This window comes from Alligator mississippiensis, chromosome 10, assembly GCF_030867095.1.
Source record: "Alligator mississippiensis isolate rAllMis1 chromosome 10, rAllMis1, whole genome shotgun sequence".
Lineage (NCBI taxonomy): Eukaryota > Metazoa > Chordata > Crocodylia > Alligatoridae > Alligator > Alligator mississippiensis.
In genome coordinates this window covers 35,544,809-35,831,661 of record NC_081833.1, presented here as the reverse complement: position 1 = coordinate 35,831,661, position 286,853 = coordinate 35,544,809, and the positions used below count along the sequence as shown (strand labels likewise).

General features: G+C 49.1%; 3 protein-coding genes and 1 long non-coding RNA gene across 7 annotated transcripts; 1 reads left to right on the top strand and 3 right to left on the bottom strand.

The window, feature by feature from the left end:
- Positions 1-21,259: 21,259 nt before the first annotated feature.
- On the bottom strand, positions 21,260-22,014 carry LOC132243449 (uncharacterized). Its single transcript, XR_009455026.1, has 2 exons — positions 21,886-22,014; positions 21,260-21,552 (listed from the first exon to the last, which is right to left on the bottom strand). It is a non-coding gene; the product is annotated as an uncharacterized LOC132243449 (long non-coding RNA).
- A 6,426-nt stretch (positions 22,015-28,440) lies between these two features.
- On the bottom strand, positions 28,441-77,194 carry LOC102574376 (C-signal). 2 transcript variants are annotated; one of them, XM_059713646.1, is made up of 7 exons: positions 77,172-77,194; positions 76,438-76,540; positions 31,537-31,588; positions 30,698-30,885; positions 30,040-30,198; positions 29,170-29,289; positions 28,441-28,658 (listed from the first exon to the last, which is right to left on the bottom strand). In XM_059713646.1, the coding sequence occupies exons 1-7, from the start codon at positions 77,177-77,179 to the stop codon at positions 28,545-28,547; spliced, it is 744 nt and encodes a 247-aa protein (XP_059569629.1). In that variant the 5' UTR covers positions 77,180-77,194; the 3' UTR covers positions 28,441-28,544. The 2 variants fall into 2 exon arrangements, with proteins under 2 accessions (XP_059569629.1, XP_006269352.1); XM_006269290.4 differs by lacking the exons at positions 76,438-76,540; positions 77,172-77,194 and adding an exon at positions 33,109-33,296.
- Positions 77,195-117,875: 40,681 nt separating this feature from the next.
- On the top strand, positions 117,876-152,437 carry ACD (ACD shelterin complex subunit and telomerase recruitment factor). 3 transcript variants are annotated; one of them, XM_014599283.3, is made up of 14 exons: positions 117,876-118,013; positions 120,837-120,963; positions 125,797-125,921; positions 128,379-128,469; positions 130,135-130,214; positions 132,278-132,322; positions 133,225-133,256; positions 137,008-137,177; positions 137,640-137,727; positions 140,239-140,316; positions 143,072-143,173; positions 145,579-146,375; positions 150,311-150,387; positions 151,445-152,437. In XM_014599283.3, exons 1-14 carry the CDS (start codon positions 117,964-117,966, stop codon positions 151,506-151,508), a joined length of 1,926 nt encoding a protein of 641 aa, XP_014454769.1. In that variant the 5' UTR covers positions 117,876-117,963; the 3' UTR covers positions 151,509-152,437. The 3 variants fall into 3 exon arrangements, with proteins under 3 accessions (XP_014454769.1, XP_019344543.1, XP_006278299.2); XM_006278237.4 differs by having other exon boundaries at positions 117,877-118,013; positions 150,308-150,387; XM_019488998.2 differs by lacking the exon at positions 140,239-140,316 and having other exon boundaries at positions 150,308-150,387.
- Positions 152,438-153,142: 705 nt separating this feature from the next.
- On the bottom strand, positions 153,143-282,354 carry CARMIL2 (capping protein regulator and myosin 1 linker 2). The gene is made up of 40 exons (XM_059713291.1): positions 282,239-282,354; positions 277,442-277,533; positions 265,307-265,357; positions 262,511-262,570; positions 256,788-256,909; positions 256,328-256,425; positions 254,985-255,055; positions 251,502-251,575; positions 243,648-243,774; positions 243,485-243,573; positions 241,930-242,024; positions 240,414-240,500; positions 239,333-239,442; positions 238,134-238,211; positions 236,472-236,548; positions 233,659-233,763; positions 231,500-231,569; positions 230,183-230,264; positions 229,041-229,137; positions 228,338-228,395; positions 225,182-225,354; positions 223,108-223,176; positions 221,917-222,010; positions 221,730-221,825; positions 221,030-221,158; positions 214,531-214,644; positions 210,994-211,169; positions 206,107-206,194; positions 204,583-204,714; positions 203,824-203,890; positions 196,150-196,418; positions 186,117-186,220; positions 181,642-182,047; positions 179,178-179,297; positions 173,951-173,987; positions 168,924-168,995; positions 168,076-168,426; positions 162,347-162,454; positions 155,165-155,281; positions 153,143-154,255 (listed from the first exon to the last, which is right to left on the bottom strand). Exons 1-40 carry the CDS (start codon positions 282,276-282,278, stop codon positions 154,071-154,073), a joined length of 4,590 nt encoding a protein of 1,529 aa, XP_059569274.1. The 5' UTR covers positions 282,279-282,354; the 3' UTR covers positions 153,143-154,070.
- Between the last annotated feature and the right edge of the window lie 4,499 nt (positions 282,355-286,853).

Genomic DNA, 286,853 nt, shown 5'->3' with positions numbered 1-286,853 from the left:
TGTGTTGGCTGTTCCTCAGAATGTTGCCTTCCGTTAGCCTGTCATTAATGGTTTCTTTGATGATTTTTTCCAAAATCTTTCCAGGGATTGAGGTCAAACTGATTGGCCTGTAGTTTCCTGGATCTTCCTTCCTTCCTTTCTTGAAGGTTATTAGTATTCCAGCCACTGGCCTCTCTCTGGGCAACTGCCTCCTAATCACATTCTTTTAGGGTTGGCCCCTGTGCAGCCCTTCAGGTCAGCCTCAGCTGGCCCTACTCTACATGCCCCAGTGCAGCCCTTCAGACTTCTCTTAGCAAGCCCTATTCTATATCCCTACATGCCTAGTCCTTTGGGTCCACCTCAGCAATCCTACTCTGTGCAGGCCTCTCTCACTAACCGCCCCCTCTTCGGGTCACACTACTGAATTCTGGGCTCCACACCCAATTCTCTTTCAGGGCTATCAGCACTATTATCACAAGGGGGAGGTACCACTATGCTTGGCCATTGGGCTGATGTTTCCCAGCCAGTGCACCAGTGTAACAGGGGGCCTTCCTAGGGCTGATTAGATGTTGGCCTACCTGCCTGTTTCTGGGATAACTGCCCTCATCAGGCACCTGCCATGTCTCTGGCCTAGCCCGTAAAATGGCAGGCACCAACAGTGCCCTGCCACAATCTAGTACGTGTATGTGTTACATTAGATTAATTTAATGAACAATAAGTCCTTCCCAAATGTAGATGGTGACACTTTTATTAGTAGATGTTTAGGATTGTAAATTCAAAAAAAAAGCTGACAAAGCCGATAGGGAAATACATAGTGCCTGAGCAAGGGACTAACAATAGAAAGATGGGGGTGAGGAGGGGAACGCAACTAAGTTACAGGCGATACAATGTTAGCCAACTAAGCCCAGGGGTGGGGGGGGGGGAAGGGGGAAGGGGAGGGAGGGTGTTCGTGACGCTGAGAGAAAAAGAAGATAGATACACACAAACCCGTTACAATGGTCCGCAATGGTGGAAGAAGTGGTCCGAATTAAATTAGTCTAATGTGCGGTAAAGCATCTCATATAGACATGTCCTGTTACTAGTTTCGCTTACGGTATAAATCAGAGTAATTTTGTGAACTGTGCAGCTGCAGGAATTGGTGGTCTGAGCCATGTGTCATTAACTTCCTCAGGTAACACTGAAAATGGAAGTTAATAGGCTTATGCTCAGTGCAATACTATTTCCCTTACCTGTTTCACTCATCTGAGTGAAGTCTCAATGGGTCACCCTTCCAGAGATGTCTAAATGTGTAGCTAAGGAAATAAAGGAAGTTTTTATAATCCCACTGCAGGAATGGTTGAGGGTACAGATCTTACAGCTTCCTGGACCTTGGTCTGGTCCTAGGCTACAAGTTTAAGGAATACTTCAATCATATTTCCCTCCCTCTGGAACACTTCAGGATTCCCCGTTGTTTCCTCCTTTCCCAAGAAGCCTTGATGGAACCCTCAGAAGAAAGAACATTTAATTTTGCTGAATTGTGTGAGCCCCTCTTTTCTTGTTATGATGAATTTGTGAATTTCAAGAGTGACTTCACTCCTTGCTAGGAAACATGAAGCTTTGTAAACCTTTAAACCGATGTTATAAAACACATCCTTTGAATTCTGAGTTATGCCAAGAGTGCAGGGCACAGCCACATATTAGAAAATCCAATCCCCACTGTAGTACTTAACTTCTCTCCTTGCATGTAAGACTTAAAGGCGAGGGAGAAGGACACAATAGAACCTTCACCATTCTGTATACATAACTTCTGTACCACCTTCTATAAGAAATAAATTCCAGCTCTGCCTGGCTGATTTCAGTGTTAGCTGGCCATTTTCTTCTAGACTGTGGGAGCTTGTCCACAATATCAGCTTTTCCTGCTAAAGATGCTCCTGGTTTTTTTTCACTGTCATTATGTACCAGGATGAATGATTTTAACACGTATGCGTTTAAGTCTCATTATGAGTTAATCTGCAATTACTGGTAAAAGATGCTAGGGGGCACCACATAACAATTGTACCCTCTTGGCCTCCTTGTACTAAATTACACTAAGGGGCAGGCAGTTTAGGAGTGTTGTGATTGTTTGTTTGTGTTTTCTTTCCCTGAGCTGGGAGCCCCTCCACCAGTGTGGCTGTGGGTGACAGGGCTGGGACCAGGCCAGCCGGGAGAGCAGTGGAGTGCTGTGCGGGGGTGGGTCAGGCTGGGAGCCATGCACTGTGCCTTTGCAGGCAGGCAGCAGGACAGCTCCCTTGACACCGAGCACAATAAAAGACTACGGTACTGTCTCCTCATCTCTCCGGACACAACCATGTTGACCCAGGATTGACCCAGGTGTGCCCAGCTCTGGAGTGGTCTGCTACTGTGCTCAGTGTCAGGGGGAGCTGTCTTGGCAATGGGGGAACTGCCTGGGGTCACCCTGGGGTCACCCTGAAACCCACTTCATAGCACAAAATTACCTGCCTATTTTGGGTGTCCTATATTGTTATACATGGCCATACACCCCAGAGCTGGGCATGTGGCAGTATCCATGCTCCCCATAGAGCACCTAACTCCACTTCCCACAGTAGCCTGGGGGTTGTAGCACAAGCACATGGGGGACTGGTGGCAGGTGCAGGCGGCACATCCCGTACTCTTCCTCTGCTAGTCCATGGCTGTGAGCTTCTCCCTGCAGTGCCCTGAGGCTGCAAGCTTTCTACAGCAGTGCCCTGAAGAATCTTGTCTCCTGCTGGGACCTTAGTGGTTCCCTGAGTGGGCACCCCACAAAGTCCCCCTGGTGCCCCAGAGCTGTGAGCTTCCCCCAACAGTGCCCTGAACTAGAGTGGGAGGTTGAGAGTCTTTTCTCCTGCTGGGACCTTGGTGGTCCTGGCCCTCAGTCCCCCTACTCCCCCAGCCCTGCTGGTACCCCACACTACCGACCTGCAGCCCCTACCCCCCCAGCCCTGCCAGTGCCCCAAACTCCTGGTCTGCAGCCCCTCCCCACCCAACCCTTCCCAGTGCCCTGCACTCCCGACCTGCAGCTCTTTCCCCTGCCAGTGCCCCTCACTCCCAAGTGGCAATCCCACCCCCCGCCTGCCAGTGCCCTTCACTCCTGAGCTGCAGACCCTGCCTCCCACCCCCAGCTCTGCTAGTGTCCCTCATTCCTGACCCGCAGCCTTTTTTCCCACCACCAGCCCTGCCTGCACCCTCATCTCTGGACCTGCTTCCAGCCCGAGGCCCCCGCACAGCACTGTGCTGCATTCCCTGCTGTGGTTTTAAACTTGGCACCATTTTTGTCTCCCTACTGGAAGACAAAAACTGCACCAAGTTTAAAACTCCAGAGGACTGCCTATGTCCTTAGATCAGCATGGCTACAACCAAAAACACAGTCCAACAAACAATAATTTTAATCAACCTGATTCTTGAAGTGCCTGACCCCTAACAATTTTAATCCTTTCCGCTGGGCTTGTAATGGCCCAATCGCAACACAGATTGCAGAGATTTCTCAGTGCATCTAAGTGCCACCTGGTGGACAAATCGTGGCAGAACAGGAAAAACCCCAGATCTGCTGTCCATGTTGAAAAAATAATATGATAAAAATAATCCTCCTGGCACAAATTCCCATGCTAAAAATAAAACATGTTGGAGGTAGTTTTACCACAATAAAAAATGACTAACACAATACAATGAGGTGAAAACATGGATCTTCAGATGCAATTAAGATAGTGAAATGGCGATTTTTGTCATGCAGGTACAGGAAAAGCACTATGTGGACAAGTGCCCTGTATGGAAGATGTGGGCTTTGAGGAAAGTAGTTGAAGAGGCAAAGAATAGCAACCTTACTACTTGGTCTGAGGAGAGAGTTCTAAGTGCAAGGAAGGTGTGAGGATGGTTGTGGAAGACTTAGGCAAATGGGTGGCCTTGATGGCCTCATCCATAGGCCAGAAGGGGTGACACTTAAGGAGTGCAGAATTGCAGCCCCCCCCCCATGCACTCTCACTTAAGGAGAGCAGATACAAAAGAGGCTGCAGTTACTAAGACAGGAGAGTGGTCAGGGTTGTTAACCCAAAAACATTGGAGGTTGTCAGTAAAAATAAAAGATTTTACTGACAATGAAACTTTTTTACTTACATATGTTTTAATTGAATTATTTTATAGACTTTACAGACAGGCATTTTTGGCCTGTCATTATGGACAGTCCATAAATATATAGCTAGCTGGCATTCTTGTCCATGGAGGAGAGATTTGGCCCAATGTAACAATTTCTGGCTGAGATATATTTGTTTCTTTCTTCAGAAAGCAAACATCTTGCTACTTGTGTCCAGCTTGTCCCACTCCCCTTTCTGGCTCCTGGTGTGAGTTCTCTCTCTCCCACTTCTTGACCTCCAGTCCCCTCGGCACCCTTGCCTTGTCTCCACTGACTTCCAGTCCCAGTTTTCCTTCTTGGCAGTCACATCCCATATATATATTATGCCTGAATTCCTTGACCCTTTATGTTTACCCAGCCACTTTCAATTCTCTTCTTATACTCCAATTTCTTGTCAGATTCATCTCCTTGGCCACTGGTTCACCATCCCATTTTTCCTTCTCCCAGTAGCCTTGTCTGTATGGATATTCCATAACTTGTTCTCTTTTCCTGTTATGATGAAACCACATTACCAATTGGATTCTCTGGTGATAAAGGAAATAAGTGGCAGTGGGTTCTAGGAGTGGATCCAGAGCAGGTGTAGCAGCACAGTCACCCCACTTTGGCTGTGCCACAAATAACCTCTTAGCACAGGGTTTAGCCAGAGCCTGTCCTCTTCTTTTCCCCAGCTTGTCCACTTCTTTCCTCTTCTTTTCCCTCTTCTGTCCTCTTCTGCCAGATTCAGCAGGGAAGGGATGGATAAACAGCAGCAATGTTTCTCCACCCTGGGCTGCAGAGCAACACAAAAAAAATGGCTTTGGGCAGACCTCACACCAAACAGCCAAGAAGCTCAGAGCTCACTGCTTATGCAGACCTTTGGCAGGAGCCTGCATTGACCAAGCAGTGAATTCACTGTGCATGTGTAGAACAGCCAGAGTGTGGGGGTGTACCCCCTTGCCCCACTCCTGGATGTACTACTGGAGGGATCTACTCTGTACCCTTGACAGAGGTACTTGGGAAGTATATGCAGTAGCCAGTGGATGCTGCTGGTCAAGAGATTCTAGTCTCAAGGGCACAGATGGGGGCATAGAATGAAATATGACTCTACCTAGCACATGCTGGGTGCATTTACACGTGTGCTTTACTGCAGAGTAGACTAATTAGCTCCTCAGTAAAGTGTCACAGTCTACATGCGTGCTGATTTTAGGGTGCAATAAACTAATTAGCTCTGCTGTAGGGTAGTACTGTCAGAGACAGTACTTTCTTATGGTGGACTATTTTACTGCACTGAAATGCACATGTAGATGCTGACCACAGGTGTACATTGTGCCTGATCAGCCTAGCTAGCTGGGTGCCTGTTCCGCCCCAGTTCAAATAGTTGCTGTCCCAGGCACACATGTAGACACTGCACCTGGGAGCAGTTGACTTCAGCTTGAACTGCTCCAGAGTTTATTGTGTTGCTTTAATTGCACATGTAGATGCACCTAGTAAGGCCCTATTCCTGCAGTGACCAATGATGACAGGGCTTAGACACAAGAGCCTTTTTTAATTCAATGTATAGCATTTAGGAAATAGAGTAAACTAAACTGAAAAAGACCACTCTTCTACCAGAACTGTGTTGTGGGGTGAGGCAGATGGTTTGCACTGGTAGCTCTGTATTAGTGTATCCAGAAAATGTTGCCTTAGTATTTTAGAACTTAAGTAATTTTGTAATATCATGAAGAACACTAAGGGGCTCACACTGCCTAAATATAGTGTTATAGGCAAATGATGAAAAATTAATGGAACTTTACCCAAGTCCCCTATCTAAAATAGTTTAGTCTTCCTCTTAGTTTGCTTCATTGTTGCTGCGTCTACAGAAGACGCTGACTGTGCAGTCGTTATTGCTCAGTCACTTAGTACTTGTATAAACAAGTACTAAATGACTGCACAGTAACCTGAGTTACTGCACAGTAGCACTGATGAATGTCTTTTTTGTGACATTACTGCACAATAGCCTAATACTACTGCTCAGTAGCATCATGTCATGGTTGTTGCCATGCGGCGCTGCTGCATATTGGTATCAGGCTACTGCTCAGTCAGCTTCTTGTGTTGATGTGGGCTGCTTATTTTTACTTTTCCATATTAGTTACCTTTAATTTGAGGTGCAGTGCAATTGTTTCTCTGAAATTCTCTATTTTATTTACTCTTATTAAGCCTACAGTCCATGTTACTCAATTGTCAAACTGTTTACTCCTGGTTTGAGGTTTGGTTTGCCCAAATTCTCTTTGATCAAGATCTTTGCAGATACAGATACATCTTACTGGGGGGATACCCAGTTCCACTGCTCTTCTGGCAAGGCTGCAAACTTTCTTGACTGTTTACCTGGCTTTAAAGTATTACCAAGGTTTGTTGACCCTGTTAAAACCCTCTCCCTGTCCCCCACTTTCCCCTCAAAAGTTGGGAAGCCAAGCTGAGAGAGAGAGGGCACATCTACATGAAACATTTAGTGTGCAGTTGACTAATTAACACCCCAGTACATGTCTCAGCATCTGCACATGTGCCTCTGTTCGGGCACACACAACTAATAAACTCTGCAGCAGTTATAAATACAAAAACCCTGCTGCGGAGTTTTCTTGTGCAGAGCAGCACAAGTGTAGGTGCTTCCCTGGCTGGCTGGGACATAAGGGTGCTTCAGTGTGGGGGCAGCCTGTTGGTTAGCCCAACACTGAAGCACCTTCATGAACCAGCTAGTCCCTCTGTAGCACATGAGCTGGGGGAGCAGTCCCAAGCTGGCAGGCTGACCACTGGGGCTCCCTGCCAGCTGGGACTGCTCCAACCTGGCTCATTTGGCTGCGGTCCAGGCACATGTGTAAACCCAGGAGCTTCCTGGGAGCAATAAAGTGTGAAGCAATAAGCTCCTTGGTTTGCTGCTGTGCACTAATGGCACATGTAGATGCACCCAGAGTGTTCAGAGGACCAGGTGAAATTAACCATTTATTAGAAAACATGACTATAGATGTAAGTAGTTGAAGCAATAAATCATTATGGTACAGAATCCAATAAGCAAAGTGTGATGGTGGTGCTTAGGATGCCTCTTCGTACCCTCTTAGGATATCCCAAAGAACTATAGGTACCCTGACTTTCCTGCCTGCCACGTCTTGGATGTTATTATTATATGTTCTAATTTATGATGTCAGTAGTCAGAAGGGTTGTTATATATAGTTCGGGTTTTTTTGGTTTGGTTTTGTTTTTTTTTAATGCCTCTATTGGGGTCCCGGTACTATGGAGAAATACCTCGCTCACTTTCTCGAATATTCACATGCACTCACCGATAGATAGATAGATAGATAGATAGATAGATAGATAGATAGATATTCAGTCTGATTCAGATTAACACGTCTTTATTTTTACCTTTTATCACTCTATACAATTTTTCTTTACTTTTGGGCAGAAGCTGTCCTTTTGTATCCTTTTCCTTTCCTTTCTTTAGCCTGATCAGTAATATCAACTTTGTAACTCTACCTATATAATGTTCTTATGCAACCGCTATCAATTTGGTTGAACTGAACTTAGTATTAGAAGACAAAGTCTCTTTCTATCTTGTTCGTCTGTTTTGCTTTTTGTGCGGGCTTTTATCTTCAAACTCCACTGTATACTCTCTCTTTATTTTGTTGCTATATATGTCTACCTTTTATCCTGTGTGTGACTGAAGCCTTGAATCCTCTGGATGGACAATCAGATGCCATCTCTGAGCCTGAGAAAGTGGGTCAAAATTCACTCTCTTCTTTTCATTGTTTGAGGTTTCATTGTTTGAGGTTACTTTACAGATTGGCAGCCAGATGCGTCCCGTGGTTTGTCTCCTCGGGGATCCGCCCCTCTTCATAGATTTCATAGACATTAGGGCTGGAAGGGACCTCAGAAGATCATCGAGTCCAGCCCCCTGCCTGAGGGGCAGGAAGTCAGCTGGGGACATAGGATCCCAGCAAGATAAGCATCCAAATTTCTCTTGAAGGCATTCAATGTAGGTGCTTGAACCACCTCTGGTGGCAGGCTATTCCAGACTTTGGGGGCTCACACAGTGAAGAAATTCTTCCTTCTCTCCAGCCTGAAACTGTCTTGCAAGAGTTTATAACCATTCGACCTTATCATCCCTTGGGGCGCTCTGGTGAACAAATGTTCCCCCAGATGCTGGTGGTCACCCCTGATAAACTTATAGGTGGCCATTAGATCGCCCCTGAGCCTGCGCTTTTCCAGGCTAAAGAGTCCCATAGCTCTCAGCCTGTTGTCGTAAGGTCTGTTTTCCTGACCTCTGATCATGCGCATGGCTTTTCTCTGGACTCTCTCAAACTTCTCCACATCCTTTTTGAATTGTGGTGCCCAAAACTGGACGCAGTACTCCAGCTGCGGCCTCACCAAGGCCGAGTACAAAAGAAGAACGACATCCTGGGATTTGCTCAAGAAGCTCCTCGGAGCTCTGCTCTCTCTGGCATTGTGAGAAGTCTTCAGGTAAGCTTCTTATCCCCTGGGGATCCTGTTTCTCCCTCTTTTTCTCTTTTAGCCCCTCTCTCCTTTTTGCTGAAGCTCCAGTCTCCACTCCTCGTTCCACTCTCGGAGCTTCCATCCTAATATGGTTATGGCTCTGGAAGCGGCATTCTCCAGCTCTTTTTGCCGTGTCTGTGTTTACTCTTTCACATAAAACAAGATGTCTTACCACCTCCTGGGAGGCCCAGAGAAGGTACCAGCCAGTCATTTGCTTCAGACATCTTGCATCCCTACATCTTAGCTCAGGGCAGCAGAGTGTGTTGGTGTCTGTCTTAGGCTTCCTCTATCTTTCAATATAACTTGCCCACTATTGGCTATGCCAGTGATAGACAAGGACCAAACAAATACCAAGCCATACATGCAAACTGAGCATCCTGGCATTGCCCCCCACTGTGATATGATTTTATTTTAACAAGGCCATTTCTATATCCATTTAATTTGTAATCAATTAGTTTTGTTCTACATTTTCTTCATACATTAATATAGCATACACATTACAATAAACAGTAATAGTTGATGTGCAGTAATCACAGTGGGAGGAAAAGCTATGTTCAAAATGCCATTATCAGTTGGAGACTATCCCAGCAGGGTTTCCCACCACCTACACAGGCTAACTTTCTTAGTAACAGTTGTTATAGGCTTTCATTGTTGTTTTGCACTTAGCTCCAGTGGCTTTAGGATGTTTTTCCAGGATTTTAACGTTTGTGAGAGAAGCTTGTAATTATGGAAAGAATTTGTTGGGTGGTTTCACATTAATGGGAGGCAGGCACAGAGTACAATTTAGTTTCACTTTCTGATTCATCTTTGTGATGCTTGGAACATGGAGTGGAACTTCGTCTTCTTGCCATGTACCCATCGCTGCTCTGCCTAGGCAACATGTTTCCGCTTGCAATGGATACAACCCTTTCCTTATGATCATGGCATCATCAGCACGGGGATCAGTCAAACTGGGTCAGGGTGCCCGGGGGTCTGCAAGAACCTGGTGTGGGGGGATCCAAGTAGCTCTCCCTGTTTGGCAAATTCAAAGCTGGGTTCCCTCCAGATGCTTGCAAATGGAGTTAGTTATGAGATACTCCAGTAACTTCCCAGGTGCTGAAGTTAGGCTAACTAGTCTATAATTCCTCAGATCCTCCTTTTTGGCCTTTTTAAAGTGGGGGGCACTATCTTGGCCATTTTCCAGTTGCCTAGTATAGGGATTTTCAACTTTTTTTAGCAAGTGTACCCCTTCTGTCTCAAAGTTTCAGCTCATGTACCCCTTTATATTAAAATTATTTGGGGGGCGGGCTGAGCAGGTGCATGCATTCACATGCACCCCCTGCCCTCCCATACCTCCTAGCAGGTAAGTCTGTAAGGGAGGGGAAAGAGCCGTGGCTGGGGAGGTGCAGATTGAGGCCCATGTGGTGAGGGAGGGAGTAGGGCACAGAAAGGGGCAGGAGCTGCGGTGAATGGGATCCCAGATGTCCCAGCTCATGGGACAATTGGAGCCTGGGTGGCTTGTCCAGGGGCATGGGGAGGCTCCTGCCACTGTGTGCACTCCAGCAGAGGCCCAGGGGGCATGTGCCCCCACAATCTGTGCTGCATGCGGGAGGCAGCCAAAGAGCCAGTGGCAGAGCTCAACCTGCCCTCCCAGCACGGCCAGACTCCTTCCAGGGGTGCAGGCCCCAGATCTGTGTGCAGGATGACAGGAGGCTGCCACTGCTGCCTGGGGCCAGCAGCAGCACCAGTCTTCCTGGTGCTGGGCTTGGGCTGTGCCCAGCACCGGTCCCAGATAGCATTGCCAGCCTCCTGTCATCCAGAGCACAGATCTGGGGGCCCACACTCCTGGGAGGAGTCCAGCACAAGTACACAGCCCACCCGGGTGCACAGGCCCCCAGTTCTGTGCGCGGGATGACAGGAGGCTGCCACTGGCACCTGGGACCAGTTTTGCTTTTTGCAGTTTGAGGTGCAGTTTCCCAGAAACCCCTGCACCTATCTCTTTGAAACTTGGCAGACTTCATGCCTTCAGAAGGGGCTACCATCTCAGCTATGTTCATCTGAATCAGGCAAGAAATTTCAAAGTTACAGGCACTTGAATGATTCCCCATTATAGCCTATGGGTAAAACGTCAAAATGCGTTGAAATGGCGAAACAGTTTCAACAAAACAAAACAGTGCTTTGAAACAAAACGAAGCAACAAAACAAAACACTGTCCTTTCAAAACAACAAAACAGAAATCGAAATGAAATGGTGCTGTTTTGCACAGCTGTACTTAATGTGCCTTAAGCAAAGGTTCATTACGTTTAGGCACACATAAATACATATGTAAACACACCCTCTGATTCCATTCCCCTGCCCAATCTGCTGCTGGTTCTACTCCCAGGCCTGTGTTCCCTGACTGGTCTGCTGCTCTGCTTTCTGCCTCCTTCCTTGTCTGCTTTTCTTTTTGCTTCCTGCCCTATTGACTGCTGTGCTGTCTGTCCACTCCCTGATCTGCAGCATGTTACACACAGATGTCACAGGTTGGCCACCCCTGGACTAAATGACCTCCAGAGGTCCCTTCCAGCCTAGTTTTCCATGATTTTATGATTTTTTTCTTTACCTTTACTTCCCTGATTTTTGACCCTGCAAACTTTTGCTGTTTCCTGGTATGCTTCCTTGGCAGCCTGCCAATCAATTGAGTGCCTGTATGCCTTTTGTGTATAAGGCATTTTAGAGGCTCCTTGTACAGTCACGTTAGTCTCTTGCCATTCTTCTTGTGCTTCTGTTGAGGAAAACTTGTGCCCGGGTTCGTTTGGCAGAGGCTCAGACAAACAACAACATAAGTTTAAAGACTTGATTTATTAAAGAATGCATTTTGAACAGACAACTGCCCCGAAAGGAAACTGTCTGTTGTTCTACTTTGTGCGCAGCTTGATTATATAGCAAGTATGATATAGGAAGTATGACATCATATGCATAGTAACAGACACATCAGTCTATTTAATAGCCACACTCTTTCTATACTAGTATCCTGTTTTTACTAAACTAGAATTGTTCCAGTTTGTGCTTAGCCTAGCAGTTTGGGGTCATGCCCTTTGACTTCCTTGTAGTTTCAGCTGTGTACGTGACCTGCTCGCTTACACATAATGGCGATTGACTCCGTTCTGTTCCCCTTCACTTCCACCCTGCCAGGATAGCTTCTTTGTGTGCCCTTTAGAAGGTTACAGCCCTCCTGGGCCCTTTTATCTTTCAGTCTGTCTTCCCATGGTACCATGGCTATAAACTCTTCAAGTCAGTTGAAATTTGCCTTTGTCTGTAAATCTGAGTTCACTGCATTGTGGAGCTGTGGATTGATGAAAACAAAACAAAATTTTGATTGATTCTTTCTTCTTTAACTTCTTCAAGGGTGGGGGGAACTCCATAATAAATAATATTTCAACTTCAAATATTTCACTATTTAATTCTTGCATCCTGTTCATGTCTTGAAAATTCATTAATGGAGGGGTGCAGACCAGATCTGCAGGCCAGATCTGGACTTTAGGGGCTCCACCGAGTCCAGATCTGGGCTGGGGCACGGGGCTGCAGCTATAGTGAACATCACAGTGGTGGTAGCCACTGTGGCTAATGAGGCCCTAGCTACTGAAACAGAAGTGGGATAAATGGCTGCAGGGGCACACAAGTGGTGATGGGCCAGACAGCTGCAGGGTGACCAAGGGCTGTGATGCATTGCCCTCACTCGCCCGTCTGCTGCCAAGGGACTTCAGAGCTCTCAGTGGCAGACCCTTCCCACTGCTAGCTAGATCCCACAATGCCATGGCTCAGTGATAACTTGGCAGGCTGAATGGCTCTACAGGTCAGATTTCATGGGCTGTATGCTTGGCACTTCTACTTCAATGCATTTTCTTTCTCCTGGGGGCTGGGCTATGGCCTCAGTCCTGCACACAAGGGAACAGTGATTTTGCATACACAGAATTTCTTGACATCAGCACAGGTGAGCTAAAGCTAAAACCATTTTTCTAGGTTTGTGCCTTGGTCTCCTCAGAGGGACACGTGGGGTCTAACTCTTCCTGGTAGTCTCCTTTTCTTTCCCCTCCAAAAAAAGAGCTAAGGCAGGAAAAAGGTGTGAACTGAGAAATTCTCAGAAGACAAGAGGGAACCAAATTTTACCTTCCCTGGCTGGCTAGAATATTTTGAGGTGAAGTCTGCAAAAAAGACCCCTGCAATGGGGGAACACAGCATGAGCTGCTAGAATAGCGCTTTGGAGAGAGGGATAGTTAGAAATATGTAAAGGCCTTTGGCTCAGTCTTGGGTCTTGGCTTGCTACCATTCTCCTGTGACCAGAGGAGCACACCTTTTATGGCAGCTTCCTCACTAGCATGCTTTATGTTTGTAGTTCAGGACAGTGCCTGTGTCTGATTGGGAGCAGGGACAGCCAGAAGGAGACTTCATGGGGAAAAAAAAAGAGACTGCTTTAGGGCCAAGCATCTCTTCCTGCCCAAACATCTTTCCATATGGAAAGGAGCTATCACATGTGAGCTCTGGCTCCAAAGTTTGTACTTTTCCCCCTATTGAACTGTTGACATAGCCCTCCTTTCCTATCTTTGCTCACTCACTCTTCTTTCCATCAACATTTCTGAAAGAAAATCCTGATGCTTCATCATCAGTCCCCAGGACTTTGTTTTCATTGTTTAGCAGCTGTCATTTCTTAGGAACCATAGAAAGGGGGAACACTTCTTTGAGCCACAGTCAAGTAGGGATGAGATCTGTTGGGCAAAAGGCTCCAGAAAGGTCTTTTTGTTGCTGTATCCAGTGGAGAAGCTGGAAGAGAAGAAACTTTTGTCTTGGACTGGCAGCTCAGGCAAGGCCGCTCTAACTGCCTGGCCAGCCTCTGCCTATAATTTCACTTTCACAGGATGAGTCTACAGTAGACATTTACTGTGGAGTTGACTAATGATCTCTGCAGTAAACATCTCGGCATCTACATGTGTGTCCCTATTAGGCTGGAGTAAACTAATTAACTCTGCAGCAGGATACTATCATGTTATGGGTTTTTTTACTCCACAGCAGCTCACATGTACATGCTGGAGGGGGTGGCTGGGTCAGGAGGGTGCTTCAGTGCAGGGGTGCCTGCCAGCTAGCCCTGTGCTGAAGCACCCTCGTGCCCCAGCTAGCCCCTCTGCAACATGTTGAACTGGGGGGAGCAGGTCTGAGCTGGCAGGCTGACTGACCCCTGGAGTCCCCTGCCAGCCGGGGCTGCACCAGTCTGGCTCAACATGCTGCAGTTCCAGGTGCTTATTCAGATGGTGCACCCGGGAGCAATAAACTCTGGTGCAATAAGCTCTGGAGTTTATTGTTTTGCATTAATTGGGTGTGTAGCCATGCCCACAGTTTTATAGTCAAATTTCTACACTGCATTTCCTGCAACATCCAGGAAATGAGGACAATACTTTAAAAATGTTTCTTGTTTTCTTTGTTAGTCAGGCCAATCAGCTTAGGTTCCCAAGGTAAACCTTGTGTTCTGGGATCCCTGTTTTAGTAGAAAGAGAATTTCAAACTGCTACTGTCCCTGCCAGGCCACCTCTGTGGGGCATGATTTACTTCAGCATCACTGGATTTTTTAATAGATATCTGGCTGTTACAGTTGCAAGGGCCAATCCCAAAAGCTTTTAAGCCACTTTGCCTATGAGCTTGTAGCATGGGGACCACAGACCTGCAGAACAGAAGCGGAGTTTCTTGTTGCTATTCATTTTTTTGACCTGAGCAGCTGGCCAAAGTCTGGGTCCACAATGGTTGTTCTGGTGAGGGAGAGACATTGCTAAAAGACTTGGATGATTCTTTGTTACAATCCTGCTTATTTTCAAAGGTAGAGGGTTCCATTTCCCTAAACACATGAGGAAATGAACACAGTTTGCTTGCAGTTCTGCATCTCTTTCAACTAGTGCTCTACTCAAAAACTCTTGCTTTTTCTTAGGCCCTGTCCCCAGGGCTTCTTGCCTGTGTCTGGGGCTTCTCTGTGCCCCCCTCTGGTATTTCTGTAGCTTCTCACACACAAAAAAACACTTGCAGCTCTACCACCAATGCCCAGTGCCTTTGCTATATCCCTCCCCAGTGGAATTCCTTGGACTACCTGTCTGAACTACGCCAGCCTTGCACGCACCTGTGATTTGCATGGGGGTATGCTTCTGAGGTTTAGTTACAACTACTTGGTTCCACAGAGGAGTTTTAATGTTAGATTTATCAGGCATAAAGGTAGCTGCTACACCCATCATCTCCAAAGAGGTTTTACTCAGTCCCCAAAAGAACATTTTATTTTCTGACAGGCTGCAGAGACATGTGTTAACGAGTTACATTTCTTCAGTCATTTATTATAGACTCTACTCCCCAGTGAATAAGTGGGTCTGTGCTCTATAGCACCTATAGTCCTTCTCACTGGAAAGAACTCAAGGGACTCTATTTTAAACCAAGGAGAAAAGATTTAAGGATGGAAGAGAGGAAGGGAAAAACCAATCCCAGACATTTAAAAAATGAACAGTTATAGCCCGTAGGCTATAACTGTTATAGCTTCTGTAGGTCTGGGAATTAGTTCCTACAGGACAAAGGTTTCTCAGTGACTCTTTGCATCCATATTTCCTTTAAACTGTCAAAGCATGTTAAACAAAGAAGGCCTTTGGGTTGGGCATTTCTTTCAAATTCCTCCTTTCATGGCATTACTGATCATCCTTCTGCTAACTGGGGCTACAGTTGAATCTTATACAGATCACCCTCACTCTTTGTCAGGATAACCTTATGAAAACTGCTGATCCCTGACAATCAAGCCCACCTTCTAATGGTATCAAAGCCTAGTAGATGAGCTCTTCATTTTGCTGAGAGATGTTAGCTTCAGGGAGGCTAATTGATAGCATCCCATTAGCTACAGTTGAATGGCCAAATGTTTTCAGAGGACATGGAATTTACTGTGAGCCTGACTCTTGGTGCTGTTGAAATGGTGATTTCATGTGTGGAGCAGAGTCCAAGTGAGACCCCTCCCTCCCCCCCCCTATCAGTAATGCAAGTGATATAGTAGTACAACTGAGGTGCCAGCTGCTTGTGCCATCCCCTGCCTGGGCACAGGAGCAAAAGGCATGAATCAGCTGAATCATCCTCCACTACTGTCAATCTCCAGTCTACAAAAACCCTGAGTCAGGACACCAGGGGCACGTCCAGATGAGTGCGCACGTGCCTCTTGCAGAATTCAAACCCCTTTGAAATGCTGCAAGAGGCATGCACATGAACAAAAAAACGTTTCTGGCAAAATTAGATACCTGGATGTCCAGGAGTCAAAAAATACCTCAGGGGAAAAACGTGGGGCAGGGCACGGTCTAATGCCCTGAGGCAACTGCAGGCTTGGTCCTCCAGAGATGCTCTGGTAGCCAGCCAGAGCATCTCTATGGCTGGCCCTTGCCCCAGAGCTGAAGCATGCTGCCTTCCCCAAGGAGTAAGCAGTGGTGCAGGTGGCAGGGACCTGGACCTGGACCTGGCTTCATGGCAGGTAAGTAGCAGGGTGGGGGACTGAAGAACCGGGGCAGGGGACCATGGAGTACAGTTCATAGGCTCGTCTGTGAAAAGTGGTTTGTAAATTCCCTTTGAAGATCAGGCCTGAAAGACTGGAGACAGGTAGTTGGGTGTTCTTGTCTTTGATAGATTTTCGGTGTGTGCTCATTCTGGTGCGCAGTTGTTGCTTGGTGTCTCCTACGTATTTTCCAGCAGGTATTCAGGCACCAAGTGCCCTGATGGAGATATGTATTGTGAAGATATGTCCATACTGGAGATATTGTTGGCAGGTTTTGCGTGTCTTATCATGGCATGGCCGGGATCTATTTGGTGTGTTTTGGGCTGTAGGAAGTTGGTTTCTGGTGATGAGGTTAGTGAGGTTCAGTGCTTGTTTGAATTTACAAACCACTTTTCACAGATGAGCCTATGAACTGCACTCCATCAACCTCCTAGGTACAGAAACTCATGGACTCCATAAAGACATTGGAATTCTGACACACTACAACCTGCCGGACATCTGACTCCCCCGGTAGCAGCAGGTACCTCTCCACTTATACCTGCTATATCCCCCTTCCCCCCCACCTCCCCCCCCAGCCTGTCCCTCCCCCCCTGATGCCTCCATTTCCATTTTCACTGACTGGCTTTCTTGCCTGCATTGCATACCAGGCAAGCCTCTGGCATCTTTACTATTTCTTCTGTCCAGGAAGAGCACACACACCACCTGCAGGTGCTTCCTCAGCCTGATGAGGGGTTTTGCAACCCGAAAGCTTGCTAAGATATATTTCTCCAACTTTTCAGTTTCATAGATTGTTAGGGGCTGGAACAGATCTTGCAGATCATTGGGTCCCACCTGCCCCCCCGCCCCCCGCCCCCTGGGCAGGAAGACAACTGGGGTTTGGTGACCCTAGATAGGTGACTGTCTAGTCTCCTTTTGAAAACCTCCAGGGTAGATAACTGCACCACCTCTGCAGGGAATTTATTCCACAATCTGGACACCCTGACTGTGAAGGAGTTTTTCCTCATATTAAGCCTGAAGCAGCCTTCCAAGAGTTTGTTCAGTTGTTCACCAAGCTCCTGATGCACTCCACTGATATAGTGGTAAGCCACTATCAAGTCCCCTCTCAACCTTCTCTTCTTAAGGCTAAAGAGGCGCAGGTCCCTCAGCCTTTCCTTGTATGACTTGCCTTGCAAGTCCCTGATCATATGGGTGGCTCTTTTCTGGACCCTCTCAAGTTTTTTCATGTCCTTTTTCAAGTGCAGCACCCAGAACTGGATGCAGTACTCCTGGCCACCCTCCCACAAGGGGAGCCTCATGACCTCTGCAGCAACCCAGTGCTGTCCCAGCCAGAAAAACTCCAGTGTCCATCTCTGGAGTCCTGCCAGGACCTCAGGGGGCACAGGCCGGGTGTGTAAGCAGTGCCAGAGCACGGACAGGACCAGCTGGTTCAGCACTAGCACTCTTCCACATAGGGAGAGACATCTGAGGAGCCCTGCTCATGTCCAGAGCTGCTCCACCATCCTTGCCTCCAGCTGGTGCCAGTTTTCCAGCAGGGAGGGGTCTGTGGGGGACAGGTAGACCCCCAAGTAGAGCAGCTAGCCCACACTCCAGCAGATCCCACAGAGCGCAGGTGGGAGTGAGCCCACCTGCCAACTGTCACCCCCCACCAGGCCAGAGCTCTTGACCCAGCTGACCTGGGCAGAGGTGTCTGCCGAGTACAAAGCCTGGTAGGCCTCCACCTGTGCCAGGTTGCCTCAGTCCTGGACCATGAGGAGTACGTCATCAGCATATGCTGACAGGACCAGCCACACTGCCGGCTCCCAGAGCATCAACCCCACAACCCGCTTCCGCAGGAGAACAAGGAAGGGCTCCAGGGCCAAAGCATACAGCTGGCCTGACAGCGGGCAGCCTTGATGCACCCCTCTCCTGAATGGGATGGGCTCTGTCAGGGTCCAGTTGAGCATGACCAAACACTCTGCAGAGGCATACAGCACCTGGAGAGCCTACATGAAGCAGGTCCCAAAGCCAAAGGCCTGCAGTGTGCCTGTGAGGTACCCATGATCCACTAGGTCAAATGCCTTCTCCTGGTCCAGGGATAGGAGGGCCAGCACCACCTCAATGTCCTGGAGAACCTCCGGCTGCAGACTTGGGGAGAACAGGGTGGCCACCCCACATGAGGTGGCTGAGAGGTGACTAAAAAAGACCCTGCCTCCCCACTCCAGCCACCAATTTGGTTCATCTGCTGGAGTTGTCAGGGTCTCTTGCAAGATACCATGGGGTACCCTTCCTCCTGAAGGAAGGAGATCACCCGGCACCTCCGGAGACCCTTCCTGCAGCCGTGGACATTGAAGGTGGTGATCTTAAATGACCTCATGGCTGGGGGTGTGGAGTAGATGGTTCAGCAGGGGCCTCGCACATCTCAACGCCCAGTGTGGGGCCTGCCAGTTCACGTAGCGCTCTCCCATACGTATGGAGGGCATCTATGAAATTTCGGGCCTGCCTATAGATCTGGGCATTGCAGCTTTTGGCCTCCTTGCTTTCCCCCACCAGTGCCCTCACAGTGGCGAGGACACTGTCAAAATCACCCCAGCAGTCCGAGGCCAGCTGTACCTTGTTGGTGGATCAGCGGGTGTAGTCACAGTCAAGAAATGCAAGTAGCTCATCCCTGGGGACTGCTGGGACTGAGAGGTCTGCAGGCTCCATGGAGCCTGCTGGTTCTCGGGCATCCTCCTCCTGGTCCTGGAGCTCAGAGGGCTCCTTCAGCACCATCTGAACCCCCTGGTCTGCTAAGACCCTGGACTCTGGTTGGGATTGGGAGAGCTCTGCAGCCCTCTGGGACAGGGGTGGCGGTAAGGGTGGAGCTCTTTCACAAAATGGTGGGTAGAGCTCGAGCCCTGGGGGGTCTGTGCAAGGTCCCCGATGAGATCGGCCTATTTATTAGGGGACTCCACCATGACCCCCTCTGGTGCATGACTATGGGACAGACTGGAGGTGAGGTTTTCCTGCGAGGGGGAGGGAAGAGACCTGCCAGGCACCAGGGTGGCTCCAGCATCTGCCTTGGCGTCCTGGGAAAGGGTACCTCCTCCCTCAGGACTCACCAGAGTGAGCCCCAGGGCCTCTGTATCCCCTAGATCAGAGGGAGGAGGCTCTGTCGCCAGGCTTTCCTTTAGGTAGGCCTCAGCCTCAGCACCTGTGGTTTCAGGAGGTAGGCCTTGGTCAGCAGAATGAAGGGCTTCCCCCATGGGTTCCTGTTCAGGACTATCCAGAAGCCCCGAAATCTCCTCCACAGGGACCACCCATTTGATCTTTCCCAGGGGTGGGGTGTCAGGCACAGCTGGGGAGGCCCCTGGAGGCTGGGCCACTCCTTCCCCCTGTGTGGTAGTCGTGGGAGGGGGAGAGAAGTCTCCCATGTCAGAGAGCCCCAGCTGTGCCCGGGGCTTCCTCTTGCCTCTATGCCTGTAGGGGATCTGCCACCCACTCAGCCATGGGGTGGTCCTCAGGTGCACAGGCTCCAGCAAGAGGTGAGGGTTGGGAGTGTGGGGCAGCAACAATGGGGGTATAACTAGGGGCAGGGGGGCCCTGCTCCCTCTCTTTCCCCGGTTGCTGGTGCCCTCCCTGGGACTCCGCTAAACTTGGTTGGCGGGCAGGGTCCCTTGAGCTCCCAGGTGGGCTCATAATTGTGGCTGGGGTGCCAGGGGGGCCTGAGGGGCATGAGGCACTGGTGGTAGGGGCACCCCTCTTTCCAGTAGGACCTGCAGATACCCTCCCTGCCTGGCCCATGGGGCACTCATGATGTAAGTGCCCTGGGGCATGGCACCAGAAGCACCACAGGTCCCCCAGTGTATAGAAAATCCTCACCAGGGCCCCCTGATAAGGAATTACCAGGCACCCCTCAGCCTCCAGCTGCGCTCCCGCCACCACCTGGATCATGACCTGGTGATGGAAAGAGTGCACGTGGCGGAGGCCAGGGTCTTGACACCCCAGTGAGAGGGCCATCATTGGGGAGATAACTCTCCCCAGGGTTTGGAGCTAGGGGAGCAGGGCCCAGTTGGGGATATAGGGAGGGATGGAGCTGAGGGCTACCCTGGTTCCCAGATCTTCTACAAGCTTGAGGGGGACGTACTCGCTGTCTGCCATGAGCCCCCTCTCCACCACCTTTTGTGTGGTGGCCTCTGAGGCAAGGAAAAAGACCCCCTTGCCATGAAGGTGGGAGGCCACCACAATCTTGGAGGCCCCACACTACCTGAGCCTGGTCCTGCACCCAGGTCTCAAAGTACAGGGTCTCCCTCTTGGGCAGCTGGTACTTCACCCCATGCCTGCAGGTGAGTGCCAGAAAGGGGGCCTGCCGCCCGAGCTGGAAGGGCCGGCAGTGGAGGGGTCCAGGCCCTCCGACTTTGGGTCTCCCCACAGCTACCTGTGCATAGCTGCGGTCCCCCCCAGGGGGCCACATTGGTGGGGCTAGGGCTAGGACTGGGGACAGGCTGAGTGGGTGTGCTGGCTGGTGTAGTGCACCTGGTCCCCTCAGGTGCTGGTGGTTTAGGCTTGGGGGCAGGGCCCTTGCCCTTCCCACCCCCAGCTGTGGAGGGAGCTGAAGAGAAGCCCTTCCCACTGCCCTTGACCTTGGTCCCTGGTGATAGGAGTAGGGGCTTGGGAAGCTTGGTCAGACTCTGCCTCCAGGCTGCAGGGGCATGCACCCCCTTGGGGGCTTGGCTGGGATCTGCCCCCATAGTGGGGGTGGCAGGAAGGTCTGTGGGGGCATCTGCCCACCCCCCCCCCGAAGGTTCCTGCCCTGCCATTGTTGCATATGAAGGCAGGGAAGACAATAAAGAAAAACAAAATATCCAGTGTAGCTGGTGAATCTAGTAGGGGCAGGCTGGGGCTGTGGGGGAGAAGTGGGGGTAGGGAGGAAGGAAGCAGGCTGAAGCTTAGTGAGCTACAGCCACACAGGAAAAAACCAGGAGGGCTATGTTTTGAGAATGTGGGGGGTGGGGTGTGTGGAAACACACACACATACACAAGGGCTGGGGAATCGTGAGCTGGCTTACTCAGCCACACAACAAATGCCAGGGCAGGGGGAGTGGACCACAGGGCTTACCACACAAGGGTAAGAACACACAAGAAAGGCTGCTGAGACAGGTGTAAAAGATGGCTGGAGCAGTGGAGGGGCTTTGTTTGTTGAAAATCTGTCCGTAAGTGCTCAACAGCAGAGCAGTAGGCAGGAAGACAAAGCAGGATCAGATGCAGTGAGGTAGCTGTGAGGAAGGGCAGGAGCAGTCAGTCAATTAGGAAGTAATCCAGTGCAGGTGTGTTGTCAGGTAGTGCAAGGTGGTGCAGCAGGGAATCTCCCGCTCTCCTGAGAGGGGGGCAGCAGCAGAAACAATGGCAGCAGCAACAGCAGCAGTGCTGGTAGGAGCTGTCCAGTTCAGCCACTCCGGGTGTGCTTCTGGTGAAAGTGGAGGTGAAGGTGGGGGTTGGCTTGTCAAGGCAGCTGGGGCAGGCAAGGCACCTTTAGGCTATGGGAGTGATGGTGGGGGAGGAAGGGCCCACCAGCAGCACAGGCTCCCTCCCCAGGCTGTCCCCCAACCGCGGCTTGGCGGCGGGCTGGGCAGCAGGCTGGAAGAGGGGTGCAGAAGCTGGGGTGCAGTGCTGGGGTGCAGTGCAGTGTAGTGAGCCCCTCCCCAAGGGGGGCAGCAGCATGCAGCAAAGGACCCCCCCATGGGGGGGCGGCAACAGCAGCAGCAGCAGCCCGAGGCAGGAAAGGGTCCAGCCAACTTACTCCCAAAAGCTCCGAGACCAAGCTAGCAGTAGCCAGAGGTAGGAAAGGGCCTGGCCATCTTCTCTCCAGAAGCTCCTGAGACCAAGCTTGCAGCAACCAGCAACAGCAGCAGCAACCGCCTGGGCCAGGAAGGGGCGTGGCCAATTTCCTCCCAGAGGCTCCTCCCCCAGCAGCTCTTGAGGGCAAGTAGCCCTGAGCTGCTGGCCAGGCAGAGAGCTGCTGGTGCAGTGCAGTGGGCCCCTCCACAAGGTGGGGCTGCAGAGGAGCCAGGCAGGGTTATTTTGCTCCAAGTGGCACAATTTGTCCCACACCGAAGTGCATGTACAGGCATGTGTGCTGAGGCAAAAATCCCCAGCTCAAATTTGCACTGCTTCTATTTGAGCTGCTGCAAACGTACACGCTTGCATGCGTGGATGTGCCCCAGAAGTGCAGGAGGTTACCATCTCAAGCAGTTGAAAGAAACATACAGTTGGAGTTCTTCTTTTCTTTCTGAATTCTGAGCCTTTAGAAGTCACTATTTCAAGCTTTTCATTGCAATTCTGAGGGCTAGAAACATTTATTCAATGCAAGCTGAGATTCTCATATAATCACACGACTCCAGAAGTTGGGTCTTTAAGAAAACCACTGATTTTTGGGAGATATGCAGTGAACTTGCAAGAATTGGCAGCAGTATACTTTATCAGCTGTGGGGCTATCACAGGATAACCAAAAGCATTGAGTGGTGTATTAGTGAGGTATTAACTGTCAGTATTTTAACTAGAGTTCACAGATTAATTTATATTGGAGTGGGCAGGCATCTAATTAAAATATTAAGGTGGAAGGAGTGGTCAAGAGCCATAAGGTTTATCCAGGTAACTTAAAAGTTAAAGTTTAGCCTAGATATTGCTGGACTTTATGTGAGAATTTGCACAAAATAAACACATGTACAGGAATATGTTAAACTAAATGTAAGTTTATTGTTAGATATAATAGAATATAAATTCTAAAACAGCATATACCAGTAAAAAAGAAAAGTTATGTAACTATATACCGGAGTCACACAGCAACCTTCAGTCTAGAAACACAGAGATAACAAGTCTAGATAACAGAGATAAGTTGGCCTCGATTCACAACTTTGGCCAGTGGCCCACAGAGTCACAAATTCATAATCTCTCTCATGCAAAACAAACAGTCTCTTCTTTTTCAAATGGTTAGCTATTACAGAACTTACATATATACATTAAACCTTTTTATAGTCAAATATTGACCCAGTCTGGTAAATATTTCACCCAGACTATCAGGGAAATACACACTATCCCTCCTGCCCTCCAGATCCTTAGCTTTACTTTCTCTGGGCTCCCCCAACAGAAAGCAGAGGCTAAGTTCTCCATCCTGGTATTAGGGTCAGGGTGATACTTTACCACAAACTATGATCCCTGCAGCTCTAGAAACATCACAGAGAAATTACCAAGGGCTTGATTAGAGAAGAACTATGTCCAAGTTGGATTCTTCAAGAGTTCACTGCATTACCACCCAGGACAGCAACAGAATCAGCACCCCTCACGGATCAGAACCTCTTTCTAGGGAGCAGCTCCCCTACCACCCCCGCCTTTCTCCAACACAGAAGCTAAACTTAGACTCTTATACCCACAAATCACCCCATTTTACTCATCCAATCACTTCACACTCTGGCTTTTTCATCATAAAGTTTTGTATTGTAGCAGAAAGCCCCCTTTTCCTCTTGCCTACAGTTGCTTTCCCCTCCTTGGATACGTTTTTCCTCTTCTACCCTTTCTTCCTTCCTCTTTCTTTCACTTCAAGATAAGGAATTGCGTTTTAAAGTTTGTATGTGTGTATTTTGTATCTCCCCTTGTCTTTTGGTATTTTTATCTATTTGTGTGCCATGGCCTTACTCTTGTAGCTTATATTTTATACTCCTCAATTTTTAACTAAATGTGTTTAGTTTCAGAAGTAAGTTATACATTGTAATAATGTTAACAAAGGCAGGAATCAAACTGCCACTTCCCTGTATCAGGCGGGCCCCTGAAAGAGCAGTGAATCAGTGATTGAACGCGTAACACAGTAGCAGGCAGCAATTAACACCTAGGGAAACTGCAGATCAATCAACTGAAGAAATCAATAGAAGACAATGTAGCAACCGGGAATTCTCTAAACATCACTGTTTAAAGGCTAGAAGCCCTGGTCTGAGTTAATCAACACCGGGGAACAACTTTTGGGCTGAATATCTCCAAATCGACTGCTCTATTCAAAATTCATCAATGGACTCCCAAACCTGCACGTACATGTGGACGACCCCTGGGGCTGACAGATGCCATCCAGTAGCCACCGAGGGGGGGGAAGTCCCATGAGGGTCAACAAATCCTGGATTGGGCAAACTTGAAAACTGGGGAGTCACCAAAGTCTGCCAAGGACAGATAAAAAGCAGTGAAATGTGACCCTCAGGGGCGCCTTCTTGATCTCCAACTTGACTGGCACCCAACCTGTCCATCCAGAAGGACCAGCTGGCAACCCCCTTTTGGAGGATAACACCATGCTGAAAGAAGCCTCGACTGGCCATCAACAGCAGACTCCAGTGCCTGTGGGATAAGTATACCTGACTCTTGTAGCTCGCTACTGTGTGTGTGTATGTGTGTGTGTGTGTGGGGACCAGCCCCAAGGTTTATGATTTGACTTCATTACAGTGTTTCAATCCTCCTAATAAACCAGAATTTTAAGGATCCCAAGTTGGACATCTGTAGCCAACAGTATGAAGCACACATTTGGACCATATACTGTCCAATCAAAACCTCTGTTGTACCTCAGTCTGCAACAATTCCCATCATAAAACTTTATATCACACTGTTGCTCAGACCATACCCTAAGAAAATGCCTGTGCACATGCTGCTATATTATTGCACACAGCCCCACACCTTGCACTCAGCACTCAGCAGGTGGATACTAGCACTAAGGGTGTGCAAAGCAGGCCCTATTCAATTTGGATTTGGCCTGAATCAGGAACAATGATTTGATTAATTGATTCAGATCACTATCCCCAGTTTGATTTGGCTGAATCCGAATCTGAAGATTCAATGCTGACTCAGAGAATCAGCAATTTGGACAAAGACACAGCTTTAAAAGTTTTTTCTACATACCTCAAGGTACCAGCGTGGCTTGTGAACACTGAGATGCTGGGGTGGATGGAGCATCCCACAGGAGTGTGGGGGGGCCCTCCACGTGCTCAACGGCGAACCTGGAAGTAGACCAGAAGTACTTCCAGTCCACTTCTGGGTCTGCCGGGGAGCACGCTGGGCCCCCCCTCGTGCCCGCCAGCTCAGTGATTGGCCAGAGGGGGACCCCAGGTGCCCCTCTAGATTGAACTGACTATTAGGGCAGTGCAAGGCTTTGGGTGGTGATTCGATTTGGAGGCGATTCGGCCTGATTCGGTGGCTGAATCTCTGAATCGAATCAGGGGACTAATTAAAAGGTCTGATTTGATTCAACCTCTCTGAATTTTTGGAAGAGATTTGGAGATCTTTGATGATTCGGGCAGTCCCTGGTGGCTGCAGCAGGGAGCTGCAGTCGACTCCCAGCTGGTAAGTACTAGGGGCAGGAGGAGAGGACCATGGGGGGACCCCTGCCAGCCCCCAGCCCCTACCTGCTCCCTCAGCCCCAACCCACTCCCCCAGCCCCCCCCCCCCCCCATGGCTGCCCTGCCTGCCCCAGCTCCTGGCATTTAAAAAAAAAGGCCCCAGTGCTCACCAGGTGCTGCTGGGTGTGGGGGCGATCCCTGCTGCCCCCCCCTGCCCCACACTGCATGGGGGGCTGTGCACAAGCCCCTGACTACCCTCCTTGCTCTCCCAGTCTCCACACAGATTCCCCACCTGGGCCAGCTCCAGCCCTTTAAGGGAAAAAAAAAGGAGAAAAGCCCCAGAACCCACCACTCCTGCAGTGGCCTCGGTGCTTCGGGGGGCTCATGGAAGAACCCCCATGTGGTGCAGAGCTGCGCCAGGTAGGGCAGCCATGGGAGGGGCTGGGATGGGGGAAGGGGTCGGGAGGCTTGTGGCAGAGCCCCCCATGCAGTGGGGGGCAGTGGGGGCAGCAGAGATCGCCCCCTCATCCAGCAGCACCTGGTGAGCCAGAGCTTTTTTTTTAAACAAGTGCCAGGAGCTGGGGTGGGTGGGGGCAGCCATTGCCGGGCTGGGGGAGATGAGCCTGTCTGATTTGGAGGTTTGGAGATTTCGCCGATCAGATTCGGCTGAATTGATTTGGGACAGTGATTCGAATCACCGAATTGAATCACTGTCCCCTCAATCAGCCGAATCTGAATACTAGCCACTTTGCACGGGCCTAGTGACTACTACACTTGCCCAGCAGAAGCTCTTATGCTCTCAAACATCAACTATAACAATTTAGGCAGGGGCATCATCCAGTGGACTAGAATTCCTCTCATCAGAGACAGATCATTCCTATCACTAAGACTACAGCATCTGACCCTTCCCAAACTCTGTTCAAATAAAATTAATCCCATCTGGGATTAATTTATTCTCACTGTCTTTGGGCCCTGCTTGGCTCCAGAGAGTGTTCTGGACCCCAGAGCCTCTTGCAGTGCTGCAGTGTGATGCAAAAGGTTAGGTCTGAGCCTGGCAGGACCTCCTCATGGGGCAGCAGTGATCTGTGATCACTGGAGCAGTTTGCTCATACTAGCGTTACTAATCTGACTGGGCATATTATACAGGTCCGTTCACTTGACCTCTTAGCCCATTGGCTTCAGCAGGGTCTTTGGATACAGCCTGTCTTTGTGATACATTTGTATAGGGTCTAGGGCTGTCACGGACCTAGTGCTGGGGAACTGGGCACCATAGGCTTGTCTAAGCACTAGGTGTGTAACCCATCTGCCAGGCTCTGGGTGAGAGTAACCAGGTCTGGGTTCAAATTGAGGGGCTTAACATATATTTTTGAGTCTGGCTTGAGCACACACCCAGAAACCTGGGAAAGTAAATATTAACTAGGTATACTAAGATAAAGACATTTCCCAACTCTCAAGCAATGTTCAACTAAAACAGGATTTATTACAGGGGGAAAAGGAATCAACACGCAACATTAAAGACAACCTTAACTGATGAACAAGTGAGGGAGCCCCAGTTCTCTGGGCCTGGGAGGCAGAGACCTACTTAGCACGACATATTTGGATGCTTGAAGGCCAAATTCTTTAATTCTAAAGTCAATAATGTGAAAGAGCCTATACTCATTGAAGAGGAAGGCAGGTCAGTTTCGAAAGAGTCCAACTCCTACCTGGGGTAAAATGTCAATATAGCTTTGGCTCTGCAAAGTCCCTGTCCACTGTACTCTTCTTTATTTGGGTCCTGCAGGATGTGTCATTGTCTCTTGCACATTTAAAGTACCATTGTCTCACCTTAATTGAATCAGAGACATGAAATACTTCTTCATGGGCCTGTCTATGCATGAAATTAATTTGTCTGAATAAACTCTAGCACAGTTCGCACCAGAGTTTATTGTTCCCAGGTGCCCCATTTACACATGCACTGGAGACTGCAGCATATTGAGTTAGGCTGAAGCAACCCTGGCTGGCAGGAGGCCTGGGGAAAGGGGCGGGGGGAATCATCCTGCTAGCGTGGGGCTGCTCTTACCTGGCTCAATGTGCTGTGGAGGGGCTGGCTGGGGTATGAGTGTGCTACAGGGTGGGGCTAGCCGGCAAGCACTTTTGTGCCTCAGCCAGCCTTGTCAGCATCTACACGTACACTGTGGTGCACTAAATGCCTCAGGATAGTACTTCTGTTTACAAGTGCTGACTTACGGCAGCATTTATTAGTTTACTAATAGGGCTGCACGTGTAGATGCTGAGACTTTACTGAGTAGCTAGTTACTCAGCTCTGCCATAAACATGTAGACATACCTGCCACATGCTTTTTGAGACTGGTACAGGCAGCATTGGTGTCAGTAATGTGCATGCACAGTTTTTGGCAGCTGTTCTGAATTTCTTTCCTCCAGTTCCATCCTACACTTTTCTCCAGTATCTCTATTGTCCTTTGCACCAACTGAAAATGCCCTCACTAAGTGTTTAATGACTTTTTCCTTGTCCAAGCGTAGAGACAGGACCCCATCTTCATTCTCCTTGACTTCAACATTCTTCCAAGGGATACAGCTTTCCATGCTGGTGCCTTTTCTCCTCTTTCTATATCTTACCTCTGAGTAATCTGAACCACAAACACAAATTCAACAAATGACCATCTCTGTGGGGATGACTCACAGAGCTGGTTTTCAGCTCCAGACCTTTCTCTTCCTATATCAGTTAAAATCTTAGCCAGTCTCTGACTTTTCCTTATGAATGATATTGAGGTGATGAGTAGTCAATGGGTGAATCTACATGAGACATTTGCACAGTTGGCTAATTAACTGTGCGGTAAATGTCTCAGCATCTAAATGTGTGCCCTTATTAGGAGGGAGGAAATAGAAATTCTCTCCCTGGTTAGAAACACAATGCTCAGAGCTACCCAAACCATTGCAGCAAAATACACAGTTCAAGCAGGAGGTGAAACAAATGCCCTGGCAGTGCCATTACATTAGGAACAGTAAGTTTATTGAGGAGACAAGTACTGCTGACAGCCCAGGCACTTGAATGTCCTGGTGCAGGGCTCCTGGCCAATGGCTGGGCAGGCATTTCACCAAGGAAGATGATTCCCTTTCCAGTCCACAAAGGCTCCATTGTCCTTCTCAGAGAGCATGGGGAGGGTGTTCAAAATACCTCGCACACTCTCATCTGGTGTTAGTGGAGCCTGCAAGGAGCAAAGTGGAATGAGGTAGAGAAACCTACTGAGGTACCTGCCCCATTTCCCATGTGCCCTGGTGCACAAGAGGAGTGGAGCTGGGATCTGACCAGTTCACCTTGACCCCTGTTGTCATGATTGGGGTTTAGCCAGTCTTTGCATCTCCTGTGGCTAGACAGGGAGCTGGTGCCAGAGCTCAGTACAGACGCCTGCCAAGAGGCGCTGATAAACAGGTGACTGGGATAACTGCTCCTGTCCTGGAGTTCTCCCAGGCAGAAACTCTAACAGCTCCTAGTATTTGCTGTGTGACAGCAAGATCAGGAAGATCTTTGGCACTGGCAGTGACAGGAAACAAAACCTCAGAATATGAGTGCTGCCAACAGCCCTGGGAAGTCCTCATGAGAATGGTTTAGGGCATGGGCTGGGAAGGGAAAGGGCTCTAATGTAACCATTACTCTTGTATTGAACATCTGCTCACTGAAAAGAGACTAGAATTGTTCTCTCCCAGTGAGACACCTACCTGGTCAGAGATTGAGGACCCCATGTCAGTTTTCACCCAGCCAGGATGGAAAGTGATGGTCAGGATCCCCTGTTCTGCATAGCACAAAGACTGGCACTTGGTGAGCATGTTCAGAGCAGCCTGTGGGTGAAACATGTCATAAACAGCAACAGCAGCACATAGGAAGGGAATGTCCTAGGTCTAAGACACTGGCAGGAGAGGGGAGGGAGATCGGTGTATTTGCTGCAAAAGACTAGAATTCATGGTTCCAAAGCAAGCCTCCCCTCTTGTACTCAGGATGCATCACTGAGAGGTGAGGAGCCCCACTCTCTCTTTCCAGGATGGGGCTGTCACCAATGGGAGATACAGATCATAGAGATTCCTATCTGAGCATGAACTCCTTTATGGAGGTCCCAGGAGTGCCAGATCTGAATTCAGCAAAGCCAAACTTCAGCCTCTACCTTGGACACAGCACCAAAAGCTAAAAAGCCTGGGTAGCAGAGCTGGTGATGTGGCAAAAGCCCTGCATGGTAAGTGATCTTGTATGCAGTGCTGTAGCAATGAAGTTTGGCACCTGGGGCAAAGCCCACAGCGGCAGCCCACCCTTGCCCCATGCACAGATCTGGGGTCACATCCCCCGCCCATGCCTGCCTGGGAGTGCATGCAGTGGCAGGAGCCACCCTTCCCTCATCCCCCATGCCCTCCCAAACAAGCCGCTTGCAACTCTGTCTCATGCCCTGCCCCGGCTGGGCAGTGCCCGTTGGTGTCCCTTTGCTTCTGCGCCTGGGGTGGTCGTCCCTGCTTGCCTCCTCCTCCCCTCCCAACCTCGCTATGGCACTGCCTGTATGCAGAAGATGCTTAGACTCAGGCCCTGTAGAACATGTGCCATACCTTACTGCAGCGATAAGAGATGAAATGCCCAAAATCCCAGATCAAAAGATTCTTGATGGAACCAGCTTCACTGGACATGTTGACAATGGCTGCCCTGCTGCAGCTCAGTCCTTTCTGGGTGCTTTGCTGAGCAGCTTTCTTTAGCAAGGGCAGGAACGCCTGGGGAGAGGGGAGAAAAGAACCCCCATGGAATCTGCTTAGAAGAAAGGAACTCAACAGGGAGTGGTTGCTCTCCAAAACAAGCTGGGCCCAGCTCCACCTGTGATCAATCAACTGCCATGGCTGCCCTCTGGCTGGAGCCCTGTTTTCTTTAATAATGTTCTTCAAGCTCTTTTACAAGAAACACCAAAAAACACATCTATGCAAGAACTTACCAATGTCAAAACAGCCCCAGGCTTACATTTTAATTATGAAAATGCATAAATAATAAAATAAACCCCATTTCTTACATGCTAAGCTGTCCATACCCACTAAAACACTCAACATAATCCTAGCAGAGGGAGCAATGTGGGGCAGATGCTCTGAACTATATTATGGCCATCTGTCTTAGTTACAGGACTTCAGAACAAAAAAAAATGTCCCCAGAGGTGACTTGCAGCCTCCTCCACCATTGGCACATTCAGTGTGGCTAGAATCACCCTCCTTTGGGGGCCCTTACCTGGCTCACCAGCAGAGGTCCAGTCACATTTGTTGTGTATACCGCAGACATGTTCTCCCTTGTCTCTGACTCGAGTGTAGTCAGCCTCAGAATTGCAGCATTGTTTATCAGCAAGTTCAGCCCAGAGCCCTTCAGATTCTCCTCAACTCTGGCTACTGCAGCCTCAATGCTCGCCAGGTTAGTAACGTCTACAGAGACCGAACACAGGGCTTCAGTATGTCACTGGTGATAATCCAGCTCCCTCCCGTCTCCCTGTTACACATGCCTGTCCCAGGATAACAGGGGATTCAGCCTGCTCAGCAGGGAAGAGCTAACAACCTTTTGGGGATATTTCAGAGGCCCATGCTGACGTCCTGGTTAACTCCCCAGTTCAACCCACATTCTGTACAAGCCCCTTTTCATCCTTTACCTGTTGTTGGTTTAGACTGTGAAATCCTCACGTCCAGGATTTTGTTTTCATAATTTTCTGGAAAGTGCCTTGTGTAATACAGCCAAAGAGTGGGACCTTGGGATCAGTCTCCATCCCCATGGACATCCCTGGGGCTTGCCTCTCATGCCCAATCCTCCAAATGTCATTTTTGCCAGTGTATATCTGCAGCTACACTGGAGATTTTGCAGTCATGGTGGGGAAAGAGTCCTTACCATAGCCCCCAACCAGGAAATGGGCTGAGCTTAGAAGTCCCTGTTAGCTGCATCCCAGAGCTGGGCTAACAGACTGCCATGGCTGTAGCTCCTACCAAGGCAGGATCAGGGGCTGAGAGGGGGAGATGGAGACAGGAAAGAAGGTGACTCCAAGCAAAGGAACCCTGGCTCTCCAGGCCTGGGGTAGGGAGACCTACCTAGTAGGATGATCACCAGGTTTGGATGCTTGGAGGCCAAATACTTCAATTCCTGAAAGAGGACAACAGAAATTAATCCATGGCCCAGTGCAGAAAGATGAGAGAGAGAGGGGAGAGTGGTCAGGGTATTCTGGGAACAGTCCCACTCCTCAGCTTCTACCTGGGGCAAAGCCACTCAGTGCCACAGCAAGAGGAGAGGGAGCGGGGAAGTGAGCAGGGTGACTGCCCCAGGCGCCAAAGCAAAAGGGTGCCAATAGGTGCTGCCCAGCTGGGGCAGGGTGTGGAACAGAGCTGTAAGCAGCTTGTTTGGGGGGGACAAGGAGATGGGGGAAGGGCCATAGGGGGTGGAAGGCCAGGGCTAATAGGGCTCAGCCCCCTCAAATGTGGGTCAGTGGGTAGGGCCACAAGGCAGTCCGGCTGTGGGCTCTGGGAGGCTGCAGCAGGGGTGGGGAGGGGCACGCATGCAGCCAGGATCGCAGCCCACCATGTGGATCACATCCTGGCTGTGCAACACAGCAGGCAGGTACCGGTCTACTCTGTGAAGGGGAAGGGGCTTGGGGGACAGGGGCGGGAGAGCAGCAGGACACACATGGTGTGTCCAGCTCTTAAGGCAGCGGTAGCAGGGTACAGAGCCCAGCATGCAGCAGCAGCTACCTCCACCCTGTGCACAAATCGGGGGGCATGTGCCTCCTGGGCCTCTGCCGGGGTGCACACAGAGGCGGGAGCCCCCCTGTGCCCCTGGACGACCTGCCCAGGTTCCAGTAATCCCACCATCAAGCCCGGCCAGGGCCCCATTCACCCCAGCCCCTGCCTTACCTCTGCCCCACTCCATCCCTCAATGTGGGCACCTCGATCTGGCCCCCCATGCTTGTTCCCCCACAGACTTACCTGCTGGGGGGTGGGGGTGCGTGCTTGCACAATCACACTCAGTCTCCCCAAATCGTTTTTTTCTCCCTCTGCCTATGGGAAGGGCATCTCCTGCCACTGCATGCACTCATGGGCAAACATGGGAGCACATGTGCCCCCCAGATCTGTGTGAGGGGCAAGGGCAGGCTGCCGCTGTGGGCTTTGCCCTGGGAGCCAAATGTCATTGCTATGGCACTGACGCCACTGTCAATATTACTTTGGCTCTACAAAATCTCCCTACATGGTGCCCTGCCTTTTCTGGGTCCTACAGGAAAAGTCTCATTGTCACCCCACACATCTGAGTCAGAGATGTGAACTTAAGAGCTCAAATTCACTTCATCAGATGCTGTGAGCTTCAGCTCAAGAAAGTTTATGCTATATATACAGACACACACATGTTATATATGCACACACTCACACCTACTTTGGTTAGTCTATAAGGTGCAAATCTATAAGATGCAAATCTGTCTTCTCCTGGACTTCACAGTAATATGGCTACCTATGTCTCTCTCTTCCTTTTGAGAGAAAGAGAGATGGCAGCAGTGCAGGTATCAGTGAGCTATTCAGTCTCATAATCTACCCTCTGGCCCCTGGAGGTTTGCTCATATCTCACAAAAATCCTCCCACTGGCTCAGCAAACTTAATCTTAGCAGGGTCCAATCTCACCTGTGCTCCCTCTGGGTTCCGACAGGCTGCAAAGACTCTTTCAGGCGGGTTTGATTTTTCCAGAAACTGCTTGACGAGCTCCAAGCCAAGTCCACGATTGGCCCCAGTCACCAGAACGTTGCAAGCATGAAATCCAGCCATGCTGTCTTGCCTACTTCTACCTCCACCCCAGTTAACAATGACCTTCCTCATTGGGAGTTACTATATTTATAACATCCAAGTTCCTTCCCCCTAGGATTACACAAGCTTTTGGCTCTGGGACTTAGGTCTCTGATCCTACACAGAGGAACCTTGGCTCTAGTCCATGACTGGAAATCACTTCAGGTCCCAAACTGTTAGGAGTTTATAGAAGGGGCTTCCTTTACAGCTCTGGGAGGCACCAGGAACTGGAGGAGCTCACTTTGTTCCTTTTCATTTTCTACAGAAGGCACAGGCTTGGCAGGCAGAAAAAGGAGGTAAAGAGCAATGTGGGGAGGCAGCTATAAAGCCCAGGGTGGAGGATTCAATGGGTTAATGTGGGGTTTTATGGAGGCCTGCAGACTAGGCAAAGCTTTGAGACTCTTGACAAGATAAGAATTTGGGGAGGTTAATATTTAACATGGCTAATCTTGTTCTCTTCTCTAATTCTAGTTTTATTACACCATTGCTGAAAGGGCAGCTCATCAGGCAGCTTCCAATTTCTTTCCTATCTCATAAGAACCTGAGAAGATAAGTGCCATCCTGGATCACACAAATGGTTCATCTAGACCAATATCCTGCCTGGCCCTGCAGCCCCTGCACCACCTCCTCTAGAACCTCTTGTTGAGGTTCTGGCTGCTCTATTCCCCTCACCAGTTTATTTATGCATTCCTCATCCACGGCCCCACCAAGTCCTGGGTCCTCCTGGTCAACCTCCTCCTGGCCCTGGTCAAGCTGGCTGTATATCTTGGAACAGAGGAAGGAGGCTCTGGCTGGAAGGGTCCCTGGGGACTGTGGGGCTACTTTTCTTTCACGTGTGAAATCCCGTCTCCAGGCAGAGTATCACTGGGCAGTGTCCACTGGCTCCTTGGACTTGTTTCAGGGCCAGTGAGCACTATCCAGCATGCTCTGCTTGGTGTCCAACTTTGGCACACTGGTTATTAACCTTTGACCTCCACTCTTGTCCCCATTTTCATGATTATTTGTCCCAAGTAATCTGTAACATGTCATTAGTGGCCCCCCAGTACTAAAGGGGACTTATAGTTTCCTTAGATTTAATAGATTTCATAGACATTAGGGCTGGAAGGGACCTCAGAAGATCTTCGAGTCCAGCCCCTGCCCCAGGGGCAGGAAGTTAGCAGGGGTCATAGGATCCCAGCAAGATAAACATCCAAATGTCTCTTGAAGGCGTTCAAAGTAGGTGCTTGAACCACCTCCGACAGCAGTCTATTCCAGACCTTGGGGGCTCGGACAGTAAAGAAGTTCTTGCTTATGTCCAGCCTGAAACAGTCATGGAGGAGTTTGTGACTGTTCGACCTTGTCATCCCTTGGGGTGCTCTGGTGAACAGACATTCCCCAAGTCCTTGGTGGACTTGGGTCCATGTTTTTCTTTGACCTGTTAAAAGTCCTGCCTGGCCCTGCAGCCCCTGCATTGCCTCCTCCAGAGCCTCTTGCTGAGGTTCTGGCTGCACTTCTCCACTCACCTATTTATGTACTCCCTGTCCATAGCCTCACCAAGCCTTGGGACCTCCAGGTCAAACTCCTCCTGGCTCTGGCTAAACTGGCTGTATATTTTCCTAGGAAAGAGGCTCTGGCTGGGAGGATCCCCAGGGATTGTGGAGCTGCTTTCATTTCCCTCATTCAATCTCATCTCTGGGAAGAGTATAACTGGGCAGTATCGATTGGCTGCTTGGACTTGTTGGAGGGCCAGTGGGCTCTGTCTGGTGTGCTCTGCTCAGTGTACCCCCTTGGCTCATTAGTTATTAACCTGACTTCCACTCCTGTCCCCATTTTCTTTATTATTTATCCCAAGGAATTAGTAACATGTCATTACTGGCCTCTGTTATGAAAATGAGCTTGTAGTTTTCCTTGGCTGCCTGGGCCCGTGATTTCCGTTAACATATGAAAAGTCCTGGTTGGCCCCAAGGCACCCAGAAAGCATCTTATATAGAGGGGTGATGTAATGAGCCTAAGCTCTGGTGGGGCAGATCCAGTCGCAAGCCCCAGCTGGAACAGATCAGGCAATCAGGCTGAGTCATCCTTCAGGAAGTAGGTTCCAGGCACACTGGTCTACATGAGCTCAGACCAGATAGCAATAGGTTCTCTAGAGGAGCAGACAGCCTTGCTGTGCCTCTGGCCTGCTTGGAACTCCTAAATCTGATTCTGTGCTCTGAACCATGGGCAACTGGTGCCATCTGAGTCAGGTGGGGCACGTGCCCCCCCAGGGACCAGTCAGTGACTGGGGGGGAAGGGGGGGGCATGGCCTGCAGCCAGTCTCACCGACCGGAAGGAAGGGGGTTCCCTTGTGGCCAATAGCACTCACCTGAAAGTGGCCATGGTGCTCCCAGAAGCGGCCACAGCCATTTCCAGGAGTGCCGCAGCTGCTTTATCCACCACTTCGTTTGTGCCGGTGCTCGCAGGGGGGGCACCAGCTCTCCTGGCTGCCCCCCCGCCCATCGCCTAAGCAAGAAGCATGGCCTGACAGGGGGTGGACATGCACCCTAGTGCACCCCCTACATGTCGCCAGTGCTCTGACCCTATGACTTGTGACTCCATGTTCTGAACTTCTGGCTTGGACTCTCCTCTCTTCCTCCTTGCTCCTGCTTCTGTCTTAGACCTCCTGGCCTGGATCAGTTGCACCCTGACCAAACGGTTCTTTAAGCTGGCAGAATTTCCTCTGCTACAGCTGTCAAGGACTGAATGAGACAGGGGGAGCTGAGGTGAACTTGACTAAAAAGTTGGGCTTTTGTCAAAACTCTGTTCTCAGTGGCCAAGCAGAAAATGGTGGGAAAAAGTTTGGGGCTAAAGGACTCTTTTGTAGGTGTAGCATCCCAGCTGTATCACACCCTATATCAGCTGTTCCCCAACTGTGAGTGGCAACCCCAAATAGGGTCACAACATCAGCAGATTGGGTCATGATAAACATACCCCCTGAGATTTCTGCATTCACAGTAGGGTGTGGGGCTATAGCCAGGCTGGACCAGCTCTTGGCAGGAGCCACCTCTGTAGCCCAGCAGGTGGGTCCCAAAGTGGGAGGGGTGCCACACCACCATGGTCACCAAGGTGAGGCACGACAACAGTGGTGGTGAAGAGTTGTGCCCACGCTGCTGCATAATGGGCAGGGGGCACCTCAGCTTGGCAGCCATGGCGGCGCAGTGCTCCCTCCTTCCTGTGCCAGGTCTTGCTCACTGGCTCGCGGAGCCCCAGGGGAAGGGCAGCAGGGTGGGGAACCCCAAGCCTGTAGCAGGCAGCTCACATCCTCCCCCAACTTTGACTCTGCTCTTGCAGCGCTGTTAATGGGGAAGGGGGCATGGCAGGGAGGAAGCCAGGCTCTGCGCTGCACTCTGGCCGCAGCAGCCACCACCTCCTAAGGGTGGCAGCTGGGGCTCAGGCATTTCTGGAGGGGCGGGGGGTTATGGGCCTTGGCCCTGGAGCACCTAGGGGGCAGGAGGCTGTGGGTGGGGAGTGAGGAGCAATGGCAGGGACAGGGGGCTGTGGGTGAGGAATGAGGAGCTCCTGGGGTTGTGGGGGGCTGCAGTCTGGGAGTGAGGGGTCATGCTGAGAAAATGGGGTTATAAATGGGGTTACACTGAGGAAAAGTTTGGGAAGCACTGCCACATATAACATCTCCATCCTAAGACTCATGCCTTCCTCTACTACTTCTAATTCCCACACTGTGACCTCATCCCCTCCACCTCTCACTCCTGCTGTAGCACCCAACACCATTTATTCTCTCCCTTCACTTCAACCCTAGGCTGTTCTCCCTGTATTACCCTGCCCACCCCAGCAAACATTTGTTTTCATGGTTGAATGTCTTTTTATAAATTGTGACTGCACCTGAAGAATGTCTTGCATTCAAAAGCGTGTCTAAGCCTATCCCAGATTTGCAGCTGGTCCAATAAAAGATATCACTAAGAAATTGTTATGTCTAGCATACTTTGGAAGGCACTGAACATGAGAAATGAAGCCAAGATTCAAACTCAGGGGTTTTACATGAACTTTCTATTTTGACTCAAGTCCCCACCCAGAAACCTGGAAAACTAAATGATACCTGGATGTTCTAAAGTGAGCAAACAACTCCATTAGTGAGCAATAATAAACTATAAACAGGGTTTAATAAAGAGGAAAAGGGAGCAAACCCCAATAAAAGCTTAATCTATGTGTCTAAAACCACAAAACCACAAACTAAGCTAAAACCACAAACAGTCACCAGTCTACCACGGTCACCACCAAACAAACCCATTTGAGCTCCCATTTAGCCCAGTCTGCTGGGAAGTGAGACTCACCCCGGGCTGCTATCTGAAGGCCACCTTTACCAGACAAAGTGGTATGTGTTGGGTAAGAACAGAGGCCCATCCCAGAGGCCTCTGCTGCTCGTCACTGTTGTTGCTATGCTCTGGGGACTCTACCACCAATGCCAGCCAAAGCAGCAAGTGCTGGGTAGGGACTCCCAAACTAGAGTTTGTTGCTGTTCTCTTCCTCCATTGGAGCCACCACTATTGGTAACTACTGCTCTTCACTGTCATTAAGGGTTGCCACTGCTGGGAGTTACTGTTGCTCTTCAGGTTGCTTGCAACCCCAGCTCTTTTAGACTCTGACCTGCAACATGCTGAAGGATTTTAACTCTTCTAGCAGGTGACAGGTTTCTATCTAGACCTACTATAAAAACTTATCCCCAAATACTCTTTCTCTTCATGGAAATGGATGCCTGTAAGGTTTGACTGAGACAGTCATCCTAAGTAAGTATTGCCAGGTCAGGGAGCCACTGGAGTGAAAGCCAAGGTCATGTGGGTTTCAGTCCTCATCAAGGATATCAAGATGAGGGTTAAGATAAGACATTCTTCAGGTGCAGTCACAATTTATAGAAAGACATTCAACCATGAAAACAAATGTTTGCTGGGGTGGGCAGGGTAATACAGGGAGAAGAGCCTAGGGTTGAAGTGAAGGGAAAAAATAAATAGTGTTGGGTGCTACAGCAGGAATGAGAGGTGGAGGGGATGAGGTCACAGTGTGGGAATTAGAGGTAGTAGCGGAAGGCATGAGTCTTAGGATGGAGATGTTATATGTGGCAGTGCTTCCCAAACTTTTCCTCAGTATAACCCCATTTATGACCCCATTTCCTCAGCATGACCCCTCACTCCCAGACTGCAGCCTCCCACAACCCCAGGAGCTCCTCATTCCCCACCCACAGCCCCCTGGCCCTGCCAGTGCCCCTCACTCCCCACCCACAGCCTCCCACGCCCCCTAGGTGCCCCAGGGCCAGGAACTACAGCCCCCTGCCCCTCCAGAAGTGCCTGAGGTCCAGCTGCCACCCTCAGGAGGCATTGGCTGCTGTGGCCAGAGTGGAGTGCAGAGCCCAGCTTCCCTCCTGCCATGCCAGAGCAGAGCCCAAGGTGGGGGGGGAGGATGAGGGCTGCTTGCTACAGGTTTGGGGCTCCCTGCCCTGCTGCCCTTCCCCAGGGCCTCTGCGGGCCAGTAGGCAAGACCTGGCTGGGAAGGAGGGAGGAGGGAACAAACACTGTACTGCCATAGCTGCCAAGCTGAGGTGCCCCCTGCTCACCACTCAGCAGCATGGGTACAACTCTGCACCACCACTGCTGCCGTGCCTCATCTTGATGACCATGGTGGTGTGGCACTCCCTCCCACGATGGGACCCACCTGCTCGGCTGCAGAGGTGTTTCCTGCCCAGAGATGGTTCAGCCTGCCTGCAGCCCCACTACCCACAGTGGGTGCAGAAATCTCAGGGGGTATGTTTATCATGACCCCATCTACTGATGTTGCAACCTTATTTGGGGTTGCCACTCACAGTTGGGGAACCGCTGATATAGGGTGTGATGCAGCTGGGGTGCATTCCATCTACAAAGGAGTCCTTCAGCCCCAAACATTTTTCTACCATTTTCTGCTTGGCCACTTAGAACAAACTAAGTCTTTCCAAAAGGCCAGCTTCTTAGTCAAGTACACCTTAGTTCCACCTGTCTCATTCAGCCCTCGCCAGCAGTAGCAGAGGAGATTCTGTCAGCTTAAAGCATCATACCCATTTTCATCTTCTGTTATATGACATAGGTCCTCACCCCCATAGGACTGACCAGCTTGTATTGCCAACTGCTCCAAGATACACATAGCAAAAGCAATCAGTAGGGTTTAAAAAAATAGCAAAAAGCTTTATTACCTAAACAAGATAAATCATAAAAGTTCTATATATATATAAAGGACTTAGTCTGTCTGGTGTTGTGTCTGTCTGTCTGTCTGTCTGTCCATAATGCTCTTGGGAGGAATGGCTCCCAGTGGGGTGTGGCTCCAGCCAGCGCTGCGTCTAGAATGATGGTCAAGAATGATGGATGGGGCTGGGCGTGGCTCCAGCCAAGTGGGCCAGGCAGAGCAGGCCAGGTGGACTTGAAGCCAAGGGTGGGGGTGGGGTAGCATGGGGCTGGACACAGAGCAGGGTTGGAGGATCGACACGTGGCTGGACATGGAGTTGTGGCAGCATGGGGTGGTGGATGGAGGCAGGCACCCACCACCCCACGCTGGGGGTGGAAAACGTGGGGCAGGAGTGGGGAGGGGCGTAGGGCCGGATGTGGAGTGGAGTGTGAGGTGGCACAGGGCTGGATGCAGAGTGGTGGCAGCACACGGTGGTGGTGGTGGATGCCGTATGCAAGCTTCCCTCCCCCACTCCTAGGAGATGGCAGCGGTGCAGCGTGGTGGGTGGTGGCACTCCCCCCCCCCCCGCCATCATTCTTGATGGGCAATTCACTAGTATTGACCTTCTATTCCAGCAGACAGACATAAGAACAAAAAATAAATTATAAGAATTAGATATGATCTGACCCTAGCTCTCTAGTGAGAAGTGCACAGTTGTAGGCAACCTTTTTGCTGCAGGCCACAATGACCCACCAGATCAGATGTGGCTGGACAGATGGATGATAGGACTCACACACAGCTGGCTCTTCTCCCCATGGTGATACAGGCAGAACAGCTACAGCTGAAGCCTCTTACCGTTGAAGGCTAAGGCCTGGAATAAGGTTGTGGTCAGGCATGAATGACGCATGCTCCTGGTGGCTGGGCGGGCACGGCAGTGGTGGGAGCATGGCAGCAGCAGCGGGAGCACAGCAGCAGAAAGCAGGGAGCTCCTGCAGACATCACTGGCACTGTCTGCAGTGGGGGTATGGGGTAGGTGATGAACGCTGACCAGGGGTCAGCGATCACCCGCAGACACTGCCGACAGCATTGGTGGCAGTCAGCAGCGATTTCTGATTGCCCGCAGATGCCACAGACAGTGTCGGTGGTGATGGTGGGGTCACGAGTGTAGGGGGTGCACTGCTGCCCTTTTTGTAGGGGTTGCACCACCATGCTCAAGGGGTGCATGTGGACCTGCGTGCACCCCCCACGCATCGCCAATGTGGTCAGGACAAGTAGTTGATATAGGCTGGGAGGCCCAACACAGGAACAAGAGCAAGGAGGAACATGCAAGAGGCTCCAAGCTAGTTTCAGAGTAAGGTTTAGGAGTCCTGATATTTACTTCCTGTCACAGAAAACCCAAATCTACACTGCTTCATTTTGGAGAAAATGGTATTCCTCCAACTTTTGCCAATGTGACGGGCTCGCTGCTTTTGCCTGGCAAGCCCAGCTTGGAGAAGTACACTTCGGATTGGTGGAACATTTCCACCAATCAGGTAACAGCTGGGAGGGGTTGCCCCACCCCTGCTCAGAGGGTGGGGGATCCAAGGAGCCCCTGGACCTGATTTAAGACTGCGTTTTGCAGTTCTGGCAGACTTCAGGGGCGGGGCCTCTGGTATAAATAAAAGCCCAGCGTGCTTAGCATGCTGGGTAGATGCAGCGAGGGATGGCAAGGAGAGAGGAGCTCCAGAGAAGACCATCATCTGGACCCTGCCTGAGCCTTGACGGTGCGTGGATTGGCTCATGGAGAGCCGGCCCTGGGAGCAGCTCAAGGCTGCTCAAGTTAGCACCAGCTCTAGGCCAGATAACCAGAGCCATGCAGTGTGGCTCAGCATTAAACTAAAAGAGCCCCGGTGCCCAGAGCAGAGCCCGGGAAGGGGAAAGACCCCTGGCATGAAGCTGGGGAAGCAGAGTCAGAGAGGGCTCAGCTCCCATAGGATCTCCCTGGGTGCCCAACAGGGGGCCCAGGGCCCAGAGGGAAGAACCTTCAACTCGAGGCCAATGGCTTCAGGAGGCCTGAGAAGGTGTGGGGACCCAGAAGCCAGATTGACAGCCCCCAGAGGAAGGACCGGGAGTTATCGGGAACCTGGGTCTTGCACGGGAGGTGCCCCCGGGCAGGGGACCCTGAAGGAAGTGGGCCTAGGGGGAGAAGACCCTATCCCATTTGAGGGACCAAGTGGTTGGAACCCAGATAGGGTGCGTATAGTATCTGGTATAGTTATGTTTCCTATTCGGTATCTATTGTTATTGTTATAAATAGTTGGGTGTATTAATTCTGTATAATGGGCTCTGTAAGGATGTCTTTATTAGCTAACCTACTTGTGGTATAAACTTGCTGGATTGACTGTCCTGGGATCCACCCCTCTTCTGGGCCTGAGGCATGGGTACTTACCCGAATGCCCTCCCTAGGGCCGTCTTCCTCCAGCTAACAGACATTTATATGTATATTTGTATCTACATCTGTAATTATATCTATTTTAAAGACTTTTATATAGATATGTTGGTAACTAAATAAATTGTATATAGTTAAGAACTTTGGGCCTGGGCTAACTCTATAGAGGAAAGAGGGATCCACTCGAAATTATGGCATCACTCTCACAGCACCCCCACCTGCCTACTCGTCCCATCCAATTGAGAATAGGGCACACCCTTGGGTGTACTTGGGTTACACTAACTACATTGCTTGGTCTCTATCAACAGATAATAATGTTATGTTATCATTCATGTGTTTGTATGAAATGTGGCATTTGATATAGAAAGTGGGTTTGTATTCTAGCAGTCTGACCTAATCAGCACGTTATCTGTTGGCTTATAGTCAACTCCAATGACAAATTACTTCTCATGAGAGACAATGGCTGAGCCCATATCAGATGGGTCTTCAACAAAACTCTGGGATCATCAATAGAGACGAGGAATATTTCCATGGAACCGAATAGAAAAGAAATGAGGGAGATAAGGACCCAGGTAATTTATGGAGGTAAGGCACCCAGAATCAGAAGAAGCAGGGAACTGAGCCTGAAAGAGGATAAGGATCACCTGAGATCATCTGAGCTAGCAGATTGCTAGCTGCCTAAAACAGAGGGAACTCTAGGAAGCTACTTCAGGTTGTTAGGTAGTAGTGAGGTGTTTTTGTTTTATTTATATATATTTGCCTCCAAACTTCACACACTTTCCTATGGTTTTCCGTCTTATTCAATAAACCTATTCTGCCTTTTTACCTAACAGTTTTCTAGTGATAAGTGTAGTTTCAGGGCAGCTGGTAGCATCAGGCATTCTGTGTCTATGGGGAAAGCAGTTCCCAGGGTTCTCCTTTGCTAAACTTTAGGGTCCAGACAGGGTCCTAAACAGGCAGAGAAGAGTCACATGACCCTCACTCGCATCCCGGTTTTATTTTTCTGTTGCCCCACATCATCTATGGCACATGTCCAATACCTCCCTCTGTTAACAGGGGAGGCTAATTGTTACTCTATGGGCTTAAGGCCCATGACCCTACTCATGTGTCAAATACGTCAGTAAGGGTACTAAACACACAGAGAAGAGTCACAGAAAAGACTCAGACTACCCCAACTGGCAGGTTTCCCCTCTATGCCCAATCTCAGCATAATCACAGCTCTACCAAGGTGGTACATGCGATTCCCCCACTCTTCAGTACAGCTATGCCCAACACTAGCAAACAGAAATGGTGCATGTGCAAGTCATTCTCAGTGGCTAAGTGCCAGGTCCGGTGGAGGAGAGGTAAGGTATCTGAACACTTTCTTTCTTTGTTCTCAGGTATTTACCTTAACTCTTCAATTCCTGGTTTTCAGACGCCTGAGTTTACTTTGGAAAGGCCTCCCTGTGGTCTTTGCTGAATCTTTTGAACCACACAGATTTTTCTTGCTCTCCCCTTGGCCCTGCATATGTACCCCCATGTCTGTGCATGGGCCAGCTTCAAGAGGAAGGTTGGAGAGGAAGGTTGCCCTAGGAAATCCTTAGCCAATCAGTGGCTCTTAGAGCTGTTTTCTGGGATGTGAGAGAGACAGGTTCAAATCTCCTCCCAGTCATAGGGGAGGGGGATTCTAGAACCTGGGGGTCCCACTTCTCAGGTAAGTACCCTAACCACACAGATGAGCAGTAGGAAAGCTCTCCTCTGGTATCCAATAGCGGTTAGTCCCACTTTCCCTCTGACTACACTTTCTAGAACACACACAGAGTTATACACATACCTGAGCAATTCTATTCCACCATGGAGCATACACAGCCATAATGGAGCCTTCTGAGAAAGGCTTGACTGTTAGGCAACAAAGCTATGTAAAAGGAAACAAAATCTGAAATCACTGCCTCCTGCTGAGGTTCTGGCTGCACTGGTCCTTGCACCTTTTCATTTACACACTCCTCATCTATGACCCCAGCAAGTCCCAGGACCTCTTGGTCATCCTCCTCTTGGCCCTAGCTAAGCTAGCAAGCTATCTGACCAGAAAGAAGGCTGTAACCAGGTGTACCCCTGGGGATTGTGGGGCTGCTTTCCTGTCCCTGGTCCATTCACATCTCCAGGCAGAGTTTCACTGTCCATTGGCTCATTCAAGGGCCAGTGGACACTGTCCAGTGTGCTCTGCTTGGTGTGCCCCCTCAGTACACTCATTATGAACCTATGACCCTCACTCCTGTCCCTGTTTTGTTTTTCTGTTGCCCCACATAATCTATGGCACATATCCAATAGCTATGACCTTACTCATGTGTTAAATATGCCAGTAAGGGTGCTAAACACACAGAGAAAAGTCACAGACAAGGCTCAGACTACCCCTCCATCTGGTAGGTTTCCTCTCCATCCCCAATCTTAGCATAATCACAGCTATGCCAAGTTGGTACATACAATTCCTCCACTCTTCAATACAACTACACCCAACACTAGCAAACAGAAATGGTGCACATGCAAGTCATCCTCAGTGGCTAAGTGCCAGCTCCGGTCCAGGAGAGATAAGGTTGCACTGCTGTGTATATGAACACTCTTTTTCTTTGTTTTCAGGTGTTTACCTTAACTCTTCAATTCTTGGTTTTCAGACGCCTGACTTTACTTTGGAAAGGCCTCCCAGAGCACATCCAGACAAGTGCATATGTGTCTCTTGCAGCATCTCAAAGCAGTTTGACATGCCACAAGAGGCATGCTGGGAACAAAAAAATGTTCCCTGTGCTGCATATTTACAGCACAGGCTCTAAATATGATACCTGGAAATCCAGGTATTAGAAAAAAAAAACCTCACAGGGAAAAAAGGGGGACCCACCCCACATGAGCAGCCCCCCCACAGCCCACCAACCCCCACAAAACCTCCCACAATTCACCCACAAACCCCACACCAACAAACCACCTCCACAAACCCCTCACTCACATACCCATCCACAAACCCCAAACCCCCACACAAGCCACATACCCTCCAAACCTCAGCTGCAAAAAGCCCAGCCCTACACTCCACACCCCTTCCCCCCACAAACTCCACATCCCCCCCAAATCTCACACCCTGAGTGACAGACGGCCACATGGGATGGCACAGGACCTGCTAGCAGGAGCTGCAGCTGCAGGGACAACTGCCACACTGCAGTCCTGCCCCATGCCTACAGCAGTACTGGTACATGCAGCCCCAACCGGGGGGGTGGTCCTGGTCCCGGGAACCACTTGGGAGTATGATGGACTGGGGGGAGCAGTGGAGGTGACAGCAGGGGTGTGTGAGAAAGATGGGGGTGGGGGAGCACTCTGAGTATGAGAGACTTCCAGAGCCAGGCTTAGAGCCCCCTCCCCTGCCTCCCTAAAGCAGCCTGTGCAGTAGGATGCTGGCCTAGGAGAAAAGGGCTCAGCTCAGTTCCTGATCCCCAGCTGAGGACTTTCCAGGAACAGCATGCGGCAGGGGGCAGAACAGCAAGTGCTGGCAGTGCTCAGAGCCACAAAGCAGTGGGTGGGACAGCTACAGCTGGACTCATGACCTTGTGCTGGGACAGAGCTGCGGCTGGGAGGGAGCTAGTAGGGGCAGGCAGAGGCTACCAGTCAGGAGTGTGGGGGCAGGGGGGACAGGCTGTGGGTTGAGAGTGAGAGGCAAAGGCAGGGGCAAGGCACTGGCATATCAGTGCTGCTCAGCAGCGCGCATCCTGGTGAGCAAAGGGGGTAGGGGCAGCTCTGATTTTTCTATGACAAAAAACCAAAAGGAAATGCCGAAGTGTATAGATACTTAGAATCCATTTTATTATGATGATAGAGGCACTGGTAGGCTTCCAAATTGCTTTAAACTTGTAAATATAGATAGCAATGAAACATTGCCCAACTGACCTCTCTCTATATCAGCGTTTCCCAACCGATGTGCCGCAGCACACTGGTGTGCCATCAGGCATGTCCAGGTGTGCTGTGGCATTTTGCACTGCAGCCACACCCCCTGCCTGCTACTGCTGTGGACACAGATGGATGGGGAGCATGGCTCCAGCCAGGCAGGGGGCATGGCTCTAGCGCCAGATGCTGTCCAGCTGGCTCCCCTTCCTCCAAGTTGGTGTCCAGCTGGCCACACACCCCCCTCCCTACCCCCCTGCTCCATGTCTAGTGTGCCGCGGTAGTTTTTTATTTAGGTAAATAAATAAGGGGGGCAAAAAAGGTTGGAAAACACTGCTCTATACAGTGGTGTTTCATTTTAATAGTAAAAGAATGTGGATTTTGGGTATTTTAATGAGAGAATTTGGGCTTCTTATCAGAGAATTTGCAATTTTTAACACCAGAATCTCTGTTGGTGAGACAAGTGGCAAGACCCGGGCAGAGGAGCCTGTCCAGGGACAGCACTGGGGACCCAGCTGGAGGGCAGACAAAGTGGTTTACCTCTTGGCTATTTGGGGCCAAGAGGACACACTTTGACAGTTCAAAGCAGGCCACCACAAGGAGCACATCTTCTGGGCAATAACTGCGCAGATGGCAGAGCAGGGGCACCAGAAGACATGACAGTAGTGCTGCCCGACAGCCAGCTGAGCAGCCATGGCCCACTGGCAGCTGTCTTAGAGGTGCAGGAGACTCTGCTGTAGTGCCCATATCACAGCCTAGGCAGCCATGCAGTCCCCATACAGGTCTGGCAGACATGCAGCCACGGGGCCACAGGTCGAAGAGTGGGGATGCTGTCACTGGTGATAGCAGGTCACAGCCAGGCAGCAGCCCCCACTGCCAGACTGCTGCAGTGGGTAGAGAGTGCAGAGCCACTTCAGGTTAGGGCTGCTTCAACAGTCCAGCTAGCACAAGGGGTAGTTTCCCCAGATACCAAGTGGCCAAGCCTCAGAAGCTCCTGTCTATTTGTATCTTCCAGTGGACATGGGCCTGAAGACCCCCCTAGTAAACTAATAGCTCCCACTGTGTGGGAGCAAAGAGTGAAAGATATAACTAATATATTTGGGAGTGGAGAGGGGTGACAACTAAGGAAAAAACAAGATAGGAGTGAAGTGGGGATCAAAATGTGAAAAGAAGGGTTCCAGAGGGGGACACTGAGCAGAGCCCCCCAAGCCGCACCCACTGGTCCTCAAAGGCATCTAAGGAGCTGGTGGATGCTGGTGAGTGGTGCTCTGCCCACAAACATGCATGGACGAGTGACAGGAAAGTGGCCCCACCATCCCCAGGCACCTTCCCAGCCAGAGCCTCCTTCCTGGTCATGTACAGGACCCACTTGGCTAGGACCAGGAGGAGGTTGACCAGGAGGTCCTGGGACTTGGTAGGCCCATGGATAGGGTACCCAAAAATAAAAAGATGAGGGTGAAATTCATCCAAAACCTCAGAAGGAGGTCCTGGAAGTGGAGATGGAGGTGGAGGGGCTGCAGCCTGGTGCACTCGAGCACATGAGTGCCAGGGTTTCCCTCTGTGCGCAGAAGGGGCAAGAGACTGGGGTGTCCATGAAGCTCACCATATACATGCCCATGGCAATGGCTCCATGAAGGAGCCACCAGCTGAGGTCCCCAGTGGCTCATGAAATTTACAACCTTGCCAAACAGGTCTTGATACTTGGTGTCCGGGTGGGACACGAGGGCGGCACGATGGATCAGGCGGCACATGAGCGTGTAGAGGTGGTAGTGATGGACAGTGGAAAAGCAGACTGGTTTGGCATCCTCCAGCTGGCTTAGGTGGAGCAGGGAGTGCCATGAGGAGAAGTCAGGCCCATGACAAACTCTGGTGGGCTGGAGGACATAGGGGGTGGGAAGGAGAGGTCGCACAGGACCTGTTCAACAAAAGCAAGCATGCTGGCAGGTGTGGGAGCACCCCTACTTAATGTGACTCTATTCACAGGATATATGTTATGGAGCTCCCTGGAGTAGGTATATTAAGGATGTTCCAAATGAAATTTATGGGAGAATTCTTCTTTTGTCTAGTTTGTCTGCCCAATCTCACCTGCCATGACTTTGTGTACTTGAGAAAAAAAAGAAGGAGGGAGGCTAGCCCCCCTACTTGGCTGCTACCCATATGGGATATGCTGGTCATGCTGGTAGTCAGGCTGGGTATACATAGATTTATAGATTCTAGGGTCAGAAGGGACCTCAATAGATCATCGAGTCCAACCACCTGCATAGGCAGGAAGGAGTGCTGGGTCTAGATGACCCCAGCTAGATGCCTATCTAACCTCCTCTTGAAGACCCCCAGAGTAGGGGAGAGCACCACCTCCCTTGGGAGCTCGTTCCAGACCCTGGCCACTCGAACTGTGAAGAAGTTCTTCCTAATGTCCAGTCTAAATCTGCTCTCTGCTAGCTTATGACCATTATTTCTTGTAACCCCCGGGGGCGCCTTGGTGAATAAAACCTCACCCATTCCCTTCTGTACCCCCATGATGAACTTATAGGCAGCCACAAGGTCGCTTCTCAACCTTCTCTTGCGGAGGCTGAAGAGGTCCAGATGCCCCAGTCTCTCCTCATAGGGCTTGGCCTGCAAGCCCCTAACCATACGAGTGGCCCTTCTCTGGACCCTCTCCAGGTTATCCACATCCTTCTTGAAGTGCGGTGCCCAAAATTGCACGCAGTATTCCAACTGCAGTCTGACCAGCGCCCGATAGAGGGGAATTATCACCTCCTTGGTTCTGTTCGTCATGCATCTGCTGATGCACGATAAAATGCCGTTAGCTTTTCTGATGACTTCATCACACTGATGACTCATGTTCATCTTGGAGTCCACTAAGACTCCCTAGGTGCAGCACTTTGCATTTCTCCTTGTTGAATTGCATTCTGTTGTTTTCTGCCCATTTGTCTAACTTGTCCAGGTCTGCTTGTAGTTGTTCCCTGCCCTCTGGCATGTCTACTTCTCCCCACATTTTTGTGTCATCCGCAAACTTGGACAGAGTACACTTCACTCCCTCGTCCAACTCGCTGATGAAGACATTGAAGAGTATTGGTCCAAGGACCGAGCCCTGCGGGACCCCACTGCCCACACCCTTCCAGGTCGATATCGATCCATCCACTACGACTCTCTGGGTGCGACCCTCCAGCCAATTCGCCATCCACCGGACTGTGTAGTCATCCAAGTCACAGCCTCTTAACTTGTTCACCAGTATGGGGTGGGATACCGTATCGAAGGCCTTCCTGAAGTCTAAGTATATGATGTCAACCCCTACTCCTGCGTCCAGGTGTTTTGTAACCTGGTCATAAAAAGAGACTAGATTAGTCAGGCATGATCTACCTGCTACGAACCTGCTTGTTCCCCCTCAGCATAATTTTTCCTGCCGGGCACTTGCAAATGTGAGCCTTGATAATTTTTTCAAAGACTTTGCCAAGGATGGAGGTGAAACTGACTGGCCTATAGTTGCCTGAGTCCTCCTTCCTCCCCTTCTTGAAAATGGGGACCACATTGGCCCTTTTCCAGTCCTCTGGGACCTGGCCCGTGCGCCACGAGTTTTCAAATATTCGCCAGTGGCTGTGCAATGACGTCAGCCAGTGCCTTCAGTACCCTCGGATGGAGCTCATCCGGGCCTGCCGACTTAAATGCATCCAGTTCCTCCAAGTGCCTCTGCACCATCTCAGGGTTTACGTATGGTAGTCTGGCGCCCTGCTGCTGCCTCTCTACAATCCCAGTGAGAGACTTGTCTTGCCCCTCACTTAGTAACACTGAGGCAAAGAACTCATTGAGGAGTTCAGCCTTGTCCCCCCTGTCCGTCATCAATTGCTTATGCCCATCTAGTAGGGGTCCTATTCCTCCCTGGGCCTTCCTTTTACTCCCTATATATCTAAAAAACAATTTTTTGTTATCCTTAACTTGGGATGCCATCCTCAGCTCCATGGTAGCTTTGGCCCGTCTAACTGCCTCCCTACAAGCGCGAGCAGAGGAGGTATACTCCTCTTTGGTAATCTCTCCCTGTTTCCACTTTTTATATGCTCCCCTTTTAGCCCGTAGGCTGCTCTGGATTTCTCTGGTCAGCCAGGGAAGCTTTCTGGCCCCTTTCCCTCCTTTTCCTCGCATCGGGATCGTCTCCCTCTGTGCCCGAAGGATCATTTCCTTAAGGCACAGCCACCCTTCCTGGGCTCCCATCTCTTCAAAACTCCTACTCTGCAGTGCATCCTTGACTAATCGCCTGAGTGCATTGAAATCAGCTTTCCTAAAGTCTAGCACTTTCACCCTACTAGTTACCTTACCCACTCATCATCTTATGATGAATTCTATTATTTGGTGATCGCTGTCCCCCAAGTGACCACTGATCTGTAGGTCTCCTACCATGTCATCCCCCGTTGCCAATACCAGGTCCAGTAAGGCATTGCCCCTAGTGGGACCGTGTACCTCCTGCGTCAGATGGAGGTCCTGTACACAGGATAGGAACCTGCGTGAACGGTGGGACTTTGCTGTCTGTGTCTCCCAGCAGATGTCTGGGTAGTTTAGGTCCACCATAACTATCGCCTCCCTAGTTTTTATGGTCTCCGAGAGCTGCCTCAGGAGCCCCAAATCTAGCTCTTCCCCTTGGTGTGGGGATCTGTAGCAGACCCCTACCACCAAATCCCTTTCTCCTTGACCCCCATGTAACCTAACCCACAATCCTTCTACTTTCTCCTCCTTCGATTCCATCTTGATAAGGGTCGATGTATATCGCTCATTGACATAGAGCGCCACCCCTCCCCCTCTCTTCCCCACTCTGTCCTTTCTGTACAGTTTGTAACCCTCAATATGTACCGCCCAGTCGTGGGAAGAATCCCACCAGGTTTCTGTTAGCTGTACTAAGTCGTAGGTGTTTTCTGCAAGCAGGAGTGCTAGTTCATCCTGCTTGCTCCCCATGCTCCTAGCATTAGTGTATAGGCACTTGAGCCCTGTGACTGGTGCCTTTGCTGCCCCCCAGCTCTGATGCCCAAAGGGCCCCTTATTGCTTACCTGTGCTGTACTGCTGGCCGCCCCATGGATTGCAGATTTCTGATGTTCTCCTTCTTCAGGCTGGGCTGTCCGTGTGGGTGCCACATGGTTTGGTGGTCCACGGCTTCCCCCACCCTCATCTTCCCCTCCCCCCGACGAGCCTAGTTTAAAGGCTCGTCGTGAGTCTCATAAGCTAGGCCTGTGCGAGTAGGCAGCTATTCGATCTGGCTTTGAATCCTGCCACTTCGGATGCCAGGGATTCGATCTGGAGCTCTGGACCAGGTTCTCGCTTTGATCCAGCCGAAGGGGCTCCAAAGCTTTGGAGCTGCCTTGGAGATCCGGCCATAGGGTATAATGGAGAATCAATTAAATATTTATTAATTTGTTGTTTTTTGTCTGATTTGCATGAAACTTGCAGGGGTGGTAGCTTCTGCTGAGATCATGAAGCCTGCCAATTTCAAGAAGATCAGTCTAGGGGTTTGGGGGGAACTGTACCCCAAATTCTTGAAAGCAAAACTCATGTCACATGTATGTATTACACCACAGGGGGGTGAAAAACTGCAGGGGTAGTGGCCCCTGCTCAGGCCACAAAGTCTGCCAAGTTTCAAGAAGATCGGTGTAGAGGTTTTGGGGGAACTTTACCTCAAGCTTTGGACAAGCAAAACTCGTGACATGGGTGACACTGCGTCTGTTAAGGCACAGCAGGGTGAAAGCTGCAGGGATAGTGGCCCTTGCTGAGGCCATGATGCCTGCTAGCTGTTGAGGAGCAGGGGGGTTCTGGGGCACTGTACCCTTAGCTGCTGATGGGCAAAACTTGTGCCATGGGTGCTTGTGGGACTGATGGTGTCTGTCTTGGGGCAGTTGATTGCCTGTATTGATTCTTTCCTCTCCTTAGTCTGGTTTTGTAGGTGCTAATTGATGGCAATTAACTGGCTACATTAGCTAGGTCCTGTGTATTGAGCTGGTCTCTGAGTGAATCATGATTGAATGGTAACTGGTACCACAGTAGCTTAGCAGCCAGGCCTGCAGTAGTTCCCCCACCCCCTCCTCCCCCTGCCCCAAGACAGACACAGTTGCACAAGCACCCACGTCATTAGTTTTGCCTGTCAGCAGCTAGGGGGGTAGGGCCCCAGAACCCAGAACACCTGCACTTGTCTCCTTGACAGGCTTCATGGCTGCAGCAGGGGCTACCATCCCTGCAGCTTTCACCTTGCTGCACCTTAACACACAGTGTCACCCACGTCATGAGTTTTGCTTGTCCGCAGCTTGAGGTGCAGTTTCCCCCAAACCCCTGCACCAATCACCTTGAAACTTGGCAGGCTTTGTGGCCTCAGCAGGGGCTATCATCTCTGTAGTTTTCACCCCACTGTGTTTCATAGTTTCATAGTTGGTAGGGTCAGAAGGGACCTGAGCAGATCATCAAGTCCGAACCCCTGCCATGGCAGGAAAAAGTACTGGGGTCAAACTACCCCAGCAAGGTGTTCATCTAACCTCCTCTTAAAGACCCCCAGGGTAGGAGCCAGCACCACTTTGCTTGGAAGTTGGTTCCAGATCCTAGCCGCCCTGACAGTGAAGTAGTGCCTCCTGATGTCTAGTCTGAATCTACCCTCTGCCAGCTTGTAACCATTATTTCTAGTCACTCCTGGTAGTGCTCGAGGGAACAGGGACTCCCCCAATGTCTGCTGGTCCCCCCTGACTAGTTTTAACAGGCCACTAGATCCCCCCTCAACCTTCTCTTGTGGAGGCTGAACAGGTTCAGTTCCCTTAGCCTCTCCTCGTAGGGCCTGCCCTGCTGCCCCCGATCATGCGGGTGGCCCTCCTCTGGACCCTCTCCAAGTTGTCCACATTCCTCCTGAAGTGTGGCGCCCAGAACTGGATGCAGTACTCCAACTGCAGCCTGACCAGTGCCGCATAGAGGAGGAGGATCACCTCCTTGGACCTACTCAAGATGCATCTGTGGATGCATGACAAGGTGTGGTTGGCCTTCCTGACTGCGTCCCCACACTGCTGGCCCATGTTTATTTTGGCATCAATAATGACTCCAAGATCCTTTTCTGCCTCTGCACTGACGAAAAGGGAGTTCCCCAGCTTGTAGGTCTGCTGCTGGGTCTTCCTTCCCAGGTGCAGTACCTTCCACTTGTCAGTGTTGAAACCTATCCTGTTCTCACCTTCCAACCCCTGTAACCTGTCTAGGTCCAATTGCAGCCTATTCCTCCTTTCTAGCATGCCCACATCCCCCCACACCTTAGTGTTATCCACAAATTTGAACAGGGTGCTTTTTACCCCCTTGTCCAAGTCACTGATGAAGATGTTGAACAGTGTGGATCCAAGGACCAAGCCCTGGGGGACCCACTGCCCACATCCCTCCAGGTTGAAAATGACCCATCCACCACCACTGTCTGGGTGCGGCCCTCCAGCCAGTTAGCAACCCATTTGACTGTGTAGGTGTCAGCACCACAGTCCCCTAGTTTTTTAATGAGAATGGAGTGAGAGACAGTACTGAAGGCCTTCCTGAAGTCCAGAAAGACTCCGTCCACTGCTACCCCTGTGTCTAAGGATTTTGTGGCCTGGCCATAGAAGGCCACCAGGTTGGTCTGACAGGACCTGCCTCTAATGAATTCATGTTGGATGCCCCTAAGCATAACCTCCCCTGCTGGTCCCTTGTGGACATGTGCCAGGATAATTCTCTCAAAAAGCTTACCCAGGATTGAGGTAAGACTAACTGGCCTATAGTTTCCTGGGTCCTCCTTCATCCCTTTTTTGAAAATGGGGACCACATTGGCCCTTTTCCAGTCATCTGGCACCACACCAGAGCACCATGAGTGCTCGTAAAGCCGTGTCAAGGGTCCCTCAATGACCTCTGCCAATTCCCTCAGCACTCTGGGGTGGAGATTGTCAGGACCAGCTGATTTAAATACATCCAGTCCCTCCAGAATTCCCTGACTAGATCCTCACTGACCCTAGGCCTGGGTGCGCCTCCCCTGGGGCCTGAGGGGGTCCTGGCAGATGGGCTGATTCAGTCCCTGCTTAGGAAAATGGATGCAAAGAAATTGTTGAACAGGTTAGCTTTGTCATCTGGTGTGACAACCAGATTTCTTAGCGTGTCTTGCAGAGGCCCCACATTACCTGGTACCTTCTTTTTGCCCCCTATGTATTTAAAAAAGGACTTCTTTTTGTCCTTGATCCGGGTAGCTAGTCCCAGTTCCATCTCTGCCTTGGCCTTCCTGACCGCCCCCCTGCAGCCTCGAGCAACCAAGGTATAGTCCTCCCTGGTGATGGCCCCTCCCTTCCATTGGGTGTATGCCTCCCTTTTAGCTAGGAGATGTTCCCGTGTGCTTTTGGTGAGACATGGGGGCTTTTGCGCCTTCTTGCCCCCTTTGATCCTTGTTGGGATTAACTCCCTTTGGGCTTGGAGGATTGTCTACTTAAGGAACAACCACTCTTCTTGGACACCCGACTCCCCTCCCCTCCGGGACCTCAGTACCTCCCCGACTATTCTCCTTACCTCATTGAAGTCCGCCGTCCTGAAGTCCAGGGCTGCTGCCTTGCTGCAGGCTTTAGCCACCTTGCGCTGGATGGTGAATTCCAGCAGGTGATGATCGCTGTCGCCCAGGTGGTCGAGTACCTGTAGCCCCCTCAAGAGGTCATCACCTGTGGCCAGCACCAGGTCCAACAAGGCGCCTTCCCTGGTGGGGCTGTGCACCTCCTGGGTTAGATGGAGGTCCTCCATCTTGGCTAGGAACCTACGTGAGCGGTCAGACCTGGCTGGCTGCTCTTCCCAGCAGATGTCTGGAAACTTCAGGTCACCCATGATGACCACATCTTTTGACCTAACTACCTCTGTGAGCTGACTTAAGAATTCCCGGTCTAGCTCTTCCCCTTGGTTGGGTGGTCTGTAGTAAACCCCCACCATTAAGTCCCTTTCCCCTTGACTTCCTTGTATTCTAACCCAGAGCACTTCAGTGTGCCCCTCATCTGACCTTGTGCTACTTGATGAGGATGTGTATTCCTCCTACATGTAGAGCGCCACACCCCCACCTTTCCTCCCTGTCCTGACCCTCCTGTATTGCCTATAGCCCTTGATATTCACTGCCCAGTCGTGCGTTGGGTCCCACCATGTTTCTGTGAGCCCCACTATGTCTGGCTTGGTGTCAGCTAGCAGGAGGGTAAGTTCCTGCTGCTTGTTCCCCATACTACGTGCGTTTGTGTAGAGGCATTTGAGGCCTCCTGAAGATGTGTGCACTGGCCCCCTAATCTCAGTACTGCCCGGGCCACTGTTGTGTTATAATACGTAGAAGTGACATGAGTTTTGCTTTCAAGAATTTGGGGTGCAGTTCCCCCCAAACCCTGGCACCTATCACCTTGAAACTTGGCAGGCTTTGTGGCCTCACCAGGGGCTACCACTCCTGCAGTTTTTACCCCCCTGTGTTGTAACACATAGACGTGACACAAGTTTTCTTTCAAGAATTTGGGGTGCAGTTCCCCCCAACCCCTGCACCAATCTTCTTGAAACTTAGCAGGCTTCATGCTCTTGGCAGAGGCTACAATCCCTGCAAATTTCATCCAAATCAGACAAAAAACAACAAAGTTATAGATATGTCATTGTTTCCCCATTATACCCTATGGCCGGATATCCAAAGCGGCTCCGAAGCCTTTCCAAAGTGCTTCAGAAGCTTCAGACTGCTTCAGAAAGCCTAACAAAGCCAGCGCTTTGATCCAGACAGTCAGAAAGAAAGACATATAAGGGTGGAAGACTGGATCCACCGCAAAGGAGGAGTATTCTCCACTGTCCAGAGCTGCAGGGAGTGAATCAGGAAAGCCAAGGCTGTGACTGAGCTCCAACTGGCTACACATATCAAGGGTAATAAGAAGTCCTTTTTTGAGTATGTGAGGAGCTGGAGAAAAAGCAAGGGTAACATTAGACCCCTGCTAAACCATATGGATCAACTGACAACCAACGCCCAGAAAAAGCCAACCTGCTTAATGGGTATTTTACGTCGGTTTTTCACCAGCCCCAAGGGATGGCCCTGCTCAATACAGTATGTGATGGCCAGGGTGAGGGAGAATCATTACCCTTCATCAATACGGACCATGTGAAGGAACACCTTGAGAGGCTGGGCACCTTCAAGTCAGCTGGCCCAGACAGTTTACACTCCAGGGTACTTAAGGAGCTGGGAAGCATCATAGCTCTGCCACTGGCACAGATGTTTGAGAACTCGTGGTGCTCAGGCGAAGTGCCCAAAGATTGGAAGAAGGCCAATGTCGTACCTATCTTCAAGAAAGGGAGGAAAGTAGATTCAGGGAACTACAGGAGCATCATCCTGACCTCTATCCCAGGGAAGATTTTGGAAAAAATCATCAAAGAGACCATTCTTGACAAACCGGCTCATGGCTACATTCTGAGGGATAGCCAGCATGGTTTTGTTGTGGGTAGGTCTTGCCTGACCAATCTCATCTCCTTCGACGACCAAGTGACATATCACCTGGACAAGGGAGAAGAGATTGACATTATATATCTTGATTTAAAAAAACCCTTCAATCTGGTATCCCATGATCGTCTCAGAAAAATTGGACAACTATGGCCTCGGCTACATTATAGTCTGCTGGCTGGGGAATTAGCTCCAAGGTCAGACCCAGAGAGTGGTAGTTGATGGAAATAAATCATCATGGTGTGCCATGACCAGTGGGGTCCCCCAAGGTTCTGTCCTTGGGCATCTTCTCTTTAACATCTTCATTAATGATGTGGACATTGGTATCAGAAGTGGACTGGCCAAGTTCGCCAATGACACCAAATTTTGGGGTAAAGCGTCCACACCTGAGGACAGGATGGTGATTCAGGCTGACCTTGACAGGCTCAGAAAATGGGCAGAAAAAAACCTGATGGTGTTCAACACCGAAAAATGCAAGGTACTCCACCTTGGGAAGAAAAGCCTACAGCATGCTTATAGGCTCGGCAGTCCTACGCTTGCTAGCGCCACGGCCGAAAGGGACTTGGGGGTCATTATTGACCACAAGGTGAATATGAGCCACCAATGTGATGTTGCAGCTGATAAAGCAAGCAAAACTCTGGCTTGCATCCATAGATGCTTCTCAAGCAAATCCCAGGATGTCATCCTCCCACTGTATTCAGCCTTGGTGAGGCTGCAGCTGGAGTACTGCATCCAATTCTGGGCTCCACAATTCAGAAAGGATGTGGAAAAGCTTGAGAGAGTCCAGAGGAGATCCACGTGTATGATTTGTATGATCAGAGGCCAGGAGAATAGGCCCTATGATGAGAGGCGGAGAGCCATGGGACTCTTCAGCCTGGAGAAGTGCAGGCTCAGGGGGGGACCTGGTGGCTGACTATAAGTATATAAGGGGTGTGCATCAGGATCTGAGGGAGTGCCTGTTCACCAGGGTACCCCATGGGATGACAAGGTCAAATGGTTACAAACTCCTCCAAGACCATTTCAGGCTGGACATAAGAAAGAACTTCTTTACTGTCCAAGCCTCCAAGGCCGGGAAACAGACTGCCGCCAGAGGTGGTAGGATCACCTATTCTGGACTCCTTTAAGAAATGTTTGGATGCTTATCTTGCTGGGATCCTTTGACCCTAGCTGTCTTCCTGCCCCTGAGGCAGGGGGCTGGACTCAATGATCTTCTGAGGTCCTTTCCAGCCTTCCCCTCCCCATGAGCTCAGGGGACCCTGCCCCCAAACCAAGTTTGGCGGGTCCTGGGGAGGGCAGAAGCAGCCAAGGGGAGAAAGGGAGTGGGCCCCCCTGCCTCTAGTCATGCCCCCACTGTAGCTACCCCACTCTCCCAATCCTCACCTCCACCTACTGAAGCCTGTCCACCTAAGAACCACCCTATGGCTGAGTGGGTGCAGGTCCCCGCTGGGTGCAAAGCCAAGAGGAAGGCCCGAGCTCAGCTCTGACATGGAGGACCTCCCCACATACACCCTCCCAGGAACATCACATGGAGAGAAGGAGTGACCCAGCTTCTGGGATCCTCCCCAGACATGCCCAACACCCCACCCCCCCGGAAAGATCAAACAGGTAATCTCTGTGAAGGAAGCTTCGGGGATGCTGGGCAGTCCAGAGCAGGAGCTCATGGAAGAATCCCCTCATTCTTCTGGCCAGGGCCTAACCCCACAAAACCACGAATGCCAAGGCTGAGGCCAACCCAATGGAGGCTTAGGCAGCGGAGACCTCCAAACTGGGGGAGACAGGATTCTGGTGTTACAGCTCTGCCCTGCCATCTTGTGAGGGAACACCGCCCAGACCCTTACCCCCACCCCCGTCCCAAGGGGCGGCAGAGGTCTCCCAACCCCAGCCAGAGTCTGGGGCATTAGCAGACCAGGGGGTTCAGATGATACCTAAGGAGCCCGCTGAACCCCAGGCCCAGAAGGAGGACACCTGAGAACCAGCAGCTTTCCCCTCAGTTCAGAGAAGGTGGGACGTGGGGAACGTGCGCATCCAGCTTTTTTGCTGCAGCTATGCTCAGGGACACACCCGGAAGAGGGAGGCAGTCCAGGAGCAGCTCGAGCAGGAACTGCTGGAGCGGGAGAGAAGCCTGGCCACCAACCCAACCAACCTGTCCCTCTGTGGAGTATGTCGGGAGAGGTGGGAAGAGCTTCATGCTCTGGATGACCACTGCTCCCATGGTGCTTTTGTCCACTTGCGTGTTCAGCTCCTTTAGGAGATGGACCATGGCTCCCGCTTCTTCTATGCCCTGGAGAGGAGGCAGGGGGCCAAGAAGTACATCACCTGCCTTCTGGTGGGTGATGGCACCCCCTCATGGATTCAAGTGAGATTAAACACCACCCAGGGTTTTTTAAATAGTGCACCTGGGAGCGATAAAGTCCAGAGCAACAAGCTCCAGAGTTTATTCATGTGCATTAACTGAATGTGTAGACATACTCAGTGTCTCCTAAATCTAGCCTGGGGAAACAAGGAGATTTGCAAGGGGGAGCAGATGGTCAGGTCAACCAGAGGATAATCATTTTCTGCAGAAGGTAAGAATTGCACAGATTTAGAGCACGGCATGCAAATCAGTCTTTTCCATTTTCCTTGCAGGGAAAGAAATGCATCTAGTGGGATAATTCAGAAGAGGAATGACCCCAGGCATGACAGTAATCAAGTAGAAAACCATACTAAGCTGCTGAAAGAGAGCTTATCTGGCTATTGAAGGAAAGCAGACACGTGGGCATTTTTACATATGTATGCACCGCAGCGCTGGGTGCTTTTCAAAGCACTCAGCACTGCGACACTTGCAATTATATAAATGGCAAAATGCACATCAGCAGACAGAAAATGGTAGCGGTCTACTTTTGAACTAAAACACATAGAAGGTGTTTTAGTTCAAAAAGTTCACCACCGCCATTTTCTCTGTGCGGATGTGTATTTCACCACTTATACAACTGCAAGTGATGTAGCGTGGTAGTCATCAGCTCACATGTGGAGCAGACGTGATTAATCAAGTCTGTTCTTATGTGCTGGATCTCTGGCATATCGCAAAGCAAAAAAGTATGTGTATAAATGCCCACAGTCCCAACAAACTTTTACCAGTGCTGCTGGGTGTGCCTATGGAAACAAGGGAACATCAGCAACATCTGTGGTAGAAAAAAAAGCAAGGAGTATTTCTGAATCTGTTATTAAAAATAAATCTGGATGAGAAAGAAAGGTATCAGTTACTGATCAATGTACACAAGTTGGAAAGAAAGCAGAGAATTTGCATTTTTTGCCAGAGTTAATAAGGATGATAAATCCGAGTCAGGAGGTAAAAAATCCATGTTTTCATTGAATTTGGCTGGAAATAACTACCTGATTATTCTTTCAGATGAAGGAATTGCAGCTAATTTGGGCTTTAATGATAGCAACAATGAGAAAATTCTTGTGTACCTAACATGAAGTGAATTTTCTCAGTGGTTGGAATAATGCCACTAGTACTGCCTACAGGATGGTAACAGCACAAGTACTAACTAAAGAGGGTAAGTGACCCAAGCCAAGAAGCACATGTTTTTCTAGGTCTTATATTTCTGGAGATCACAATGCAACTGATTGTATGTGTGGAGAATTGATCATTGTTCTGTTCTGATCACAGGTGCAGAAAGAAATGGTTCCCTTATGCAAGAAAGATTTTGTAGAAATAATCTTTTTCAGCCAGAGGTAAGTAGGCATCTACTTTCTCATTGTGAAGACGAATAAATAAATGGATCTATTTCTCCTTTCAGGTGAAAGGAAGGCAGCTCTGAATTTCATGTAAGGATGATGTATCACTGGACATGAAAATGGAAAGTATCACTGAACATGAAAATAAAGGTAGTCATTAAGGCTACCTACCTATCACGTGTGGAACGAGTCCAACTGGTGGAGTAACTAAGGACAAGCTATTCATGTAGGTAAGGTCATGGAGGAAGAGGAGCATCAGTCTCTGTATTTATTAAAGACAGCAGGCTTTTCTCCAAACATGTTTTAAACAGTGGAGCTCTACAACATTGCAGACAACCCCTGACAAGAGAACAAGGCTTTTGAGTCTGTAATTCAACGTTAACAGAATGAGAAGTAACCTAATTTCCATGTAGATGATCACAGAGATGACATGAGTTAAAAGTGGAAAAATGTGTCCCTCACTGACAGTTACTGGAGCTCAAACTTCAAAAGATGTAAGCAGAACAGAGATATAAGCAGAACAGATGTAACAGAGACTGGTGCCTTTCCAGAAGTCATCAATGAGGCCAGTACGTTGATGTCAGGAGGTAAGAAAAACACATGTTCATTGAAGTCAAGGGGAGTTAAGCGATCCAATTATTCTTTCAGGTGACAGGAATGCTGCTGATCTGAGTTTCCATAAGGAAAAGTGATTGGCAGTGATTATAATATCAAGTGCATTTTCTCAGTGGATGGAACAAAATCACAGGTACTGCCTACAAGATGGTAACAATACAGCCAGGAGGTAAGGGATACTCTAACTCTCACTGGGTGCATCTACATGTGCAATTAACGTGCAGCAATTAACTCTGGCACATATGTGCTAGAGTATATTGCTTCTGGGCACCACATTTGAACATGCGCCTGGGACCATAGTATGTTGAGCCAGGTTGGAGCAGCCCTGGCTAGTAGAGGGTCTAGGGGTCAGCCTGGCAGCCTGGGACTGCTCCAACCCAGCTCAATGTGCCGTGGGGGGGGGGGGGGGAGGGGGGAGGGGATGGGGCACAAAGGTGCTTTAGTGAAGGGCTAGCTGGCAGGTAGCCCCTGCACTGAAGCACCCTCATGCCCCAGCCAGCCTCTCCAGTGTATACATGTGTGTTGCTGCAGAGTAAAAAGCTTCACTGCAGGATAGTACTCGTGATCAGGAAGCCAGTGAACAGGGCTGGGGTGTGGGCCCTCGGATCTGCGCTCAGGAAGACAGGAGGATACTGCTGCCACCTGGGACTGGCCCCAGGCAGCAGTGGCAGCCTCCTGTCATCCCACGCACAGATCTAGAGGCCCACATTCCCAGGAGGAGCCTGGCAGCACTGGGAGGACAGGTTTAGCTCCGTGGGGCTGGCAGAGCCACTTGGACCGCAGCCCTGGCTCTTCCCACCTCCCGAAACTGGACTGCACTCTAAGCCACTCCACCAACCCCATGGAGCTCAGCCCAGTGGTGGGAGGCGGTGGGAGAGCCAGGGGCAGAGCCGCTTGGAGCACAGCCCTGGCGAGCACAGTCCAGCAGCAGGAGTCTCTGCAGCCCCTACAGAGCCAAGCCTGGTGGTGGGAGGCAGGGGAGAGCCCCTGGTCAGGGCTGCACTCCAATCAGCTCTACCGCTGGCTCTCCCGCTGCCTCCCACTGCCAGGCTGAGCTCCGTGGGGCTGGCAGAGCTGGTCATAGTGCAGCCCTGGCTCTCCCCCACCTCCCACCACTGGGCTGCACTCTGAGTGGCTCCACCAGCCCCACGGAGCTGAGCCTGGTGGCAGGAGGCAGGGGAGACCCACTGGCCAAGGCTGCGCTCCTAACCAGGGCTGCACTCTGACTGGCTCCAACACTGGCTCTCCATCTACCTCCTGCCACCAGGCTAAGCTCTGTGGGGTTAGCGGAGCAGCTCCGAGTGCAGCCCTGGCTCTCCCCCACCTCCCACCACTGGGCTGGTTTGAAACTCGAAATGTTTAGAAACTTTCAAAATGTTTTGAGTGCCCTCGTTTCATTTTGAAGCTGTTTCAAAGCCTTTTGTTTCATTTCAATTTTACTGTTTCGAGCTCAAAACACGTCAAAACAGCTATGAAACACTTGTCGAAATTTTGCACAGCTCTAGTGTAGATGCTGAGATGTTTACTACAGAGCTAATTAGGAAACTGCAATAAACATCTCGTGTAGATGCACCTACAGAAAAGGAATTGAAATAAATGGATCATTTCTTTTCCTTTTAAGTGAGGGAAAGAGGAAGTGTTTGCTTTTTGCCCAAGGAAGATGATAAGGTGTGGCTCAAGATGGAAATAAAGGCAGGTAAGTAATGGTCACTCTCAAGAGAAGGGACCAATTAACCCCAAAGCCATGCTTGGAGGGAAAGCTACAGAGAAGAGGAATCCTTTGGTCAGCCTGGTACAGGACAGCAGCCACTTCTTCCCCTCAGGATTTAAACAATACAGCTGTTTGTAGCTCTGAGTCACATGTTGGGGCACTTGCCTGTGGTAAGTAGAGTAGTTGGCTGTGTCTACCAGAGCAGAAGAGATGAAATGAGGTTGTTGCCTTCCAGAGGGAATCATTGAAGATTTGCTGGTAGTTGGGCGTGGAAAGTACTTCAAGGTATCACAAAGGCAGGGTACAGCATAGTGATTGGTCCAGGCTTTGCCACAATGATCCTTACTCACATGTCCGGGAGCCAGCTGTTTGCCATGTTTAAGGTCAGGAAGAAATTTTCCTTCAGGGCAGATTGTAGGGGTGCACAAAGCAGGCCCTATTCAATTTGGGGTCGGCCCAAATCGGTGACAGAGATTCAATTCATTGATTTGGATCACTGCCCCTGATTCAATTCAACTGAATCCAAATCCGAAGATTGGATTAGTTCAACAGAGCCAGACAAATATCAGTGTTTGAGTCCTCAGCTTTTTTTAAAGTAGCCTCGTTATGATTTTTCATACCGTGTTCCATCAAGCAGTTTGACTAGGGATACCCTGGGGTAGATGTAATAGGCTTGCAACTCTAGTCTTTGGCAAAACATTACATTTGTAAGCATCAAATTCTGGTCCTTTATTGTTGCTACTAGGATTCTTTTTGCCAGAGCCTCCCCAAGGACTGATATGGCCCCTCGTCCGATTTGGTATCAAGTGAACTTTAATAGTGATCCCTAAGCTTTATGACAGGTTTCCTCCCCATAATATCACCTGGCAAGCGGTTCCTTAGTCGTTACAATAGTGACGACCTTCAGTGGTACTGGCCTCAGATCCTCTGCTGGGTGTGCGGGATGTTAGTTTCTGAATTCCTCATTGTTCAAGTAAGAATTCCAAGGTTGCTCCTGTCTCCCCAGGGTGGCAACACAAAACACAGGTGGTCCTTTGTTTGTCTATCACTTTTGTAACTTTTCTCATCCCAAATTGTCCAATACCCTGGAATTGTGCCAGCCACATTCCTTATAGGGAAACTGTTGTGCCTTTCTTGCCTAGTGCCCAATCACAGCACTCACATCTCCCAGTGCCACAGAAGGCACTCTGCAATTTTGTTGCTTAGTTCTGGGAAGGCCTGGACTATGGCTAAAAAGCCTTAGCATAACTCCATTTGCCTATGGCATTTATCAGTCATGATGAGTTCAGGTATGCCATGTCTAGCAAATATGATATATGGGATGACATGTCTTGAACTATTTTTCCTATTATTCAGAAAGTGCTATACCGGATAACAAAAGTGCCAAAGAAGGCATAGGTATGACCTGCATACACAAAAATTTCTATACCAATTTGAGACTATGGCTTTAGAGGTTCAGGTATTAAAACAAAGGTCGCTTTATTTGACAATTTCTGTATTTTTGATAGGTGTCGCACTGTTTGATAAACTTCTGTACTCCTCTCTTTTGGCCTTCTATAGTATAGACTTTATGGCTAGAAAAGTCTCACCATTGATTTGGGGCCAGTATAAAACAGTTATGACTAGCTTTTTGCAGTTTTCTATGGATGTATGTAGACAAAACGATATTTCCCATTTACGTCAGTGCAACTGCATTTGTGTTTGCATGACCTGGGATTTCCCACCACTCTACAGTCCATTTAGTACCTTAGACTAACAGTACTTGGAGATGTGTTAATTTGTGACACTCTCCAGTTACATCGTTCCAACTGAGGATTTGTTTGCGCAAACAGCCAGAGACTCCAAAGACTTCTAATTAATCACCTTTGCCATGAGGGGGCGCTGTGTTCTGGCCTTTAGCCAGTAGGTGCCACTACGTGCTCTTTTTTACCTTCCCCCCTCCCCCCTCCCTCCTCCCACGCAGCACACAGTTCAGGTCGGGACAGGTCCACTCAGACCAATTATTATTGTAAATTGGGAGAGGCCAATAATCCCTTAATTTTCTACCCCCTCTTAATTCTTTTGCCCCTCCACTTATAGTGTATGTCTTCCCCCCAACCCATGTATCCTCCTGTCCTCCTGCCCACCTCCATGTACCCTCCACCTACGCCCCACACCCCCTGTCGTGTGCAGCCACTGCAGCGGACGTCGCTCCCAATAACAGCTGCAGCATCACTGTAATGGTAAGTTTTTTGCAAGTAGTTTGAAACTCTGGAGTGAGTGTTTACACGACTTCCTTCCATATTGTGTTTACATGACTTCCTTCCATACTGCAAACCTCCTGAACTTCATCACATTCCATTTCAGAGCCACAACAAAAAAAGTCCAGGGGCAGGATGCTGCCTGTGTTGGGGAAAACTTAGTCCCCAGGTTCGTTGGGCAGAGGCTCAGACGAACGACAACATAAGTTCAAAGACTTGATTTCTTAAAGAATGCATTCTGAACAGACAACTGCCCCAAGAGGAAACTGTCTGTTGTTCTGCTTTGCTCACATAGGAAGCATGACATCATAGCCAGAATTATTTCTACACTAAGTTTCTGCTTTTACTGGACTAGGACAGGATTGTTCCAGTTTGCGCTAGCCTAGTGGTTTTGGGTCATGTCCCTTAACTTCCTCATAGCTTAAGCTGTGTACGTGATCTGCTCGCTTACACATAATGGCAATTCGACTCCAATTTGTTCCCCTTCATTCCCCGCTTTGATCCTTCAAAAGAAGGATCACTCTATTTCTAGCTGGCACAGGTCTGTCCATAGTTTCTTCTGTTCTATCTCATTTTTCTTAAATTCTACCATCATTTGTTTTACTGTTTCCTTTGATATTGTTGAGATAGTTTGTTCAGTCTTCTTTACACACAATTTTACACAACATAAAATTAGTTGTGCTATTACATATAAACTTAAGCCTAAAATTAGAATCATACATAATGCAGACATTATTTTCCTGAGCAGACCTTTGAATAATCCATTAGGGTCTAACCAGGCAAACCAATCTCCTGAAGAGTCTTTGGGAACAAAAGCAGCTTCAGCTGCCCTGGCAGCATGAACTAAAGCATCATTAACTTGCACTTCTACTAACTTGAAAGTACGATTTACATAGGTACAACATTCTTGCCCTATTACTGCGCAGGCACCCCCTTCAGATGCTAAAACATAGTCAAGACCTAATGGGTTTTGCATAACCATTTGTCGTAAATTATCCTGGGTTTGGGCTATGGTTTTTATAGCATTTCCCACACTGGTTATGGCAGTTTCAGTTTCTAGGGCCAATATTTCAACTACCGCTTGTAGTCACAGGGTATATCTTCCTAAACAGGAGATAGCTGGGCAGGTAACTAGTGGAATTATTCTTGCTACAGAACATCCTATTAATTTTCCCACGGTTAAAGGATTTTTATAAGTTTTAAGGGTAGCTACCGCATTTTGTTCTCGGTCTGCTAGATTGGGGCTTTCTCTTTTATTTTGGTATCGCCCTTGAGGCAAGACCTTTGTCATCCTGATGGTAGGAGTTAGCCAGGCCAGATAACAGGATCCAAACCAATTTTTTTGGTAGCCAATGATATGCTGTTGTGCCACATACCCAATAGGTGCCTTTTAGGGCAATCCAGTTGGCAGTATTTTTGGCAGTGTTCTTTCCGTCATTCCAAAGCACAAACTGTGCTTCACTTCCCCAACCTGCAACGGGCCCGAATTGCCCTAGGGTAACTAGTAGGGTGAAAGTGCTAGACTTTAGGAAAGCTGATTTCAATGAACTCAGGCGATTAGTCAAGGATGCACTGCAGAGTAGGAGTTTTGAAGAGATGGGAGCCCAGGAAGGGTGGCTGTGCCTTAAGGAAATGATCCTTCGGGCACAGAGGGAGACGATCCCGATGCGAGGAAAAGGAGGGAAAGGGGCCAGAAAGCTTCCCTGGCTGACCAGAGAAATCCAGAGCAGCCTACGGGCTAAAAGGGGAGCATATAAAAAGTGGAAACAGGGAGAGATTACCAAAGAGGAGTATACCTCCTCTGCTCGCGCTTGTAGGGAGGCAGTTAGACGGGCCAAAGCTACCATGGAGCTGAGGATGGCATCCCAAGTTAAGGATAACAAAAAATTGTTTTTTAGATATATAGGGAGTAAAAGGAAGGCCCAGGGTGGAATAGGACCGCTACTAATGGGCAGAAGCAATTGGTGACGGACAGGGGACAAGGCTGAACTCCTCAACGAGTTCTTTGCCTCAGTGTTCCTAAGTGAGGGGCACGACAAGTCTCTCACTGGGGTTGTAGAGAGGCAGCAGCAGGGCGCCAGACTACCAAGCGTAGACCCTGAGATGGTGCAGAGTCACTTGGAGGAACTGGATGCCTTTAAGTCAGCAGGCCCGGATGAGCTCCATCCGAGGGTACTGAACGCACTGGCTGACATCATTGCACAGCCACTGGCAGGAATATTTGAATGCTCATGGCGCACAGGCCAGGTCCCAGAGGACTGGAAAAGGGCCAATGTGGTCCCCATTTTCAAGAAGGGGAGTAAGGAGGACCCGGGCCAGTCAGTCTCACCTCCATCCTTGGCAAAGTCTTTGAAAAAATTATCAAGGCTCACATTTGCGAGAGCCCAGCAGGACAAATTATGCTGAGGGGAAACCAGCACGGGTTCATAGCAGGTAGATCATACCTGACTAATCTAGTCTGTTTTTATGACCAGGTTACAAAACGCCTGGATGCAGGAGTAGGAGTGGATGTTGTATACTTAGACTTCAGGAAGGCCTTCGATACGGTATCCCACCCCATACTGGTGAACAAGTTAAGAGGCTGTGACTTGGACGACTACACAGTCCGGTGGGTGGCAAATTAGCTAGAGGGTCGTACCCAGAGAGTCGTAGTGGATGGGTCGGTATCGACCTGGAAGGGTGTGGGCAGTGGGGTCCCGCAGGGCTCGGTCCTTGGACCGATACTCTTCAATGTCTTCATCAGCGACTTGGACGAGGGAGTGAAGTGTACTATGTCCAAGTTTGCAGATGACACAAAAGTGTGGGGAGAGATGGACACACCGGAGGGCAGGGAACAACTACAAGCAGACCGGGACAGGTTGGACAAATGGGCAGAAAACAACAGAATGCAATTCAACAAAGAGAAATGCAAAGTGCTGCACCTAGGGAGGAAAAATGTCCAGCATACCTACTGTCTAGGAAATGACCTGCTTGGTGGCACGGAAGCGGAAAGGGATCTTGGAGTCCTAGTGGACTCCAAGATGAACATGAGTTGGCAGTGTGACGAAGCCATCAGAAAAGCTAACGGCACTTTATTGTGCATCAGCAGATGCATGACAAATAGACCCAAGGAGGTGATACTTCCCCTCTATCGGGCACTGGTCAGACCGCAGTTGGAGTACTACATGTAATTCTGGGTGCCGCACTTCAAGAGGGATGCGGATAACCTGGAGAGGGTCCAGAGAAGGGCCACTCGTATGGTTAAGGGCTTGCAGGCCAAGCCCTATGAGGAGAAACTAGAGAACCTGGACCTTTTTAGTCTCCGCAAGAGAAGGTTGAGAGGCGACCTTGTGGCTGCCTATAAGTTCATCATGGGGGCACAGAAGGGAATTGGTGAGGTTTTATTCACCAAGGCGCCCCCGGGGGGTTACAAGAAATAATGGCCACAAGCTAGCAGAGAGCAGATTTAGACTAGACATTAGGAAGAACTTCTTCACAGTTCGCAATCACCGCTTAGGTGATGGGCAGAGGGGGCAGGTGGGAGTGCCAGTGCCCCCACTGCGAGCGCCAGCTGGGGAGCGGTGCTCCCAGAAGTAGCCACAGCCACTTCTGGAAGCAGCCACAGTGATCAACCACCTCACAATTGGCTGGGGATGGGGATGCCCTGCCCTGTTGGTGAGACTGGCTATGGGGGAACCTTCCCCCTGGTCAGCAAGATCAGCTGCAGTTGACCACCCCCCACAGTCGCTGACTGGTCACTGGGGGGGCATGTGCCCCCCCTGACTAAGGTGGCACCAGTCGCCCATGGTGCAGATGACTTGGAATGACCAGCAGTGGCTGGAGATGTTATGAATGAAAAGGGAGATGCTCTATCATATCATCCTGATGCTGGGGCCCTACTTTGTGAGGCAGGACACTAACATGCATCGGGCTATCCCAGCAGACAAGATGGTTGCAAAGGCCATCATAAAACTGTCCAGCACATCCAGCCTCCACTACATTGTGAACCAGTTTGGTGTGGCTGCCTGAATGGTCGAGCTGGCGACTCATGATGTATGCCAGATGCTTAAGGAGATCACTGCAAACAAAATTATCCGCCTGGTGAATCTGCCATAAATGGCTTTAATGAGGAGGAGTTTGTGTGTGGGGGCTTTAGACAGCACTCACATCCCAATGCTATGCCCTGTGGGGAGGGGGAGGACTTTCACAAACAGAAAAGGATATGCCTCTGTGATCCTGCAAGCCGTGGCAGACCACTGAGGTTGGTTCATAAACATTTATACTGGGTGGGCCAGCAGTGCACATGATGCGCACGTGTTCAGAAACTCCCCTCTGCCTGGCCTCATGGAGAAAGGACACTATGCACCCGGTATGGAGATGACAGTGATCCGCAGTGTCGCTGTTCCCCCAGTTATATTAGCAGATGCTGCCTACCCCCTAAAGCCCTGGCTCATGAAGCCTTATGGAGGGAACATGACTGACCTGCAGAAGCTGTTTTTTAACTACCGTCTGAGCAGTTGCAGGACGGCCATGACAGTGCTTTTGACCAACTGAAAGGATGTTGAAGGATGCTTATGTGCTTATGCTTATCTAGATGGAGCAAGAAAATATCATGGCCTTTGTAGTGGTAGCCTGCATGCTGCACAATATCTGTGAGAGCTGCAGAGATGTCTTCAAGAAGTTGTGGGAAGAAGAAGCATGACAGACAGCAGCCAGACAACAGAGACATGTCCAGGCAGCAGCAGCTGCAGCAGCAGCAGCACAGGGACCAAGGCGATATCCTCAAGGACAGCCTGGTCAGGTGGTCCTTGTGTGTGATTGTCTGGCAGGATATACTGCTGACAACACCACCTAGGAGTGCTTTGTTCTTTCTCTCGGTTATGTTAAAATAAATTAATTTACACTTTAAATCTGTGTCTGTCTACAGGGGTGTGCGGTGTTGCAGACGCGGAGCGGAGGGGGGACAGTCAGAGGAAGGGGGAGGAAATCTGGACTGGGATAGAGGTTTTGCTGCTTCCAAACTATGAGTGGTTTGGGGGAGGGGAAAATTATGCACCACCACTTACAGCTGAATGAGCACCCCCTCCGCCCCCCACATGGGTGAGAAAGTTAACTATTATAGCTCTTGGCAGGCTAGGTAGGTGGGAGACCAAGCCGAACAGCAACCTGCATTTTCAAAAACTTTCTAAAAACATTTATAAAACAATTCACTACACACCTCCAAAGCCGTATGTGGCACTACACAAACAAATTGATGGTGTACCTGGGCAGGGAATGGGAGGGTTCCAACGGGAGCCTCCACTGGAAACTGTACAAAGATCAATGAGCTCAGGAATGCTGGGAAATGTAGTCCAAAAAAAAGCAGGAAAAAAAAAGCCAGGATGGCTCACCACCACCATTGACAGCAATCGCCAATCAACCAGGCAGCAACAAATACGCACCCACCCACTACTCTAAACCCTAAACTTTTTATGATATCATAGCAGTTATCATAGCAGATATAGTAAATAAAAGAAAAAAACATATACTTGTAACATGGTGGGATGGGAAGGGAAAGGAACAAGAGGGGAGGATTCACATGGCTTGTCTTTGGGATTGGGATGGGGTCTTTGGGATCGTGTACTGACGGAGAGAGACCAGGCCGACCGAACATAGGTGGGTGCAAGTGACAAGGATTTTGGGGTGACCATGACCGTGCCCAGGGGAGACTCCCAGTGAGTGTCAGGACTGCCCAGTGAAAGTCAAGGCGTGGGGATTGGGGAGGTCGGGTGGTTTACATGCACTTCCTGCTGTAATACATTAGGAAAGACATTACAGGGGGTAAATTGGTATTTGACTCCCCCTACTGAAATCTGTGGGGAATGACACATGAGGCTTAACTCACTTGAAAGTGCTGTTTGTGCAAACACAAACACCATGTCATGCAAACAAAAATGCACCGCACCAAAAAAACCCCATGTTAAAGTTTTCAGGAGCTTTACATTAACACATGCCCTAAGACTAGATGGGTTTTTTTTGTGTATTTGGCTCAACTTTTCCTATTTCAAGGTTTCTAGAATGATCAATCAAGTGCCTTGAAACTAAATCCTTTTAAAAACTAACAGTTTACCATGACCATTGCTGTCAAGCCTAGGCATGTGTTTAGTAGGCTGTGCTGTGGCCTCAACTGTTAATATCAGTTCTGTCATATGCTATTAAAAAGCCTGTCAGCTTCCACCAAGGATTTTCCAGGTTGACTGTCTAGATGCAAATCATATAGTTGTTTAATTAGTGGTCATTAGAGACTTGTGATCAGTTTCTGCTAATACTGGCATCCCCTGTATGAATACATGACATTTCTTACATGCCTACACAGGTGCCTTTTTCTCAGTCAGGGCACAATGATTGTCTTCTCTTGAAAATGCTCTAGAAACATAAGCTATGTGTCACAGGTGATCCCTTTTTCTATAAAGAAGTGCTGCCCCACTGCATCATAGGGCATTGTTACACATGCTCTGGGATAGAGGTGGGGGTGAGGGGGTATTTTAATTAGAGCGGCTCTGGGAGCTGCTATAATCAAAGGCCTTTCAGCATCATGTATATTCAGTGTCCCACACTTGAAAATGGCAGCTTGGCACTTTAACTAAAACTCTGACAGTTAAAGCACCCCTGCCACCATTTTGAAGCATGGGGATGCTGAATATATGTGACACAGAGGCTGGTGGAACATGTTAATTAGCACACAATTAACCAAGTCTGTTCTGACATGTGCTAATTAGCACACATTGGAGTAGGTGTCTGGCACGTGTATAGGTGCCCATAGAGGTTAATGCATGGCTGAGAACTGTTAACATGAAGGCTTTGGATTCGTTGCAAACGGGCAGATTTTCTGGGGAGAAGGATTGTTATCAAGAGATGGGATCCATCTGACTAAAACTGGAAAGACCATTTTTAGATATTGTCTGGCCAACCTTATATGGTGGGTTTTAAACTAGGTTCCACGGGAGACAAGGAACAAAACCCTCCAGCAACAGAGCAAGCAACTGAGAGGGGAGAGGACCAAAAAAAGAAGCTTAACTCCAGAGAAGGGCTAAGGGGAGGCCACAGGACAACAAAAACACACACACACAATGGGCAAAAACTGGCTAGATGGCAGCACAATGGAGAAGGATCTAGGAGTCTTGGTGGATTACAGATTTAAGGTAAATTTGTTTGCAGAGATTCAGTATAAATTTGCAGTGTGATGCAACCCGCATAAAAAGTGAACATGGTTTTGGGCTGCATCAACAGAAATATTAGATGCAACACATGAGAGTTGATGTGCCTCTTTACTCAGCACTGATTAGGCCTCATCTAGAGTCCCCTGTACAGTTTTCAGCTCCACATCTTAAAAAAAGCATGTGGAGAAGTTAGAGCAGGCTTGCCCAACATACGGCCCACGGGCCACCATGCAGCCTGCCAAGCCATTTTCTCTGGCCTGAGGTCCCTCGCTCAGGACAGGCAAGGAGTCCTGGCGCCTGCTCCGCGCTCCACGGCAGCGGCAGGGCAGCGGCGAGGCGAGGCCAGGGAGGGGAGCTGCTTACACCCCTGGGGTCGGGCTCATCACGTGAGCCGGGTCCCACTGCCGCTGCCCCGAGGGCTGCACGGCGCGGGGCTGCCCCAGCCGCGCCTGACAGGATGAGCTGGGGCCAGCGCCTGCGACTTCTCCTCTGGCTCCACCCCTTGCCCCCGGCACGCGGCCGGGAGTGCTGCAGCATGGCCCGCACCCTGCCTGCGTGCACAGTGGACGGAGGCACCGGTTAAGGCCCCTCACGGAGCTGGGGGTGCCTTGGGGCCGGGCCGGGGCTGCGGGGCGTGCAGTTGCCAGAGCCAGGCTGGGTGGGAGGCAGGAGGAGCCCGGCCCAGAGGCGCTCTACGTCCAGCCACCTCCTTGGCAGTTCAGGCAGAGCAATGGGCTCAAGACCGCAGGTGTTTTTGGCTCAATATTTGCAAAGTTTCCACCACAAGCAGAAAAGCGAAGAAGTGTTCAAGGTGCTGGTGGGGGGGCGCTCCCCTGAGATCCATTTTTTTTTTTTTACCCTTCATTGCCCTGCTCTCTCCTCCAGGAGGACGTGCTGCAGGTCTGTGTGTATTAAATGAGCCCAGACCTCTCGGGTGGATTCTCCAGAAAAACTGAACATAAATGCCCCCCACACCCCCTCCCCAAATGTCCGCCAGTGTCAACAAGAGGTTGTGCCCATCTGGGCAGTTCTGGTCTTATCCCAAGCTTTCAGTGAAGTAGGAATGACTTGGCCTCCTCCTTTTTTTCCTTTTAAATCTGACTCTGCTGTAGGTGCTGGTAGACAGTTTGTATATGCCTGTGTACTAGAGAGGAGTTAGTGTTAGGATGTTTCCTGTCTGGCTACCTAGAGAGTGCTCTCCCTTGCATGGAGGTATTGTAGGAGTGGATCCATCAGAAAAGCAGCCGTAGCACCATTCAGTGTAGAAAAATATAAAATGATGATATATGACAGGACACAAAGTTTGCTTTCAGTTTGAGGCAGTATCTCACCATTTTGGACTTTGCTGTGAATTTGCTATTGTAAAAAAACCCCCAAAAAACAAAACAACAAATGAAATACGAGGCAAAGGCTTGGTCATTCCTAGCAAAGTGAGCAAATATAGACTTTAAGAGGAATTGCTAATGTCTTTTTTTTCTGTGCAGGAGTTAAGCTGTTGAGGGTTCTTCTGCAAGTTTTTAAATAGATGACATTAAGGGAAAACAGAGCTTGTTTTCTCCTTACCTTTATCTTATCTTCGTTCAAATAAGCAGAGCAAGGTCCCAAATTTCCCAATGCTTGCTGAAGTAGCAGTCTATTTTCTGATAAAGACTGCAGCAAAGGGATTTATAATCAAAGATGAGGACATTTTTAGTCAGGCAAGAAATAGAAGAACATCTTGAATTAAAACTTGTGGAGGCTAAATGTACAGCCTAATTTTGGGGAATAAATCCAGGAGATTTTAGACAAATAAAAGAGCTGATTATAAAGGGCTGAGCTATTTAACTTTATCCTTTTCCCATACAAGCTGAACATAGTTCGTCGTTAACTCCCAGAGTCTGTGTACAACAGAAAGCAGAAACTAAAATCCTGACTAGATTTAGTATTTTGATAATTTTGATACCTTTGGTTGAAATCAAAATTCAGGATGTAGGTTAAGGAGTGGGTTAGAATTAAGGTTGAAGAAATCCAACCATATAGAAGTACAGATATTTAGAATTACATTTCTAAACTACCTTATGTTCCTACCTAGAGACTTCTCTTTTCTTTTTTGGGGGAAGAAGGTATTCAAAATGCCTAGCACAGAACACTCATTTTATAATTTTTCTACTCTGTGTATCTGACAGTAAATGTGGTACTTTGTTCATGTGTTAACTTCGTGCTTTTTATAGGTAGGCTGCGGTTGTTTGTAAATAGATTAGTCTCCCACCGTATCTAATAAGATTTGGTTAATTTGTTAGCAGTTATCAGGGCTGGTCCTGTCAGGAACTGGATTCTTTCAATAAATGAGCAACTTGTAGTTTCAGGAAGGGGGTTTTAGTGATCCAACAAGGGATTTGTCAAAATGGCAGAACAGGGATGCATTCCCCTTCCCCTGCTGGGTAAATGGCTCAAACAGTTTTAATTGTTTCTTCTTCATTAGTAAAGAAAGACCTTCCTGGAAGTAATAGAAATGTAACTGCTGTGATTGATATTTTCTAAAAAGTCTCAGTTTGGAAACAGCTTGTCTACTTTACTTCAGTTTTGATGGAATAAATATTTTTTATCTTTGGATGGGCTTCCCTAGCGGCCAAGTTTCATGTTGCCATCAATCTCTGTGTAGAAAAGGGCAATTTATTTGAAGACTGGATGATGCTGACAAGCCCTTCTGATGTTGCTATTTAAATTATGGTCAACATTTAAAACCAGGGTTTTATTATGTAACCTTTAGTCATACCTAGTCATTAATTCAATAAAAGTAAATCTTTTTGAAGATTATTCTCAACAATGCCCATATTTTGTTGCTTTGATTAGTTTCCACTGTGGCTAATATCTTTTCCACATTTGATCTGTCGACTTGCATTATGCTTCTTTCATTCATTGAGAAGTGAGTAGAAGCGAAAGTGTTTATTTTAGTCAAATGTTTGGTATTATTTCATTCTTGCTTTTATATTGTTTTTATTTTGGATTTTAAACCACATTTCCAGACCCATTTCATTGTCACTTCCTGCAACTTCATTGGTGTCATAGGTCACATGACATCACTTCCTGATGTGATACCACTTGCTGTGAGGTCTTTGAATATGGCTTGCCGGCCCACTGGGTGATAAAAAGTTTGTGATCCGGCCCCACATTCAAAAAGGTTGGACATCCCTGAGTTAGAGGGTCCAGAAGCAGGTAACAAAAATGATAAAGTGCTTGGAAGGAAAAACATATATGGAGAGGTTGAAAGTAGGCATGTCCAGCTTGTAGAAAAGATGATTAAAAGGGATATGAAAGTAGTCTACAAATATCTAAAGGGCTCGGTCCTCAGGCCCGCACTGTTTAACATCTTCATCAGCGACTTGGACGAGGGGATGGAAAGCATGCTGTCCGAGTTTGCTGATGACACTAAGATGTGGGGCAAGGTGGACACACTTGAAGGGAGAGAGAGGCTGCAACCAGATTTAGACAGACTACAAAAGTGGGCAGATGAGAACAGGATGGGGTTCAACGTAGACAAATGCAGGGTGCTGCATCTTGGGAGAAGGAATCCACAGCATACATACAGGCTGGGGAGTTCCCCTCTTGAAAGCACAGAGGCGGAAAGGGATCTTGGAGTCATTACTGACTCCACGATGAACATGAGCCGCCAATGCCAGACCACAGCCAGCAAGACTAGCCATACCTTGTCATACATCCAAAGGTACATCTCAAGCCAATCCAGAGAGGAGGCTGAGGGGGGACCTGGTGGCTACCTACAAACTCATAAGGGGAGATCAACAGCAAATAGGTAGAGCCCTTTTCTCCCCATCACCACCTGGGGTGACAAGGAACAATGGTAATAAGCTGATGGAGAATAGGTTTAGGTTAGAGATCAGGAGGCAATATTTTACAGTTAGGGTGGCCAAAATCTGGAACCAGCTTCCCAGGGAGGTGGTCCTCGCCCCTATCTTGGGCAAATTCAAGAGGAGGTTGGATGATCACCTGTCTGGGGTCTTGTGAACCCAGCATTCGTTCCTGCCTGTGGCAGGGCGTCAGGCTAGATGATCTGTTCAGGTCCCTCCTGACCCTAGCTACTATGAAACATCCCTGTGCAAACTATGTACAGTGCTCTGTGTGCCCTTCTGGGGTGGGGGGCAGTGGGGTGGGGGTAGCTACATGGAGAAGCCTGGGGACAGGTTCCCAGAAACCTGGCCTCTGACTGCACCACCATGGATGAGGATGCTGTGGTGAGGCTGGTGGGTGAGGGGCTCACCCTGGGGTGAGGGCAGCTGCTGCTCTGTGCAGCCTGGAGCCAGAGCCAGCCAAGCCTGCACACAGTGCTGGTCCCACTATGAGTAGCTTCTATTCCAGGGCTGCTTGGAGCCAGGGAGAGAAGCAGGGGTAGGCCCAGGCAGGGGGCCAACTGCTGCAGAATCTGGGTGGGTGCTGGGGCAAGGGGACCTGGCCACAGGAGGCATTGCTGCACCTCAGCCAAAGCCCACTGGGAGCTTGTGGCTGGGTGGTGGTGGGTGGCTGAGAGGTGGCACGCAGGGTTAGGGCCAGTGGCAAGGCAACAGGTGGGATGAAGGTGATTGTCAGGGCCAGGATGGTGTCCAACACCCAGTGGCCTTCCTCCATGGCCTCCACTGCACTGCCTACCATGGTGGCCTGCTGCTCCTGTACCTTCACCGTCCTCTCAAGGAGGATGATGGAGGCCTCTCTTCAAAGGCCAGAAGCTTGTCCCAGAATGCCTAGTCCACCTGGTTCTTGTCTCGCTCATGCACGACCCTCTCCCACTCACGTGTGGTTTCCTCCACATGCCAGACTCCCAGGTCCACCAGCCACTCCTCCACCTTGTTGGCCAGCCAGTCCAGCAGCTGGGTCCAGTCCTGGGTCTGCTGCTGCTGGAGACGGCACATACAGAGGGCCCCAGCTGAGACTGGTGGTGACCCTGAAGGTGAGGCGTGCACAGTATGGGGTGCTACCACACTGAGTCACCCACCTCACTGTGCCAGGCCCAAAACCACACTTTGGGAGTCTCCTTTGGGGAGCCTACATTCGTCCATCCCATTTCCTGGAGAACACCCGCAAGCCTGGGGTAACTCTGCCACCACCCGGGCACTGATCTCTGTTAGGGCTCTGTGCAGCCTGGCGTACACAGACCCTGCAAGCCTTGGGAGTGCTTTGGCCCCTGTTAATATTTCTGAATGCTTCTTATAGCCTGAAGCTTCCCAGGGTAATCTCAAGTAAAACTGACTTAGTTAATAAACAGCTGAGCTTGGCTGGGAGCGAAAAGCATCTCAGTCCCTTTCCCCCCTGAGGAATTCACAGCCAGGAATGCTGTAATCTGAAACCCTTTATTATTCAGGGGGAAGAGTTGAGTGGGGTGGGGGGATAGACAATGGCATTTTAAGAAAAATCACCTTGAGCAAGTTCTAATAAATTGAGTCTTTCAAATATGGGCTCAATGGCCCTTTTAATATGTGTCTAAATTACTTACTTCTAATCTACTAGCTAATTTTCAGGTATACTCACTGTTTCATCCACAGAGACAGACTCACTCTAGAGGTTCATGCTTCTGTGTCCCAAAATGTCTCTGCCAGGAAGCGAGTGAGAGGAAGCTCCCCTCCATTCAGGAATTTTTATAGCCCGGATGCCTAGGTGACCAGGTTGAACCAGGCAGCCAGAATGAAACCAGAGGGGTAGATGGAATGTCCCAATCCAAAGACAGACAGAGGGGGATTTCTTCACACCTCTCCCTCCTTATTTCAAAAGCCTGTGCCCATGGCCTAACAGGGCTGTGGGCACTGGTGTTGCTCATCTAGAAAGGTCATTTTAAAACAAAAAAAGAGAAATCCACGTAACACATAAGACTAACTATAACGACAATACCCATAAAACATCAGGAGAGGCTGGGGTTTTCAAGCGCCAGAGAGCTTTGGGGTGGTTCTGTGTTTTCCGGTCTGTTACCCAGAGTCTTTACTGGACAGCAAGTCCACCACCACATTCTGGCTTCCTTTTATGTGTTCCACTGTCATGTTGAACTCCTGAAGCTGCCATGCCCATCTTTGAAGCTTGGCATTGGTGTTCTGCATTGTCTGCAGCTATTTAAGTGGGGCATGGTCTGATAAGAAAGTGAACTGCTTTCCCCACAAATAGGGCCTCAGCTTGTTCAGTGCCCAGACAATTGCCAAACACTCCTTCTGCACAGACAATAGGTTTCATTCGCGGGGAATCAACTTCCAGCTTAAGTAAGCCACCAGTTGTTGTGTCCCTTCGTGCTCCTGCAGAAGCACAGCTTCAAGTCAAGTGTCTGAGGCATTAGTGGCCACACAGAAGGGCTTATCATACTCTGGTGCCCTTACGACTGTCTGTCAGATCAGGGTAGCCTTCAAAGTGTCAAATGCTTGTTGTCATTCCTGCTTCCAGACTACCCAATCAGGGTTGTTCTTTCTCATTAGCTCATGCAGGGGAGTAGCTATTGCCCCAAAGTCAGGGACAAACCTTCTGTAGTAGCCAGCCAGGCCAAGGAAAGCTCTGACCTGCTTCTTAGTTTGTGGGGGTGGCCAGTCTCTAATGGCCTGTATTTTATCTCACATTGGAGCGATCATGTCTCCACCCACATGGTGTCCCAAATACACCACTTTGGGCAACGCCAACTGTCATTTCTTTGCTTTCACTGTAAGTCCAGCCTGTTTGATCCTATCTAACACAGTGTGTAGATGAATCAGGTGTGAGTCAAACATCTGGCTGAAGATGGCGATATCATCAATATAAGCTACTACAAACTGCTCAAAATCTCGTAGCAAGTTATTAATCAGTCTTTGAAAAGAGGCAGGAGAATTGCACATACAAAAAGGGAGGACTGTGAACTCCTACAGTCCCAAAGGCGTGGTAAAGCCAGACTTGGCTGTGACATCCAGATCCAGTGCCATCTGCCAGAACTCTTTGGATTGATCTGGATGCTTCTTATAGCCCGAAGCTTCCCAGGGTAATCTCAGGTAAAACTGAGTTAGTTAATAAACAGCCCAGCTCGGCTGGTAGCAAAAAGCATCTCAGTCCCTTCCCCTCCTCAGGAATTCACAGCCAGGCTGCTCACCAACCACCCCAACCCAGCCACAGGCTGCTGCAGGAGTGGGGAGGGGTGAGCACACTGAGATACCTGCGCACTGCCAGCTAGGATTGCTCAAGGATTGCTAAACCTTAGAGGAGACATTGCTGGGTAGGACATTGAATGGATAGGCAATGGCTGCCCAAGTCTAAAGTGTATAGTGCCAGGTCCGCCCTACCTGTGTTTTTTTGAGAGCACCGATTCAAAGTCTTGGAGAGCTGTGCACAGCTTCTCTTTGTCCTGAGAGGGAAGACAATCAGGCAGGCAAAACTCCTCTACCCCTGCCCCTCCTTCCCAGTCAGCATACAGGACCATCTCCTCTTGTTCCTCAGGTGATTCCTTGACAGAGGAAATCCAAAGTACGACACCATTCATGTCATAGTAAGGCTTAAGCATGTTTACATGTACCACCTTTTCCCTGACCTATTCATGGCAGCAACACACATCACATCATCCAGCTTGTTCTGGGTGATATAGGGACTTTCCCAAGCTGCTTGAAGCTTGTCTGACTTTAGTGGCAGGAAAACCATGTCCTTACCCCCTGGTTCAAAGGTATGCAAGCGAGCCCCCTTATCATACCAGACACTGCTTCTCCTGGGCCTGGGCCAGGGAATCTCATACCACCTTCATCATGTCAACCAGCTTCTTGTGAAAGCCTAGCACATACTCTACCACTGATGCTTTGGAGGACATTTTCCCTTCCAACTCCTCTCTCACAAGATTGAGAGGACCCCAAACTTGCTTCCCAAACATCAATGGCAAGAACCTGGTAGACTCCTCAGTAAGCAAAGAGCAAATGTGGAAGCTTCTCATCCCAGCCATTGGGGTTAGAATCCACATAGGCCTTCAGCATATCTTTCAAGGTCCCATTAAACCTCTCTACTAGCCCATTAGTCTGTGGGTGATAGACTGTGGCCTCGAAGTGTTTAACCCCACAGCACTTCCAAAGGCATTCCCCCACCTCACCCAGGAAGTTCCTACCCCTGTCAGTCAGGATCTTGGAGGGGAAACCCAGCTGGAAAAAGATCTTTGTCAGGGAGTCAGCGACCACAGGAGCCTCTATGGAGGCTAAGACAACTGCCTCCGGGTACTGTGTCATGAAATCCACAAGAGTTAGGATATATTTCTTCCCTCTTTGAGTCTTATGCCTCAGAGAGCCCACAATGTCTATCCCTACTCTTTGGAAGGCTTGATCAATGATAGGGAGGGCCTGCAGGAGAGCTTTTCTCTTGTCCCCACTCTTGCCCATTCACTGGCAAGTCCCACACGCCAAGCCTGTCTTGGTCTGCTGTCTGGTACCACATGGTACCAGTACAGCCTGTTCCATGGTTGGGTTGTTGACAACTAAACTGATGCCCTGACCTGGGCTAGCCTTAGTAAGGAGGATGCGTGGACACCCAGCAGGACTAAAAACACCATCTGTCAAAGAGTGGATGAGCTCTCTGCAAGTCAATGTCCAGTCATACCTGTGGTTTGTACATTCAAACAAGCACCTAACCTCATCACCAGAACTGAAGCCAACTTCCTACAGCTCAAAACACAAAACCTGCCAGCTATCTCCAGTACCCCCACAAACTGCACACCAGAATCTATCAAAGACAACAAAACCCAGCTACCTGTGGGGGCACATTCCTCACCAAAAAAACACTCTGCCTCCAGTCTCTCAGGCCTGATCCTGAGAGGGAACAAATTACAATGCAAACCACTTTTCAGAGCTGGGCCTATGAACTGCACTTCAGCAGCCTCCTAGGTAGTAGATACAGAAATTCATGAACTCAATATAGACAGTGGAGTTCTGGCACACTGCGACCTGCCGGACATCTGACACCCCAGGAACCTCTGCACTTTTACCTGCACTGTTACATCCCCCTTTCCTCCCTACCCCCCACCTCAGCCTGTCCCTCCCCACCTGACACCTTCATTTCCATTTTCAGTGACTGGCTTTCTTGCCTGCATTGCAGGCCAGGCCAGCCTCAGACTTCTTTACTATTCCTTCCATCCAGGACCAACTGCAGGTACTTCCTCAGCCTGACAAAGGGGTTTTCAACCCTAAAGCCGGCATCCCGGGCAGCTAAGCTGAGCACACTGGGAACCTCACAAGTGCACTGAAACCAGCATGCATCAGGCCTGTCAAAGATGTGACAGGTCTGGGCGTTCCCCAGCCAGGACTTTGTGTGTGTGTGTGCATTAGCTGGAGGTTATGGCTCTTCCTACCCACCTTTCACCAGGAGATCATTGGTCCTGGCATTTACTGGGCTGCAACACTGTCAGCAGTTCCACCAGGCCTCCCTACCCTGGCAGGATGCAATTTTAGCTGTCATGTCCAGGACCTGGGGCATCCTCCTTCCCCATAGCCCCAATCCCATACCTCCAAATTCGTCCTGGCAGGGGAATGAGCTCAGCAGGGACATGTTCTTCCCCTGCTGGCTGGTGATGCAGTTAGTGCCCCCTCCAGCTGACAGCAGGGCATTACTTGGCTTTTCAAAACCTCAAAAAAAGAAATTGGTGCAGACAGAGTGAGAAGAGTGACACTCAGTCTGTCTGCAGGTGGAGCTTGGGGAACCCCAGCAGCAGGAGGTTCACCTTCAGGATCACCAGCTGCTTCACCAAAGCAGGATCCAAGCAGGTGTGGTGGGCTGTCACAATATCCCCAACAATGCTGAACACCCTCTCACTTGGAACACTGGTCAGTGGACAGGACAGGTGTTGCTGGGCAACCCTGGCCAGATCCTGCCACATCTGGCTGTGGCTTGCCCAGTAGGCCAACGCGTCACAGTCCAGTGGCTTCACATCCTCAGCGAGATAGGTAGCCACCGAAGCCTCGGCGCTACCTGCCCGAGACTGAGGTCTGGTGCGTTTGGACCCCAGCGTTGAAGCCATGCCCATGGCTCACATTGGCAGTGGCTGGCGTGGAGGAGACTGGCTGGTGCTGGTGCTGGCACCGGCACCAGTGCTGGGAGTGCTGGCATGGGAAAGTGGATCCCCCTCTTCCACATCCGCTCGCCTCTGCACTTCGGCCTCCCTGACTTTGTTCACCAGCACCTGCATCCAGTGATCAAGGGTTTTGGGGCTGCCAGTGCACATGCTCCCCTTCACCCTCGGGTCACACATGCCTGCCATCATGTGGACTGTACTGGACTGCAAGGGATCCAGCTGTCTCCTGATGCCCTCCTTCAGCCGCTTCACCAGTGCCTGCACGTCTGGTGACAGCGGCCTGCCCCAGCCAGGAACATTGACCCCCTGGAACTTCTCCATTTGGTTCTCCAGTTCCCTCACTAGGGGGATCACCTGGCTGAGGAGGGCATCGCCAGTGCTAAGGGTCTCGGTGGTCTCAAAGAAGGACTTGAGGACCACCAACATCTGGGAGATGGTACCCCACTCAGCTCTGTTCAGGGGGGCACTGATCCCTATCTCCCCAAGGAAGGCCATCTCATGGATGGCCTGTTGCTCCACCAACCTTTTGAGTATCAGGTATGTGGAGTTCCACTGAGTCTCCACATCCTGTGTGATTCTGTGCTGTGGGATGCTGAGCTCTGCCTGTTTCTCCTGCAGCATCTTGCCCCACTTGATGCTGCGGTGGAAGTAGCCCACCACCTTCCTGCATTTTGAAATCAGCTGGCTTGTAGCAGTACTGGTGGTGGAGCCATCACTGGCAGCCCTGTGCCCCTCCAAGGCATCCCTCACTATTAGGTGCAGCCTGTGTGCCACACAGTGGATGCCAACAAAGTTGGCATCATGGACAAGCTTCACCATATTGGCCCCGTTGTCGGTGACCATGAACCTGCGGGTGAGCTCGACCTGCCCAACGAGCCACCCCTGCACCATGTGGTTCATGGCCCCCATGATCTCCCTTGCCATGTGGGACTCATCCAGCACCTCAGCTTGCAGTAGAGCCCACCGACAGCCTGACTGATCACACCAGTGCCCTGTGAGGGAGAGGTAGGTGTGATTGCCACCCCGGCTGCTCCAGATGTTGGAGGTGAAGTGCAAGGCTACCTGCGGCCCTGCCTTGCGCAGCTCCTCCCTCAAGTACTCCCTGCATGCCTGATACAGGGAGGGCACCACCGCCCTGCTAAAGGTGGTGCGTGCGGGCACTTTGTAAAATGGGGCCAGAAGTGCTATGAACCGCCTGAACCCTGGCTGCTCAACTAGGGAGAAGGGCTGGCTATCCAGAGCAAGCATCTCTCCAATGCTCTGGGTGATCTCGCGTACCTTGGGAACGCGCCCTGCTTTCTGTCCACCTTTCCCCCACTGGCCCAGGGTGGCCTGCCTCTGCTTTGGGGGTAAGGGGGCTTTGGAGCGAGCGGGGGACTTCCCTTCGGCACACTTGCACTAGTGCCAGGCTGAGCAGCAGGAAGAAGGGCAAAGGGATGGTGCCTCCTCAGATGCAGCAGCATGGCTGTGGTGAAGTGTCTCACGTCCTTGCCACGGCTCATGTGCCTGTGGCAGTGCTGGCAGGTGGCAAACCTGGGATCATCTGCCACCTCAAAATGATCCCGCACTACACTACTCCCCCACTTCTGGGTTGAGGGTGAGGATCCTGCCTTTTCCCCCTTCTCAGCAGGCTAAGGCTGAACAGCAGGAGCTGCCTCAGCTGAGCCACTTGCCTCCACAACCTCAGCCTCCTCTGAGGTGCTGCTTTCCAGAGGAGACCTGGGTCTAGGGGAAACATGAGGGGTGTAAAGCACAAACTCTGATTCCCCCTCAGTCCCCAGAATTGCCTGAGCCAGTGCACTCAGCATCCCTGGTTCCAGCTCCAGCTCCTCCTCTGGCAGTGGGAGGCTCACGCTGAGAGCTGAACTTGGGGTGGAGGAAACAGTGATTCCACTGCTGGTGCCCACTTCTGGACTGAGGGGTGGTGGTGCAGGTGCAGGGACGTCAGGTGCAGAGACTGCTCCCGCCACCTGGCTTCTACTGGCAGCACTGATGTCATGGCTGCTTGGGAATAGAATGCATCTGTGTTTGGGATGGGGTGGGGGGGAGGCTTGCAGCTCTAGCTCTCCCTCTCTCCCTCCCCTGCCAGAAGACCTGGCACCTTCCTTTCCAGCATGCTTCATACTGAACTTTCCTGTGCTGCAAAAGGTGTGTGGGTGTGTGTGTGTGTGAATCCTTTTGTATATCTGTCTGTCTTGTTCTCCTGTTAATATCTGTCTATCTTGTGCTGTGAATGAAATTATTTGTATGTCTTCTTTCTGGTTCTCACGATACTGTCTGTCTTGTGGTGTGAATGAAATTATTTGTGTGTCTTCTTTCTGGCTCTCACGATACTGTCTGTCTTGTGGTGTGAATAAAATTCTTTGCATGTGTTCCTGTGTCTCAATACATTATCTGTGTCTTGTTCTTCTGCAAATATCTGTCTGTCCTCTTCCATTGTGATTTTTTTTCTATATTCTGGGTCTCTGTGTGTGTGCGTGCATGTGTTTGTGCGTGCAAGCAAGCAATCTGTGCCTCCCTGCACAGTGATAGATAACACTGGCTGGGAAAACACAACTGTCTTTTTGCAAAGTTTCCAAAACAAGTTCCCCAAAAAATAATTCAGAGAAATAAATTGAATTGTAATACTACTAATAATTTAATTGAATAGCTAAACTAAACTAAGCTAAACTAAGCTAAATCCTAATCATTCCTTTATAACACAAAAAAGCAGCAGGCAGGTCTCAGTCGCAGCTTTCCTCTCTCACACAGCTGCTGACAGAGAATGACTTGCAAAAGGCACAGAAGGGCTGGAAACAGGGGCTTTTATACTTAATTTAGTCCCACCCCACAGACGCTGCCATTGGAAAGGCAGCCAGGGAGAAATCCTTCTCACTGGCTACCTACAGACATCAGTCTTCCCCCTCCACCCGCCCCGCTCTCCCTCCCTCCCCCACTCCCACAATCTGTCCCTTCCCCACTCCCCCTCCCTCTTCTAATTCCCTCAAAATGGCCGAAGCGGCTCCGAAGTGCTTCGGATGCCTCTGACCTGCTCCTGACACCATTACTGGTATCCCGCTTCAACCCGGAAGTGCTGCTTCGGACGCTAAAGCATCTGAAACGGGTCTGGATCTGAAGTGGGATCCGAAGACTCACACAGCCCTACCTGTCACCATAAAGATTTGAAAACATCAATTTCAAGCAAGTTAACTGACTATCGATGGCAACAAGGGGAATACTTACATTTTCTCCTTTGCCAAATGAATATAGCCTTCAAGTCCCACTTAAAAAAAGAATTAATAAGAGGATAAATCTATGTGATAGATTGCTATGATTTATGTCCTATAGAGCATGTGACTCTAGGGATCATGAATGAATTAGTCAAGCCAATCCACCCTTGACATTTGATAAGAAAACACATGGGTCCCAACATTCAAGTGTAAATTAATATTTCCTTGCTTATTTTCAGAAGTGAGAAATAGAGCAGACCTGTATTCTGTAGACATGAGACCTTCAAGAAATTGAAGGGATGTGGTGTACAATAATGATCGACTTGCTTGGAGAAAATGTGTCCAACTCTGATCTGGAGACAGGAGAAGCACTGGACAAGAAGTCATTCTTCATGAGCTGATCTGTTGCCAATCAGGGGCTACTTAGTGCTTGCTGGGCAAGCTCAGGATTTGTGCTGTAAGCCAACCTATTCCCACTGTTAAGAACAACCTTTCCTCTTAGTTCCCCTCTGTCTCTTCCACTTTTAAAGCATTCAGGTTTTGGAGCACATTCCCCTGAAACCAAAGTGGCACAGAACTGTCCTGCCACAGGAAGGAGGTAACCCTTTCATCTTGAATTCATGGGACACTCTTTGCCACTCCTCTTATATTCCATTCAGTCCAGGCTCTCATCAACTTGTCTCTACCTTTCATTTCTTCCCTACCTCTGTTCAACCCTTAACTCTGAATATGACTCACACAGCAAAGCATGACTGGTTGAGTTAGTTTTCAGAGTGAATCCTCACTGCAATTCTTCCCAACCCCAGCCTTCTGAAACCTCCATAAGTAATCAAGCTAGCTCTGATCATAGGCCTGATTTTTCCTGCAGTGTAAAATAACATCCTAGTACAAGCTAAAGGGAATTACTTGTAACCTGGAAATGGAAGAATCAGGTCCTGAGACTGTGAGGGTAACCTGCAAGTTTGGGGGGTCACTTATGACAATAATGGAGAGGGCCTAACGTTAGAAAAGGGCAAAATGGGAAATGTCCTGCTTTTGGTGGTGAAAATACTCACTACCCGAGAATCTATTTGGAGTTTGGACCAGGGGTCAGATCCTAGAGCTAGATGGATGGTCCTGGTTTTGGATCCTTTCAGCATAACATTGAAGCAGTCTGATTTTTCTCCTTTGTGGAAGGACCTGGCTATAGATGTGTGAACCGCTGGTTAAAGGTTCAGGTTTCTAACATGTGACCCAGTTTGTTATGCTCCTTTGAGAACAGGTACAGGTATATGGAGAGAAAAGATATTCCCTTTCAATAGAATAACAGAGCTAATTTTTGCCTCTGGGCTTTAATGCATCCTCAAATGCCCTAGGTTAATAACTCCAACACAGAGCATGGCATAGCATTGCTCGCACAAAGCCATGGGATGGAGGTAACAGGGCAATGCTTCAGCAGGGCTCGGTCCCGCACCTCCCTTTGATTCCAAGGCAGTAGTAGGAGTGGGAGACCAGCGTGACTGAGACCAGAAGCATGACACATGTGAAGGCAGGAGAGTCATAAACAGGGATCCTGGTTTTCTCTGATTAAAAAAATCCCCAATTTTCAGTTAAAAAAAAGTAACCCCAGATCCACATTTTTCTGTGATTTAAATGAAACACCACTAACATACATACACACACACACACACACACACACACACATATATATATATACACATATATATATATATATATATATAGTAGTGTTTTGTTTTAATCATGGAAAAATGTGGATTCAGGGTTACTTTTTTAAACCAAAAATTGGATATTTTTTAAATCAGAGAAAACCAGAATTCCTGGTCATAAATAGGCATAGGCAGGGGAAGGGTAATCTGAGACAAATTCTTCTGATCATAGACTAGGACTACAGAAGATTTCTTCTCCAAACAGCAAAGAACAGGGATATCCATGGCTCTGGTCCTTTCTGTCCTATTTCCACTCTCATCTGTGACTCTAGAACTGCAGTCAAATCAGCATTATTGAATTATTGTGACCTCAGCAAGCCCCAAGTGCCCCAACACACATATCCTTCTAGCAGCCCTGTGGGGGCTTAGGGCAGGGAGATAGCTTTGCTCACCTTGTGCAACATGGGCTGTGGCGATAGTGACTCTCTCTTATGATGCATGGATTGTTGGATTGGACGCAAGGAGCTGTGGTCCTTCACTCTGGCTGTGCATTAAGAGCATTTTGAGGAAGGAGGTGGAGTGTTTTGGGAGCAGCCTGCTTACCCTGTAAAAGAGGGAACAAAAAGGAAAATGAAGGAGGAGACCTTAATACTGAATACTGTGGAATTAATTGATCTTATCTTACTTTTAGGTGGCAGGAATACAGAAGATTTGAGTTTCCAGGGCAGGGAGGCTTCAAAGGTGCCCTTGCTCAAGACAGCAAGTCAGTTTTCACAGTGCATGATATGAGTTCTCTGGGCTGCTTGTAGGAAGACAACAATACCTGTATTTCTACATCTCAGTAATAATGAAGACAACAAAAGCTGCGAAGTTCAGTTGGAACCTATGCTAATGGTTCCAAGAATCACAGCACAGCTATCTGTGTGCAGAACGTATCGCTGTTCCTCCTTTATTGTAGGTGCAGAAAGATATGGTTTCCCTTTGCAGCAAGAAATACATGGCAATGATTTTTTTATCATGTGGTAAGAAGTGGACCGGACCTACCTTCTCTTGACAAGTGAGTACAAATTAAATGGATCAATTTATCCTTTCAGGTGGAAAAAATGCACCTCTTCCCCTTCTAGGGGAACTGGACCTGGAAGCCAATGCAAACATGTAAAGATACCTATCTGGAAAGAAGGAACCTTTTCTAAATCTAGTGAGAAGGGAGGAAAGCAAGGAGATTTGCAGGAGGAGCAGAGGTTCATGTTCAAGGATCCTGGTTTTCTCTGATAAAAATTGCAAATTTGCTGATAAAAACAGTTGCAAATTCTCTGAAAAAAAACCCCAAATCCATGATTAAAATGAAACACTACCTATATACGGTAAAAGCCGAGTTATCCGGCACCTTACAAGCCGGCCTGCTCTGTTAACCAGCATGCTGGCTTGTTAGGGGAAAGTGAAACTGGAAGTGCCCACCATGGCACTTAGGGTTTCGCAGAGTCCCCACAGCCCGGAGGAAAGCAGCCTGCGCTGTCAAAACCCCACAGCCCAGGGCATAGCAGCCTGTGTGGGTCCCCACTCCCTGTCCCTCGGGGCCCACGGGGCCTCCAGGAGGGGCGGTGATACGGTGGGAGGGGCGGCAACATGGCGGGAGGGTTGGCAACACCCCAGATGCGGCAGGACAGGCAGCAGCCCGAAAAAGCAAAGACGCCTGTTCGGGCTGCTCGGTTAACTGGCATATTTTGTTATACGGCACCCTCCATTCCCCATGGGTGCCGGATAACAAATCTTTTACTGTATATATAGGTATCAATTGAACACAATGATATAGTAGTATATTTAATATTTTAAAGCAATTAAAAAGCTTACCAGTGCCTCATTCACTATAATAATTTCATAAATTTCATAGATTTCATAGGCATTAGGGCTGGAAAGGACCTCAGAATATCATTGAGTCCAGCCCCCTGCCCCAGGGGCAGGAAGTCAGCTAGGGTCAAAGGATCCCAGCAAGATAGATGTCCAAATGTTTCTTAAAAGATTCCAAAGTAGGTGCTTGCCCCACCTCTGGAGGCAGTCTATTCCAGGCCTTGGTGGCTCAGACAGTAAAGAAGTTTTTCCTTACGTCCAGCCTGAAACGGTCTTGAAGGAGTTTGAGACCATTTGACCTTGTCATTCCTTGGGGTGCTCTGGTGAACAGGCATTCCCCCAGATCCTGATGTACACCCCTTATATACTTACAGCAGGCTTGTCCGACATAGGGCCCACGGGCCACCATGCGACCCACAAAGCCATTTTATCTGGCCCACAGCGGTGGCAGGGCGCGGGGTCACCGCCACAGGGTGGCGGCACAGAGTGCAGAACTACTGCCGTGGAGCACGGGGCCATGGCAGCAGTGGCACGGGGCCACGGCAGCAGAGCTGCAGTGGCGGCAGCGGCATGGAGTGCGGAGCTACAGTGGCAGTGGGGCTGCAGCAGCGGCGGTGGTGTGGAGTGCAGACCCGTGGTGGCACAGAGTGTGGAGCCGCCACCGTGGAGCATGGAGCCACAGCAGTGGCGGTGGCAGGGCTGCAGTGGTGGCTGTGGTGCGTGGAGCCACAGTGGCGGTGGCAGGGCTGCAGTGGCAGCTGTGGTGCGTGGAGCCATGGTGGCGGTGGTGGGCCACAGCGAGGCAGGCAGGGCCGGCCCACAGGCCCCAGCCAGCAAGGAGGGGAGGGGAGCTGCTTACCCCCACGGGGCCCAGGGGAGTGGCCCTGCACGGGAGGGCAAGCAGCAGCCGCTGGCCTGCTCCCCCGGCCAGTCTTCCCCTGGGCGCTGTGGCTCTTCAGGCCCAGTCACGAGGTGCCAAAGGAACTGCTTCTCATGTGCTGCTGGGGACAGGAGGAGGAGCCCAGCTGGGTCTGCACCGGCCAGCAGAAGCAGCGGCGGAGCCGTGTGCTGCTCGGAACGGGACAAGCCTGTACCGGTCAGTCCCGAGCAGCACACGGCTCCACCGCTGCTTCTGCTGGCCGGTGCAGACCTGGCCGGCCTCCTCCCATCCCCAGCAGAACGTGGGAAACTGGCTTCAGCTGCATGCTGCTTTTCCTGGCTGGTGCTGACCCGGTTCTGCCCAGGTGGGTCCTACAGCACCATGTCAACCTGGGCATGGCACCAGCAGGCCAGGTGGGCCCCAGGTTAACCTTGGTTTGGCCCCATGGCTTCTCAGCACAAGGTCAACCCAGTTGCAGCCAAGCGGCTCCTGCAGCACTATGTCATCCCGGGCATGCATGCCATGTCAACCAGGACCATGTCAACCCCTGCAACTTCATTGGTGTCAACATCACTTCCTGATATGATACCACTTCCTGTGACATCTTTGAATATGGCTTGCCGGCCCACTGGGTGATAAAAAGTTCGTGATCCGGCCCCACATTCAAAAAGGTTGGACATCCCTGACTTATAGGCTGCCACCAGGTCCCCCCTGAGCCTGCACTTTTCCAGGCTGAAGAGTCCCATGGCTCTCAGCCTCTCAGCATAAGGCCTATTCTCCTGCCCTCTGATCATACACATGGCTCTCCTCTGGACTCTCTCAAGCTTTTCCACATCCTTTTTAAATTGTGGAGCCCAGAATTGGATGCAGTACTCCAGCAGTGGCCTTACCAAGGCCACATACAGCAGGAGGATGACATCCTGGGATTTGCTTGAGAAGCATCTATGGATGCAAGCAAGAGTTTTGCTCGCTTTACTAGCTGCAACATTGCATTGGTAGCTCATGTTCATCTTGTGGTCAGTCATGACCCCCAAGTCCCTTTCAGCCATGGTGCTAGCAAGCGTAGCCCTGCTGAGCCTATAAGCATGCTGTGGGTTTTTTTTTTCCCCAAGGTGGAACACCTTGCATTTTTCAGTGTTGAACACCATCAGGTTTTCATCCGCCCATTTTCTGAGCCTGTCCAGGTCGGCCTGGATCACCAGCCTATCCTCAAGTGGGGACAATTTACCCCAAAGTTTGGTTTCATTGGCAAACTTGGCCAGTCCACTTCTGATACCAATGTCTACATCATTAATAAAGATGTTAAAGAGTATAGGCCCAAGGACGGAGCCTTGGGGGACACCACTGGTCATGGCACACCATGATGATTTACGTCTGTCTAGTACCACTCTCTGGGTCCAACCTAGGAGCCAAATCCCTAGCCATCAGACTGTGATGTAGCCAAGTCCACAGTTGGCCAATTTTTTCATGAGATCATGGGACACCGAATTGAAGGCTTTTTAAAAGTCAAGATATATGATGTCAATCTCTTCTCCCTTGTCCAGGTGATAGGTCATAGAAGATGAGATTGATCAGGCAAGACCTACCCACAACAAACCTGTGCTAGCTATCCCTTAGGATGTTGTCATCAGCCAGTTTGTCAACAATAGTTTCTGATAATTTTTTCCAAGATCTTCCCCAGGATAGAGGTCAGAGCCTCCCTTTCTTGAAGATAGGCACCACATTGGCCTTCTTCCAATCTTCAGGCACTTGACCTGAGTGCCATGAGTTCTCAAAGATCCGTGGCATCCCCCTTTGCCAGTACCAGGCTGAGCAGCACTTTGCCTCTTGTCGGCCCATAAAATAAATTATAAATACCTACAGTTTGGTATTTGATTTGGGGTTTTTTATAATGGAAAATCAGAGCTACCCCTACCTTCTTCACTCACCAGGATGCAGGTCCAGACCCCTCACTCCCAAGCCACAGCCCCCCAGCTGTGCTGGTGACCCTCACCCCCCACTCACAGCTCCCCTGGCCCTGCTGGTGCCCCAACCTCCCCAACCACAGCCCTCTGGTAGTGCCCCTTGCCCCCAACCACAGCCCCCTGCCCCTACCAGTTCTGTTGGAGGGGGGGCCCCAGCTGCAATCCAACATGAAGGCTATGGATCCAGGGACCCAGGTCTGCAGCCCCCTGCCCCCTGCAGCATCACCTGAGCCCTGGCTGCCACCCTACAGCATAGTGGAGCATGGAACCAGGCTTCCTTTCCCCAGGGGCAGCATGGCCAGAGTGGAGCTTGTGGGGGGCTGGGGGCGGACTGTCCGCCGAGGGCTTTGGGGTTGTCTCCCTGACATTGCGCGCACTCCTAGGGAGGAAGGTGGGGCACATGCCCCCCAGATCTGTGCGCAGGTGTGGGTAGGTGAAGGCTGTCCACTGTGGGCTTGGGCTCCCCACCCTGCTGCCCTCTCTTCAGAGCCTCCACAGCCCAGTGGGCAGGACCCAGCACAGCAGGGCAGAGAGGCGATGGGCGGGCAAACTCCTTGACACTTTTTCACCCCACACTGCCCTGGCCATGCACGCCCACCTGCCCTGCAGCAGCGAGAGGCACAACTCTGTGCCGCTACACCCACTGCTGCTAGGTGGGCAGGGGGCGCCTTGCCCTGGCAGTATGGGGCTCGAAGCAGCAAGGAGCTTCCCCACCCAGCCTCACTCTACCCTGCCATGATCGGTCCCACTCACTAGGTCATGGAGGACCCAGGAGGAGGGTAGCAGGGTGGACAGCCCAAGCCTACAGCAGGCAGCCTGCACCCACTCCTACCTCCACTCTGCACACAGATCTGGGAGGCCCCCCAGGAGTGCATAGTGGTGGTGACTCAGCCCCACCCCCCTCACCTCTGGATGAGCTGCCTGTGGCCCTGTCCTGCTCTCCACCAGGGCCCTGCAGACACACATTGCAGCCCTGGGCCCCATGTACCACCTGGTTGGACAGCAGCCTCAGCCCCACCCAATTTCCTCCCTCCCTCCCTATGGGGTCCTTAATTCCCTCTTGCCCCCTGTCAGACTTACCTGCAGGAGCTGCTTTCCAGGCTGCCTGGTGGCCTTGTGCATATGTATCAGGGGTGGGCAAAATGTGGCCCGCGGGCTGGATGTTGCCCACCAAGCCATTCTATCCAGCCCACGGGGTCCCTAAAAAAATTTAGAAAATGAATATTTATCTTCCCCAGGCTGCCTGTCATGCGGCCCTCAATGGGTTTCCAAAACTCAGTAAGCGGCCCTCCACCCAAAAGAATTGTCCACCCCTGATATATGTGCACATGGTGCCACCTGCCTGACTGCCCTCCTCTTGCACCCCCTAGCCCCCTGCAGGCTGGAACTCTGCCAGCCTGCAGAGAGCTCTTTGCAAAAGCAAAATCCATGGGTTCTCCATTAAAATGAAAAATCCACATTTTTCTTGGGTAAAAGGGAAAATCCTCAATTTTTTTCTGTTTTTCCATGGCAAACAGAAAACCTGGATCCCTGGTCATGTTGAACAATAGAGGATTCAACTTAATCAGAAGACAAGGATTGTACCTATTTAGAGCATGCCATGGAACTAGATCCATTCAGTTTCCCTTACAGGGAAGGAAATGCATCAAGTGACTTAGACTAAGAGATGAGTGACTCTGGCTCTTGGAGTAATTGAATGTAATGCCACAAATGTACACAAAGTTGTTAAGGAAGCTGTAACGGCACCAGCCATGGGCCCAGTTACAGTCTGGGGAGTCCCAGATATGTAGAAGGACTTACCAGGGGACTCAAGGCTGATAGAGCAGCAGAGAGGGCCACGCAGATGGTGTCTGGGACAAACATGGTGGCCCACCTGCCCGGTGCAGGGTGAAGCAGGGTCATGGGACTCTGGAGCCAGTTCCTATTGGCCAGGAAGGGTCCGGCCAGAAGTTAAAGTAGGGCTGGCTGAAAGTAGGTTTCCCTGGAGAGGGGAAGCATGAGTCGGCTGCAAGTTGCGCAAGCCGAGCAGAGGCATGGAAATAACCGTAGGATCTGAACCGACAGACTGAAGACAACATGAAGCAGAGTAGGATGTTGAAGACCTGCAAACACACACCAGTGAGGAGGTTCTTAAAGCCAGAGAGAAAGGAGAGGCTACCCAAACGAATAAAGTGAAGAATTAAAAGGGTTTATGGCCTAGGATATGGGACTTGGCCAGCAGCTATGGGCTGGTGAGTAATGGACTTTGGCTATTAGACTTAAATACATGTGGCAGTGCATCTTTGGTGCCTGCCACTTCAAGGGCTGGAAGCAGGCAGCCAGCAGGTGCTTGATTAGGGCAGCCACTTTAGGGCCCAGCTCTCACAGGCTGGGCAGCAGTTTGTTGCCAGCCACTGAGGGAGTAACATCATGTGGCTGAGCTACTGCTCCTGGTACATCTTGGAGGTAAGAGCAGGAGCTATAGGGATGGTAGGAGGCTCCTGGTCCTGGGCATGACCTGATATTGCACTCTGCTGGGGAAGGGTGGCCTGTCAGGGCTGTTTGTGGTGGAACAGCCCCCAAGAAATGCCAGGCCAGTTACCTCCCCAGTGAAAGACAGGTAGGGGCACTTTAACCCTTGCTCCCACCATCTGGTGGGTAATGGTGAGAGTAGTGGGAGCAGTGTGGGCCCAGCACACTAAGAAAGAGACACCTGAGCCCAGCAGGAGTGGGAGACCCCATAGAGTAGGGTGGAGTAGGGCACCTGAAGGACTACGCTAGTGGGGTGCAGAGTAGGACTATAGAGGGAGGCTTGAAGGGCTGCATCGGGTTGTACTGAGTATGGCTGTGAGGGCAGCTTGAAGGACAGTACATGGGCCAATTCCAAGTGTCAGAGCATGAAACTAGTTGCCTGGCGAGGGGCTAGGGGCAGAACCACCCCAGTGAACAGGGACTGCCAACAGGGGAGCAGTTTGCAGACAGTTGCTGGAGGCAAGAGAAGGGAGGAAAGAGGAGAGAAGCTAGGCCAGGCACTAGATCCTGCCCAGGAAAGGTAAATGATCCAGTTTTTGGTTTAGCTGTCTGGTTGGTTGGTTGGTGGGTGTGTGCTCTGAGAAGCTGGGAGTGAGTGCTGAGTGAGTGTTGACTGCTGCATGATTGCTGCCTGGGCCTGAGTCAGCCCAGGCCCAGAAAGGTATAAAAGGAGACTCTCCAGGTGACCAGTGTGGAAGAAGGGAAAAATGGAGTTGAATCTTCATTATGTGTAAAAGTGCAAAACATATATTCAGCTTAGTCTATGAAAAAGTCAAAAGGACATGACCCGAAACTGCCAGACTAACACAGACAGACCATCCTGCCCTGGTCTAGTAAAAAACAAAAACTTAGCACAAAAGTAACCACAAACCAGCCTGCTGAGTCAGCCCAAAAAGGGAAGTGACCCCTGAGGTTACAAGTCAGAAGACCCTTAAATCTGCAAACAAAGATAAATTGATGCTAACAAAAAAAAAGAAGACATGCGCATTACTAACAAAGTCATGGCAAATGCTGATTGGTATATGTCATTGCTATACTTATGATGTCATATTTTCTATATAAACTCACCTCACCTGTTGTATGAGGTCAGACCTCTTCACAATTCTCCAATTTTGTATGAGTCTGTCCAGAATGTATTCTCTAATAAACCAAGCTTCTGCTGACCTGACCTAAAGTTTGCTGCGTGTGTTTACCACGACAATTTCCTGGTGCCGTGACTCAGATCCACGACACAGTTTGAGGAAGGAAGACCGCAAACTGCTTCCCCCGAACGCCGTGGCACCAAACTTAAGAGATGAGAGACCTAATTTAAAATCTCTAATGGGGTTTCGAAGGAAGGCTGCCTGTAAGCTCCTGAATTAACAGTGGTAACTGGATCCGAACCTTATTGAATACAGGTCAGTTTAGAACCTTACTGCTGGCTAGAATTTTTGTCTGGGAAAAGGATCCTATTTTGTGTCTGGTAAAGAACATTCTATTTGGGGAGAAACTGTTTGAAGCTCCTTCATCCAACAGCACATCGGGCTTGTAGTTAATTAACTAAAGGCGGTGTGGGGGAGGAGGTCGGGCTGACTGAATGAATGTGTGTGTGTACGTATTCAGCAAAATGAGCCACTGACCAGGTCTAGGACTAAAGCTGGGTCTAGCTGCCCCGATTCTGCCTGATAAAGTAGCGTCGAAAGCAAGGGGGCCCAGCTAAAACCTTGTGACCCAGTGGACAGGCGTCTGAGTAATTTTATCTTTTCCAAACCCCTTGTCCCAGTAGCTTCTGCCAAAAGCAGAAGTGAAAGAACCCCTTTTGTGTTTCCCTCCCTGCTTCCACTGTATGAGCCGGTGTCGGGTCAGTAGCCTTTTGTCTGGGCGGAAAGAAACCGCGGGGCAAGGCACTGAGCAGCCCGGACGTCCTAAATAAGCTTTTCCTACATCTTCCTGTGTGATTGAAAATGGGAATAGGTCAGTCGAAACAAGTTCCTGTCCCCCCTAAGGGGACTCCGGCATATTTTATGTATACACACTATTCTCCCGAGACTTGCAAGTATCTGGATAAGTAAAACCAGTATACTAGGGATGATCCTGGGAAACAATTTCCACAGGAAAGAACATCTGATCAAGATAAAGTAGTGCACTTACAGGGGGGGACTTTAGAGTCCTGGAGATCTAAGACACCACAAAGTCACTGAAATGTTTTGTTTTGTTTTGTCTTGTTTTTGTTTTTGTTTTTTAATTAGTATAAAGAGATGTCTAAAAGACGCTCTAAATCTCAAAATCAAAGTTTAAAAGATTCTCAGGAAAAATTAAAACAACAATTGAAGGCTGTTAGAGAGAAATTGGCTGCTCCCCCAAATTATACGCCGGCCACCGCTCCGTTGTATCCAGCTTTGCCCAGGGCGCCCCCACCAGAACCAGCAGAAGACATCCTTGACTTCTGTCCAAATCCTGCTCTTTTGGGACTCCCACATCAGCAACAACCGGTTCAACATCAGGCTGCAGCCCAGGCTAGTGACTCATCAGCTGAGACTCTAATACCCAAAGAGTCTGTTAGTCCAGACTCAACTACCTCTCCTGCTGCTCCGACATTCAAAAGAATGAATTTGGGCCTGGAGAGATCCCCTATTAATCTTAAATCTAGTAGTGCACAAGTTTATTCATTAAGACAAATGCCAGGCATCGCCACGAATGGAGCAAACATAATAACTGTGCATGCACCCTGGACACAAGGTAATCTTTACAATTTAACTCAGAAATTTCCTAATATCAGGGAGGATCCAGAAAAATTTCAAGAAGAATTACAAATTGTTATAACCTGTTATAATCCAACATGGGCAGATATAGACCAACTTTTACAAGCCATTTTGCCCAAAGAAACCAGGATACGCCTTTATATTTCCTGTTCATAGCCAACTGAAGACCCAGGAACTGGTCAGGACTTTATTGACAAAAGAAAAGCTTTGGTTCAGGCAATTACAATCTGCCCAAAGAAGGCAGACTAGACCAAGATAAATACTTGTAAGCTACTGAATTTCTTTTTCTACCTCATTCTCATGAAACCGTAAATGCAGTTAGTATAAGTGGACAACCTATCCCACATCCTGTCTCTGAACCTATATCTATTTCAATTGGCCCTTTATCTGAGAATCATGCCTTTCTTCTTAGTCCCTGTGCTCCTGTCAACCTTCTTGGGAAGGATTTGTTATGTAAACTGAGATGCATGATTTATTGTAACCCAGATGGTGTTCACCTTGAAGTACCGGAACATAGGGAAACCGAGCTTGTGACTTTGCTAACTCAGGAGTACTCTGATCCTGACACTTCCTTCTTGCAAGAGAAACTGTTGGCACGGGTACCTCCACAGCTGTGGTCCACCCATGCGAATGAAGTGGGGCACATGCTGAGTGCTGAACCAGTGCGTATCACCTTGAACCCTGCCAAGCCACTTCCTCATGTCCCGCAGTACTCTATGTCAAAGGAAGCTGAGGAAGAAATTAAGCCTGTCATTTCCTCACTCCTTGAGCAAAGGATATTTGTCCCAATACGCTCCCCTTGCAACACACCTATCCTACCTGTTAAGAAACCTGGTAAAAATATGTATCGTTTTGTACAAGACCTCCGAGCTGTAAATGCTTCTTTCTGTTTTACCCGCTTTCCCTGTGGTCCCTAACCCCGCTACTATTCTTTCCTGTATCCCCTCTGACGCTGCTTATTTTACAGTAGTAAACCTTTATTCTGCTTTTTTCTCTATCCTCGTTCATAAGGATAGCCAGTATCTATTTACATTTACTTATCAAGGACTCCAATATACCTGGACAAGACTCCTTCAGGGATATACAGAATCTCCCACTCTGTTTTCCCAGATCCTAAAAAAAAAAAAAGATTTAGATTCTATCATGTTCAAAGGGGGGTCCACCCTTGTTCAGTATATTGATGATCTATTGTTAGCCTCACCCACTTTAAAAGCCTGTAAGCAAGATACTTTAATACTCCTTGCAGCCTTAGCAAAGAAGGGCCACAAGGCCTCAAAATCTAAACTACAGCTTTGTAAGCCTAAGGTACACTATTTGAAGCATGATATTTCAGCAGGAGAACGTCACCTTTCCTCTGGTAGAACTGAAGCTATCCTTGGCATTCCCAAACCTATGACTAGAAAACAAATGAGGGGATTCCTAAGTGCAACGAGTTATTGTGGACAATGGATCCCGAGTTATGCTACTCTCACAAAACCCTTGCAATCGTTTACCCGTAATACCACTCCAGAACCTCTACCTTGGACTCCTGAAGCTGAGCAAGCATTTGCAGCCCTTAAACAAGCCCTCACTATTGCTCCCGGTCTTAGACTCCCTAATTACAGAAAACCTTTTACTTTGTTTTGTCATGAATGGGAAGGAATTGCTTTACGAGTACTTACTCAGCTGCATAGTAAGAAGCTTCGTCCAATTGCATATTATAGTTCTGCTCTTGATCCTGTGGCTATGGGATTTCCCCCTTGCATCCGTTCAGTAGCAGCTGCTGCTTTATTAGTTGAAAAGGCCGATACTCTAGTTCTAAGACACCCTTTAACTATTGCAGTTCCCCATGCTGTGATGGCTCTTCTGAAGGGCAAGACTCAGCATATTTCCAATTCCCGTCTTACTAAATACGAGAAACTTTTGCTATCAGCTGCAAATGTAACCTTAAACCGCTGTTCAATTTTGAATCCAGCATCACTTCTGCCAATTGCCTCTAATGGTAAACCTCATGATTGCCTATCTGTCACAACTCAATTGTTAACCCCTCGAACTGACCTCAAGGACATTCCTATCCCAAACTCTGACCTTGTTCTGTTTGTAGATAGTTCCTGCCTTAGAAATGATGCTGGTAAATTAGTTGCAGGATATGCAGTATGCACTCAGCATGCTGTTTTAGAAGCCTATTCCTTACCTCAAGCTCGTTCTGCTCAAGTTGCTGAACTCATTGCTTTAATACATGCCTGCATCCTTACAAAAAATCAAATCACAACCATTTATACTGACTCTAAGTATACTTTTAGTGTTGTTCATAATTTTGGACAAATTTAAAAACAAAGGGGATTCCTCACTTCATTGGAAGCCCAAATCAGTCATAGCTGTTATGTCAAAAAACTTTTAAAAGCTATTCAATTGCCCTCTGCTATTGCCATTGTTAAATGTAAAGCTCATAAAAAAACCTTTTAATAATGTCACACGAGAAAATGATCTGACAGATCGTTCTGCCAGAAATGCGGCCCTTTCTGGCCCACAGGCTCCTAACTCTGTTTTTGTTTATTTTTCAGCAAACCAGTCTCCTCTGACTAGCCTCTCAAACCTAGCCTTTCTTCAAGATCAGGCCACAAAAAAGAAATAAAACACGACTGGTTGAGTACAGGGTATTCACTGCACCCTGATTCTCTATGGCGCTCCCCGGACGGCTGCCTGGTAGCACCTCGAGAGCTTTTGCCATACCTTGCTCGTCTAACTCATTCAGAAGCCCATACCAGCAAGGGAGGCATGATTGCTGCAGTACAAAAAGATTAATTTGCCCCAAATTTTCCTTCCATGGCACAACAATACTGCAGCTCCTGTCCCATCTGTTTAGCTCACAACATTAGGCAACGGGTAAAAACAACACCTACCGCCCATCCCCCTCCATGGAGACCATTTTTAAATTTGCAGATTAATTTCATGCAACTACCTAAATGTTGTTCTTATGAGTACATTCTTGTTATTATTGATATGTTTTCTGAATGGGTAGAAGCCTACCCATGCGTACATGCTAATTCCATTACTGTAGCAAAAAAATTGCTCAAAGAATTCATCCCTAAGTTCGGATTGCCCCTTGCAATAAATAGCAACAAAGGCACCCATTTCACAGAACAGATAGTAAAAAAAAAACAACAACAACAAAAATCTGCCAAGCACTCAACATACAGCAACATCTACACTGCAGTTGTCATCCACAGTCAAGTGGTGCTGTAGAATGTAAAAACTCAGATTTAAAAACACGCATTTCAAAAATCTGTGCTGAAACAGGTCTCAAATGGCCTGATGCACTACCCATTGCTCTTATGCACATTAAAAACACCGTCAACAGAAAACATGAATTAACCCCTTATGAAATACTCATGGCACGACCCATGAGAATGCCGGCTACACCACCTGTAGCCCCACACCAAGCAGACCTACAATTAACTGATAAAATTGTGCTAAATTATTGCAAAGCATTAATAAAGTGCGCTAGGTCTGTTCATTCACAAGTCCAAGAAGCTTTACCTCAACCACCGGTTGTTCCTTGTCACAGCCTTGAGCCAGGAGATTAAGTCTACATAAAAGTTCATCAACAGAAAAACGCACTCCAACCCAAATAAAAAGGGCCCTTTCTAGTGCTTCTGACCACTAACACTGCTGTTCGTTGCCAAGGTCATCAGACATGGACTCACGCCTCGCACTGCAAGAAGATATTACCACCATTAAACCCCAAGGCAGCTGTATTCCAACCAAGATTAAAACCTTTCCCTGAGGCCAAGGACAAAGACCCTCAGGACCTCACTCAAGCAAGTGAAAAGCATCAAGGCGCAAGTAATAGTAATTTCACTGATAAATCTAGCACCCTGATCCAACTGACTCCATCAGTTGGAGAGCCAAGGTATCATCTACATCCTCAAAAAATGTAAATGTTTCCATTTGAAAGATCCCCACCTCAACCCAGACCCAGAGCCGAAGATATCAGCCCTCTAGGCAACCTAAGCTCAGAAAACGAGAAAAAACTTTAGTTGCCCTCTTGAGTATAGTTAGTAGTAAGATTTGTCCTACTGATATGGGTATTATTCGTTGTTAAAATATTTTGTCCTTTCTGTCTCTAAGACTGAATCGATGCTATTAGCATCAAGATGAACAAATAGACAACAAAAACCTGAAAAATTGCCTACAGAGGCAAGCCAAACAATACCTGCCAACATGCCTTGTTGTTAATAGTTTAATTGATCTTAATAAGTGGGAGGCTGCCCATTTCCTGCCCCATGGTAAGTCTTTGTGCCGCATACCCAATAGGTTCTTTTGGTAGGGAGCACTCTCACAGGGTGACATTGGGTAGGCGGATTTTGGTACAGTTAAGTGAATATCCAGGGTGTGTTTTATTGTATAAGGAATACTAATTTATTAAACTTATACACTATGTTCTGTTACGTGTGTGATTGTTTATCTAAACATCGTCGGAAGTGGAATAATGTTTACAACTGCTAACTCCTACTGAATAATTCTGAACCTGGGATTGGTTTCGGACTTAATAAAAATTACTTTGTTCTGGAATTACTTTAAGGTACTCTGCATTATTTTAGGTTTTGATGTTGAGACTCTCAGGATGTGCAGTTAGGTTTATGAAAGTTAAGGGCCGCAGTATTATTTAAAATCTTTTATTATGGGCTCTGGGGGTGAGTTTATAAATTCAGCAGTTAGAAGCATTTAAGGCTATAGCTACCCTTTGTAAGAAGTGCAAATAAACTTTAGAATAAACTGGCAATGGCAAGGCTAATAGTAATATGAACAGTCTTATTATGCCAGCAGATGCCTGATGAGGGCAGCCATTTTGAATCTGGGGCTGCCCATATAAAGGGCAGTTCGCTGCTGGGAGGCCAGGCAATGACATCACCTGGCCAGAGGGCTGCTGGTATCATCTGGAGGTCAGGGAGGAGCTGTAGGGGATGGTCAGGAGGCTCCTGGTCCTGGGCATGTAGGGGAGGAACGGGGCTGCAGATAGCGCCCCCTGGCATCGGGGCAGGAAATGGGCAGCCTCCCACTTATTAAGATCAATTAAACTATTAACAAGGCATGGTGGGCGAGAAGGCGGGCGGTTAGCCCAGAAACAGGTGGGCGGGCCACTGGGAAGTTGGCCTGTAGAGGCCCCCCCTGTTACAGGAAACAGGCAGGAAGAACTTGCACTTCTGCTTGCAGATAATAACTTCAATTTAGTGGGGCTAACGGAAACCTGGTGGGACCCTACCCATGACTGGGTGGTACACATTGAAGGCTACAGATTGTACAGAAGGAACAGAGAAGGGAGGAAAGGGGTGGGGTTGTTCTCTATGTAAAGGAGCATTATACTTCTACCCTAATCAAAATGGGATCAGAGGAGGAGAAAGTTGAGGCACTGTGGGTTAGGATACATAGAGGTCATGGGGAAAGGGACTGGTAGTGGGGGTCTGCTACAGATCACCACATCCAGAGGAAAAGCTAGACTTGCAACTCTTGAGGCAGCTCTCAGAGGCCATACAGTCTAGTAATGTGGTTGTCATGGGGGACCTAAACTACCCTGACATCTGCTGGGAGGAGCAGTCAGTCAAATCCAATGGTTCACGTAGGTTCCTAACCTGCATGCAGGACCTTCACCCAACGCAGGAAGTATACGGTCCCACTAGGGGGAATGCCTTACTGGACTTGGTGTTGGCTACAGAGGAGGACTTGGTAGGGGAGCTGCAGATTTGTGGTCACCTTGGGGACAGTGACCACCAATCAAATAAATTCACCATACAGCGTAAGATGGGTAAGATAACTAGTAGGGTGGAAGTGCTTGACTTCAGGAAGGCTAACTTCAGTGTGCTTAGGAGTCTACTCAATGACGCACTGCAGGAGAAGAGTATTGGTGAGAGGGGAGTACAGGAAGGGTGGTCATTCCTAAAGGAAGTGAGCCTTTGGGCACAGAGGGAGACTATCCCACTACGAGGGAAAAGGGGGAAAGGAGCCAAAAAAGTCCTTGGCTAAACAGGGAAATCCAGGAGAGCCTAAGGGCAAAAAAGAAGGCATATAGGTGGTGAAAGCAGGGGGAAGCTGCCAAGGAAGAGTATACTTACTTGGCCTGCACTTGCAGGGAGGCAGTTAGAAAGGCCAAAGCAACTACAGAGCTGAGGCTGGCCACACAAATTAAAGACAACAAAAAGTCTTTTTTTAGGTAGGCAGGGAGTAAAAGGAAGATGCAGGGCAGCATAGGACCCCTACTGACAAGGAGGAGCAATTGGAGACAGAGAGGGTGGACAAGGCTGAGCTATTCAATGAGTTTTTTTGCCTCAGTGTTCTTGAACAAGGCTCAAGATAAGTCTCTTAATGGGTTCTTAGATAAGCATCAGAGGGACACCAGCCTACCAATTATCGATGCTGACTTGGTGCAGTCACTTGTATGGACTGGATGTGTTCAAGTCAGCAGGCCCAGATGAGCTGCATCCGAGGGTGCTGAAGGAATTGGCCAGCGTCATAGCAGAACCACTGGCACAGCTGTTTGAGCACTTGTGGCACTCAGGTCAGGTCCTGGAGGACTGGAAAAGGGCCAACATGGTCTCTATTTTCAAGAAGGGGAGGAAGGAGGATCCAAGTAACTATAAGCCAGTCAGTTTCACCTCCATCCTTGTAAAGGTCTTTGAAAAGATTATGAAGGATCATATTTGTGGGAGTCCAGCGGGAAAAATAATGCAGCAGGGAAACCAGCATGGATTTGTAGCAGGTAGATCACACCTGACCAATCTGGTTTTGTTTTATGACAGGGTCACATAATGCTTAGACACAGGAGTAGAGGTGGATGTCATTGTCTTGGACTTTAGCAGGGCCTTCAATACGGTATCTCATCCTATTCTCATAAATAAATTAAGAGGCTGTGACATAGATGTTTACATGGTCCGATGGGTGGCAAATTGGCATAGTGGTTGCACCCAGAGAGTGGTAGTAGATGGGTCAGTATCGACTTGGAATGATGTGGGTAGTGGGGTCCCGCAGGGTTTGGTCCTTGGACCTGTACTCTTCAATATCTTCATCAGTGACTTGGATGCGGGTGTGAAGTGTACTCTGTCCAAGTTTGAGGACGATGCTAAATTGTGGGGTGAAGTGCACACTCTGGAGGGTAGGGAACGATTGCAGGCAGACCTGGACAGCTTAGAAAAGTAGGCAGTACACAATAGGATGCAGTACAACAAGGACAAGTGCAAAGTGCTGCACCTAGGGTGCAAAAATATCCAGCACACCTACTGGCTGGGAAGTGACCCTCTCAGCAGCACAGAAGCGGAAAGGGATCTTGGAGTCATAGTGGAGTCCAAGATGACCATGAGTCATCAGCATGACGAAATCATCAGCAAAGCTAACTCTACTTCATCATGATGCATGACAAATAGATCCAAGGAGGTGATACTTCCCCTCTATGCGGCATTGGTCAGACCACAGTTGGAGTCCTGCATCTAGTTTTGGGCACCGTACTTCAAGAAAGATGTTGATGGACTCGAGAGGGTCCAGAGGAGGGCCACTCGTATGGTTAAGGGCTTACAGGACAAGCCCTATGAGGAGAGACTGAGGGACCTGGACCTCCTCAGCCTTAGCAAAAGAAGGTTGAGAGGTGATCTTGTGGCCACCTACAAATTCATTAGGGGGATGCAGCAAGCGATGGGAGATGCTCTGTTCACCAGGGTGCCTCTTGGGGTAACAAGGAACAATGGTCACAAACTGACAGAGAGCATATTTAGGCTAGATATCAGGAAAAACTTCTTCACGGTAAGGGTGGCCAAAATTTGGAATCGGCTTCCAAAGGCTGTGGCGCTCTCCCCTACCTTGGGAGTCTTTAAGAGAAGGCTGGATAGGTATCTGGCTGTGGTCATCTGACCCCAGCACTCTTTCCTGCCTAGGCAGGGGGTCAGACTCGATGATCTGTTGGTCCATTCTTACCCTAGCATCTATGGATCTATAAGATTATGACACGTAGAGTAGGTGAACTTATGGGATCCAAAGTTGCTGCATGATAGTACCGGAGAGTGAGTAGCAAAGCCTGAAGGCCCAAAGGGGTCGCTCAAGGGAAGCAAGGGCAGTAGAGAGTGGCCCAGTAATGGGAGGTATGCTAGAGGCCCCTGTGAGAGAGAGGCAAAGCACAAGAGGCCCCTGTGAGAGTGGGGCAGCATGAGTGAGTGTGAATGAAAGAAGCCAACAAAGGACTGAGTTTGCCCCGGCCTCGGACTGGGGAGCAATACCAATCTGTAGGGAAGGTTCAGAGGTGTGGATAACACCCCCTTGTATCAGGGTAGTGTATGGGCAGCCTCCCGCTTATTATATCAACTCTTACATTCAAGTTGTGGCAGGCGAGACGGGGCAGACTGCCCTAGATGGGTGGGCAGGCCAATTAGAGAACTGGCACAGAGCATGCCCCTGTCACAATAAGAAACCAGCTCTCACAGGACTTGATGACTTAATGAACATAATTGTAGCTGGTAAGCTGGTCCATTGATCAGATAGATAGAAAATTGATTAATGGGACACTGACAGACTTTAGGGCCATGCATCCAGGGGATGGTTACAATACAAAATGGATTGATTAACTTAATGGGATATATGTGAAATTTGATATAGTTAGTGGATGGGACATTCGTTAATTGATACCGCTCAGGTGAGAATTGATGATATGACAGATGGCATCAAAGGGAGGTGCAAACCTTGATTAACTGAGTAAGAATAGACTGGGTGGTCATTAAGAAGATGACGGATTGGGTGATAGGCTTCAATCCTCTGGCCATGGGAGAACAAGACCCCAAGGAAGGTCACATGGCAGTGTCTACAGAGGTGTGGTATGGGCAGGGTGTAGAGGAGGTAGAGCCCCGTGAAGGATATTACAAGCCACCCTACTCACTAAAGTTAGTAAGCACCTTTCCTCTCCTTATTTCTTCATTCTTCCTTTAACATCAAGGGGTGGTGGATGAGCATTTAAGGGAGGCAATCTGAAGTGAAGAAGAGTGGTGGCTGATCAGGCACCTTGGAGCACAATACTCCCCCACAAGCCAATTAGTAAAAGGGAGTGTTGCTGTTGTAATGATTCTAGGGGAGTGATGATTCCAGTTCTGAATTGCCAAAAGCTGAAGCCCTGCCTGTATTTTCCTCATAAGAAGGAACTGGCTGGAGAACTGTTTCCCTTACAAGTAGCACAGTCCTTAGCCTATGACACAGTCTTCAGTTCCATCAATAACAACAGTCAGTGCATAGACATAGAGCAGCTTCCTTGACAGGGAATGTCAGAACAAGGCTCCCTATCAGGGCTTCCAGATACAGCTGCCTTTTCAAGTGTTCCCAGGGGCTAAGTAACCCCAGACAGAGGGTAGCTGTGGTGTGGGAGGCTTGTTGTGCAGCTGGTCCCAGGTGGAGACCTGGGCCTTGGAGCCGCAGAAGGCAGCCTGAGCCCCCAACTGTGAGCAGCAGGCAGAACCCTCGGTGCCCAAAGTGGGGCACAGGGCTGTGAGGGGATTGGAGGCCCCACAGGAGCTATAGGCCTGCATCTGCGTCAGCTGAAAGAAACACCAGCTGGGGTGGTAAGGACCCCACATCGTCCACTGGAGCTGTGAGTTATCAGGGAAAGGGTTCCCACAGGGGAGGAAACCCCTGGCAAGGAGTCTAGCAGAGGGCCCTGTGGGGAAAGGGTCCCCGGCAAGCGTGCAAAGGGCTGAGAGGTTCTGGGCCCCCTTCCTTCTCCCTTTTCTTGGAGCAGTGTCAAGGCTCCTAGCATCAAAGGGGAGTCTTCAGTACTCACAGTGACATTGATGCACTGAAGGGTGTGCAGGCAGGTGCCTCATATTTTGTAGGCAGCGCCTTATATTTTGTTATTTCTAATGTGAGTTGCTGTTTAACTGTTAAATATTTACCATATACAATATACACATGTCTTGTTGAATCCCCTGTTGATACCACCCCCTCTCCCCCCTACCCTGTAGTTTCCCAGTATTTATTTGCTGTTCACCTATATTTACTTGTTGGTTATTTGGACTTACCTGTGCTTACCTGTTTCAGATCAGTTACTTACCTATCCTGGGTTTGAGGCTGTGACAAGAAGCAGCTCTCGGGGCCGGATCTCCTGGTGGCCCGCCCATCTGTCTCTATGGGGCAGTCCACCCAGTCTTTCCTGCCATGACTTGCTGTTCTATAAACTGATGGTATAATGTGGAAGACTGCCTATTACTGCCCTGATGCCTGGGGATGCTATCTGTGGCTCCAAACCTCCCTTACACTGCAGCTCATGCCTTGCAGATGGCATCCAGATTAGTATTGTCCCCTGGTCTGAGACTGGAGCAAACCCAGTCCAAAATTGGGCTCCACTCACCCATGCATTCACACCACCTCCCCTCTCACAGGGGGCCCCTGGCACACCACCCACTGCCCTTGCTCCTTCTTGAGCGGCCCTTCTTGGGCCATCAGGCTTTGCTACTCATGTACTAGCCTTGCCATATAGTCCTTCAGTTCTCACGTGTTCCCCTACTCTACATGGTCCAGCCTTGTGCCAAACCCTGGGCTAATTCCACACCAAGCCCATCACCGGGCAATTCTACACTACACCCCACCCTGGGGTCTCTGTCTCATGCTTACAACCAACTTCTCATAGGGCTGGCCCTTGTGCTGGCCTTCAGGCTTACTCCCATTTGGCCCTACTCAGCACGCCCCTGGGACTGTCCTTCAGACCTACTCACATTTCAGCCATAGTCGGCCCCCTCACATGCACAGCCCTTCAGGCCTACTCCAACTTCAGCACTACTTTGTGCGGGGCCTCTCAATGCTCTACACACTACCCCTTTTGGGGTCTCCGGGATCTACATTCCTGCTCGGCTCAGGCACCTACACATGGGTATACCTGGCCCCCACTGCTCCCCCAGCTCTGAGAATTATCCACCAGATAGTGAGGGCTGGGGTTAAGGCACCCCTCCTCGCCTTTGACTGGGGAGGTAGCTGGCCTGACATTTCCTGGGGACTCCCATGCCACTAGGAGCCCCACCAGGCCACCCTTCCCCAGCAGGATGCAGTTTAAGGTCATGCCCAGGACCAAGAGCCTCCTGCTCTTACTTCTAGATGTTCCATGCCGCTCAACCAGGTAACATTTCTGCCTGGGCTGGCAGAAGCAAACTGTAACCTTTATATACCTAGGGTTCCCAAAATAGCTGCCCTCATCAGGCGCTTGGTAGCTGCTTGCCTCTGCCCTTAAAGTGGCAGGCACCCAAAGGTGCACTGCCACAGAAGCCATTGGTGGTGGTATAATTTCCTAGTTGCCAATTATAGAATATAGCCTTATATGTAAAGTGTATATATTGTGTGTGTATGTATGTGTATACGTATATATAATTTTGGGGGTTTTGTGTGTGTGTGTAATGTATGTGTGTATATATGTGTGTGTGTATGTATATTAATAAACCTGTATATAGCTAAACTATTTTTGTCCATACCTGACTCTATAGGGAACAGGCTGGTATTGCATATCTATCTCACAGTAGTCCTGCCTGGCCACCCATCCCTTCTATTTGGAGAGCGGAGCACATACTTGGATGCACCCGGGTTACAGAACACAAGGCCTCATAGCATTCAAGTCATATCAATGGACACAGATTAGCTTTCTGGTAAAGCCCCACATCTGGCTCAGTTAATTGGTCTCCTGAGAGGTGTGTGGGCTGGGAGCAGTCCGAGGCCCTTGGGGGTGCGCGGCGGGCTGTGGCCAGCAGCCCTGGCACACGGGTCAGGGAATGCAGGCCGGCAGACTAGAATTAGGCACGGACACTTAGCGGTTGATTAAAGATTATTTTACTTACACCGTAGATGGTTGCGGTGCAGGCAGGAAGGCTTGCTTGAGTTGCAGTTACAGACAGAAAAGAAGAGAAATGGACAAGAGTTCCTTCCACGCGAACTCTAGCCCAATCCGGTTGAAGGCTCTAAAAACCGCGAGCCCATCGCGTCAACCGAAGAAAACAACTCGGAGAAAGAGCTCTGGATACACTCACACGAAATTTGCTAGGCTCCGTGGAACTTGCGCGCAGGGAAGGGGTTCGTCGAGGGATCGCGCTCGGCCACGGGGAGAGGCCAGAGGTTGATCAGACCCCTATAGCCTTCTCAAGGTACACGCTGGGTCCAATAGGCTCCGCAGCACTTAGAGATCTTCACGACACATGAAGTTCTCCTCCTCCTGATAGTTGTGGAGTCCTCCAACTTGGGCGGAAACCACTCAAGCCTCTTATACAGCTAGCAAGCCAATCACTAGCCGCCACGTGGGAATAATTTAGAACTGGCCAATAGTGGGACACAAATTTGCATGCGGGTGGCGGGAACTTCTTTGCACCAGGGTTTTCTCTTTGCAACTGAGAAATGCATCCTGCAAAGAAAGCTCCTCGTGGCGGGAAATAATTCAGCAGTGCCGAAGCGCACACACATCAAATCACACCCTTGGGTTGTGACAAGAGGAAGAAACAGTATGCTGTCCCTGTAGTGAGGGAAATAGAAATCTGCCACCACAAAGCCTTGCAAACCTCAATTCAAATCAGAACATAATGGACAAAAAGGAGGACATTTACATTTCTCCCCTCTGCCAAACGAATATGGTCATCAAGTCACACTTTAAGAAGGAATAATAAGGGGATATACTTTATGTGCTTGTTTTGTACCCATGTGATAGATTGCTGGAAGGAGAGTAAGTGACACCAAGGCTTTTGAATGAATTAATGGAACTGATCCATCCATGTTCATTGGCAAGAGAACATGTATTCCCATTATTCAAATATAAATAGTGTTTTCTCCCATCCTTGCAGTTGACCTGTATTCTGCAGATAAGAAAGCTGCAACAAATTTAAGTCTGTGGTATAGGTGGACCAGCCTGCTGAGAGGGAAAGTGTCTAACTTTGACTTAGTAGGAGCAGGATCACTGAACAAACAAGTCATCCTCCACAGCCTGGTTTGTTGCCAACCAGGGACTACTTAGAACTTGCTATGATGTTGATTTTGTGATGTTCATAGGACATGGAGAGAGACCTGCAAGGTCATTTCATATGCATGCACTACTGGTCAGGTGGAGACTTTTAGCCATACTTGATCAGAGGTAGATGCACAGTAGCCTGGGCAAGTTAGAAATTATCTTCTTTGTAAGTCAGAACCTGTGCCTCAAACCAGCTTGTTTGCCACTATCTATCAACAGGATCTTTCTCCTTAGTTCCTTCCATAGGCATCTTCATTAGGAGTGACTCACTCTTTTCAAAGCATTCAGATTTTGGAGCACATGCCCCTGAACTGCAGGTGGCATAGGACTATCCTGCTGTGGAAAGGAGATAAGATATTCATCTTGAATTTGTGGGCATGCTCTTTGCCATTCCTCTTATTTTCTTTCATTCTTGTCTCCCTTTAACCTGCCTCATACCTTTTGGTTTTACTGGATGAGACTTTTTCATGTCTCTTCCTTATCCGTTGTTTAGCCCTTGAGCTGAATGCTAAAGAAAAACAGTTGTTTTCAGAGGTGACTCCTTGTCATTGGGACTCCTCACAAACCCAGCTCTTTGCATCCTGCGGGGTTGTCAGGCTTGCTGTGCCCAATTCTCTCTAAAGGGGAAGACTGTCTCCTGACCTAGTGTAAGTGAAGACGGGAGGTGGGATGGGGAAAAAGATAACCTGTGAGTTTTGGGTCTCACTGACAAATGACAGTGATGGAGAGGGCCTAACACAAATGGGGATGGTTCCATCTCAATTGTGCAAAATCTCACAATATAAAATTCCACTGGGCAAACCCAAACCAAACCTGGGGTGTGTCAGGTCCCACAGCTCATTGGGTTATTGGTGTGATAGGTCTGGTTTTGGAATATTCCAGGCTCATATTGAAGCAAAGTCTGTGTTTCTGTGTGGAGGAAGCTGGCTGCAATAGCGTGGATCCCTGGGAATAAGCAGCACTCCCTAACATGTGAGCAAGTCTGCAGGGTTCCTGCAGGAACAGCTACAGACATGAACAAGATGCTTCCTTCCTACAGAAGGGCTGTTACCAGATTTGCCTGTCACTTTGGGGTGTGTTCATTTATTAGAGGTATGTTTCTGGGGTCTCTGTAATTCTATCAATGTGCTGCTTGTATTACTTGTGTTTCTATATGGAGCTGTATCTCTCCCTTCTCCAAGTCTTCTCCCCCAATGGAGCTATCTTGCAGGACTCAGTTTCAATGGGGCTGGGTCCCTCTAATCACCAAATCAGTCAAACACATCTATGCACATACACACACAGATTAACAGGACACATGTGAGCCAGGCCGGGTTATTCAGCATTGACAGGCTGACACCCTCATGTGCCTTGAACTCAGTTCATCCCTTATTTCAGCAGGGCAATTAATAAATGCAGTTAGACACACATACACACACGCTAACAGAGTACGTCTAAGCTGGCTGGGTCCAATCAGCACTTTCAGCTGATACCCTCACATGCCTCAAAACTCAGCATGTCCCAACCTCTTGTCAAAATGGTCCTAGCAGTAACTCCCTTGATGAGCAGACCCTACCATAGTATTGGGCACTACAAGGATCTTTGGCCTAGGTAAAAGAAGCATTGCTACAGAGCAAATGGGGAGGTAAAGGGGGAGGAAGAGTAACTGAGGTTCGGAGAGAGAGTATAGCAACCAGCTTGACCATAGAAGTTATTTATTGCTAGAGGTATGAACTTATGATGATACCAGTATTAACAGCCATACAAGAGAGACAAATAAAACAGTTACAATATTACATAGTTTCAATTAGGTATTTGGGAAAGTCTAGCTCGTTTGATTAGAAAAGTCAGGTTTAGAGAGCTGTGCCTGGAGTGAGGGAATAGAAGTCAGGTTCCTGGAGTGTGAGAGAGAGAGTGATCAGCAAAAGTCAGGTTTAGAAAGCTGTGCCTGGAGCAACAGAGTAAAAGTCAGGTTTTTCTGGAGTCAGAGAGAGAGAGAGAGAGAGTCTTGGGGTCTCACCACTCCATGAAGCTTGAACCAGTCGAGCTTCCCAGGTGTTGCTGGAGCTGGCAGACAGGCAGAGTCCTGAGCATGATCAATGGAGGGATTCCAGGCAGAAAAGGAGTGGAACTGGTGCAGCTTTGGATCCAAGCCCCAGGACAGAAACTTGAGCTTGGGTAAGGTGTTTTGTAGAGAACTAACAATGTCTCAAGGGAGAACACTAGGTTTGTTTATGGGTAAACGATGGCTCATATGCTGGATAATAGGAACTGATCACTCCTGACTATGGGTGACATTACTCTGAGGGAGCTCACTACACAGACAGGCAGATTCAGTGTTTTGGGTACCAATAAAGAAGTCATTACTAGAATTGGTCTGATAACTGCTGAGCTGGATGTGTGGGTTGATTAGCATTTGGAGCAGGGATCCCCCATCATGCAGTGCTCCCCTGCTTCTGTCCTTTTCTTGGAATCTCTGTTCTCCATCCTGAATACTACTGAAGGTACATTCCTGTCCCATCTCCCATTTAAATGAGTTGTCATCCAGTTCCATCTTGGATACAAATGAGATCCGGGGAGTTGCTTCACTCCTATCACTTTGTCTGGAGGGCTTTAGATGCGTCTCCCACTACATCTTCATTGTCTTTTGTAAGTCCTTCCTCTAATCAGTTCTTGTTCAGGCAAAGTGGGGAGGGGGTGAGTCCTTTGTGAGTCAGACAGGCTGTGTACTGTGCCAGGGTTTCCCAAGAACACAGAGCTGAGAGGTAACGGGGCAGAGCTTAGGTTTGCATTGGGGCTTTCATGCATCCCCAAAAGACCTATAGACTGAATAACTAAAGGCACTTGGTGGGAAGGGGGGAGGCAGAAGGTGGGGGAATTGAGCTTATGGCACAAGCCATGGGATGGAGAAAATGGGGCAAAGCTTCAGCAGGGCCAGACTCTGCAACTCCCCCTGGTTTTTGAGGGAGGAAAAGGAGTACAGTATGTGGCCTGTGACAGAGAGAGAAGGATGACAGATGTGAAATCAGAGGAGTCATAAACAACCACAAGAAAGGGAGGACTAATCTGAGACAAGTTCTTTTCATCACAGACTAGGACTATGGGAAATTCCTCCTTCCAATAGCAGAGAACAAGGACATTAATCATTCTGGCCCTTTCTGTCACATTCCTAGTCCCTTCTGGTGACTCTAGAGTTGTAGCTGAATTGCAGTCATTTAATTATTCTGTCCTCAGTTATGTTTACTGCCCCAGGCACACAGACCTCTCTGGCTGCAGTTGCCTTGTGAGGGCTTCGGGTGGGTCCCTCTGCCCAAATAGGGAACGATGATATGTGACCCTGCTATGATGAGGTTATTGCTGGGTTTGCCACCATGGGCTGCAGTGATTACTCTGTGTGAGGGCCCAGAGGAAATGAGTCTGCTCACCACTGATAAAGGATGGGATGAGGAAGTAGAAGATGAAAGAGAGAATGGGGAGAAGGAAAGAGAACTTAATACTGAGATAGGATTGTAGAAAAAGGAAGGAAGGATGAATTAGGTAAGGGATGAATAAGGCAGGGGAGGGGAGAGGCGGAGAAAGTAGCAAGGAACAAATATCAGAAAAGTGAAGAAGAGATAAATGGAAGGATAAAAGAGGAGAAGAAAAAAAGGAAGATGTCAGAAGAGATGATGTAGCAGAGAAGACATCAGGAAATAAGAAGAGGTCCATGAGGTAGACTAGGAAGCAGAGGTGAGCTGAGTGGAGGAAAAGTCATGCAGCGAAGTGGAAGATGAAGGAAAGGAAGGGGAAGGCTGAGGGAGAGTGGAACAATCAGCCTAAGAGAACAGAAGAGGAAATATGGAGAAGTATAAAGGAGGAGAGGTGCCAGAGAGACATGAAATATATGTAATGACAGCAGGAGGAGGAGAGAGAAGCAAGAGGGACAAAATATCAGGAAGACGAAGGAGTGGAGAAGAGATTGAAGGGGAAAAGGAGAATTACAGAAGATGGAATGAGCACCTTGAGGTGGTTTTCCCAGAAAAGAGTCTGGTCACACAATACATTGAAGGCAGGTGAAAAGTATTTCAAGATGTAATAGGCAGGATCCATAACCATAAGTAGTGTGGGCTTGCCCACAGTGAACCTTGCTCACACGTCCATGGTCCAACTGATTGTCATATTTGGGGTCAGGAAGGAATTTTCCTCTTGGGCAGATTGGCTAGAGACCTGCCAGTCCCTCACTCCCTGTGGCTCACTCCTCTCCCACTGTACTCCTGTGTCCACTTTCCATTCTCTCTGATCTGTCATTCCATTTGCTCCATTTTCCTTTCTATCTTCTTCCTAGAGATTCTAACCAGTTTTTTTTCTTGTCTGTGTCTTTGTTTCTCCCTTTTTTCTCTCTCTCGTTTACTGATTTTTCCTTTCGTTTATTTTTCTCTCTTCCCCTTCCTCCCCTTTCCTTGACTGTCTCCCTCATCCTATTCCCTGCTGGTTCCCAGTCCTCTGCATTAGTCCAGGACAGTCACTGAATGGTGCTAGGTGCAAACTAAGGAGCATGGCTTACAGAAACAGTGTGTGTGTGCATGCGCACATATGCACCTGTGCATGTGCACATGGTATTTTACTTTAGTTGCTCTGTGTGTGTGCATGTGTGTATGGTATTTTACTTTAATTGCTGAGTGGACTTGGCAGAGGTGTAACTGGTAGAGTATGCACCTGAGCAATAGAGCCATTCCTGATAGGATTTGTATTCCAGGGCACTGGTATAGAGGCAGAAAGCTCCAGGCTTCTGTCATGTGGAGTGGAGCAGGGACAGGATGCTGCTGTGAGAGGGTGTTGCTACAAATAGCCTAGTTAATCCTCCTCAGCCCTGCAACCGCTGCAGATTTATGAGTGAGGCTCCAAAGCCCTTAATTTAGAAATGGTTGCAGATTCAGGGAAGGGTTAACCATGCTGTTAGTGACACCACAGGAAGGATGGGAGCTAACAAGGGGACTTCTGACCCTGCTCCATGACAGGGCTGGAGCCTTGAGCCCTCCACATCCATTCTAATGCCCTGCTCCCATTCCAGGACCCCATTTACTGAGAACCTATGTCTCATCCCCTGGTCATCCATCCTTAGTTATGCTTCTGGTCTAAAGAAAAGGACTCTTGAACCTCAAGCCACTGAGTGTTGGCTAGGCTCTAAAGGGTAACAGAAAGATGTATCAAGTCCCAAAATCTGCTTCAATCCTACCCCAGCAAAAAGGTCCCAGAAACTCAACACTGGAATAAAGTGACGTGCCAGACACTACACTGTCCACCATAGCACCAGCATACCTCTGGTGGGCACAATACTGCCATCAGGCAAAAAAGGAAAGTTAATTCGTCTCTTAAGGCCTTTGCAAATTTTCATTTCCAGACACTGTTCCTGGCTCTCATAAATATAAACTGTAGCTACATGGATTCAAAGCCCGATTCTCTATGTGGTCTACAATTCTCATGGATGTGGAGGAGGTACTAAAAGTACCAGACACTAGCTAAAGGTCAAGATGCATTGACAGGGCTCTTCCAAGGACAGGACTGTGAAGCCAAGGTCTTTGGTCAGTGCTTTGGGACTAGTGCCTGGTCCTCTATACTGCCAAGTGTCAATAAAGGGGTGTTCACTATGAGCTGAGATGCTGTCAACAGCTGCTTGCCAGAGTGTGGAGTACCAATTAAAGTGTATGTGGAACTCATCCACTGCTTTTTTCTTCTAAAAGCTTCTCAGAGGGATTTGGTAGGTTATAGAGCAAGCTAAAGAGAAGGGTGGAACAGATCTGGATGAACTCATAGTAGTTGTCCCGATTGCCTCTCTAAAGCTCTGGTACAGCCAAGGGCTGGCATGAAATCCCATCCCAATTCCTGCTGCCAGATCTGCTCTGATTGCAATAAGAAAGGAAAGGAGTGTTTTGACTGCAGGACAGGCCCAAACCAGACCAGATCTTAGCTCACTCCAACTTTTTCTGTGTCTTTCTTCCATCTGTAATAAAAGGCTGCAATGAGTTTTAAAAGTGGTTGCTGTCATTGCACTAAGCAGGGAGTGGCATTTGTCTTCAGAAACCTGGGTCTCATTTAACTAGTTAGTATTAGAGAGTTTCAATAGTTAGTACTAACTGGTCAGTATTTGACAGCCTCCAGGCTCATTTATTGCATTCAAATTACTATAAAAGTCCCTGTTCTTGCCTGGCTCTTTGGCCCCACCATAGCAGAACATGATCAGGAAGAACTCACAGTCAGCAGACACTTTCTCTGACAGCCTAGGTATTCAAAGCCATCAATCCCAATCCTGAGAAGCTGTCACGCCTCTGTCTGCTCCAAACTACTATTACCAAAATGTCAGTCACACCAGGGAAATCCAGTTTCAGGCTCATGAGTGTCTTTGTCAGTAATTACAGGCACACAGACCTCTCAGGCCAGGCAAAACTGCTCTTCCTAGGGCAGTGCTTTCAAACAGACTCTCTCACACTGCTGTAGGGCTTCCCAGAGAATTCAGGTTGCTGTTTGGCCTTCCATCCACAGGAGGACTCTGATGTACTCCTTCAGAGCATCCATCTGCAACAGTCACAGAACTGGGGAGGGAAACAGAGGGAGGGATTTGTGTCTGAATCAAAACTGTGCTTCCTCCCTTTTCTCCATCCTTCCCAAAGAACAGGACATTGGGCACCATATACCAGAATCAACTGCCCTGATGTAACAGTTCTTCCAGGGAGCAGAAGCGGCTGGGTGTGGTAAGAGGCATCCTGTTTGCATCTACGTACTGAGGCACTTAAGACGCCTCAGGCAGCATCCAGGCCAGAGAGCACTAGAGGTGGCATCCAGCCCGAGGCAGTTGTACGGAGCAGTCCAACAAACCCAACAGTCCTCATGTCAGAGCTTCAGGCAAGACCATGCTCTCCACCAGAAGCAGAAGGGTGCAGAGAAAACCATCTTTTTACTGCTCGTTCCTTCCCCTTCAGCTAAACACTGGGAGGGATCCTCCTTCCGGAGCTTCAGGGAAAAGGCAGGGTAGATTTGCGGCTTCAGTCCCTACCGAGATGGCCAACCCATAGGCGCTGCTCTCTTCACCACCATGGTCTCTGCTCCTGGGAGTGTTACTCTGCTGTAGCCATATCTTTCCTGTCGCAGAGCCTATATTGAGCCTCGTCCATCTGCAGAGCTCCATGCTGTCTTCCAGCTTCTGTGCTGACCCCTTGGAGTGTAGTTTTGTTGGTTTTGTAGCCAGGGATTCCCAGAATCCAACCCAGGCCGCATCCCCTGTCCCAGGAGCAGGGACACACATTTGCTGTAACCTGCCTAGTCGTTACACGCTTGCTGGTCAGTGGATAACACAGGCCCCTTGGGCACTATCCCAGCTAAGCAAGAAACAGTACCCAGGAGTCCCAGCTGCTGCTCTCAGTACTCCCTGCCCATTCATACAGCTGTCAGAGGGTTTTGAAGCCTCCCTCAGATGTATTGGGTGTTGGCTGAAGCTAAGGCTGGGGATTTTGACTGGGGTTTGTCAAGGCTTCTGCCAGGTCTTAAAGCTGGACGTTCCTGACTAGAGGGTCTTGCCCCTCTGCTCAGGGTCAGACCATGTTCATATTTGGGGTCAGGAAAGAATTTGACCTCTTGGTCAAATTGGTACAGACAGTGGGGGTTTTTGCCCTCCTCTGTAGTGGGGAGGATAGCCCTGTACCTGGAATCTCTTGAGCGCATATTAACCTTTTACAGAAGCTGAATGTTGGCTGCTTTACCTGTGGCAGGTGAGGGTTGAGGGTACTTCTACTAAAAGGTTAGATTATGGGTTTGTATAGGATGGTTTAGATAGGAATGACCCTGCCTCAGGCCAAGGGTTGGTCTAGATGACCTCTGGTCCCTTCCGGCCCTAATTCTCCGTGAGCGCAGCTCTCACTATCCCTGTGTGCCGACGCGGAGGTGCTAAGGGAAGAGGAAGGTCTGAACGTCAGGCGGCCTCTGGAAGCAGGGGGAGCCTTGGAAAGCCCCGGCAGGCGAAGAGCGGGCTCGGCAGCCGGGCACCGGAGCCGCGGGGCAGCAGGGCCCTGCCTCCCTGCAGCGGGACACGCGGGCTGGGCGGGCGCTCAGCTGCAGCGGGGCGGGAGCCTGCCCTGGGCTGCTTTCCTCCCCGCTGGCAGCCCAGGCCCTCGCCCCGGAGGGCTGCGACCACCCCCGACTCCGCGGCGGCCCGGACTCGCGCAGCCGGCTCTGGAGCAGCTGGCGCCTGCGCAGGCGGCTCCCAGGGGCCAAGTGCGCCCAAGGCGGGGGGGCCCCGGCCAGCTGCGCAGCTCGGCCTGAGCCGCAGGGTGGGGCGGCTCGGGGGCCACGCCCGTCCGCCCGCCCGTCAGCCCGGGCCCCGCCTCAGCCCCGGCCGCCCGGAGCCGCGGGGCGGGGTGGGGCAAGTCCGGCCTGCTGCGCTCTGAGCTGCCGCCCGCCCCGCCCCGCCCCGCCCCGCCGCTTCCCCTTCCTGTGCCGCGGCCGCGACGCCTCTTTCGCCGCCGCGGCGAGCGGGACCCGGTCCCGGGGCCGGCGGCATGGGCGACAAGGCGGCTCCGCGCCGGCTGCGCCACGTGGCCTCGTGCAGGTACCGGGGGACGGGGACAGGGACTGGGCCGCCGGGGACCCGCCGCTCCTCCCCGCTCCGGAGGAGCCCGGCTGGCGGAGCGCGGCGATGGGAGGCCGCCGCACAGCCGGCTTGTTCTTGCACAGAACAAGAGCTGGAAAGTGGCTGAAGGTTTCGCGTCCTCTTCCGCGTCCTCCCCCTCTACCTCCGCTGCCACCTCCTCCTCCTCCTCAGCAGCAGCAGCACCAGCAGCATCCTTGTTGTTACTGCTGTTATTAGTAGTCATGATTATAGTGGTGTGTTGGTTTACTCTTACTATTACTCTTAACTCAGAGAAACTTGGACAAACTGGAGGATTGGGCTAAAAGAAATCTCATGAGGTTCAAGAAGGACAAGAGCAAAGTCCTGCGCTTAGGAGGAGGGGACCGTCCCATTCAGGGGTAGGGGCTGGGGGCTGACTGCCTGTGCAGGAAGGGACCTGGGGCTGACAGTGGGCAAGCAGCTGAATGTGAGCCAGCAGTGTGCCCTTGTTGCCCAGAAGGCTAACAGCACGCTGGGCTGCACTGGTAGGTGTGCATTGCCAGCAGATGGATGGAAGTGATTCTGCCCCTGTATTCAACACTGGTGAGGCCACATCTGGAGTACTGTGTCCAGTTTTGCCGCCCCCCCCCCCGGGCCCTACAGAAATGATGTGGACAAATTGGAGGAAGTCCAGCAGAGGGCAACAGAAATGGTTAGGGCAGTGGCTCCCAACCTTGGGGCACAACCCAAATCAGGGTTGCAGGAGGTCCACCCCTTGCTCCACCCCTCCCGCCTGTGGGGCTCTCCAGGCACATGGTTGTGTGCAGCCTTCAGGGGCTTAAGTTGTGGCCCATTGGCTCCCATCCAGCCACCATTTCTCTCCGTTGCTCCAGTTGCAATAGCAGCTGGAGTCTGTGGGCTTCCCTTCTCTCCTCTGGCTTCTGCTTTGTACCCCTGCTTCTGCTCCTGCCCCACAGGGTGGGGAGTGTGGTTCAGCCCAGGGAGCTCTAAGGGTAAGGCTAGGGCCCTATAGTATAGCGGTAGCGGGGTGTCTATGCAGAGCCCCCCTGGAGTCTGAGCCTGCCTTTATCTGCTTATCTCCTCACACTTGCTGTGTTAGTCTTGAAAGGATCTTGCTTGTACCCCAGGGTGCCCCAGCTTCCTGGTTGAGAATTGCTGCTCTGCACCATGTGAGTTGCTACAAGTGGCACTGGCAGCCTCTGTGTATGCCACATGGTAGATTGGGGAGGGGGCAGGGAGCAGAAAGATCAGGCAGGGAGCACAGGACAGAATGCAGCTGAAGAGGCAGGGAAAGGGGATTGGAGTAGCAATCGGGAAGCGTGTGGGGTCAAAAAGGCTGGCCCCCACTGGTTTAGATGTTGAAGTCTATCTGTGGCTGCAGAGCCTATGAAGGCTTTCAGAGAAAAGGATTTGGGGATGAGAAGGGCATTGTAACTCCCCAGGGACCCCTTCCTGGAGGACTGAGAGCCAGCCAAGCCACTCTGCAACTCTCATATCTCTTGTCAGCCATGTTTTCATCCCCAAACCTTTAGGAGGAAACCCCAGGTATCAGGAAGCCAGCATGGCAACAGCTGCATTTTCACATGCCTGTGAATCCCTGCAAGAGGGGAGTCTGCATACAAAGAATCTGAACAGGGGCCACCTCTTTGCAGGGCTGGGATCTGTAGCATATGGACTCCCCTGTGCAGTGTGGAGGGAGGGTGTGCTATAGGTGGCTTTTAGCTAAGTGAATGAAGGGGTTATTCTACTTCCATGGTACGACGGAGCAAGGCTGCCTGCTTGTGGAGACTCTAGGGGTGGTGGGAACAGGGGAAGGCCTCAGGGGAATGGGGGGAAGAATCTTTTCCACCTTGCCATTGCAGCCTGTGGCATCAGACTGGTGATGGAGTAGATTGCCTTGTCCTGCCAGCTTGGAGCTCTGCATCTCCTGTCACTTCCTTTGTACTTATGACTCTCTGTGGTGTGGCTGCCTTAGAGCATGGCATGTTGTGCAGATGGAGGGTATAGTTGCTTGTCTGCAACTAAGGAGGTAAAAACCAAAGTGTCTTATAGTGGCTGCACCTCCCTACTCCTGCTGGAGACAGGTTCCGTTTTCTGAGCTACAAGTACGCTCCGTTATTTTTATTACTGAGCATGTTGCAGCCTAGCATCCTCCATCAGCCCAGACCTGTTGTACCAGTTGCTGTACAGATATGTGGGAAGTATAGCCTCTGCTCCTAAGAACATACAGTCACAAAGAAACAGCATACAGGCCCCCTAACGAGGAAGTAAGATGAGGGAGGAAGCCTCATCTGCTGCCTTGTGTTGGATTTAAAATGGAAGGGGTGCCTAGAGAACAGACAAAGGAATCTACTGCAGGAAGGGCAAACAGTGGGTGGGATGAAATCTGTGGGATTTATCCTGGAGGGGATCCAGGAAGAACATGTGGATGCTGTGTTGGAACAGAGTCCAGCTTCTCTCTTCACCAGATTCACATGCTGGGCACTTCAGGATTGGTGCACAAGACTTCACTGATTATCTCTTTGCGCAGTGGTGTCCCATGGTCAGGAGGAGGGTAGAACTGATGTACTCAGTTTGGGACCTCAGTAGTGGGGGTCAATGGGCCTTATCCAGCTTGGTATAAGTGTCAATTCCATCATTCCAAATGGCCGCTCCTTTGTGAGTGCTGTTTGCTGTTGCAGTGGCCTCCAGTTCTCTTCTCCTCTTTGGCACGTGTCTCTGTACTTGACTTGTAAAGCTGCAGTTATGAGCATCCTCCTGTTACAAGCATTGCAAACTGACATCCTGGCTCTTCTCTTTCAGGTTAGAGGATAAGAAGAAGTTGTCTGTTTCTAAAGCCTATGTCCTTCAGCCTTGGATTTTGAAGCTCTTGTTGAAATATGAAGAGCTAGAAGTCAGTGATGATCCCGTGGCTGGGCAGGTCCTGAAAGTAGGTGACTTGTGGAGCTTGCTCCCCCTCCTGTGTGGTGCTTGCACTTTCCCCATGCCCTGCTAGATGAGGAGCTCTGCTGCAGGTTGCTACCCTGCCTGTGACATTTCTCTAGGCCTCGATCTGCTGTTTTTCAGTGACTCAGGCAGGTTACTACTGTGGGTGGAGAAGTCAACATCTCAGTGGGGGTTGAAGGGGTAATTAAGATGCATCAAAGAAGTAAGAGCCAGCCTTTTTGTCAGGAATGCTGTTCCAGTTCTCTTCCACTGCCTGATTTCTTGCTGTTTCCTGCTCCCTGCCTGATCTGTTGCTTTTGCTTCCTGTTTCATGCCCTGCGCTCCCTACCTGATCCCTTCTGTTTCTTGCTACCTCTCCTGTCTGTTACTGTGTTCCCTGCTTTCTCCCTGATCTGCTGTGTGCCATACCCAGAGGCTGCTTGTGATGCTGGTTGCCACCCCTGCATTAAAAGATGGGTCTCACAAATTCCCAGTGCTCCCTTTCTTTCTTAAATGCCCCTTCTGTGGCTCTAGCTTTCTCTTCCACTAGGATTTGCTTGTCTCTTGCCAGAGAGAGAGAGAGAGAGAGAGACTAGGGTCAGGAGGGACCTGAACAGATCATCTAGCCTGACCCACTTCCAAATTTTGGCCACCCGAACTGTAAAATATTGCCTCCTGATCTCTAACCTAAACCTATTCTCCATCAGCTTATTACCATTGTTCCTTGTCTCCCCAGGTGCTGCTGGGGAGAAAAGGGCTCTACCTAATTGCTGTTGATCTCCCCTGATGAGTTTGTAGGCAGCCACCAGGTCCCCCCTCAGCCTCCTCTTGCTGAGGCTGAACAGGTTCAGGTCCCTCAGTCTCTCCTTGTAGGGCCTGTCCTGCTGCCCTCTCACCAAGTGGGTGGCCCTCCTCTGAACCCTCTCCAGGCTGCCCACATCCCTTTTGAAGTGTGGCGCCCAGTACTGGACACAGTACTCCAACTGCGGCCTGACAAAAGTTGCATAGAGGTGGAGTATCACCTCTCTGGACCGGCTTGAGATGCACCTTTGGATGCATGAGAAGGTATGGCTGGCCTTGTTGGCTGCGTTCTGGCATTGGTGGCTCACGTTCATCTTGGAGTCAATAATGACTCCAAGATCCCTTTCCGCCTCTGTGCTTTCAAGAGGGGAACTCCCCAGCCTGTATGTGTGCTGTGGATTCCTTCTCCCAAGGTGCAGCACCCTGTATTTGTCTACATTGAACCCAATCCTGTTCTCATCTGCCCACTTTTGTAGTCTGTCTAAATCTAGTTGCAGCCTCTCTCCCTTCAAGTGTGTCCCCCTCGCCCGACATCTTAGTGTCATCAGCAAACTTGGACAGCATGCTTTCCACCCCCTCATCCAAGTCGCTGATGAAGATGTTAAATAGTGTGGGCCCGAGGACCGAGCCCTGGGGTACCCCACTGCTCACATCTCGCCAGGTTGGGTACAACCCATCCACCACTACTCTCCGGGTGCGCCCCATCAGCCAATTTTTTACCCATCCAACTGTGCAGGCATCAGTGCCACAGTCGCTTAATTTATTGATGAGGATGGGGTGAGAGACAGTGTCAAAGGCCGCCTTAAAGTCTAGAAAGACTACATCCATGGCGACACCATCATCCAAGGATGTAGTTACTTGGTCGTAAAAGGCAATCAAGTTGGTCAGGCAGGACCTGCCTTTGATGAACCCATGCTGATTGCCCCTGAGCATGATCTCCCCTGCAGGCCCCCCACAGATGTGCTCCTTGATGATTCTCTCCAAGATCTTCCTGAGCACCGAGGTGAGGCTTACAGGCCTATAGTTACGTGGGTCCTCCTTCCTCCCTTTCTTGAAAATTGGGACCACATTAGCCAGTTTCCAATCCCCCAGCTCCTGGCCAGATGACCATGAGTGCTCATACAGCCGGGCCAGGGGCTCCGTGATGACCCTTGCCAGCTCCCTCAACACCCTTGGGTGGAGGGCATCTGGACCTGCGGATTTAAAGATGTCTAGCCCTTCCAGAAGATCCCAAACTACATCTGTGCTGACTCAAGACCTGACAGAGCTATTCCCAAGATTGTCCCTACTTCTGGTAGGTGGGATGTCCCGGTCCCTGTTCAAGAAAACAGAGGCAAAGAAACTGTTAAAAATATCAACTTTCTTGTCTGGCGTAGCCACAAGATTACTGTTTGTGTCTTGCAGGGGCCCTACATTGCCTGGTGCCCTCTTCTTGCTCCCATTGTACTTGAAGAAGGACTTTTTGTTGTCCTTAATCCTGGACGCTAGCCTGAGGTCCATCTCTGCCTTGGCCTTCCTAATAGCCCTCCTACACTCCCGGGCCGAGAAGGAGTACTCCTCCTTGGTGATAGCTTTTTTTTTCTCATTCCCAGCCCTGATGGAGTTTTTTTCCCTTGTGCCCTATTTGATTGTGTTGGCAAGATGTTTGAGATCCCTATCTTCACTCCAGATCACAGCAGCTCCCTCCTCCCTGAACCCTTCCAGCAGTTGGCAGGGGTCACTGGAGAGCTTGGCAAGGCAGTCCTTTCCCATAGTTAGGTTTGGCAGCATTCAGTTTTTATCAGTAAATGTTGATAAATGTCAGTTTCACCTCACCCACAGACTGACAAGAATATTTTCATCAATAATCAAAATTATAGACAGGGCCGTAAGAGAAATGATGGCTGGTGGAGTGTGATGATAGGGGAAGCAGTCCTACAGAATTGTGCTGACTATAATTTGGACTGCAATTCCCAGAAACTTTAGGGGCCTGGAAACAAAGGAAGAGAAAGTGACAAAGTGGACGAGGGAGCTACAGGCAAGCGGAGCTGGGACTGATGGCGGTTCTGCTGCTCAGCTTTCGGCAGTCCTGCAGTAGTTACGTTTGTTGCAGCAGTTGGTTAAACTGTACTATAATAATAGCATACTGTGATTAATAAATTGTCTACCCCCCATATATGTAATTTCATGCAGTTTTGAAAGTTAAATTGATAAAAATCTAAATAAATGCTTAAAAATAAACATTGGTATTATCTGTCAAAATTATAAAAAAAAAAAAAAATTGAATTCAGCCACAGCTACCCGTATTGCAGAGGGCTGGGGAGGGTGACTTGCCTCGTGTCAGCTGTATTGCTTCCTCCCTCCCTTCTCTGGTTTTTACCCAACTCTGGCATTTTATCAGGTATCCCAAAGGTCTGAGGTGCTTCCTGGGCACAGAATAGACAAAGTTCCCTACACTAAAGGATTTGCAGCCTGCAGGGACAAAGCTGGCAGGACAGCAAGGCAGCTCTGTGGACACATGCTATGAATGACTGATTTTACAATAAAAGAAGGGATAGAGTAGTTTGCTTATGGTGCCAGTGATGTGTAAGAGCCCTTTATTAGGGAGCTCAGAAAGAAACAGATCCCTGCAATATGTTAAACTCAGTGGCTGGGGAAAAGATAGGGGACAAATGGCAGCAGCAATACTCAGCCCCTGCTTTCATGAAGCTCCAGAGCCCAGGGACTGAGCATCACTGCTACTGCTCATCTCCCTCTTTCAGCCCCCACCCTGCTGCTGAAGTCACTGTTGGGGTGGGGGTAAGGAGGAGGGAGAGGAAGAGTGAACAGCAGTAGTACTTGAAACCAGGGATTCTGGGCAACCCTGTGTTGGTCAGAGCTCATGGTACCTGCAGTGCTGTGGCACAGGCTGCCATTGACATGCCAGTGAGGTCAGAGAGTTCCCTGCACATGCACACAGGCAGAAGAGGGCATGGTTGTGTCACTGCACCCACTATGAATCCCCTCCTGACTGTGAATAATATAAACTTTGCATAGTCTGCTGCATTGGGGGTGGGGCGGGTCATGATGATGGACTTCTTCAGTTCCATCTGAGGCAGGCATCTGTCTGGGATGGTTTAGAAAAAGTGAATGTTGCCTATATGCAGGGAGTTGGAATAAATTGTCTTTGAAGTCCCTTCCAGTCCTGTGATTCAGTTATGGTGAGTGGCTTATAGCCTAGACTAGAAAGGGAAGATGCGGAGAATGGTGTCCAGGTCTGAAAGATGCTTTTTAGCACAGGTTCACTTGGTTTGTGCTGCCTTGGCTGGGAAGTTTCTATGCGTCTTAGGGACCTGCAAGCAGAGAGGAACATGGGAGAAACAAAAGACCAAGGTGAAAGAAGGTGTAGAGCCAAGAAGATGAATGAGAGCCCCCTTATCCAGCCCCTAATGCTGTCCCTGGGTTTCTTAGTTGACCCACATGGTATATGCTAGACTGGCCCCACTCATAGGGCCCAGAATTCATGCTACATACAGTGCTCACTCCAGCCATTCTGAGATGAGAACTGCATGTAGTGCTGGTTCCAGAGTGGTCAAAGTGGGCACCGCATGTAGCTCATGTCTTGAACTGGCCAGAGTGAATGTCACGTGCACTGGAGCCAGCATTTGGGAGGATCTCTGGGTCCAGCCCAGCTTTCAGGGCCAACCTTATGCTGTTTATCCGGTCTGTGTACCAGTCCTGCACCATTTCTAACACCCCTGCCCTAGAACGATCTTGTTACTGTTCCCACTGCCACCTAGAAGAAAGGAGCATCTTCATGAACCTCACATGACCGTAACAGTCTAGATTTGCTGTCCCCCCTAGCCTTAGGAGGCAGCCTAACTCTCATTTCCTCACAGGCAGGCATGGGCAAGTGGTCCCCTATGATCTTGTGGGGAGTCTAACCCTCTGGCTTCAGAGTAAATGATCAGGTGCTTGTAATAGGGCCCTGGAAGTCTGAGGACAGGATGTGATCTCCAGTTCTTGGAGATGTTGGAGGTTTCAGGTTTTTTTTCTTGACCTCCCAACTTGTTGGTAGGTTTTGAGTGACTCAGCAACTGCAGACCAAGATGAGGAGTGCACAGCTGCTGTTCTGCATGTCTCAGATGGGTCCTTCTACATCCGGGCGATCATGACCATGGAAGCTGTGCAGAACATAGAAAGGTGGGTTCTATCTCCACTGTCAACACAGGTTGGGATAACTGCTTGCCGTGGCTGCCAAATAGGCTTTGAACAGATCTCATTTAAAGTTGAGCTGGGTCCAGAAGATGATCCAGTGGGCTAGCATGATCAAGGCATATTAGTTCCTGACCAGATACCCATTTATAGATGGGGTCACTGGAGGCAACCTTTTGGCACAAGTCCAGGGCAAGGCTCAATCTTTTACCTCTGGATCTATAGCAGAATGCTTTAAACATTCTGCCTCTGTCCCCTAGAAATGAAAACTCCACTGCCTCTGGAAGAATAATAGAAAAACAGGGTTGGAAGGACTTTAAGATCATCTAAGTCAACTGCATCTCAAGGCAGGATCACCACTGTCTAAATGGAACATTGATCTAACCTGCACTTAAACTGCAGAGACCAAGGTCACCAGAAGTCTGTCTCAGAAATCTTTTCTAGCATATAGCCATCCACAAAATGAGGGAGTTCTCATTAATACCTAACCTAAATCGCCTTTGTTACAATCTGAACCCATTGCTTGTTGGTCTATTCCCTGTGGACACAGAGAACATTTGAATACCATTCTCTTTATAATAACCCTTTTTTTTTTTTTTTGAAGACTGATATCAAACTGCCCTTCAGTTTTCTCTCCTTCAGCCTAAATAATTCTGAGTGTTTTTCAGTTTTTCCTTATATATTGTGTTTTCTAGACCTCTAATCACTTTTGTTGGTTTTCTCTGAATTCTTTCCATTTTGTTCACATCTTCCTTGAAGTGTGGCCCCCAAACAGACACAATATCAAGGTGAGGCCTCACTGGTACTGAATAAAGGAAAAATTGCTTCCCAAGACTTGTATACCACACTTTTATTAACACCTCCTAGTGTGCTATTATCCTTTATTATTATTATTATTACTACTTTTTTTTTTTTTGCAGTAGCACACTTTTGACTCATTCCACTTGCATTTCACTATAACTTCCAATTCCTTTCTGCAGTTTAAAAATTGCAAAATCTCTCATATTTTTTTAACTGGAAAAAATCTCAAATACTCCAATTAAAACCCCCCAAATCCATGTATTTCTGTGATTTAAATTAAATGCCACTAATGTATCTATCTATTGATCTAGATAGATAGATATAGATCTCAGTTGAACACGACATTTTATTGATATATTTACAATTTTAAGCAGTTTGGAAGCCTGCCTGTGCCTCAAACACTAATAAAATAATTTTTAAACACCTATAAATGTTGGTGTTTGATTTGGTTTTTTTTATCATGAAAAATTAGAGCTCTCCCTGCTCCCTTCGCTCACCAGGACATGGGTCCAGCTGCGGCTGTGGGTCCAGCTGTAGCCCTCATTCCCACTGCTTTGCGGCGCTGAACAGCCCTAATATGCCAGTGCCCTGCCCATGCCCTTTCCCCTCCCCACAGCCCCCTGGGCCTTGCCGGTGCCCCTTACTGTCTGCCCAAAGCCCTCTGCCCTCCCAGCCCTGCTGGAGGGGGCCCCAAGGTACCCAGGTCTACAGCCCCTTGCAGCAGCATCCAAGCCTCAGATGCCACCCATGGGAGACAGTGGCTGCTGCAGCCTGAGGAGAGCATGGAACTCAGCTCTCCCTCCCCTGCAGGTACACATGCACATACGTGCACACATGCACATGGCACCCCCTGCCTGACCACCTTTCTCCTGTTCCCCCTGTTGCAGGCTGGCAAGTGCCACAAGGCGAAACCCACTTTTCCCACATTTTTCTCCAGAAAAATCCAGGTTTTCTCCTTAAAATGAGAAAATCCAGGTTCTGCTGTGTGTTCCTGTGGTGAACAGAAAACCTGGATCCCTGTTCATCACCCCTTAGGATTAGAGCAGCTCACCCCAGTGCAGGATTCCACATTCTGCTTCTCATATTATTACCCTCGGTGCCAGCAAGTCCTAGTTCTTGATTCTGCTGCTGGTAGTGATCTTCATAGTGGATGCAGTGCTCTTCTTCCCCAAGTTTACTGGCTGAGCTCTGCGTTAGTGACTGCCGGGGAAACTCTTGGAAAGAAAACCTAGTGTTCTGAGCATGGGCTGGCAAGCCAGAGACTTCTGGGTTTTAATCCTGGCTTAGCCACTACCGCCTAGCACAATTTCTGGTGAAGTCACTGAACCTGCTTGCCTCAATTTCCCCATTGATGCAAAAGCAGGTTAATAGTATCCTTTTCCCATTTGACAGAAGGGAAGTGTGACCTGGCTCCACCAGTAACAGAGTCTGGATACGTGGCAGCTCCTGGGTTCCTGTCACTCCTGGTCTGTTTGACCGTTGCAGGAAGAAGCTAATTGCAAATGGCACCACTGAGTTATGTCAACTGCTCTAGAACCCTCCTGCAGCTGTATGGCAGATGAAGCATGTGCCTCACTGGCTGGTCATGTGAGGTTGAGATCTTCCTTCAACCCCAAAACTATTCTGCTGTTGTTTTTTTTCTAGTGCCCAAGTCCAGATCAGGTTCTCCAGCCTCGTTGGCAGAATTCTCATCTTACAACAATACAGTGCGCGCTTCCAGGAAGAGATCAAAGTGGTAAGGCTTCATTTTGGCTGCGAAGCCTTGGGAAGCTTCAGCTGAGCAAAGGCAGGGGTGGGCTTGGTGCATTGTGCTTTGAGGTTCCTCGTGTCTGGGTGCTGTCACGCCCTGAGCTCTCACTGAGAGGCCACATGTCAGAGTCTGGTGTACCATGCACTAGAGTGGGCACAGCTCCCTTCATGCTGCTGGAAACTGTCTGACTGGCTGCTCTTTTACTTAGGTGTCCTGCAGACTTTTGTAATGAGAGGGCAAAATCCCAAAATGAAGAACAGCTGAGGAAGGGAAGGCCTGTTAAGGCTAGAAATGTGGCTATTTGGGAAGGGAAGGGGAGAGGATAGCTCCTTCAGAGACCGCGTTCCAATGTCCAGTTCTCTGGTAGGCACAAGGCCAAAGGGACTGCATCTCCACATGTCCCTGAAAGAGAGCCCTGTGGTGCAGGCACAGCCAGTCCATCGAAGAAAGAGGCTGAACCGCCCCAGGAATCGCTCATTCTGAATGCATCCTGCTTTGTTTGTAAGGGCAGATGGGCCAGGATGGAGGACCTGGCAGCACGGGATACTTTGGGTGTGGGCTGGGCCGGGGGGTCGTTAATCTATCGTGCTGGATCCTTCTGTGAACCCCAAACCCCAGGGACGGCGTAGTTGGGGATGGGTGCGATTTCTGGAGGATTCTGAGCCCTGGTATCGTTGAAAACTGGGTCATGCTCCCAATCCCATTACATCTCTCCATTTAATAGCCCTCACGTCCTACCCAGTCTGCATTTCCTCAGCCCTGACCGACCCCATCCATTCTCAGCAGCCATAAAAACAGAGACCTTGCTGAGGCAGGTATCTCTGTCCTGCTCGCTTCCGCCTGTGGCCGAAGAGCCATCCCAGAATCCTTTGCAGCAACAAATTTCTCCAGTGCTTTGTTGGCACTTCTTGGTCTGGGACTGCAGTGGGCAGCCTTCCAGCCAGGCCTCCGGGATCCATTAGTGTGGCCTGCCAAGCCATCATGGCATCGCTGAGGCTGTGAGCCCTGCCCTCCGTGAAAAGAGTAGCCCAGCTGTCCCTTGCTGAGGAGAAAGGGAGGTGGGAGGGCCGAGTTGTCCTGGAGGGGCAGGCAGGGGTGAAGGCAGGCTTGTGATTTCCCAAATCCCCAGAATGGCAGGAACCTGCATGGAGGCCTCGAGGAGAGGGCGAGGGCTGAGGGGAGGGTTTGCGCGTGACCTGCGAGTCTCCCACTAGGTGTACCTGCATGCTCAGAGCTGCAGGCAGGCCGTGGGCCATGCTGAGGCAGGCCTGCACTGCTGGGCCTGGGCCGTGAAGGAGCCTGCCTGCCCCTAGCTGTGCGACGCCGGATAACTGGATAGACAGTGTAGGAGAGACCCAGAGAGGACGGAGGTGAGGCAGTCTCCATCTGCTTCCTTCAGCCTGTGGGCTACAACTCGCATGTCCTGAGGAGCCTGCGCTTGGAGGGGCGCCGTTCTCCAGGGCTCCCCCCTCCAAAGAAGACTGAGGTGAGCATTGGGAGACCAGACCAGGCACCATCAGGGCATGGACCTCTCTCCGCAAGGCTCATGGGGAAGCGTGACCCTCCCCTTCCTCCTCCCAATGGCATTGTGGGTAGAAGGTGTCTCTGCAGTGCACCACACACCTGATAGCACCTGCCGTTCCCTTTCAGGAGGATTGTGCGTTCTACGTGCAAGTCCACCGTTTCGTCTTGTTGCCCATGGAGAGGCAGAGGGCAGCTACGCTGGACTGGTAAGCTCCTCAGCCTGCAGTGGTAGGGGGGGAATATGCAGAGCTTGCCAGGTTTGCACTTGAAGGTGAGATGGTCCTATTGGGATCCCAAATCTGCCCGTATCCACATGGCGAAACCACGAGGCTGCAAATGCCTATTGACACTTGTGTATTTGCATCGCTGTACATTTAGTTAAAGTCAGAAAACAGGCTTAGGTGAGGGGGGAAGAAATATTTTATCACCCCTGCACTCCATGTCTTTAAAAGCCAGCAGATGCTGCAGTAGCAAGATTTTCTCCCCATCTCACTCCCCACAAACCCAGGAGAGGGACCAGCAGCAGCCAGCTCTTCTGCTCTCACCCTCCGCTTATGAATGCCTTACCAACCGCTACTGCCAACCCAAGAGAAGCAAGTCAGGGAGGTTGCTGCGGCTCCCTACCCACTCCCAGTGGACCTGCAGGGGCACACCAGGAAGAGAGGCGGCTATGCCTGCCACGCTTACCCAGCACATACCTCTGCTCTGATTTGCTGCCCTTGCTTGGGCAGGGAATAGCAGAGTAGGGTGTTTTTCCTGCAGATCTATCAAAGGGATTCCAGATTCAGTCCTCACAAATGACCCAAAGAGTGGCATTGTTACATTTGCCCGGGCTCTGTAGTCATTAGAATCCAGTTGACTGCTGGAGATGGGAAAAGAAACTAGGAATAGTGATGTCCAGTGTCTTAAACAATTGTATAACCCATGGGCAATATGCATTGTGTATCTGTGAATGGGCTGTTCTGCAGAGAAGATACCAATCCTTTCTTTCTATAGCTGAAGTACAGGTTCTGTTCAGGTTCTGTTTTAGTTCAGGTTCTGAACTAAAACAGAACCTGAACTGGGAATGAAGAAAGGATTTAGTTCAGAACCTGAACTGGACTAGCAATTTCCTGCATAGATCCTAGAGCCCTAGGCTACAGCAGGAGAACAGAGAGAAACTAAGACCTTAGCTGCCGACTGCTGGGAACATGGCACGTTGTAGGCAGAGCTGATAGCAACATCTGTTGTTACGTGTGCCTGACATTTCCCGTTACAAGATCCTGTTTTCATTTTGCCAAACTTTAGCCAGTCAGGTTGAAATGAGTGGTCTTTTCCTTTTTCTTTTTTCTTTTTTTTTTTTTAAGTTCCTGTTGAAACAGATCAACCATTTTGGAGAATAAGTTTAGAGAAATTACAGTTTTGCCTACACTGCCTACAGTGTTGCCCACAACGTGTTTGTTGTTTGAAAAGTTGAGCAGCCTCTAAGTTTAGAAGTAGGCACTTACTGTTTGACAGAAATGGTTATGAACTCAGTGGATACAGCTACATAAAACGTTTACTGCAGACCTAACTAATTAGCTCCGCAGTAAGCATATCAGCATCTACATGTGTGGCCCTATTAGGACTCACGAAACCAATATACTTCACAGAAGGATTCTACTTACAAATACAAGTACTACCATGCTGCAGAGTTTGTGTGCAGCAGTGCACATGTAGATGCTGTCTGCCAGCTAGCCCTGCACTGAAGCATCCTTGTGTCCGAGCCTGGTCGGAGCAGCCCCAGTCTGATCCCCATGACCCCCTGCCAACCAGGGCTTCTCCGACCAAGCTCTGCATGCTGGGCATGAATAAACTCCAGACCAATAAGCTCTGGAGTTTATTCATGTTTACTAATTGCACATGTAGACGTGCCCAGTGACATGCCCTTTGCTGTTCTCACAGGCAATGGGGGTAACCCTCCCACACTTGGCAAAATTTGAAAAGCAAGTTTGTACATGCTCAGTGTTCATCAGCAGTCAGCAGCTAAGTTCTTAGTTTCTCTCTGTTCTGGACCTGCTGTAGCCTAGGGCTCTAGGATCTATGCAGGAATTTGCTGGCAGCTGCTTCTCCCAGCTTGTGGCACCACCACCAGTAACCATGGCAGGAAGACAGTGCCTTGCAGTACTTCTCTGTAACTACTCAGCCAGTGTGAAGGAGCTTGCAGCCCGAATGGAAGGGAGGGGCAGCAGCAGAGAGAAGTGTTTGAGAGGAAATCCTTCACCAGTAACCAGACTCTTTGTTTTTCCAGTCATCAGGAACCCTCAGTTCTGCAGAAGATAAAGGCACTGTGGCAGTAAGTACACCGTCCAGTTACCGCTATTTTACTTATTTCACTATTTTCCCTTCTTGTGGAGGTGTGCAGTTAGTACAACTGATGAAAGCAGAGAGAGATAGTTAACTGTGTTAGTCTGAAGTCAGGCTTCTAGAACGCAAGGCAGGTTGGAACCTCAAAGACTAATGCATTCAAAAAGACATGAGCTTCTTTGGGCTACAGCCACAGTAGGATTCCACCTATGGAAGTTTGACTTTCTGAACAACTTAGTCCTTAAGGTGTCACCCTACTCTGCCTGGTGAAAGGAGGTGAGTTTTCAGATAACTCCTAATTAATCTATGGGACTCAGTGTTAGAGGAAGTGATTGAGAAGAGTAGGGTTCAGAATATGCGAAGTTTATATAGACGAGGACATTCATAGTTATATTAGGATAAAATATTAAGGTAAGTTCTTCTGCTTTAGCCTGTGAGCAAACCTGTAACACTGTTAGGAGGAAGCTTTAACAGGCTACTTATTCCTCCTAAGTAACTGGTAAGAAACACTTGAGACAGTGGACCAGAGAAGATGGACCATTGTACCAGGAACATCCAGACCCCTCTAACAAATTCCATTATAGGCCACATCATCTGAAGCAATTGTTTTGCTGACAGCAGTTGCCAGTGGAATGAAGATCTGCCCAAGTGCAATTGCTCAGGCAAAGAGAGAGGGACCCAGGGGCAGGATCTGATATCCAAAGGGGCTTGATCTTAGTCATTAACTATTTTTTATGAAAGCCCCTCACTGAGGTAAGATAAGGACATCTGACCTTGGTCAGTTCCTAAGGTGCTGAGTGCTGAAGGGGACCTTTGGTGGGAGGAGGTGGGGGGAAGCAGGGAGCTCTCTTGATCGCTAACCCTTGGTTCTGTTTTGTTTGAATGTTGCAGGAGAAGCATCTTCCAGAGGTTTGAGTGCTCAGGTATGGTGGAAACAATGACAGGATGAGAGACCTTTGGCTGAGATGCCAGACAGAGGGAGGAGGAGGGGAGGGGAAAGAGTGTTTGTCTTTGTTGTGGACCTGTGTGTAGTGAGTTGCTGGATAGCAAGTCTCAGTCTACATTACTTTGCAGACAGTCCTCTTATGGGCTTTTGCAGCTAGGAGTTGAATGAAACAGAAGCATTTAATGAGGCAGGCCTGAGGGGCATTGGCAGAGATGTGTGAGGAGCTTGTTCTGACATGGCCTAGGCTGCCCTGTTTTCATGGAGAAACAGGATTGCAGAGCCTGGGGCTGTCCATGCAGCACATCTTAAGTATTAATACCACTGAAAACACAGAGCCAGCAAATCCCTGCCCTCTTCTGCACTTCAATTAAACATAATTACTGCTGAGCAAATGGACTTAATCCAGGCTGGACCCAGCAACAAACCTGAGTCTTTCTCCACTTGCAGTGAACGGTGGTTCTGCCAGAGGGCTTCCCTACAGCATTTGGTGCTACTACGCTGATTTATAAGTGAGGAAAAATGTTCCTAGTCTTACTCTGTCTTTTCTCAGGTGCCTCCGTGTGGAAATTGCATCAGCATAAAACTGGACTTGGGTGCATTCACAGAGTGGGTACAGCATAGGCAGTGCCTCCTTCTGCCCAACTTGTGCACTGGGGTGGATCTGCCTACAAGGCCAGAGGCAGCATTACTGTGCTGATTGTAACTGTGCTGCTGTTGAGCAGTGCCTCGCTCATTCTCAGCAAAGACTAAAAATCTGCTTTCTAATACCCTTCACCTCTGATCCCAGCACCATGGGCTCTGTTTGGAGCTCTAGGGACTCATCCATCAGGAACCAGACAAACTCCCCCATCCTAGTTTTTAGCCTTACCTCAAGGAGGACCCAGGGGTGTATCTACACAAGATGTTGTACTGCACAGTAGATTGATTACTCCCAGTTTACAATTGTGGGGCATTTACTGTACAGTAAGTTAGGCTACTGTGCAGTTAGGAACTGTGTAGTAGTTACTGCACAGTACAGAACTTGTAGATGCTGACCAAGAGCAAATTTGCTCCTGGCAAGCCTAGACAGCAGGGGGCCCCAGGGGACAGGGAGCTCTCTGTCTCTGGTTCTGGTGCTTCTCAGCTCCTGGCTCCCCCTGGGAGCCAAGGGGAGCTCTCTGCCCCCTGTCCTGGCTCCTGGCTCCCAGCATGGAGCTGGGAGCTCTAGAGAGTGAGCAGTGACTGGGAACCCAGCCCCAGCTTGCTCTTCGGAGCAGTTCTGCGCAGTGCGGAGTTGGGAACTCCAGCCCCTGTTTGCTCTCCAGAGTTCCCAGCTCAGCACTATGCAGACCTGCTCTGGGGCACAGGTGGGGGCTAGGAACCCAAGCAGGGTAGCTGTTGATGAGCCCCATATCCTTCCACCCCCCACTTTGTAGGGGGCTGCCTAGGAACTGTCCCACAAGCAGGGCAGCTGCCAGCGAGCCTTCTGCTGAGTGGGAGGGCATGGGACAGGGTGGGTTTGATTTAAATCAAATCAATGCAAATCACAGTTTAAATCACTGGTAAAGAAGCCTCAATTTAATCATTGTTTTCTACAAAAAATGCATTCTTGTTGCTTGATATAACATTAATACGTATTATTCACAACTTAGAGATAGATGTTTTCATTTTTAGAAGGTACATACTATACATTTTAAAACTGTGATTTATTTTGATTTTTTTTTCAGATTAATTTTGCAGCTACATCAGAAAACTGAATTATGATTTGGTTATTTTATTTACGAAAGTTAATTGAAGCAGATACTTGTGAAGTCATTGGGAGGTGAACTATTTCCAGTTCACTAGATTAATCATGGATATTTGAGGGATATTTTTGCCATGCTGAATTAGGAGGACATCAATTGAGTGCTGCAGCCATATGTTATTAGCTTGGGGCTTTCTTCACTTTCTTCTAGATTTCTTCTCATCTTTGATTTCTTCTCTCTTTTACTGCCTGACAAGCCTGCTGGCATGATAGAGTTTCCCTTCTACTATACCAATCCCTCACTAGATCTCAAATCAATGGACAGGCTATACTCAGAAACTTATCCCTCAAGACCTCTGGAATATTCTGGTCAAATGTATCTCTTTTGTTTCTGGTGTCCCTCCCTCCTTGTATTTATCTCTACCCCACCCCAACAATCCTCTATTCATTTAACTTCTTGAAACTTTGCACTTTTAGAGAGAGGTAAGGGCTTGACTCTGTGTACACAAATTTTCAGAAAGACAATAGGGCTGATGGGTAGGTAATTAGGTCTGTTATCTCTCATCTCCATATACTGCTGTATGCATATATGCCCTTTGCCAGCACCCAGGCTAGCACTTGGGGGAGTCTGGAGCGCCTCCTGGCTGCTGCAGGAGGGCAGAGCAGGGTGGGAGCAGCCCTGTACCGGACTGCTGTTGGGAGCAGATCTGTTCCCAACAGGGTGCATGTATAAATGTGCTCCTGGGGAAGGCTTACTGCAGGAAATCTGAATTGCATTAATAGCACATGTAGATACGCCATGGGGCTATAACAGTCCGGTTAATATATAGAATTCTGCTGCTCATGAGTAGAGCTTCCCACAAACTTCTTCGTTTGCCTTATGGTGGGATCTTACCTTGGGTCAATAGAACTGTGTGACTAGTTTGGGAATCCACTACTACTCTCCTTCCTGTTTAAATGCTAAATCCATATGGAGTCTGTTTTTTTCACTCCCTCACTACGTGTTCCCAACTCCAGGATTCTCATGTAGGAATGTCTCTTTCAGGACTGTCATTACTGTGAAGTGATGTCACTTGAGTCCTGGCTGTAAGGAATGGTCTGACATGAAGTTTAGCTGTCCTTGTTTTATTAGACTTTGTGTTTGAAACCTTCTCTGCCTCTGGATTCATAGGTTTAAATCCCAGCAAGGCTTATTCAGTCCATATAGATAAATGAAGTTATGTGCAGTTGTGTTAATAAGATGAGAACCAAGCCCTTGTTTAGTGAATGTGATTACTAAAGCTTTATGGTCAGGTTTCATAAAAGCAAAAAGTTACCTTGCTTTATGCACATAGCTTTATTTCCCTTTTTCCCTGACATCTTTCCTCCTGTCATTTGGTTGCTGTGTTCCCCTCAGAGGTGGCTGTGTTTTAGTGATTAAATAAATCTTGTCGTGTGTATAATTTACAAAATGTTTTGGGGACATGTGTAATGGAGAGTTCTATGGGGATATCCAACAAATTTGTCTTTAGAAGCATGGGCGACTGGTGCCTCCTGAGTCACTTACCCTCTCCCTCCCCACCCCAGCAGCCAGTTAGCGACTGGGGGTGGGTCCCCCTGCAGCCAATCACAGTGACCCGGAAGTGGCAGCAGTGCACCGCTGGCACTTCCAGGTGGGCATGATTGGCCACAGGGATCGCTTCTCCTGGCGCCCCCACTCCCTGGCCAGTGCTCTCAGCGGGGGCACCAGTGTTCTTGCCTGTCCCCCCTGCCTGGGAATGCTGGCTGTCAGGGGGTGCACCAGCACTCTCAGGGGATGCATTTGCACCCTCTGTGCATTGCCAGTGTTTAGAAGTAGAGGAAAATATTGAGAGCTCTTTCTACAAAATAGGCTTTTCTTGGCTTTTGGCACGTATAGCATCTAAGCACTGGGAAATAAAAATATCCTTAAGTAATCATAATGGGGACTCTGGCCTTGGAGGCATGTCAGGATTGTATTAACATGCATGTGTCCGTCTCATTTTAGAGCCAACTCTTACTCAGTTAATTGATGAAATAGCACAGGACCGGCTTCAAGTTTTAAAGGAAAACACTAAGGATTGCTTGGAATTACTGGACCCAAATGAGCTGCCCGCCACTGGGGAGACTAAAGCACTTCCCATCACCACGTGGGAGGCTGAACGCAAGAGAGCAAAGGTCAGTCCTAGCTGCTAGCCTCCTGAATTAACATCTGTCCTAACTCACTTTTTTCTTTTGGCCTGTGACCACCTGGGTCTGGGGGACAGTTAGAGGAGGGGTTATGGAGAAAAGTTGCTGTGAATGGTGTGGATCCTTTGCCTTTGAGAGAAAAGGGCAGAGTGTGGGAAACAATAAGGATGGCTATTCCAGTAAGATCCTTCTTTTGCATTTCCTGGAGCAGCGCTGCATTGGGTTTGATGGAGTCAGCAGATCTCAGATTGAATGCTCAGGCCAAATGTCATTGGCTACAGCTAGCTGTTCAGGTCTCTCCCCTGATCAGGAAAAGAGCAGCCAGTCTCCCTGAGGATGCTGAGAGCACCAAGGCACCAGAGAGATGGCCTCTCCTCATCTGTTGGGTCAGTGTGATGGGGTCTCCAGACCAACTGTCTCTCTCCCTGTGACAAAAGCCTCTCATTTCAGATGAGCAATGATATCTTCACGGTCTCAGCAAGCTACTTGGTGATCTGTCCTGAGGAGGAAGCAGGGATGAGCCGTGCTTGCCCATCAGGTCAGTGCCACGGCCTCACCAGTGGGCCTATTCAGGGAATTGGACCCATAGAGCAGAGGAGGTTATTGGAGGACACACCACAAGTGTACCTGCACAGTTCAGTAGTATGGGCAAGGCTTAGATTCATAGGTTGTAGAGTTGGAAGGGACCACAATGGATCATCGTGTCCGACCCCCTGCCCCTAGCAGGAAAGAGGACCGAGGTCAGATGACCCCAGCCAGGTGACTATCTAGCCTCTTCTTGAAGACCTCCAAGCTAGGTGATAGCACCACCTCTCTTGGAAGCCCATTCCAGATCCTGGCCACCCTTACTGTGAAAAATTTCTTCCTAATATCTAACCTAAATCCACTCTCAACTAGTTTACACCTGTTATTCCTAGTCACTCCCTGGGGCGCCTTAATAAACAGCGCATCCCCTATTCCCCGTTGACCTCCCGTAATAAATTTATAGGTGGCCACAAGATCTCCCCTCAGCCGTCTCCTGTGAAGGCTGAAGAGATTCAGCTCTCTTAACCTCCTCCCTTAGGGTCTATCACAAAGGCCACTAATCATGCGAGTGGCCCTCCTCTGGACCCTCTCCAGATTCTCCGCGTCCCTCTTGAAGTGTGGCGCCCAAAACTGGACACAGTACTCCAACTGCGGCCTGACCAGTGCCGCATAGAGGGGGAGCATCACCTCCTTTGGTCTCTTAGTCATGCACCTGCTAATGCAAGACAAGGTGCGATTGGCCTTGTTGATGGCTTTGTTACACTGCCGGCTCATGTTCATCTTGGAGTCAGTTATTACTCCAAGATCCCTCTCTGCCTCTGAGCTGCTGAGAAGGACACTCCCCAACTTATAGGTGTGCTGGGGATTCCTTCTTCCCAGGTGGAGTACCTTACATTTATCTTTATTAAATTGCATGCTATTTCTCTCTGCCCATTGATCCAACCTGTCCAGGTTGGCCTGAATCTGCTCCCTGCCCTCCGGTGTACTAACTTTGCCCCATAACTTGGTATCATCAGTGAACTTGGAGAGAGTGCTCTCCATGCCCTCGTCCAAATCGCTGATGAAGATATTAAATAATATCGGTTCGAGGACTAAACCCTGCGGGACCCACTGCCCACCTCCCTCCAGGCCAAGAAGGAACCATCCACCACCACTCTCTGGGTGCGGTCCCTAAGCCAGTTGGCCACCCACCTGACCGTGTAGGCATCCACTCCACAGTCTGCGAGCTTCCCAATGGGGATAGGGTGCGAAACTGTGTCAAAATCCTTCCTAAAGTCCAGGAAGATGACATCAGCCTCGGCTCCCGCATCCAGGCAGTGCATGACCTGGTCATAGAAGGCTACAAGGTTTGTCAGGCAGGATCTACCTGTGACAAACCCGTGCTGGTTTCCCCTGCTGGGCCTGCACAGATGTGTTCTTTGATTATTTTCTCTAGCATTTTCCCAGGAATAGAGGTAAGACTCAATGGTCTAAAGTTACCCGGCTCCTCCCTTCTCCCTTTCTTGAAAATGGGCACCACACTGGCCCTTCTCCCATCCTCAGGGACCTGGCCGGAGCACCACAAGTGCTCGAACAGCTGTGCCACCGGCTCAGCTATTACACTTGCCAATTCTTTGCAGCCATGGATGGAGGTCATCTGGGCCTGCTGACTTGTACCCATCCAGCTCCTCAACTATTTCAGAACTAACTGTAGGCAGATTGGTGCCATGTGGACTCTGTCAATGATCGAGGTCGGGGAATTAGCTTGGTCAGTACTTAGAAATACAGAAGCGAAGAACTCATTGAAGAGTTCTGCTTTTTTGCCTGCATCAACCACCAACTGTCCTGATTTGTCCTGCAGGGGCCCTATGTTGCTCTGAGCTTTCCTTTTGCCCACTCTATACCTGAAGAAGGACTTTTTATTGTCCTTGATTGTTGAAGCCAGCCTGAGCTAACTTCAGCCCAGGCATGCTGCATACCTGAGGATTGAGGCTTTACGAGCTTTAGGCTCCCAGCGATAGAAGTTTCTGTGGCACAAGGCCCTCTGATTTTGGTTCCCCACGGGTATTCAGCATGAGCATCTAAATGAGATCCTCTTGAATGACTTGGGTAACTCTTACTCAGCCATCTATCCCTGTGTTTGGGCCAAGGGTGTCCATTCTGTAGCAGCTGGGTCCTTCTGACTAGTGTGTGCCCTCAGGTTGCTCTGGATTATACTTTGGGCTTCTGATCTGCATGTTTAAGATGGAACCAGTTTATAGGGCCATGTAGATAAAATTGCATTCTTTGGGGGATGTTTATCCATGTGAGGTGGGAAGACAGCTGGCATATCAGTCTCCAGCTGGGGTCTTTCACAGAACCAGCCAGAAGTGACATACTGTCTCCAGCTGAGAGCAGGGAACAACAGATCCTTCACTGGTGGAGATGGGAGCTCTGCATTGAGTGATACGTATGGTACTGGGGAGGGCTTTCTCGTGTTCTCAGGGAATGAACTAAGTCTGAGATGTTCCCAGACCTATGATAGACAGTGTCCCTTTCATTGTAGGAGCTTCCCAAGACATTCCTGAGAGCAGCAGCAATGACAGGGACCTAGATGACCAGAGCATAGTAGCATATCCCACTGGTGAGTAAAGGAACCTGAACTAGTAGTCTGCAGCCTGCCTAATCTGTTTTGGCTTTTTCTTTAGGATTTTCCCAGCCCTACTTTTTTCCCTCAGTACGTGGAGTATGTGGAGAAGATATTCCACAATTCCAGCTACCTTCTGGACTTTAGTGTCTGCAACATATATTTTAGTACAGGACATGGGGCAAGACCCTCAGTCCACATGCTAGGCTGTTTGCTAGCTGTTTGTCCCAGATTTGCCCATCCCAGCATATTCAAGATAACTACTGATGTGCCAGCTGTGCTGGGCCAGCTTCTTCTGTGTTGAAACATAATTGGCTAGCCCTTGGATGGCAGGGAGTATTGGCTTCCTCTCCTCTGGACAGTGATCAGCCATGCCTTTGTCACCTCCTGGCAAGGTACCTGCTGTTTGCTCTGCTTGGAGTCTCTTCCTGTTATCACCTGCTGCGGAATGCCAAGTGGCACAGATGGCCACAAGTGGGTCATGTCTGTAAGTGGGGTCTCACTGCCTCCAAGTGCCATTCAGGGTGCTGGCAACTTGAAAGGCCAGAGTGGCCTGGCTCTGTTTCACAGAGCGCCCCAGGTCATATGCCTACTTGCAGCAATTGCTGTCTGTTGGGAAGCACTTTGTCAGCTTCTGGAATGAAATTGTCTGGGATGGCCTCAACCTATGGCATGTGTTCCACTCTGAGTGCAGAGCCTGAGCCCAGTATCATTCATGAAGTGTAACCTTTGTCAGTTGTTCATTGTTTTTGGCTTAAAGACAACAGTTCTGCATCAGGCACTGTTGGCAGGTTTATGTTGCTTCTTCTAGTTCGTATGGGTACTTTGCTCTACAGGCACTAAATAAGGTGTGTGAATCTGTTTCAAAACAAAAAAGCAACATGCACACAAACGCTAAAGGAATCCCTGCCTAGTGCATAAAAAAGCATGTGACAGGGAAGGTGGCCACAACTTCCCTTCACTTCCTTTTAGCTGCTGCAGGTGCAGTGAGTGAGGGATACTGTTTAGATCCCCTGCTTTCTGCAAGTTCATTCATAGCATCTGATGAAGTAGGCAGTCATCTGTGTAAGTTTATGCCTATGAACTAATTAATCTCCTATCCTATCTTCTGTGTCTTTGTCATATCTTCTGCTCCTTTGAACAGTATATGGAGAGCTAGCCTGTCCACCTTTATTTTAGAACCAAAGAAAAGAGAAGTGGAGTAGTATAAAAAGAGCCATCTTCTATCCTGCTGAGTAAAGAGGCTGTTCAAATCCAGTCAACTGTGCCTAGTATTTTGTGTGTGTACAGCAGCTAGCACAATGAGGTCATGATCCATGACTGGATCATCATTATCAATGGCAGATTAAAGGATTACATCCTTCATTGCTTATATAGGCTGGGCTATACACCCAGCTAGGCTTCTCTACTCTTATTATGACTATCCAGATGCCCTCCCTTCCCCAGCTTCTGGGTTAGGGTCATGGTTGCAGGGATGTGGGCACTAACAAGAATGGGGACAAGAAGACTAGCTAGGAGTGTGGAGGGATTGGATAGATCGAAGTGGTGAGTGGTTTCTACCAGAATCAGGCCAGCAGGATGCCTGTCCAGTGCTGCAGGCAGAGGAAGCTGTCTGTGCCCTAATGAAACCCCAAGACCATGCCTGGGCTATGTACCCAGAGCCTGTATAATTATAAGCATCAGACTACTGGGTATCAAGCTCTTCTGGTTTTTACTATGGTCAGGCTTCAGGGCTTCCCACAGGACTGGGAACTTGACAGTGGGGGAGTGGTAACAATTAACACTGCCACTGCTCCCCCACTGCCAAATTTCCAGGCCTTCTGTGGCTGGATCATGCCCTGGGCAGGCCAGCACCAGGCTCCAGATTGGGCCCATGGACCAGATCTGGCCTGCAGGTGGACCTGGCACCACTCATCCATCCATGGAATGAAAAGCTTGGGGTACCACTGACATAGAACATTTCCTGAAATTTTAGGTTTGATCAGATGTGTATTGAACAAGTTGTTATTGCATCACAGACTGACAGAGCTACGTCATCATGTTGCTTTTGCTCAGCCAATAGTTGCATGTCCAGGATAAGGGACTTGGGTGATCTGTTCACCTTGCACTTTGTTACATCTGCAGCAACTAAAAGGAAGCAAATATTAGTTGGGGCCGCTTCCCTTTTTTTTTTTTTTTTTAATACCCTGAGCATCCAGCCAGAATTACTACTGATAAGCAATGATCTTTCCTTCTTTCATTAGTTTCCACCACAGCCTGAATGCTGTTTCTAGTATCTGGTTCCTGGATTTCCTGATAGACTGAGTCTGAGTGGGCCTTGCTATACCCTGACCTTTACAGGATTCTGAACTCATGCCTGAAAAAATGCTTATTTCTTGGGTGGGGATGTGTACTATTGGTGGTACTGGAACACTGATGGGCCCCAGTTAGGGATCAGGCTCCCACAGACCTAGGCACCACACAAACACAGCACAAAAGATGATTCCCTGTCCCAGAGAACTTAGAAGCCATCTCAGAACAGAAACACATCCTTGCAGAGCTGAGTTCAGAGGAACACTGAGAACATTGGGGTGTAAAGATGTGCTTTCCTTGTCAAGGGGAGATTGCTGTCTTTGTAGGACTGTGAAGAAACACCAAAAGTTTTGTGTAGCATGTGTGGGATTGTTGGGTCCTTGAGCCTGACCTACAGTTCTTTTGCTCTCTCATGTAATTGGCTTGTGGGATTGCAATCTAATTTCAATCTTGGTTTTAGTGACAGAATTTGGGGTGACATCCCCAAGTATGGAGACATCCCCGGATAATCCGTGGAACAGGCTTCAATCAGTGTCCCTTACTCTGACCTCCTCTTTTGAAGGTAAGTGTATGCACAGGCATGTGACCTCTCATATAGCAGTGGAAAAGAACTTTTCTACTCTTTCTGGCTGCAAAAAAATGGTGCCATCTCTCAGCCTTAGGAAATGTGGACCACAGTTTTTTGTGTGGACGAGCAGGGGATGGGTCTAGGTCTCAGAAAAATGTGCCCTGTAGATTACAAATATGTATTCAAGTGCCTGCTTTGCCTGTGTAATTGCATCTGCCAATCAGCTGTTCACATACACTAGTGAACAGTATAGCTTATCAGTCCCCATAAGTAGCTGATTTACTTCTGCAAAGTACTGGTAGTTGGCCACTCAAGAGGAGAAATTGGTCAGGAATCAAGTGTTTCTTTGAGTCAAACTGTCTTTACAGAGTCCTGCTTCCATAACCACAAAAGAAATGGGACAGGAGGCAAATTCCTTGCTTACTACACCAATCCTCTTTCAGCCAGCACTTTACCCTAAAATACTGTCTAGGCTCTTTTGCTGTGTTCACACTACCTGTCTCCTCCTTTGTTCCTGAGCTATGCAAGGTCTCTCTCATACACCCTGATGGACAGCACCATGTGAAACTGCTTCATGCAGGTTATACTCCTGGGCAAACTCGTGCACACCTTTTGTGCATGGACTCTTCTGCAAAGCTCTGCAACTGGAGGGTGCCTAGAAGATCCTTGAGTTGGACCTTACACTGTTGCATCATGAACTGTCCAATATCCTTTTGACTTACAGCAAACAGTGAATTGTGCCACACTCCTGCCTCAGAGACCAGATAAATTGGCCTGGCTCTCTTGGCTGCTCTTGGGCCCTTGGAGAGGTAGTAGGCATGTAGCCTCCCAAGCATAAGAGAAGGCTACACAGGTAACTCTGTTTACCAGATCAGAGCTGCTGTGGTGCACAGGAGATCAGTCATGAGATGGCAGCAATGGAAGATAGCTCCCCAAGTATGTACTGTGAGCCAGAGTTATTTGTGATGAAGAACAGAGCCCCCAGTTCTCAAGAGGGGAGGAAAGAGGAGAATAGAGATGATGAAGCGTTGTGTTTCTCCCCTGTCCTGCTGTTTGGCATCTGTGTCTGCCCTGGGGGACCCGCAATGAAACTACACATATCTCATCTGGCTGCTGCTTCTGCACCCAGCAAAGTGAGAGGCACAAGTCCTTGTGAGGCGAGAACAGCCCAGAGCCCTTCTAGAGAATAAAGGGAATGGCTTGGTATGGGGAGGAGGAGGCAGTAGGACAGAGAGCACTGAGGGAGGAGAATGCCAGGAATCCCAGGAGGGTGGGGATGACACTCGCAGCAAAGTAGCAGCTAACTTTAGCTTCACACCATTTGGATTTATTTGGCAGCTGGCCTGACTGTGCTGGCCCCATCTGATTTCCTGGCAGTTGCAGTGAAAGGCCTAGAAACAAAACATAACGTGAGTTGTCTCAGCATAAGCCTCCACTGCCTTTCCCCCCACGTCTCTCCCAAGAAGCAGCCTGGGAAAGAAAGAGACCTTGCTGTGAGCCTTGCTGGCCAACAGACTTGGCGGGGTGGACTAGGGAAGCAGGAGGTGGCAAAGTGAAAACTCCAAAAGAAACTCTGACCTACCCCTTCAGAAGACCCACCCAGCCCTGTTTTCACATGCTTCTGGCCTTCTGATAGGCACATCTGAATATTGTCCTGGTGGGGCTTAGGGCTGAATAGCAGGACACCAGTACCTCTTCCTAAACAGTCCTGAGAGTACGTAAGGCATGTTGGTAGTTGTGCTACCCTCAGTTTTTTTGGCTGCGAGTAAAGAATAGTTGAGTTAATGAGTCCAGGTTGCCCTTGTACATTTGTGTTGCACTGGAAGGTTCTTAACGATCAAGTGCGAAACCTATCCTGTTTGTCAGAGCAAGAGAAGCTTGCTTTGCTTTCAGCTCCTCGTGCACTAATGGAGGACTGCAAATGTGGCACAGAAATGCCTCAATCCCATTATACCAGCCTTTGCTGGAATGTGGAAAAGGAAGTGGTCCTGGAAACATCACGATTACTGTTCACTTCTGCCAAGCCCTGTGTCAGTATATCTTGTTTGCTGGGTTGAAACCTGGCCATGTTTCTTGTGTTGTTTCTTCAGGGCTTTGTAGGCCAAATATCTTTCCAAATTGCGAAAGCCTCATGAACTAAAAATCATCCACTTCTGAGGAATAACAGGACCTAACTGACAGCACTTACCTTGCAAGAAATGAGTCCATGCTCAGCTGAAAGTATAAGGGTCACTTTGCTTTTGCCTGCATGTTGTAGTTCAGCTGAGATCCTGTTGGTGAAAGGCAGCTTTCCCAACTGCATCTGTGTAGGAAAGGCACTGCTGAACCTGGTTGTTCTGGTAACTCGCCTTTCTTCCCTTTTACCAGTTTGAATGTCTTGTCTTGTTCTTTCTTGGCAGAAAAGTCCATTAATCAGCCCAGTCCGCCCAAAATGCAAGAGACTGAGCTAGCCAGGTTTGCAGAGGGGGGGCCTGATGTGCTGCCTGACAGCAACACTCCTGATTTGGAACCTGAAAGCCAGAAGTCCCGTTATAGCCCATTGCAGGATGAATCAGCTGAGATTCTGATTCCTTTGCTGCTGTCATCTCCCAGAGGAACTTGCCTCACAGAGTCTGCCAGTCAAAGGCCAGATGTCATATTTCAGGCCGCACCAGATGCAGCAAAGAATTTCTGCTTTTCTCCAGCTTCTCCCATTGTAGGCAGCAGCAGCAGCAGCAGCAGACCAGATGTGTTTGGGTCCTCTGCAAATGGGACTTTTAAAGAACAGGCTGATTCCAGTTGTACGGTTTCCCCTTCAAGCACAAAGAACTCAACCAGTCCTGTATGTAGCAGTAAGTACAGGAGGAAGGTTGGTAAAAATGGCTGGGACACAAAGCACTCAGGGGTCAAGAGAAAGCTGCTGGTGGGAGACGAGGAGGACCACAGCAAGACCCACAAGAGAGCCCAGAACAAACTTGCTCACACAGATGATCCCAAGGCCAGCGAGAGCAGTGTGGCCAGAAAAGGAGTGAGACACAGACCGAGACTGGAGTTTGTAAATGCGGAGAGAGCCAAGAAGAGCCGGATGGAGGAGGCTGTGCCAGTTCCAGAGCCTCCCTGCCCCTGGGACATTGAGGAAATTCCAGAACAGAACAAATGGGCATCAGCAGCGAATGAGGAGGAGTCCTGGCCAGACCAGGACAAAGTCCAGTATCAGGTAAACTCACTCTTTGTTAGCTTTGTCCCTCAAGAGCCCTTCCCTGTCCCAGGATTTCTCATCTTCTAACCCCCATTGTCCTGCTCGGAGCCCCCAGCCTTTCTGTTTGAATGCAGTTGGCATTAGAGAGGTCACCATCCTTCTCTTCCCTCTGGGCTAGTGTTCCGCATTTTCAGTTTTTTCTGATTTTCACCGATAAATTCCCTGATTTATTTATTTATTTTAATTGAAGTTATTCGTTTTTTACTGCTTTTTTTTTTTTTTTAAATATATAATTTGTATCCGAGGCCAAATTAGCTAAAACTAATTTCAGATCCAAGAGTCCAGAACCATAAGTGGCCCTACTACTGGCAAACATCATCCACCTGCACCTAGGGCTTCAGATGTTTCCAAAACCTTTGGCGGGCATCCTACTTGCGGGCCATAGCTTGAGGTTTGGATGCCTGTGAGTTTTGCTTGCCCTTAGCCATAAGGCCCTTGGAGCAAACAAGGGAGGAGACTCCCATTTCTATAAACTGGGCTTAAAGCCGCTGCACCTTGGCAGCTACTGAACCATACCATAATAGCAGTTCTCCTGGGAGGTGGTTCAGGAAAACTGCCTTCTTGGACACAGATACATGGTATTTCCCCTGCCAGGTTAAGAAGCTGCTACGCTTGATCTGAGCCTCGGTTTTTACTGATTCGCACCTGTTTTTCAGTTTTCTCAATTTTACTGGGTAGAGTAGAATTCCTGTTAATATGCACGGGTGAGGAATGGCTGGGGGGTGCTGATAAGCTAAAAGTGCCAGTTACCCGAGGCACAGGTTTCCAGCCGGACATGGGGGCAGGCTGCCACTGCGGAGAGAGCAGGCTGCTGCTGTGGGGGCTGCGCCAGGCTCTTCCCGGGGGGTGCGTGCCCCTGGATCTGCATGCTGGATGAGAGCAGGCTGCTGCCCGCCCCGAGCACCAGGAAGAGCCCGGTACCGCCACCAGCCCCAGCCTGCAGCAGCAGCCTGCTCTCATCCTGTGTGCAGATCTGGGGGCATGCGACCCCCCCAGGAATAGCCCAGCGCAGCCCTGCAACCCACAGCCGCTCCCAGGGTGCATGTAGCATCAAGAACTGCCCCTCACCCCCCCACACACCCACTAACTGTTCCCTCCGCTTTGCTCCCTGCTACAACCCCAGGAGCCTCCCACCCCTTCCCTAGTCCCAGCCTTACTCCCACCCTCCCCTCACCACCATGGGAACGTTTTATTCTTTTCCCCGATTTAAACTGATTTTTTTTTTTCTTCCTCTTATCCTGATTTCAGCCCGGTTTTTATGTTTGGAAAATAAACCCTCAAAAATTCCCGGATTTCAATTTTTTTTTTTAAATAAAAACTGAAAACACAGAACACTACCCTGGGCCTAGCTGTCTGCCTTCATAGGAGTCCTGCTTCAAGGAGCAAGAGATCTACAAGAATCCCAGGTGTGCTGCAGAGCTAGTGCTCACCACCATGCTTCCAGATCACAGCAGTTGCTCAGGTGCCAGACAGACAACAGCTGCCTCCCATTTCTGTCCTCTGACTCCTACCTTTCAGCACAAAGGGCCATTTTCATGCACTAGTGCCCTCAGGAACAAAGATCTCATTCCCACTTTGTGTGACGGGAGCTACATGCTAAATTGGGCAGACCTGAAGCAGATACCCCAAGATCATTCAGCCCTGGATGCTGAGCCCTGAGCACCCTTAAATTATGGTTGCGCTGAAATGGATGCTCAGATTGCATTTGTTGTGGAATTCATAAAAAACAAAGGAGCATTTCTACATATACATAGCTCTGCTGTGGCAACAGAGCCTCTGCTTTCTGTTGCAGAGTATTGCTTCCCTGTCTTGACAGGAAGAAGGTTCCTGTTGCCCCCCAGCAGCTGGCAAAAGGCCCCTGTAGCCGTCTCTGCCTTCCTATGGTGCACTGCGTCTTTGCTGGCACAGGGGCTGAAGCAGCACAGTCAGAAGCTGGGAGATGTGAATGTGCTCTGGTATCTTTCCTGTGGTGGCTGCTGTCTGTTTGCAGAAGTTCTAGAAGCAGAAACAGCCTAGTATAGACAAGTCTTGTGTGCACTGTGGGAGCTACTGATGCTTTTAACTATGGCCACAGTGCTGACAGCAGGGCCTCCTGGTCTGGACGCAGCTCAGCAGGCAGCTGGTGTTTCTGCTACATCAGCCCCTAGCTTTGCTGGCAGGAGCTGCGTCTACCCCAGGGGTTTTGCCAACAGAACAGCCTCCACTAGGAAGTGTGCCAGCTAGCTTGACCAGCAGGGCTAGGGACAGACATTGCACATAAACTGATTTAAATGATCAGAAATGGGTTTAAACCTGTAACAGAACAGACGTTCAGTGCACATAAACCAGTTTGAAAATGGCTGAAACCAGTTTGAGATAAACCTGGTTGAATGTAGTATCAAGCTTAACTGATTTGGGTCAAACTGGTTTATGCAATGTCTGTCCCAGACCCCTTCCTATTTTAACTTAAACTAGACTCCCCCAGCATCCCAGATGCTTTGCAGCCCTGCGCAGTGCTCTCTGCTCCACAGCAGGACTGGCTCTGCCCCTCTGCTCCCTGACTGCATCTCTGTCAGAGATGGCAGGTACAGCAGGGGTCTGCCTGGCTTCCCCATGCTGCCCCCAGCTCAAGCAGGCATTCCCCCTTCTCCTCCTACAGCATAGACATAGCCAGCATGTGGTATGGTAATGAATGCTGAGAGATGTCTGTGTAAGGCAGACAGGATGGTGTTCGCTTAGAGCTTTTGGAGCTAAAAGAGCTTGAACTACTGAGAGAGGCTTTTGTTTTCTTGATGGGCTGATAAACACTGTGTTACTCCCTATGTAACTCCCTGCTGGTTCCCTCACTGGTGAGAAGCAGTGGGAGCATCCTGCTGGGGGCCTGGCCACACCCCCCTTCAGCTCACTACTGTGGAAGGAAAGGGAGAACTGTTCTAGTGCCTCTTGGCACTTAGCCTGAGTCACTGCAGGCATGTGCCTGCATTTCTTCAGTCCAGGGGGGATGTCTTTGCTGTTACTAACCAGTTCAGCCTAGCCAGGTTAGACTAACCTGCAAAGATTGAATCAATTTAGGCTCAGGCTTTTTGAATGTCTGTCCCTAGCTCAGATGTTTGTAATGGAGACATTGGCTGAGACAGAAGCCAAGAGTTAGAGGAGCCAGTCCGTGCTGGGGTGAAAAGCTGCACTTCACTGTAATGATAGCTTGAGTGTTAACCTGGTAGGAGCCGTCTTCTGGGTCTGGAGAGCAGTTGTTCCCCAGCAAGAGCGTTGGTAGATAATATTCTCCTGCTCTCTAAATAGCGAACGTGATTGCTTGTGTGAAAGATGCTGTGCTAAGAGCAGGCTCCCTAGGAGCCCTTCACAACAGCTGTGAGAGGAACATCTGCCCCTGCAGCTGTCTGGAGTATTCATTTAGCTGGCCAAAGCCAGCAGCCCCAACCAAACTGTGTGTCACTTACAAAAGGGAAGAGGCGTTTGGGGATGAAAGCGGGTCAGCAACTGGCAGGAGGGGCTCCTGGGCCTCTTTGTGACCTTCCCTGCTGAGGAGTTTGAACTCCTGAATTGGGTTCTGTAGCCATGCCCAATCCTTGTAGGATCGCTCAGCAACTCAAGAACTTGCCAGTTCCACTCCGGGTTGTTTCCTCTTTTGAGACTGCTCCACTCCAGAGGGTTGTGTACCAAGCGCTCAAGTTACTGAAGGCAGTCTCAAAATCACAGCCAACTGGTTTGCCCAGAACTCTTTGACTACCCACAGAAAAACCTAGCATGTGGAAACCAGCTTGTCTAGCTGAGCCAAAAGGGTTGGTAGGACAGGATATATACAGATTTTCTCATGGGCTAAGGATTGTTTTTTAGCTGTGATGCTCTGAATTTTAATATAAATTGAACCTAATTGTCTGTCTTCACTTCAGAAGTTCAAGCAGGAAGTCCCATCTCAGTACAAATACAAGGCACCAACCCCTGATCTCTGCAACAGATTGAAGTCTGTAAGGTCAGTACAGTGGTTGCAGTCACCTCTCAGCTACTGGGTTTCTAGGATTCTCGTTTGTACCTCACTTAAAACAAAAGGGTGAAATGGGACCCCTCCTTAATGTAACTCTAACCCAGTGCGCTTCTCTTCCTTGTGTCCAAAGCAGTAGTGCCCTGCTGCCGGGGGAGGAGAGCAGTACCTACTGCTGAGGCCACTGGCAGCAAAGACTGTTTTCCAGTTACAGCTGTAAAAGTATCAAGCAGATCGCTCCCACCCACCAGCTCCCTCGGAGAATGGCAAGGGGAAAAGAATCTGAGAGCTAGTGCTCTTTCCTGCATTTGGGAACTAATTGCATTCTCCCTGCAAACACCTCATTGGGGGGGGGCATGGCTCTGGCCATTCAGTTACTGACACTGCTGGAGGTTGTATCCCCCTTTCATTAAGCTACATAAGCTCTCAAATGTATCACGTCATCACAAAGAAATTGGCTTCTGGCCACCACCCTTCTCACTGATGATTATAAACAATTTGCAGCATTGCTTATCTAGTCAAACAAGCATGGGAAATGTAACACTGCTTTGGCTCTTGCATCCTCCCAGTTGCTCTGTTCCCCTGCATATGCTTCCCCATGTGTTCTGGCCTGGGCACACTGTTGATACCTTGTTCTAGTCTTCCCTATACATACACCTTGCTGGTGCCTGGTCTTTCCAGCTCCTCCTTTCTTTCCAGTGTAGCAGCAGCCTCTTCTAGTGGCTGCTAGAGTGACTCCTTATTTTGAGGTCACTCCTTATTTTGAGCTGCTCTTACAATCCCCCATGCTCTTCTTCAGAATGAAAATCTTGGACATCTGTAAGGAAAGAAAGCGAACCCAGCACAACAAGCCATCCTTCTGGAACCATCAGTATCTGCTAGGTGGCTCAGAGCTTGGGGAATGGCTTAACTGGGTTTCACCCACCTGTTGACTGAAATTTATCTTTATTAGCAGTATGTATTATAGTTCTGGGTGGCAGAAAACAATGTTGGCTACATGCAATTGTTTCAGTATCTTCTCTCACTGCAGCTAATGTTTGATTTGCAGGATCTCGAAAACAATGCTAAAATGGGCTTGTTGGATCCTCACTGAAGAAGAGTTGCAGTCCTGAGCAAAGTAGAGTGGCATTGGGGTGTGCAGTCAGAGGTTCTTCTGTGTACAGTACTGGTTTACTCAATCAAAGCAAACTGCAGTTACGGTAGTGGTCTATCCAGAGTGAATGCTCTGGGCAGTCATGGTACAAAGGAAGACATAAATCATTTTATACTCTGGTTCCCCAACCTGGTGGGGGTACTCTTGGGGCTTCTTTAAACACAACATGTAGCATGTGTCAGGAGTCCCTTCTTGGTGTTTTTCAGTAAACGTTAGCAACATCAGACCTGAGGTACAACACGAAGGTAACATGTTTGACCCCTTGCTGCCAGATGCTTGTGTATGGCTGTGATGGGCATCTGGAAACTAGCTGGAACAGGAAGTAGGAAAACAAACATTGAGCTGGGTGTAGAAGTTTTTCCCCTATTGGGAGTAGCATCCTCTGTTGTAGCTGAGGCTACAGGAACACTTGAAAAACATCACAATAGTAGTTTTTGTTTCATAGCAGTGTCCCCTGCAAATCTGAAGTTTGTTTTTTTAAGGGTTATTTGGATTAGTTTCCTGCTCCACAAGTTACAAAATATTTTGCACAACTTACGTTTTGGAAACTAAAAATAAAAGCCTATTTTTAAATACACAGTTTGCATTCCCTTTCATCACCATCAGGTTCACAACTCCCCTGATCATATTTTGTGGGCAAAGCCAAGGGAATAATGATAATCTAAATTAATAAATATGGTATTCTGGATTTAAAAAGAAAAACCTGCCTATTTTGGTGGTGCTACTGTCTGTATGTAGAAAGAACCACAAGTATATGGAAACAATTGCATGCATGTGAAATGGATCTAGGACCATGCAAAACTGTGTTCCTGAAGATGTGGTCCTGTGTATTTTGTGATTGCATAATGATTCCCTCTCATTAAAACAAAACAACAGTGACAAATGTAACAGGCAGCTGTATGGGCAGTCCTTCGACTTACAATACAATTAGTTCCTGAAAACCGTGTCTCAAGTCAAAACATTGCAACTTGGAACTGGTTTTCCCATAGGAAACAACGGGTTCTTGGCTGGCGTCGTCTCAGGAGTCTTGGCTGCGGGTTTTTCTGGAGTCTTGTCTGCTTTCTTAAAGAAAAAGTGTCTAAGGAAGTTTGGACAGATGTTTTCCAGGGAGATGGGCGATGCAACGAACTTGTTCGCTGGCATGGCATCGCATTGGGTCAAGCGTTGTAAAGTCGAAACGGACACCACAAAGTTGAAACAGGGTGTCAATTTATAAATGTAAGCGTGAAATGTAACTCATAATGTTGTAAATCAGGGACTGCCTGTATCTGCAGCTTGGAGAGGTGTGAGTTGCCCTTTATCTCAGTGCACTGGTAATTCTGAAACCTAGCAGTAGGCAATTAAATGACCGTGTTTTTAGCAAGGTCGCACAGCCAGAAACAGTGAGTGAAATGCATTAATCTCCATCATCCAGAACACCTCCCCCATATCCTCACCTTTCCAGCTGCCCAGGCCTTCAGCTCTCCCCACACCTGGGTAAACACCTGCAGTGCAAGTCCAGTTGCTTCTTTTTAATACCAAATTCTGTAGCTGAATAAGGGCAGCACAAAGTAAATGGGATGCAGCAGAAGAAACACCACAGGGAACACTGTGTCACTTGGATCAGTTCATGTTCTAATTTAATTAATCAACAGCTCTATTACTTTTAGCTGGCTGAAAGCTGCCACACAATTTTCAGCCTGCCACACTGGAGGGCCACATACTTGGCCACAAGGTCCCATCACTCCCAGACCAGTCTTTGCCTTCTCCCGGCAAGACAGCCATTGCTGTGGATGCTCTGGTTGGGTAGAAGCTAACTGACTGGGCCTGCAGCTTGCAGAGAGATAAGTTTAACTGGCTGGACCTGCCCATTCTGTTAGTTTGAGGGGACTGACTTGAGCTGGCCCATAGGCAAGATTCCAGTTTGTCAGATCCCCATGTAGTAAGCAGCTTGGATTTCATCACATAGCTGCTCTCGTCCTTACCACCCCCCATCCCCAGTGCAGCATAGTGCAAATGTTGTCAATACTTGCCAGTACAATACAATGAAAGCTCCTGTGCATGTACACAAGCAAGCTACTGTCCCATGGCTATTATTGCCAAATACTTACAGCTGAGCATGCATCCAAACATACAGCTGCTAGAGGAAATGGATCAGGGTGATTGCAAACCCAGGCGGTTGCCTTTGGCGTTTTGGTTTAGCCATCTGGAGTGTGAAACCACCTGGGCACTTGTGTGGAAAGCATGGATAATGGTGAAAGGTGGCAAGGGATGGTCCACCTCTGATCGATCAGGAATTCTCAGCAGCCCCAAGGGGGCGGGCAAGCTACTTTCTGTCACTGTTTCCATAGGAAGCACTGACGTTAAAAACCAGGAGCAATGGTGGGATGTAGAGCAGTCCTGGGGCCCCCTCCAGTATTTCTCTGCTGTCCTGTCTATGCAGCATAGATAGCCGAGTAGTTCTTGCAAAACATGGACGTTCCTCTTGCACTCATTCGCAGTGTTGTATTGGAAATGATCGCGTGCAGTGGCATCCGCTAGCTCACTGGCCCTGGGTGGGTGCTTTTGATCCCAGTGCCGCAGTTCTTTGGTCTATGGCTATGTTGTGTGCATTCTCAATAGTCTCTTCCATGACTTGCAACAGGTCCTTTGCTGTTTCTGCTCCGGGCTTGAGGTGCAGCTCCTCCATAGGTCCCCTGGCACCATGTGGTTCCTGTTTCAGAGTGCCTAGGAAAAAGCCCACATGTGTTTGTGTTAGCAAACATGAACAAAAGCATGCCTACTGTAGCCTTCTGCCATGGGAGGGCTCAGTGGAGAACTAGACTTGGCAGCATCACAGCTGCAGTTTAGTAAGAGGTACTATATTACTCAAGTCCAAGACAAGGGTCCTTCCTCCCCCCCAGTTCAACATGGTGGGGGGAGGGGAAGAAGGGGACTGTCTTAGATTCAAGCATGATTGGGGCAGATAGCTCTGGCCCCAACCCAGGGGAGTTCCTGTGCTGTGGGCAGTGGGGAGAGCATGCAGTGTGTGGCCCCAGGGGTAGCATGAGGGAGATTGCATGGTGCATGTTGGGGGGTGAAGTGGTGACTGCAGGAGAGATTGTGAGGGAAAGGGAGCATGGGGGAGACTGAAGGTTGTGGAGGGGGAATGTGGGGGAGATTGAATAGCAGCAGGGGATTTGCTGCAGCTTTGACCTGGGGCTGAAGCCAGGGCCAGAGTTGCTTTTGCCACTATGTTTGCTCTGCGTCCCAGGCCAGAGGCAGAGCTACTCCATAGTGCCAGGTAATACAGTAGTGGTCCTGACGCTCCCAGGTTTGGGTCTGCCTCCACAGTGTGGGTCAAGATGTAAATGAACATGGGGCTTTGGTGCCTTCCGTGCTTTAATGCAGCAGTAGGCCTAGATTCTCCCCACTGGCCCCTATGGTGGAAACTCCTGACAGCAGTAGTAATGTGACCAGAATTGAGCTAGAAGCATTTGGTTGGAGGAAAGAGGATTGGGAATGGCCTGGCAAGTGTCAGCTTGCAGGACCAGAACTGGCATATCCAAGCGGCACGGCTCAGGCATTGGTCCTTGCAGGTCCTCCTCCCCCTACACCTCGCCACGCCCCAAGTGGTTAGGCTTAGCCTTCACTTACTCTGAGGTTCAGGCTGGGAGGCGAGCTCACTATTTGTCTCAGTGTCTGCTGTGGCCTCAGGTTTATTCCTCCGTTTGAATACAGGGGAGCGCCGCAAACGAAGAGGGATTGTTACATCTGAAGGAAACCAATTCTGTGTCAAGCATTACCATGTGGAGAACAAGGGTGTCAAACTTAGGACAAAAGGGGGACAGGACCTGTTTTGCCAGCCTGCAAGTATTTATGCCAAATGCTGCTTCTTGCAGATTCTGGGCTGCTGTGTTGAGCGTTCCAGCTTGGGCATGACACACTGAAGGAGCGGCTGTACAACACTCCCATCAAGGGGCCAGATGCAGATTATCTTTACTGTGTTCTAAATCTGTGGAATGTTGGGCCAGTAAAGTGGCCATGTCTAAATGAGATGTTTACTGCAGAGTAGATTAATTAGCTCTGCAGTAAATGCCACACATCTACATGTGCCCCTATTAGGCTGGAGTAAACTAACTGACTCCGCAACAGGGTAGTACTTGTAGTACCCTTGTGCCCGAACCAGCCTCTCCACACCACACTGAGCCAAGAGGGACCAGCCCAGGCTGGCAGGCTGACCCCAGGGTCCCTGGCCAGCTGGGACTGCTTTGACCCAGGAGTTTATTGCTTCACTTGAACTTTACGTCTAGACTCTGCCAGTAAGAACTGCTTCACAGCCATTGCAGGTTAAGGCTTAATGCCATCCCAGAGCTGCACATCTGTGATTTGCTATTAGAGAGCTAGGCTAGCAGGGGTAAGGACAAAAGCCAGAACTCCTCTGGGGTGGAGAGGGTGGCCTTGTAGCTCAGCTTGCTGTGGCTTCCCTTATTCTGGAGCCAGCCGGAGACATGGGAGAGGAAAGTTGGAAAAAAAAACATTTGAAGTGAATGTGCAGGAGGGTGAAGTAAATAGAAGAAAAGAGTGACAAAGAATTATAAAGGACCAAAATCTTGCCCATGTTTTACTGACCTGGGATTGCATCAGGGGGGAGTTTGGTTAGTACTTACACCAGGTCAGAACTGAGACCTTGTGGGCTTGAAAGTTTGCTCACGTAGCAAAGGAGAGGGAAAGGCTAGGAATGGTGCATCCTGGGATGTTGGAGGAATGAAAATAAGAGCGTTTTATCTCCCTGGGGCAGATTAACAATACCCTGGAACGATCTGTGTAAAACAGATCAAAGATAACCCTCAGCTGTAGTATAACTTTAAAACCTTTGGACACCTGTTTGGAAACTTTTGGACACTGTGAGCAGGAGATCGACTCCTACTGCCAGGCCCTTCACCCCCTGGAGGCGGAGGGTCAACAAAGGTCACCTCCCAGGACAAGGGAGGACTCAGGGACCTCCCCTTCTGTCCAGGCATGGGGGTGGACCAAGGTGGTCAAGGGTCCCAAGGCCCGCTGCACTGGGGTCCCCGCCCTGCTGGAGCTTTGCAACAGGTACTAACCTCTTGCAGCCCCAGCAGAGCCTGCTACCCTGCCAGCTCCCACAGGCAACACAGGCTGAACTGTAGCTACCGTCCCTGCTCTCCCCAAGACAAAACGCAAAGTGTTTGTCGTGGGAGACTCCATCCTGAGGGGGACTGAGGGAACAATCTGCCGCCCCAACCCCTTAGCTCAGGAAGTCTGCTGCTTCCTGGGAGCCTGTATCCGAGACATTGTGGAGAAGATCCCTGGGCTCCTCCAGCCCACTGACCACTACCCTATGCTCCTTATCCATGTGGGCACCAATGACATGGCTCGGAGCAATCCCAGCCAGGTCATGAAGTGCTACAGGGATTTGGGAGTGGGGCTTAAGGGGTTGGGGGCGCAGGTGGTGTTCTCTTCAATCCTCCCAGTCTCAGGCTACAAGCTGTGGAGGGAGAGGAGGACTGAGGTCGTGAACCAAAGACTGAGGCACTGGTGTCATTGGGAAGGCTTCGGCTTCCATGACCACAGTCCGGTCTTTGGTGAGAGAGGCAGCGAGCTGCTGGGAAGGGACGGCCTCCACCTCTCTCCGCTGGGGAGGAGGCTCTTCTCAGCCAGACTGGCTGGCCTGCTCCACCGGGCTTTAAACTAAGCCTACCAGGGGATGGGGGGCACTACTGCCACTGCTGGCCCACTGAGCAACCCTTGGAAAGCCAGCAGTCCAAGGTACTTTAAGGAGCCCTGTACATGAATGCCAGAAGCTTGGGGAATAAACAGGAGGAACTTGTCCTCCTGCTTAACACAAATAAATATGATGTCATAGGGATAACGGAGACCTGGTGGGACTCCACCCATGACTGGGCCACGGGTATAGACAGCTATACCCTGTACAGGAGGGATCAAGTGGAGAAAAGGGGCGGGGGTGTAGCTCTCTATGTCAAGGAAAGCTACGCGTCCCTGCAAGCTGACATTGGTGCCCAGGGTGGATGACTGAAGATGCTTTGGGTGAAAATCCGTGCGGAACATGGCACAGGGGACACTGGTGGGAGTCTACTAGAGACCTCCCACCCAGGATCAAAGCTTGACCAGGAGTTTGCCAGGGAACTGGCCAAGGCCGCATGCTCCCAGTCCATGATTGTCATGGGAGACTTCAACTACCTGGACATCTCGTGGGAAGAGCGCTCGGCCAAATCTGAACGGTCACAGTTTTCTCACATGCATGGATGACCTCTGATGCAAGAAGTCTATGGGCCGACAAGAGGTAAAGCACTGCTCAACCTGGTACTGGCAACAGGGGAAGACCTTATCTGTGACCTAACGATAGAAGGGAAGCTGGGTGACAGTGACCACTAGCTGATCCCCTTCACCATCTGCCGTAAAGCTGGCAAGTCAGTCAGCAATACAGAAGTCCTTGACTTCAGGAAAGCTGACTTTTTGACATGCTCAGGAAGCTTATAAGTGAGGACCTAAGGGACCACGACCTAAAGGGGAGGGGAGTTCAGGAAAAGTGGTTGCTCCTGAAGGGAGCAATCCTGGATGGACAAGCAAAGTCTATCCCATCTCGGAGGAAAGGCAGCAAAAGGGCACAGCAACTCCCGTGGCTCTGCAGGGAACTAGCAGACCTCCTGCGTCTAAAAAGACAGACCTACAAAGGATGGAGGGCTGGATCCACCTCCATGGAGGAATATTCTGCACTGGTCCGGACCTGCAGAGAGCAAACCAGGAAAGCCAAGGCTGCGACTGAACTCCAATTGGCTACAAATATCAAGGACAATAAAAAGTCCTTTTTTAGATAAGTGGGGAGCCGGAGGAAAAGCAAGGGCAACGTTGGACCCCGGCTAAACCAGATGGGACAAGTGACAACCAACGCCCATGAAAAAGCCAACTTGCTAAATGGGTACTTTGAATCGGTTTTTCATCAGTCCCAACGGACGCCCCTGCCCATTACGGGACAGGAAGGCCTGGGTGATGGAGATTCCTTACCCTCCATCAATGCTGAGCTTGTGAAGGACCACCTTGAGAGACTGGATACCATCAAGTCAGCCGGTCCTGACAGCTTGCACCCCAGGGAGCTGGCAAGCATTACCCAAGGAGCTGGCGAGCATCATAGCCCAGCCCCTGGCACAGATCTTTGAGAACTCCTGGTGCTCCCGTAAAGTGCCCGAATATTGGAAGAAGGCCAATGTGGTGCCTATCTTCAAGAAGGGGAGGAAAGTGGATCCAGCAAACTACAGGCCCATCACCCTGACCTCTATCCCGGAGAAGATCCTAGAAAAGATTATCAAAGAGGCCATTCTTAACAGACTGGCCAATGGCAAAATCCTGAGGGATAGCCAGCATAGGTTTGTCACGGGTAGGTCTTGCTTGAGCAATCTTATTTCCTCTTACGATCAGGTGACCTATCACCTGGACAAGGGGGAAGAGATTGATGTCATGTATCTTGACTTTAAAAAGCCTTTGATTTGGTATCCCATGATCACGTCTTAGGAAAACTGGCCAACTGTGGCTGCAGCTTCTCCACGATCTGCTGGCTGGGGAATTGGCTCCATGGTTGGACCCAGAGGGTGGTCACTGATGGAAGTCAATCACCGTGGTGCCCTGTGACCAGTGGGGTCCCTCAAGGCTCTGTCCTTGGACCTATATTGTTCAACATCTTCATTAATGATGTGGACACTGGCATCAGAAGCGGACTGGCCAAGTTCGCCGACAACACCAAACTTTGGGGTAAAGCGTCCACACCTGAGGACAGAAGGGCAATCCAGGCTGACCTTGATAGGCTCAAGAAATGGGCAGACGAGAACATGATGGCATTTAACACCGAAAAATGCAAGGTTCTAGACCTTGGGAGGAAAAACCTGCAGCATGCTTATAGGCTCGGCAATGCTACACTGGCTAGCACTACACATGAAAGGGACTTGGGGGTCATGATTGCCCACAGGCTGAACATGAGCCTTCAATGTGATGCTGCGGCTAGTAAAGCAACCAGAATGCTGGCTGGCATCCACAGGTGCTTCTCAAGCAAATCCCAGGATGTCATTCTCCCATTGTACTCGGCCTTGGTGAGGCCGCAGCTGGAGTACTGCATCCAGTTTTGGGCTCCACAATTCAAAAAGGATGTGGAGAAGCCTGAGAGATTGCAGAGGAGAGCCACGTGCATGATCAGAGGTCAGGAAAACAGACCTTATGATGAGGCTGAGAGCCATGGGACTCTTCAGCCTGGAAAAGCACAGGCTCAGGGGTGATCTGGTGGCCACCTCTAAGTTTATAGGGGTTTTCATCAGGATCTGGGGAATGTCTGTTCACCAGAGCACCCCAAGGGATGACAAGATTGAATGGTCACAAACTCCTCCGTGACCGTTTCAGACTGGACATAAGGAAGAACGTCTTTACTGGCTGAGCCCCCAAGGTTTGGAATAGACTGCTGCCAGAGGTGGTACAAGCACCTACTTTGAACACTTTCAAGAGACATTTGGATGTCTATCTTGCTGGGATCCTATGACCCCTGTTGACTTCCTGCCCTTTGGGCAGGGGGCTGGACTCGATGATCTTCCGAGGTCCCTTCCACCCTAATGTCTATGAATCTATGAACCTATACACATGCATCAAGGCCACTCTGATGCATTGTAATTACAGCATGTCAGGGCAGAGTCAATTAATCGAGTCTGCTAGAACTGGGTAATCATTGCACTCCAGCAGACTCCAGTGTCATGTATCAGCGTCCCTGTGCTGAAAAATGGCAGTGGGGGTGCTTTAAAGCTTGTTCAACAAGCTGGGGATGCTCCAGGCGCTTTAATTAAAGTGGATCTCGGAGCTGCTCTAATTAAAGCACTCCCTGCATCTGCCAGAGCATGTCTATAAATGCCCTTTAGAAGGTATTTAGCACAGGTTAACACTCTTTAATGGGTGAATTCTTCTGTTTTGAGCGCCTTTATGACAGTTTAAAGGTAACCTGTAATACCACCCTAATAAGTACTTCTGTAAAAGACCAAACAAGTACCAGCTCCTGGGTGTTACTCTGCAGAGCCCTGCCTATAGTGATAGCAGCTTTACTCAGGTCAGAGCTAATGTCCCATATTACATACAGACTGCCTGAACTATTTGTTATTGCTATGTTTGAGTGATTTGCATTTCTGAGAAAGGATTTCAACGGTTTGCTCAAGGGAAATATTTGGGGCTAGTTTTCAAAAGGGCTGGTGTGCAAATGCAGTCATGGGCACATCTGTTCTGTTGCTTTAGTTACTGCAATTCTACCTGCAGGGCAATTGGCTGTGTGCTCAGCTGGTCCATGCCACATACTGTTACTCTGATTTGCATATGCACAGCAAGACAAACGTGTGCTGCCAAACGCTTGAAAATTCATCCCTATTCTGTCTTTGTCCCGTGATACATTATACAGTTGTGTGGCTTTTTGTTTAGGAGCACAGAGACATCACAAGATTAGAAACACTTGTCCATTTCATCTAGTATCTTGTCTTAAAACAGTGGCCAATACCAGGTACTTCAGAGAAGGTGCAAATATCCTTAGCGGATAGTGAGTCAGGTATCAGTGTAAGATCTAAACAGGGCTGATCAACTTGTGGATTGTAGGGACCACATGGTAGCCCCTGCAAGATGAACACACATACCTACACCCCCCATCCCATCCCCCCCTTTGGGCAAACTGCTGAACAGACAGTCTAGATTACCCATCAAATGCACTGTGCTCGCTCACCACCTGCCCCTTCCCAGGAAGCAGGGACTGGAAGTAGAAACTGGAGGGAGGGGGGTGAGAGCCTGGAAACCTTGGCATTGCAGCAGGAGTGATGGGATAAGTGGCAGCCAGGCAGGGGCCTAGGGACTGCATCTTAACCCGTCATGGGCCACATGTAGCCTACAGGCCACCAGCTGGACACCCCTGCCTTAAGAAAACTGCTTCCTCTGTCACTGCTGTGGGAAAAAAAGTACCGTGGGATCATTGCTGAGGTGGAAGTGTCTGCCCTGCCATCTGGGCTCAATCCTAACTTGTATCAGCCAAATATTCCTATTCTCTTGTCTAGATTTGTCAATTGCTTCCTTCAGCTAACAGTGGCAGTGCTACCTTGCTTTACATCCCTGCCACAAACTACTGACAAGGTGGCAGTGTATCTGGTGGGTCTAGTGATTCCTGTTTGACAAGCACATTGCAAGTGGCACTTTATTACTGGTAAAAAGAGTTGGAGCCACAGTTTAAGGAGTGGTTTTAGAGCTGTTCTACAAAGCACTTCAGTAGCTAGGACTTGTTCCCTGTGCCCTTGGAGAATTAGGCTCCATGCAAGGAATAGACCTGAATGTCTCATTTCGTGCCAAATGTCTGAGATCATAACCCCTGCGAGGGCTTGATCCAGGTATTCCACAGATACGTGAACATCCTGCTCCACACTGGGTGTGTCTACGCATACATTCACTGTGCAGTAATTTACTGCACAGTAAATGGTTTTTAGGCCAGCATCTATACATGCAGCCATTAAAGCACAGTAACGCTGTGTGTGGACTGAAGTTCGTCCCAAGTCAAGCCATACACACAGTGTTACTGCGCAGGAAGTCATCTACATGTGCATTACTGCACAGTAACTAATCGGACATAAATGTGATACCTGTATGATGCAGGTATCAAATTAAGTTGCCATAGCTACCAGGCAGTACTGGCATGCACATGTAAACACACACCCATGCTGTGTAGAAATTTTTCATTACTGTGCACAGGTAGATGCACCCACTGACAAGCTTAATCCCAAAACTTTTCTCCATACTTACTCTCTAGTTCAGCCATGCAGTCTTGGTCCCTGAGCTGTTCTTCATGAACCGAAATGGCTCTCCTGTTGGCCATGTTTTTCAGAGGAGGTTTGAGTTTCAGTTGATTGTCTGAAAAGAAGAGAAGATACTACCTGAGGGAAGCAGCTGCCTCTAGCAAACTGCTGAGTAACACCTTGATACAGCAAACTGAAATCCCCCTACTCCTTGTCTCCCCTCAAATTCTCCATCATATACACTACTAACTATGACTAACTGGCACACTTCATGCTTCCCAATATGTAGCTAGGTCACAGGAGTATGCAGCCTGGCTTCCCTTTAGCTGTTACTGCTATAAACATCTCTCCCCTCTCAGCTTTTTATGCTGGCTGTAGCTGTAGAATCCACCCACTATGTTCCACAAACAAAAGCAAAACTGAATCCAGCCAGGAGCTGCTGCTGCTAATACCCACGCATGCAACGAACTGAGCTAAAGATGGGGCTGCTAACAAGCACACAGACACCCAGAGAACAGGTTCAGAGGTGCTGACTGCAGTGACATGTGCCATCTCCCTGCACATGGCTGGCAGAAATTTAATATAAAGTGGTGTGCATCCTCATTTGCCTGGCTAAGTTCTAGCAAAAAGGAGAGTCTGTGAGGTTCCTGAACCACATAAATTCAACTTATTTGAAACCTGTCATCTGTAAGCCAGTGCAGATGTAGACTTCCCCTAAAATAAGGGGAGGGCTGCTTTTCATTCCTGTGGACCCTAAAGAGCCAGCCCAGCCACAGCAGGGGGGGCTTGGAATCTATGTGGCTTCAGCAGCTATGCAACTGTGCGCCAACTTCCAGGCAGCCCTTGTCAAAGACGTGCAGCCTAATGGGACTCTCAGAAGTTTCACTAAGGGTAGAATCTGGCCTGCAAAATCTTCATTACCAGTAACGACACTATGAAGGAGAGAGTTGAGCTCAACTCTCCAAGCCTAGGCTGAGTCTAAAGTGCTAGCAGTAGGAAAGGGAACATTTATCTATGAGCTACATATGTGATGCTGAGCACTGACACCACATGCTTGAAAGCCCAAGGTGCCAGTCACATCTCACAGCAGCACTGAACTCTGTTCTTGGACTAACTGTCCACACACATCCTTATTTTTGGGTGCGCTCCACACCTGAGCCTTTGACTAGAGTGAGCTCCACCCCAGAGCTCTCCGACACCCCTGTTGAGGGATTAAAAGATGGTGCACATTCCCTGTTCCTTCATTCCTTTCAGCTGCCTGCCTGGGATGGAGCACTCTGCTGGTCTTCATTTGCAGCCAAACCTCTATTCAAAGCCAGCACCCACTTATACCTGAATTTATATTTTATTTTATATTTTCCCCCTTTTACTTTCCCCCTCTTCTTCCCAATTTAGAAGCTGAAGGTATCCAATTCTTTAAGGGCCAAGGATTTGGCACTTTTGAGCTCCATCTCCTCCTCTCTCCCTGCGTTACATGGCTTAGACATATTAGCCACTCAGACAGGTTCAAGATCCAGGCTTTTTCTCCTGCCTTTTTGGCTTATTGTTTTATTCCTGACCAGAGAGCTCTTCAAACATCAACTCTAGAACTTCCTGTTTTCAGAAGCTGTCCCTCTTGCAAAGGACATGCTCCAGCATTTGATGCCCATTCCTGGTGTCTGTGTTGCACCCCAGAAATCCTTCTTGTCCCCAATACCACAGAAAGCAGTGTCAGTGCACCACTCAATTCCAGCCCCAATGGAAGCCCAACTTTGATGTCAAATAAGAAGCCTGGTACATCCTCTGCTTTGGACACTCTTTACCTCTCTGAGAGCTCCCAGCCTATCAAAGACCCTCCAGAGACTTCTAGAGTCCAGGTTCTCCCAGCCTGTTAGGGACCTTGAGGACACTTGTTGAGCACCAAACACTATGGAGCTGGTCCTGTTTTCCTGCTTTGAGGCTTCATAGCCACAACCTTGTTTGGGCTCCAATGAAGTTTATAGCACTCACTGCGCTATCACCACTGTCTCCTGCTATTGATCAACCAGTCTGACAGATTGAGTTTTCTGGAGATAACACATGCTGATATTCTGCTTCAAATATTTGTATCTGCATTTCCAGGATCAACTTCATGTCATCCTCAAATGGTTTAATGTACTGTGGTGCAAGCCTGCCCCCAGTCTGCTCACTGAAAAGCATGTGCACATGAAATATAGGGTCTCACATAAAGGGAGAGAGCATTTGCATTCACGTTCTACCCCATTATCTTTGGTAGTAGCTGTCAACAAGAAAGCTGGGTCTCAGCCCATGGCAAATTACTGCTTGTTCTCCCCATCTCTTGCAGATGGCATTTTTGGTAACAATTATTTATCTCTGCAAGTAAGGTTAGCAAGATCCACGCCTTCAAGATGGATCCCCTCTTTACTACCCTCTTCCCTGAAGAGGTCATCCTCAGGATCCACCACAAATTCTTGCTTAAAGTGGTTGCTGAGGTTAACCTGAGCCATCAGGTCTCCCTACCAGTTTTCTTTCCAAAGCTTCATACCCCAAGTTGAAGTTTACTGTATATGTGCTTGAAGTTAAGTGGTCATTGGCCTAGTATTTGCATGGGACGAAGCTTTTTTGTAAATCCCTACAGCTCTTCATAGATATAGCTTGGAGAGCTAAAGGTGCAGCATAAACAGCCTAGAGGTTAGCCTACTAGACATCAGATTGCATGAAACTGTCACAAAACTGCTGGAGTAGAGCTACTCAGTCTACTTCCATAGCCTCATTTGCAATGTTTCTATAAGTAGTAAGGCATTCCATGTCTTCACAAATGAAAGAGCTAATGCAGAGGGCTCTAAAGCAGAGGCTGTGTTTAGCAAAGCAATCCCCCAATCATACTTCACTTTGAAGACTTAAAAATATGCCTGAGATACTGCTTTGGAGTCACGGACAAGTGAGAATGCACCTGTGGACAGTTGCTCAAAGCAGAAAAGGAAGTTACCAGTCAGTGGAGCTCTTGAATGTAGTGCCCCTACCCCTTCCACAGCGTGGACTCTATGTAGAACTCTGCATTTGGGAAGAAACAAGGAGCAAGAAGTGCACCCTGCCCTTCATCACCTTCGTATGGAGGAAGTGGGGAAAAGGCTAGAGAGTAGACTCCATAGGTATTGCTAAGGCAAAAAGTCTCCAGTACAAAGTTCAGGACTGCCCACAAATACAAGTGAGAACATGCATGGGGACAATATATCTCAAAGAACATTAGTTACTGGTAAGAAACTTCTTTTCTATAAGCCTGGAACAAGGGATGTGGAACCAAAATATGAAAGCTGATTACACGTTACTTAAGGTTAATAATGAACACTGATTAGTGCAATAGCACAGCAGGTGAGGCTTGGGGAATAAGCAGACTGTAGGCCATGCAAAGCCTCATCTTCTAGAACATCTTTCTTTCCTTAGAATTGAAGCAGGTGCAACATGGGAATTGAGGCAGCAACATCTGGGTTGCTTTGTGGGGAGTTGGTTTGTTTGTTTTTTCCTTTTCACTGTAGCTCTCCATCCTTTGATAGAATTGTCTCGGCAGTGAGGAGCTACTCAGGCACAGCAGGAGTCTAGGGAAATAGCTGGACTGCAGGGTACTGGGAATGTTCAGGCTAATGTCTCAACCACAAAACCATCCTTCTCGTCTGTAACACAGGCTGTTGCCACATAGGAAAGAAGGGACCTTTGACAATTGGCATCCAGGAACCCCAGCTGTAACTCCCATTGTATTACTCAAGGGATTAATTTATGTGGAACTGTAACAGGGAGTCTAGGGCTCCAGTTATTTTAAGAGAAGAAACTGCAGCAGATAGAGCCCAGACAGCTAAACAGAGGCCAGCTATAAGAACAAAGGCAGCAAGGGAACGCTGCCCATTAAGGTAATGGGCTGCACCTGCTGACAGTCAGAAGTTGCTCTGGATGAGCTGGCTGCAAGAGAGTAGGCAGGTAAGGTCTAAAGGATATGACTGCCTATTGCAGAGCTAGCTACTCTGCAATAGGACAATAGAGCCTAGCTTGGGTAGCAAAGACACTGCTAGAGCAACAGTTGTAAGCTGCCATGGAAACCAGCTATCAAGCCCTAATGAGAAGCCCCTGTGGGTGGCTGGGCACCCCTTGATCAGAAGAGACTATGCTTAGGAGACAAGCCCAGGGCTAGAAGCATGGAGGCAAGCTAGCCCTGCAAACTACAAACAAAAAAGCTCCCAGTCTGAAAGATTGCAAGAAAATGCCCAGCTGACTTCTGGCATTCCCTAGGAATGCAAGTAAGGAACTGAAGGCTTGCTACCAAGGGGATATGATCCAGGGCAGGGGAGAATTTTGTTATACTGCCAGCAGGCTTGGAGTCTGTGTGATAGAGGACTTAGTTCCAACCCAGACTACCAGTATAAACTACAACAAAGAACTATCAGGGGTGAAGAGGTCCCAGTGGTGCCTGAGGGGCATGAGAGTGTTTTGAGCCCTGCCAGGGGTTGGGGATTTGGGACACAGAGCAGGCTTGAGCCCAAAAGGGGGTTCTAGCCTAGAGAGAGGCTGTGGCCTAGCACTGGCTGAAGCCAGTGCCCAGGGAGAGTGGAGACAGGGATGGGGGCCTAGTGCCTGAGAGGGGCAGACACCAGGGCCAGGGTGCCCATAATCAAAGTAGGTGAGACCAGGGCTGAAAGCCTGGAAACTACATCCAGTGCAGTAGGCCTAGGCTAAGGGTCCAGCAAGAGAAAAGGAGCAGAGGCCAAAAGGCTCAGGCCCCATCAGGTAAGAGCAACTGAATGGTGACACCTGTGAGGCACGGGTATGGCTGTAGGGGAGGTTGGAAGCCATAACATAAACCCTTAAGGTGATTAGTGCACTGGGGGCATGGATGGCCCAGGAGTGCCATATTTGGTGCCTAAGAGCATGACAGAGATCAGTAGGGTTCAGAAAGAACCCACAGATTGAGAGTGGATGAGGCCTCGCTTTCACCAGTCAACCAACTAGATCAAGGCATGGTGAGCGAGGGGAAAGGAGCCAAAGTGAAGGCAGGAGCCATGTGGCCACCAAGGAGGGTCACAGCCACTGTTGGGGCCTGAACCTTGCTATACAGGTACCTCATTTCTTGTCTCCAGTGTTTGCTTGGAATAGGAGCAGAGGCTGATGTCCTTCTACAGGAGGCACCAAGAGAGAAGCAAAGTCTATCCAGAACAACTAAACTAAACCCATACTCTAAGCCCAGAAATAACATGGTGACCATTTCTTGAATTGCTTCTGCTAAACTCATGTGGCTCCACTTCACCAACTGCACTGACAAGGCAGTGAGAGGAATGTCTACAGAAGCTTCCTGAACCATTTGAGGTAAGCACCTGTAACATGATGCAGGGCACTATGGGGAAGCTCTCACAGGCATTCTGTTATGCAGGGACAGGCAGCCTTGCTCTGGGAGCTAGCATCCTGTGATCTAGAAATGAGGATGGTGTTATAGAGGAACTAGAACCAAGCTAGACTTCAACCCTCCTTAAGCATATGGCTTCACATGGGGCTTGTCCTTCCTCAGTTTGCTTTAGAGGTGGCTTTGATTCTTGAGAGACCATGGAAAATCTCCATCAGTTATCTGATGTGTGTACCTCATGCAGTTCCCATTCTCTGAACTTTAGATTGTCCCCTTAGAGAATGCAATGATACTTCCTCCATGCCCCCCCACTTTTTTTTTTTTCTTTTTTTTAAAGAAGTCTCTGCCTCCCCAACCCCACACTCCTGTACCTTCAGCAATTGTGTCTACAGCTGCAGGTGAACTCAACAGTTCAGAGGTTGCCCTGGCGTCTCCTGAATTGCTAATTCTCCTTGGTGAAGGCACTGGAGGGCTCCTTCCAGTCCTGGGCAAGCTGCTGCTCCAGGTCTCCCTGGACTGCTTCTCTGTGGGGCTGCTCTGCTCTTGGATGACAAAGGGCCTCCTGGAGGGAGAATGGAGTTCAGAACACTTGCCCTTGAGCTCAGCATTTAGTTGCTTCCCCAAGGCCTTCCAGGTCAGCCTTGTCTCGCTGGGCACACTGCCCTGCTCCACTACTGCTGCTCGGCCCAAGGTGTCAGCAGGGCGACTTCGCAAAGAGGCATCTGAATAGGAAAGCAAGGAAAAGATGTGTGTAATGCATGTATGCACCTAGTTCAGCATACACCAGCAAGGGAGCACAGGAGGAGTCTGGTGCTACTTTTCATGCTCTTAACTAATGGGAGCCAGTCCCATTCTCAGCAGAAGCTTGAGGCCCATTAACAATGGCCTTCAGAGAAAGCACTAATCCTCACAACCTCCTTGAAGGAAAAAGATTGGCCACAGAGGTGCCTTGAGATAGTCTACCCCTGCAGCTTGCAAACCACTGTGGACAGCAGTACCTTGCTGTAACTGCAGCAAGACCTGCCCATGCAGGATGAGCAACATTGAGCCCAAGGACATACCTAGATGCCCAGTGCAGATTCTCTGCCCTTGAGTTGTCCTGTTGGAAGCACTGGCACTGCCTGTGCTTCCCTCTTTGAATGTCTAAAATTCCCCTCACCCTTGTGAGGTCTCCTAAGTACACAGCAGAGTGCTGAAGTGGGGGGAGGAGCAGACCCACCTGTTGATACGGAGTGAGTTCGTGATTTCAGGGAGGGGGGAGGAGAGTCCGCAGAGCTGTCCACAATGTCACCTAGAAACAAGAAACATTCACTTGCAAAGAGCAGCACTGAAGGGCAACCCCCTCTCTATCCATCCTACCCATCAGTGCATTTGGGATTGAGACCCAGAAGCCAGAGTTGCAATGTGCCAGCTGAGCACCCTGAGTGGCAGCACTGCATGGGGCAGCATTACTGATTGCACTGCTGGCAGCACTACAGAGGCCAGTCTGGCAGCATAGCTACTTCTGATTTTTTGTCCCCCCTCCCTGGTTAGTTACACTATTGTCAGAATATGCCAGGTAGAAAACAACAGACACATCTTTAAGGTGCAGCTCTGCTCAGGCAAGCGATTTGTAAGAGCCCCCCCATCCCTTTTGAGCTCCCTCATTGCCATCCCCAAGGATGACATCCAACAGGTCCAAGCATACACAAGAAATTAGCTTCCCTTATTGCTGCCAGCCCATGAGGCTCACCATGGGATCTGAAAAATCAAGATGGGCTCTTTTCTCTCAGGCTTCTTTACTGGTAACAACCTGTAGTCCAAGCCTGTGACCCCGAGGCAGTCAGTCCTATTGATTACAGTGGGCTTGCACAGGGCTAACTGATTGCAGCTTAGCAAAGAATTCTCTTGTTGATACGTAAAAAACAATTTTCTAGCTTCCTTGACCATGGCTAAGCAGGCTCTGCAAGGCCTATGAGAACAGAGCCCTACTCCCTAAAATCAGCAGCTCTGGCTCCAAGATGCACAGAATGGATATGAATTGCAAGGAAGAGCTCTGTTGCTTGCTTAATACAGTCATTTATTAAAGCAGAGCTTTAGACTCTCCCAAGGAAAATATAAGTTAAAGCATCTTAGTTCCAAATCAGACCTCATTTAAAAAAAAAACAAAAAACCAAGCTGGGTTCTGACCCAAAGATACACCCAGTTCTGTATCTGACTGAAACCTGTGGGCTTTGCTACACATGGTTCCCTCTAGAATAACTCTCCTCCTGCATAACTCCAAGTGTGGATGCCCTTCTTTGAAAATAAGAGTGCCTTGTTCCTGTTTAACAGAATCCAACCTGCTTTAATTTAAAACACTCTGAAAGTGCAGTATCTATTCTGGAATAACTCATTCTTTTGCCAGAATTTCAGTGCCTTTGACATTTGGGTCTCCAGTTAATGTGGAACACTTGCAGAAGAATGCCTTCTCTTGGAATAGCTACTGTACTCGGAATTTACACTATACCTCATTTGTGGGCCGTATATTTGACACCCCCTGCTCTGCACTACTTACTCTACATTCAAATGGAGACAGGCCCTGAGATTCACCTACTTCTACATTTCTGCAGGGTCTCAATGCAAATGATTCAACCACTGAAAAAAAATCAGCCTCTGGGATAATTACTGAGCTCAACCTCAGGGCAGGGAGACTATAGGCAAGCAGAATAAGTAACTGCCTGCAAAGAGAAGAAACGGCTTTACCCTGCATCAGAAAACATTTACCTCAAATAGCCTAGCAATGAGAGATGAAAGAAAATCTGAGGCTTATTTTCAGAGGTGTTAGTATCCTCACAGGCCACTGACTTCAGCTAGAGTTGTTTGAAATTAGGTTTCAACTGACTTCAGCTCAGCAGGTTTGAAATTGAGGCCCTTGGTGTGAGATAAGGGATGCAAACAGGCTGCCAAGAGGACCTGTGTCCTTTTTGGGGATAGTCTAGGCTATGCTGTGGCTTGGTCTACACAGGAATGTTACATACAGTAAGGTAAGATGGGAAGGTAAAGGGCTGCTGTTCTATAGCGTAATCCTCAATGTGGAACACTTATTCCACTAAAAAAGGGCATTTTTGATTTATGTTGCTTGGGAACTGGACCACAGTTAGGTTTTATAGAGGTAGAGATAAAATCTTCAGGCCCCCTCCTGTACCACTCTGTGGTGGTGGTGCCTTGCCACAGTGGGTGTACCCCAGGGGCAGGCAATTATTTTAGGCAGAGTGCTGCTGTGGGGGGCATGGAAGGATGGGTATGTGGGGGAGGGTGTGGGTGTGTAGCAGGGTGGATAGGTGGAGGGGTTGAGGGAGCATGTAGGTGTATGTGGATATGTGGGGTGTGGGTTTGTAGGGGGATGCATGTCAGGGGAGGGTGACTGGGCTGTGTGAGAGAGTGGGTGTGGGGGTCTGCATGTATGGCAGTGCAAGGGTGTGTGTGGATGCATGTGTATGGTGGGGGGTGGCTGTGGGACTTGCCCTACGAACACACACACACACACACACACACACACACACTGCTTGCCTCACTACACACATACACACACACACACACACACACACACTGTGCTTTCCTCACTACACACACTCATTCACCCGGCCCCAGGGTACCCTGCTCCCAGGTCCAGCGATGCAGCTGGGGGCCACATGGTGTTGCAGTTGGCGGGCACAGGGAAAGCTGCAGCAGGCAGGCACTTTCGGGGGCTGGGGGTGGGCCCAGCCCAGCTGGCTTTTCTCCTGACTCCTGCTGGGTTCCCCTGGGTCCCACTGCCCCTGTCTCCTGTCATCTTTGACAGGGAGCCCAGAGCAGATAAATATTAATTTTCTAAACTTTGTGTGTGTGTTTGTGCGTGTAATAAGATATCATATTTTCTTGCCTACAATACACACCTTTCCTCCCTAAACCAGTCCTTCCAACTGTGCATACCGTACAGCTGCAAAGATGGCCACCACTTTGTCTGGCACAGACAACTAAAGGGTAAACTCCTGCATTATTCCTCTCGCAGCCATAGCTATTGCCTAAGTACTGTACTTCACGCCTGAAGTAGCAAGTGAGCTGCTGGCTCTATCTTGATGAAGTTTGTAATGTGGAAACAACACTATTTACAGGAACCGATATAAAGAACTACTTACATGAAAGAACTAACAGTCTTGCTACTGCTGTTGCAAGGGTCTGGGGCCTAACCTATGTGGCATAAAGTCCTTCTGGGAACAGTGTGCAGGAAGTGTGGCGTCCCTGGAGATAGCCTGAGTGAAGCAGCAGGAACTTCCAGCCACATTGAGAATCTCTTGCTGCCTCACTCAGGTGGTCTCCTGGGATGTCATACTTCCCAGACACTCTGTTTCCAGGAGGACTTTATCTATGTCACACGGTCAACCATGACTCTGGAAAAATCTTTTTTCTACATTCTGCCTTTCAAAAACATAGTGCATGTTTTATTTTGAGGGAGTGTTATATGTGAGAAAATACAGTATCCCCTTTCTCCACAGGGGGAAAAATAACAGAGGCAGTGAGATGATGTGTTAATTTTTCTTCTCTGAACAACACAAAAGCTAAAAAAAATAAGTTAAATTGAAAAAAAGAGAACATTTTCAAAGCAGCAAGACCTTTTCCTTGTTTTTACCTTTTTTGGGAAACAGACTGATCTTTTTTACTTACTCTAATGTCTACATGTCACCTGACCACACTAGAAATCACCTAACTTGCTGGATACAGGGCTTTTGAATTTTGTCATTTTATTCATGCATTATCATTAAAAGGGTGAAGCTATCTGTCTGCTTTAAAATGTCTGCTAAAGGACATCTGCTCATTAATCATTTTAATTAACCTAATACATTCCTGGTCCATACCAATGTGATTCCCTCTGACAAGAGGCATCAATGTCCCAGAGAGGCATTGCACAAGGGATTGGGTAACACACTATACGGCTATACCAGAGCCAGCTGGGTTGCACCATTAATCTCACTACTTTCTTAGATGATGGAGCCAGAAAGGCAATTGTGATTATTTAGTCTGATCTCCCTAATCAGAGCCCGAGAAGCTCAATCAGTGGTTTTCCTGCCACATGAAAACTAGAGCTGGTAATAATATTGTTCCATAAAACCCCTTGTAGCACACCCCTGAAGGAAACATGTAAAGAGGCCTCAAAAGGCAGCATTTCATTATTCACATTGGAGAAGATGGGGAAATCTGAGCTCCACGTGCAGTCAGTATAAATTCTGCCACTGACTGTGCCAGAGACAGAACTCAGTATGAGTCCTGCCATATAGGACCAGAGCCATGGCCTATTATTTATCTATTATTATCTCAGCATTTATCCACAGCGGTTGCTCCAGAAAGTTGAAGCCCCACCCCAGGAATGGCTCAGGCCTGTTGAATGGTACTCAGAAGGGAGATTCCCTCCTGGCTCCAGCTAGAGATTTAGTTTACACAGAACTGTGGAGGCAAATCTAGCAGGGCTGCACGTAGGGAGGTCGGGACTGCAAGCCTCGGACCCTAAAAGAATCATCTCTGCATCTATCCTGATCTGAGCTATTGCCCAGGATTGGAGAGCTTGTCTGTAATCCCAAGGTGGGTTCACATCAGAGCAACTGGGAGCAGAACCCCTACAATGGCAGCAGCCTCAGGAACTCCGGGGATGTGAAGCAAGAGGTTCTGGTGGCATGTCCTAGACACACCAGTGCCTGGCTGTGCAGTCTTTAGTTCCATTCACAGAAGCCTGCCTGTCCTGGCACAGTCTCTCCCCAGCACAGAAAGCAGCCATATGCACAGTGAAATGTACACAGATGCAGCCTCTGCCTGCCCCCAAGGAGTTTTAGTGCCTGGTTCTACTACCTTGTACTTTTCAAATATGTCCTTTTGCGATTCTTGCTTATACAGCTCCACCAGGAGTGGTGCTAGTTTGGAGAAGGTTCAAGCAGCCACCGATAAACACCGAGTTGTCTGACTGCTCAAATGGATCTACCCAACATAGAGCTTAAAACACCAGAAGCCTGGAAGTGCCCTGGCTATGATGGCCTTCCCACCTGCTGGTGCCACCCCCAGGTAAGCTGTGCTTGGGGCTGCAACAGGTGGAACTGCTGGGACGTCTCCCCAGAAGCAAATGTCAACTACATCCAAGGATATAAGTTACATGCTCTTGACTGCTGTCTTGGAATTCCACAGCCTTGGCTTGGAACATGACTGCTCAGATGGAGACTGCTGCTCAGTGAAGGAGCCAGGGGATCGGATGTTACTTACCATCTGAACCAGCCTTCTTGATCTCACCATCTTTATTCTGCAAAAAAACAAACAGAAAGAAAACCAATCCCATGGAGAACCTCCTCATCCCAAGGCACAAAGAAGCAGAAAGGACTGGTTCTGGAGCTACCCGCATGCTAACTACATGGAAGAAACAGGCAAAGATCAGGTGAAGCTGAATGCAGTGATGATCCCCAATGGTTGCAGTAGTCTCCCTGTAGATGGGTGGGAACAACATTCACTGGGTCGTTTAAATTAGACTGCCCAACCCAGACAGCTGGCTTAGATAGGACCCAGGAGGCCCTTTCCTATTGCCTCTGGAAGCAATAGAGACAAAATGGAACAGGCAAAATTAAGCAGATTTTTCAGGGCTCCATGTCCTCTCATGGTCTCAGGGATTCTCCCACAGATATGTCCTGACATACAACCCTGACTGTTCTTTAGGGACACTGTTGGCCCTTCCTGCAAAAAAGCAAGAGTTCTCAAGCACGCTCTCCTTCACCATTCCATTCCACAGACACTCTCCACTTACAGCACAAGACTATGTTAACTACAGCTTTTGGTAAGACAAGACCTTGAGTAATCTGCACAGTGTGATTGATATAGATATCAAAGAAGACTATACTAGCTAATTCTTGTGAGGCTCTCTCCCCACCAAGCCTATTACCCTTGATTAAATGAATGTCTGTGTGGAGAAAATTTGCACACGTTCTTCACGAAAGAAGGACTTGAATCTTAGAAGCTTATGTGCCACTGAAAGTCCGTGTCGCTGTGCTCCTAACTTACTTGGGTGCTTTGCAAGTCTCCAGCCAATGAGATCACATCTCCAACTGGTCCAAAACAGAAACCATATTAGGAGAACTTGCTACTGACTAAGAATAAAAATAATTATCTCCATGCTCACTACTTCAGAAGCGTCTTTCCTTGAATGTCCTTTTTTCTATTGTCCAGTGGATATTTTGGCATCATGAGGACCCAAGAAAGGCCCCTCGAACAGTGGCTGTATAATCTAGGAAACAGAGTGGGTAAAAGGATTTGCTTTCTCGGGGTGTGGGATGGAATTTTGACCATTAACCAATTGCCAGTGCCAGGGATCCTCAAGTGCAAAGAAGGGGAATCCTTTATATCTCTCAACAGGACATCCACAGAGGGCAAAGATGACCATGGGGCAATGAGCAGAACACTGGAAATCATGTTGGAATTTCTCCAGCTTGGAATCACAGCAGAGGACAGCATAGAGGCAAAGAGCAAATGCCTCTGTGGAAAGAGATCACAATCACAGTTGGCCAAACTGCAGTGTAACGTCTCAGCATTTCCTGCTGAAGCTGTGGTAGGCTTTGAAAATGGAACTGGCTGTTCATTAGAGCTCTCCAGTGACAGGCCAGGGCAAGATGTTTGTCACAAGGTGAGCAGCACTGGGGCTGCACATGGAAGAAGTGGAGCTACCTGTGTGATAAGAGGTGATGGGGCTCAAATTTACAGATCATCCAGACTCAGAAATAGCAGGGCTTGCCTTCAAGTAGGCAGGCAAGGACAGAGCAGAGCTTTTACTTAGCTACTAAGGGAAGACTTTGTAAATACCTGTGAGGTTAATGAGCCATGAGAACAGCCACTGGCTGGAAAATCAACTCCCTAAAGGATGACATGTAAAAACAGAGATTGCTTGGAACAGATTGTCTGAGCAGCTCTCTCAAGGAAAGGGAACTGCTAGGAACATGCATTTGTTTAAGGAACTGTTACACAGAGTATGATTTAGAGAACCCAATCCTGACAGGTGCTGACCACATACACTATTTCTGTCAGTGGATCAGACCCATGCTGTTTGAAGGGAATGCAGCAGAGATAACTGGGCTTTCATAATGCATTTGTTACACAGCCTTGTGAAAGTTTACTTTAAAAATGACTTCACAGTGGCTTGGAGAACCTTCCCCAAGTTCTTGGAACGGAAAAAAAGAGACTGCTCAGTGCAAGAAGGTGCCCAAAGAAGAACAAAAAGGCACAAAATAAACAACTGCCATGAGAATCCAGCATATTATTTATGCCTGACATCCACGCTAAACTTGAAGAGGATGTGAACCTTGGTGCCCTGGACTTCATGGACAAGAAATAGTCAGCCTCAGTCAGAAAAATGCAGTTTTTTCTACATTGGGAAGAACAGGCTAGCACATAAAGAGGCAGGCAAGTCACAGCCTGCAAAACAGTTAAGAGAAGAGGGGCAGCAAATTAGTTAAGGGCTTACAATGCGAGTATAGTACCATCAAATGTCAGTGCAGACACATTACCATCCAGGAACTGGAAGGCAACAGCTCTTTTGTATGTGGCACAGGTTTGTCTCCACTGAGAATACTGAGTGCACTTCTAGGTTCTCCATCACAGAGACAGGGAAGCTCAAAGAGGTAAAGCAGCTAGAAAGGGATAGGAAAGTGCAACGTATGAGGCAGGTTAAACAACCAAGCTTCTAAATAAATTTGCTGAATACCATGTTGATGAGGGAGAGGCCACGCAAACTGCAAAAACTTATACACAAAGGTCTTGGTCCAAAGCCTGGTGATATTAATGGGATGCCCTCCATCAATGAGTGTGGGCTATGAATCTGGCCCCAAGATGGCAGAGGAGTCATTGGGGGTGGTCTAATGAGGTGCTGCAAAAAAGCAATACCATGAAATGCAGCAAAGGAAAACAGAGAGATTGGAAGAGAAGGAAACTCCATCATGTGCATCATTTAAAACTAGGCAGTATAAAGCCCTGGAGCACATATATGGGGAGCAGTCTTATATGGGTTGTGTGATGGATTGAATGACGTCATACGTCTTTTGTAACTCTTAACTTCTATGACATGTTCTCTTGGGACCACAAATGGGCTGCTTACCCTCTCAAGCCCAAATCCATTAGTTACAGGAGAGCCATGCCATTGTGATGAGCAGGGATCCTGTTTTCTTTTGTTTAAAAATTGCAAAATTCCTGATAAAAACACAAATTCTCTTATTAACCCCCCCCAAAATCTGTGTTTTTCCTCAATTAAAATGAAATGCCATTATATATATAGGTATCAGTTGAACACAATGTTTTATTGCTATATTTACAATTTTTAAGCAGTTTGGAAGCCTACCAGTGCCTCAATCATTATAATAAAATAAATTCTAAATACCTATACATTTTGGTGTTTGATTTGGGGTTTTTATCATGGAAAAATCAGAGCTCCCCCTACCTGCTTCGCTCACCAGAACATAGGCCCAGCTGCAGCTGCTCCCCACTGCCGCTTTGTAGGGCAAGAGCAGGGCTGCTCAGCACATGCTGTTTGTTGCCCCTCGCTTCCAAGCCACAGGCCACCACCAGCCCTGCTGGGGAGTCCTCACTCCTCAATGGAACTTGGCCAGCATGCAAAGGGAAACCCATCACTTACCGTGTTTTTCTCCTTTAAAGGGGAAAATCCATGATTTTGTCCTTTAAAAGAGAAAATCTGCGTTTTTCTCCATTAAGGAGAAAATCCGCATTTTTCTGCAGCAAATGGACCCAGATCCCTGGTAATGAGGGCCTGTAGACACAAGAACAATACTAATGCTCCAGGAGAGAGGACTATCCTAGTGAAAACAAATAACTAGGTCTCAGGGGAAAAGTAATTATCTCTATAGAAGGGCTGCACATTTCCCTCAAAGCATCTATGTTCTGGAGATACACTAATGGGAATAGGGGATCCAACACCTGTCAGCTTTTGGAGATGCTCCACTACTAGCACCAGAGCATGCTAAAGTAGAGGAGAGAGAAATTACCCTGCTGCTCCCTGCCCCTTGTGTTCTGCAGCAGCTGCCACGAAGCATCCCCATCATCTGCTTCTCACATTAACTCAGGATAATGTCACCCTTCCCCAGCAAAAAAACTTGAAGGTTTCTGTGTACCTAAACCAGGCACCTTTGGGTGCTGCAAGATCCTTTTAAGGGTGCTGTAGCACTGTTAGGTGTGCATTTCCTTTCCAAAGACACCCACTCTTTTACACTGATTTCTATTCTTGGCCTCAAACACTTCAGCCTTTCAAAGCAAACCTATAGATCAGCTCTATCTTTGCCCATACTGTTACATGGCATTGCAAATTTTCATAGGAGCATAACTCAACCAGGCCTCTTAATCTGTGCCCACAACAACCTGCAGATGTTCACAGTAGCTATATGTCTATCATTAGTGTCTACAGTTGCCTGCAAACATGGTTCCTTGTGCATGAGCAATGAGAAACTATTACTGAAAATCAGGGTGGCCATATTAAAACAAACCATTTCTCAAATCTCCAAATAAAGTGCCCAAGCCACTATTAGCTTGCCCACCAGAGGCTACAACTCATGAATTTTACAGACTAGTTTCCAGTTACTAGTTGCCCATCCATAGCAAACACTTTAACTATCCCAGTTTTCTGCATTATGGTCCCAACAGCCATCCTCTTTCAATCTGGTAGACCACTTCACTCTATAACACCCTACAGCTCCACAGGCAAAGAGTGGACTATGGAGCAATTCCTGCCTCTAAACACACAGTTATCTGAATTGGGTAATACATGCCAGACTAGAACAGAATGCATTACAGAAGACTTACTGTTAATTTAAAGGGGTGATCTGTGAAAGAGTATGGTCAGATGCCAGAATGAGTCACTCGATTATTTTGCCAGCTGTTGAAGTAAACATGCTACTGGCACAAATTATCAGGCATGTTTCCTCCCCAATCTCTATGCTCATTCACTTTCACTTGTTATTAGCGGGCAAAAGGAAGTTACCAAGGAGGGAACAAACAAAAGCAAATGAATGACCATTTCACAGCAACAGAATGCTCCTTCTTCTCTACTGCCTCAGCTAAAGCAGAATCAACATTAGCAGCATCAGGCCCCTGCGCAGGTTTTGTTCCAATTCCAGCCAGGACAGGGCAATGGCATACATGCACATTAACCAGGTTATTATGAACAGTTGGTCAGCCTGCTCCACTTGGATTTTACTTCACTGTCAGCTGGAATGCAGCTGGGTTTCTAATTGTGGGACTACCACTTACTAGGAGGCTTCATTTTCCTCTGAGACCATGTGACTGAGTTTAGCAAAGAGGTTTGGGAGGGGGAAACCATGCTCAGTTCTGGGCCATGCCATTCTGTGGGATGGTTTGTGTCGTACTGCAAATGTTGTCACAGCCCCAACCAGAGCTGCAGGTGGCAATGGCTATGTGGGACTTGGAAAAACACAGAGGCTTAGCTCACCTGCTTCTTCTTGCCCTCAGAGGACAGAACCTTGGTGACCCCAATGCGGTGGAGCATGACATGGACTCGCTGCTCAAAGGAGTTGGGGATCTCTCCATCACTCTTCTCAAAGTGCCTTTTCTGAGGACAAACAGAGCAAAGCTGGTTCTCATGGCTGAGAATGACAGAGTAGTGTGCAAACTGGTGGGGCTAGAGATCCATTGCTCTAGGTAATGGGATGCTAGGGTAAGATTCTGCATTCTCTCTCAGAGGCAAAGCACAATGTCTGTAGCCCACAGCTATAAACCATGTTTGTGCCATCCCAACTGCAGGCCATTCTACAGACCCTGGTGTCACTCAAACGCTGTGGGGGTCTGGCTAAGTTATGATGCCCCTCATGAGCTGCCCCTTGGGCTTCTGCAATGTTGGAATCTCCACAGTGCTGTGTCCTCACCCCAACACACCCCTTTTACCCTGCCCCTTCCCCCTGTATGCCCTCTGTGGATATGTCCCCAAGCCCCCCCATGCTGGCTGCCATCATGGTTGGCTGTTTTTCACAGTGCCTGAATCCAAGAATCCTCCCTTAGCCAAACTTGGGACTTTTAGGGCCCCTTCTGTACTACTCTGTACCTTTTACCCATTGAAAAGGGAGGGAAGAGGGCAAGGGTCTCACCTCAGGTACCTAAGCAAGTATTGTCCCTTACTTTATCCTACCTAGTCTGAGGCATGCTGCCAAGAGACAAATCCCACGATGCCAGAGGAAGCTGTCTCCAGGCATGGATTTTACATGTCTCCTTGGCCACACTGTTGGTGCCTGTGCCTCTCTAGATATCTCCCCTCCCTCCCCAACCAGCAGCAGATTTACAGTCAATATCACTCCTCTCTGATACAACCTGCAAGCCCAGTGATTAGCTTGTTTTCTGGCTGTGTTTGCCTGCAACTCCCCAGTCCAGCCTCAACACTGGGAGTATACCCAAGTCAGTACTACTGGCTGCCATGGGACTCCCCTTGGTCTCCTTCTCATCCTGTTATACCTTACCAGCTGAGACAAAGTGAGGACTACACTGGGGCTCAGCTGCATCTGGACTGGTTGGCATCACCCAAACCTCCCAACTGTTTTACAGATATCAAGAAGCAAGAGGGCATCACATCCCCACCTGTGCTCATGTCCTTCATGCATGCATGTAGCAGATTCTGTCTGTGGTGAAAGGCAGCAGCCCTTTCCATGAACATCTATGCCAAGCCAGGGCTGATTCACCACAGCCTCATCCCTCACCATCCATCTACCTGCCCCTGATTCATCACTCCTGAAAGTAATGGGAGTCTCTCCAATGACATCAGTGGGCATGGGACCACACTTGCCCCTGTGTAGCTACTTTAGGCTGCAGAGGTGGGACAGTCAGAGAGGGAGAGCCAGGGAGAACCAGCTTAATGAAGCAAGCCTTTTACCTTCCTTGTCTAGTCCAGGTCTGTCTCCGCTCTACCACAAGAGATAAATCTCAAGCAAAGGGCATCTCCATATTTCCGCTCTCTATCACAGAGTTACTTCAGCAATGTGCCTGCCAAAAGCCAGGGGCCAAATCCCCCTGCCAGAGGTGAATCAGGATTTTGAAAAGGGGAATGTGAAAGCAGCAGCCGGCATTGCAGGGGGTGGCTGTATCCTTCCCCTCCTAGCCCCACTCCCCCCAACACTGGGTTGAATAGACCATGCCATGGACTTTGTAAGTCCCTGAATCAGGTAAGAATCTCTCCCTTCCCCTCACTGCTCTCAGCACTCACTCCCCTCATCCTTTTTACTTAGGCCTCGGGGCACAGGAAGGGGCCACTGTCACAGTCACTACTGCCCCACTGCAGCTGGGACTGTGGGAAGTGGCTGCACAGGAAGCTGGGTTCAGCTGGGGACAGTGGTGGTAGCGGGCAGGTTTCCCCTCCTCTAAGGTAGCAGTATCCCAGGGAGCAGTACCCCAGGCTGGTGGGGAACACCCAGGGGGATTGAGCTGGGTGGAGAACCTGCCCACTGCCACCACTGCCTGCGTCTCCAGCTGAGCCTGGTTTCCCTGCAGTCGCTTCCCAGAGCCTTAGCTAGAGCAGGGCGGCAGCAGCTCTGGGGCTCCTCTTGTTCCTGGGTCAGCTGAGGACAGTGGCAGGTGAATGTCCCCTTCCTGCACCCAGAGACATAAGTAGAAAGAGAGATGGAATGGGAGAGAAGGTGCTGCTGAGCACAGATGGGAAAGGAGTTGCCTTACCTGCTTTGGGGACTCAAAAAATGTCCCCAGCTGCTGCTCTCACACAGCATGGTCCAAGGGCCCCTGGTCCCCAGGGCTTCAGGGAATCAGTCATCCAGCTACACTTGGATCCACTCCTGCCCTGTGCAGGGAGGAGTAGGGCCTGAAATGCCACAGTCAATATACTAATGACACAACAGCACTGGGCAGTGATTTCCAGGAGCATGGGTTCTCTGGGGCTTAGAGGGTAGGGGAGTTACCTTTTCATGTTTCACTCCTAGCACCTCCTCATCCTCCCCAGATAGGAGTATGAGTGACTGTGATTTGCCTTCTCTGGAATACTTGGGCCTGATCCTGCGGGCAGCATCGGGGGTCTGGCTGTGTTCTGTATCGGCTCTGGGCTCCACAGCCAACCCACCCTCTTCAGATTTGCTCAGGGGCTTGGCAGCTTCCCCTGCCTTACTCGAAGACCTTAAAATGTCACTCAGCATAGACTTCCTGCCTTTGGCTGCCACTGGGCTCCCCTCAGGTTCCTTCTCACACTTGGAGACCCTGGTGGACTTGGGCTTCTTGAATGCAAAGAAGTTTCCTATTTTCTTCTTGAAGGTCCGGGAGCCAGAGGATGTGAGAGGAGCTGAATCTGGGCAGATTTCCAGTGCAGCTCGGCTGTGATAAGAGAAGTCCAGAAAGAGTTAGTGCAATTGCAGACTGGAGATATGAAATGAAAGCTGGAATTGGGGCTACTGTACTCCTGATGCCTCACAGTCCTGAGAGTTGTGGCAGGCTCTCAGATGTTCTGCTGCCTGTCTGTAGCCTGGAGGAGTCTGCCCATTCTCTCTACAGTGAAGAGGTAGGAAAAGGGAACCAATCATACCCCTCAGAAGACAGTGGGTCATGAATCCTGGCTCAGAGGTTGGGACAAAGGGAGCCCCTGCTCTGCTCACCTGCTGGCTGTTTTGTCGGCTTAAAAGTACTGACCACTAAAAGTGGAAAGATCAACGGGCAAGGCAGCATTGCTGAGCACAGCTGCTTGTGTTCAGGGCAGCAACTCCAGTCCTAGCTCACAAGCATGCTGTCCAGTACAAGGATGGGCTACCTTCCAGACAACAGGACAGTGGGTTATTAGGAAAGACTGGGAGAAGAGGGCTGGTGTAGAGGGATCCCTCCCCTGGGAGATTTATTGCAGACTTTCTTATGCTAATTACCATCTCCATACTGGGAGTCTCATTTTCAGAGGCACAGCCACATTCTTAGTTCCACAAGAGGCTGGATTAATGCAGCCCTGAAACAGGCAGTCAGCAAGGTCAGCCCTGGGTGGCTGAGTTGCCAGCATTCCCTGGGCCAAAGAGGATTCCTGCCCACAACACCTGTGCTAGTGCTGCCCGGGCCTCTCCCAGAACAGCTCTGGATGGCTGCATCACTCACCAGTCAGTCAGTCATACCTGGGTGCAGCTGAGGAAGCCTCCTGCTCACTGCCAAAGATTCTAGCCCCAAAGTAATAGGCAGAAATTAAATAATCTAAGTAAATGAAGGCATTGCATAACCACGAAGAGGAAGAATTTGTCACAGAATAATCACACCACAAGGAATGGCAGAGACTCAGCTCTGCCTGCCCTGAGGCTGGGATTACTGATCCTGGAACAAAGCCAGCTTTCTTTCTTTATTGCCAGGGCCAATACAGAAACATGCATGCCTGGCTGCCTTTCCACGGGGGGCACAGGTCTTACATGCACAAACACTCATGGGTGCTACAGGCTGACTTAGGGCAGCTTTACATCATGGCCTTCACAGTTGAGTGACGTACAGAGCCAAGAGCTTTCAGTGGCTGAGGCAGCATGGTGCAGGTTAAAACCCCAAGACACAGACAGAAGTGCAGCTCTCTTTCTGTAACTCATGGCACTTCACAGGAAACACCACAAGTTACCGCAGTCCCCCAGACCTAACAGGTATTCACTGTTGGGTCCCAGTGGTTGAGGGAGATCTAGCTTCAGTTTAGAGCAGCTATGAGTCTGCAGCTACTCTCTGCCAGCCTCACCCCTCCCCACTTCAAGCCTTTGGCACTATCTTCAGAATGGGAGGGGGGAAAGAGAGCAGAGGGAGCTTGTTCTGGGGGTTGCCCAGTTGGCACTGGAAGGTGGGGGTCGGTGGATTGGAGCCTCCTCCCCCACCTTGAGGGGGTCTCCAATCCACCTGCCCCACCCTCCAGCACTGGCTGAAAAAACCCCAGACCAAACTCCCACCACTCCCTTCCCCCTCCTCCCATTCTGAAGACAATGCTGGGAGTAGGACTGGGCTGCATCATCCCAGCTCTGCTCCAGGCACACACACCGACACAAATTACTGAAGGCACTTTGCTTTGGAGTGCCTTCATCTGAAAACTCATGTAATGAGGTTTCAGATTGTCGTGGGATTGGGCCCTATTAAAGCTCTCTGCAGCCATGCATTTGTGTTAGGTCACATCTATAGAGCGCTTTCAGGAGCCAGATCAGGTAAAAATTGTCACTTTTGTCTGCCCCTCCCGTGTCATGTCTCTTCTTGTTCTGGGACAGATGCTCAGAGGCAGAGTCCTCATTGGATATTCTAAAGACCTAGTCAAGAACATGGGGAGGATGTTCCCAAGATACCACACACAAATGGCATGTTGGGCATTTCCCTTCAGGGTTATATGGTCCAAGAGCATTGTGGGGACAATGCAACCCACACTGAGAAGCTGGCTCCCCTGTCTCTTTAAATCAGCCTGGGAGTAGAGAATAAAAGCTGCCTGTGTGAAAATGCCACCTGCTTCCCTGCAGGCAGGATACCTTGACACTCAAAATATGGTGCTAATGACTGACAATCCTTACAGGGTGCTCTTTGTGCTGCTATGCAGCATGCTCTGCTCAACTGGTGCTCTAAAATAGCCTGGACATTTAAGATTCCCCCAGCCCTGCCAGATGAATTCCATTCAGTAACACAGAGCCCATGGGAGCAGAGAGGTACTGTGTTCCTGGGGCCTGGGCCTATGAGTATTTTATTTTATATGACAAAGCATGACTTTTATTTTAGAAGTCAACTATGCACTGGTTAATGTCCCTGGACAGCCGTATTCAGATGTGGGTTTTGGCTCTTGTTCTCATGAGACAGATGGGCTGTGCATTGGATGGCCAACCTTCTGGGAAGTCTGGGGGGTTCAGTGCAGACATGCAGAGCAGAGCTGTGGCAAGGAGGAACAGGTCAGATTTTGCAAGAGAGGAAAGAAGGGGGCAGGTGTCACTCCAACCAATATCAGCAAATCAAGGGAAATCAGAAGTGACTAACTTCAGGGAAATAAAAATAAGCAGGGATGAAACCCCTGGGCAAAGAGAAAGGTGCTTCCCAACAGAATTACAGGACCAGTGAAAAGAGGGGAACAAAGACTAGAGAAGTATATGAAAGAGGAAGGAAAGGATGTGAAAAGCAGGGAAACATGGGGCAGAATCCCATTTCACCCAGTGGATCACCGAAGGGCAGCTTGAGGCTAACTGAATCACCTGATTCTTGTGTAGCTGAGATTCCATTGCCCCCTCTCTGGGCACATAAGTGCCCCCATTATGGGAATATAATCACCCTCCAGAGATGCACAGGCATCTCTTTCTTCCTATAATGGGGGCATCAACACAGACAGAGGGGTAACAGAATTGGTCCCACACAATAGTCATATCACTCAGAGTTAGTTTCAAGCTGCATTTTGGTTGTCCAAGTGAAGTAGGATTATGCCCATGGGCTCCTTTTTCCTTTTCCCGCACTGAGGAGCCCAGGCACTGCAGAGCTTTGTTTGCAAGCCACAATGAGCCAAGCCTTGCACAGCTCCTGCTGCCTGTTTTATAAGTCTGAGGATACATGTTCAGCACTGACACATCACTTCCTACCTACAAAGGACTGACCTAGTAGTCTTTCCTGTTCCTGCAAATAAGGAAACAGAAACATGGAGGCAATTTGTCCAAGACCATGTGCCCAGCTAATGCTTTTTTCCAGGGTTAGAATCCAGGATCTCTTGGCTTCCAGTTCTGTACTGACTGCATTAGATGACACATCCCCTGCACAGTCAGTACAGAATTAGAAGCCAAGAACACTGCTGTGCTGACCAACCTTCCTCCATGTTTTCATTTCCATCTTTGGAATCAGACCCCAAGCCGAGAACCTACCAAGCTGTGGTCCTATAAAATTCCACTGCTCTCTTTGCACAGCATGGGGGTATAGGCCCCCATGTCTACGTGTAGTCCCAGTGTAGGCAATTACATCCTGCCATCCTCAATCCCAACCCTGGTAGTTTGAATGGGACCATGTAGGCTAGATCTTCAGCCAGTATTAATTGTTTTAGATCAATGGATACATGCACATTTATACCCGCTGAGGATCTGGCTCCAATTCTGTTTCACCCACTGTCCTAAAAACTGCCATGTAGCACTGCTGTACACAACAGCAGTTATGTTCCACCCCAGAAATGACTATTTCTGTGATGCATGAATCACATATCTGACCCACTGCATAAGGGTGTTGGGTTTTATGAAGGTTCGTCAAGTGCTTTGAGATTCCTGAGTGAAGAAAGGTAGAGAAACATAATGAATCTTAGTTACTAGGAGTAACTGTAACCCTGTAGTCTGAATTGGAAACCATGCAAGGTCATTTTACCCTGAGGAGAGTCACCCTGTTCACACATCCTTGGTTCATATTCAGGTAATATTCATGAGCCTGAATTAACCTGTTCTGTACTTACGGCAATTCCTCTTGGATCAACTTCTTGGTGAAGAACTCGTCTAGCCCTTCATCCACTCTAGTAATGCTCCTATCCTCATCATTGTCACAGGAGACTGGCTGGACCTAAAAACAATAACCACAGTCAGCAGGACAGTGTTGCAATGGCAGTGGATAGAGAAGGGAAGATGTCAGGAGAAAGTCAACTTTAGGGTGAACTATGCCAAGAAAAAACAAGAAATTATTCCCTAAAGTTCCCACTAAGCATGCTAGGATTTCTAGGGAGGTGGTGGATTCTCTATTACTTGAAAATTTAAAGGACAGATCTGTCAGCAATGCCTTAGGCATAGCTCATCCTGCCATGGGGCAGGAAATGGACAAGATGGCCCCTGAACCTCCCTTCCAGCCCTATTTTCTATTATTTCTAGGATTATCTGTTCTATTGCACAAAAACAAAGATGTAGGGATGTATATGTGTGTGTGAACATCCCCCCCCTCCCCAACCCTGTATATAACTTCCTCATGAATCTTCTGATAATCAGTGCCATGTGGCCAAGTACTAGGAGGGACATAAAAAACACTCCAGATTAAAATCACAACCCAGATACCATTTGCAACATGCAAAGTGTCCTCTCTGTTACAGAGCACACAGTGAAGGGCCTGAAAAATCCCCTTCACTGCCATGGAATACTGAGAGGCAAGGAATCCTGACTTAAAAGATCAAGCTCACAGAAGTACACCTAGATCCAAGATCCTAGCTGTATGACAAGGCTCTTCCAGCCTGCTGTCAAACTGCCCTGGTATTCAATGCTTCACTGTGTTTTGATGTTCGCTGTGTTTTCATAGGTTTTCGATTACTACGTTATAACCTAAGGCCTAGGTTGCGTATAGGTTTCCCTACAATCATGCTGTCCTGCTGCGGTGTTTCCAGCTCCTCAGCACTAGGTTCTGAAAAGCCCCCTATATGACACCTTTAGAAGCCTGTTGCCCTTAAGCTTATGCTATGTAAAATCAGATCTGCAAAGTTCAGATGGCTCCAGTGAAATGCACAATAGGGCTGTGTAAAAAAGCACCATTTTGTTTCGCCTTGTGTTTCGCCATTTCAAAGGGACAGTGCTTTGTTTTGTCGTTTTGTTGAAGCTATTTCACTGTTTGGATGCGTTTCAAGGTTTCGCCTATAGGCTATAATGGGGAATCATAAAAATGCCTATAACTTTGTCATTTTGTGCCCGATTCGGATGAAAATTGCAGGGATGGTAGCCCCCTTCTGAGGGCATGCAGCCTGCCAAGTTTCAAGGAGATAGATGCAGAGGTTTCTGGGAAACTGCACCTGAAACTGCTAAAAGCAAAAATGGCGTCACTTGCTACCAGGCTCAGCTCCATGAGGCTGTGGAGCCATCAGCCACCGGACTGTGCTCGGAACCAGGGCTGCGCTCCGAGCGGGTCCACCAGCCCCATGGAGCTCAGCCTGGCGGTGGGAGATGGCGGGAAAGCCAGTGGCGGAGCTCCTTGGAGTGCAGTCCTGGCAAGCACAACCCGGTGGCGGGAGGCTCCTCAGCCCCACGGAGCTGAGCCTGGAGGCAGGAGGCAGGGGAGAGCCACTGGCCAGGACTGCGCTCGGAGCCAGCGCTGCACTCTGAGTGGCTCCACCACTTGCTCTCCCACCGCCTCCCGCTGCCGGACTGAGCTCCATGGGGCTGGCGGAGCTGCCCAGAGCGCAGCCCTGGCTCTCCCCGACCTCCTTCCACAGGCTGCTTTGAAACTAAAAATGTTTAGAAAAACTTTCAAATGCCCTCATTTCATTTTGAAGCTGTTTCAAAGCCTTTTGTTTGTTTCAATTTTGCTGTTTTGAGCTCAAAATGTATTAAAACAGCTTTGAAAAGAAACACTCATCAAAATTTCACACAGTCCTAATGCACAAGAGAAGCTGAGTCTCCTGAGCAGCCTCCTGTTTCCCTGTGTCCCCAAGTGCCAGATGTGGGAGTTGCCATTTCTTTGAACACTTCCCTCTTATTCACAGATGTTAGGGTCGGGACCTCAATAGATCATCGAGTCCAACCCCCTGCATAGGCAGGAAAGAGTGCTGGGTCTAGATGACCCCAGCTAGATGCCTATCTAACCTCCTCTTGAAGACCCCCAGGGTAGGGGAGAACACCACCTCCCTTGGGAGCCTGTTCCAGACCTTGGCCACTAACTGTGAAGAAGTTCTTCCTAATGTCCAGTCTAAATCTGCTCTCTGCTAGCTTGTGGCCATTATTTCTTGTGACCCCTGGGGGTGCCTTGGTGACTAAAGCCTCACCAATTCCCTTCTGTGCCCCCATGATGAACTTACAGGCAGCCACAAAGTCGCCTCTCAACCTTCTCTTGCGGAGGCTGAAGAGGTCCAGGTGCCCTAGTGTCTCCTCATAGGGCTTGGCCTGCAAGCCCTTAACCATACGAGCGGCCCTTCTCTGGACCCTCTCCAGGTTATCCACATCCCTCTTGAAGTGCGGCGCCCAAAACTGCACGCAGTATTCCAACTGTGGTCTGACCAGCGCCCGATAGAGGGGAAGTATCACCTCCTTGGTTCTGTTTATCGTGCATCAGCAGATGCATGACGAAGTGCAGTTAGCTTTTCTGATTACTTTGTCACACTGACAACTCATGTTCATCTTGGAGTCCACTGGGACTCCAAGATCCCTTTCTGCTTCCGTGCCACCAAGCAGGTCATTCCCTAGGCAGTAGGTATGCTGGACATTTTTCCTCCCTAGGTGTAGCACTTTGCATTTCTCCTTGTTGAACTGTATTCTGTTGTTTCCCGCCCATATGTCCAACCTGTCCAGGTCTGCTTGTAGTTGTTCCCTGCCCTCCAGTGTGTCCACTTCTCCCCACAGTTTTGTGTCATCCGCAAACTTGGACAGAGTGCACTTCACTCCCTCGTCCAAGTCGCTGATGAAGACATTGAAGAGTATCGGTGCAAGGACCGAGGCCCTGCGGGACCCCACTACCCACACCCTTCCAGGTCAATACCGACCCATCCACTACAACTCTCTGGGTACAACCCTCTAGCCAATTCGCCACCCACCAGACCGTGTAGTCATCCAAGTCACAGCCTCTTAACTTGTTCACCAGTATGGTGTGGGATACCGTATCGAAGGCCTTCCTGAAGTCTAAGTAAATGATGTCAACCCCTACACCTGCGTCCAGGTGTTTTGTAACCTGGTCATAAAAAGAGACTAGATTAGTCAGGCATGATCTACCTGCTATGAACCTGTGCTGGTTTCCCCTCAGCATAATTTGTCCTGCCGGGCTCTCGCAAATGTGAGCCTTGATAATTTTTTCAAAGACTTTGCCAAGGATGGAGGTGAGACTGACTGGCCTATAGTTGCCTGGGTCCTCCTTCCTCCCCTTTTTGAAAATGGGGACCACATTGGCCCTTTTCCAGTCCTCCAGGACCTGGCCCGTGTGCCATGAGTGTTCAAATATTCCCGCCAGTGGCTGTGCAATGACGTCAGCCAGTGCCTTCAGTACCCTCGGATGGAGCTCATCCGGGCCTGCTGACTTAAACGCAACCAGTTCCTCCAAGTGCCTCTGCACCATCTCAGGGTCTATGCATGGTAGTCTGGTGCCCTGCTGCTGCCTCTCTACAACCCCAGTGAGAGACTTGTCATGCCCCTCGCTTAGGAACACTGAGGCAAAGAACTCATTGAGGAGTTCAGCCTTGTCACCCCTGTCTGTCACCAATTACTTCTGCCCATTTAGTAGAGGTCCTATTCCACCCTGGGCCTTCCTTTTACTCCCTATATATCTAAAAAACAATTTTTTGTTATCCTTAACTTGGGATGCCATCCTCAGCTCCATGGTAGCTTTGGCCTGTCTAACTGCCTCCCTACAAGCGCGAGCAGAGGAGACATACTCCTCTTTAGTAATCTCTCCCCGTTTCCACTTTTTATATGCCCCCCTTTTTGCCCGTAGGCTGCTCTGGATTTCTCTGGTCAGCCAAGGAAGCCTCTTGGCCCCTTTTCCCCTTTTTCCCCACATTGGGATCGTCTCCCTCTGTGCCCGAAGGATCATTTCCTTAAGGCACAGCCACCCTTCCTGGGCTCCCATCTCTTCAAAACTCTTACTCTGTAGTGCGTCCTTGACTAAACGCCTGAGTTCACTGAAATCAGCTTTCCTAAAGTCTAGCAGCAGGTATCCTTCACAGCAGATATCCTTGGGCATGTGTCATTTTTCTTTTGATTTAACAGAGAAGCTACTCAGCCAGGATCCCAATTCTAATACCCTCAGAAAACATCCCACAGAAGGCAGGCTGCTCCATTCTCAAAAGAGAAATCCAAGCCTATACCTGGCTGTAATCAGAGCTGAGATGAATCAGTACACTAGCAGGTCATAAGATCATCTGACCTGCCTTCCCTCCACCCTCACACATACATATGGAGGCAATATCACCATGTATGGATCCACTCCTGTTCCCCTCAGAGGGCCTTAGAGGCCTTACTGTCATCCCTAGCCTGCTACATGTTTCTTCATTTCATCTCATTATTCTTGGTCATATCCAAAAGGATTGGACACGTGTCACGGACAACGAGCAAGGAGCACAGATCCACACAGGAGACTTTATTTTGGTGTGGTCACTCCCACAATGCACTGCACAAAGCAGCTGACTGCAGGCTTCCACCACACCAAATGCATAAGAGTGGATTTACCTTGCATATAACAAATTTTTGGTATAAAAAGGGTCATCGCATAAGAGCAAATTCACATACAGAACCAGCAAAAAGCGAGGGAAACCTGTATAGCAGAAAGACAGAGCAGACAGGGTTCCCTGGAAAGCCCAGAAGTGCTTGGGGTATTTTCTGGTTAGAATATTGTGAAGTTTTACACTGAAATTAGTTTCTGGCTCATAACTAATGGGTACATATGCCTATTGCTTCATTCTCTGCAAAGGAGTCTGTGCTGCACAGACACCCACACACAGAGGTGCATATCTATAACTCTCTTGTTAATCTATTTATATGGTGTGTTTTCACGTTATCTAGAGCAGGGGTTTTCAACCTTTTTGGATCAGTGTACCCCTGGTGGCCAAACGGAGCAGGGGGAGAGGGGACAGTGTGTGGCCAAATGTGGAACGGCAGAAGCCGATGCAAGCTTCCCCTGCCCCCCACATCCGGCCGGGTGGGCGATGCCTGTGTGGCAGCGTGGGACGGTACATGGTGGCGCTCTGTCCCCGCCCACCTGTGTGTACCCCCTAGGGCTTTCTCAAGTACCCCTGGGGGTATGCATACCCTTGGTTGACAACCTCTGATCTGGAGCATTTTGTGTAGCAGATAAGCCCCTTGGCTTCGGAGCTAAATAGATGAATCTCAGCAAGTTGCATTTCTTTCAAAAACCACTTTGAAAGGTCCAACAGTCACAAACTCCTCCAAGACTGTTTTAGGCTGGACATAAAGAAAAACTCCTTTACTGTCCGAGCCACCAAGGCCTGGAATAGACTCTCCCCAGAGGTGGTGCAAGCACCTGCTCTGGACTCTTTTAAGAAATGCTTGGATGCTTATCTTGCTAGGATCCTTTGACCCTAGTTGACTTCCTGCCCCTGGGGACCCAATGTTCTTCTGAGGTCCCTTCCAGTCCTAATGTCTATGAAACCTAGGAAATCACTTAGAACTGGAGTCCTCTGAATCCCAGCATGGGGGTGGGTGCAAGTGGTTTGGGCTTATCTTTCAGCAGCAGTGCTGAGATGGCTCCACAGGCCATATAGACTTTGCCTTATACCTTTTTGCATGAAGACCCAAGGTCTGAAGTATTACAGTCCTGGCCACTCCAGGGCCTCTCAAACACAAGGGAAATATTTCTTATTTCATAGAATCCATGGGATAATCAAGTGTTTTGAGTAACCTGCATATCACCAAGAATTAACTCAGCCACAATCCTGGAGCTGGACACCCACAGCATCTGAGGAGTTTTGTTCCGCAGAAGCCACTGGAAATCAGGACTGCAGCATACTGTGGGGAAGCTGCATCTCAAAAGGCCTGCATGTAAGAGGAAGGATGCAGCTCTTGGAAGATTACAAGGTGCTTAAAGCTTTTGCCAACCCCAATACATAAAGAGCCCATTCAGTGCAGGTTTAATACTTCCCTGGTCTTTGATTATTCTGATTAGGGAGGAGGGCTTCCATGGTTTTAGGGAGACCTTTGGGAAATGACCAGAAATAAGCCCTTGATTTTCACAGCTGAAGAATGCCTGGCAGAAGTTTTGCTTCACAGGTTGGCCACCCTGGTGCCTTGCACAAATAGCTATAGTTCAGTGGGGCTTTGTGAATCTCTACCAGGCTAGCTAAGCCCCTGAGTCAAGATAGCAATTACTGAATGGGGGCCTGAGGCACCTACAGTAAGGGCCTAGCTTTCAGATGTGCTGATCATCTGCCCCAAACTCTAATGGAACTCCAGGAGAGCTGGTGGCTGAAGAGGCTCAGCACCTCTGAATACTGGCCCATTTCCCTGGATATCTGAATATAGCTCAAGGGGTCTCATTTTGATCACTATGTCTGAATTCATTGGCAGTGGTTTGTACAGTTTGTTGGGACTGGTTCAGCTATCAGTGGCCAGCTACGATGCTGTTACTGTTACAGTCAACAACAGCACCCCAAGGCACCCTCACTATGACTATCCAATGTGCTGTTGTGCCTTTCACATGCTACTTTTCTGCCACCTCGTACAGAAGATTTCAGGCATGCTGAGAAGGCACAGTTGAACAAGCTATGGCCAGATCCACTGTTCTGGGTGGAAAGTTTGATGGACAGCAACATCAGAGGAAGTAGATGGTAGTAAAATGAAAGGAAGTCCAACATTCCTTTAGACTTGGACAGAATTTTCATTAAATTCCAAGCTGCCACTTGGGAAAGGACCAGTTTTCAGTACTTGGTCCAAAGCTATTTCAAGTCCCTGGGCCATCCCAGGACAAGCTCTGAAAACTCAGTGAGAGGTCTGCCCACATAGCCAGGGACACAACTTCACCCACTGCCTTTATGGAGCAAAAAAGAAACATGCCACCTAACTAGTAAGTGTTCTGACCAAGCTAATCCAACCCTGCTCAGTCCCTGTGGGTGGCACATGTTCAATGACTGCCAGCCTGCCAGAGTGAAGACTTCTTTTTTGGTGACATTTAAATCCATAACACTTTTCATTCCATCACTCTGTGCCTCTTGGGATCAGTTCCAGTGGTACAGGATCTGCTTGCACTGTCACATCATATTCATCAAGCACTGCCCTCATCTGATGCTCCACCAGTATTCTAGTGTGGGAGGACTCTATCTTTGCCAGGAGCTGAATGACAGACCCCACAGTGGGCCTATCCCTTGATTTCTTACCGGTTGGCAGGAGCAGCATCTATCTCCCGCTCTCACTTCTATGCTAGCCAACACGTGAGGCGATTTTTATTCTCAACACTGCAGAAGAGCTGTATCAAATTGATCAGGCTTTGCACTCTCCACAACTGGGCAGACCTAGACATTGGCCATACAGAAGATACAGCCAGCTAATTATCTCATTCCCCTGTAAAGTCCCATAGCTTAAGCGTCCTACTTCACCAAACTTCTTCTCACAAAGTTTAGCTGTGAGACCGTGACACCCTTAAAGTAGTGCTGGGTGTGAGCACAGCAGTGCCCTGTGGTACATGCTAGAAAATCTCAACACACATGCTAGATGTAAATACAGTACAATTCCTTCCAGCATGGAAGACACAGGCAAAGTGAGGCATGGGAGCCTTCCCTGCCTCACTAGTGAAGGGAGAAAGCCCCAAATAGCCTTGTCTCTTGGATGGTGTGAGTCGTTTCTTCCCATGCTGCTGAGGCAGCAGAGGAGTGAGCTACATCTCTGGGAAGAGGCTGTCAAGCCTTTTATCGTCTCAGGCTAGATAAGGAACAAGAACTGTTTATCTGTCTACTCAATGTTATACTCCTTTCTACTGTGGGGAGAGCTCAAACTCCTGACTGATATCACCTCCCCCCATGCCTTATGTTAATACCCAGCCCCCAGTTTATGCCAGGCTTAAAAATAAACTGGATTACTAATCATTTCTCTCTGCTCTGTGCCTGCTCTTTAATAATCTGAAGTACAGTAGTGCACACAGAAGGGAAGAGGCCTGGCTTGACTGCTTTACAGACACACTGCTGTAATAATGCTTCAGTCTCTGAGAGATGATCACTAACCCTGAGATTTGAGACCACTAACCCTGAGAGATGACCACTAACCCTGACCACTAGCCCTTTATAATGAAGCCAAATTAGTGGTGGCATGATCCATGTGTAAATCAACCCTCTTGCCTGAAAACAGACTAATGTGGAGGTGTGGAAGAGGCCCCCAAGGTATCAGATCTAGCCCTCTATAATTATTTTCAAAAGGAATCTCCTCACTTCTCACCATCACACACAACTCTGAGGCCCATTACCTGTGACAGGCAAGACCCAACCCCCTTTTGGCGTCTGAGACTTCTGGGGCTCCCAAGGCAATATCTACTAAAGGAGATAGGTGCAGCAGCGTGTGCTAGAGTTCAGCAAAGTCCAAACCCCAGCATATGTCTCTAGACATAAAAGGGACTTCCCTTGTTGCCCAGACTAGGTAGAAGTCCACCTAAGCTCTTAATGTAGGTGCCAGGCATACACTCCATGTGGGTCCCAGTGTGAAACTCATCTATTATTAGTGGCTAGACATAGAAGTGGCTGTGAAAAGTGACCCATCAGCTCCACACATGGCAGTGCAGGGCAGGGATCTCCACACACAAGAAGCCAATGGCTGGGTATCCCTTCCCTTCCTGGCCCTCCCACCCCCGCCAACAGGTTTAGAACAGCAGTAGCCACCATTCTGGCCCAGAACCAGGCACAGAAACTGGGAAGAGCAGCACGATGCCCTTTGTGGCCTGTTGCTGACTGCAGGGTATCTTTTGCCTCCATCAGTCTCACTAAAAAAGCCCATTTAGAACAGCTGCTCTCAGGGTTTGCATCCTACTGCACAATCCCAGGGCACCCCAGACCAAACAGCCCTTACTTCTCGCCCTCCTGACAGGAGGCTGTGGAGAGCACCTGCAGAACACCCTTCACCTTGTGCTGACCAAGACCAGTGCTCCTTTATCATGGAAAGAGAAGCCCCTGGTTTGAAAATGAAACCAAGAGAAGACAAACAACAGAACCTCCTACACCAGAAAACCAAACTCATCTCTCAGCTTGTCAAACCATCCTGCTGGGAGATGCACTAATCTCCTCTAAACTAGTAAGGGCAGCACACAGCCCACCTCTCCCATCCATGTTGTTGTGTGCACTGGAGTTTCTCTAGCTCTTGTGACACCAGGTACAATGCAGATGCACCCAAAAGTTACTCCACCCAGTTGTGGCATAAGGTGAAGTTATAAGTGAATTGTTTGCCAGAAAAGGGGCATTCCCTGTCACTTTTGAAACTAATCAGATAGGTCATAAGCATCACAGAGCTATATATGCCAGTGTTTTGTGGTAAAGATTCAAGGTTAATTGAAAATCTGTTCAAAAAAGGTAAAGGCCTTTTCATTAGGCCAGTGGACCCTCAGAGCAAACAAGCCACTAATAGTTAAAAATAAGTCGCACAGTTTTACTGAAGGATTGAGTAGATGGATTTCACTCCCAGCCCCCCACCCCCCCAACCAAAGAGTTAGGGGCAATTGAAACAGTGTCTAATCCTGTAAGAAAGGTCAATGAATAGGCAGGCAGAGAGAAAGAAATGCTGCAAATACACAAAACCTCTGCACACAAACTGCAGCTTTCCTGGGTAGATCACACCTACTACATTTCTGCAGCAGCTCAAAAAAATTATATAAAGGAAAGATTTCACCATTCCCCTGGTAACACAAAAACACAGTAACACCCTCACATATAAACAGCCCCCTTTGAGGTGGAATCCAGCAGCAGCTTAAGCACAGCTGATGACTGCATAATAAACCAGCTGCTGCTCAGTATGTTTTATCTTCCAGGGCTGGAATAAATGCTGATGAAGATATTTACCCATGACAAAAATAAGCCCTGCCTGATTGAAAAATGAAATTGGTCTTACATTTGGCTTGCTTGGAGGCTGCTTGTTTCTGCGGTTGGGCCTGGGCCTAGTTCGGGTATAATGCTCCAGTTTCTCTCCCTCAGTTGGCAGGTCCATAAGGGATTGTGTGGATGCAAGCTCTGTGCAAGGAAGCAAACTGCTTCCAGCCTCAGCATCCTTTGTGGAGGCAGGGCGTGACTTCACAGAGGCACAGCTGACTGACAGCAGAGCCTGGTGAGTTCCAGTCTCGTTATCTTCTGCCTCTGCCTGAAGATTGAGCTCCGAGAGACCTGGGGAGGTAGGGGAAAAAACCAAAAACCTTTGAAAAGCTACCCCAGGATTTTCTATCTACCCTGAGCAGGTTTTTCTGCTACAGAAAGATTATTACACAAGGCAACTAAGAGAAAGACTTATAGATTACTGCAAACATGCTTGGTGCTCTCTGCACCAGAGGAAAAAAAATCCCTTGCCACACAGCTTGTGTAAGTGCAACGGATGGTGGGTGTAGCTTATGCATCCACCTCTTGGAACTGAATTAAAGCTAATTCTGGGCCTGATCCTGCCAAAGCATCCATGCACAGAACACCGGTCAAAATCCCTAGGAGCTCCATGTGTAGAGAATGCTGACAACTGCGAGCTTGTGGGTGAGACCAAGATGGCATTGATCAGGGTCCTTCCCACCCTGAGGAAAAGCAGCTGCAGAGCTGTCAGGGAAGATGCGATTGCTTAGTGGACAAACTGAGCAAGAACCAATTTGAAGTGCTTGGGCAGGACCTGCTTGTTCTTACCAGTGAAACTGAAACACCAAAACACAGGCTGATGGGAAATGTAGTGCATTTGATTTCAACAAGCTTGCGTTCCTAGGTCAGCATGTTGGATTTGGAAGCTCCTTGGGACAGACACACTCTGTGTTGTGTCTATGGCAGGGTCTGTGGCCAACAGGCCAAATTTGGCCCCTGCTGTGGCCAGGCTGAGGTGGCAGAAGACCCCAGGGCCTGATCCTGGCATGCAGGAGTACAGGGCCCAATCCTAGCTTGAAGAGAAGGCGTTGGGCCCAAGGATCCAGTGTGCAAGGCCAGGCAAAGGTAGTACAGGGCCCCAAAGCCCAATCCCAGCACATAGGGCCAGGCTGAGGCAGCACATGGCCCCAAGGCTTGAACCCAGTGCATGGGGATGATGTGGGGCCTGAAGCTGCGAGGACCCAATCCTTGCATACCAGGTCTGATCTGGCCCACCGGCTGGCCTGTGCCACTCCTCTGGGCTACCAAGCCAAAACATTGAGCCCCACTGGTCTATGAGATCCTGGGTCAAGAACTGAAACTCTTAAATGACAGCATGACATAAAAAAATCAATCATAATAATGGTTTTATCTTCTTGCCAAGTTAACCCGAAAAGAGATGTGGCCTGCCACAAAGGAGTCCCATTCCAGCAGGCATGGGGCATGGGGAGTTACACCTCCCTGCACCAGCATAGCTATCTCTGGGCCATGGCAGCTCATCCCCCAGAAGGCCTGGTGGAGCTGCCACAGCCTCCCACCCTTAGGGGGTTCCAGGGCCATACAGTGGGAGACAACTGTTAGGGAATGTCGGTAGCAAAACAGCACCTCCCTTTGGCTGCCTGGGTCAAGCCTCCCTCAGCCAGCAGTCACTGTTTGGAGCACGTTTGCCTACTGGTCAGGAGGAAGTTCCGACCAGACCTTCCACCAATAATATCAGGCAAGTTTAATAACCATGGAAACAGGATTAGACTCATGAGTGAATATGTCCCTGAATATTGGGTCCCTGTCCTGTCATCAGATGAGGGAGGGCCACCCCTGCATCCAGGCAAACAGGATGGGGCTCTAAAGAGACCTTGCACGATCACTAAGATGCATCCTTATGAATCTCGGAGAATGAGCAAAACCTTTGTTCAGCAGCATGAGAAATATGTACCAGAGAGAGTGTTGCTCTTCTCTGACACAGCAGAGAGCCAATTTGCAATGGCACAAACAGGCCTGACTAAGAAGCAGCTAGCATTTAGTTTCAGCAGACCATAGCTCAATGATTTTCAGTCAGAGTGCCTTGACACCCTTAGGTACCGCCAGATTCTTTCAAGGGTGCCCCAAGGTGTAAGGGGGTAAGTGCAGGCTGAGACAATCCCCATCACCACTGTGCATCCTCTCTGCAAGGAAGTGAGCCCTGTAAAATATAAATTAGTTTCTGCAATTGGGTGCCAGTTGTGGAAGGTATTTCAGCTCAAGTGAGAGGTGCCTTGAGTCCAGTGAGGGGTGCCTTGAATCCACAAAGGCTGAGAAAAACTGCATTAGCTGCTTCAAAGATTAGGCACCCCTCAGGCCTTCCCCTCACAGCTTTTTTTTTGTTATACAAACACTGACATGTTGCTGCAAAACTCCCTAATGTCATGCTAAGCAGTAGATCAGAAATCTCAGGCTAGGCCAGTCATCCATGAGTGAATGTAGACAAAGAGACACCCATTTCCAGCCAGGGAGTTAGATCACTGGGCTCAACTGGATTCACATTAGTCTCTTGTCACGAGCAGCCTGTGTGTGTGTGCGTGTGCGTGTGCGTGCGTGTCTTCCATATTCCAAGCCAAATCAGCCAAAACAAATTCCAAATCCAAGTCAGTCCAGAACCATAAGTGGCCATACTACCAGCAAACATCCTCCACCCCCATCTGCGGCTTCAGATGTTTCCAAAACCTTTGGCAGGCATCCTACTTGCAGGCCCAAGCCCGGAGGCTTGGGGTTCAGATGCCCTTGAGTTTTGCTTGCTCTCAGCCATAAGGCTGCAAGAGCAAGCAAGGGAAAAGTCTTAGTAAGGAAAGGGAGCGAGCACAGCTCAGAGAGGAGGAAGTAGCAACTGGGACTGTCCCCTCCCTCAAACCAATATCCTTGCAGGTGCCATTGAACTTATGCCAAGGTGTACCAACTACTGTACCAGTGAGCAGTGCAGCTCTTCTTTCAAATGCCACATGCTGGGTGCAACCGCCAAACATACATGTTTGTGGTGTGATTTGGGCAGCCTGTGTAAATACACCATGGAGGAAGTTTGTTATGCAGAGGCCCTGGGGAGTGCTGCTGGATAACTTGCCATGAACGAAACCTGGACATCTGAGGCAGCACTAAGAACACCCTATGAGGGCCTGGCTGTCCTTTCTGCAGCTTCAGATACCCTCATGCATCCACTCTGAGGAAAAAGTCCTTCATGGCTAGGAGCAGTGACATAATGAGCTCTGGCACTGGACTGGCAGGCTTGTTTCTGAGGGAGTCCCAGGGATCTCAGATCTGAGCTGTGCCCACTTCCTCCTTTGATGTCCTAAGACCTAGCCCCAGCATCAAATTGCTGGGTTGCAAGTAACATTTCTTCAGCGTGGAAGGAACCTTATATAGTACAATGCACACCCAGGGGCTGGGCACCCTGCCTCCATGCTTGCTTTTGGCCTTTGCCAGCCCACAATGGGAAAGAAAAGGAAAACCAGGATTAAACCACCTCATCATGTCCTCAAAGAACAGAAAGCCACCACCTGCCCACCATGCTGTTTCACATAGAAAGGCTAGTTCTACTAATTATGGCTGTGGAGAGACTTCCTAACTATACAGCATGGCCCATTTGAGGCCATGATGATCAATACTCCCTCCAGCCTTGGTTCCTATAATGTTATCATTCAAATGTGCAATATGCCTGCTTTTATCTCCCATAGAAGACCCTAAACCATGCCCTTGTCTAACCTGGGATCTGCTGAAAGCTCAGGGTCCTGATGGACAATATGACATACAGCTCCAAGCAGTAAGAGGTCACCAAAAGGCCAGGTATTTTCCTTATTCTTCCTCACTCTGGGTTTTATATAGAATGTCACTATATAGCTGGCTTCCAAGGGCATTGCCCCCCCGGCGTCATATTTATATGGATTGTTACCAGGAGGCTAGCTTCCATGCGTACACAACAGTGTTTGTGGTTGTAACAGGTAAGACACTGCCCGTTACAGAAACGCTCGGTAAAAGCACCTATTTTGTTGAGAACTTTCTGTCCGACCCATGGAACTGGGCGAACTATTGACTGTTCACCTATCCAGGACGCTAAATACCCGTTATGGACTTTGGTGAAGCATCCATTACTTGCTGACAATGATGAGGTGCTCAATCAGATTGACATAACAAAAGGCTTAATTGCCAATTAAGTCTTCCTGGCTGGTAGCAGACAACTGGAGAGTGACAACAGCTGGGTGGAAACATTGTATAAAGGACTGTCCAGGTGATCAGCAGCTTCCCCAGAAGGGGAAGAGCCAAGGCTTTAGATGCCAGAGACGGCAAGCAGTCTGTGCGGAGGCGCAGGCGATGAGAAGAGAGATTCGCTAAGAATTTCTTGTTGAAGCGGCGAGTGTCGGGCATCCGGTCCATTGGAAGATGAATTGCTGATTCAGCCGGAAGATTGCAGCTCCATCTGCATTCATGACAAGGACTTTGTTGCTGTGAATTGGTAAATGGGGCGGGCTTGCAAATGCCCACTCGGTGAGTGTTTGTTGCGGGACTGATAAGTGAATTGGGAACTTGTAGGGAGAGCCAGCTGAGGGACCTACAGCTGGCAGCTAGCTGAGCTACACTTCTTGTGAGCGGGTATTGCTGATGCTCATTATTAAAACTAAGTGAGCACTCCTCTCATGTGATGTTCCCCTTTAATTACTCCCATCAAAGTTGTGGCAGACGAGATTGACACCAAAACAAGGGAAGACAAAGCTATAACATCTTGCTGTGTGCCCTGGAAGAAGAACATGTTCACAGTAGTATAAAGCCATTGACTGGGGTAGGGCAGGCAACTGCTGCTTCCTTCTTTAGTTCTTCCTTCCTTCAGCAAGCAGTTCTTTCTAAATTGCTGCTTCCTTCTTTGCATTTTTGGGACTCATCTTCCAAATGGACTGCTCCCATGTGTGGACTTGGAGAACAGCTTAACAGAATGCAGCGTAATTCAACTTCTATGAGCAATTCATCCTGAGCCATTTATACTACTCCTGATTGTGGTTCAGTAGTTTTCATGGCAATTGCTCCCAGATATACCAGGTCAGAATTTGGGTCAGTGTCACTGACCATTTCCTTGAATCAAGGGACCCCTGAAAACAGACCATCAAGTTCCTGCTCAAAACTGACCAATAGAAACATCAGGTGCTGAAATGGCTTTAGCTAAGCCATCAGGTTTGCTGGTGAGCTCTCACTACCTCATCATCAAAGACCCATGGTCCCAGGCCAATACAATGGTAAGTGGGTGCTGCTCATAATTACCTGATGTGGATGACACCCACCCTACAGAAACAGACTGACTGTGGGAAGAAACCCTCTCAAGGGTTTCAACAGCTTTCCCAGAAGGGAAAAGGAAAGACTCAGGTGAATGTTTTATGCCAGCTTGGTTTGTCTACCTGTAGCTGCCCATTAAGATCAAGATGAGAAGGATAGATTTTGATGGGCTTTACCTGTACCGTAAAGTTTGAATAATGAAGGTGCAGGTGTCTGTGAGCCATACTTTGGTGACCTGTGCCTGGACCTCCTTGAAGATTAGGCAAAGCCAGATGTCTCTGCAGTGACAGCATGACATTACACTGTCTTAATGCTCATACAAGCATATTTTCCAACTGGGCTACTGGGAGATCATAACCTATCCATCCTGGACACCATGAAGTCTTTCTATTCATCCTTACTGAGCCTCTTTTCATGCCTTATAGTGGTACTGTAATACTCATCCACATGATGTATAGCAAATGTTGGGCTGGCCTTCCTCTCAGATTGCCTAGATGGGGAGTAAAATCTCTTTGCAACTGTCAATGAATTACATCAAATTAAATGGCATCAGCACCTCCAGCCCATGGTGAGAAATAGTCACAATTCTGGAAGAAAGCATTAACAATGGTTTCTGCAAGGCCACAATATATCTGTGGTTTCAATGGGTGGTCATAAGGCTGCATGACTTCAGCATCTCATCTTATGTATGAGGCAAGACACAAATTGTAAAGGCTTTACATAGGATTGCTAGAGAAGTCCATAAACCACATGTTCTTGCTTTAATGTACATGAATATGGTTACATGTTGCTGTATCTGCTTTTGCTGGCACTCAGCATCCTGGGAAAAGATGCATTTCATCTCAACAGAAATTGCCAGATTAGTTACAATTAATTACACTGGCTCCTGACACCACCTCCAGATTATTTACATTAAACAAAGGGTTTATCCTTCCTACTCCTATCTCCCCATGGACACAGGTGGAACTTGAAATCCTGCCTCATGGCTTTGGGAAGGTGGAATATCTAGAGAAAAAAGAAAAAAAAAACAAAAACAAAAAAAAACAAAACACTTTGGCTCCCAAATGACAGCCATTGGCTGACTGGCCTCAAACCAGCTGCTGATCCAAAAGTTATAGCATTAAACAATATTAAAATAAGATGCTAGGAAAGGGAGAGACCTAGGATGAACAGACCTGCTCACAAACTATCTGTTGGTTAGTCACAAAAGCATGACTTTGATCTCCAGCTCCTCTGGGTTCATTCTTAGGCAACAGAGATACCAGATTCCCTCTCTGCCACAGGAGTAGAAGAATTTTACTCTCTGGAAACCAAGAGAACCATGCAAGTTGATGGAAAAGCTAATTTAAAATGAGAGCCCTTTGTCTGTGCCCTTCCTCAGAGCTGACCAGGGTTCTTTCTGAACCGGAAGCTTCTGACTGATTCTGTCATCATGCCATGTCAAGATATGACATGTTGAGATGCATCTCAGAAGGAACACCTGGTTTTAACAGATTGCTGGTGCACTCTGCAAGCCAGATCACCAAGATGGCAGTAGCAGTGGCATTAATAGTGCCCCTACTTAAGGTGGCTCTGCTCTCCTTGAGAACAACTGGGATCAGAATCAGGAGTTCAGCTCTCTCCTGGGTAAGCAGCATGAACACCTTTGATTCATCCCCTAATCATTAGATTCACTGAACAGAGAAAGGACTGAACACACACAGAAGCTGACAGCCTTTCCACCCTAGTGGCAGCAGAGCACTGCTGAGTGGGAGGAAGCTATTGCTGTCACTGTCGTCACCACCAGGACTTTAGTCTGAGGCCAGCCAAGGGTTGGGCACATTTCCAGTTGCTTCTGTGTATGACTCCTGGGACTCCATCACTGGAAAGAGGCTCTGTTCAAAATTACTCAGCAGTACCTTCTGTTCCCCTCAGTCTGACCCTGTTTATTTATATTTTGCACCCCAAACTCAATTAAATTCTGGATTCTCTGACTCTCTCTCAGCCATGGAGGTAAGTCTCTCCTAGCTAGGTATGCCTACCCTCTCCAGATTTAAACAGACTGACACCTTCTGTAACAAGCATCTAGGAAAGAAACCTGGACACTTCTTGTGGTGACCCCATAACAAGGTCTAAACCAGCTTGCTCAACCACAATTTAGATTTCAGAGTAGTGTTGGGCACGTCTACATGAGATGCTACTGCACTGTAGTGTTGGCAGGTACTAACCATGATGCAACGCTACTGCACAGTAGTAACAAGCTACTGCGCAGTAGCTCGTTGTTACTGTGGAGAAGCGTCTGAAAAAAACTGGGGGGGGAAGCTACTGCGCAGTAACGCCAGTTACTGCACAGTCTGCCACTCATATAGACATGGCCATTGAGTCACATTGAGAAACAGCATGTGAGCAGACGCACACACAGCAGCCTTACTTCTCATGGCAGGCGTTGGCCGGATGCTTCTGAAGTGCTTGTTTTTCCTTCGCAGAGCCATCTTGCACTGCAGACAGGAGAGAGGTTGCTTTTCAATGCACAGTGCTGGGCAAAAATATGCAAAGGTAACTACTAGCAGAGGGAGAGTCCAAGACCACCCCCAATTTAGCAGGCTAAGGTGTCTGAGATGGCAAAGGCCACTATTGCATTTTAAATTAACTCCTGACATCCAAACAGACCCCAGGCTTATGCCATTAAAAGAGAGGCTGCAACCTGGTCATGTATGAGTTCTCTGGGGCTGGGCCTTCTCTTCTCAATACACTATGTGGAAATCCCAACCAAGCTATTGCAGTTGCCTTGTGGCCAATACCATGGATCCCCGTTTGGTAGCTCTATCTTGGTGTTTTATGGTGGTTTCCCCACAGTCATTTCTGATGATAAGTTGAACTAAAAAAAGCCAGGTGCAAGGATGGTAGGTCATCCAGGGGTTAATTTCACAGGAGTTACACCCAGGATGAACTGACCCAGACAAACTACAAAAGCCCAAAACACAGGGGAAAAGCTCATTACCATTATTTTAATGGGCTTAATCTGGGCAGATAACCGTATCTTTATCATACTTAAAGACATAACATAGTTTGGGGTTGAGGCCTAGTATTTCTTTGTACTAAAATAGAGCTTTATGACTCCTATCATCTCCATCCCACTGAATTAACATTGGTATTGGCATTGAGGGGCAAAAACTGAAGTGAACCCTACCTCCTCCACTGCAAAGCCTTTCTCAGCCAACTCCAGCAGATTCCTGCTCTTCATTAGCAGGACATTATCCTCCTCCATAATATCTGTCTGCAGCAACTGAAGATCCTGAGAGTGTCTTGGGAGACTTTCTGCCTAAAATCATTAGGAAGCACTTAAATTATTCCTTTTGATGAAGCCAGTTAGGGATAGTGCATAATGCCCTGTTCCTTAAGACTGCCAATCATTTGCAAATCCTGTTTCTACTGAGAGTGGATTGAGGCAGATTGAGACCAGGCATCGCCTCCCCCTCACAGCCAGCCAGAACACTTTCCATACCCACAGTTCCACTTGAGTTCTGCAGAGGGACCTGGTACAAGCACAAGTGGAGCTTTCTCTTACCACCTTTCTCCTGGAGTTTCTGAAATGCTCTTGGTCACAGATGGCACCTATACATGTGTAAAGAGGCTGCTCTGACACATTGCAATTACAATGTGTTGGAGCAGACTCGATTAATTGAGTCTGCTGGAGTATGGTAAATACCATGCTCCAGTGACTCACGTCATGTGTATCAGTGTCCCTGCACTGAAAAACGGTGGCAGGCATGTTTTAACTAAAGCTGGTTTGATGAGCTTTCGTTAAAGCACCCCTGCCACCATTTTTCAGTGTGGGACACTGATGCACGTGACACTCCAGGCACTTTAATTAGAGTGGCTCTTAGAGCCACTTTAATTAAAGCACACCCTCCGCCAGCACCTCCCACAGCACATCTATAAAATGCCACAGGTACTCCTAGTTCTCCCTCCAGTGACTTTGTTGGAAGCAAGTAGAACCAAAGGGTATTGTCAGCATGCCAAAGGAAGAGGAGGAGCTACGAGTGATGCAGTCTCAGGAGAGATGGGAGGGATGTGACTGGGGGAAAATTTTCTGCAGGCAAAGCTGGCCAAGAAAATAAGGGGTGACCAAAAACTGTAGAGCTCCCATTCAGAAGAGCTACTCTCTAGTCACTGTGCTGGGCAATGTCTGGGCCCTGCTGCCTGCAGCACACCGTAAGTTTATTGTGGCTCTAAGCCCTTGGCTGGGAGAGGCAGGGAGACATGGAGCTCTTGGAAGCACAGCAGGCTCCAGGGATCTGAGGTGCTAGCCAGAGGAGTATACTAGAAAGTTCCTTAAAAGATGCTGCCTCACTCCGCAGCCCTGGGCAGGGCAAGCTGTACTGCTGATCTGGAGCTGGCATAAGCCAGAGCTCCACCCCTGCTCCACGCCTCTTGGGGAGGCTAGCACCCCTGTGGACAGTAGACCAGCATCCTTCTGGGAATGTCAGAGGAGGCCCTTGTGCTATTTCCTGCTTATGAACAGGGCAAGGCACAGCTTAGCCTCACCAGTATGAGGGCACCCCAAGCAAGTGAGGTGGAGAGCCCACTTGGCCTGTGGTACACACCATGCCCATGACACTAGAAGCAGATGGGAGGGAACGTTCCCTGCTTGTGGAACCCTTTGCCACACACCAAGATACAAGGAAAGAGTGGATGTACAAATGCCACTCACCAGCTTGCACTGAGCTATAGTCAAGTCCTCCAGAACCTCGTCGATTATCCTGTCCGCCACAGCTGCAGTGACAGACAGCTTGATCTCACTGAGATGGGAGAAAGGAGAGTTAGAGCCAGTGCAGAACCAGGGTGCAGGATACAGTGCACACCCTTCAGCCATGGGGCTCACACAGTGAGGGTAGAAGCGAAGAGGCAGTCATGTCAACAGCAGCTAGGTCTCATCCTGACCGCCCAGCAGTATAGCAACAGACCTTCTATAGGGGAGATGGGAAACAAGAGACCAGGCATCAGGGTTAAACAGGACTCCTGGCCAGTCTGGCATGCATGGGCTGTATCCTGCAGGCACAGCTCATATAGTCTGTTACCTGTGTCATGCCAGTCCCCAAGAGCTCCAGTCATGGACCCACCCCACTGTGCTGATCACAGAACAAAGATGGTCATCACCTCAAAGAGGTCGCAATCCCAGTGCAATCTGACCTTGCCTCTAGTCACTCCTGCCCCACACCTCCTGGGGGAGGCTGACACCTCTATCTGCAGTAGCTCAGCACCATGCTGGAACTGCAAACAAGGGCAGTGCTCAGCCCCACAGGCTCTAGTTCAATGGGGCTGGGCTGGGCTGGGCTGGGCTGGGCTGGGCTGGGCTGGGCTGGGGGGAGGGAACAGCAGTGGTGCTATGATGCCTTTCCAAATCCATAGGGACTTGATTGCAATCTAGGACTTCCAAGCTTATTTTGACCATCCTGGACCACTGACAAAGGCAGGCAGGCAGGCAGTGCTCATGTATTCGTCCCATGATCAAGGAAGTACAGCATCCCTTGGAAGAACAGGCACCTGCCCTTCTGCAGCTTAGGCACGCACAGAAGGGCACCAATCGTACCCAGGACTACTTGCACTGCAGAAGAAAGAGCTGCCACAGCCCAGGCAGCAGCGAGTGGGCAGCCCACATGGGGAGGCTGCCTGAATGCAATCTGCTTGTGCTGAGGCTCCTGGAGAGCTGCCGCCTTCACGCTGCCTGCTGTCAGCTCCCAGTGACAGGGCACAGGCTGATCTCCCAACAGGGATGGGGAGAAGCGCTGTTGATCTCCATGGCCCAAGTCCTGGGGCAAGAAAAGCCCTGGAGCCCTGGGCTTCACTTCCTGTATGACTGGGGAGGAAGTGCAAAGGGACCTGGCTCTCCCTGAACAGAGCTGCCCTGCAACCAAGCCAATTAGGGAACTCAGCTGTGTCTCAGAGCATAGGTACAAAACTGAGCCAGGGTCCTCAGTTCCAGCTTTGCCACTGGGGAGGAAGAGACTCCACTGCAAATACAAAGAGGGTGCACCACATCCCACGGGGCTCCTGCTTGTAAGGAACTAGCCAGGCTAGTTTCTTACAAGCAGGAATTAGAGAGGAGGAGAGGGGGGCATCTATTCTCTACACAAGCTGCCAGCTCCATATCTAAAGAAAAGCCTGTTTTAAATGGAATACCGTCAAAATGGTACCTTAGGCTGCCAGAACATTTGGCATACAGGGCTGAGGGCTTAAAACCCTGGGCTCTACTCAAAGCTCTGCCCCAGACTTGCACCTGAGGGAACATGCCTTTGCCTTGGATTCCCCATCTGTAAAATGGGCCTGATGCTCCTGCATTTCAATGGGGCTCTGAGCTATAGATTATTAAAAATAGGCCTCTACATTTCAGAGGAAAACAAGGTTATGGAGATCCAGAAACTATCTGCCTGTCCAGTGTGCAACTCCACAAATGTCATTTATGCGTGGCTGTTACCATATTTAATTATACTATGATCCCTCCACAGGCCCCACACCATGGCCCATCCCCGTTTCATTTGCAGAGCTCTATGCCATAATAAAGGGACTATATTTGAACTGTTGTAATCTGGATCTTTATTTAAGTGCACTGCATTCAATGCTGTTGCTTGCAGCCATGTGGGCCATTGTGCACTCAGAGCTGCTGTGCAATCCCCAAACACTTGGAGCTTTCTGGAAATTTCCTGAGGTCACCCTCCAATCACCCCACCACAACTCCTGTTTGGACCCCCAGTGATCAGGGAACCCAACCATATCTCCAAGACCTGGTATAAGCCCTATTTGCAGCCTTGCCCACTAGAACAGTGGTGCTCAACTTATGGCCTGTGGGCTGGATTTGGCCCACAGCTCCCCACTGGTCCAGAAATTTGGTGATGGGGAAATGGTGGCAAATTAATTGCCACAGCACAGCCCAAAGCCATGGCAATGGATGCAGCCACCATTCCTTCACCATCACATTTCTGAGCCCATGGGAAGCCCCATGATCTGAGTGACATGGCCCTGCACACCAAATCACACCAGTGAACAGGGTGGGTCTGCACCTGTGGACCTATTCTGAATGCCAACCTTGCACTGGATCAAGCCCATGGACCAACCCTGTGCTGTATCCAGCATAAAGACTGGCCCCTCAGGGCCAGACAGGCTAAGCACTATTCTAGAGGCTCCCATGTTCAGAGGAGGAAGTGTGAGAGGAAGAGATCAGCCTTTATGCACACCCCCCTCCCCCAACTTGCCCTCAAGAATGACTGCTAAAAGTCACTGGGAGCAATACGTGGAACAAAGACGTTATGTGTGATACTGAGTAAGCTCAGGTCTCACTGACTTCACTAGGAGATGCAGCTGCTCACTACCCTCAGGCATGACCCCTTCCTTATCAAAGGCTGGAAGGCAGACATGAGAGATAAGTTCTGGCCTGTGCAGCCTGCGCAGCTCTACCACAGAAGAGAGGTCACAGAATGCATGCTCCAGGAGAACAGGATTTCACTTTGCTTGCACTGAGGACAGGAAATACTTTGCACAGAGACAGCGAGAGGTAGAAGGCATCCATGCGAGCCTGCCACAGTGCAAGTGAAGTGCTGCTACAGAGCAGCTTATCCTAGCAAACATATGCCTCTCTACCTTGCTCCCAGGGCTCCCACCGTCACCATGTAGGGTAAGTCCTCACAGGATCTGTGGAAACCTGCCTCATCAGTGATATCTGTGCACCCAATTTTCCCTTCCCAGCTGCCTACTCATGGAGCAGCATCCTGATCTGAGCCCTGCAGTTAGATCATGCCTTTTTTCAAATGGAGGATAGGGCAGAAGGAACCCATCACACAGTCAGCCATGCTGCTTACAGTTGATGAGGTGCATGGTGAACTGGGCTAGTCAAGGGAAAAAGCATGGAGTGTTCAGGGGAAGCTCTGCATGATTAAGCCACAAGCAGGAAGGCTGGTGCCAGGAAGCAAGCCTGCCCTCTGTGTGCCAGGCTACCATAGCAGCAGCTGCAAATCCCAATAGAAGCTACTACTGCACCATGCAGACAACTGCATCTCTGTTTCAACCCTGCTGAGTTGGGCTTGCTCACAACCCCCTGGGGCAAGGACTCTCTTTTTGGTAGACGAGTCAAGTAAGAGCTCTACTATCTTTGTGGCAGAGCTGACTCCCGGCCCAGTCTTGCATTTTCTGTCAAGGATAATGTAAAATTGGGACAAGATGACAGCAGTTCAGGTGCACGAGGTACTCACCCTGCCAGGATTTCTTCCCACATACACTTTGCTTGCCCATCAGCCTTTTGTTTGAGGTACCACTGCCCTGAGCTCTCTCCAACCAACACCCAGTGCTTAGGCAAAGTACTTTACTGCTCCTGTGCTAAAGTCAAATATTTGCCAGGCTCTGGAAACAGCAGAAGACAAGGCCTCCACTTGGTGACAGAAGCTGCATGTAACTCAGTGAGCTGTGACATAGGGCAGCCCTTCAGCCAGCTTCCTATTTGCCATGTGCTTGCTTAGCCTACAAACCATGGAGCAGACCCAGTGATCTAAAAAACTTGGAGACAGGAGCTGCTTCCCCTCCTCACAAAATAATTCTGGCTGATGACACTTCCTGTGTTCAGGAGGTGTTGTCAGATGCAGACTGTGCAGTCCTGAGGCAGATACAGACAGCCAGAGACAAGTGGAGGTGGCAGCACATTCAGAGAAAGGATAACAATATTCCACATCTCTCACACAGATCTTCTTGTCTTCTCTTAAAAGAGGTCCCAAAAAACTCTCCTGCCCCATGCAGCTCTGCTCTTGGTCCCTTTCACCCCATGCACTTCCTAGACTCCTTTCTTGGTAGACACAGAGCCTGCTCTCTATGAAAGCAAGGGAGACACCCCAGATTTTCCTGGGTGTGCACAACTGCAGGTCTGGCCCTTGGTTGCCTTTCTCTGTGTTTTAGTGCCAACAGTCCAAGTTCCCAGCCACCCAACCGCTCCTCCAAAGACTCTCTCATCAAGCCAATCTTTGCTCTCCCATGCTTTGTCTTATTTAGGATATGCCTACACTGACTGCAGATCATGTAGGTACATCCAAGCTAGTTTTAAAGAAGCTGGCATGGGCTCCATTAGCTGTCCAGCTATGGTAGCACAGAGCTCATGGAGTGAGAGAATTCAGAGTTCCTCATTGCCTTGGCTGTAATCCTCAAAGGACTAGCTACTTTAAAGCTAGCTTGGATGTGTCTACACCAACTGTAGTCCCAGCTATGCCTGCAGGGTAGATATCCCCTTAAACTGCAAGCTCTTAGATGCAGGAAGCTCACCTGGTCTACACTTGTAGAAGGCTATGCAAATTCACAGCACCATAGAAATGGTTGATGGCAGCAGCAGTGTATGAACTTGCTGATGTCTAGGAGAAAAGTAAAGCATTGGCCAAGAAGATCCAGTTTATTCCTATCCCCTTTGCTCTGAGTACTGCATCTCAGCAGTTTACCATTCAGACAAGTGCAGCAGATGCTCCCTAGTTCTGGTGAGGCAACCATAACTGTTCACCAACAGGGATGTTTTTGTGGATTGTATTTGAAACATGTGACTAGAGACATTATAAAAACTCAGGGTACGCACTTTAGCTTGTTGAACACATCAGTGACCAGTTGGTCTAGGATGACGCTCAGGTTGAGGTGGTCCTGAAGAATGACCCTTTCAGACATTGCGTTGATCAGCTGATCCCGAATGCCACTTTTCTGCAGGATTTTGGGACACAGATTCTGTGTGGTATCCAGTGTGGCCTGCATCAGCACCTGAAACATGAATAAAACCAGAGAAGAGACAGTGAACAAGGGTTGTGTTCGCATACATAGCTTGCTTTAATAAACAATCCATCTGTTACATGCCCAACTGCCACACACAAATATCGTTGTAGGATAGAATATTCCTTCAAAGCAAAAGCATCCCACATGCAGCCAATGGAGAAAGGACAGAGTGTGGATATATGGAAACCGTATATTCTATCGTATTATGATCCACCCATTGATTTGTATGGGTTCAAGAAAGAACAATGCGTGCAGGAATGCTAAGTCCCCACTGCTCAGTACAGCTCAGGCCCTTCTACATGACAGAGGGAACAGGAGGGAAGGAGTTCTCAAAAGGGCTTTTTTCTGCTGGTTGTTTTTAAATCAGACAGTCTGGTCTTGTCTTCCACGGGTCCTGAAAGACTTTCTGGCTGAGAAGAGAGCTAGGATATGTCTGGTAACACATATTCCAAGGAAGTGAGATCTGGATGGCTGTGGGAAGAACCAGATTTTATTGAGATCATTCCAAAAGCTTTGGGTTTTGTTAGAAAATCTCTTTCTTAAAAAACTCAGCAAAGCCATTCCTTCAAAAGGACATAGAGATTTTAAACCATAGCTTTGGGTTAGCCATCAAGACCTCCACTGAGAACAACAAAGACCAAAACTTTACATTCCTGATCTCAGAGGTTAAAAATAAATAAAAAGGAAAAAAAAAAAAAGATTACTTAGATGTCCCTTAAACAGAATTCCACCTTTCACACTTTCTCTATATGCCATAGAAAAGCAAACCCAGAGCTGACACAATTCTTCACCTCTTCAGGTCACCTTTTAAGACGAATGAATTTAATTTTGTCCATTTCATGCCAATCAAAAGGTGATCCTGGGGCTGCTGACAAGGTGCCAGAGAGGCCCTTCATTAACAAATTCTAGCTGTCTTCTGCCAATTGGAGAAGGGCCATTTTCTAGTGTTTAATTGAAACAGCAAACAGTTCAGCAAACAGAAAGTGCCCCTGCTAGACAGGCCCTTTTACCCTCTAACAGGTGACTTTCAAGTGATGTCTCTTTGAGGACAGCAGATTTTATGAGACGTTTCTTTCCTGGGCACTGGGGAAAGCTAAGGTCAGCTAGGCAATGCTAGTCTGGTCTATTAGATACAAATAGTTTCCTTTAACCTCAACCTGTATGTCCCTAGTACACGCCATTGCATGTTTCAGATTTCCAGTTCAGCAAGCAGCCACCAAGACAGTATGTTCTCTGTTAAATACTCACTGCCTAAGAGCGTTTGTAGACGACACTTTAAAGTGGGTTTAAAGCTGGTTAAATGCCTTTTGCATCACTTTAATGGCACTGCTGTTTGCAGATTTGGTGGCGTATGGCACGTTAATTCCAGCTGCCATAGCACATTCAGCGGTGTAATACACCTTAAATGACTTTGGGGCACTGCAAAGTTAAACTCCTCTGGGGAATTTTAGTTTCCTACCCTACAGCCACGGAGGGAAGCACTGGGCTCCGTGAGGCTCAGGGACTGCGCAGGCAGACCATGCAGACAGCCTGGCAGCAGCTTGGTAAGGCAGACTCCACAGAAGGGGTGGGGGGAAAAAAAAAAAGTGACAAGCCTGATCTTCTCCCCCTCCGCGAAGCCTTCCTGCCTGCCTGAGCTGCACAGGGGCCCAATTTTTCCCTCCACAGCTGTGGTGCCCTTCAGGACTGCCCAAGCTGGGTGCCCACAGGCAGGTGCCACCTGGCCGGGGGGAGAGGGGCCGGTTGTTGTTGCCGCAGAGGGAACCACCAACCCCCCCCCACCTCCCTAGCTCAGGGACCGCTCTGCCCACCAGCAGCTTGCTCTCCCTTCCCTGCTGCTGGAGAGGCAGGCAAGGATTGGGCTCCAACATGGGTGTACATGACATGGGGTTTTACTTCGTCGTAAATTGAAGTGGTGTTGTTAAAAAAACACTGCTTCAATTTAGGGAGAATTAAACCCCCATGTCATGTAAAAATGCCCTAAAGCAGCAAACAGCCAATTGGATGAAGCCACATCAGTTCCATTTGGGCTGAGCCAATCATTTAGAGGGTGTCCCAAGATGTGAAGGACCTTGAAGAAAGTTGGGGCTCAGATGTAACTTGACTTCCCATGTAAAAGACATGGTCCAAGTGTCATGTGAGGGGAGCACACAATTCAGAATCAGGCTTGCTGAGGGATGTAACTTATAAGCTTGAGATTTGTTGGAGAAAAACTCCTTAGCTCCCAGGCAGATGGCTAGGCAGAGAAATAGCTTTGTGTGTTTCCTTTTTAACTTTACATTAATAAATCAGCTCCCAAGTAAGGGTGTTACAGTACAATTGCTGGGGAGCCCTACAGGGAATAATTGAGGCAGCTGATGAGCCCAATACCAAACCAGGTAAGCCCAGGCATCACGGAGCATGGATCCTTTGAGTGTTCCAGCCAGAGAACTGTGCCCTGAGGCAGAAGCAGGGGAGACAGGTTGTTGAACTGCCTGAAAACTCTGGCAGCATGTCTGGGGGGATAAGGCACTTCTGGTATGGTGCAGACTGGAAGGCCAGCTCCAGAATTGCCTTTCAGCTCATCCTGGCTCCTCTTTGACATGGATGTAGGTCCTCTGTGACACTGATGCAAATCTAGAGCGACTCTTTAGAAGGTACAGGAATCATTTCAACCCCCCCCCCCCCCCCCCCCAAGTCTCAGAGCATTGCTCTCACTGCAACTGCCCAGAGAGCTGGCTAAATAGAACACATCTCCAAGTTCAGCTTGTCTGGTCACAAGAAGGCAAGGCATGAAGAAGCAAATATATCAGAAAGAGCAGGAGCTACAATAATAAAAGAAAATCCAAAATCCTGAACTTTCCTCCTGGTACATGATAATCCTCCTGGCATGGGCTGCCAGCTCTGCTCCTGTGCTCATGACAATGCCCACCAGAAGTGGTATTGAGCACCCTTGCAAGACCACTTGACCATGCCCAGATGACTACAGCTCCCAGAGAAACAGTCTGCCCACATGACAGTGAGCAACTGCTAGGAACTAGCCTGGCCAGGTTTCCCACTAATAGCTCCCTAGTTTTGTGTGCCCTGCAGAATGAGGAGATCCAGGGCTGATCCCACTGAAGACCAGGGGAGAAGGGGTTCCCAGGAGAAGGCCCAAGGATGGAGAGAACTGCTCTTGGAAGGGATCATGCCCATGAAATCTTTTCAGTCTAGTGGAGGGAACACAAACCAATCTCTGGGCAAGATTCTTGTCCATAGCCTTTTCCCAAATTGTTCAGTCTCCTTGCTGTCCAAGGCAGGCAATGGCCCAGGGATGTGCTTTGCTCCCTATCCGCAGTAGCAACAGTGCCAATACTGTTGCAGTGCCTACCTGAATCTCACGGCTGCAGGCCTGCAAGGCTTCTTCTGTAAGGCTTTCCAATTTATGCTGCAGTTTACCATTCTGGTAGGGAGCATCTCCTGCCTCATATAAGAGTGGCAAGATCTGTGGGGGAAAGAGACATCTCAGAGGTGAATGGACTGGTCTCCAAAAGACCTAGAAAACCCACCAGGGCATGAATTATCCGCAGATCAGCTTTAACACCTAGTTCTTCATTGCCATGTTAGTTAATTTTCACTTACTCTGCCCCACACAACATAAGCAAGCACTGCATAGGCTTCCATCCCCTGCTGGCCACTCCTTGGCTTCCCGCAGCTCAGCCAACACAAAGCCCTTGGGCCACCATCTGCACCCCACAGCTATTTCAGTCTCAAGCTGCTCCCAGCCCAACCAAGGCAGTTCTATTTGGATCTGCAGTTATCCTTGCTCCACCCAATGCCCTGTTCTCCGCTCTAGTGGGACTGTCTTGAGCACAGAATATTAATCATATCCATGAGCACATTGGGTGCTTGTACACGTGACAGATTTAGTCTATAGGGTTTTATTCTATGCCCCCTAAATTGAATTTTTTAAATTTTTTCTGTCATGTTACAAAAAAGGACCTGGTCCTTTTTTTTTTTTGGCAGAGTTGGAGCATGCCCACGGGTGGGGAGGTGAGCTGCCAGTGGACTGAGTGGCCCCTGAGCTGTAGGGGGCCCCAGTCCTTCCCTCCATGGTGACGGCGCCCCACAGGACCACTCGGGTGGGCTGCTAGCAGGCCAGGTGCTGCCCCAGCTTGGAAGTAGCACCCAACCTGATCCAACTGTTCTTCGATCCCACCCAGGGAGCAGGACCTGGCAGACTTCCAGCAGGGGGCTTGAGGAACTGTTGGATTGGGCTGGGTGCTGCCTCTGAACCGGGGCAGCACCCAGACAGCTAGCTGCCCGCCCGGGAGGCCCCAGGGGGCACCACTGCTGTGGAGGGAAGGACCAGGGCCCACCACAGCTCAAGGCCCACTGGCAGCTTGCCCCCTGGCCATGGGAGAGGTGGGCAGGCTCTGTGGAAAAATAAAAAAGGGTAGGACCCCTCACCACTTCTGCTTTCAACAGCTGCCTGAAGCAGCAAGGAGCCTGCCCGCCTCTCCCATGGCTGGGGGGTGAACTGACATCCGGATGCACACAACAATGCAAATTCATCTAAAACACCCAAAACTGGCGCACGTCTAATGTGCAACACCATTAAGCCACATAAATGACATTTTCGTCACATGTACAAACATCTGCTGGTTTCATGATACCCCCCCCCAACCTCACCTGTTTGCCAGGCTAGGCTAGGGTCTGAACTAATCTAGATATTTCCACCCTTTCTTGAGCTCTCTTAGTCCAAGATCTCCACTTCTCTCTCCTTATCTCTTTGTTGATTTCTCTTTATTGACTGCCTGCTCCCTTTTGTTGTTTACCTAACAAACAGAGCTAGGTCAAGCCACACTGCTCCCTTGATGATGATGTCTTCCTGCCCTTTCTGTCATCTTCACAGCATTAACAGCATCATCTTGGATTAAATTTCACTGGAGCGCTTCACTGCTCCCCCCCCCCCAGTGAGACAACAAGCACTGTCTTGTGTTTATCCCACTGTCTAGTCACTATGAGCATAGTTGGCTTTAGAAACGTCACTAGCTTCCCTGTTTTGTGGCAATTCTGAGGACCTACCACTAGAGATATCTGAGGGGAATAGAGGGCCACTGACATCAACTGAATGGGAAAAGCAGGTGGTAAAAAATATAACCATTATATCCACAGCCACTGACACAATCACAAGGGGCACATACACAGATCCCTCTGCCTCACTCCTCCAGCTCTGCTGTTTGTCTTGCTGTACCCAAGTGGAACTGCTTTAGACCCTTCTAGAGCTCAAAAGAGCACGTTTCCCATCCAGGCAAGGTGCTGAACATACAGCAGGTGGGAATCAGAGATGTTGTTGCACTAGCTCATCCAACAGTGAGGGTGACCCCAGGGAACAATTAACCCCTTCACCACTGGCATGACTTCAGCCAGGACAGTCCCTGCAGGTCCCAGGCTGGAGTTCCCCCGGGTAGGACTGGAGAGTTTGCAGTCCATCGGTAATCCGTGCCAGCTCCCTTCAGGTGAGAAGCTGCAGACAAAGTTCACCCACTCCAGCATGTCAGCCCAGATCACTCTCCACTAAAAACTGCCACAACATTACCACTTTCAGCTGAATGAGAAAGCCAACTTTACTCCCTGAACAGAAAACCCACAGCATTTACAAACTTCTCTCTACAGAGCCAGAGGCAAACACAGACACACTCCTGACGCTTCCAATAAATTCCTTGGGTAAGGAATTATTAAGACTGAGAACAAGAGCAGTGACTTAGAAGTAATAATCAAGGCTGCCTTAGCTGAGCCCTCGTGGAGACATCACCTTCCTATCCTGAGGTACCAAAAGCACTAGAGAACACCAGCTGCATCCAGAGGCTTTTGGACCTGTATCCCCATGCTCTTGTCAGCTTTGGCAGGTGTGACTTAGGAAGGCCAGGCCAGCATAGCCAGGGCAGGACCAGAGCAGCCTGGTTCTACTGCTCTCTGATCAGATGAAAATGCCTGCAATGGAAAAGCAAAGCAGGCTGTGTTTGGGCCTGTGTCAGAGCATTGTGGCAGGAAAGAGTTAAAGCCATTTGAGTCCCTTAATTATGCATCTCCTGAGTGGCAGATGTTTGCATTTTCTCAGCTTAGTTCTGACTGAATTTTCTGGCTGGCTAATGGAGGCTAATTACAATGTTCTCACAAGGCCTTTCCCCCGCACGCAACTAATATTTGTCTGAGTCTTCACTTTGTCATAACAGGTTATTTGTGTGAGTCTCCTCAATGTCTGAGTCCTCCATGGGGAGCAGGGGCTCCATGGAGGTTGTGCAGGACCACAGCCACACCTTGTTCTGCTCTCCCTGGGAGGGGTCCCTTCCTAGGGATGTACCTACATCTGCAGGCAGGGGTTGTGGAGGACAACACAGGTGGGAGCATAGCCCTCCTCCACTGTGGATATCTTGGGGATCCTCATCCCTGCAGGCCCTAGAAGGCACACAGGGGGGTGGGGGGGGATGGGGGACTTTGCCTGAGTAAGACAGATGGCTTGATGAGCTACAGGAAGCATTTTGAAACCTCCAATCCCAACTGAAATCTGTGAAAGAAAAAGAGTGGGACCCCTATGAGACTTGGGAAGCTAGAGCATCCCCAGGATGTCTACACCTGATAGGACTGTGCTTGCTTGATAAGAGCTACCTCCCCACCCCCACTTTCTTCCCCCATGGAGTGTCAGCCACCCAACAAGCCTGGGTGGGAATGCTGGCTCCTTTTGGCCCATTGGTTTCTGGGATCTGCCAAGTGCAGTAAGTATGGGGTTACTGCAAAGAGCTTAAGATGGCTGGCCAGGCAATACTCTTCCCATCAGTGGTGGCAAGTTGGACTATGAACAATGTCTGTGAAGGAGCTGCAACAAGTTTCCCCAGAACTACAGATGGACAAGATGCTGCACCCCTCTGCCCACCTGCCTGACTATCTCCTGTCACTGACACCTTCCCAAGCCTCATGCTAACCCTACTCCTCCAGTTCACAGCAAGGGAACATCTTGGGAGGTCTACAAGAGCTTTGGTGGGGCACAAAGCCTGGAAAGGCTTCCCCTCAGTAAATAAATTAATCTAATCCCCATTCCCAACTCTGAAGTTAAGAGCTGTCAAAGAAGAATCCTTCTAGCACCTGGCAGCTGGAAGCAGAGATGGGTGACATTTTTCAGTTAAAAAAAAAAAAAAAAAGCACTCTGGCAATGCCAAAACATTTTGCAAATGTGTGTCAGTTTTGCAAAACCGTTGTGCTGAAAAACAAAATATTTGAAAAGGCTTAAACAGGTTTCACTGCCACATGTTCAAAACAAAACATTTCCTTTTTCATTCAAAACTCTTCAGTTTTATTGTAAAACCTTAAAGCCTCCATGTCTCAGTACTGCTTTCCATCAAAAACAAAACTTTTTGGGTTCACCAGTTTTATTTTGATTGCACAGAACTGCCAGCCAAGTGAAAAGAAAAAAAAAAAATCAGCTCTCCACTCATATCCTCTTTCACTGGAAAGTATTCAGTTACCTTCCTTGATTTCTCCTCAAACTGAAGCTCATCTTCCCTTTTCTCTGTGGACAAGCCGTGGATAGCAGGATCTATTCATGTAGCAGGCTTGCCTATCTTCTCCTGGCTCCTTGAGCTTAGAGAATTGCCAAAGTGATTGGTGGGGCAAACCCACCAATCAGAGACCAGCAGGGGAGGAGCCTAGGGAGGAGTCTGCCCTGCCCTAACTTCGGGGTGAGGCAAGGAGTGGACCTAATTGAAGACTGCGCTCCACCTCCCCCCCATTCGCCAGTCTTCAATCTGGCAGCAGAGCCCCAAAAGGGTATGTAAGGAGCTGCATGCACAGCACGTGGTGGGGAGGCAACGAGGGACAGAGAAGAAAGAAAAAGCTAGGGCTGAGGAAAAGCTAGGGAAGAGCTACCCAGGGGGTGCTTCTAGTTGCCCTGAAGAGCCCAAAGACTCCACCGTCAGATGGGAGTGGCAGGCAGCCATGTCCCCAATCCCTCACCATGAGAGAGCATGGCGAGCCAGCGTAGGCATTGCTGTATGGAGGGTCCGAGAGGGACCGGGACCTTGGGAGCCACTCAAGGCGGCTCGGGTCTACAACCCAGCACAAGGCCAGCACCAGTGCAGATGCCACCAGTGGTGATGCATAGGGGGTGCACATTACTCGGTGAGAGTGCTGGCGCACCCTGACAGGCAGCGTTCCCGCGGGTGGGCAGGTGAGAGTGCTAGTGCCCCTCGAGAGCGCCAGCTGAGGGGAGTGGGGGCACCAGGCAAAGTGGTCCCCTCGTGGCCAATCATGCTCACCTGGAAGTGCCAGCCATGCACTGCCGCCACTTGCAGGTTGGTGGGATTGGCCACAGGCCTTCCCCGGTTGCTGACTGTCCACTGCGGGAGCAAGTGCCCCCCCTTCCCCCCCCTACTCAGGAGGCACCAGTGGACACTGCTGCATGGTGAGTCATTGTCGGGCCGAGGGCCTTTGGAGGGGGCAGGGAGCGGTTTGGGCCCCATTCCCCACTGCTGGGTGCAGGGGCCCATGGACAGTGCAGCCTCCACAGTACGGTGGGCCTGTACTGGAGCCCCAGCCCTGGGCACACACAAGGCGGCCAAGGCACACAACTGGCTGAGCAGGCTGAGCCATCCAGGCATGTGAGCCAGCCAGAGACCTAATGCGGGGACTGAGACAGAGCACCCGCTGTAGAAGCTGCTTGCCTAGCTGTGGAAAATACCCCGGGAACCCTTGTTGGACCCTACTCACCAGGAAGCACAAGTTCTTGGGCAAGTGGTTTCCCACCAGGGAGAATCATAGTGGATAGCCGCATCAGAGGGGTTTTATGCTAGAGAGAGACTCCTCTACAGGGGGGTATTTGGGATTACCAGACATTCTGGAGTGTTTTTAACTGCTTGCTGTGTCTTATATTATGGAGTATTTATTAACTGTTTATTGTGCTTTATAATTTGGGGTGCTTACCCATCAATTGTTGGGACATACTACCATCTGGGGACCTGTGGGCAAGGTTTCTTTCATGGGTCTTGGGAGAATGCTATACTTACCTGTTCTGTTATTTGCTGACTTGAATATATTATATGTAAATATTTATCTTTATCATCTATCCAGTTTATTCTATCCCCTCCCCTTTCATTCTGCACCTGAATAAACCATGTATATAGTTAAGGTATTATGTCCTGGTCTTCCTCTATAGAGAAGGGGAAGCTGCAAACAAGCTGCAGTTTCTATCTCTAGCATGTACACTCTGTTGACCATCCTCTTCTATTGGAGAGGGGAGTACACTCCCTGGTACACCTGGGTTACATTCACATTAAGTTCCCATTTCCCAGGAAAAGAGCTAGAAACTGTTTTGTTTAATTCAAAGGGAAACTCTGGTCTCCTGGTGACAACCTCCTTTGATTTCTAAGCCTCTGCCATGGTACAGTTTACACACACATAACTACTTTTAAATTTAGAGTTTCAACTTATCTTTCCCACTGGGTAGCTCAGCCAGGGTAGCGCCTACTCTTTTTGTCACAACATGAGGAGACTCTGGGGGACACGCTTTGGAGTTCTCTATTTTTGTGTGTCCTCATTCAAGAGCCCCTTATCCAATCCATGTCACATTTGCTAGGATTAAGTCTACCCCAGCCCCAAGCCTAATGCACAAATTTTGACAGGGATTTTGCTTTGTTTGTTGCAGCTGGGGAAAAGGGAACAATACTGGACTTAAGACAGAAGTGCAACCAAAGTCCTAACAACAGGGTGGGAAGGACAATTCTCCTTTATTTGATCTTCTTCAGGACTAGGCTAAAAGGCAGGCAGGAAAGGCCAGAGTAGTGGGAACAGCATTGTGGTGCACATCAAGAAGCAGTGGTAAATCAAAAACTTACACTGATGGAATGGTTTGCATTCTTAATGGATTCCTCTGCACAGAGGATATCAGCTTCCACCTCTCTCCCCAGGCATGAGTTCAGAACATCGATGTGCTTCTGTACACTGAGGCACAACTCATTCACCATCTAAAGCACAGCACAGACAGTGGTTATACATCAGGGTATGACTCCAGCAACCCTGCAGTCTCTGAGGAAAGATGGCCTTGTTTTTGAGGCACAGGCCTGGTATGCAGGGGCTCCATGACCAATTCACTGGGTGACATTTGGGAAGGCCGGTGAACCTGTACCCTGCCGCAGTTTCCCCAGCTACAAAACAGGAAGCCTGCCCTTTGCCTGCTTCTCCAGGAGGTTGTGAAGTTTTGCTCATTGGTATACAATTAGCAAGAAGGGCAGACATTGTGTCAGCCCCTGACACTAATATTGCTATAGCTAATTGTGGGAGCAGACCTTGGTACCAGCTAAGGAGGGTCAGGGGCTACATTCTGCTCTGGTGTTTGCCATCCAGAAGCAGACGGCTGGGTTCAATCCTGCCAGCACTAAATGAGTGCAGAAAAAGGTGCAATTTGCATGAGTTACATCCACGTAACTCCAACCCCAGTGCACTCTAGGGCCCAACCACCATTCCCTCAGACTTCCCAACCTTGGCTGGTTCCCAGACAGGTGCAAATCAAGACTTTGGTGTTTAGCCCCCCTTGACCTGTTCGGATGAGCTGGTCACAATCCCCTGCTGCAGCCGAAAGGTTTGCTTGGGCAGGGCTCGCCGCATCTGGTTCCTCATTAGGCAAGATTGTATCTGCAATGTGCAAAAAGCCAGTCAGCAAGAAGGGTTTGGAGTCACAGGGTCAGTGAGCAGCATCAGGACCTGTCCTGCTCAAGAAACCAACCTTGTGCACCGCTTCTTCTGTTTTTTCTGGATTGTTCCGATATGCTTGCATCACATCACTCATTGGCAAAGGCATGGACTTCAGGGTGTAATTCCTAAGGAGGCAACATTATTTAGTTAAGGTTAGAAGAGTATCTTGAATTGTGATGGTTCTTGTATTCGCACAATGCTGTCTGATATTACTGCCTCTGCTTTCCAAAGGAACTTGAGGTAAACGACCCATATTTTCCAAGAATGCATCCTTAGCACTTTCTGAAAAATTGATAGTTTTAAGATGTTTCAAATGGAGAATACATCAAATTCATTCATGCCCTCAATTTCATCCTCTGGAAAAATGTGTGGTGATCCCTTTCTGCCTTCTGGGGAAGAGGGGAAGGATAAGGTTAAGATCAGTAATGTTCAAACAGCACTTGGAGATCTGTGGATGCAAGGTGGTGGGGAAGGTTACAGTGTATCCTACTTCCTCAACAGGCTGTCCCAGTGCTGTATTCCAGCTACAGCACTGTGCAGCCACCTCAGGTTGCCACTGAGCTTTAAACATCCTGTCCACCTTGTCTTCTTCTCAAATTTAACTTTCACATCCTTCCCCCTACCAGGTGCCACTCCTCCCTGTCCTGCATTCAAGTATTGAGGCTTCAGAACAGTGCAGCTAGCACCACCTCTATCAGAGATAATACATGAGATGCATTAAGGACTTGATTCTATTCCACCTATTGGGTGGAGCTAAGTGTGATTCTATTTCACCCTGTTTAAGTCCTGAAAATCCATTAATACATCTCACAAAAATCTGACCCTTAACACTGAGTCACAAAAAAACACTGAAGAATAGGACACATTCATCTTCTATATTAACTGTTTTCCAGGGACTCCAGTGGGATGCAACAGAATCTCAGCAAGGCACTTACAGTTCTTCCTTGTAGGCACGTATCTGGACTCTAACCCTCTACTGTTTCCATAATAGACACAAAACTGGGGGAGCCCCCAGCAGATGAAGGCATCATCTCTATGAGGCAGAAGCTCTGATGCCCTCGGAACCCATTCTAGACTTTGTTCTTTGTCAGTATCACCTTCCCAGTAAGCAACCAGGGTGAATTCCCTGCAGGAATGATCCCAAGCCAGAACTTCCCACACAGCAGCAAATCCTGAAAGATGGCACTGAGGATCTAAGGCAGAGACTCATCCACTCACCTACCTTTCCAAAGCATGCGCAACATCAAGGAAACCATTTGCCGTTGTGTTGTTTCTGTCCCAAATGACTGTCCTGGGAAGAGAAGAGAGATGTGAGCGCCCTCCCAAAAAAGAGTCCTCCTTAGGACCTATTCTGTAGGTGAATTAGAAGCAGAGATGCAGCCATCTCAAAGGCAAACTTCGCCAGACACCTAAGCAAGCTTGTTCAGCCCATTTCAAGGAGACAGAGGATTATATTCTCCAGTGCAGGGTTGCCAACTTATACCCACCCAGACTGGATCCAGTCCAAAGAACCACTGGATCTGGGCCACGCAGCTTGGGCTTCACAGGTGTTTGGTAGCAGGAGCTTTGCCTGTCCTGCATTGCTCTGTGGCTGGGCACCTGGGAGCTTTCCCATGCTGGGCCCAAACGGCAACTGGGAGAAGCAGCAGTGTAGGGGTCCTAGCACTAGCTTACCCTGGTCCCAAGCTGGGCCATTCCAGCCAGTGGCTGGAAAAGCATTCCCTTCCAGGGCTTCCAAATCCAGGCCAGGATTTGAGGAGATCCTGCAGGCAATTTTAGGCAGCACAAGCAGTATTAGTCATCTGGGAGTGAAGAGAGAACCACAGGCTCTGTCTGTTCCCAGTAGCCTCACTGAAAAATGCCATTTATATGCAGCCCAGGCTTGCCTCTTCTCTACTGCAAGGGATGTTACAAAAACCTCAATCAACCCACAACTTCCTACTGAGGTGTATTTGAATAGGGCTGAGAAGAGTAGCGCCCAAACACTTGCCCTGCTGTGGCTCTGGATAGTGTGAGAAGCCAGTGGAACTGCAATTACCTTCAGTCAGAGAAGAAATGAGTCCAGCGACTCACCTGTGGAGTTTGCTAGTCAATTTACTGACACTGCTCAGAGCAGTGAGGCTCCTGTGCTGGGAGAAGGCATTTTTTTAGGTTCCCATTGTGCAAACAGCTCCATTAAGCCCAAGACTAAAGAATTAATCGAGTCTGCTCCTCATTCTAATTAGAACGCTTTAGCATCACCGCAGCGTCATGTATGGGTTTAAAAATGACCACTGGGGCGCTTTAACTAAAGCGTCTCAAATGAGCTTTAGTTAAAGCATCCCACAGCCATTTTAAAATGTGTAGGGGCTTAATACGCGTGGCACTGTGGCATTTTAATTAAAGCAGCTTTCCGGAAACCACTCTAATTAAAACACTCCCCCCACCCCCAACCCTGAGCATGTGTATAGGCACCCAAAGAGTGGTTACACCTCAGTAACCCAAGCGACTCTGGGGAAAGTAGCAGGGCTAGGGTAAAGCATCTGGGCTGCCCCACTTCCTTCTGTGTTGTGTGGAAAGGTGCTAAGGGGCACAGCTGTCCAGACGTGCACTATGACTTGGTCTGAGCTGAGAGGAGTTGAGGCGCAGCCATTCTTTCCCTCTCAAAGCAGAACAACTTCCCAAGCAAAGCATAAGACAATGGCAGCAGGAATTCCGCTCCTCAGGCCCGTCTCACTGCTGAAGGGGCTTGGAGCCAGTCAGTGACAGTGGTGCAGGAGAGATGTCCCACTCCACCAATAGCAGTTTGGGTAAGGGCAGCACAGGACCAATCAGGAGCCCTGTGGGATGGGCAGTGCCATTCCCATACACCTTTGACATACCAGGTGTCAGGCCAGGTCCCTTTCTATGTTCCAAGGGGCTGATGGATCCAACAGCTCTCACCTTCTCCCAGCTGCCTACCCATAGTGCCTAACAGGAAGACAGACATACCAACAATCACAGGGTTTCCCTTTAGAAGCTAGAAACCCTGAATTCATAGCCCTGGTTCCTACCCTGTCCATGATGCTGCTTGAAGAACCTGCAGAGGGCTGTCAGGTAATGGTATAATTAGTGCTGATAGGCAATGGCATGGAGATGCAATTGCAGAGTAACAGACACCTGCTTCTTATCCAAGCCCCACAAGTTGGCATCCACTTCATTAGCTGTGAAAGCCTCATGCAGCACTTTCACTGCAGCCAGGACAATGCCAGTGCACAGCACACCCCCACACATGCCCAGAGGGAAACAAAGGAAGTAGGGGGTCCAGATCCTTTTACCTGAGCTTTGTGTTGATCTGCAGGGCTTTGGCTAGCATCCTGGCTCCTGTGTCACCCATTGTGTTCCCGCTGATGTCCAACTTGGTAAGGCTAGTATTACTGCCCAGAGCACTCAGAAGGACATTGGTTCCTGATTTCAGCCGTGAGTCAGCTACTGACAGGGACTGAAGAGGCTGGAAATAAAATAACATAGGGAGAAATGTCTAGGTATGCCTGGTAATGCAGGATCCTGGTTTCTCTCACGCATGCATTATTTCACTGCACAGATGGAAACCTGGTGGCTGCCTGCACAGTGAGATTTGTAGGTTCCTTTCCTCCCCCAAACTCCCTGTACAGAAAGGAGAAAGCCAGTGAATGGCAGAGTTCCCCAAAAGGTTCCTTCTGGAGCATCCATTGCCCTCCACATGCTTTATGATCTCCAAGCTGCATGCTGGGTCTCTCAGTGTGCTGCTTTGTAGTTTCATTGTGATATGGGCCTTGGCAGTCACTAACCGCAAGAGAAAATAATAATGAGAGCAAATTTGAGCCAGATCAAGATACCACATCTCACCAGAACCCAGATGTAGCAACTGGAAGTCTTTTTCATAAGGAGAACGGGCATGAGTGAGAAATCCCCATAGCATCATAGGAAATCCTGAACCTCTGGAGATTGTCTAGTGTCATCCCCTACTCAAAGCAAGACCATCCCTATCCAAACCATCCTATACAAATCCTTGTCTAACCTGTTCTTAAAATTATACAAACAAGTCTATCATACAATTACAAGGCACATAGCCCAAAGATACCATGGACACCCCCAACCTGCCACAGGTAATGCCAGAGGAACAGGGTACTGTCAATGACCTGCCAATGCAAGGATTGTTAAATACACTCAAGAGACCCAAGGAAGAGGACCATGCCCCCTGCTACAGAGGACGGCAAAACTCCCCATAGTCTAAACCAGTATGACTATGGGATAGAATTCTTTCTTGACCTCAAAATATGGTGATCAGTTTGACCCTGAGTAGACAGGCAAGGCCCTCTAACCAGGAACTTCTAGGTTTTAGTCCCAGTAGAAGCATCAGTACATCCCAGACAAGATCCCCAGCCTTTACTTACATCCAGTGCTTCTGAGCAAGGCAAAACAATCCCCAACAGCTATAGCAACAGGAGGGGGAAGATTCCTTCCTGGTCCCGTGTGTAACCAAGCAAAGCCCAGAAGCTTTAAAAAAAAACAGATACCCTCTACTCTGTTCTACAATTTAGAGACAGCAAACAACTCCACACATCACCCTCCCTTTCTACCATCCTTTCCCCTCCAAAAACTAATCCCAGCTCCTTTAAGCTTCTTCTGTAACTAAGTCAGTTGTAGAACTGCTTCATTTTGCTGCTAAGCATGGTTCTCTCCAATATCAATTTGCTCTGGGCTGCAGAGCCTCCCAGGTGGCATGAATAGGATATACACCCTTGCAGCCTTGCAGGTAGAACCTTTAAAAAGTTCCCAGGAGAGTTACCTCCCCCATGATGGGATCATCCTCACCTGCCCACGTGAGCATCTGGGCAGTGATTGCTACTATTGGTGCAAGTAGTCACAACAGGGAGAGAATGATGAGGTTGGAGGCAGTTTACTTAGTCTACACAATTTCCCCTTCTGCACAGTATGGATAATAGCACTGTCCTGCTGCAGAGGGCTGTTGCAAAGATAATTACACTAATAATAATTAGGTGCTCAGCTATAATCTTTGGGAGGGGATGGAGCGGGTAAGTATCCTGACAGATGTGCATTCCTTTGATCCATAATACACAAAGGAACCAGGAAGAAAAAACACAGGACAACAATTCAAGGGAAAGGCAATAGATGAACAAGAGCAGAGCTGCACCTGACTTGATGCGAAGCCCAGCTTGAGCAGGAGGAGGGAATTCTGCAGGACAGAGCCACTGTGTACACACTATAAAAGCCTGGCAGTCAGGCAAGGTCAGAAGAGGGGAAACTAATCTAATGAGATCTGGGCTAAACAGACTAGTTTTGCCTCTGGTCACAGCTGTTTAATACACTATGCAATCATTACAGATTTTCTTTTAGGTCTTAACTGCAAAGATAAAGTTATGTGTGCATCTGCACCTTTGCCCCTTTTTTCTTTTTTTGTGTGCTTCTTTTACAGTTTGAAATGGTTTGAAAGGAATTTCTTTACATTAAATTTCCAGCTGGGGCTAAGCTGTACTCCACAGAAGACTCCATGAATGACTGGAAGACTAACAGGCTTATGACAACCCAAGCAACAAGACTGAAAACTAAGCACCTGACATGGAAAGAATGTTTAAATCAACATTGCTTTCTTTTGTTGCTATTATTAGTGTTTGTTTGTTTTAAACTTAAATGCCTGAAAACCAGTTGGGAGAAAAGATCTCTCTGCGAAAACATCAACATTTTAATTAAGTGTGGTATACTCCAATCATGTTTCAGTTCTCTGGGCCTAAGAGTAAACCTTCCACAAAACAAGGAAGACTTGGCTTGATATCCTTTTTTTTTTTTTTTTTTTAAAGGTAGAAGGCAGGGCAGAGTGGCACCTTAGAGACTAATTCACTGAAAAAGGCATAAGATTTCATAGGCAACCACCTACTTCATTAGATGGTATGAACAAATATGACATCTTTGTAAAGCAGAAAAGAACTGAGCCAGGTATTTTTCTCTTTGCCAGGCATGATGACATGAGGATCTAGTCCCTGTTTGGTCTAAATAAGCCTTAACTGCCTCCTTAGTTCCTTGAGAATAGACTCCATGATATCAGGTCCTTCTACACAAAATAAGAGTCCCACCACCTTCCTTCTGGGCTGCTCTTCAATCCCTCCATGTTATGAGATGTGTCTTTACTGCTCCTTGAATTGACAGACAGACTCTGCAAGCTCTTGATTCCTTTATTAACACTTGAAAGCACTTACATCATTCATTCCAGATTAAGAAAAGCAACAAAGAAAGAACAAATATGTCTTCATGGAGAATAGAGATGGTGGATCACTGACCTTCTCAGAGGAAGAGAATCTTCCATGGCCCAGCTGTCACTCACCATAAGGCAATGCCGTGCATAGAGGCTGTTACCACAGAGCAAAGCCCTGCACTCATTCACCTCATCCTCTTGGTTCAATAATATGATGATGTTCATCACAGCAGGTACTTACACAATCATCCTCCTGTGTGAGCTGAACAATCCGGTGAAGAACATCAGCAAGACTGTCCCTAGGGAAGAGGGTCAGAGCTGTCAGTTATAATCTTCAACCTGGAGCCAAGAAGCTTGAAGGTGTGGTCATGTCGACTCCTAGTTGAGGACCATTCTGTTTTGGCTTAAAACTACTGCCAACAGGTACCACAGCAGAATGGTTTTTCCCAACCTGTAGGTAGCTATAATTTCCTCAGTGATAGTTAATGCACCCTCTCCACTTATTGGTCAGAATGGACAGCTCTCCCTCTCTCAGGCCTCAGCCCCACTTCAGTCACATTTCCAACACATCTGCATTAGGGCAAGTGAGCATGAATGCAAAAAGCAAGAGGCCCTGCCCATGCACGCTTGCACTAGCTACCTATCCCAGCACAGCAGGCCTTGGGGAATTGTGACAGCAAATGACAATACAGTAGGGGCTGCAGTGTCATGGCTGAGCTGTTGACCACGGTTCTAATTTATAGGAACAATGCAATATAAAAAGGTGCAGTAAGCAGAAAGCTGAGTGGTTATTAACAAAGGATAACTATATTTGGAGCTGCAATTTAATAAACAAATGTAATATTACTACTTAACATATATCTATATTTATAGAAAACGGGTATTATGATCATACCTATCAGAGTCCTACCTAGGTACAAGCAAATATGTCATGTTATACTCACTTGGATTTGATGCTAAAATTCTTTCCTAAAGAGACATGCCTAATGGATTTGCTTCTCCCAATAGACAGCACCAAAGTGACCATATCAGAATCAAAACCTATAGGAAACAGGAGTGACAAGAATCATCCAAAATCAAGTCCAGTCCTTCAGAAATGCAGTACCCTGAAGAGGCTCAGAGCAAAGATGACAAACACAGGCCCCTAGAGATACATGAGCTGAACTCACCATGGGACGCCATGACTTCATCTGCAATGGGATTGTTCTGATCTATCCAGCTCCACCCTTTTTAAATACCAAAATCTACCTTCCTAATTGCAGGCCAGGCACCAGACATAATTGTCCTGTGATCCTAAGGCTTCCAACAGAGCAGAGCAGCAGAAATGTCTATGTGCAATATGACAGCTAGAGCTTTGCAGGAACCATCAGAAACTCCACGATTTCAAATTTATTTTCATTCTGAACTGGAACAAAATAAAGGAATTTGGACAATTCCTCTTTCAACTTCTCATCCGATTATAAAAGTTAGAAGGCAAAACATTTTGGAATAAAAACCATTTCAAAGGAAAAAGCAAAATGTTTTGTTCTTGCAATATCAACTATCAAACAATGCTTTATTTCAATGTTTTCCTTTAAATGAATTTTCAACAAAATCAGCATGTCTCCCTGTTCCTCAGTGGCAGCCCATACCATCAACCAGCCCTACCTGCAACACAGTGGACAGTGTACCCACAAGCCATACCATGCTTGCTCCTGCTTTTAACATGAATTAATAGAGACAGAAGCAAAAGTTAAGCACCAAATAACAGCAGTGGTATTTTTTCTTTCATAGGAAGAGGGATCGCAAGGAAATAGAGAAACAAACCTATGACTAGGTGGTATTCACACAAACAAGTTCTTAGATCCCCGTAATACCACACAATGCACAGGGCAGCTCAGAGGGCCACCTCACTTCGGAAAAATATGCTCTGCCATGTTTTATATGGTTATTTTACTGAGTTCATGGACTCCTGCCTTAGTGACCATTGTGGCAGGTAGTTTATCTTGTTTTTTGCTGAGCAATAGCATGCAGCCTTGTGCCAAAGTGAGTAAGAATACAGTCATTTCCAGCCATTGTGAATAAGAAACCCCCTCCATATACTTACCATTGTCTGATAAATCCAAATCACTAATTGAATTGGCATCAAAAATCAGATCCTGGATCACCTGGGCACCTGCAGATCTCAGCTTCAAACAAACAAACAAACAAACAAACAAACAAACAAACCTATAAAAAGGAACATTTTCATTTCTATAAACAAACATCTGGCCATGGGAAAGTCCAGTCAAGGATAAACAGAGCTAGAATCATTCTGAAATACAGGGCAAACATTCCACCCACTAAAAACTACCTGCTGAGTGTTTTCTTTTATTACAAGATGAATTTATTCCAACAGGAAACAGAAGTAGATCCATCAGTGAAAGTGCTTGAGAGATACTGTGTGTAGAGGAAGCAGTAAAAGACGATATCCCAGAGCACTGAGACAACATGTTTTAGTCATGGGACACAAAGCATTTCACGGAAGACCACAGGCATCACCATCCACATTTGTGGATGGGAAGGCAAAGGGATTAAGAGAGCATTTTCAAAAGACCCAAGTGACTTAAGAGCTCAAGCTCCAGCCTCAAAAGCCACTTAGTAGTCTTGGTCCCATTGACTTCCCAGAGGACTTTTGTCCTTGAGCCATTTAAGCACTTGTGAACCTTTCATCCCACCCACAAGACCCTCAATAATGCTTAGAAATTGATTATGATGCCCTTCGCCCATCCCAGAGCCTTAACTGCCAGCAGGATCACTTCAGAAGGTGCTGTTAATTAAAGATATCTGTAAAACGCTGCAAAATCCTCAGAGAACAACACTAACATTCAGGCTCCAGCAGGAAGAGCATTGGGCTGGCTCACTGAATCTCCCAAATGAGTGTTCATATGCAAAATGGGCACCATAATTCTTAGCTGCTTCTCAGGGTGCCGAGCAAATTGTACAGTACTCTGGAGCTGCAAGGTACTACTAAGTTGCTTTATATTATTAAAAGCATAATGCAAATGCCAGGGATTTCATTTAGAACCCCTCATGCTTTATCAGTGTCAGTGGCTTTATGCTGGATACACTCCCTGGTTTTACATTTTTTGCACAGGAACAGCTTATAAATGCACAAAATCATAATCAAACAGGAGTAGACAGTTGCTAACTTCCCCAATGGACAGAAGTGTAACTCAGCACCACTACATGGCTCTGCCCAACCTTGATGTTCTTTAGTGGGAGCAACATGGGCTGTGCACCCACAGATGCTCAGATCAGAAGCACCAGCTGACTTTGGTTGTCAGTCAGCTTTGGCTCCACTTTAAAAGGAGGGTAGTTGGGTCACTGCAGGGTAGGTCTCATTCCACTGCTCAGCCCTGCTTCCTCATAGTTATGTCCTCACCTCACAGTTACTAAGGTCCAGGTGCAGGTCACTGATCTGACTGTTATATGCCAGACCCTGGAGCAAGGCCCTGAAAATGAAACAGAAGGAAAGGGTGGGAAAGCCACTGCACAACTGCTGTGGGACATAGAGCAGAGGATGCAGGATACGCTCCTCGTCACCCCAAGGGAACCCTTCAAGATCTATTACTAACATTGCTACCACTCACCCTTCGAGGAGCAGCATATGCCCAGAGATGATGGCTAGGTAACATGCTATCAGTGTTACTATAAAATCCTGGCTGCATAAGCAGTCCTGGTGTTTGTTCCCCGAGCCTACAGATGGGCAGTCCATCCTGACTGCTCTGGGTCCCAATAACAAGCTTCATCACTACCCACTCTGTGTCATTCCCTTACAGCACTGACTTGCTGCCCACCACCACAGTGTAAAAGCACCTTCCACCTAACTGAGTCTCCGATTAAGATTCTTCTGGACTCCATGGAGCATCTGGCACTGCACACACTTTGGGGTCCCTCTACTATCCTCTGCTGTGCAGTAGGAGGCTCACTCTCAAAGGCTTGCCCTGGCTTCCCACAGGGCTATAAATTAGGTAAGGATCAATTGGGAACAGACTGGGCCCAAAGACCACCTAGTCTGGACACACAGGAAACCTACTGCCACAGAGGACAGCTAGAAATATTAACTGGGCTTTGCACTAAGGGAGTCCCTGAACAGCGTGTCAGGGTCTCAGCCAGCACCAAGTTTTCCATGACCCAAGTGATTCAGACCGTACCTGCCTACAGACCAGTGTAATCCTCTCACATTCATCTGAGCAGGCCCACACAGCCAACAGGCCCTCACAACAGACCCAGGGCTCAAACTGCTTGTTCTCCCCATTTGCTGTTGCCATTGAAAAAAGGTGGTGGCACCCTCTACAGCAGGGGTGCTCAACCTCTAGCCTACGGGCCAAATACAGCCTGTGGAGCCACATCTGGCCCATGGGACTCCCCATGGATTAGGAAGTTTGGTGGCAGGGGAGCAGGGACCATTAATACCACCTCCCTCCCCGTTTACCAAATTACCTCACCCACCTTTCCTCCATAGTCAGATGGGGTCAGGCCAGGCACTCTTCTCCTTGTGCAGCAGGATCAGGGTTGAGCTACACCCCCTTCTCCCCACACAGCTGGATAGGGGAAGGACCACACCCCCTTCTCCCCACACAGTTGGATAGGGGAAGGACCACACCCCCTTCTCCCCACACAACTGGATCAAGGCCAGGCTGCTCTTTGCCATCACACCTGTCCCAGGTAACAGCCACCACACCTGTCCCAGGTAATGCACTCCCCATCCAGCCCACAGGGGTAAAAGATTGAGCACCACTGTTCTAGAGGACCATGTTTTTCTATCACACATGCATATGCATACACACACTCACACACACAGAGGACACTTACGCTCGTTTACACAGTAAGGGCTGATTGTCAGTGGAGTGTGGCTTGTCCAGTGCCGAAAATGTTTGTAAACCGAGCCCTGATAGGGCATGAGAAACCATTGAAAATCTGGCCTACTGTTCCTTGGAAAGCCCAGCCCCAAACACCAACCATGCATTTCACTAAACAAATGCCAGGCCTGGCCCAAAGCATACTGGAGTCAGTGGCAGGGTCTCTACTGACTGCAAGGGGCAGGCTCCCGGTGGATCTGGCTCTGGGGGTCTGTAGGAGTCATGCCAGTGCAATACAGTGGAGTAGCATCATACGTGTATTTAACTTACGCGAATTCAACTATACGCACTCAGCAAAAAAAAAAAAAAAGAAAAGAAAAAAAAAAGAGAAGAATAACAGTTTAAATAGTGCGGGCAATTCTGCTCACTATTCCACTCAATGAGTTCCCGCCTCTCATAGTGTGAGCATCTCGCCACGCTGAGTGCGATTCTGGTGTTTAAACATACGCAATCAACTTCTCGAGCTGAACCAGAGCCAACCACTTTGTCTACGACTCGCTCTCCATCACCCAAGCCTGGCCCATTGTCTCCTGGATTGACATCAAGCCCTGACGACCCCCCAATATGGGCGATTTAAGGGATTTTCAAGGCTAATTTTGACTATATGCGATTTTTGCCTTACACGTTGACTTTAGAACCTAACACCCGCGTAAGATGCGACTCCACTGTATTTCCTTACCGGAGAACATCTGGAGGCAGCTTGGTTCCTGCTAATGAAACATACTTGAGGACGGAGGCGTTGCTGAAGAATTGCTTGATAGCAGGAGTGACATCTTTCACCCTTCTAAAAGAAACAAAAAACAGGAATCATATCCCAACCTATTCTCCCCCCCTCTTCCTGGAATGCTGATTTTTCCCAGAAATTCTCTGCATCCCTCTGCTAGTAGCAATACACACAGCACTCTCATCACACGTCACTGAACCCAATGCTTTAGAATAGCTGCAACATCTTTCAGAAGAAACCCTCTGTAACAAGCGCTCCTCCCAGGGTGGCTGTGACACCCACTGGTGGTCACTCGGCCCCTGCTTTGCCCTCACTCCTCATGCTTGTTCTACTTCACCTAACCTGCCACACCTTGTTATTCTTAGATCTTTGAAAAATGGAGGCTGCCCCAGGGATTCCTGATCCCAAGCTGGTATTCAGGTGTCTCGACTTTGCTTTAAGGGCTTATATATGGCTCAACTGCCCCTTACACCACACCCATGCCTCACAGATGTCACCGTTCACTATCAAGCTGTCTCTTTCTGCCCACACCTGGGGACTTCACCCATCTTGGCCACTCCTGGGTATGGTCTTGGGTCCCTGACCCTGATCCCACCACTCCTGAGGCACTGGGCCCCTGGCCCTGACTCAGCCTCTCTATGGGCTGCAGGTCCCTGACCCTGTCAGTTTCTGGCTATGGCCTCTCCTTGACCTTTGGCCCCTCCTGGGCACTGGCCCTGCTCTTGGGCCAGTTGAGATCTCCAGGCTCCCTGACCCAGGTAGTCACTGGCTGTAGCCCCTCCTTGACCTTTGGCTCTTCCTAGGACAGTTGAGACCTCTGGGTTCCCTGGCCCTGTGCGCCCTGCCTGGGTTATGAATCAATGGCTCTGCCTCTCACCCCTTGCAAACTAAAGGTCCCTGACCCTCCTTGCTTTCACAACCCTTCAGCTGCAGCCCTGCTCTTTAACCGTGGCTCCTATCTTTTGGGCCCTGGCCCCACGCTTAGGCCACCTAAGACCATTACCGCCCTTTGTCTCAATTCTCAGACAACTAGCCTGCTTATCCCAGTCCAGATGTTTGCCAGGAGCCTTGCTGCAGCTGTTCAGGAGTTCTTTGCATCTCAGCTGCCAGGATCAAGCCACAACCCCAGCTCAGGCTCTGGGCTTAAATCCTGTAAGCCCAGCCCCATTTTGGGTCATGTGACTCCTAACTGCCTCCTGCAGCATCTGCAGACTGCTTTATCTGCAGTCTGCCTCCTCTTAAAATAGCAGGAGCACCAAGCCTCCTGCTACACCCCCAAATACACAAACCTTTAACAAGGAGGATGTGTTCTTATCTATGAATTGCAAGATTTCGAGGGGGAGGTCCAAGCTAAAAACAGTACCTAAGTCTCTGACAGGGGAGCACGGAGCCCTCCTGCTTCTCATCTGTGACAATCATGGAAACTTCCTCTATATGAGAGACAAACCAGGTCAAGACTACAGATAAAAGCACCCTGCAATGCCAATAGACCACATGTACAAGCAGCAACCAGAGCATGAAAAATCAAAAGCACAATTCATATACATGTAACAAGACTCTTTCAAATGATCTTTGAGATTCTGCTCAACTGTTATCATAAAGGACTCTATTATTATTTAAAATCATTTGCATTTCTACACTTTGCTTTGCTTTTCCGTTTGAAACTCTCAGAGCATGCAGTAAGCATTTTAATTAACTGATCCTCCCTGCCCCCCTGCAAAATAATGTATTATCCTCATTTTTCAGCAGGTAAAATTGACAAATAACAATGTAAAAAGAAAACTGAAAAATCATAATGTCACCTAGGAAGTCAGCATCAATGCTGAGCACAGAACACAGATCCCCTGACCACAGCACCTTGGTTTTACTAAGTATCCCACCTTCTACCCGTTACAGGACCATATAAACACATATCACTTTATTACTGAAGAAAAAAAATGTTCCCTGCCATAAAGTGCTTACAGCTTGAGTGTTTTGCTTTCATAAGAAAGCTGCACCAGTCTAAGTTCAGGTGTGACTGCAAACCTGTGTGTTCAACTGGTGCAAAATAGCCCTGCAAACAGGTCACAGCAGAGGATGTCCTGTTGATGACGTTTAAGCTGAACAAAAAATAATGCAAATATCTGTGTCCACAGTGTGTTCATTCTGAATGCTTCTGTCCCCAATCAGATAGTGGGAGGGAGATGGTTTTTGTGTCCCTGTTTTCTTGAAATTCATAACTAAACATTTGATCACAACAGCACAGAGAGTTCTCCTCAGGGAGTGTTAAGGACAGAGGCCTCATATAGACATTTAGTTTCTCCCAGAAGAGTCACTGCTTTCCCAGGAGAAACCACAAGTGTACAGACATTTAGGCTTTCTCTCCCAAAGTAAAAATAGCCACCCTCAGAGAAAAATGACTTGGGAGCAACCAGGATTTATTCACTCCCAGGAGAGTTTCTGGACATGCTGTGAGACTTTGCTATAAGGAATGCAGCAGTGTGATGGACACACAAAGCAGAAAGACAGCACTGGAATAACTACTAGGTCACCTGATTGGCTGCTTGGGCCCATGTTCAACAATCTTGCCTAGAGAAGAGGGAGCAAAGTGCCATGAATTCATTCCTGGAAGTGCACCTGTGGCGATCACAGCTACTGCACTAACAAAGCAGTGAGAAGCACCTCCAAGCATACAGGTGACAGCACACTGAAGACAAGCACACCTCTGAGCCCCAGCAGCTAGACACAGATACAATGATAAGGGGTGGGGGGGAAATCCTTGAGCTTACTTGTGTGAATAGATGTTTTTGGAGAGATCCAGATGCACAAGGTTAGCACGGCATCCCTCAGCTAATGCTGCAAGAAGCTTAAAAAGGAAAGAAAGAACTGTAAAATGAGGAAAGGGCCACCCAGCTCACTCTTCACTTCACCCCTTCATTCCCCCTCCTTCCCTGGCCTCAGTGGCTTCCTATGCTACCCTGTTGCTCCTGGACTGCAAGACAATCATGCTCCCACATCAAATCCCTCTTCAAACTCCTTTCAACACAGACCACAGCGTCCATGTTTCTGAAGCAGAAATGCTGCTGCCACCTTCGAAGAACTAAACCTCACATTGCCTGAGAGGGAACCTCCACCTGCTCCACCAGGCTGTGGGATCAGGGACTTGTCTCTTCTGCTGTGACCTGCTGTAGGCAGGAGACATGAGGCCCAGGGAAGCTAGATGACTTGCCCAGTGTTATGTAGGAAATCCATGGACCAGCAGAGAACTGAACCCATGTCTCCCAAGCTCACTCACTCACAACTGGGCCATGCCTCCTCATTAACACCAATGACAGCCCTTTACAGTGTGTTTGTTGCTTGTTTTACACAGACACTACCGGAGGGCTTCAAGGCATGATTCTGCTATGAAAGTGCAACCAAAATGGCTCCCCTGGTGGCTCAGTGACATCTGCTGAGCTGAATGACCAAGTGCTATTTATTAGTCCCAGGAGCTCTGCAGAACAAGTCCAGCTGTGGGGGAGGGGGTTTCTGTTCCTTCTTTCCCACCAACAGACATGTTTATTAATGACCTGCTTTTCAGAGCTATCAGCACCTGCAGCTCCCAGTTAATATCAGGCCACCACCAGCTGCACAGCTCCAAGAGCAGTGGGGCCACAGAGTGTCACCAAAGGCATAAGAGGCCTTGCAGACACTTATTGGTGATGATGACACACAAGGGGGAAAGGAGCCAGCTGACTCTCAGACTATGAGGAGTTGGCAGGGCTGGCTGTTTGGGATAAAGGGGGGGGGGGGCACTTTTGGTTTGTAAATGAGCAACCTGAGATGGAGTCAAAGAGAGGAGGACACTGATACTCCAGGCCAGAACAGCCTTTTAAGATTTTTCTCTGTCAGTGAAGGCGATAGGAAGACTTACACATGGCAGTGACAGCACAGGGAGCATCAGGAGGCAACGAGCCCATCTGGAACCCTGACTTTGGCTGAACAAGTCAGCTGCAGGTTCAGAGAGCTGATGTAATTCAAGGCTGAGCTCTAAATGCAGCACTCAGTGCCAAGGCTGAGCCAAGCCTGGATACTGGAGCAGAGACTTATTTCTGATGTTTAATAAACTGCTGCATCCAGATTTTCACTTCTGATCATTGGGCATGAGACACGCAGCATACAGTGTGAAGCTCCTACTTCTCTCTGCAAGAAGGACTCCTCACCAGGTGAAATGCAGTCTGTGTTAGCTCATCTGCAAGAGGATGTGGTGTGGGTGGGGTGGGCTGCACTGGCATGCAGAATACTGACTCTTTGATTGCACATTCTGCACAGCAGACCTACGGCTTGCAACACCCAGGCACAAGCCCCAGTGATGACAGCAGTGCCATGCTGCTGTACAGCAAGGGCTTCCTGAGCCATGTAAAGTGTGTATGAGTGCTGTGGTCAGTGTAGAGAAGTGGCCGGTCACTTACTGCATCCAAAGCACAGTCTGTCCCAGACAGGTTAAGGTGAGATAATGAGTTGGAGCAGCTGAGGAAACTATGCAAACTCTGCAAGAAAAAGACATGGGTTTAAGTAGTTCCTAAGAGGGTCTCCAAAGGCAGCAATTCTTCCCAAAGGGAGTCAAATGCGGGATATTCTTGGCTGCAGATGGTGATCTGGGGCCTGGGCCACAGGGAGTCTTCACTGTTACCTGGGGCCATAGGAGACTGGTTAGGGGTGCATGGGGGTGCACATGCCACCCCTGACGGGGCGGGGCCAGTGCCCCTCCTGACAGCTGACACTGATGCTGTCGGTAGGGCTGGTGCCCCCAGACAGGGCCGTCATCATCAACGGCTTCTGCAGGTGTCCCCCTCACCCCAGATTCAGGAGGCACCAGTCACTCACGCCTGGGGCCTGGCAGCCAGTCAAGTTCTTTCCCTCTTTAGTGCTGGCATTTATAAAAGGAAAGGAGAAAGCAAAGACAAGTCAAATCCACCAGGATTTAGTACACACCCCTGGCCAAGGGCTCCCCTTCCTTCTTGTACAGGCCTCCGGGTGGCTGCTCAGGCCCTTTCCTCATGCATCAGAGAAAGGTGAGAGAAACCAAAAAGGAGGCAGCCAAGTATGATTCTCAGTACTGGCAACTAAGGAGCAAAGCAAACTGCGACCACATTTGATAACCTGCCTGTGATTCTGAGGATATAATCAGGGGCCTCAGCACCAGATTTTCAGAAACACTGAGTGTCCAGAATTCCCGCTGAAGTCAACGTGCATGGAGTGTGATAGGCACCTCAGAGTTGGGTTCATGTAGTCTCAGGCTGGGCACCCAACACCAGCAGCAACTTCCAAACATTTTGGCATTGAGGACAATATGGATAGCTGAAAATCCTGCCCAAACCTTGCAGCAGCGGGCCCACCTGAAAGGCCAGATTGCCCCCTACCTAAATCTTTAATCTTCCAGAAAATACCAAAATGCAGCGTGCATATATGCAGGCACACACGTAAGAGAAGAACAAACCTGCATGTGTACATGTGCACATGCAGGGGGGGTGTATGTGTGTGTGTGGGCACCTACTTCCACATGCAAGCCAGCATGAGAGAAAAGTATTGGATCTCTAAATCTGCTTGGGTATTATCAGCATTTCTCTGGCTAAAACCATCCTGCCACCTACACACTCTTCATACATACGCTAGCATCCTCTGTGGCAAGAATGCCAGGATTTCCAGAGAGATCCAGGTGATAAAGGGAAGTACTGAAGACTCCATTTGCTGCAAGGGACTGGCATAAAGTATTCATTCCTGTGAGGTGGGAGGAAGAAGAAATCAGAAAAGTAACCCTGTGTGGCAGGCAAGCATTGTGGTGAGCGAGTGGATTCACAGCTAATGGACACAGAGAGAGCAAGAGCAGTATTCCAGAACCTTGTTGACTCAGAACACCCTAGTGCAGCCTCCCTTGGCTTGGACTGTGGCTTGGTGAAGCTGGGAAATCTGGGAAGATCAGTAAAGAAGTGATTTCCCATATTGGGTGCAATTCCATGGAGGATTCTCTCCTTAACGATCCGTACGTAACCCACAAGGCACTTTGGACTTAAAGCCATAAAATTGATAAGGACCTTGAGGGTCATCTAGTCCAGCCCCCTTGCACAAAGGCAGGATTCTCTGCTCCTAACCAATCCCAGACAGCTTGAAAACCATTGGATTCAACAACTTCCCTGGCAGCTTGTTTTTTGTCCTACAGCTCTCCCCATTGAGATAAAGAAACACTTTTAAAGCGTCAGCCCTCACATGCTACAAGAATCCAGCAGCAGAGTGCCCAGCAGAGCCCTCTGGCTTCTTGACACTGAAAATATCTCCCTCTGCAACACCCACTGGAAGTTCCCAAGCCAGCCAAGGGGGCAAAGCTGCCCCAGGACAATGAGAATTCATTGCATCATTTAGACTAGACTAGACTGTACCTTTAAATTATATTGCCTGGCAAGTGCTGAAGCCTCATCACTCTTCCATGAACATCATAAGGGGGAATGCAAGCCAGAGCAGCCCCTGCTGTACCCCCTTTTACACTCCTGCTCCTATAAGGCCAGCTGTTCTGGCTGCTGCCAGTCCCTGCCCAGTTTGGGAAGGTTGCCAGCACTAGCATAGAGCAATATGGCCTCTGCAGATGTTCTCAAAGTTGGCACAGTTCCCTTTGCTTGCCTGAGCCCTCAAAGGTGGCACAGAGGATCTCTGAGCCCCATTCCCAGACCCCAAGCAACACCAAGGAAACCAGATACCTTTTGCAGTCAGCGAGGTCCTGGAGAAGTTCAGGCTCTGCAGGCCCTTTGACCGTTTCTCCAAGTGCCGGCTGAAAGCAATTATCCCTGAGGAAAGAGCAGAGTTACCCTTGGGACTACGCATGGCAGTCTACTAAGTCACTACAACAAGGTGGTAACAGGTAACATCCTGATCCCACTAGCTTGGCCATTTATTCAAGAACGTACTTGGAACATTATCACTTATCAGCAAACACTGGCCATCTGGAGTGGTAAGCAAAGGAGAAGCAGCTTGCCCTCCACCAGCCTGACCAGGCTGGCAATTCTCAAGGCAAATTTGCCTTCCCAGTGAACATCAAATTCAAGCCACCTGCCAGAAGCAAGCATCCTGAGCCTGATGAAATAATGCTGTGCTCAGATGCAGCAGCTCCCTTCATTCATATTGATAGAAAAGGCTTGTATCAAGCCCTGAAAAGAACTAGGTGCTAAGGTTGATGGCTGAGTTATACAACAGGCAGCAGGTTTGCTCCTTCTGCTCATGGAGAAGCTTTATACAGCCCTGTGCTAAGTCTGCAGTAAGGCAAATGATTTCATGACTAGCTATGAAGAAAGTCCTTTGGTTCATGAGCAGTAACTTGAATGTTGTTTATTTGATTTTGAACTCAAGTTCCCATCTGCAGCTCTTGTAATAAATATGCAAAACAAAATGAAAATCACAAGACAGCAATGCAATAACCCTAAAATAATCCTTCAAGGGGCCCTGTTCTTGTCCTCATTTCCCTCCCACCCCACACACTAGGGAAAAAGTGGGCTTTTCAATTTCACTCAGGAGAGGTTTAGCTGAACTCAGAAGGGAGACTAGCTGCTTGCCCAAGGTCCTGGCAGGGTCACACCAACTGACCCTATCCACTGTTCTTCCTTGAAGGGCACCCAAAAAGCACTTGGCACAGGCTCTGTCTGTCCTGGTGAAGAGATAGCAGGCTACAGCCCAAGGGATAAGACATGTCACAGCTGAGTGCAAAGCACCAGCTGTTGGCACAGTTCCCTTTGCTTGCCTGAGCCCTATTCCTTGCTTCCCCCCCAGCTCTTCTTGTGGATTTATAGGGCCCTTAAACATATAAAGGTACAGTCTACACTAATGGGAGGGTGGCCTTTTTGGCAGATGTGCGATAAATTAGTCCTGCATCCTCCCTGACTTCCACTCCCATCCCCTTCCTCTGTCCAATCTGCTGCTCTGCTTTCTGCTTCATACTCTGTGCTCCCTTCCTGATCTGCTGCTCTGCTTTCTGGCCCCTGGCCTGTCTGCTACTGTGCTGCCTATCCCCTTCCTGATCTGCCACATGCCATACACAGACTGCTTATGCCACTGGTGGTACACATGCCACAGGCTGGCCACCCCCAGTCTACGTTGTTTCCCACCATGCTAGAGAACACTCTGCCCAGTTTCTCTTACTGTGTACATGACAAATGCTGTTATTCTGATTCATTTAGTGCCCAGTAAAGGGACCCAGTCTATTAGGATGGGAGCATGAGGTACCTCTGTCCTCCAACTGGTTGCCAGCTAGACTGATTGTGCTAAGAGCAGAGTCTGGGTGCCTGCTTAATGCCTGGGCCATCCTCTGAGCAAATTCACTGCAAGGAAAAGGAGCACACTTTATAATACATCCCATATTGCAGAGAACTGGCACTACTGCAGTGCAGGCCTCTAAAGAGATATCCCCACTGTGCCTCCCAACCATTTGCAAAGAGATCCCAGCCCATGCTAAAGAAAATAGCACCTCAGCCAAATCATGTCTGCATGTTGGGGGTGAGAGGGGAGCAAATGCACACCTGTGCACAACTCCATGGATGCATTAGGCTTCTGAGGTGCTATGGGAATTGTGCTGAACAGTGGTTCTTGCTTTACCAGTTTTTCTAGCCACATAACCATCCCAGCACTGGGTGATGCACAAAGGGCTAAGGGACATGATCACAGACATGGTCCCACTGCCTTTCTGGTAGGCAGGCTGTGGTTCTCCTTGAACACGGCATAGCAGACCACTGTCTCATGCAAAGAGCAAAAGGATGAACATGCCCCTGCATGTCCCATTCCTGCTGCGAGGCGTGAAATTCAAGGCCTGGGCTGAGCCCTGGAAATGCCAAAGAACATAGACACTGTCTTTCCCCTCTCTGAATTAGTTAGAAAATAATTTGTTCATGCAAAAAATAAAACTTATGGATTTAAACACTCCATTGGCAGGAAACTAATAAGGAAGCGTTGCTCTGTTAGCTACACCGAGCATACTACACTGTTCATAGCAGGCCCAGTACACTCTGGTATGTCTATGACCCCTGCCAGACACCAAACCAACTCTCCAAAGGTATCCGCATACATAGCTGGGCCCAAAGTTGTCAAATTACTTTTCCAAATGGGACTTGGGTTCCTATTTTGCTAATCCCACTGACTAGTAATGGGAGCTGGGTGTCTCACTCCCTTAGGCACTTTTGAAGCAAGCTAAAATCTGTGGGTACTTATACACAAGCCAGGGGGCTGCTCCAATGCACTGTAATTACAGCACATTGAAGCAGACACAATTAATCGAGTCTGTTGGAACGTGATAATTACTGTGCTCCAGCCAGCCTCCACATCTCATGTATTAGTGTCCCTGTGCTTCAAAATAGCAGCGGGGGTGCTTTAACTAAAGCTCTTGGAGCTACTCTAATTAAAGCACCCCCTTCCCCCCCTAGTCTCAGAACACATGTAAAAATGCCCTTTGTGTCCTAATATTACTCCTAATATTGTTAGGAGAATGTGGGGTTCTTCCACTTTCCCTCATTTCTAGCCATTTAAAAAACATCCTGTTGAAGGTGACCACCAGGCAAGGGCATCCTAGAGCTGGTTCAGCATCACTTGAGCATTTAATATAGAGACAGTAATTCAAAATTCTGCATTTTTGCCTTTTTAACACTGGGGAGCTGAGGATGTATGATGTACAGAACTGCTAGTGAAAAGAGGCAGGAAATAAAGGCAAGGGGTCACTTTTATAACTCAAACTGAAATCAACTACATTTAGAGAACATGGCAAGGAAAGAAAATAGAAAATTTTCCTTACTATTTTAACCCACTGTTTTCCAGTACCAACTCTTCCAGTGTCATCGATTTGCTGAGCATATACAGCAGCTGTTCAGAAATCTCCAGATTCTGTGGGAGAGGAAAACCTTGTTATTTACAGGACAACACTTAATAACTTTCATACCACATGGCTCTATACGTACCAGCCTGAAGTCCTTACAGTACAGCTTTGTGAACCACAGGTTGAAGGACAATGCGGCAACACTAAGGGCAACATCTCTGCAGTAGGACAAAGGGATAGAACAATGAGTGGAGTTATGGAGAGGGTGCCTGTAATTAACATGGTAATTATTACATTAAAGGAGCCAGGTTGCACATATGCCATGGGTAGAGAGAAATTTTTCATATGAACAGTTTTGTGGTTAAAAAAAAAAAAAAAAAAAGCAAGTTTGCCAACATAAAAATGATCCACAAAATTGGTCACGTTTAATGTAAAAAAAAAATAAAAAATCTAGGAGTCAGAAATGTATCATTTTTAAAAATTCAAATGACTTTTTTCATTTTAAAATATCCTGCTCATTTGAACTAGCTGTAAATAAGCACCTGGTCACTCAAGCTGGAGAGGCAAAACGGATGGATGCCCTACTAGTCACATCACTCCCTTGTGTGCTGCTGGCCACAGAAACTGGCTTGCTTTAAGTGAATTAGCTGGATTGGGCTAAAAGGCTCAGTCAGGCCAGTGATCTTTTTTTGTGCATATGAAAACACATAATAAGCACGGTGCAGAGTGTTGGCTGGTCCTTCAGTTTTTGTTTCTGACACTAATTACATTGCTTTTCAGTATTTAAATGGCAATAAGGATGTCTCCCTAGTTATTCCAGGCATACTAGCTCTGAAGGGTGACCCCGTTCGTTCTCCAAGGGTGTTCTAATGTCACTCTTCAAATGCAGTTCTGCTGTGCAAAGTGATTCTGTAAAGCTGGACCCCTGGGCCCCAACATTATCACCACCTCCTGAGTCCAGTCCAGAAGGGCTCAGCTCACAGGTAATAAGACTGCTTACTCGGAGTGCTGCCAGCCCCTTAGACTCATCCTGGGACTGGAGCATCAAGCTGAGCTCTTTCCTTCTCCTATGTTACCAATGGCAATGAAGGTTCTGAGAACTGAGCTCTGCCTGCAGGGCCCTGTCTTTTTCTCTTGAGTGGGGTTGAATATGGGGCAGCTGATGAGCATTTAGTAAGCAATTCTGTTGATGATGCATGAGACAAAACAGACTACAGCACCCTGCCCCATGGCAGTGCTGTCTCTACAAGACCCAAAGGAACAGGCTCCAGCCCCCTCTCAGGGGGCCACATTTCTGATTTTAACTATGCATATGCACATTCCTTCTTTCTAAAGACAGGTGAAGTGGCTTAAGAGACCCTCAAACAACCACCTCAGGTCTTTGCTTTTGATGTTTGAAATTAGTCCCTCAGAAGCCAAAACCAGAAGCAGCAATTACCACATTTACAAAATGCATGCAGAAAAAGTGTGTTCTCCCTCAGGCTTATGTGCAGGGGGAAAAATGTAGAAGAAATGCTAAGAGAACTGATAACCTCATGAGGCGCATCCACACCTGCAGGCACATGCACTTGCAGCAGCTCAAATAGAAATGGTGCAAATTTGAACAGGAGTTTTTTGCCTCAGCACGTGTGCCCAGACACGCACTTTGGTGTGGTGCAAGTTGTGCCACTTGGGGCAAGATAACCCTGCCTGGCTCCTCCCAGATCTGCAGCCAGGGGGAGGTAGAGCCCGGGGCCAGCATCTGTCCTGGCCCCAGCAGTATAAAAACCTGCCCTGAGCAGCAACTCAGAGCTACTTGTCCTCAGGAGCTTATAGGGGGAGGATCCTCTGGGAAGAAGCTGGCCATGCCCCTTCCTGTCCCAGGCTGTTACTGCTGGTTGCTGCAAGCTTGGTCTTGGGAGCTTCTGGGGAGAAGATGGCCAGGCCCCTTCCAGCCTCTGGCTACTGCTAGCTGCTGGCTTATTCTCAGAATGTTTGGGGGGTAAGGTGGCGGCAACCCTTCCTGCCTTGGGCTGCTGTCGTTGCTGCCCCCCACTCCCCAAGGCGGGGATCTTCTGCTGCATGCCACTGCCCCCCCTTGGGAGGGACCCACTGCACCTCCACTTCTGCACCCCTATTCTGGCCTGCTGCCCAGCCTGCCGCCAAGCCATGGTTGAGGGACAGCCTGGGGGTGGAGCCTGCACTACTGGTGGGCCCCCTCCCCCACCATCACTGCCAGAGCTTAAAGATGCCTTGCCTGCCCCAGCTGCCTTGGCAGGCCACCCCTCACCTTCATTTTCACCTGAAGCACACACTGAGTGGCTGAACTGGATGGCTGCTACCATTTGTTCTGCTGCTGCCCCCTCTCAGGAGAGAAGGAGACTCCCTGCTGCACCACCTTACACCACTCAACACCACACCTGCACTGGATTATCCCTAATTGACTGATTGCTCCTGCCCTCCCCACATCTGATCCTGGTTTGTTTTCACACCTATTGCTCTGCTGCTGAGTGCCTGGCTGGAAGCCTGAGGGGCTCCTGGACTGATCTTTTACATCTGCCTCAGCAGCCTTCCTTGTGTGTTTTTTGCCCATGTGCGTTCCCCCCCGTCCCCTACATTCCCGAAGCATAGCCCTCCTGGTTTTTTATTCCTACGGAGCTGTAGTTCAGTGATCTTCAGCCCCCTTCCCCCACCCCCTACTTCCCCCACAACTCCAATCTGCCCCTATTAGATTCACCAGCCCCACTGTATATTTCAGTTTTCGTTATTATTTTCCCCTCCCTGATGTGAAGCAATGGCAGGGCAGGAACCTTCAGGGGAGTGGGGAAGGACAGATACCCCCACAGAGCTTCCTGCAGCCCCCACTTTGGGGGTAGATCCCAGCCAAGCCCCCAAGGGGATGCATGCCCCTTCAGGCCCCACCCCAGAGGCAGAGTCCAACCAACCTCCTTTTGGGGGTGGAGAAGCCTGCAACCTCTGCTGCAGGGGCAGGCAGGACTCCGGCAGGGAGCCAACAGGGCCAGGGAGTCTCCCCTAGCCAGCCTGCCCCCCCCCCCCGAGGGGTTCCCGAGCCCCCTTCTCCACCATCAGGGGCCAAGGGCAAGGGCAATGGGAAGGGCTCCTCTTCAGCCTCCTCCGCAGCTGGGGGTGACAAGGGCAAGGGCCTTGCCCCCAAGCCTAGACCACCAGCACCTGAGGGGTGGTGGTCTAGCTCCAAACCCTGGGGAGGATCATCTCCCTGGTGTTGGCCTTCTCGCTGGGGCAAGACCCCAGGCTCTGCCACATGCATTCCTTCAATCACCACGTTACGATCCAGCTGGCGGCAGGAATGTGGCTAGAGGCTGAGGGGTACCTCATGATTTCTTTTCAGGGGGCCCTGGTGAGGGTTTTCTATATGCTGGGGGACCTATGATGCTTCCAGTGCTGCGCCCCAGGGCACTTGTGTCACGAGGGATGGGACCGGGTGCGTCAGCGAGCGGGGAGGCTACAGGAGCTGGCAAGGGATGGGGCCAGGTGGGGCAGTGATCTGGGGGGCTCAAAGAATGGGTGGGGGATGGGTCCCCCCATGGTCCCCTCCCCCCTCCTCCAGCCCTCCCCACCCCCTGCTTACCAGCATGGAGCCCAGGTCCAGCTTCCTGTGGCTGACATGCTGCCTGCCTTGCACGGGCAAGCAGCGTGCTTCAACACTGGGGCAAGGGCCAGCCACAGCAATGCTCTGGCTGGTTACCAGAGCGTCTCTGTGAAGGACCTGAGCCTCCAGTTGCCTGCCCCGCTTTTTTTGCCTGGGGTATTTTTTGCCCCCTGGATATCCAGGGGTCTAATTTTGCCCCCACGCTGCAAATTTGCAGTCGGGGAACATTTTTTTTGTTCCTACACGTGCCTCTTGCAATATCTCAATGGGCTTTGAGATGCTGTAAGAGGCACATGTGTGCTTGTCTGGACACGCCCACTATGGCTTGTCACTCATAGAATCATAGAAAAGTAGGGTTAGAAAAGACCTTTAGAGTTCATCTAGTCTAACCCCCTGCCTGAGGCAGGATCAGCACTATCCAAACTGTCCTATGCAAATCTATTGTCTATCCTATTAGCTAAACTACACAGTCAACCCTGACACAACACAAGACACACCACCCTAACCTGCCACAGCTAAAGCAGAGGGACCATGGCGACCAATGTCTTGCTGCTGCAAGGCTTGTTAAAATACGCTGGAGAGATCCAAAGAAGAGAACTATGCCTCCCCACTATAGAAGATGGCAAACCCCCCACACAGTCCACACCAATTTAACCATAGGGTAAAATTCCTACCTGATGCCCTCACTCCCGACCCACAGTCCCTTGCCCCCCTAGGCCATGCTGGTACCCTTCACTCCCAACCCACAGCTCCCTGTCCCCCTCAGCCCTGCTGGGAGGGGGGTGGGGGGGCTAACTGCCCCCCACCCCACTTGGGCTGGAGTGGGATGGCTACAGCAGTGAGTGAGTCTAGCCCTGGCACAGGCTGGAGGGAAGAGAAGGGAAGGCCTGTGGCACCCTCAGACCTGAGCTAAGGCTCCTGCACCATGCCAGGCAGTCTAGTCACAGCCCCACCCACCCCCCAAGCAACGTCTCCTGGTCACCCCACCCCTGCAAGTACAGGCATTGGCCCCGATGCTGCCGGCCCAGCCATGCAGCTCCCCACTGCCCCCAAAAAATCCTCCTGCCATCCCCTTCCCCCACTAGAGAGGCAGGCGCCTCCCCTTCCCCCCTCCCCCACCCCGCCCTGATGCAGCCTTAGTGCCTGACCACTTTTCCCCAGTGCCAGCAGGCACCCCCCCCACCACCACCACACATGCACCCATCCATCCACACCTACACGCACACTCCTGGACAGTCCCCAAGTCCTGGCCCTCCAACCCCACCAAAAGTGGGGTCTTGCAAGGATTTGTTCTAGGCCCTATTTTGTTCAACATTTTCATTAATGATCTGGAAATGGGGATGCACAGTAAAATCTCTAGGCTTGCAGATGGTACCAAATTATTCCAGGTAGTCAAGTCCCAAGCTGACATACAGGAGCTGCAGAAAGATCTCACCAAGCTAAGTGAGTTGGCAAAAAATGGCCACTGAACTTCAATGTCAAGAAGTACAAGGTAATGTACTGGGGAAAATAACCTTAACTATGTATACACAGTACTGGATTCTGAACTAGGTTTTATGACTCAGGAAAGGGACTTTGAAGTCACTGTAGATAGTTCCTAAAAAATATCAGCTTGGTATGCAGCAGCAACTAAAAAAGTCAATAAAAGAGCTGACTAATTAGCTCTGCAGTAAATGTCTCAATGTCTACATGCGCACCCCTGTTAGGGCAAAGGAAACTAATAAACCCTTGTAAATAAAAGTACTACTCTGCTGTGGAGTTTTTTCATGCACAACAGAGCACGTGTTGACACTGACCCAGCTGGCTGGAGCACAAGGGTGCTTCAATGTGAGGGGCTGCCTGCTGGCTACCCCCAACGCTAGAGCACCTTTGTGCCCCAGCCAGCTGGTCTGCAGCACATTAAGCCCAGTCAGAGCAGCCCTGGGCTGGCAGGCTGACCCTCAGGGTCCCCTGCTAGCCAGGGCTGCTCTGACGAGGCTCCACATACTGCACATGAATAAATGCTGGAGCTGATTGCTCTGGAATTAATTGCTCCATGGAGCACCTTCAAATAGCATCCAGGAGCAAAAAACTCCAGAGTGATAAGTTCTGAACTTTATTCATGTACACTAATTGTACATGTAGATGTACCCATTAAGAAGGGAATTGAAAACAAAGCAGAGAACATCATCATGCCATTCCAACAAATCTATGGTAAGCCCATATCTTGAATACTGTGTGCAGTTCTGGTCCCCATATCAAAAAAGGACGTAGTAGAATTAGGAAAGTGATAGAGAAGGGCAGCCAAAATGAACAGGTGCCTGGAGCAGTTGTCATACCAGAAAAGACTAAAAAAAGCTAGGACTCTTCAGTTTCAAAAAGAGAAGACTAAGAGGGGACATAACAAAGGTCTATAAAATCATGATTGTTATGGACCAAATGAACAGGGAACTATTGTTCACCAAATCCCAGAATACTAAAAATAGGGAGCACCCGCTGCAGTTAGAAGTGACAGGTCTAAAACAAACAAGATAAAGTATTTTTTATGCAACACACAGTTAATTTATGGAATTTGTTGTCACAGGAGGTGATGGAGACAGATAGCATAGGCAGGTTCACAAAGGGACTGGATACATTCATGGTTATTGATCTATGAATAGTTGTTGAACAGAATGGCTAGAGATGTTTCCTCTGGCATCTCTAGCCCAATCACTTGTAGATGCCAGGAAGGGAGTTAAGTAGGTCACTCTAGAAATACCCAGTTTGATGCTCCCACTGTGCAGCATCCACTTCTGCCCTGTTGGAGACAGGATACTGGGCTAGATGGACCAAAGGGTCTGACCCCTATGGCACATATGTTGTCACTGTAGATGATGAGTAGGTAGCACTCTGGCTTGGCAGGTATGCAGCTCTGTGCATGTCTACCTGAGTATAAATCTCAAAACTGTAGCAGGAAAAAAAACACATCCCCAGTGTCACAATGGGCAGTGAAGGACAGCCCAAGAAGTGAAGGCCAGTTCTAGGTCCCTGTCATGTGGGAAGGGGGAGGGATGTTGAGCACATGGGCAGAATCTTATTTTTCCATACTCACCCAAATGGTAATTACCCAGCCACATAACCACGATTTTTAGCACTTATGCCTAGTTATTTATCCCATTCTATGTGCAGCATGGGTACAAAAGTGTTCAGGTGGTTATTGAGTATGAGCAGTAGGCTGCTTCCTGTCCCAGCAGGTACACGACTCTGTACACATGTACCCAAGCATATATCTCAAAACTGTAGCCTGACAAAAATCAGGAGAGGATCACATATGTTTTACTCCAGCAACCTAGTAGTTAAGGCACTGCAGGAAGCAGAAGATGCAGGTTCTAGCCTCCACCCGTAGAGTGGGTTTGAACCTGCATCTCCCCAGCACAGTGCTCTAAACACCTGGCCACTGGTTAAGTTATAGTTCTGCAGGGCACCCCAGGAGGAAAAGCAGAAACCACCTGAATCAAAATAGCTAAATCAGTTGCAATTCATTGATGTTATCTGGTGCAGTTCTGTGCATGCACACCTTCATTCTGGAGTGTCTTAGGGTAAAGTTACACTTTACACTTAGACCATACTAAATCTGTGGAATGTTAAGCGACGTTGAGGTTAGATTGTGCTGTGAGCAGTTGCATGATAATGATTAATACCATTTCTTGCCTCAGAGCTCTGACTTGCCACTAGAGGGCTGGTGAGCAGGGGCATGGCTAGAAGCCAAGACACCTGGGTTCCATCCCCACTCAGAGGGCAGGGGAGCAGGAATGGAGCATCCTGGGATACTGGAGGACTAAAGATTGCTTGTTTTCTCTCTGTAGAGCAGGCTGAAGTTACTCTAACATGAGGTAGGTAGCACAGCCCAGAGTTAACACTTGCCTGAAGTGGTGTAACTCTGAGCTGCTCAGAAGGCACTTAGCAAAGTTATCACTCATTAACATGCAGATTCTTGTATTTTAAGTGCCCTTAGTATGGTCTCAGTGTAACATATAACTTCACCCTTGTTTTAACTGAGCCTGTTAGCAAAAGAGAAAAAAAAGGATTTCAGATAGATTAAGTTAACCTGAAATAAAAGGTGGGAACTAAAACTGCTTCCCTTATTTTGGTGCCAGTTTGTGCATAAGCTTGCCCTCGGTCACTAAAACCAGTAGGCCTGATTCTGATCCACATAGAAGCCAGTCCAGAGAGCATGAAGAGGCCATTAGTGTCACTTTTCAGAGCACAGTTCACTTTAAATACTCCCTTGCAGTAAGGTTTAGCCAGAAATGGACCAGGCCTCTATGTCTAGAGATATTTTCTGGGTGGCTATAGGCAAAATGTAGTTTGCCACCCCTCTCCATCTCGAGTAATCTTATCTGATGACAGAATTACATGAAGGCTTACCTGCTCTCAAGGTGGCTAAAGTCCAACAGGTTGAACTCTCGGCAGTCTTGGCTGTTGTAAATATTGTCCACATCCTGCCAGAAAGACAAATCGGCACATTATCACAGAGAAGTTCCTTTCATCTACACTACTCAATGGGCTTACAGTGGAGAACGACCACACAGTCAGTTTTAAATTGTCTGCATTCACAAGACATAGCAAGCTAATGAAGAAGGAACATTTCCAACATCCGCCTAGATAAATGGTCACCATCCAGGTCACAAAGTGCTTGGATGCAGGCGCTGAGGTGGATGTTGTCTACCTGGACTTCAAGAAGGCTTTTGACACTCTTTCTCACCTCATTCTCATAAAAACTAGGTGACTGTGGCACTGATGCCTACACAGTAAGATGGGTGGCAAATTGGCTCAATGGTTGCACCCAGAGAGTGGTGGTAGACAAGTAATTTTCAACCTGGAGGGATGTGGGCAGTGGAGTTCCCCAAGGCTCGGTCCTTGGGCCTATGCTATTCAACACCTTTATCAGCGACTTGGAGGTGGACGTGCAAAGCACTCTGTCCAAATTCACTGATGGCACAAAGATGTGGGGAGAAGTGGGCACACGGGAGGGGAGGGACAGAATCCAACTAGATCTAGACAGGTTACAGAGGTGGGCAGATGAGAATAGGATGGAATTCAACGCAGACAAGTACAAGGTGCTGCATCTAGGGAGAAGGAACCTGCAACATACCTATAGGCTGGGGAACACCCTTCTCAACAACACAGTGGCTGAAAGGGATTTTGGAGTCATGGTTGACTCCAGGATGGACATGAGCTGCCAATGTGAGGAAGCAGTTAGTAAGGCTAACCATACGTTGTTGTGCATCTACAGATGCATCACAAGCAGGTCCAGGGAGGTGATCCTTCCCCTCTATATGGCACTGGTCAGGCCACAGTTGGGTCCAGTTCTGGGTGCCACATTTCAAGAGGGATGTGGCTAGCATTGAGAGGGTCCAGAGGAGGGCCACTCGCATGGTCAGGGGGCAGCAGGCCAGGCCCTACGAAGATAGACTAAAGGGCCTGAATCTATTCAGCCTCCACAAGAGAAGACTGAAAGGGGATCTGGTGGCCATCTATAAACTCACTAGAAGGGACCAGGGGAAAATAAGTGAGGCTTTGTTCCCCTGGGCACCACGTGGGATAACAAGAATAACAGCAACAAATTGATTGAGAGTAGGTTCAGGCTTGATATCAGGAGGCATTACTTTATGGTTTGGGCTGCCAGGCTCTGGAAGGGGCTCCCAAAGGAGGTGGTGCTCTCCCTTACCTTGGGGGTCTTCAAGAGAAGGGTGGATAGATATCTGGTTGGGGTATTATGATCCCAGAACTCGTTCCTGCCCAGGGCAGGAGGTCAAACTTGATGATCTGTTCAGGTCCCTTCCAACCCCTAGAAACTATGAAACTGGATTAGGAACTTCACTGCAAGGTGGTCCTTCCCCGAATGATCTGGGGGCAGCAGAGCTGTCAGCCTGGCTGCAGGCTTGCCACTGGAGCAAGCTCTCTGTGATCACCTCATCCAGAGCAGAAGTTAATGCTTATAGGAAAAGGAAAGCAAACAGAACAAATACGGCTTATTTATAAGCCAGAGGAGAGTATGAGGCAGAGCTCCTGTGCATGGCTGGAGTATGTGGTGGGCTTTCTAGGAGAGGATTTAGCAGGTGAGAAGGCATAATACTTCCCAGGAGATACGCCCATCACCAGCCATCCCATGAAAAAACAGCCAGCAGAAAAAAGAAACATCATGGGTGAGGAGAACTACCAATGCTAAGTCCACAATGGACGTCCCATACATTAACAGAAAAGCCATAAGTCACCCATCTAGTGCCCAGAGCAAATTGCTGACTGCATTGAGTTTATCCAGCCCAGGTCAAGGAGTCCAATCTTGTTGTAGCTTGACTGCTTTCACTGTGGATTCCTGAGCTTTGCTGGGATGAGAGCAGGTAGACAAGTAAGACTAACTCTCATCACAGCTCTGACCCACCCAGCTGGATGTTAATAGCTTTGAAGCGTTGTGGGTAGTGCTAGGTTGGAGATGGGTTTCCCATTCCAAGTAAGTTTTCAGGATATCAAAAATGTTCCTTTTCTGCAAAGGGCAAAACAAAAGAGATGTGAGACCCAGAACCTCACAAGTTCCTTCCCTATCTTACTTGGACCAGGGACCAATCTATCCCACATCCCAGCTACATGCCAAAACCATGCAAGGAGCTGTCACAGTCAGCAGAACCACATATGTTTCCAAAGGAGTTAATATAACCAGCCTCCCCCAGCAACAGAAGAACAAGGGAGTGGGTAAGCTATAGCTCAGCGCTCTGGAGAAAGGAGGGAAGGGGGACATAAATAGAGGAGTGGGGTAATGGGAGAGCACTGACTCTGCCTCAAAGAAGGAGGGCATTCCTTGAGGGGTGGGTCGTCCCCACCCCCCCAGTAGTTTTCTTGTAGTCTGCCAGGCCACAAGGGCCAGGACAAGCCCTGCCAAAAGGCTAATGGACAGCTCCTCTCCTGAGAACCCAGCACTCACTTTATCATCAGGTGGGGACTGTGCAGGAGCAACCAGCCTATTTGCCATTTCACACTCTGTGCTGTATACTTGGAAAAGCTCTAGCAGAGCCCAACCTTCCCTGTTAGCTCTACAGCAGCAGTTTTCAAACTAAGGTACGTGTACCCCCTGGGGTGTGCAGCACTTTGCCAAAGGCATATGCCTAAATTTTAACAATGGTGGTGGAGATTTTGATTGGTCAACATGCAGTTAGTAATGGTACTACTGCACATGGACATCAGTGAACATGCATGAGCAGCAATATTTTTCAGGCAAAAGGGTGCATGTCCAAAGAAATTCGAAAACTGCTGTTCTGTGCACACAGAAGGCCACTACGATATCAGGTAACCAGAAGCACCTTTCACAGAACTTCAGGAAAGAGCTGTTTTCTTTGTTACCCCAGTGAGAGCCACAGTACAGGACAGCACAGGTGTAAGCAAGTGCAGGGTCAAGCCCTACAGCATCAGGCCATATACCTAGTAACTGACCAGGCAGGACTGGCATAGACCATCAACAATCACTTCTCCCTCTTTCTCAGTGAATTCAGTGCTAGCATCATGTGCCAGATATTTAGCCCTCGAGACCGAAGACTCCCCATTAAACATTGATCAAATGCCACACAGACAGCAGCTGAATAGGCTTCCTCACACCAACACTTCAAGTCTCCACTAATTTGCTTTAACTCTAGGAAATGACCTCAAAGGGAAGAAGATGGTGGTGGCTCTCCAAGACGAAGTCAGCCCCTGGCCTCTTTGCAAAGCCTGCCAGCAAGAAGCCACTGAGTGCTGATGACCCAAAGGAATATTTAGAAACAATTGAAGAAATTGCATGTATTACTTCATTCAAGGCACCTGGAACAAGCTAACTGATAAATATCCTACGGTTCCTTTCAACTCTTCATACAAGCTTACCCACTGGATCTCCTCCCTGAAGGCAAAGCCGTTGTAATCACATAAAGCAGCATACGTCTCCGAAAACCCACCTATGAATGGAAGACGACATTGACAACAGAAAGATTATCAGAAGCCCCTGGTGGAAAGCCAGGAGAAAGGACATATAAGGCCTTTCCCCAACTAATCCCGAATCAGGACTTGAGAACCTCTCCCTGTCTGATATTGACTCCTTCGGTGTGCATGTATTCCACTTTCCCAGCTTCCTAGACAGAGGAATATGCCCTGAGAAACATGGTCTGCCTGGCCGCGCTCACTCTGCACATTCCAGACCTGGAGTGGGGACAACGAAGCCTGCTCCTAAGAAGGCCTCCACTGCCACTCTCAAGCATGCCAGTTCTTGAGGAGCAGCAGGGCAGACAGCGACACTCTCATTGATACTTCCCCGCCTCCTTTCTGGGTCTGGGGTGTGTGGAGAAGGAAGAAGTGGGCAGGACTGTGCTTCTCAGCACTCCTCTCAAGAGTGATATGAAAACACTACACACATACTCTCAGTGAAAGAAGGAACATGGACCAAGATATCACATATAACACAACTTTCTCAGGCCAAAACTCTTTTATTAAAGGAGGATGCTTGGATCATAACATTATCATTTACCTTTTTTAAATCTTTTTTTTTTTTAAATCAGTGTTATATACATGTACTAAAACATACAAAAAGCTATACTTAATCTATGTTAGAACTGCAAACCTGAGCCATAAAAATGTAGGAAGTACCAGAATTAGGGTGACTCAGCAAACTTTAAATTGCCCCTTTATGCATATACAGCATAAGACAATCTTATCACATGCCAGAAGTGTAGCAGGGCAGCTAGTTTTATGTCCCACCCTCACAAAGGCCCAGGACTGCTTCCCCTCCACCCCACAGTTACACTGCCATCACATGCATTATTACCTACAACTGTTTTCCACAAGACTTCTGCCTTATATGCACACGTGACTTCAAAGGGACTACTCATGTGAATGAAGTTAAGTACATAAGAAGAAATGCCTCCACAGCTGGTACCAATAGTATTTATACATGTTCTCCAGCCTATGACAATGGCTAGAAAAAGAGAGTCCATTCAGTCCACCTTCCTATACCCTCCACTAGCCCACGGTCTTTCTGAGATCTTGGGATTGGAATTATATTAACTTGTGCCAACAACATATACTTTACGTGCATTATGTGTCATGTCTTATATTTGCGCAGAGGCTGACACCATACAGCTCCTGGCTAGGCCCAAGTCTTTCAATCTTAGAGGGTTATTTATAGAATTTTTTGGTTTCTTCTGATACATGTCCACAAAAAAAAAGTTGCTTACCACAAGGCCCTTGGTTGTTCTGCAGCATTTCCTCTAGGGATTCTGTCGTCTTTCGGATTCTCTCATACAAATTGGGGGGAGAATTCTTGAGCAGTTTCCTAAGAAAATAACCCAAGGTTAGGCAAAGAAAAGGCAAGAGGCAGAAAGTGTCTTCAACCACATGTAGTGGCTCATGCTACATACAGACCCAGAAAACAGCTCCCTGCTTGTTTCAATAGGAAACCTTTGGATTTATTTGCCTTGTTACTCCCTATGCCCCTTTGTGAAGACTAGTCCATTATACTGAAGGAACACAGTAATACATGTCCATTTGCCTCCAAATTGAAATTGTGTGTATGCAAGATAGTGTAGGTCTTAAGTAGGGGAATTGCGAGGCTTTCTGCAGCACTCTACCAGACTGCCCCACTGTATGTAAAACACCTCAGGCCCTGATGAGCAAACGTATAAGGACTAGCCTTACCCAGGTGAAGAATCTGGAAAGACCTTTTTAAGCGACATGGTGACGTGGATGACAATCTGCTCCAAATCATCAAATGACATCAGCCTAAAGGCATAAGAAGATGTATCGGTTTCTATGACAACCTGTAGGGACAAAAAAAAAGTGAGAGACAAATGACATTTGAGGAAATGAGCAAAAGGTAAGTGAGCAAAAGGAAAGTCATCACTAGGCATTCCCACTAGGGGGAATGCCTTACTGGACCTGGTATTGGTAATGGGGGATGATATGGTAGGGGACCTACAGATTGGTAGTCACCTGGGGGACAGTGATCACCAAATAATAGAATTCACCATAAGACGTCGAGTGGGTAAGGTAACTAGTAGGGTGAAAGTGCTAGACTTTAGGAAAGCTGATTTCAATGAACTCAGGTGATTAGTCAAGGATGCACTGCAGAGTAGGAGTTTTGAAGAGATGGGAGCCCAGGAAGGGTGGCTGTGCCTTAAGGAAATGATCCTTCAGGCACAGAGGGAGACAATCCCGATGTGAGGAAAAAGAGGGAAAGGGGCCAGGAGGCTTCCTTGGCTGACCAGAGAAATCCAGGGCAGCCTGCGGACTAAAAGGGGAGCGTATAAAAAGTGGAAACGGGGAGAGATTACCAAAGAGGAGTATTCCTCCTCTGCTCGCGCTTGTAGGGAGGCAGTTAGACAGGCCAAAGCTACCATGGAGCTGAGGATGGCATCCCAAGTAAAGGCTAACAAAAAATTGTTTTTTAGATATATAGGGAGTAAAAGGAAGGCCCAGGGTGGAATAGGACCCCTACTAAATGGGCAGAAGTAATTGGTGACGGACAGGGGGGACAAGGCTGAACTCCTCAACGAGTTCTTTGCCTCAGTGTTCCTAAGTGAGGGGCAGGACAAGGCTTTCACTGGGATTGTAGAGAGGCAGCAGCAAGGCGCCAGACTACCAAGCATAGACCCTGAGATGGTGCAGAGTCACTTGGAGGAACTGGATGCCTTTAAGTCGGCAGGCCCAGATGAGCTCCATCTGAGGTTACTGAAGGCACTGGCTGACGTCATTGCACAGCCACTGGCGGTAATATTTGAACACTCGTGGCACACGGGCCAGGTCCCAGAGGACTGGAAAAGGTCCAACGTGGTCCCCATTTTCAAGAAGGGGAGGAAGGAGGACTCAGGCAACTATAGGCCAGTCAGTCTCACCTCCATCCTTGGCAAAGTCTTCGAAAAAATTATCAAGGCTCACATTTGCGAGAGCCCGGCAGGAAAAATAATGCTGAGGGGAAACCAGCACGGGTTCGTAGCAGGTAGATCATGCCTGACTAATCTAGTCTCTTTTTATGACCAGGTTACAAAACGCCTGGACGCAGGAGTAGGGGTTGATGTCGTTTACTTAGACTTCAGGAAGGCCTTCGATACGGTATCCCACACCATACTGGTGAACAAGTTAAGAGGCTGTGACTTGGATGACTACACAGTCTGGTGGGTGGCGAATTGGCTAGAGGGTCATACCCAGAGAGTCGTAGTAGATGGGTTGGTTTCGACCTGGAAGGGTGTGGGCAGTGGGGTCCCGCAGGGCTCGGTCCTTGGACCGATACTCTTCAATATCTTCATCAGCGACTTGGAAGAGGGAGTGAAGTGTACTCTGTCCAAGTTTGCGGATGACACAAAACTGTGGGGAGAAGTGGACACGCCGGAGGGCAGGGAACAACTACAAGCAGACCTGGACAGGTTGGACATATGGGCAGAAAACAACAGAATGCAATTCAACAAGGAGAAATGCAAAGTGCTGCACCTAGGGAGGAAAAATGTCCAGCATACCTACTGCCTAGGGAATGACCTGCTGGGTGGCACAGAAGCGGAAAGGGATCTTGGAGTCCTAGTGGACTCCAAGATGAACATGAGTCGGCAGCGTGACGAAGTCATCAGAAAAGCTAATTGCACTTTATCGTGCAGCAGATGCATGAAAAACAGATCCAAGGAAGTGATACTTCCCCTCTATTGGGCGCTGGTCAGACTGCAGTTGGAATGCCGCGTGCAGTTTTGGGCGCCGCACTTCAAGAGGGATGTGGATAACCTGGAGAGGGTCCAGAGAAGGGCCACATGTATGGTTAAGGGCTTGTAGGCCAAGCCCTATGAGGAGAGACTGGGGCACCTGGACCTCTTCAGCCTCTGCAAGAGAAGGTTGAGAAGCAACCTTGTGGCTGCCTATAAGTTCATCATGGGGGCACAGAAGGGAATTGGTGAGGTTTTATTCACCAAGGCACCCCCGGGGGTTACAAGAAATAATGGCCACAAGCTAGCAGAGAGCAGATTTAGATTGGACATTAGGATGAACTTCTTCACAGTTAGAGTGGCCAGGGTCTGGAACGGGCTCCCAAGGGAGGTGGTGCTCTCCCCTACCCTGGGGGTCTTCAAGAGGAGGTCAGATAAGCATCCAGCTGGGGTCATCTGAACCCAGCACCCTTTCCTGCCTATGCAGGGGGTTGGACTCGATGATCTGTTGAGGTCCCTTCCAACCCTAGCATCTATGAATCTATGAATTATAAAAATTCTCAGATATTTCAGTAATGAGAGCAAATGAAAAAAGCCATAAGCTAAGAGAGACAATTTACAGAGGTATGAAAAAGTCTTAGCATTATTACATATGATGATAGATGAAAACTATGTTCAAATGGAGTTGAGGCTGAGAGTAATATCAGTAATTCAAGTAACTATATAAACAATAGTGTAATTAGTTGAAAAAGAAAGCATTACAAACCCAAGAAATTCCACATTAAGGTTGAAGTTAAAGAAAACCAACCCCAATAAAGTGCAAAAAGTATACAACTTAAGGACAGAAATACCCTTAGCTATGTGCTATACTAACATCATATCATAACCATGTGATGATGACATTTTAGTATTTGTGATCTCAGCTAAATTATATTGTTTTAAAAGGCATGGGGGCACTCCATGCAGTCTGTGTTATTAGAGTTTAAAACAAAGGGAGAAAAGGTCAAGTGCAGAATGCTACATTTATAAAGGACACATTTTAAATTTAATTTTAACTCTAATCAATGATAAAGTACAAAACTCAAATCAGCCTTAATTATGGCACTGCAAATGGTACCTCCATCCTAAATCACCATTGACAAGGTAAAAATGGGCAGCAGATTCCATGCCAGGTGAGCTCTCATGGTAGTCCATAAAACAAGTGAACTCCATTTTTTCCCCACTGCCTTGCCAACTTCTGACCTGGAGGGGCAGCTCCCATGAAGTCACTGTATTTACACCTACACAGGCTATGTCTGAACATTGCCCAATTAATTTTTTTTCAGAGATTCACACCAGATAAAATAATAGGTTTAGTTTGAACTCCCAGGTAACATGGACAATAAGAATTCACCAAGTCATCCATGTACTCAGTGTTATGGCTTGTATTTGACTAAAGCCAATCTTCCAGCTTACATAACACATTTCAATCCACCTGAGCTCCTCCTTCCTGAATACCTTCATGCATAACAATGCTTTTCATATCATCCCTAGCAATTTTTCTTTAATTCAACCTTTGATTCTTGTAATAAATTTTCCCACTTGATATTCCACACACAATGCTCTAGCACAGGGGTTAGCAACCCCCGGCACGCATGCCAAGCGTGGCACAAGAGGCCATTTTCCTTGGCACGCATTGGGGCCAGAGAGGCAGCAGCTGTTTGTAGCATCCCGGCTGCAGCCAGCCCAGGTTCTGGGTAGCTGTTGACAGCCAGGAGCCCGGGCTGCTCACAGCAGACAGCAGGGATGTTGCAAGCCCTGCTGGGAGCAGCCTGGACTCCGTGACTATCAGCAGCTACCCAGAGCTGGGGCCAGCTGCAGCCGGGAGGCTACAAACAGCTGCTGCCTCCCCGCTCCCTGCCCCAACAGGTGTGGTGCTGGCACCTGCTGCCTTCCCGGAGCCCAGGGCTGGGAGGGCAGCAGCTGTTTGTAGCCTCCCGACTGCAGCCGGCCCCAAGGCATTGTGGGGGTTTTCACCACTCTGGCCAAAATACGTTGCCTACCCCTGCTCTAGCACAATTAAAAAAAAAAAAAAAAATCAGACTGTTTCCATAATTTCTAACATCAGATACTGTATTTCCAGTTCTAGGCTATAGTTTTCAATGACAAGAGAAATATAAGTTAGTCAACTAAGCAAATACATAAGAAATCCAGGTTAACAGTGGCTGTGGTCTTAATTTTGACACAATTCATACTCAGAATGGCATTTTCTATATCAGCATTTTTATGGGTCACCCTAACAGTTAGGTTTGCCATATACATAACCTTCTCCATAAGAGGATTTACAAAGTTTTAAATTCCCTTCTGCTAAATTTGGATTTGACTGTGTAGGCCAAGTGCAGTTTATCACCTGGCATTCATCAGGTCCCTACAAAGCATGAATTATTACTGAAATATGAAAGAAAGCAATGGACTTGTCAAATTTTGTACTGCAGAGGTTCTCAAACTGTGGTCCATGGACCATCACTAGTCCCCGAGCTCCAGTCAGGTGGTCCGCAGAAAGGTTGCAGAACAATTGAGAATATCTGTACTTGTAAGGTAAGGTTACCAATATTAAAATATGAGTCGTGTGCTTTGATTTGTAGAACAAAAAAACAAGTTTATTAAGTGGTCTGCTAAGACTCTCAGCAATTTTCATGTGGTCCACGAAAAAAAAAGTTTGAAAACCACTGTTGTACTGTATTATCTTTCCTGCTGGAATGTTTACAATGATGTGATCTGCAACATATGGTAGTGCATTTAATACACTGGACTGAAAAGTAAAACATGGAATTGCAGCATTTATCAATCTGCATTTTGCTTTCCAATAGAAAATAATGTTAGGCGATCCAAACAAAGCCAACTCTGTGACTCAGACCTATCCTATCATAGTGTGACTATGGGTGATTCTAGATTTATAGATCTTTCTCCTGGCTCCTGTAGGCAATTATCCCTAGGATAATTCTAGTATTTCCATAACAGGATTTTGTTAGTTCACTGAGGAAAAGTAGTAAACAACCACTGTAGATCTTAAAGCTCAGTAGATATTGCCCCCATTTTAAAATGGGGAAACAGATCCAGGGATGTAACATGACTCTTCCCAGGTCACAGTGCAGGTCAGCAGCAGAGCTGGCAATAGTTCAATTGCATTTACTTTGACTGAATAAGGGAGCCTAGGGAATCAAACACGTTGATGTGACCCTGGTGGTACAGATCTGTTAAACAAAGCTCAGGGTTGGTACAGAAGACCCCAGTGGGCATTGTGCTGCTGTCTTTCCACTCAGCATGTGTGTAACATCTAGCACAGGACTCCTGACACCATATAAATTCATCATAAGTAAATAAGAGCCACACTGTCCCCCCAGGTTGATCTGAGCTCTGCTAAGGATCACTCACCTGCTGGTAGGGAGTTGGAATGAGCCTCCATTTTGTACCCAAAAACTGGTTTAATCTCTCTCCCAATTCTCTGGTAGGCCCAGTAAAAGGTACCGCCAAACAAACCTTGCTTTCCCAGTGCTGGGTGTTTGTACCACACATCCTAGAGGCATTCAGTTTCCCTCCATGACCTCTCAGCTCACTAAGAGAGGGCATTGTGCACAGTTGACCAGGCTGTACCAGTGCACCTAGACAATGCCAGGGCCAAGGCCAGGGCCAGGCCTGCTCAGGAGCTCCAAGGCAGGCCCCTGAGGAGAAGCTCTCTGCTGTGATTGCACTTACCAGGCTAGGCTCGCGGACTACAATCTCTCGCACCTCCAGGAAGCTGAAGCTGCTCTGCACCTGGAAAGAGAGACTCAGTCACCAGCAGGCAACTTCCACCTTATGCTTCCCACTTCCTGCCTCAGAGGGGCTGCATCCCACATCATACCATGGTGTCATCATCACCTGCAGCCCAAGTCCTGGCACCCAGGAGCAGGCAGCAGCTTGCTCTGGCCAGGGGAGCAGCAGAGACAGTGAATCCCTATGAACCCTGCTCCCAGTGTGCACACCTTGTCTTTCTTCCAGACACCTCAGACAGAATATCCTAACTCCAGCCCGCCCCAGTGCATACACTCAGCCCAAGCTGGCACCCCACAGCACGGGCCCGGCCCCTTGCATCCACACATGGACCCCCTTGTCCAGCCTTCCTCAGCTTGAACTTTGCCCCTACCTCTCAGCCTCATTCTCCTGCCTCATAGCCCAGGTCTCCCCCACAAGCTTTATCCTGAATCCACGCTCTATGCCAAAGGCAACTGCTACCTTTACAGCATTAAGAGTGCATTGAAGACCCAGATCTGGCTCCCAGCGGACCCGAGCACTCGTCATTCCAGCTACAGGCAATGGGTCTGATGAGTGGTTGGCCAGACCAGAAATACCAAAGTAGCAGGGCTGCAGCTCCAGCTTCACTCTTGTGTGCCTGGCAATGTTTCACATGTATGAGCACACAGGTACTCGTGGGCATACCTATTCACACGCGGGTATACACAAACATAAGCTCTCCTATGTGGTCACAGATGCAGAGTCTGCCCAAAGCCACTTTGTGAATGTGCAATGACAGATTCTGCCAGCAACTCCTCCTTTATCTATTCCCCTTAGAAATGGAATAAACCAGAATTTTGTGGGGAACTGTCAGAGAAAGCAACTGTGTCAGTGTCTCAGGCTGGAAGAGAACATGCTGCACAGCTCCACAGCTAGCATCCATTTCCTCACAAGAGAGAGGTATATCAGACAATGGCAGAACCACAGTCAGAATCACAAGGTTTCTGAACAGTGAAGCTCCAAAGAGCTTTCATGATCTGCCTTAGCACCTAACCAGAAGCACTTCTCTCTTCACAAGACTGAACTGGGTTTATTTAGTTTGGAGAAAAGAAGACTGAGAGGGGATCTGATAGCAGTCTTTAACTATCTGAAGGGGGGTTCCAAAGAGGACGGAGCACACTGTTCTGAGTAGGAGCAATGGTCTCAAGTTGCAGCAAGGGAGGTCTAGGTTGGATATTAGGAAAAACTCTCACTTAGGAGGGTGGTGAAGGACTGGAACAAGTTACCCAAAGAGGGGTGGAATCTCCATCCTTGGAGGTTTTTAAGGTCCAGCTTGACAAAGCCCTGGGAGGTCGCTCCACGTGAGGTCCCTTCCAACCCAAATTTTCTATGATTCTGTGAAGCAGCTTGGTGTCTATCTCACCCCAAAGCCTTATCTGAATCTAGGAATTAATTGATCACCCAGTCCCCTGAGGAGCGTGAGGCAGCAGGTGTTTCCGGGGTCGGTCCAAGGCTAATTGGTGTCCTAGGTGAACTGTGTACCTCGGCACCCCACCACTTCCAGTACAGAGGAAAACAAGAAGTCTAGAATGAACTTCTACATGTACTTATTTGATATTCAAAATGAACAATAAAACAACAAAAACTATTTTTTTTTATTGATTGTTTCACACTTTTCATTAACCCTAACACAATTATAACAGCTGGCCAGGGCTGTTATTTAGAATGATGTTCCTGTTATTTTGTTCTGCATATAATTTTGGTAACCCCCAAATTTTGGTGCCCTAGGCAACTGCCTAGTTTGCCTAATGGTTGAACCAGCTCTGGGTGTTTCCTGAGCTTGCCTACACCATCTGACTCCACCCAAAATGCACTGGTAGTTACTCTTTTTCTTAAGAGGGCTATAGGAGAAAAGGTGGCTGCCAGTACTCCCTCCCACTCCTTCTTCCCCTTCTCCCCTCCCCAGCTACACCACAGCAGCAGCTTGCCTCATTCTGAATGGCATTAATCATGCCCTGCCCTGCTGAGTGCTCTAGCTGGCATGTTCCAAGCCCAGACCTATGTCAATGAAGATGCTCCAGAGGCATCTCCAAGAGTCAGGCACAGAGATCAAAGTATCGAGAGCAAGTGCAGAGGGATGCCCCTTCATCACCAGAATTTCATCACCAGTATAATTCTGGGTTTGAAGCATGTGTAACGTAGTGAGTGGGAAAGGGACAGCTCAGGGACAGCCTGGCCAGGATAAGTTATCACCCTGATTCACACGTATGCCTAAAATTGCTTGGGTAGGAAGCACTGGCTCAGTGCACCAGGAGCTGCTCATTAAATTTACCAGGATGTTGGGAAGTGCAGGAGGAAATGAGGGTCTGGGACAGAAAAGATTCTACAGGGAAGAGCCAAGCTCAATCTGATGTTCACTTCGCCGTGCTGCCACTTCAGCTGCTGTTAAAGCCAAATCCCAGGGAAGTCATGAGTCCAGGCTGTATATATGCACCAACTGTATGTATCCTAAGTGGCTTCTCCCAACATTTTGGCCATATCAGTCTGGCAAGAGTAGGAGTGGACTTTATCTTGGAAAATTAATATCTAAATCTCTTCCTCACTTTTCAGAAGGAGTTAACACCCCCATGCCTCCATAACCACCCCACAGGCTGTGCCCTAGAGATGGCTTTTCTTCTCTTTTGTTCTTAAAGTTTGGGAGAAGCATAATGCTATTGCATGGTGAATAGCAAAACTTGTTGTTAGTGACCAATCCAGAACAATATAAAAAGCACTTACCCTGATTGGGAGTATTACTTGCAGCACATATGCCCTCCAAGGGGTTAGGACCTGCACAGAAGAGAAATCAGAATCACATCTGGGATCAAGAGGAAAAATCCAGTCCATCTTCAGACTAACAGACAGGAGCTGGATTTAAGAACTTGTAATAGTGTCCATTATTAGTTGCAACTTTTTTAGTGGCTCCTAAATGTTACCTGACAGGCTGAAAAAAATGGCCAGGTGATGCATTTCTGAGGATGGAGCAGGTAAGCATGTAATTAAACTATACTGCAGCTATACTATACTGCCCCTCCTCAAGCGCAGCACAGTGCAGAAACCCCAGATTGGAAATAATGGGTTCAGACTCATACTCATCAAATCACACAGTGTGCGCCAAATAGTCTTTTCTGCGTACAATCATCTATTGATTTCATCATCTAATCACTGTTTTTGGTCTGTTGTGCCACTTTTGTCCTTGCACATGAAACTGCAGAGTGTTGCATTCCTGAAGGAGCAGGGAAGTAGGTGATTAAACAGCAATTTTTGCCATTCTGCGAATCCAGGGCACTGAAAACATGAGACTGGGGATTGTGACAGGCTCCAGCTCTACTTACTATGGCACTGGCATCCACATGGCCAGCTGGGTCCAGTGACAAAAGAATCTGGGTTTAAAGGAAGCCCAGAAGCAGAGCTGGAGGAGAAACATGTGGAAGCACTGACAGCGGAGCTGGACACTCTCCCCATGGTCGGAAGGGACCTGGCACATATGTGCAGGGCCAGCACTCCCAGAGGGGCAGTGCATACCCATCCTGCCACAAGAGCATCTGGGGAGTATCTGGACACATACCATATAGCCAGCAGGAAGCCTGTCGCTCTCCCCAGGGTTAAGTTCCCCAAAAAAACTCAGAGGGCCCAGGACACTGAGGATTCAACCAAGTGCCACACAGCTGGCAGGCCAGGTGGCCCAGACCCAACACCACTCTCTGGAATCTATAACAACCCTCGCAGGAATACGCAAGTCAGCTGCGGTGGGGAAAGGGCAGCCCAGTGGATACTGCTGAAGCTTGCCAAGGGGAGAACCTGGCATAGGACACCCCTGGCACTGCACATCCCAGCTGAGTGTCTGCAGATCCAGAGTGCCCTGGCAGGGGATTAGCAGAAATGTGAGCATTGTGCAGGCATGGAGGGACATGTCTTGCAGCATTACAGTACCTGAACAGGCAGAACCCAGACCAGAAAGCATGGCCGGCAAGGGGCATTGCTAATTTAAGAATCTGTGGAAGAAGGGTGCACCCAGCACAGAGACATCCACACACTAAAGGAAAGTGCTCGGCATCATTGTCTTGCCCCCACACCATCCAAGCTATTTTAGTTGAATTGTCATTATCTAGTAATTTTCACAAGCATACAGGACTGCAGCCAGAGCCCCTGCAAATGCCATCAGTCCTTAACACAGGAGAGAGCCCTATCACTGAAGCTGAGTACCATCCAGAACGATCTTAAACACCCAAGTGGAAAGGGGTGGAGCGTAGGGGAGGAGAAGCCTCATGGAAGACATGCCAGCAGAGCTGCCCTGGGTCCTATGGGAACCACTAAGAGCCACCTCTGTAGGTAAAACCCAGTAAAACCACCTCTGTTTTACATCTGTAGGTAAAACCCAGTAAAACCACCTCTGTTTTACCTCTGTAGGTAAAACCCAGTAAAACAACCTCTGTTTTACCTCTGTAGGTAAAACCCAGTAAAACAACAAGTTGTGGCAGGAAAATAGACCCAGGTGCAATGTAGCCCAGGAAGTGGGGCACACCCACCAGCTGGTATGGTGCTCATGAACCCGTCACACTGATGCACATGCCAGAAAAACAAGGTGAACGGTGGTTACCAACAACCATGAATCACGGACCAATTGGCCATGGACAAGATGGGGGCCAAGAGGCCAGATGAGACCTGGCAGCAGACACAGGAGATGATCCTCCAGCTGTTACAGGAGCTCACGGAGGCAAAGTCCTGGGAGATGGAGGCCCATGGAGCCTTGTTCTCCCAGCAGCTAGCCAGGGAGACTTGGCAGAGCAGCTAGCCTGGGCCCAAGTGACTGGAGGTGAGGGTTTCCATATGCCCAGGATGGTCAAAGAGGATGACCCTGAAGCCTACCTAGAATCATTTGAATGCCTGGCCACAGCAGCAGGCCAAGATATGGACTGGTGGGCCACTTAGATGGGGCCACTCCTAATGGGCCTGGCCCAAGCTGCGTACTGCACGCTCTCACACGCAGAGGCCTTGGACTATCAAACAGTCAAAGACACCATACTGTACCAACTGGAGATATCCCCGGAGCATTACAGGAAACAGTTCTGAGGCAAACAGATCAAAGAGCATTGGCAGCCCTGGATGTTGGCACAAATGTGGGGGTGAGGTGTCTGAAGCCTGCTGAGAGGATGCCCAAGTCAGAGGGTGCACTCTTACAGCCGTGATGGACACTGGATGAGCACTAGTGCTATACGAGGCTTCGGACAGAGCTTCAGACCTGGAGAAGCTTGGGACACTTTGGGGTCTGAAGCAGCATGTCCGGGTCGAAGCACTGGCCTCATTAGGCTTCCCGAAGTGGTTCAGAGCTTCCAAATCACTTTGGAGCTGCCTCGGAGATTCGGCCATAGGGTATAACAGGGAAACAATAAAATATCTATAACTTTGTTGTTTTTTGTCTGATTTGGATTAAATTTTCAGGGGTGTTAGACTGCAAAGAGCATGAAGCCTACAAAGTTTCAGGAAGATCAGTGCAGGGGTTTGGAGGGAACTGCACCCCAAATTCTTGAAAGCAAAACTCATGTCACATCTAGGCATTACAACATAGGGGGGTTAAAACTTCAGGGGTGATAGCCTATGCTGAGGCCACAAAACCTGCCAAGTTTCAAGAAGATTGGTGCGGGGGGCTGGGGGGAACTGCATCTCAAGCTGTGGACAAGCAAAACTCATGCCATGGGTGACAGTGTGTGTATTAAGGTGCAGCGGGGTGACAGCTGCAGGGATAGTGGCCCCTGCTGTGGTGCCTGCCAGCTGTCAAGGAGATCGGTGCAGGGGGGTTCTGAGGCCCTGCACCCCTAGTTGCTGACAGGCAAAACTCATGCCATGGGTGCTTGTGGGACTGATTGTGTCTGTCTTGGGGCATGGGAGACGCTACTGCAGGCCTGGCTGCTAAGCTACTGTGGTACCAGTTACCAATCAATCATGATTCACTCAGGGACCAGCTCAATACACAGGACCTAGCTAATGTAGCCAGTTAATTGCCCTCAATTGGCACCTACAAAACCAGACAAAGGAGAGGAAAGAATCAATACAGACAATCAACTGCCCCAAGACAGACAACGTCAGTCCCACAAGCACCCACGGCATGAGTTTTGTCAGCAGCTAAGGGTGCAGAGCCCCAGAACCCCCCTGCTCCTTGACAGCTGGCAGGCATCGTGGCCTCAGCAGGGGCCACCATCCCTGCAGCTGTCACCCTGCTGTGCCTTAACACACACAGTGTCACCCATGTCACGAGTTTTGCTTGTCCGCAGCTTGAGGTGCAGTTCCCCCCAAACCCCAGCACCGATCTTCTTGAAACTTGTCAAGCTTTGTGGCCTCAGTAAGAGCTACCACCCTGGCCGTTTTGATGCCCCTGTGGTGTAACATACAGACGTGACAGGAGTTTGGCTTTCAAGAATTTAGGGTACAGTTCCCCCAAACCGCTTGCACTGATCTTCTTGAAACTTGGCAGGTTTCCTGCTGTCAGCAGAGGCTACCATCCCTGCATGTTTCATCCAAATCAGACAAAAAACAATAAAGTTACAGATATTTAATTGATTCCCCCATTATACCCTATGGCCGGATCTCCAAGGCGGCTCCAAAGCTTTGGACCCGCTTCGGCCAGATCGAGGCAGAAACCCAGTCCGGAGCTCTGGATCAGATCACTGCCATCTGAAGCGGCCGGATCTGAAGCTGGATCAGATCTCTGCAACTCGCACAGGCCTAATGAGCACAGACCCTAATCCATGCAACTGCCTTACCCAAACAGGCCGGCACTCCAACCACAGGCAAAACACTGGTCTGCATGCATAGCAGCCAGCAGACTTATGAGCAAAACCAATTGCCGGTGATTGTCCTGGGTAGGACTTAGGAAATGCCTATCAGAATCTCACGTGACCGCCCCGCCCCACTCCCCTCGGCCATACCTAGCAGAGGAGCTGCAGACCACCCTCACAGGGACTACCAAGGACAAAGACACAGGAATAGTAAACATTCACTGGAGGACACAGACGGCCCACCCCTGGAGGATGTGGGGGACCCCCCAACCTGGAGGATATCATTGGTTCCTGACCATTTCAGGTGGACCAGCTTAACAACCCCACATTCTGGCATGCCTGTGATGAAGGTCTAGTGCTCTGTAATGATGAGTTGCTACACCAAACCCAGGCCACCCAGGTCCCATATTTTGAGGTAAGAAATGACCTCTTGAATCGTATTGCTAAAGGGAAAGGGCCAGAACAGAAGATAGACTAGTTACTGGTGCCACAATGGTACAGGGCCCTCCTAGTCAGATTGGCACATGATGGGTCCATGGGCAGCCACCTGGCCAGGGATAAAACAGGCCCACCTGTTGCAGCAGTTCTTTTGGCCAGGGGTCTATAAGGAAGTCCAGCGCTACTATCAAATGTGCCTAGTATGCCAGGTGTCCACAACTGATACACCCACTGTAGCTCCCATGGTCCCCACACCCATTGTAGAAAAGCCATTTAAGCAGATCACTATGGATATTGTGGGCCCCTTCCTGAAGAGCAGTATGGTTTATCAGTATGTACTGGTAATAATGGACTAAGCCAGTCATTTCCCAGAAGCCATACCACTCCACTCAATGACGACCCCAAAGATCACAGACGAGCTGCTTAAATGGATAGCAAGGGTGGGGATACCTAATGAAATTCTGACAGACCAAGGCACAAATTTTACGGCCAGGGTAATGAGGGGAGTCTGCAAGGTTCTCCAAGTGAAGCACCTCAAAACATCAGTTTATCATCCCCAGACTGACAGGTTGGTTTAGCGATTCAACTGCACCTTAAAGCTGATGTTAAGGAAATATATACAGGGGGACCCCAAGAAGTGGGACCAGAAGCTGGTAGCCTCGATGTTTACTATCCAAGATTTCATAGATTTCATAGACATTAGGGCTGGAAGGGACCTCGGAAGATCATCGAGTCCAGCCCCCCGCCCAAAGGGCAGGACGTCAGCTGGGGTCATAGGATCCCAGCAAGATAAGCATCCAGTTTCATCTTGAAGGTGTTCAATGAAGGCGCTTGAACAACCTCCGGCGGCAGGCTGTTCCAGACCTTGGGGGCTCGGACAGTAAAGAAATTCTTCCTTATGTCCAGCCTGAAACGATCTTGTAGTAGTTTGTGACCATTCGTCCTCGTCATCCCTTGGGGCGCTCTGGTGAACAAACGTTCCCCTAGATGCTGGTGATCACCCCGATAAACTTGTAGGTGGCCATCAGATCACCCCTGAGCCTGCGCTTTTCCAGGCTAAAGAGCCCCAGGGCTCTCAGCCTGTCATCGTAGGGTCTGCTTCCCTGACCCCTGATCATGCGCGTGGCTCTTCTCTGGACTCTCTCAAGCTTCTCCACATCCTTTTTGAATTGTGGAGCCCAAAACTGGACGCAGTACTCCAGCTGCGGCCTCACTAAGGCCGAGTACAGGGGGAGAATGACATCCCGGGATTTGCTTGAGAAGCATCTATGGATGCAAGCCAGCGTTTTGGTCGCTTTACTAGCCGCAGCATCGCATTGCAGGCTCATGTTCATCTTGTGGTCAATGATGACCCCCAAGTCTCTTTCTTCCATAGTGCTAACCAACATAGCACTGCCGAGCCTATAAGGATGCTGCGGGTTTTCCTTCCCAAGGTGGAGAACCTTGCATTTATCAGCGTTGAACACCATCAGTTTCTCATCCGCCCACTTGCTGAGCCTGTCCAGGTCAGCCTGGATCACCCGCCTGTCTTCTGGCGTGGATGCTTTGCCCCAAAGTTTGGTGTCATCGGCGAACTTGGCCAGTCCGCTTCTGACTCCAGTGTCCACATCGTTAATGAAGATGTTGAACAGTATGGGTCCAAGGACAGAGCCCTGGGGGACCCCACTGGTCACAGGACACCACGATGAGTGACTTCCATCAATTACTACCCTCTGGGTCCGACCCCGGAGCCAATTTTCCAGCCACTGGATCGTGGGGGACCCAAGGCGACAATTGGCCAGTTTCTCCAAGAGACGATCATGGGACACCAGATCGAAGGCTTTTTTGAAGTCAAGATATATGACATCAATCTCATCTCCCTTGTCCAGGTGATAGGTCACCTGGTCGTAGAAGGAAATGAGATTGGTCAAGCAAGACCTACCCGCAACAAACCCGTGCTGGCTATCCCTTAAGATGTTGGCGTCGGCCAGTCCATTAAGGATGGCCTCCTTAATAAACTTTTCTAAGATCTTCCCCAGGATAGAAGTCAGGCTGATGGGCCTATAGTTAGCCGGATCCACTTTCCTCCCTTTCTTGAAGATAGGCACCACGTTGGCCTTCTTCCAGTCTTCGGGCACTACACCAGAGCGCCAAGAGTTTTCAAAGATCCGCGCTAGAGGCTGGGCTATGATGCTCGCCAGCTCCTTGAGTACCCTGGGGTGAAGATTGTCAGGGCCGGCTGACTTGAAGGTATCCAGCTTCTCAAGATGTTCCTTCACAAAGTCAGCATTAATGGAGGGCAGGGGATCACCCTCACCCGGACTTCCCGGCCCTGTAGCAGGCACGGGCGTCCCATGGGGTTGATGAAAGACCGACGCAAAGTACCTATTTAATAGGTTGGCTTTTTCCTGGGCGTCAGTTGTCAGTTGCCCCATCTGGTTCAGCAGGGGTCCAACGTTGCCCCTGCTTTTCCTCCGGCTCCCCACATATCTGAAAAAGGACTTTTTATTGTCCTTGATGCTCAAAGCTAGCTGGAGTTCAGTTGCAGCCTTGGCTTCCCTGGTCTGCTCCCTACAGGACCGGACCAGTGCAGAATAATCCTCCTTGGAGGTGACTCCCATCCTCCATCCTTTGTAGGCCTTTCTTTTTAGCCTCAGGAGGTCTGCTAGGTCCCTGGAGAGCCAGGGGGGCTGCTGTGCCTTCTTGCTGCCTTTCCTCCGAGATGGAATAGACTTAGTTTGTGCATTGAGGATTGCTCCCTTGAGGAGCAACCACTCTTCTTGAACTCTCCTCTCCCTGTGGTCACAGTCCCTTAGGGCCTCACTGACAAGCCTCCTGAGCTTGTCAAAGTCGGCTTTCCTGAAGTCAAGGACTTGCGTGTTGCTGACCGACTTGCCAGCTTTTCGGCGGATGGTGAAGGTGATCAGCTCGTGGTCGCTGTCACCCAGCTTCCCATCGATCACTAGGTCGCCGACTAGGTCCTCCCCAGTAGCCAGCACCAGGTCGAGCAGCGCTTTGCCTCTCGTTGGCCCATAGACTTCTTGAGTCAGGTAGAGGTCATCCACGCACGAGAGGAAGCTCTGTGACCGCTCAGATTTTGCTGAGCGATCCTCCCACGAGATTTCTGGGTAATTGAAGTCACCCATGACAACCATGGTCCTGGAGCAAGCTGCCTCAGCCAGTTCCTGGGCAAACTCCTGGTCTAGCTCAGGACTTTGGGTGGGAGGTCTGTAATAGACTCCCACCATTGTGTCCCCTGTGCCGTGTTCCCCACGGATTTTAACCCAGAGGGTTTCCAGCCGTCCACCCTGGTCACCAATATCAGCTTGCAGGGACGCGTAGCTTTCCTTAACATAGAGAGCTACACCCCCGCCCCTTTTCTCTACACGATCCCTCCTGTACAGGGTATAGCCATCTATCCCCGTGGTCCAGTCATGGGTGGAGTCCCACCAGGTCTCCGTGATCCCTATGACATCGTAATTGTTTGCACTGAGCAGGAGGATGAGCTCCTCCTGCTTATTCCCCAAGCTCCTGGCATTAGTGTACAGGCAGGCAAGTGCCCCCTGGGGGGCTCCTTCCTTGCCCACAGGTTTTACCAGGGCTGGGGCTGGGGCGGGCTCCCTTGAGTGCCATGATCCGCTGGCTTTGCAAGGATTGCTCAGCGGGCCAGCAGTGGCGGTCGTGCCTCCGTCCCCCAGCGGGCTTAGTTTAAAGCCCGGTGGAGCAGGTCAGCCAGTCTGGCTGAGAAGAGCCTCCTCCCTAGGGAAGAGAGGTGGAGACCATCTCTTCCCAGCAGCTCGCTGCCTCTCTCTCGCCAAACAGCGGGCTGTGGTCATGAAAGCCAAAGCCTTCCTGACGACACCAGCGCCGCAGTCTTTGGTTGACCACATAGATCCTCCTGTCCCTTCTCAGCCCATAGCCTGAGACTGGGAGGATCGATGAGAACACCACCTGTGCCCCCAGACCCTTAAGCCCCGCTCCCAAATCCCTGTAGCGCCTCATGACCTGGCTGGGAGTGCTCTGAGCCGTGTCATTGGTGCCCACATGAATAAGGAGCATGGGATAGCGGTCTGTGGGTTTGAGGAGCTTGGGGATCCTCTCCGCAATGTCCCGGATGCGGGCCCCTGGGAAGCAGCAGACTTGCCGGGCTAAGGGGTCAGGGTGGCAGATTGGCCCCTCCGTCCCCCTCAGGAGGGAGTCTCCCACAACAAACACCTTACGTTTTGTCTTGGGGAGAGCAGGGGCGGGAGTTGCAGTTGGGCCCATGTTGCCTGTGGGGGCCGGCAACTCAGCAGGCTCTGCTGGGGCAGCAAGAGGTGCATACCTGTTGCTCAGTTGTGGCGGGGGTGGGGCCTTGGTGCGGCGGGCCTTAGGGCCCTTGACCACCTTGGTCCATGCCCCTGGCTGGACACAGCAAGAGGTCCCAGAGTCCTCCTCTGGCCTGGAGGGAGACTGTGATCTCAAGATGCCTCTCAATTCCCTTCCCTCTCTCCTCAAGGGCCTCTCAATTCTCCATGGGGTTTTCACCTTTTGAGCTTACTTATGAGTATCAGCCATGGGGCCTGCTCGATATAGTACAGGAGTGCTGGGAGCAGCAGGATCAAACTATCTCTGTGTCAGAGTCCCATCTTGTATACTGCAGAGTTTAACCAACCCTTTGTTTTACAGACTGATGCCTCAGGAACTGCAGTGGAGGCAGTCTTAACACAGGGAAAAGAATCTGAGCAGCAACTGATAACCTATGCTAGTTGTAAGTTGCTCCCTCATGAACGCTGGTACTCCACCATTGAGTAGGAATGTCTGGCCATAAAATGGGCAGTGGAGCTATTCTGGTATTACTTGTTGGGTCGGCCATTCACACTGGTTAAAATAGTCAGCAGAAACTGACAATGCCTGGATCATGCGGTGGGCATTAGCTCTGCAACCCTTTTGCTTTACAGTACACCACCAGCCCGGAAAGAAGCATGTGGCGGTGGGTTTCCTTTCCTGCTGAGATGAAGAGGGGGAAGTACTGAGCATTCATGTACATCCAAGTCACGACCTCGAGTCTAGAGGAGACCAACTGGTCAGAGGCAGCCTAGGCATCAATCAGGCAGGGAGTATGTGACAGGCACCATCCCTACTCACCATAGTGCCAGCATTGACATGGCTGGGGCTGGTCTGCAAGTGAGCTGATGGCTGGCACCACGTGACTGGAAGAAGCTCCAACAATTGGTCCAGTGCCCGAAGGCTCTGGGCTTAAAGGAAACCCAGAAGCAGAGCCAGGGGAGAAACATGGAAGCACCAGCAGTGGAGCTGGATGCTTTCCCTGTGGCCAGAAGGGACCCAGAGCATCTTTGCTGGGCCAGCATAACCAGAGGGGCAGCACGTGCCCGTCCCACCACCAGTGTCCAAGAAGGATCCAGACACATGCCATATAGCCAGCAGGAAGCCAGTCACTCTCCCCAAGGCTAAGTTCCCTGGAAAAAACCTGAAAGCCTGGATCACCTGTGGGCACAGTGGATTCATCAGGTGTCAGCCTGATTGTCAAAGCTGGCGGGCCAAGTGGCTCAAACCCAACACCACTCTCCAACACCTGCAATGACCCCTGCAAGATGAAATGCAGGTCAACTGGGGCAGGGAGAGGGTGGCCTAGTGGGCACTGTCAGAGCCTGACAATGGGAGAACCCAGCACAGGAGCCCACTGGCACCACACATCCTGGCTTAGTGTCCACAGACCCGCAGCATCCCAGCAGGGGACTGGTGGAACTGTGAGCATTGTGTAGGCATGGAAGGATGCATCCTGCAGCATTACAGTACCTGGCCAGGCAGAACCCAGACCGGGGTAGGGGAGGGGGAGAGCTGGCTCCTTGCTGCCATGTGCACTGCAGGGGAGCTGGGAGAGATTTCCCCCTTTTGGCCCCTACGCACCAGTCCCAGGATGACCCACCTGGCTCCGACTGCCCCGCAACCTGGCCTGGCTGGGGCTCCATTCACGGTGAATGGGGCACTGGCCAAGCCTGGTCATGGGACAATCAGAGCCTGGCGGCTCCTCCAGGGACACGCTGGGCAGCCCAGGGGGGCTCATGGGCCACCGATCTTTGCATGAGGCACAGGTGGGCTGCAGCTGTGAGCTGCGCTCTGCCTGCTCCATGCTTTGCTGCTGCCTTTGAAAGCAGTGCGGTGCGGTGCGGTGCCGCACCATGTGCCTCGCTGCCCAGCCCGCCCAGTGGCGGGACTTGCATGGCACTGCACTGCTTTCAAAGGCAGCAGTGAGGCATGGAGCAGACAGAGCGCAGCTTACAGCTGTAGCCTACCCATGCACCCTGCAAAGATTGAGGGGCCGCAGGCCCCCCTTAGCTGCCTGGTGCTGTGCCCCTGGAGGAGACACCGGGCTCTTCCCAGGGATGATGCAGGGTGGGCACAGGGGTCTCACGGGCTCCATCCCCTCCGGCCAGCAGTGCAGCTGAGGCTGGCCTCCTTCCGGGCCACCCCAGGTGGTGTGGAGCTGAGGCAGGGGCCAGGTGGCAAATTTACAGGGGCCACCAGAGCCAGGCAATGATGCTGGGCGCAGGGGAAGGGACAGGTGCAGTGGACCCTGGCCCCAGCTCTGCTCCAATCCCTGCCTGGTCCCAGCTTCATTCCCTCCCCCTTTCCTCACAGACTTTCCTGCAGGGTGGGTGTGCATGCATGCATGTCCATGTGTATTCAGCTCCCCCATCTCCCCCACAATTTTTTTTTCTCCCTCCACCAATGCCACCTGCCCCACCTGTCTCCGAGTTCACCAGCTGTGCCTGACCCAGACCAGAAAACATGCCCAGCATGGGGCATTGTTAACTTAAGAATCTGTGGGAGAAGGGTGCATTGGGCACCGAGACACCCACACACTGAAGGAAAGTGCTCAGTGTGAGAGCATCATTGCCCTGCCCACCACACCATCCAAGCTATTTTAGTTGAATTGTCATTATTTTGTTATTTTTGCAAGCATACAGAACTGCAGCCAAACCCCCTGCACCCATCCTCATCACTGGACCTTAGTGCAGGAGGAGAGAGCTCTGTCACTGAACCTGAGTGTCATCCAGCCAATACTAAACACCGGAGTGGAAAGGGATGGGGTGTAGGGGAGGAGAAGCCCCACAGAAGACATGCCAGCAGAGTTGCCCTAGGTCCTATGGAAACCACTGAGTGCCACCTGCCACCTGGCACCTGGTATCTGGAGGAACGTTTGTTCACCAGAGCGCCCCAAGGGATGACGAGGTCGAATGGTCACAAACTACTACAAGATCGTTTCAGGCTGGACATAAGGAAGAATTTCTTTACTGTCCGAGCCCCCAAGGTCTGGAACAGCCTGCCACCGGAGGTCGTTCAAGCGCCTTCATTGAACACCTTCAAGATGAAACTGGATGTTTATCTTGCTGGGATCCTATGACCCCAGCTGACTTCCTGCCCTTTGGGCGGGGGGCTGGACTCGATGATCTTCCGAGGTCCCTTCCAGCCCTAATGTCTATGAAATCTATGAAACCTCCGTGGGCAAAACCCAGTATAACAATAAGCCATGGTGGGAGAATAAACCCAGGCGTGATGTAGCCCACAAGGCAGGGCATGCCCATCAGGTGGTATGGTGGTCATGAGCCTGTCACAGGGATTATGGATTTGGTTACTGGAAGCAGTGAGATGAAATGCCAGAGTTGCCAACACGTACCATGATGTAGTCTTCATACTTGGATTTGATCTGCAGCTGGACACTCTTGACCAGGACAACTTCCTTTGTCCCCAGGAAGGCTGTGATGCTTTCTGAAAAGACCAACGCCCAGAACAAGTGAAACAGTAGGAGCAGGGAGTTTCCTCAAATCCATTCAGAGACCTGTGAGACCTGAGCACCCATGGGAGGGTTGGGAGAGTAGGGGGGGGTGGAGGGGGGCTTGTGCAAAGCCCCCCCATGCAGTGTGGGGCAGTGGGAGGCAACAGAGATCGTCCCCCACCTGGCAGCACCCCCTGAGTCGGAGTTTTTTTTTTTTTTTTTCCAAACAAGTGCCGGGAGCTAGGGCAGTCATTGTCAGGCTGGCAGAGGAGCAGGGGATGGGCCTGGCCTGGTTAATTTGGAGAATCGACAGCACTGAATTGGGACAGTGATTCGAATCACCAAATCAAATCACTGTCCCCCGAATTGGCCGAATCCGAAGCGAATAGTAGCCACTTTGCACAGGCCTAATTATTAGCCAGACATAATCACTACACGGGATAATGATGGCACAGTTGGGAGACCTCCAGGAAGTCTTCAGGAGAATTGTCCTAACAATGGACAGATGAGAGGACCACCTCCTTTTATTGGCTGTCTCTTACCATATTTTACTTTATACCACACACACTTTTCCCCAAAATGAGTGGTCCAAAATTAGGTTTCATGTCTTAAGCAGGGAAACTGATTTTCTTTGCTGGAATAGAATCAGGAAAGAATAAAAGCTGGGAGACACTGGGTGCATCTACACATGCACTTTAGTGGGGGGGGGGGGGGGGGGGGGAGTAGACTAATTAGCTCCCCAGTAAAGCATCACCATCTATGCGTGTGCCGGTATTAGGGTGCAGAAAAATCTCTAACTCTGCCATAAGACAGTATTGTCAGGGACAGTACTATTTTACAGCAGAGTACTTACATGCACTGAAATGCACATGTAGACAGTGATAGGGGCTAGCTGGGGTGCTGAAGTGTGGAGGCTGCCTCAGCCAGCCCCTCCACTGCCAAACACAACCACCCAGAGCACAGGGCTGACCCCTGCCAGACCTCCTGCCAGCCCAGGGCTGCTCTACTTCAACTCAAAGTGCTACAGTCCCGGGCACATATGTAGATGCTGCATCTGGGAGTAGTTGACTCTGGCATGAATTGTGCTGGAGTTTATTACTCCACCCTAATTGCACATGTAGATGTACCCACTGTGTTCTAATGGCTGCTAATTCTCTCTGACAAGCAGAAGGGGAGAAATCCTGTGTTAATCCTCACACAGCTGCTATTGGCTGAGCACTGTAGCTCATGCCTGAAGCAGCAACTGAGCTGCCTCAGGGCAAGTGAGCTGCTGTGTACAGTCTGTTGTATCTTGATAAGTCTTGCGGTGTAGAAACACCATACTTTATTATTTACAGTGACTTATATAAAGAATTATTTATAGAAGGAGCATCAAACTTGTCTGGCCCTGGGAGCTGAATGAATGGTATGGGGCCAATCCACAGGCCAGACTGGGCCCACAACCCAACTCCATCCTCATGCCAGATCCAGCGTCCGCAATGCATTGTGGATCCCAGAGTGGGCATGTGGTGCCCACTCCAACTGGTCTGTAACCCATGCTGCACAAGGGGCCAAGACATTGGTCCAGGACTGCACCATGTGTGGCATGCATCCTGGACTGGCTGGGAGGAGTACCACCTGTAGCACAGATTCCAGAACAGCCGGAGCAGGTGCCCCATGCAGCACAGTCTTAGACCAGCTGGGGCAGGTGCAGATCTTGGACCTAGCACCGCATGCAGCACATCCTGAATGCAGTGCCCATCAGGTGAGCACCATGTGGGTCAGGTTATACTCAGGGGTAGCACTGAGGGCTGAATGATAGGGTTCTGTGGGCTGGATGTGGCCTGCAGGACTTCCCTTGATTTATAGGAAAGAAGTAGCAGTCTTGCTACTGCCCCTGCAAAGCTCTGGGCCTCAGTTTTGTTGCTCTTCTGCCACATGAGGAAGTTTTGCCTGCCTCATTCAGACTGTCTCCTGGCATGACCACACTTCCTGAACTCTGTGTTTCCAGGAGGATTCATTCTACATCACAGTGAACCAGAAACAAGGTATGTATCTTATTTGAGGAGGTGTGATGAGAGAAACTACAGTAATATCTACCATCTCTAAACACCAATGGCTTTCTGATCGCATACCTGTTTCTTGTTTTCAAAACACAGCAGATCTTGGGCTTTTTCATAGTGCTAGAATGCCTGAAGAAGGTATTTGTGCCCAAAAGCTTGCAAAGAACTTTCTTCCAACTATTTAGTTGGTCTAATGAAAGAGATCACATCTACCCAAAGAACCTTGCCTGCTGTAAAAACAATTCTCTTTAGCTCCCAAAACCTCTTCTCTCTTGCTGTCACCTTTCAGCTTTACATCCCCTCCTCAAGCAGACTTTTTCCCTTTCAAATTAGGGTTGAACTGGCTGACATGCTCAGATATGGTAACCGAGTAGCTGTGGCTCTTTGATGTCTCTTTGTTTGGATTTTTTCCATTTGCACAGTTGTTTTCACTTTCTCTGAGCCAGGTAAACACCCCTGTCCCTGAGCGCGTGTCCTTTGCAATGAATCTCATGCAGACCACCCAGGAGTCTGTTTTTGTTCCATGTAAGCCTCTTCTCGTTGCCACACTGCAGGGCCCTACACATCCTGGGATTGCCAATTGTTTCTTCCCCAGATCATTTAGATTGTCACAGATGACTTCTGCTTCATCTAGACTCATAGATTAGACACATGATGTTTTGGCAGACAGGCAGACACAGCTCTACAGGGAAAACTCTGGAACATATATCTGCTAAAAGAGAAGTTAGAAGCTCAGCAGTTGGCACTTTCTGCATCAAGTTTGGCCTCCCAAGGCTCCTGCACAGATGTCTTCCACAACTGTGTGGTTGTACTCACGTGCAGTTTGTGAGCATACTGTTAACAGTGTCAGTTGGGCTCTTAGCTCAAAGGCACTCGATTCTACCATCTGGTCACGTGCTGCTTTTTCTTTCTCTTGCACTGCTAGCTGTTGCTTATACCTTTGACGTCCTGCGCCACTATTTCAAGCTCTCCTACATAGAATCCCTGCTCATGCAGATGTTCTACTCCATGTGGCTTTTCCACATGGGCTCATCAAGTGACTGCTCTCTCTCTCAAACAAGCTTAGTTTTTCATTTTGACATTGAGCAGTTATTAATTTTTCTGTACTCTCTAACTATATTACATCATATTTGATTTTGTTATCTATTATTCAATTTACTTCTTGTTTGTGTATTTTTAACATCAGACAGTGATTTGATACAAATGCTTACTTTGAACATTTAGCAAGAAGGATCCCAACAGAGAACCCGTTTTTCCTTTTTCATCAGAGCTTTGTCCTTCATCCAGATTGTATTTTACTTCCACGTTCCTTTCAGTTGAAAACAATAAACTTGCAGAGCAGTTGTTTTTATATGATACTACTTGTATCAGATACATCAATATGTTGCACAATTGCACTGATCGATTCCAAAATGTGTGCTAACAGTTCTTATCATTCATCTGCCTTTTGTCTCTTGTCCTCCACTTTGCTGAGTGTTTTCATTAGCTACAATTCAGTCATCATTCCAAAAAAATAGTTTTGACCAGTCTTGCAATTATCTATTGTTTTTTTGCAATGTCAGGTCAATTTCCTGCTATGACTTGGCTATCAGTTACACCACAAATGATACAATTAGTTCACTGCTAACTGTTTGAATTCAGTAGCTTGCTTTCATTTGACTGGAACAGAATAGTCTTACCTGGGTTTTCTGCATACAGATCAAAATATCCCTGAAATTTGTGAATGGTTTTGTTTAGCAGTCTGCAGTCCCTTTCTGATCCCATTGGAAGATTTCTCAGACCTCCAAGGCCTTGCAAATGTAGTAGTGGGTAGGGATCTCACCCTCTCTAGTTTCTCTTCAGCACCACCTGCTTCCAGGGCAATTTGAGAGAGCTGCCACTGTGCTGGTTGCCACATTGACTAATACCACAGAGAAATTAAGCCAGGGAGAGGGAGAGCTGAAAACCCCTATTGGATCTACAGACCAGATTAGAGCAGATGGATGTGTTAACCAGGTCCCAGGGACTTGGTCTATCCCCCACTTTTTCCTTTTCTTTTTCCCCCCACTGTTTTCACCATAAAAAGTAGGGTCCCCCATGAATGTCTAAAACTTTCTATGAGGTTTTGGAAGAGATCAGATGCAGTGCTCCCAGTCACTGTGCTGCAGACAAGCAGAAATGCCATCAAGTTAAAGGAAGGGCCTTGTTTTGCTTGGCCAGTTATTGCTAAAGTGGCTACGTTGGAGCCTGAGGGGCTCTGGGAGGATCTTCCCTTCTGAGTGCCCACTTGGGACTCACAGAGCCTTGTTTTCTGAGGTACCAAAACCTGCAAATGTTGTTAGAGCCAACTGGGAGCTATGGATATGCAGAACTTCTGAAAATCAGGCTTCAAGATGAGTATCCACAGTTATGGGACACTTTGGGACTAATCCATTTTTCCAAGCTCATTTGGCAAATCAATATCACAACTAACAAAGAACTCAGGAGTACTGAATCCCAGTCTCATGATGCAGTTCCAAGAACCTTAGCAACTGGAGATGAAGAAGCAATGACCCAGTTCCCACTTGATCATCCCCAACAATAAAGCAGGCAGTGAAAGCAAAGCCGTGGGCCATCATCTCAGCATTTTCTGCGTGACCTTTGCATCTGGCACAGCACAGAGAAGGTTGTTGCTTACCTTGCACCTCGCTTGGAATCCCTCCCAGGGAGACAGCCATCTCTGGGGCCTGCTGGAGTCCAGCCCAGATAGGAGCAGAGAACTACCCAAGCAGCATCCTTCTATACAGCCTCCACTCAGAATGAAACGCCCTGCTCAGAGGAAGCAATAAGGTTACTTGCCAACCAAGGGAGTCTCTGCTCTGCATCTCCTCCCTCCCCCTCCTACCTCAAGGTGCCTCTTCCTCTCATCAGGCAAGATTTACTGAGTGCAAAGAGGCAGCGAAGTGAAGTGAAACTGACAACACCAGCCACCCACACAGACAGACAGACATGGTGGAGCTACGAGCATCCGCACTGACACAAGTCCACCTGACAGGATGGTGCCATGCAAAAGAGCCAGGTGACATGAGAACAGCCTGTGAGGACAAATTCAGCAGGAAAGACAGAGTAGTGCTCTGATCAAATGGGGAACTGGTTATTTCCTTTCATTGTGATCTCACTTATAGTTTCCTCCTTCCCAACTGCTGCTCTAGGCCTGAGCTCCCCTCCCACATGCAGAGATCTGTTACTGCACCAACAATCCCAACCACTGTCCACCAGCTACTCCAGTCCTGGACACCCCTGCAGATCTGCTGGTGCCCCTCAACCCAACCCTCAGTCCCCTGCTACCCCAACCTTGGGCTCCCCCCCAGCTCTGCAAATGGTGATTTTTTGATGGAGTCTGATGATACTGTCCAAGCAGGTCATGTTCTTTCATGTGAATGTATTTCCCATATGGAGGAGGTCCAACCCTCCTTCTCCCTTCTCAGCCCACAGCCAAGATCTCCAGTGGGAAGAAGAGAACATTTCTTATTATTGGCCTCTTCTCTGAACTCCTGAGGGTTTTGCATTGCAATATAAATCCACAACAAAGAAGAACGCTTCCCTCTTCAACTTTCCCTAACCTCAGCTTCCAAAAAGCATTTGCCTGTCAAAGGGCAGCTGGGGGCATTTGTGCTGGCAGCACCTCCAGTCGTAGCCCAAGGAAAATGGCAGCATTTATCTAATGCATTCATCCCTCTACTGACTCCAGCCCTATCTCAAACAGTGCACCTTGTCATAACCCAATGATTTTTAGTGCCTCGGCACATTGGAATTTTCCCGCCACGTGGAGCTTTCTTTGCACGGTGGATTTCTCAGCTGCAGAGAGAAATCCCTGGTGCAAAATAGTTCCCGCCACACACATGCAAATTAGTGTCCCACTATTGGTCAATTCTAAATTATTCCTACGTGGCGGCTAGCAATTGGCTCGCTAGCCGTATAAAAGGTTAGAGCAGTTTCCGCCCAAGTTGGAGGACTCCACAACCATCTCGTGGGGAACTCTAAGAGCACTGTGGAGCCTAGCAAACTCCGCGTGTGTCTTGGAGGAGGACAGAGAGGCCTGATCAGCTCTTAGCCACTCCCCGTCATAGTGGAAATTTGACGTATCCCCCGTGTGAAGCGCTCATGGAGTCGTACATCGACGACTCATCTCGGTTCGGTGCGGTTCGGAAGAGATCTCACTTGCGTTTGTATGCAACTGCAACTCAAGCAAGTTTCCTCCTTGCACTGTGACCATTGGCAGTGTAAGTAAAGCTTTCTTTGTGAAACCCATATGCTTCTGTGCCTAACTCTACTCTGTCGTGGAAAAACCCCACCTGATGGTCCGGGCTACTGGCCATAGCCTTAGACCGCCCTTGGTCCGACACACCTCATACAGAATTTTCCATGCTTCAAGCCTTGAATCCCTCTGAAAGCTTCTCTTTCTCTAACTCCAAAGCTGGCTTTATGGTGGAGAGTCTCGCCAAGGCATCAGAAAAGCACCAAAAAAAAAAAAAAGAGAGAGAGAGAGAGAGGAATGGTGGCTCCATCTGCCCTCAGCCATTCCTGCTATTCGCACATTTCTCACTGACCCATTGCACAGGGTGGAGGACATGGGTTTATGGGTGTCCCACAGGATATATTTTGGGCTCAGTTTTCAGAAAGACTGAGCACCTCCTGTTGTTGCTGATTTTATCTGTTGTGGGTGGCAAATACCACTGCCCATTAAGTTCAGGGGGCATGAAACTGGTCACACCAAATCACAGGCCAGTTTTTAAAACATTGGCCCAAATGCCTGCATCCCAGTTCAGAGCTGGCTCAGCTGCAACACACTGCAAATCTTGGTTATGCTGGATTTGGGGCCTGGCTTGGATTCTTCCTAGAACCTCATTTACAAGCACAAACTGGGGAGTTTTAAAGAGGACATCTGACTTTGGACAGTTTGGAATTCTTCCCTCCTCTCTTTTTGGTCCTAGCTCAGGACAGGGGCTGAGCTGTCAAGGAGGAGTCACTTTGGGGTCCTCTCATACGACTCCTATCTAAGAGTGTTGGCTCCATACCCAAGGAGAGGGGAAGCAAGGCCACAGCAGCTCTCCATTCTGATCAGGAGGGTGGCAGGGAAAGAAATGGCAAAGTCAAACCATTCTTTCCCTGTGGGCTGATGAAGCTGAGCAGACAACAATGTGTTTTCAAAGCCTTTTTGTGTGTGAAGGCAGCAGAGACAGCCAGGCAGGAAGTGAAGTCCCCACGAGGACTGCTGTCTCCACAGAACTAAACCACAGCTCACAGTGCATCTCAGTACCCACACAGGGGGAGACTGGCTGGGAAGATCAGCTCAGGCAGAGACCACCAGCTAAACAAGCCTGGCCATGATTGGGAGGAGGATATTTTCTCTTTGCTTCATGAGTCATTCCAGGAAGAGGTTGTCTCTGCTGCCTGTACAGAAAAGGCTGCTTAAAGCTTGGTCACAGTGATGTGTATGTGTGGACACGTGCACATTTCATGGGCCCAGCAGAGAGGAGAGGGGGCTGCGCTGAGATCTTCTGGAACATTGTCCTGGCCAGTGCACTGTATTAGACCACAGCTGTCCAACTGGCAGCCTGCAGGCTGTATCTGGTCTGTAAGGAAATAACATGCCCTGGTTGCTTTCATTGCTCTTGCTGCCATGGTCTTTGCAGCAAAGCAATGCAGCAGGAGTAGGACTAGTGACCACACTGCCTGAGCTGTGGGCAGGGAGAATGGAACTTGTGCTGGCTGCACAGTGGTGTCACGAGGAAGGGAGGTGGTCGTTGAAGGTGGGGCAAAAGGGGTGGTGGGTTCACACTGCCCAAATGGCAGAGAGATGGGTTGGGGGGGACACTGCCCATGTGGCAGGGGTCCTGGAATGCCCTGCTTTAAACCATGATGGGGGTTGGGGGCAGGCAGGCGATTGAGAGCACTGGCAGGGCTCTCTCAGCAGACAGTGCCAGAGGGGTAGCTGAGCAGTAGGGCTGTGTGAAGCTTTGGTCACTGATTCGATTCGGCGGAGATTCAACGGCCAAATCTCCGAATCCAAATTGAATCAGGAGACTCTTTAATCTCTCCAAATCAAATCGGAACCCTCCAAAATCGATTCAGAGAGATTCGATGGTTAAGACATAGTCACAGCTTTGCATGTTTTTTCTACATACCTTAAGGTACTGGGCGGCTTGTGAATGGTGAGATGGTGGGGCAGATGGAGCATCCCATGGGAGCGCGCAAAATCCCCCATGTGCTCTGCGGCGGACCTGGAAGTGGACCGGAAGTGCTTCTGGTCCATTTCCAGGTCTGCCGCAGAGCACATGGGGGACCCACCCCCCAGCTTGGTGACTGGTGCCTTCTGGGTCTGGGGGGGCACCCAGGGTCCCCTCGCAGCCAATTGCTGAGCCAGGCAGGAGCGGAGCAGTTTCCCAGCCCCCACCTTGCCTCACCTCTGGGAGCAAGGAGGTACGTGGCGTTGGGGCTGGGGAGCCGAGCCCACGCCAGCCTCCCTCCCCGTCTCGCCGTGCCTCTGCGCTCCACCCACAATACTAAGAAAGCTGGACTTACCCTCCTAATGTTTTTCAGAACTCTTCTTGATTTGCCCTTACCCTTTCTGGACTCCTTGCAAACAGCTCATGACAGGCTCATGGGCTAGGTACAGACATTCAAAAAGCCCAAGGCAGAATCAATCTAAGTTAGGTAGTTTTCTGTAAGCAGCATAGTTTAGATTGGTAATAAACAGAACACACATTTGCCCAGAGACAATCCTAGCAGGGTGCGGGCCCTGGGGCAAATCAGTCTGTGCAGGGCCTGGACATGAAGGAGCCAGTGGCGCCGGGGGGGGGGGGGGGGGGGGGGGGAGCGGCTGGATGTGAAGCCAGCGGTGGCAGCACAAAGTCACCAGCACTAGGCGAGCCCTGCAGGAGGGGCCACAGCCCCTCTGCCCAGCTCCACAGGGGGTGGGCCTCAAAGCACAGGGCCTGGGTCAGTTGCCTAGATTCAGCCCCCACAGGGTGCATTTGCCCTTTGGTGGGGGAAGAAAATCTTAGAGCAGGTTCTGCCATTTTTAAACCATTCTGTGTGCGTCCTGTTTTTGTTATGTTATGGGTATAGACTAGTTTTTGATCCCATATACTGGTAAAAGTGTAATGTCTGTATCTGGCCGTGGTGGCAGCTGTGCTGCACCTAGGGAGGAAGAACCAGCAGCATACCTACATGCTGGGGAACTCCCTTCTCGTCTGTGCAGAGGCAGAAAAGGATCTTGGAGTCATTATTGATGCCAAAATGAACATGGG

What these genes read in the sequence shown, in the direction of transcription:
- LOC102574376 (XM_006269290.4), bottom strand. Translation starts at nt 33,249, where the DNA reads ATGGCTGGATTTCATGCTTGCAACGTTCTGGTGACTGGGGCCAATCGT. An exon ending in GACCTCTGCTGGTGAGCCAG is followed by an intron (nt 30,199 to 30,697) that starts GTAAGGGCCCCC and finishes CCCTCTCCCCAG; the next exon opens with GCGTTCCTGCCCTTGCTAAA. An exon ending in GGTCCTCAATCTCTGACCAG is followed by an intron (nt 28,659 to 29,169) that starts GTAGGTGTCTCA and finishes TGCTCCTTGCAG; the next exon opens with GCTCCACTAACACCAGATGA.
- ACD (XM_006278237.4), top strand. Translation starts at nt 117,964, where the DNA reads ATGGGCGACAAGGCGGCTCCGCGCCGGCTGCGCCACGTGGCCTCGTGC. An exon ending in GCTGTGCAGAACATAGAAAG is followed by an intron (nt 125,922 to 128,378) that starts GTGGGTTCTATC and finishes TTTTTTTTCTAG; the next exon opens with TGCCCAAGTCCAGATCAGGT. An exon ending in CATAGTAGCATATCCCACTG is followed by an intron (nt 140,317 to 143,071) that starts GTGAGTAAAGGA and finishes TCTTGGTTTTAG; the next exon opens with TGACAGAATTTGGGGTGACA.
- CARMIL2 (XM_059713291.1), bottom strand. Translation starts at nt 282,278, where the DNA reads ATGGCTGTCTCCCTGGGAGGGATTCCAAGCGAGGTGCAAG. An exon ending in CAACCAGTTGGAGGACAGAG is followed by an intron (nt 240,501 to 241,929) that starts GTACCTCATGCT and finishes CTCTTTCCTCAG; the next exon opens with GGATAATTGCTTTCAGCCGG. An exon ending in CCTGCAGCCGTGAGATTCAG is followed by an intron (nt 211,170 to 214,530) that starts GTAGGCACTGCA and finishes TTCATGTTTCAG; the next exon opens with GTGCTGATGCAGGCCACACT.